The sequence below is a fragment of the Gouania willdenowi genome, chromosome 10 (assembly GCF_900634775.1).
Source record: "Gouania willdenowi chromosome 10, fGouWil2.1, whole genome shotgun sequence".
Classification (NCBI taxonomy): domain Eukaryota; kingdom Metazoa; phylum Chordata; class Actinopteri; order Blenniiformes; family Gobiesocidae; genus Gouania; species Gouania willdenowi.
In genome coordinates, this window is record NC_041053.1 from 18,921,820 (window position 1) to 19,167,923 (window position 246,104).

The window sequence follows — 246,104 nt, forward strand, 5'->3', positions numbered from 1 at the left end:
AATATGTCTCCAGGGGCCCCCAGGTAAATTGAGCTTGAGACCCCTGCTCTAGGCCTATGAGGACTGTCACTGTCCGATCCTTTCAACGCATGTGGGTAGACTACATGATATTTGAATGTAAACCGACCATACAATGTTAAATATTCTAATAGTACATATGTATATATTTAACTGCTTTTTTAAGGTGTTTTTAATTGTTAATTTAAAAAAGAAAAATCACTGTAAGACGAGTGCTTTGTTGTAGGGTAATAGCTCTCCCAGGGCTTCACGTATAAATAAAGGATTAATAAGAAATATTTTATCTCTGTCCTCTGTCTGTAAATGTATAATAACAAATTACATGCTGGTCAAGATGGTTTTGTCTGTGTACCAGCAGCAACAAAGTAATACTTTCATTCAATACTTAGATACTAAAATAATAATAATACACTGGTAAAAACTACTAATAATAAAACGTATACATATAATTAATAAAATAATAATAAAAACTGAAATCATATATCCAACGAGTTAATTTTTATTACATTTTTCATTTTTCCAACCAGACATTTAAATCTGCAGGCTAACACAAAAGTTGGTGGCAATGTGAACTGATGTAAATAAAGCAGTAAAAAAAAAAAAAAAAAAAAAGATAAATTACTGTTTACACAGTTATTCACATTAACAAAATGTACAAAAACTGATCAAAACACAATACACAGCATTGACAATCATAAGCCAAACAGAAAATAAAATAAATCAGAATTCACTCAAAACTTAAATTTCCAATAATTTGGTACATTTTGGCAGCAGGTTTAGAATGCACAAACTAGTTATTTTTAAATGTTTTTTAATTTATTAAAAAAAACTTATTTTTTACATCTGCATCAATGAATAATAAAAAGCCAAAATTAAAATAGGGTTGTATAATTTTTTTTTCACCTTTTATCCTTATTTGTAAAGCATATCTAAATCTTCTATAAGCCTTTTCACACTTTGGAAGTGCGCATGTGCGACCTCGGGGGTCATAGGTCGAGAGGGACAGAAACAAGCTCGTTCACTCTGTTGATATTTCCAACCTAACAGCTTTTGTACTGTTATTCCAGAGATTGTTAGTGTTTTAATAGTGTTTATATATGCAAATATTTATTGGTTTTGTGAGTGTGTGTGCATAGAAATTGCTATTTTCATTGTAGGCTTTTGTGCAATGTCAATAAGGATTAATTCATTATGAATGAGTTACAAATAAAACGTATCGTTTTGATCGTGTGTTGTGACCGGCGGGTCACTGGTTCGAATCTCACCTTGGCCATTACTTTGGGATGTCGAGCTCATAATAACTCATTGTAACGTGACGAAATTGGGCAGAGCTAATAATTGTAACATAACACAAGGAACGGAACTAATTACTGTAAAATAACTCAATGGGCGGAGCTAATTACTGTAACATTACACAGGGGGCAGAGCTAATAATTGTAACAGAACACAAGGAACGGAACTAATTACTGTAAAATAACTCAATGGGCGGAGCTAATTACTGTAACATTACACAGGGGGCAGAGCTAATAATTGTAACAGAACACAAGGAACGGAACTAATTACTGTAAAATAACACAATGGGCGGAGCTAATTACTGTAACATTACACAGGGGGCAGAGCTAATAATTGTAACAGAACACAAGGAACGGAACTAATTACTGTAAAATAACACAATGGGCGGAGCTAATTACTGTAACATTACACAAGGGGCAGAGCTAATAACTGTAACATAACACAAGGGGCGGAGCTAATAACTGTAACATAACACGGGGGGCGGAGCTATTAATTGTAACGTCCCCCCTTGTGTTACGTTAGAGTTATTAGCTCCTAACGTAACACAAAGGGGGAAAAAACGGAACAAGGGCAATAACTCCAGAAAAAATAATGCTGGTCCATCAGCTTATAAATGATGATGTGCCAGACCCTGCACAGAGGGTGCCACCGCTGTACACCGAGCCTAAGAAAAGGTACGCACTTAGTTACTAGTTAATACTCAGTAAATTGTTTTAAACACATTAACTCCTGTACAGCGCCCCCTGTGGACATTACAGGTACATCCTGTTACTGCGGTGAATCCTAACGTGATTCTGTAGCGTTTCAGCTGCCCTGTGATTGGTTAGTCAATCGCTGTCGCCATGGTGACATGTCTACATTCGAAAGACGAGTTCGCGCATGTGTTGAAAGGACAGAGAACTTGAAAGGAAGGGCAGCATTACGCTTCTTTTAGTGTACAGCCTGCCGGAAACCATTAGAAGAAGAAGAACTTGAAAGGAAGTTGCACTAAAGAGACAAATTAGATCTGCTCAGAAACTACAGGATCTTTCAACTAAAGTTACTAAAGATCTCAATCCCACTGTACATTTTCACCGTCATATCGCCTCAGCTGGCGTCGTGTGCCACAGTGTTGTTGTTACTTTGGTAAGGTTGTGTGTTTATGTCTTGTTTTGAGCAGTAGTTGATGTTAGTTTGTCTTTTATCACTCAAAAGCCATTGCTCTTATCTTTAGTGAACTGAAAGCAGTGTTTACCATGTAAAACATATTATTCTATGTTCTTGAAGCCATTATATGCATCCCCCCCCCCCGCGTTTTTCACGATAATAATAATAATACGTATTATTATTATTATTATTGCATTTTCTTCAACCCGTTCAATGAGGTCGTGACGTAAGGATGACGTATTGAGTGAAGCGATTTTTTTTTTTTAATTTGTATTATTATTATTATTATTATTATTATTAACCCTGCACAGAGGGTGCCACCACTGTACACCGAGCCTAAGGAAAGGTACGCACTTAGTTACTTGTTAATACTCAGTAAATTGTTTTAAGCACATTAACTCCTGTACAGCGCCCCCTGTGGACATTACAGGTACATCCTGTTACTGCGGTGAATCCTAACGTGATTCTGTAGCGTTTCAGCTGCCCTGTGATTGGTTAGTCAATCGCTGTCGCCATGGTGACATGTCTACATTCGAAAGACGAGTTCGCGCATGTGTTGAAAGGACAGAGAACTTGAAAGGAAGGGCAGCATTACGCTTCTTTTAGTGTACAGCCTGCCGGAAACCATTAGAAGAAGAAGAACTTGAAAGGAAGTTGCACTAAAGAGACAAATTAGATCTGCTCAGAAACTACAGGATCTTTCAACTAAAGTTACTAAAGATCTCGATCTCACTGTACATTTTCACCGTCATATCGCCTCAGCTGGCGTCGTGTGCCACAGTGTTGTTGTTACTTTGGTAAGGTTGTGTGTTTATGTCTTGTTTTGAGCAGTAGTTGATGTTAGTTTGTCTTTTATCACTCAAAAGCCATTGCTCTTATCTTTAGTGAACTGAAAGCAGTGTTTACCATGTAAAACACATTATTCTATGTTCTTGAAGCCATTATATGCACCCCCCCCCCCCGCGTTTTTCACGATAATAATAATAATACGTATTATTATTATTATTATTGTATTTTCTTCAACCCGTTCAATGAGGTCGTGACGTAAGGATGACGTATTGAGTGAAGCGATTTTTTTTTTTTAATTTGTATTATTATTATTATTATTATTATTATTATTATTATTATTATTATTAACCCTGCACAGAGGGTGCCACCGCTGTACACCGAGCCTAAGGAAAGGTATGCACTTAGTTACTTGTTAATACTCAGTAAATTGTTTTAAACACATTAACTCCTGTACAGCGCCCCCTGTGGACATTACAGGTACATCCTGTTACTGCGGTGAATCCTAAGGTGATTCTGTAGCGTTTCAGCTGCCCTGTGATTGGTTAGTCAATCGCTGTCGCCATGGTGACATGTCTACGTTCGATAAACGAGTTCGCGTATGTGTTGAAAGGACAGAGAACTTGAAAGGAAGTTGCACTAAAGAGACAAATTAGATCTGCTCAGAAACTACAGGATCTTTCAACTAAAGTTACCAAAGATCTCAATCTCACTGTACATTTTCACCGTCATATCGCCTCAGCTGGCGTCGTGTGCCACAGTGTTGTTGTTACTTTGGTAGGGTTGTGTGTTTATGTCTTGTTTTGAGCAGTAGTTGATGTTAGTTTGTCTTTTATCACTCAAAAGCCATTGCTCTTATCTTTAGTGAACTGAAAGCAGTGTTTACCATGTAAAACATATTATTCTATGTTCTTGAAGCCATTATATGCATCCCCCCCGCCGCGTTTTTCACAAAAATAATAATAATAATAATAATAATAATACGTATTATTATTATTATACAAATTTAAAAGAATCGCTTCACTCAATACGTCATCCTTACGTCACGACCTCATTGAACGGGTTGAAGAAAATACCAGAAGCAGACCAGCGCCATTTCGTAAACGACAGCCACATTACGTTATTCGACGTCTTTTGTCTTTTAACTCGTCAATACACGTCAAATCTTCACTCTTGAGGGTTGTTCGAGCTACATTGGGGTAAGACATACCATTTAATGGTTTTTCAGCAGTCAACTTTGCATTACGCTAGCCTGTTAGCAAGTTAGCTCACGGAAATTCGTGACTACTCAACATGGCTGTTATCGAGTATGCACCGCGACATAACAATAACTCGGTATCTTCTTTCATTTGACTGTTAGGTCAAATAAGCATATTGATTCTTTCTATAAGTTATATCATGTGTTATCGCACATGGAAAAAGTGGCATTGAACCAAATTATATTATCATTCGTTGGTTTACAGTTTATTGTGGCTAGCTTCGTTTGACTTATATAAAATGGCACGACAACGTAAAACTATGTAGATCGTTCACCGTCAGCTTGTTAGTGCTGTGGAAGGTCATTCATGTTTTTATTTTTCTGATTAAACAGAGTCCGTCTAATTCAGAGATTGCTTATGGTTTCATAGGGGATTCTGAGTTGTTAGATATTGTGAGGCCTCTTCAGTGGCCGGGGTTTATTTTAGTAGTTTTTTTTTTTTTTGCATCTGCTTCTATGTTGTGTCTCCAGTAGGGATGTAACGATTCACTCAACTCCCGATACGATTCTCTCACGATTTTTTCATTTACAAAATGGGACTGTAGACAAAAAAAATTTTTGGGAAAAAAAACTAGAAAATACTGTATTATTTTCCTTTTATTTTTCATTGTCAAAAGAATTCCTTGAGAAACTATTCAAAACAATGCAATTTAACTAAAAATAAATCTTGAATTAAATAAATAAAGGAATAATACAAATGAAAATGAAGCCTATTAATTTAAATTCTGGTTCTATTATAAACAATGCAAAACTGCATAATAGTTCTTTTTCTTTTAAAAGTGCAACTGAAAATGTATTGTGTGCCTTAACAATTGGACTTTAAAAAAAAAAAAAACCGATTGCACTGATTTACGTCATATTTGTTTGGACCAGCAGAGGGCGCTGGTAACACAGTGGTCGGTTGGCATGCAGATATCTTGCAGTGAAGAAGAGAAGCTATGCTAGCAGACAGAGCTAATAGAAAAGCATGACTTTTACAGATATTCAAGTAATATTACAGATATTCTTTCGGTGCTAAAGGGGTAATGAATTAACATATTTAAGAGTAGAAGGCAGCCAGAAAGAAAGTATTAGCAGACTCCGCCCGCCGCCTACACTTGTGGATAGATGAATGAACTTATGAATCGATTACGATTAATCGTTACATCCCTAGTATTTTTTAAACCCAAACAAACTGCAACACAGTGATGTCATATGAACCGGAAGTAGCGAGCTCACTACCAAAAGGTAGTAAAATTAAAGTAGATTCGCCTGAGTCCTCCTAGGAACGCCCCCACCTCTTGGAAGTGCCTCTGACCTTTTGTCCTCGCCCACCGCTCCACAGCACAGCGCCCCTCCCCCGCATCTCGAGCAGGCAGCGGCACAGCGTTTTATTGCAAAACATAGCTTTATAACGATGTATGTAATTTCATAGCAACGTACGCTTCATAATGTAACATAACTGTCCTTAGCCAAACATCTGGCTCCAAAATGTAACTATTCATGTTACTTTTAACAGAAAATAAATTATTAATCAAACATTTAGCTGTTGCCCTTTATGATTAAAAAATGTTATATTTATGATTTAATTGCAACATAGTTTCATATTACTGAATTGCAAAATGTAGCTTAAAAATTACGTATATTTATTTATTTATGACAAGAAGGTTGAATATTACCAAGCAGAACTCTCTCAGGTTCGTCTTCAAAGTCACTTTCCAGGTCAGACGCAGGATCGCATTCGTATGGATGCACAGTATCCTGCATGGCCATTGTTCACAAAGTGATAAATTGTAGCTCCTTTCCAATAGTCAAATTACAATGCACCGAAGATTGATAGTTGTTTCAGTGCGTGTGGAGGAGATGCAGTAGTGTTGCGATGACGCCACAGACAGCGTGCTGAAGGGGCGTGTCGGAACGGGTAGGAGCTTCTTAAGGAGACGGGCCTATTTCAAGGCGTTTGATACAGCCATGATGCGAGAGCAAATTTATTCAAGGCAGTTATTTTAATTTACTGCATTTACAGACCAACATAAGGTTGCATCATCATTGTAGTGTGCTATAGTTTTTGTTACTACTATTAAAATTATATAAAATAATTGACCTGTTATTTCAGCCACTGCTTAAAAACTTAATATTGACATTAAAATATTTAGCAAATATCCTATTTCGAGTCACTGTCAATCTTTACTTCAACTACGGTATGCCAGTTACTGTAAGTCAACTATTCATCAGCATGCATGGCTTGAAAAAAAACGGGTGCGACCAAATTCTGTGCTGGTACGACCAACTCAGAATGTTAGTCGTACCAATGCCACCACTGGAAAAGTTAGTGTAGAGCCCTGAAATGCATTCGATTATTTTTTGAAGTAGGATAGTATTGTGATGGTTGGTTTATCCTGCTCAGTGCTTATCTTTTGGTAATGTAGATGAAGCCTCAGCTAGTATTAATGAGGTGATACTCGGCACAAAATAGACATTGACGTTTGAACCTAAAGACATGTTCCTATTTGACATTTCTAACCTCTGTCCCCCAGATGCGCCAGTCGAAGCGAACACCCTCTCATCGTATCTGGCTCGACGAATACTGCTGGGAGGAGAGGATGGCAAGTCATAAAAGAAAGAGACAAGATTCACACAGCAGTGAGAGAGAAAATAAAACCAGAAGAACCTATCACCACAAAACCTTTGAAGGGTATATATCCAATATGTCATCGATGAAAGGCTAATAATGGCACTGTATTATGAGATGTATTGATACCTGTTTCTTTTAATAACTGGTACATACTCTGCATTTAAAGTTCTAATTGCATTCACGGTTTACTCGTAGAGTACTTTATGTGAGTTTAATGATGTCTGGAATGTTTCCAGATCTGCTCTAATTTTAATGCTGTAGAGGGGCAGATTTGTTCTCGGATAAGTGACACCAGTAGGGTGACGAGGTAAAAGTAGTTTGAGGATTTTTTCAGATCCCATATAGTATGTGCCCAAATATTATAGGTGGAACAACAAAAACATAATGTGACAATTCATTTTTAGTACATTATTGGGATTACGTTTGATTATTTTGTTTAGTTTTTGTTTCTAATATTGGCTTGGGTAGTACTGTAGAAAGTTGTGAGAGCTCAAGATTCACAAGTGTTAAATGGCAAGATTGTGACAGTTTTTTGTAATTTTTAATACTTCTCATTTCTAAGTGGCTAACGTAGCTCTCAATAAATAAGTAATAAAGTCTATTGAAGAGCTTAAACCTGTGAGGACAAGTGTTTTATGACTCTTAGTCTTCGTGTCCTTAAATGTGCCACGTAAGCATTTCCGTAATGATAAACGGTGCCATTTGCACATTTGTTATTTATGATCATGCTGCATTGCTCTCCTCTAATTAAACCGATTGCAAGGTGCTGGGTGTCAATCAGTATGTTGCTAATTACAAATGTTATATAAAAAGCCTAGAGATAAAGTGTCAGGCAACAGGTGGTCCATTTGCACCATCACATCCAGTCTTCACTTTAGATTCAGACTGGAGACAAAGTGAGTCATTTCTAATCTCACAATTACTTTTTTAAAGGTTGTTTTTGGTTTGTCTCTTTGTTTTGATTGCAGACATTATCTGGAGACCCGCAATCAGAACCAAAGGCTGGAATATCGGGACGGCTACCTTGTGGACTACAGTGCAGACATGACCTGGGATACCAACAGTCATGAAAGCACGTACAAGGACAGAGACCAAGACTGGCATCACTACAGCAAGTCTTCTGGACGCAGTGGTGTCAGTGGACGCAGCGGGCGAAGCAGCCGCAGAAACAGAGATGGAAGACGAAAACGAAGCCACTGTCGCCTGGAATCCTCCTCGGTACGTGCACCTTTGTCCGTCTCTTCTTTTTCCCTTTTGTGTTTAGATCACCAATCTAAATGCTTTATGGTCGTTCATGTATAGCCAATATTAATAAATGTCAATTTTAAATTGGTGTGAGTTTTACTTCACATTGTTAATTATGATCGACAACAAATAAGTGTTGGGGCTGGTTTGGTTTGTGTAACAGTAAAGTCAACATTGGTAATGCTGAGATTTGAAAGGGTCAAAAGGAATTGAATAAAATATATGCAAGTGTAGAATAATTGATTCACATTCAGTTTTCTTTCTGTATCACTTTGGATAAAGTCTCATCTGAAAATCTTGTTGCCATGTTGTTTTTCTTCTGTAACACACACTATGTGGTGGCTGCCGCCCAATTTCTCTGACGTGGGCTGAATTTGAATTTGCCGCTCCGTCCTTCCGTCCATTCGCCTGCTGATGTTACTGAACGGGCTGAATCTATCCATCCCTCACCTCTTCCCTTGGCCCGGTTGAATGAATGGCGGTGTCGCAATGTGATGGCCTGGTGCTGGCTGACTGGTGGGTTGTTGATGTGATGGCGGATTGCGTCGGGTCCGGTGCAGAGGAGGAGCCATCACCGCAGGAAAAGATCCCGGAGTGTTGAGGATGATGACGAGGGTCACCTCATCTATCACACCGGAGACATGCTGAAAGCGAGATGTATAGAATATACACCTTTTTTTTTCTTACGCTGTTTCCTGTATATATATTTTTTTTTTTTTACATTTAAACATTAATTTAGAGGCTGTAATGTTGGACCAGCCAAAGTTAATCTTTTTGTCAAGTTTTTTTTTCTCATTTAATAGATTTAAGAAATTAAATGTATGTCAGTGTTTTTGAATTATGTTTATTTCAGTGGGTTCGATGAAGGGAATTGTGTCACTTCTGGGTGTCTAACTTCAACTTTGCATTTTCTGTAGATGAGATTACGTGTACTCTCGGGGAGGGTGCCTTTGGAAAGGTCGTCGAATGCATTGATCATTCAAAGTAAGTCCAAATGAAGAATTTTAACTTAAAACTGGGCCTCTTGTTTATTCAGATTCATTCAATGTTGTTGTGGATATGTTTCATGCTTTCAGTGATGGGGCTCGAGTAGCTCTGAAGATCATAAAAAATATAGACCGCTACCGTGAGGCGGCTGTGTCTGAGGTAGAGGTACTCGAGCAGCTAAAGACCCTCGACTGCAACAGCAAGCAGTAAGTTAATGTAACAGTGGATTAGAATGTGTTCATTTATAGACTGTTGTAACCTCTCCCTCTGTTGTGTGCTCGTGTGCAGTGCTTGTGTGCGTATGATAGACTGGTTCGACTACCACGGACACATTTGTATCGCCTTTGAGCTGCTCGGGCTCAGCACGTATGATTTCCTCAAGGAAAACAACTTTCAGCCTTTCCCCGTCGATCACATCAGGCACATGGCCTACCAGATAATACGAGCTGTGGATTGTGAGTACTGAACACTTCCTGTGCACGTGTTTCAGTTCGACAGCGTTTTGAAATAACACTGATGTGTTTTCTTCTCAGTTCTGCACAAAAACAAGCTGACCCACACAGACTTGAAGCCTGAAAACATTCTCTTCATCAATTCAGACTATGATCTGAAGTACAACCGTGACATGGTACGTGTGCTAAATACCAAACACCTGCTTACAGGGTTGGGGTCAATTATAATTGTAATCGCATAATTAATTATTAATTACAATTATGACATAATATATAAATTGGAACTGGAAAAAGATGTTACTGTTAACGTAATTGAATTGTAATTTAGGTCAGATGACTTTTTAATTGTATTTTGCATGGAAATTATTTGAAAACTGTCATTTATAATTGAACTAAACCACATTAAAGTTTATTGCTTACAATTATTAAAATATGTTTCATATCAAGGTTACCTGTCACCTCTCATAAGGATCAATATAGCATTTAGAAAAAAATTTAATTGAGGGGAGTACTGACAGATAAAAGGCTCATACCGCACCAAAAACATTAAAACTAATATTTTCATGGATAAGGAAACCTAACGAGGTAACCAAGAGATAAAAAACACAGATGATGGATCATATTTTTTAGTGTACTTTACAGCTGATTTAAAACATTGGACAAACTGAGCCGTTATCATGAGAGAAGCTAACAAGAAGCTAACACAAGAGAAAGCTTACGTTTAATAAAGGTTATTTATTAAAGGCCCAGTAATTGTGATTAATTGTAATTGAACTTTAGTTATTGAGAACGTAATTGTAAAAGACTTTCAGGGAGAATAACAATTGTAATTGGAAAAATGTCGATCAACCTAATTGTAATTGAGTTGTAATTGAATGTATGTAATTGTAATTTCATAATGTAATTGGCTCCAACCCTGGCTGCTTCTTTGTTCTAACTCTGAGTTTTACTTGTTGCTTTTTCTGTTCAGAAACGGGATGAGCGGAAGTTGAAGAACCCAGATATTAAGATAGTTGACTTTGGTAATGCCACATATGATCATGAGCACCATACGTCGGTCGTATCCACTCGGCATTATCGCGCTCCTGAGGTCATCTTAGGTAAGTGCTGTTTAACGCTAACGGTCAGAGACGTCTGATGTGTGTGTGTGTGCATGGACGTTATGGGTGTTTGTTGTGTATTCCTCAGATTTAGGCTGGAACCATTCCTGTGATGTCTGGAGCGTGGGATGTATCCTCATTGAATACTATCTTGGATCAACACTTTTCCAGGTAGGTGTAAATAATTAAACTATTTGAATCAGGCCAACTGTTGTAGCTTAGCACGTTGTCAAGCTCAGTGTTTTCTGTTCTGAACCAGACCCATGATAGTAAAGAGCATCTTGCCATGATGGAGAGAGTCCTTGGCCCAATTCCCAGAAACCTACTTGAAAAAACTAAGTAAGAGTTAATGGAACACCTTTTGCTTGTTTAATTTTTATTCTTTGGTGTAACGTGATGTTAATAAATCTGTTGTGCAGGAAACGGCGATTTGTCAACAGGTATAAGCTTGACTGGGACGTGCACAGTTCTTCAGGGAGATACGTCAGGAAACACTGTAAACCCCTGAAGGTGAGACGTCTACAATTGAGTTGATTTTGCTACATTATTAGGTCACACTCTACTTAGTTTTATACATAAAGGCTGACATTATGCTATCATTATTATGACATGACAACTGTCTTTAGCATGAATAAGGAGGTCATGAAGGCCGTCATTAAGTGTCATTCATTACCCTAACCCCAGTGTTGGCTAATAATTTAGCTAAAGGTGTCATAGTTTAGCCAACGACACTTAATGACAGCCTTCACTACACCTTATTCATGCTAATGACAGCGAAATGTCAGCCTTATGTATAAAACTTCAAGTAAAGTGTTACCCAAAGTGTTACCCATTATTGCACTTGTCAGTGTTTAGAGTGCCTCTGATGCAGAATGTTTCTTTATTCAAAAACAGTTATTCAGTTTCTGATTCATTAGTTTTTCTCATATAACTTGGTGTTATGTCATGTAAAACTGAGTGTTTCATTAAAAGTGACATTAGTTTGTGTAAACCTTTGTTTTTAGGATTACTTGGCATCCAAAGGTGAAGCCCACCTGCAGCTCTTTGACCTGATAGAGAAGATGATGGAGTATGACCCAGCTAAGAGGCTTAGTCTGGAGCAGGCACTACGCCATCCTTTCTTCTCCTGCTACCACAAAAGCTCTAAAAGCAACAGCACTAGCAGCAGTAGCAGTAAAGCAGACTGACCCACTCCCCAACTCAAGGCTGTGACCACCTGAAATGTACTGCCATTGTTAAAGTGGGGGCTGGCTGCATGTCTCTGCTTCCTGACTCTCCGAGAGAGACGTACTTTACGCTGACTGTGTCAGTCCACTGCTGTGCAGGGCCAATCTTCAAAGTCACAATAGTGACTTATATTGGAACATTTGTGGGTTATTATTTATTTCCATTTTGTATAATCTCAATACTTGGAAAGTTTTTGTCCCCCTTACTGTTTATTTTTGGGTTCTCTAGTTTGTGTAAACAATCAATGTAAAAATACAAAAAGTGAAAACATTTTGTTTAAAGCCAGTTCTCCACTGACTGGTTATGTAAATTCTCAATAAACACAAGTAAAACTGTTCCAACGTGAGATTCTTATGACTTAAGGTGCTGTAACAGTGGTAATCCAGAAGGTGTCAGTAAGTAGCTGTTCTATGATCCATGAGTACTGCTGTTTCTCTCTGTTCCATCGATAAATTGACATCATTCACCCATTGATCTGCTAAAAGTTGTTCACTTCACAACAACTTTCTTACAATCAAATGTAAAGTTTAGGTGCAACCCATGCATGGTTAACTAGCATCAGATGCGCTTATTTTGGTGACCACTAGTAGATTCAGATGCAGTGAAAACATACAAGCTTGCTCTATTTAAACATACCAATGTGTTAAGTTTATATTTTACCACTTTGATTTTTCTGGTTCTAACTGCAGCTGTTTAAAGGCTCACTGTTAATTTTATAACTTTATTCAAAATGTCAGTTTTCCAGTGTCGCAGCCAGTCTTCTGGAAATTATTTAAACAATTCAGTGTAAGTTCAAAGGGTTCACTTTCAGCCAACAGCAAGTTTATTCCCAGCATTTAATCTACTGATAGGACCAGTAACAAGGCCATTACTCACCAGTTGATTTGTTGATTGCAAGTTCCAGTTTTTGTTTTTAGTTGTAAGTGCTGCATGATAAATTTTCCTTTAAAACAGTAAACTCATTAGGAAATTGGCATGGGGTGATTTAATAACTCAGATTGACCTGTAGTATTGCAGTTTAACTACTGATTAACAAGGCACTAATGGGTCAGATCAATATTTTCCACGTTTTTGTAGCATTTTTACATACAGTAGGCTTATATTAAAATAAATGTTTTTAACCTATGTCTGCTTCCCCTACATACAGTGGGGGCAAAAAAAAGTATTTAGTCAGTCACCAATTGTGCTGGAGACTGTTAGGCCACTCCAGGACCTTGAAATGCTTCTTACGAAGCCACTCCTTTGTTGCCCGTGCAGTGTGTTTGGGATCATTGACGTGCTGAAAGACCCAGCCACGTTTCATGTTCAATGCCCTTGCTGATGGAAGAAGGTTTTCACTCAAAATCTCACGATACATGGCCCCATTCATTCTTTTCTTTACACGGATCAGTCGTCCCGGTCCCTTTGCAGAGAAACAGCCCCAAAGCATGATGGTACCACCCCTATGCTTTACAGTGGTAAAGCAGTGTTCTTTCTCCTCCAAACACGAAGAGTTCAGTTTTACCAAAAAGTTCTATTTTGGTTTCTCTTGTGGGTCATCCAAATGCTCTCTAGCAAACTTCAGACGGGCCCGGACATGTATTGGCTTAAGCAGGGGGACCCGTCTGGCACTGCAGGATATGAGTCCCTGGTGGCGTAGTGTGTTACTGATGGTAGCCTTTGTTACTTTGGTACCAGCTCTCTGCAGGTCATTCACTATGTCCGCCCAAGTGGTTCTGAGATTTTTGCTCACCGTTCTTGTGATCATTTTGACCCCACGGGGGTGAGATCTTGCGTGGAGCCCCAGATCGAGGGAGATTATCAGTGTTCTTATATGTCTTCCATTTTCTAATAATTGCTCCCACAGTTGATTTCTTCACACCAAGCTGCTTACCTATTGTAGATTCACTCTCCCAGCCTGGTGCAGGTCTACAATTTTGTTTCTGGTGTCCTTTGACAGCTCTTTGGTCTTGACCATAGTGGAGTTTGGGGTGTGACTGTTTGAGGTTGTGGACAAATGTCTTTTATACTGATAACGAGTTCAAACAGGTTCCATTAATACAGGTAATGAGTGGAGGACAGAGAAGCCTCTTAAAGAATAAGTTACAGGTCTGTGAGAGACAGAAATCTTGATTCTTTGTACCAAATACTTGTTTTACCAAGGGATTTACCAATTAATTCATTAAAAATGTGATGTTCTGTATTGTTTTTTCTCATGTTGTCTCTCATAGTTGAGGTATACCTATGATGAAAATTACAGGCCTCTCATCTTTTTAAGTGGGAGCACTTGAACAATTGGTGTCTGACTAAATACTATTTTTGAGAGGTGCCTGTGTTTATAGGTTAATATTTGAAATGTAATGCTTGACATGATCAGCATTGGATACAAGCACATAGCAAATATTGAACATCCCTAGTTGTATTAAAGCTCATCTAGTAGTTAATCAAACCTCTGTCATTTTTAGTAATTATCACTATTTAGACTCGCACACACATGTACAATCCATTTATCACACTTTTTCAGTTTGCTAAAGTGTACTTTCAATGAGGGACAATAATTTGGCTGTAAACCAGTAAACTAGTGCAGTGATTCACAGTCTTTTTTGTCCTGTGTACCCCCCTTCACAAATGCAAAATTTTCTTTCATATACTTTTTCTTTTGTGGAACAGCGGGCTTTCCTAGACCCCAAGCTGTGTCTCGTTTGTTGGTTGGTTCCCTAAGGCTTAATCTAGAAATTCAAAACAATTAGTTACATTTACTTGAAAGAAAATACCAATGCAACTTTTTATACAATTACTTCAATCGTAACTAAATGCGATATCCTATGTAAAATGTAGCGAATCAATTTCTCCTATTATCAGAAGTGTGATAAAATGGCCTCTACAGCATAAAATAATTCTGTTTCAATAAATGACAAGAAAATATAGCATTTTATTTATACGAGGAGTTTGCGGGGGCAGTGGTGGCATTGCCCCCCCCCCAAAAAAAAATAGAATTCTTAACACAGACATAGGCAATTGGCGTCCCTCTGTCTCACTTTACGCGGCCCCCAAAGTAAACATACAGAATAACAGAAAAATACACAAGACAAAAGCAAGAATTAGGAAATTCAAATAATTACAACATTACAGGAAAATACAGTTAAAGTTGAGAGAAAATACACAGAAAATACTCCAAAAACTCACAAAACTACTCCAAAAATGAACAAAATGACAACAGTAATACACAAAATTCTTCAAAAAAATATACAAAATTACAGAAAATGAAAACAAAAGCACACAAAAAGACAAGAAAAACGTGAAAAATAACTCTGCAAACCCACAGTACTGACAAACAAGCAAAACGATAACAGAAATACACAAAATTACTCCAAAAACACAAAAAGACAGCACATATGACTCCAAAACAAAAAAAACCCCAAAAAACACATTTTACAGGAAAAATACACAAAAGGACTACATAAATGCACAAAATGCCTCATAGCGAGTAAGTCAACAACAAACATACACAGAATGACAGAAAAACACACAAAATTACAATATAACGCTCGGACTGCTCATTATTCTAAATGCGGACATGAATATTGAAAACGTGACCCTCCCATCAAACAAACACATTTTGTGGCCCGGCTGTGATAAAAATTGCCCACCTCTGCTCTGGAGGTACGCGTACCCCTGTTTGAGAACCCAGGCACTAGTGGATTGGCCTGCGGTTTTAAAGGGGGATCAGTGTGTTGACTATCAGCGTCTGTCACTTGCACCCACGTGGTCAGCAGGGCGGGCGCATCTCAACCAGCGGAGCGCGCAAACTTTCAGCACAAACACTTTGGTCCATTGTTAGTGAGTGGAACCAGCGTTAGCGCCAACAGACACTATCAGACACTCTGCTTAGAGCTGTAGGACTACTGCTGGACTATTTTATCACCTCTGTGCGCTCTGACAACAGCACCAACTCATTGGACACCGGTGCGTGCGTCAGGCTCAAACTCAGACTGGGTATTGTGGGTAAGTTAGTTACGCACCCCAGTTTGTCTATACGGAGCACCAAAACAAGCAGTTTTCTCAGCTTCCTGCTCACCAAAAAGGACTTAAAAAGCTAACTACAGCATGGATGCGATCGGAGATTTATCAAGAGCAAGTCAACAGGAATGTCGCCGTGGCCCCAAAGCTGCGGTCCAGCGGTGGGTCCCTGGGTTCCCCATCGCCGTGTGCCTCCTCATGTCCCTGAGCTCCATCACCGTGTGTCTGCTGATGACCTACAAGACCTACGAGCTGGAGAAACGGCTGCACACGGACACGGTGTCCATCAGTCAACCCGCGCACGGTGCGCTGCTCAACAAGGATGGGACTCTGGTTTCTAACCTGAGAGTCCCGATCGAAAAGCTCCTGGATGAGGTACGCACGTGTGTCTGTTTGCATGTAATCAACAGTGAATAGATGCCGCAGATAATCACGTTTTCACAGCGCACAGACGCTCAAAACCTTTGCGTAAACCGTGCGTAAAAAGGAACATGTGCACACAGGTCTGGCCACTTTACGTTCCTAATCACCCACTGCGCTTTAAGGCATGATCAACATGTGCAGCTGGCCAATTAGTTTGTGGTTACCCTTTTTTACGGGGTGACGTAACCATTTTTTATGACATATAACCCCCCCCCCATTATTTAATTACAGTGAAAATAAAAACGTGCCCCTTTTAAATGACCTGTCCTTTGTTTACCAATGATTTAATAAATACATCACATTAACTTTTTGATTAATGATCTCAATGCCTTTCTTTTTCAAATTACAATGGAGATATACTCACCTTATATTGGCGGACTCCGGTCATAACTTAGTTCAGGGTTTTTCAACTTTACGGTCGTGACCCCATGTAAGGTCGCCTGGGAATAAAATGGGGTCACCTGAAATGTCTAGTAATAACATATTTTTTTTTTATTATTTTTAAAATGCTTTTTTGATTTTGATTTTGCACAGTAAAAAAACAACAAACAAAAAAACAAAACTATACATAGATTTGAAGGATTTTTTTTTGTCATGTGCGTGAACGTGCACATAGTGGAATAACAGCCTCAAGTTCCTATCAAGCCCTTAAATAATTAATAGTATAAGTAGTAATATAAATGGAATATACACAATATACAATGATAAGCAAAACACTAATGACAATAATATCACAAAAATAGACATACATTCTCTAACAACTGTTTTCTATACTTTCACACTTTCTCAAATATAAACCTAGCTCTTATAAAATGCAGTATAAAAATAGTCACTTTGTGCTCTCATCCTGCCAACTCTGTCTGTGTAACACAAACTAATTTTAGAGAAAGAAAGTCTCTGGGGTCGCCAGAAATGTGTGATATAAAAAATGAGGTCATGACAAGAAAAAGGTTAGGAACCACTGCCTTAGTTTACCACTGGGACTCTCTAGTCACACAGGAAGTTGCACCCACAATCAGGATGCAGTGGCTCCAGGAAATCCAATGGATAATGTCTAACTTGTGCTGCAGGACGTAATACTTCACACAGGACTCAATGTGGCTGATTTGTGTGTGTTTGCAGAGGGTGATGGGCCTGATGCCCAAACTGAGGACTGCCAGGGATGTTTCCCCAGAGTGCTCCTGTCCTCCAGGTACCTGTTTCTGTCAATTCAGAACTAAATATATATATATATATATCAAGCCCAAAATTCACTTGTTGTTGTGTGGATACATGTGCTGCCTATTATTCAGCGTGGGTTACATCATGTTTGTCTGTTTGGGTCCAAACTGTGGCAGCAGAGACTAAACATTCAGCACATTTGTTACTTTTTGTGTCCAGATTAGCCACTTTTAGCTTGTGAATAGGGCTCGATGATATAGAAAATTACAATATCGCCTATATGTTTTTATTTTATAGTTTATTCTGTATTAAAACACTAGTTTTAAGAGTCGCTGCTTTCGCTACTTCTGAGAACTGTGTGGCATTTTTCATCAGCAAACTGAACCTAGAATTGTCTTTATTTATCAATGTTATTGAGTTAAAAACATCGAGAGTTATATATATATATATATATATCGCCATTTTGAGAAAACATCGAGATATGAATTTTGGTCCATATCGCCCAGCCCTACCCTCAATATGACGTAAGTTGATGTGTGATGGTGATGAAAGAGTTAAGTAGTATTCACACATTTCTCGTGGCAGGAACATCAGCTGTAGTAAAGCATGGATCAGCTGTTTGTATGTTTATATATGAGCTGTCTCTGCTCACCTATGAAAGAGGAAGTTGTGTTTTACGGAAATCTCTCAGCTTGGAGCGGCAGGATGTGCATGTGTGCGCGTGTGTGACGATTCTGTGGTAACTGGCATACATGACATTCCAGGGGAGAAAAAGCTGCAGCGCTGGCATTAGTTCCAACAGTTTCACTTGAAGAAAGAAAAAAGAAAAAACACAAAGTGTCAAAAGGTTGAGGCAGACATTATGGCTCAAACATGTTCATCTGGTGATTTAAGGAATTGTCTTCTTGTCTTTTCATCTCTGTGTAAAAGGTCCTTTAACTGCAAGAACAGGTGAAAGTGTTCATGAGTGGAATTTCTGGCAAACTGTCAACACATTTTCTTTTACTGACTGATGTCTTCTGTTCCGAGGCAAAAAAAACAACACAAAAACTTTTTAAGGTCAGAGAAAAAGGGCTTAATTTTCCACATGATACACTCCTGCCAATACACCATAACTACAATTCCACATTGTGTTTCATGTTTACTTATTGCTATAATTCAGCAGTGTCAAACTAATTTTAGTCCAGCAGCCTCATATGGACCAGTTTGACCTCAAGTGGGCCATGGATTTTAGGTGGAGAAAAAAGAACAACATTATTGTGCCTAGTTCAATTCTCTTCAAAAATTCTTGATTTTGTGGAATTGTTTGTGAGAAAGTGCAAGATTTGTGGAACATGTGAGAGTTATTTCCACAATTTGCCAATAGAAATGACTGCATTCATGTGATATAAAAGGTAAAATGCAAGGCCCTTAAAAATATTGTGGAGTTGGTGAATTTTGGATATCTGGACAACTGGATTATTTGGTCATTCACACAATAATTAATGTTTTCTGTCATTTTTACTTTCTCCTGCGGGCCAAATTGAATGCTCTCAAGGGCCAGATTTGGCCCCCGGGCCTTGAGTTTGACACGCGTGATCTGAATAGCAAGATGTAGCAACCCAGTGATATGAAAGATGAAGTGATTATAATCTTAATGTATATGTGGCTTTTCCTATCATCAGATTTAGCGAAATCACTGCTGTGTCCAGAAATGAAAGGTTTTAATGGCTTTAAGAGGTTTTTGTAGGTTCTGTCTTGTCAAATTATTGTGCTATATATATATATATTTATTCTACGTGTCTTGCTGTGAATGAGTGTGGCTGCGTCAGTGATGCGTCCCACAGTTTGTGCCCCTGAGCCTTTGAGGGGCCGACAGAGGCATCTCTCTCGACACGACACTGTAAGAAGAGAGCCTCCTCTCCCTTTAGCACCGTCTCTCACCACCTGAAACTTGAATCTCCTTCCACCAGGATCACAGGCCAAGGTATTTGTGCCTGTATGTGTGTGAGAGACACACCGCTACACAGCATGAGTGGCATTTCTACCATTAAAGCTGAGGCCTTCACATGGGGGGGGGGGCTCACCTTTCAGCCTGCATTACAATTGAGCTCCAACAGGGGGCAGCAGCAGCTGTGCAGCACCACTGGAAGTGATGATAGTTCATATCCAAATCACTTTTTTATTCTTCTTTGATTATAAAAAAAAAAAGTACAAATTAGACATTGTCAGTTAGTGCTTCCTGTCTTCTGGCTTTATCTTACACCAGTGTTTCTCAAATGGGGGTATGTGTACCCCTAGGGGTACGCAATGGCACTGCAGGGGTACTTGAGCGAGAGAGAGGAAAATGAACAAATGAAAGCATTAAAAATATGGGGTTTTATTATGTTTGTTTTTAGTTAAAAATGATAATCATACTAAATATTACCAGTAACTCACAAAACGACAACAGAAACACACAAAATAAGGGAAAATAGACTGAATAATAACAAAAACAGACAAACAACAACAAAATACACAAATTGACACTAAGAACACACGCACTAAGAGAGAAAAATTCTCACTATTACCAGCAACACACAAAACGACAACAAAGACTCACCAAGTGAACAAAAAATATACAAGATTGCTACAAAATGTGCAAAAGTAACAGAGAAACATACAAAACGATATAAGAAACAGCCAAACGACACCAAACACACACACACCGACAGAATAATTTAAATAATACCAACAAAAAACACAAAATGACACCAAAAACACACACAAAATAGAGAATAATAAAAAGAAGAAACAAATAACAACAAAATACACAAATTGTCACCAAAAACACACGCACTAAGAGAGAAAAATACTCACTATTACCAGCAACACACAAAATGACAACATAGACTCACTAAGTGAGCGAAAAATACACAAGATTGTTACAAAATGCACAAAAAATAAGAGAAACATACAAAACGATATAAGAAACAGCCAAACGACACCAAACACACACACACACTGACAGAATGATTTAAATAATACCAGTAACACACAAAATGACACCAAAAACACACAAAATAAGAGAAAAATATAGTGAATAATAAAAAGAAGAGACAAATAACTACAAAATACACAAAACGACACTAAAAACACAAAATGTTGATTAAAAATGAGGGAGGGAGATGAACGAAAATGATAAAAACTATAGAAATAAATCTATTCAGGAGCCACTAAATACTGTTTCATTCATTTATTTACAAAATTAGATTCTTAAAAATGTGTGTTAACACTCATTCAATCCATCATTTATAATCTATAATTGTTTTTACACAGAATTCTTCGCATAATAATCGGACATAAGGGGGCACTTGGATTCAAAAGTAAAAGAAGGGGGTACTTGAGCCAAAAGCTGTTTGAGACCCACTAACTTACACAACATTTATGTCTCCTGTCTTCAGTGAATGCAACATTGTAACATTTAAATGGTTAAAGATCCATCGTAGCCAGTTAGTGCAGCGCGGAGACGAACCGTCACCAGGCTCAACGCTGCTTACAAGCTTCAGGTGTTTGCAATTAACACCCGTTGAGACACACCCACACTCACACACCACATACACTCGCACACAAGCAGAGGCAGACGTCCACGGGCACAGGCGATCATTACTCGCACATGAGCGCGACACCTCTGTGGTGCCTTGACAAATGAAACTCATGTGAGGTTGTGTGTGTTGTGTGTTGTCATCTCTGTGGTTTGCATTTAGATGTTGTTTAACGGGCCTCATGCTCGCCAAGGGCCACGGAGCCTGGCACCAGGTCTGACAGTGAATGTCAGACACTCATTAATATTAGTCAGTCAGCAGTCATTGACGGCTGTGCAGCACGAGTGGGTATTAATGCACTTAGAGCACATGTGTCAAACTCAAGGCCCGGGGATCAATTCCAGGCCTTTAGGGCATCCAATTCGGCCCACAGGAGGCAGTGTATAATGATAGAAAAAACATGAAGAATCAATGTGTAATCTTGAATATTTGCAGAATGCAAGCGAGGATGCAGCTACGGACCCATGGGCGAATTCAGAAGATCCATCCACCCATTTTCTGACCCGCTTAGCATTAGCATTAGCCTAGCATTAACACTAGCCTAGCATTACCTTAGCCAATGAATCCTCGGTGAAATAATGCGGAAGATATGATGAAAGTTGTTGACTTAGGTTGAAGGATCTGACAAAATCTAAATAAAGGTTTTAAAAAAGCTGAAGGAAGAATGGAGTGGAAAAGGTTGGATAGGTTGAAAAAGGTTGATGATGGTGGCAATCATTTTAAAAAGCAAATAACTCAAATTATTCCACAAAATTTCCCCAAATGAAATAAAGATAATTACAAAATCAAGTCAATTTTGGTGAAGATCCTGCAGGGAATGATATCTGTCACTTATTGCTTGGACATTGTCAGTGCCTTACATACTTTACTCATCATTTAAAGGTGGAAGTGCAAACTAGGGCATATTATTGTTAAAGTTCCTGTAAGAGTGGATGTCCTTTATGGGTTGAAACCGGGTTATTACAATAGAATTATGCTGCTGGCTGAGATTTGTCGTTTTGGTGGCTTTTGTACGTCATGAATAGGGATAGAACTTATGGATTTTCCGATGCCGATACCGATTTTTTTTTTTTTTAGCCGATGACCGATACGGACTGCCGATTTTCTTGAGCCGATACTACTTTTGCTCCCTCAATTTACATCACACAAATTATACAATGATGATAACAAATGGTACGAGTCACAATTTTTAAAAAAGTAACATTTATTGAAATGAACAAAGGCGAGGTAGAACGAAAACAAGAATAAACTATTTAACAAATATTAAAAACTGGTGATGTAGAACAAGTACAAAATATTTCTGCTCTCTGTAAATAATGCAGCAGCCTGCATTAGCCGATACTGATACACGTCAAAAATGCCGATGTAGGTCTATCACTAGTCACGAACCAACACTGTTGGCCCCTCCCCTCCTTAAATACCTAGTACCTGGCTGACGGGGCCTGGTTGTAGAAAGTTACTGGGCAGGTCTTAACTGCTCCTGGAGCTCCGCCCATAATCAGGGCCTTTTTTGAATTTCCAGCCTCGCTCATTAACATTTTTTTCACTGCACATGCCTTAAAATGTCAATCTTTTCCTTTGATGTGCTCACTTGATCTTTATGAACATAACATATTGTATATCTGACATAATGAGATAGAGATTTAAATAAATTAAAAAAATAAAACTATACGCTAAGCTTGTTCAGTTTTGAGTTGAAGAAACATCTGTTGGCCATCTTCTAAATTTGTGAAGATTGACATTGTTCAGTGTGTATCGTGAATCCACATCTGGATACAAGGCCAACAGATCGGACCCCCCTTGCCACGGCATCGGATCAATTTCCATCAGATAAAAGCTTATTGGTGCCCAAGTTATGAAAACAGACCCCACAGGTCTGTGTTTGCACCATTCTATTCAAGTGAGAGGGCATTGCCATAGTTGTAATACTTGACTTATTAAATGAACCAAGAAGAAATACAGCTTTAGGTCAAATTCTGCTGAATTTCATCATCAAACTGTCTGTGCATTACTGTACTGTGGACTCACTGTGGTTAACCAGCATCCAGATCCCCTACAGGGGCAATGATTAAGTAAAGCCAGCCATTGGAAGGGAGAGAGCCACAATGGAGGCCAATGCACCCTGAAGGCATCATTTTATTTGACTGCCATAGTAACTCAAACAGGAAACATGCAGCTGCCTATACAATCTATTTCCACAGGTTGAATACATATAATGGTCATTTTGAAGCAATAACTGCAGGAAAATTGTTTTCATGAGTGCTTTTGTTTTGGATTTGTTCCGCTATAGATTGAGGCTGCTCAACCACAGCTCGTAGTGGGATCAGATTTTACTCTCTCTCTCTGTATTTGTGTAGTTTTCATAATTTCTGTTTATTTTCATTATTGTTTAGACATGTTTCATTGCAATGCATCTGTAGATATTTAAGGTTGTGCATAATCTTTGTGAGGAAATTACCACGTGGCTGAAAAAAAAAGTTATTTGTTATTATATGTCACAGTAGAAGAAAAATGTAACTTAGGAGAATATACATACAAGATGTGCTTTTTAGAAAACATGTCTGTCATGTTGCTGCTGCACAGATTCAAGTGTAAAAACTTACACAGAGAGGGTTGGTTGGACGTTTTTCCTTTATATAAAACTTCTGTCGCTTTTGGCTGAAGATGTAGTTCAGAATCAGAATAATCCCAGATTCAGTTGTTTGTGTGCACACTTTATCAGTTTAACCCAAACCCTATCAATCCCTCTCTACATTTGCTTCTTTCTAACCTTTCCTAGACTAAAGAGGGGGCCAGGCATGAAACCTGAATCTGTTTATAATTTTCTAGCTTAAACTCAGCATCAGTAGCCATCAGTTGGCTGCACTACGTTGCCAGGGTAGCATCTGGAACATGCAGGATAGTGGGCTCTGTCTTTGGTCAGCCCTACTCTACTGTTACAGTAGGACAGTCACAGCCGCTCAAAAGCATAACTTTATGAGTCAGGCGTCCTCAGGTTACTTCTTCAGTTGAAGTGTTGGTGATTCCACTTCAGTCATTGTGAGTAGTAATACAAATGATGGCTCATTGTGATGTCTTGCTCTTATTTGGGAGCTAGTTTTGGATGGTTTGTTTGTGCTGGGTTTATGTACAGACAGAGGGCAAAAAGAATGCTTGTTCTTTGATGTTGATGATACTTTGATATGTCTATCTGAAGTCACAAATCAACAGTGGAAAGATGTTTATAAATTTGGGATTTGGATACTTGATTTTTGATGTCATGTGTAAAGCGTTGTGCCATGAGTTAGAATCAACCATAGCTCTCAAGGAGATTATTCCTTTACTTGGGGAGATAAAAGAGGTATACCAATGCTTCTAACGTTTTATACTTATATACTTACAATTGTACTTTTTAATTTTTACCTTTACCAAGGACTTAATATTTTCACCGGCGTTAAATTATCTGTTTGACTGTTGGCAGTATACGTCAATAGTATATACTTAATGGACTTTGACAAAATTAAAGGTAGACCTTGCACTATGGAAGATTCCATTAAATCTTGGAGGGGATCCAGATAAATATAGTGATTCTGGGTTTCAAAATTTTTTAAATCCCTTTCTCTCAGGGTGCCCATTAGGGGTAAGAATTGCCATCAATCTGACGATACGTTTTACAATTTGCATGTCACAATACGATATATACCGATACTAAATTTCACCTTTCCAAGTGCAAAATGGAATAAAACACAATTTGTTTCATTTTTTTATTTTTTTTATTTGCGAGAACAAGTAAATGGTAATTACCTGTAATTCAACGACCAACATCAAAAACAAGTGGTATGTTTATTCAACTGTCAAATTATATTTTTCCAAATAGTTGAACTTAGAACAAATTCTATGCATGCATCTATAAAAGTGCCCACTATGTTTTATGAAAATAAGGTGCAATCAACTACCAAGCTAAAATGCATTGAGGAGTGAAGTACTTTAACAAAGTCTGATGATTCACTGACACCTAGTGACCAGGCGTTTACGTGCTATCAGAATCAGAAAATTCCTTTATTAAGGATCAACTCTCGTAGCACCATTTTCTTTCTCTTTTCCTCTCCCTCTGAGCTCTGCCCATCACGGGTGATCTCTCATCCAAAGGTGTGCTGCTGCCACCTACATGTCACCAGTTGGACACTACATCATTGTACAAGTTAGATATTCACAGGAGAGTCACCTAGCAACCCCAGCTGAAAAACACAATTCATGTCTATAGATGTGAATGGCACTCAATGAGTTAATAACAAAAGAAGAAAACAAATAACAATCAGTCATTTAACTAAACTGCTGACTACCCTTACTACCTCTCCATCTCCACTTTCTGTAGTTCGAACATGATGTGGAGATTTTTGTTGATGGTCTGCTTATCGGAGCGTTTATATCGAATATTTTAGATGCAGTCCGATAAAATCCGATATTTGTTTTCTGGCTGATATCAAACCGATATCAATATCGGATTGGGACACCCCTAATTTTAACTTTCTATAAATTGACTGTTGGAGGGAATGTGTGTGTCTGTGTTTGTGTTTTGTTCCTGGGAATGACGCCAACCCTCTTCTCTTTTAAGCCCTTTTTTTTTTTTTTTTTTTTTTTTTTTTTTAAGACTTTCTACTAAAAATTCTACATTTAAGCTAAACTTAGACCTTTACTACATCAATGTGCAACCATGTCTACACACTTAGCAAAGAACACATCCTGATCCATCCTCTGTCTGTCACTCATCAGCTTTCTTATTAAGCTTTGCCTTGTAAATCAAAGCTGACAGTTTGCTGAACATAGAATGGGAATTTGCCAATCCAGGATAAAGAAACACACTAGAAGCAGAGGCGAAATGTTCCCGGCACGGTGGGCCTAAGTTTGTGGGCTTCATTTTGACATATTGGTAATCTTGTGTTATCTGTGTGAGTTCTGCAGCCCCGATGGCTCTGAAACACAGTAAACATCACTGGATTCAATTATCAGTTGATATTCTATCAGATTTGCTGTCAGATTTGGCTGAAGACATTTAAGCAGGGAATCGCGTGGGGACTGAGCGGAAGAGTTGCAGGTTGCGACTTATTGAAATGATTTTGCATCCATGTGTTCATGTTTAAGTGTCAGATGGTGTGCTGACACCTCTTGGCTCAGGGCAGTGAAGAGTCAAAAGAACAAGCAGCTATTGAGCAATGGCTCTGATTGAGCATGGAATTATTTATATAATTGTTTTATTTCAGGCAGAGGAAGTGCAGCACAGGCCATGAAAACAGGAATTTTTTCCAACTCTAATGCAAACACTGAGATACAAGCAACTAGAGCACAGAAATGTAGAAAAAAATGGTCTTATTTTAAGGTGGATTGCACATTATACCACACGCACTTATTTAAGAATGTATTTGACCTACTTTAGGTAATAAAGGCAAAAAAGCATTTTTTAAGTGAAATTCACACTTGTGGCAATAATCAAAGCACAATTTGAACCGAGATTCATTGTTTGTTGCTCTTTGGACACTAAAGCCAAAGCATCAGTGATACACGTGATTTCATGATTTCAAAATCCACTTGTTCTCAGTGCTCTAGTGTGCATCAAAAGCATCAAGTGGTCTGTTAAACCGCAGGGATGTCATTCATTTCTTTGGTTCTGGATTAGTTTAAGTGCACGGCCACGGAATTATCCACAGTATTTCTGATGCCGGTGGGTCTGCAGATGTTGTTTTGAAAGTTCATAGTCTCCTAAAATGGCATTATTTGAATGTTTTATTTATTCCATATTAGGTCTTTGCACACTGCGAATGGGGTTCGTAGGAAAAATAATCATTCATTTTCCAACACTTCATCAAGTCGGAGATTTAATTCTCGTATGAGACAAACACTGAAGAGAAAATATCACACCAGGGTTGCATTACAACGTTGAAATGCAACCCTGGTGAGTCACACTGAAGTGACTGTTGCTTTTAAGTTTAGGTGAATTTATTTAAACGCATTAGACGAGCAGATGCTGGTAGTCATGCAATAGAAATGTCTTCCACATTTCTTCCTTAAATCTGTTTTGATATCAAAAGGACACAAAATAACTTCACAGCTCTTGTAATTTTTCTAAATAATAAAAGTATAAATATCTCTCCGTGAGGGCTTTATGAGGAAGTAGGGGTTTGCACATTTGCCTCCTAGCCTTACAACTGGGACCTAACATGTTCTTCCGAGTCTAAAAACATGGTCTTTATGTTTGTTCAATTGTAGTATCTTTATTCCCAATAGAATTGTAATATTGGGTTTTACATGCAGGACTTGTCGAAGCTTCAGGAGCAGTCACAAGGCTAAATGTGGAAACTATTACATTATTTTTCTTTTTTAATTATCACAAGTGGCAGGTGACATGCGGAAAAGTGCTTTATTGGGGAAGCAAAAAAAAACAAAAAAAAAAAAAACCCGTCTTTAGCACCAAAACGTGTCTGACAGCCCTAAAATACCTCCCTGTGTTACAGAACCTGAACCTAGTCAATCATTTTGTCCACAGGAGACTCATTCAAGGTGGCATTCACTGCTTGAAATCATATTTTCTTAAGGAAAACCATGACTCATCAATCATGTACTTTATCAAAACTCCCAAAAAATGTAAACAGGCTTTTATTACAATCCCATCATCTGTTAGCATGTACAAAGTGGATAAGGATTCACAGGAAAGTGGTTTCCAGTATCAGCATCCATGAGTCTGTTAATCCGTCAGGAATGAGGAGAAGCTGAGTCCAGCTGCGTGACAGGGCTCACACAAACACACTGCGATTTATTTGGCAGATTGCATCTCTGGACATGAACCCAGACAAGCAGGGAGGCAGAGTTGGACCAGAGGTCACTGTTTATCCTTCCATCACTCCCAGACACAAAGTCAACCATCAGGGTATCTCTGCCCTCTGGGAGCCACGGGGGTGTTTTGGAGGTGTGACACTGAGCATTGGTGATCCAGATGGTATGACTGCACTTGAATGTGCTCGTGCCTATTGTAAAAGCTCCCGCACAGAATCGCCACTCTGCCAGCACCTCTTTAATGAGAGTTCAGCTCATAAAACCGGGTCTGAAACCTTTGAACAAGCCCTCAACTTCACTGTTGCATGTTATTTTGCCGTAACAGGGAGGCAAGGCCATGTTGAAGTGAAGTGCTGGAGAGCTCTCAACAACTTAACACCATCACTTTATGTAAAGGGTATTTACATGTGTCAGGTCTGCTTTCTCTCTCAGGCTGACCTTTGCAAATATGTAGGTTTTTCTTCCATCTTTTTGCTCTACATCTCATGGTGCAGCTCTTCTATTTTCTCCCATTCTCGTCTGTATTTATGGTATAAGCAGCAGAATCTGGGCTTTAGGTAATCCGGTGGCTGAATGGCTGCTATATATCCACAGTGGGTCATTCTGTTTGCTGATTGTATACATGAACTCAAAGTTCAGCCAAAAGTGTGGTGGGGGTATGACGATGGTTATCACTCACACTGTAAACAGACATTGAAGAGATCCAGGAGGCTTTCACTGAGTCAGTGGGTCGATCACTGGGTTTGTCCATCTACGCAATAAGGTTCAGTTCTTTGGGTTTCTCACAAGAGTTAAAACTGATAAATGATTTATATTAGTAAGGATTCTTTATATATACATTAAGGTTATTCTACTCAAGGGCCATAGTCCTTCTCATGTTAGATGCAAGACTGTCTTTCCAAAAATCCCTAGCTCATTATTGCAAGCTCAGGAAAAACAATTAGTTGGTTTCCTTGGGTTGCATATATCTATTTTGTAATTTTATTTAGATTTTTCAGGTGATTTGTCAGGTTAACAGTTTTTCAGTGGGACAATAGTAGCTGTTTCATTATCAAGGGGGAGAGTTTAAGTATATTGAGGTCTTGTTCACGTGAGAGGGAAAGATGGAAGGTGAGATTGACAGATAAATTGGTGCAGCGGCATACTGTCAGTGTACTGGTCCATTGTTGTAAAGAAGGAGCTAACCAAAAAGCAAAGCTCCTAATTAACCAGTCAGTCTATGTTATTACCTTCATCTATCCATCCATTCAGAAGCTCTGTCACATGGGAAGAACTCAGATTAAAGCCATGGTTTCTCCACGTCAAGAGGAACCAGCTGAAGTGGCTCTGGCATTTATTTCAGATGCCCTCTGGTTGCCTCCTTAAGGAGCTGTTTTGGGGCGTGCCCTATCGGTGAGCAGCCCAGGGAGAAACCCAGAAACCTAGCCGAGAACCGCCTTGGGGTCCCCACAGAAGAGCTGGAGGAAGCGTCTGAGAAGAGGGAGGTCTGGTCATCTCTGCTGAGACTTTGGAGAAGTTGGATGGATGGATGGATGATTATTAGCTGTATCGTTTTGAGATGACTTTTGTTGTAATCAGCGCTATGTACATAAAGTTGAATTGAATCTGGCAACACTGTTTTGGAGACAACTAGAACATGCAGAAATCAGGGCATTACTCATGAGCGTCTCTACATGAACCAATCCCAGCTGACTTAGGGCACATGGCGAGCTACACCCTGGACAGAAAATCAGTTCATCACAAGGAAGAAAGAATAAGGTTAATATGGTAGCATTGTGTTTTTACTCTAGCCAATTATGGAGTTCCGTAGTAAGCAGACACACATGGCGTTGTCTTGCTTGAATGTGTACAACCATATGCAACACAACTCCCACTGGACTGCAACTACCAGTAGTAAGTGTGTGTGTGCATGTGTGTAGTGGCCCGTGTTGGGTCATTTCGCTTTCTGTGGTTTCTCTTTATCAGTTCAAGAACATTGCATACAGCAGAATGGATTCCTGAGCAAAACTGAAATAATACTGCTAAAAATCACTCCTACAAACTGTTTCTCATCATTACTTGGCAAGGCTGGCCTGGCTTTACCATATGGAATTGCATAATCTTACCCACACATGCAGCTCTGGGTTTGTGTGAATGTGCTTTTGCAGGTTGTCTCATTCTCGTTGGTCCCAAAGCTGAGTGGTATTTTGTGTTAAATTAGTGTTAATGAGCACAGCAGCGGTAAAACATGGCAACTGTGGTTTGCAATCATTAAATTTAAACACTTGGTTTGTGTCAAAACTGCTGTCACTGCCACTTTTGCGCCTGGTTTAAGTGCCTGGACCCGATGGAGGCAATGACAGAAGTGTCAGGGGAACAACACAGAACCAACTGAGCCAACAATGTTGAAATTTTATGCACATGTTGAAACTTTGTGTCAGCATTTGATCTGTTTTGTAGACACGCAGACGTTTGTGTGTCTGCTTTTTTTTTCAACATGTGTGTGTGTGTGGGCCTGCATGCTCTACATGTGTTGTAATAATAAAAGTGAGCATGTGTGTTCCAACGTTTCTGCATATACTGTCCAATAGCTGATCTCCATTTTCAGCCTATAGGGACTCTTTATCTGCATATTTGCTGTTCCATTCAACAATCACTATAAAAGGACTCCTGAGTGCATTCTAGGAGCCAGTGGAGTATATCACAGATGTCCAGTCAGGTCGAGTTACTCACAGAAACTCTCAGTTTAACATGTGGACAATCTATTAGAGTTACCGTTTCTCTCTTGTTTTTCTGCTTTGTCTTTGCCTGCATTCCTTCTGGCATGAATGCAACATTTTTCCTAAACACAAATTCAATCCTGAAGGTGTTGAAACATCCAACATGTGTGAGAGTGATCCACTGATTGTGTACACTACGAGTGTTTATTTGTGTATTTTAGCACAAACAAACACAGTTCATATTTCAGGTGTAGCATCACGGGCTGAGGCTGATGCATGCAGCGCATGTTTTTAGTGTGTCTTCACTGTCTCTTCACCGTGTCTTCACCGTGTCTTCACTGTCTCTTCACCGTGTCTTCACCGTGTCTTCACTGTCTCTTCACCGTGTCTTCACCGTGTCTTCACTGTCTCTTCACCGTGTCTTCACCGTGTCTTCACTGTGTCTTCACTGTCTCTTCACCGTGTCTTCACTGTCTTCACTGTTTCACTTGCCGTAGAACACAGCCACAGAGGGACGCACTTTAGGAGCTAAATGAGTCCTTTTTTGGTTTTGTTTGTTTAGTCCAAGTGTTTTCTCACATCCATGTGGTTCTGATTGTGCAATCTGGAATGATTAAAAAGGCAAGGACAGTGGGAGGAAGCATCAGGGAGACCAATGTGATGTTGATAGATTGTGAACTTGGGGTAATGTGAAGTGTGGAGATAAGATCTAGTATCACATTTTACATCATTGTCTCTGTCTCTAAAATAGATTGGAGCTGCACTCTACTGTAGTATCACTGAAACACTATCTTGGCCTCCAGAGCATCCTGCTCTGTCTGTGACTCCCTTTATATTAATACCAATGTGTTCCAGTGCTCAGCAAGGATCACAAACACAACTTAAACTGTCTAATCTTTTATTTGGCAATTTTATAACACACAAAAAGGATACCTGACCCAAATGAAGCTCTTCATCATAAAACATGTGGTTGCGAGTCCTTGCCAAACCACTTGTTCAAAGTACCTCTCTATGGGTTTATTTGGGAAAACTTGCTCATTGTGGTCTCACCCTCTCAGCACAGGCTGGTTGACCGTGCACTGATCAAATTAACAAGCCCAGTTTTTAGTTTTGTATGTAAGGCGTCATGATGGGAGGTAATGTGTATCACATGTATGTTCACTCACTATTTCTTCTTCTATATCTTGTACTCATTGCTGTTGAGGTTAAAGATCCTTAACCACATAACTAACATTCATGAAAATGTACCCGCTGAAGCGAGTGCTTGTGGGATCTCAACATTTCTGGTTCCGAGAGTCTTGCCAACTTCTGATCACTTCACTCTGAAGATTTTTCCCTAAATTCAAAACGTTGGCAATGAATCATTGTGATATCACGGGTGATACTGGAAACAAACTAGAACAAAAATTGTCATGTGAGAATTACTGTCCTCCTTGTGTGGCAAAAAGACACAAGAAATCCCTGTAAGAATGAAGTAAAAACAATTATGTGTATCTGTTTACGGGACTCCACATCCCACAATGCAATGCATGGAAATGTTAACAAACGGGAATGGTTAGGTTGGCAATAAAAAAAAACAACAACTTTCTAATCTGGCTCATAGTTTTTAATTAGTTTTGCATGTTTCAACCAGATTTTATCAGCTGAGCATGGTTTTTTGTTAGGGTCTCAAACATTTCGTTCAGTAGATCAAATCGTTTGTTCATTGAATCAAGTAATTTGTCCAGCATGTTTTCAAACAAAATCGGCTATTTTGCCTGTGCTCCACACTCAGCCTCATGCGTGGCACTTGTGTTTGATTGTTGGGCATTTTTCAGTGTTGTATCTGTTGTAGTGAGATGTCAAACAAGCAGAAACCCTACAATTAATAGCACCTTGTAGAGTTTAAGTATGAAGGCATAGTTGAAAGATAAATGCCACAATTTTCACCAGAGTTTCAGCATCTTGGCCACGCCTCGTTTAGTGTGAGAACAACAAACTTTCAAGTGACAACTTTGACCTTTTTACTTTCTTTTTGGATTAACTGATGTTTGATTTGATGATCTCTGAGGCATACATTATGATTTTATCTAATAAAAAATTTAAAGATGTTTTTCAGGAATAATATTCTACTTTCACTTTCCTCCCTAATAATATAATTGAAAACTGAAGGACACCATTTAAACCACTCAAATTTTAGGTTGTAAACAAGAGCTTCAAAATGTAGTAAAAAGCTCAGTCAGTGTTTCGCATGGCGTGAGGCCGTAAGATGGAAGGTAAGGAGTCTCGTGGTATGTTAACAGTTCTTAATCTGTGTGTTTGTACAAGAGAGACTCTGGATTTGCGTGCTGTGAAAGTGTTCCACCACCTGCATGGAGTCGTGCAAAATGAGGTGCTGCAAACAGCTTGGCCGCACGCGTACTTTAATGCTCCTCAGTGACCCATCTTGCTGCCTTCTGTAAGCCACATTCTAAGCTTGCTATAGATCACCTATCTGTGACCAAGGAACAGCAAACCAAATACATTCCATTTGGTTTGGATCCTAACCCAATGCTTCACTTTTCTGTGGCATGTAATTTTGTAACATCTGCACTAAAATGACATCTTGTTATTGAAGAGGAATTCTTCAACTAGGCTGGATGTCTTCAGTCCATCTTCCCTGGCCGAGGATGTTGTGGTACAATTATTTTAATCAACTCAGACAGAAGAAATTGCCCATTTGCTCCTTAGGTTACTTCACACAGCACATCAGCTGACTTTATTTGGGTTAATCTTGTCTGAACTTTTAAACCCGCCTTGGTTCTTTTATCTGTTAACATTTTTCTCCTCAATCAAAAGGACAGACAAAGGTAAATGGAGTGTAAGTGCCCAGATGTTTATCTTTCCTGTCCGGCGTTCAGCTGTGCACAGGCTCGAGTCCCAGCACCACAGTGAGTAGAACGTAAGGTTCTGCATTGCCAAGATGAGAGGTATAAAAAAGGCAGTTGGGGGTAATTCGGTGGGGGAATGGGTTTGGAAGTTCTCTGTGTACCCCAAGCAAGCAAGCCAGATAAGATCTGGATGGAGGCCTATAGCAGCTGGAAGCCTTCCTGAGTTGACCCCTTTCCTTGCCTCTCTCACATTCTTCCAAACCCTTTGCGGCTTTCTTTTTGTGTGTGAACTCCCTTTTTACCCTCAGCATCTTCTTTCCTGCTTTTGCTCACTGCTCAACTCTCCCACAAACCCAGCTACTGAGCATAGTAACCCATCCATTTAATTAGTTTTAAACAACATTCTCACATTTGGAGCCACCTTAGATCTCTTTACTGCCTCTTGTCCATCTCTCCCCCGGCCCCCCTCCCCCTCCTCCCCCCTCGCACACAGGACCTCAGTAAAGTGGGGTCAAACCTTCACATGTAATGCAGTGTCTATACTCTTTTTCTCTGATGCTCTTTGACTGCGTTCATTCATACTAAACTGACTGGTTGACTTTCTTGTTTTCCCCTGGGCCGCGTCCCAGACCTGACAGTAGACCAAGCATTTCATTAGATGGACATTTCTGTGTATTTAACAAGTTCAGGACGAAGCAAAAGACGACCAGCGCAGGTGTGCTTGTTATCTTTTGTGACCTAATATAATGTCACTGAGTGATGCCATTAAAGTTCATGAAATTTATATCAGGGGCAAGAAGCCACTGAATGTCTTTGTACTTCCAAAAAACACACAACATCTCAGATTATAATGAAAATGTGTGAGAAGGATGAGAGGGATGGAAGGTGAAAAAAATGAGACACATGAAATCCTGTTGGTCTGTGTTGTCTTGGAATGATTGTCATGTATATATAGCTCAGAGTGGATGCTCATACAAAGACAGCTGCAGTTGCCAGCCCACTTCTATATTGGTCCTTCTGTCATTTTAAACAGGCACATGTCCCTAAATAGTCAATGACGCTGACAGATGGTTCGAAGTGATCGCACACAACACAACTGAGGATTTATCCTCTGATATTAATACAGCACCGACTTACAGGACCTTAAAACCCAACATTACTGAACCCAACCTTGAATTCTTGAATTGAGCTTTGGTTCATGGCTGCAGGCTCTGCCAGCATCACTCCTGTTGTTGATCCAGCTTTTAGAGGGCTCTAATAATTCCCGGCCGTTAACCTCACGATCTGTTGACCTTTGAGCAACAGCGGAGCTCCATAATCTCCCCTCCTGTACGTTTCAAACCCTGAACAAGCTTTGATTGGTGTTCCCAACAGGATGCACAACCATCCATCCTTCATACCTTTCCGATCCTGCCCGACCAAAAATGGTTCTCCTCTTTCCTTTGGGGATTCGACAGCCATCAGCACCATCTGACACTTTTCACACACACAAGACGTGCAGGGGAAGTGAAAGGTGGGCCCACTGATGAGCTGATGACACAATACAATGACACTTAAGTGAATGTTAAAAAAAATGAGACTTGAATGTGTTTATCATTAGAGCTAAAATCTGTCAGCACGCTCTCGGCTTTAACGGTCAGCTGTTTGTGTTTATTTCATTTATCACTTCTCGTATTTGTTGTTTTCGGTGGTTAGCATGTCATGCAACTGAAAACACAACCTCTGGGTACTCGCGCTACAAAAACCTGACATTAAAGCTGTGATTCCATTTTAAACAGAAGTGGATCCAAATGTGGCACTTCTGGTTCTCACACACTTTCAGACATGAGATTGTTAACTTTCACATTCAATTCAGAGCCAAGAACAAGTGGAGTGGGGAAGACCACAATGTTTTATGCAGGTATTTCTTGAAGACTTAAAGCATATGGTATTTTATGTTTTTTGATATTATGTATTAACTATAGAGCAACAAGTATCCGGGATGCAAGGTTTGACTCAATAAGATTTTCAGAGAAGCTGTCATTTTCAATATGTTTATGGGAATTTATTTATATCGGGGATTTTATCTCAGCAATTTCAGGATTACTGTCTTCACGGATTAAAACGGCCAACTGATTAGAAGAAAACATTCTGTGTCCTGAGCAAAAACCTCTCTATAAAAATGAAATGCTTTGACCTGAATAACATTTGTAAGTAATTAGATGTAGATGTGGGAGATCTTCTTTTCTTTTTTTGCTAGTGACATCTTCCATCCATCCATCCATCCACTACAAGCCGCTGACTTTTAATTAACAAACACTTTGCTATACAGGCATTTAGAAAGAAATTAATTCCAATTTAACTAAGATGTAATGGTAAATATTGCCCCTCCGGTTTTCCCGGGACAAAATTTCCTAAATATCATTTCAGAGTATACCCATTACCACGTCACGTTACACTTTCCTTTCCGTTTCATTATTTTTCCCTGTTTAGTTTATTTTACTGGCTATTAAACTTCCCAAAATCATACCAAACATGTTAAATAGGGTTAATATAGTCAACTACTGACATTCATTTTACATTTTATGTGCTTCAGATGACTAATAAAAGCTGAAATCGATATGCTGAACAGCTGAAATCAATTACCACGTAAATGCAAAAAATGGGTCAAAACATTGTTTGTGAAACCTTTAATTTCCGCCAACCGACGAATCACCCTCACGTTTTGCAGGAAATCCTGTGACAGAAAAGTACCTGTCACCAGGTAAAATGATCACCAGTTCAGCTAATGCAACAACAGCTAAACATATGTTTGTACCAGTGCCTTATCAGATTTGAACATAATGTGCGGAAGTAGATATTTTAGCTCGTTTGTCACACTTTCTAGACATTCTGACATTTATTTTCTGGTGAAAGTGGTGTGTAAATGTATTGTCCCGAAACATGCGAGACATTTCCGTGTCATGTTGGGGCCCAATTTCAAGGAAAGAGAGAGAGGGGAAATATGTGTCAAATGGATTTTTCTTTTTCTGAACATGAATTCTGTTTTCTCCTAACATTTTCTGCGATGACGGAAAATCGGAGGCCCTATAAATGTTTAATTTATTTTGACATAAAATTCACAGCTAGGGAAAATATCTACCCTATCCTTCACTACCCTAATCAATCGTACCCTTCCATGTCATATACACTACCAGATACTATTCTTTTTTACCCTACATAGTACATACATAGTGACAGAAGAGGTAAATGATGTAGACAGTGAGGATAAAAATTAGGATAAGTTAATTTTTAGTTCATAGAGGAAGGTTTCTGTTAGACCCCGTCCACACATAGCCATGTATCTGCTAAGTAATTGAAAACGGGGCTTTTGGAAAACTCCAACCAAAGTGAAGATTTGAGAAAACTGTGGTTTTGCGTTTGAGTGTGGACACTGAACTTAAGCTTCCAAACCACACAGGGACTGTGCTGGCGGCATTGGCGTGGGGTAGCCGTGCCCGGCTGGGGGTGCTTGGGTGCGCTTGCTTGTTGGTCTGTGGCTGGCAGGGTGGCCCTGCTTGGGCGGTTGATGGTGTCATCTCTTGTTGGGGTGGTGGGACCACCTCCCTGTGGATGGTGTTGTATCGTGGGGCTGTGTGGGCCTGTGCTGGTCTTGGTGTGAGCACGGGTTTCTCTGCTGCATCGTTGCTCCCTGTTGCGCTGAGGCAGGTGTTGCGGGCCCCAGGGACGCGCCCAGCAGCACGGCCGGAAACCCACCTCGTGGCACCCCCCAAACCATATTAGGAGCACAGCAGCACCCCCTGCTCCCCAGGCACACCTGAGACCAGCCACACATCCCAGCGGCCAGGGGGGCGATCCCCGCCGCATGCCGGCCCCGAGCAGCCGCGTGCCCTTCTGCACAATCTACCCTCTCCGATGGCCCGCTGTATGGACGGCCCGGACTCATACCAGACAAGCCTCCTACATGGACCGACTCTCAAACATTGTTAGGCAGGTGTGCAAAGCTATAACGGCGCACTTGGACCCCAATACATAAAGCTGCCAACCACAGAGCGTGACGTCCATTCACTTCTGCATAGCACATTTATGCGGTTTTGTGTGGATGGAATTCTTCCCAGCTACGTGTCGACAAGGCCTTAGATTTGACCTCAAAAACATCTGCTGAAAAAACAAACTGATTTTCTGTAGTTGGGAACAATGGGCGTAGTTGATAGAGTTGCAGCATTGAGGCTCCCCTGAGAGGTTTGATCTGGCCTCAGGAAGTCAAATGGCCCTTTAGAAAAAACTGCATCAGTTGGCTTTACTTTATTGTCCAAGATGTCCTCAAGCCTTTCAGCTTCTTGTACTGTTTACTGGTCTGCTAAATGTCATCACTCACTTACATACACACACTGGTACACACACACACACACACACACACTGCCCTCACCCTTCAACCCAATCTTTGGCCTCAGGCTCTGACACTGAACAAGTTGGAGTTAAAGCTGTATCGAGTTAGTCAAACTGTTTTTGGAAACATTTAACACAAAACAAAAAGAGCCCGAGGAGGAATGTAACCTGGTTAGGCAGCACAAACAAATATGCCTGGATGCAGGGGCCAGTATAAACAGGTACATGAATATGTACACAAAGGAAAGGTTTACGTGCCAGCATAGGTGCACGAGCCTGTAACCATACCTGCATCAAATACACAGACATTTTGGATCCAGTCCAACAAACTGAGCATTTTTCAGCACGTCCAAAACAAACTGAACAGAATAAATAAACCAAGATGTTGGAGATCTTTTCCTCATCCAGAAGATCCTCCTTCGCCGAAGTCTCAAACCCACCAAGGAGGCTGTTGATGCCTGTCTTCTCTGCTCATTCAAGCCCCATCATTCAGATATGCAGTATGGGGCTTCTGGGGGGGTGGTTAGGACCACCTTGGGCCTCCTCAGTAGCTCGGTTTCCATTACAGATTTTCGTAAAATGTTTTCATTGCCAGTTTTTATTGCGCTAAATTTAGACTTTGCCCATTTCCAAGGGTAATGGAAACACAGCTAGTGTTAGCCTGCCAGCTAGCCTGCTGGTCTTACGAGTCCGTGGCTTCCAATAGCGGCTTTTCCATGCACATCTGTCATGGAAGCACAGGCATGCGTGGGGCTTCGGGATAGCTTACATTATTGTGACATAGCTTTTTTCTTTTTTGACATAACTTTGTAACGTTTGCTTCCAACAAATAGCTCTGTCACACTTGTAAACACACACTAACTTCCTCTGTTCACTCTTAGTATCTGAACAATGTTTTCCCCATATTATTCTCTGTACTTACGTCCCTAAACTTTACAATAGTAGCAACCAGTGTTGTGCTAGTATTGGAAAAACGTAGCTAGTTACCGTTACTAGTTACTTCATTCACAAAGTAACTCAGTTACTATTTTGATTATTTCCACCAAAAACTACTGAGTTTTAAGTTACTTAGAATTAAAGAATGTATTCTTTTTTCAGTTATTTGTGTCCGTACAGCTTCATATTGGTGCTGTATCAGAAAATAATCCACTGTTGAACAACTCTAGTTAAAGAAGCTGGCTTGTAATCAGAGGGTCAGTGGTTTGAATCCCTCCTTCCCCTACTCCTCCAACATTGCTTTGGATAAAAGGCAAAATGAAATTGTATTGTGTCCTACAGTTTATAATCATTTACATTAACAGAACTAAACTCTACTCAGTTATAGTCTTTACACCAATCTGACTGAAACACTAAGTATTTTTTCATTGCCAGTTTATTTACCTGAGACCAGCAGCAACTGAAAATGTTACAAGGAATTTTGAAATAAATAACACAAAACAACCTACAGTAAATATTACTCAGAATCAAAGATTAAAAAAAATTAGTGGCTTCAGCATTATAAAAAGGTTGTGTTTAGACCTTAGAATGTCCCCTTAGAGTTTAAGTACAAAAACTAGCAACAACGTACAACATTAATACAAAAAACCTTCTAAAATAAGTAAATTAAAGCAATTTGAATTAACATTTAGAATACATTTTGACCAACTCATAAATTATGTGCATATAAAGCAGAAAGCAGCTGCTCCAAGATTAAAACTGAGCAATTTTTTAACCTTAGCACAACTTAAGACTTGCACCTTAACATATGTGAAGTAAGCTGTGCAGATTCTGCTGTTGTATGTGCTTATAAAAATAAATATGGAAAAAAAAAATCACAGCATTTTTCTGAGCTACACAATACAATGCATAGGACATGGTTTCAGGCGAACAAGCTGCCTGAAATCGGTGACTCCACAGTAGCGACAGGCTGCATAGTAACAACGTCATACCATGCAGTAGTTTTGCCAATCTGTCCCTGGCTAACAGTCACAGTATGGTTAAAATCTAGCCGCTGTTGTTTCGACGCAGAGGCTTCGCTCACGTCTAGTGCGTCCACCAACGCACGATGCATGTATCTTTAGGAGACAGATTGGTAAAATAATACGCGTATTTCCACTCTGAGAAGCTCGTCTTGCTCTCGCATTGACTCACCACGATTAGTGCACGCACGTTATAGTAAACAGAGACACGCCCACAATGCTTCTAATTCTTCTTTTGTTTTACCGCGGTTGGCACGGTATCCTGCAAAAATATGTAGCGCCACTGTAAACAGAAAGTACACCGCAGCTAGCCAAGTAACGGACAAACGCACTATATTGTAACGGTAACTGCGTTTATTTCTTTAAAGAATATTGCGCTAGAGTACTAGTTGCTGTAAAAAGTTACGTTAGGGCACCCAACACTGGTAGCAACTCATACAAACCTCATAACATAAATGGCTTCCTTTCTAACCCTCTTGTCCCTTGTATTTCCCCTCACACAGGTATAAAACTGCCCTGTGGCTTATCTTTCCCCCAATACAATCTAGCTTACCCTTCCTTCGGGAAGACTGATAGAAATATAAAAAAATAATTTTATTTTTTGAAAAAAGAAAACATGCATAGTTGTCATGAAAATATTGCACTATAGTGTTAACCAGTGACAACAGATGCAGACATGGTTGGAAAAAGCTTGTGTTATAATTCCATACCATTTCTCTTGCTTGTTGGTTGAAATTTTGGACTTGGTATTGTACTTTTTGTACGTATACATGTTTGCTCCATGTGGTGTGAAATGTGTGTAAAACTGAAGTTATTTGCCTTGTAAAAACAAAAAAAACTGCACTCGAGTCCATTCTCACTTCTTTAAAGTAAGTCTTCAATGTGAGTAAAACCATGTTTTTGGTCACGTTCTTTTTACCAAGAAACATAAAAGACATGTGTGGAGTTAAAGTTGAGGGATGCTCCTGTCTCTAATTAGACGTTTTCTACAAGTGCAACCCATGTGTGCATTGTATAACGCTACCTTAGCCTCTTGATATGCACTCGCTCATCGCAAACACCTCCAGGAAATGGTCAGTAACGACCCCTTTTCACAGAAATTGCAACAAGACATTGTAATGAACAACAGTGCCTGCTACACTGAGCTAGAATGGGATGAGAATTTCCACATTAATGGTGAAAAGATGCAGATAGACCTGTAAAGGTAATTACTATATGATTAAAGTTAGATTGCAAAGAATCATGCAAAGCAATTTATTTCATTTAAATGCAATATTCAACTACCATAGGTCATAATGCAAAAGCCCAACATTACCATTTAGTATCATCTCAAAACAAAAGTGGAGCTGTGATGTAACCAGGTAAATTCAGGCTTATTCAAGTAAAGTGTGTTTTAAATATTTTGGTGTACCACACATTCTTTTGCAGAACTTGACTACAATATACCACCCAGAGAATCCAATCACTAATGAGGTCCTTGGATTATGAAACTAATGTTGACCTTTTTTTCATCATGATGGATTGGATACATAGACCTCAAACATAGTCTTAGTCTAAGTCTGACTATCGTATTGTCAGATCTGTTGTTCAACAGCGACATTTCAAACCACTGCCGTCACTTTTAATTGATTAGAAAGCAGTTTTCTTTGTTTGATTGATTGGTGCTTTTGGCTTATTTGGGTGATTTATTTGAGATGTTTTACTGCAAAGGACTCTAACAGAAGGACGCTGTAATGAGGTAGCCAGCAGATTACTTGACTGCATGCCTATCTGGAAACCAGTCAGTCTGGGATTGTCATTATCTAAATGTCTTTTTTGTTCAATTTTTGTTGGTCTGGTGAGCTGTTTTCTGTTTTTCATTTTAATTTCGGCACTTTGTTCGCTCTTCTCTTTAAGCAGAATTGCATATGTTAAGGCCATTTGCTGCCATGCCTGCCTCTGAGACAGGGGTGTAAAAGCAGGACAGTAAAAGACCCAGACCACTGTAGAACATGATCCTCGATGTGCTGTTAACCATCAGCTGACCTGAGGTGATCTTTTCCCTCCAGGTTTCCTCCTTCTTTATCAATTTATTTTCTTTTCAGCCTTGATTTCATTCTTCCAGTGCTCACATGTAAATTCAATTCAATTCAACTTTATTCCGGACTCGGAGTCCTTAAAAAATGTGGTATACATGTTAAAAAAAATGCTACCTCGTGGCCACAAAATATTATGTGCGTACAAAATAGGGGTTGAACAGAGTAGTCGACTTTAGTGTTGTCTTGCGACTCTGTCTACGTGATGTCGACTAGTCGCAGTACCTGACTTTTGCCCAAGATGGTGGCGCAAACACAGCAAACGAGGGTCCTAGTACCCCTGCATGGCAAGGTAGCACAACATCAAGCGTTTCTCGCTTCTTCCTTGTTTGTGCTCAAACTGCAGCTGGTAGGCAGATACTACGGCTAATATACATGCTAACGTTGTAACGCTGTAGTGGTAAAATGTCTGTGTATGAAGCAGATCTGGAAAACAGCAGCGCAGGACGGAGGCTCCGTTAGCGGGTGAAGACCAATGTTGTGCCAAAATCTGTGACCCGAAAAAATCTGTGACCAGAGGTCACGGCAATTCCAACTACTGCGGCTTCTCTGTAGACATTTACTCCCCCTTAAACTCTTTTGTAATTCTTCTGCATTTACTTCACCCACCAGAGCGTCATGTTTAAGGGGGTGTAAATAGCTACGAATAGGTTTAGCACTCTTTTCCTCTACTGCCGAGAAGATTTTTTGGGTCACAGATTCTGGCACAACACCGGCTTCGATGAACGAAGCCAAAGCTACCGTAAAAACAGCCCAAACAAAGTTTAAACGCTCAGCTCTAAGGAAGCCTTGGGGCTTAACAGTTACCGTAGACTCACGGTAGGCGAAGCAGCAGTGTTCCTGGGTTTACATAGCTTCTATAGCATGTCCCGTGTCCCAGGGGCTGGCAGTGTTGTGCCAAAGTAGTGTTTAGTGCGCACGTCATAGCTATTTTTTTTTTTTTTTTACCATGTCATGTTTGAAGCTTGGAACATAGGTGACAATAGAGATTTAACACTGAGCGATTTTTTTCAATCGTCCTATTGTGCGCAGCTCACGATTCATGTTCTCCCACTGCACGGACCGACACTGGCACGATCTGACTGCTCACACTGTATGTTCATATACGACACGTCGGGGTCTTGTTTCTGGAATTGCAACGTACTAATTAGAAGAAGAAGAACCCTGAAGCGTCGCCAATAAAACAGACGAAGAAGAAGTGGAGAGACACTCTCAAATCAAAGCAAAAAGAGCTTTAAAAAGAAAAGGCGCGATGCGATGGACCAGGAACTGGCTGGACAGACGTGGGCAGTACGGTCCGTCAATTTTACAGCGGTCCTACGGTGTTCGTTTATGCGCAGTGTGAGAGTTTGAGGTAAGACGGTCCGTGGCACTGCTTCAACAGTGTGATACCCTCATGAGGAGTGACTGGATTTGAAGCATGTTTGATTTTCTTATGACCATATGACTGCTGATCGGGAGCTGGCCATGAGGTGTTATTCTCCATGTATAGTACACGATGCACGACACACGATTTAGCTGAGACTCGGCCAGATCCCAAAAATAGACACACAAGTCAAAAATCGGCTCAAAATGGGCCACAAATCGCACAGTGTATACCCGCCTTAACTCTTAACTTTGACTGTGGGATCCTCAGAACCGCTGCATCTGCGTCTAATCAGTGTGCAATCAGCAGCTTAGCAGAAAGCCTGATAACGAGCTCCTGATCACATTCAGGTGGTGGTAAAGCAGCAAGACTATTATAATGATGATGATTTTAAAGGTTCAGATACTCGGAGTAATATATCATAATACGTTGCTAATGTATGTTTAGTGATCTTTGTATTGATAAGAAGAAATAAATGAAATTATTAGCAGTGGAAAAGTACTTCCATGGGTGAGTGTGTTTAAACCACAATGAAGAAGAGTGGTTATACTATCCCACACCTTCTGTTTACAGAGTGAAACGTTAGCCGTCTCACTTAGACTTTAGACTTAAACATCTTATGGAGATCTCTTTTTCCGCTCATTTCCTCCACAGCGCTCCATCTGTTGCTCCCCAGAGCATTTTGTGTCCACAAATCCCCTAAAGACCATGCCTTCAGTTTTCCCCCCAAATAGCCCACAACTGTCACCAGAGATGTGTGTGTTAGCCTATTAGCATGCTAAGAAGCTTTATCTAAATTCCTATGACACATTTAAAACAAAGCCATTTGCTCCAGGGATCATCATAGCAGCAGTGTTCTATTCAGGATTTTAATAAACTCTTGAGTGTTGAGCTATTGTCAGACAAAGGCTGAGCATCACCTGCTGTAATGTTAATGCATAGATGATCAAGTCTAGAGGCCGGAGATGAGCTGAGAGATCATCGCTCCAATAGACAGATGAAAAGCTGGTAATAGATGCGTCAATAAATGGCGGATGTATGGATAGATGGAGTGAAAGGCTGCTTGGAGTGTGAAATGAAAGCACCTGGTTAAGAAAGAGATGAGAGAGAGGATCTGGAGGGGAATCAGAGGGCCATGACCTGTGACAGGTGTGGAGGATGGATGGCATTGCAGCAAATCATGAGGGACAGATAAAGACAAGCAGAGATCGGACAGAGTTGACCACACAGACAAGGAAGAAGCTGCTGGAGTATATCACACATCAACGCCTCGCCATTCTTGCTTCCTGTTGTGTGTGCGTGTCTCTGTGTGTGAAACATGTGCTACCACTTTAAGGATCTTATATCACTTATATACACCAAGTACCTTTCAAAGATCTTTTCAAAGCTCTTTATTTAGCTTCGCTTCTTTCTTGTAAAGACATATTTTTACCGTGAAACCCAACACATCACTCAGCAAATCTAATTCATCCACTGTTTTCTCAGCTCCGTGCACTGTGTGGTATATTTGACTTATGCTAATGGTAACTTCACCATTCAAAACCATAAAAAGATAAACATACATCAGCACTGACCATGAAGGAATCTCTATTACATTCTGGAGCTCCTGTAGTTTTCAGCATTTTCTTTGGGATTAAAAAAAAATGAGCGGCCATTTACCATTTGACCAATACTTGGTTTTAAATTTCACTGAACTTTCAAAAAAAGGACACATGGGCAGACCTCAGCATACTCAAAGTACTCAACGTTTTTTTAAATCTACCTTGATACGACAAAATACAAGTTGTTATTGTCCTTAAGGTTTAAAAATTAATTTATCTTTTGATAACAGACTTAAAAACAATCTGAAATCAGTGGTGACTCAAGTCAAACGCCTTTATTATTCATCTTAATAATCTCTCCATGTATGCCTTCTTAAAATCTCTCAATCGTTGAAACAATGTGTGAAATATTTTCTCCTAGAAATTAAAACTATAACAAAAAAAACTCAAGGCCTACAGAACAGTAAATAATCAGTAATTATACACTTCAATGAATAACCTTCTCATTTGAATCCAACGCTACTTGGTCTCTTTTAATCTCTCTTTCTCTTTTTCTCTTTCTTCGTCATTTAAGTTAATGTGTTCCTGGGATGCGTTCAAGGTCCTTGGCAAACCTGGACAATATCATTAGTTTTTAAAATATGCCCAGACAGCCTAGACAAAACATGAAAAGAGGTAAATCCAGACGTATGGTCACTAACTATTTGTTATATAAGATCTTTGTCCATGTAAGACACAATATTACGACCCAGAATTAGAATAAAAGTAACATCAGCCAGCACTCTAAAAACATTTAAGTCAAATGATAGCTTATAAGATTCAATAACTTAAATTAATTGGTTTTATTTCACTTTTTGATGTTGTTTTGGGTTTTTCTTTTTTTGAAAAATGTGGTGTTACTGCATAAAAGTATTACAATTGCTGGTTCTGACTCTACTAGGCTTGTTCTCTCTGTGCAGTTTGCATGTTCTCCCTGGGTGTGTGCACAGGTTTGTAAAGTTCAAAAACAAGGTACAAAAAAATGAAGTAGGTTCATTGGAGTTTGAAAACCCTTCCATTGGAGAAGTGTTTACAAACATTGGATTTTATGGTCTGAGGCCATCCATCCATCTATTTTCAAGCTCCTTTTCAGGGTCATGGGGGTTTTCTGGTGTCTATCGCCATCTTTTTTTGGGCAGTAGGCGGGCAACACAAACACGCAGACATCCACTCCCACAGGAAATCTAGAGACGGTCATGCTTTTGGATTGTGGGCGGCAGCCGGAGTACCCGTAGAAAACCCAAGTAAGTACGGGGAGAACATGCAAACTCCTCACATCCTGGGTTCAAGCCCTAGGGTGGACACTTGGGTCTTTTCTGTGTGATGTGTTCACCAGCAACAGTTTGTATGAAAGAAAAATATTTGTCCTTGATCCATTCAACTTTCTGGGTTAATAAGTTTTAGAATAAAAGGAGACAATTATGTCGTCAACATGGGTGAGGGAGGTGTATGACTTTACATGTTTGAACCATGAGAGTAAGCTTTAAAGACCGTGTAAAGCAAGTTCTGACATTTTCTTCTAAACTCATTAAATAGGTCATAAATGTATTCCTTAACACATGTAAAAAGCCATTCAACCATTTATAATTTAATTGTTGAGCGAGGCTTTAAAATCTGTATTTCCAATTTCTGTGTTCTGGATTTAACGGGCGGGTCAGAATTCAGGGACACGTTACGTAACGTGCCCCTCATTAGCATAAACCCGTCCCTGCTGCTGAAGCACATCAAGCGTCTGCTGCCCCAGCGTGCGCAATTTGGCCCCTAGTCGAAAACAAACCACATATTTGGACTCAGGGGAGTAAATCGCGTCCGCTGGTGCTTCATTTGCCATGACATGAGCACGTTTATAAGCCGCAATTTAGTTTTTCGCCTCTCGCGGGTGCAGTTTTGACTCTATACATATTCGGACCTTTCCGCTGACGCCTCGTTTGGCCAGATCCGAGCACTTTTGGCACTATCAATGCTGGAGCCGCTTTCACATTGTTCTCTCCCATAGACACAGCCACCCTTACCGTGCATGGGCATGGTTCCAGCGCTTCTAACTGACACGCCCCCAGCGTCTCAGAGCACAAATAAGTGTTTTTCCATGATTTTGAGACCTCATTTTATATACTTAGGGATATATTTCATCTTTTAAATTTGGCTCAGTGGTCAAGTACACATGTTTCTGTGGTTTGACAAATTCATAACACAAATTTATTTCTTTAAAATTCTTTGTTTTTTAGAATCTTGTTTTATACAATATAAATGTTTAATATCTATCGTATCTTGTGCTGTGCACAATACAGAGAAAGATGGATACATGGATAGAAGTATGAAAGAGGTCTAACTGGGTAGCATCTTGTGGATGTGTTTTAATTTCCAGCAGCATTGCAATGAGTCAAGCTTTGTTTGGTTCATGGTCACTGAGGTTTAGTGTTTGATGATTATTTGTGTGCGAGTGCAAAAGATCTGGCAAATCTTCACTGACTGAGGCCAAGATGCCAGGCACCATCGAGAATGTGGGGAATGTTGGACGTCCTTTTACGACGACGCGTGTGTGCGTGCGTGTGTACGTGTGTGCGTGTGTGTGTGTGTCATGTTATATTCTTTTCATCTGGGAAAAAAGACTGAAATACTAGCACGTGTGCATGAGGCAACAACAGGTTTTTCGTCAGAAACAAAATTCCACTGAGGCTGATTGTAAATATACAGATAGTGATTGGAGTTCTTTTTTTAATTTGAAAGGCTTACAACATTAATTAAAAAGGCTTTAAATTTCTCACCGTATATTTAGCTGATTGGATTGGAAGCTGTGTGTTATATAATTATCTCAGAGGCTCTACACCAGCTTTCCACACTGGGTTGACGTTATTTAACAGAAAGCACCTTTATAAATTTGACGTTTAACATCTATTTTGCTTCGTTGGGCTAACCCTCGTAGTACAAAAGTTACCATAACATTGTTCAAAGCCGCGGTGAAGTGGAAGCTACAATCTTCACAGGACATCGAGGAGAGCTCATTTGTCTTCATGATAAGTCTATCTGTTATTTATACCCTCTGCATGGTGAATCTAGGACTTGTGTTTAGCATCCGTCATGCTCTTATCAGAACTGTTAGGGGGTACAGCTTCCTGATCTATTGGTGGCTCCCACAAAGAGTGTGCCCCTCATTTGTTAAAGAGACAACCAAAGAAAAGCGATTTTGCTCTTAACACCAAAGAGATGGCCTCAGATGAGTAAGCGCTCGCTCTGGCTCATTCATCATTTTCGGGAACGCTAAAGCTCTGGACAGCCTTGTGCCAAAGAAGTGAAGGCCATGTTTGGAGGAGTATGGAATGTTTTTGCCTGTTGTTGTCCATGCCATTTCAGAGCTGGTAGTGTCAGGTTGGTGATGGGTCCAAGTTACTAGCATTCCCATCGTCCACTCCCTACAAAACCCCTCAATGCCCAGAAGCCCAGTAGCACAACGGGATCATCTAGTCCCCAGCCAATAGTCTCAACTTTCTTGATCATTGTGTAAAAAGAGACATGCTATTCCCAGTATCCACACAAACACTCATTAGATGTCAGTGGAAGGTGTTTTATCTCCAAACAAATGGATGACCAGTTGGGTGGACCGTCTCAGCTCGGACTCTTACAACAAACCCATCAGAGAACACTTTGCATGTGTTGGATCTATAAATATGAAGCTATGACACAAACACATATTTACAATGTAACTATAGCTTTCAGTGAGACCATGCCTTTACATCCAAGCTATTCTTATCAAAACCGCTCATCAAAAAGCCATCAGCCTGGTGGTGTAAGATGGAAAAGAGCCGTGGAGGACTGGGATGATTCCTTCTTTCCAAGTTGGATAACATTACAATCAGTTTGCCGTCACCGTTTTTGGCTCTGGGCTCAGACGCTGACTGTAGTACTTCTAATGAACCACCCTATCATGGGAGAAATAGTTCTGGGTTGCTGGAGGGAGGGCTCAGGCTCAGTCTGTGTGTGGCCAAGAATGGCCCGTGTGTAATGTGGCTCTAAATGTTCAGCTTCCCTCTGGGAGGGTTCCATCGCTCTGCTTGTCTCTGTCTCCACTCCCTCTGACCCGTCAGCCTGCAGCATGGGGCAGCGCGACACTCTTCATCAGGCTTTCAGTCTTCCCACATTTGATTAATGCAGTCAAAGCAACACTGGATATACAGTATGTGGTAGTAAGCCAAAAGAGATGGACAATTAAAATAAATACCTACTTTTGCTCTTTCTAATGAGACATACTGTATATCAAATATATTGAATAATAAGGACCAAGGGAGCAAGAAACTGTTTTAGTTAAACTCCATGTTATGTTAACACAGATAACCCTGTTCTTTGAGGGGTATTAATACAAAGTCACCTGAGTTATTGCAAACTAAATTTAGAATTTTAATATTTATATTAGGGTTGAGTATTGCAATATGATTCGTATCACGATACGATATTATCGCGATATTATCGTGATATATCGCAATATTCTACCCAGTTAATATCAAAATCAAACGTAGAGATGAAAAATCAAGTTGCTGTATATGTTCATTGGAAGATATTGATCATTCAGGACAAATTGAGTCAAAACTATTTGCTTCAAAACATCCTATTTATTATTAGTGTTTTTGCACATTTTCACTGAAAAAAAGAAAATGCAGTGTTATACACTGTCATCATAAAATAAAGTGCAACAAGTTTCTTTTCACTGAAACTACTGTGTAGAAGTCTCAAAGTAACCATGACAACATAACAACAGCACTGTAACAACTGTAAGTGAGAACATTAAGGATAAAGCACCCTGAGTTACTGTTAATGCACAAAAAATAAGAAAAAGTCATTTATTCTATTGTATCAGTTTAAGCACTGATAGGAAAATAAAATGTCTGTGTATACATAAATATTGCAGGCATTACACACTGCCATCATAAAATCAAGTGCATCAAATAATCATTGCAACACATTTAAAAGCATTGTAACCACCACTGAAATATTCCACAAATATAAATATTAAATATAAAATATATAATATTAAACATAAAATATATATATTATTATTTTTTTAATTTAAAAAATTGATTTAAAATTGGCACCAAAAAAATCGCAATATATCGTGAAATCGATTTATCTTCACACCCCTAATATATATACACCTTACCCATCCCTGCTGCTGCAGTTGTTACCTTCAAACATATTGAATTTCACTTCATATACCACTCTACCTTTGGAAATTAGGCTCATAAAAGCTGATTTCAGGTTTGGATCACTATATATGCATTTTGAATGTTTGTGAGCTTCTTAAAGAGTTTTCAGGCTTCAAGTCAACAAGTCTACTTTTTGTTATCTATAATATTTGATGATGTTTTTAGATTTAACTGCAAAACATACTTACAGTGTGGTTTCAATATTCCAATAACAATGTGGGGTACACACATAAAGATAATCAAATAGTTGGTGTCCTGATCTTTCCCCTTCCCGACCAGGACGCTAAACGCCAGATTATTTTATGTTTCGCAAGATTATCATATAAGATTATCCTGTGGTTGGAGGTGTGTTGGAAGTGAATTTGTCCTGAAAATTGGCTCTGAAAACAGGTTAGGGCCGGTAAAGGGCTGGTAAATGTCAAACTTGGATATTTATTGCCAAAACTCCTCCTGTGTGTGGGGAAAGCCTTGTTATCAGTGACGTGGAACGACACATAACCAATCAAGGAGTGAGCTAATTGAGAAACACGTAATGCTGCGTTCAAGGCCCCTTGGAACTTAGCATTTTTGAGTTGAGAATTCAGATGTCTGAGTTCAAACGAGTTTAGCGCCACCATGTCGAATCGTCTCGTACATGGCTGACCATAATAACATTCGATTTTTTCTACCGACTTTACTGTAGTAGGAGCTCGACTTCAAGTAGGAAGCGGAAAAATCCTAGGTTCAGAATAGCTTGGAATGCAGCATTAGATCATGTTGTTTGATCTTGTTTGATCAGGTTAGATTTTTAGCTTGGAGGAAGATCAGTCTGTGTTGAGATTGTTGGAGCACATCACACAGTACGATCAAAACTGTTCTATACCTGATCTTCATGTGTGAGGTCTGTAACAAATAAGATATTTTCAGATTCAGGAAATCCTAGTTATTATTTTTTTTTATTTCATTCATTTTTAATTTATATAGTGCAAATTTGTTGCACATGAAATATGTAGAAATGCAAATGATTCTTGTCAAGTTGTACATTGTATTCTTTGTGTTTAATATTAGATATGTTTTATAGATAAATATTATTGGTATGTCTTTTTGTAAATATGTTTCTATGCATGCATATATTCCATCTACAGTGCTACAAGTTTTTGGAGGATGCTAATTAACACAATGTGCATGTTTTTGGGTTTTCTACATGGGGTTCTGATTAATAGATTGCATACAGAGCCTAAACATTTGCCAGGGAAATCCCAAATCACTACCTCCGTGTGTTGCAGGGAAGTGTGTGCAGAGTGTGTCTGGCGTGCCGTCATCCTCTGATGCCTATCACTCTGATTGGAAGTGTCATTAGTTCCAGCACTGCTCGCTCAAGCAGAGCCTGAAAAACCATGTTTACCTCAGGACCGAGTAAGAAATACACAGTCCTGTTTACCTGCCTTCAGAGGACATCTCCATGATGTACCATCAGTTTCTGACACATCTTGTCTCTACCCACTTCAATTTAAAGATTTAAAGCACGGGGACTTGTTTTGTCAGAGAAAACAGAACGTTAAATCCTCGTGATGTGATTGTGTTTACAGATTTATGTCTCCACGTTGCATGTACGCTCACACACACACACACATGCACGATGCGCAGTGAAAATGTTTGCCACACGCAAACAGATGGGAAATTGAGCCTTTCAGCCCTCACTCTCTTTTTGTTATTTGTGTGTGTGTGTGTGTGTGTGTGTGTGTGTTGTCCTCTTCTTGTGCTGTTGTTTGTAAGGGTGAGTGCATTTTACCAGTTGTGTTGCCAGATATTTTTTTTTTTGTATTCAACATATGTTTACAATCTTAAAAAGACTAAAAGGGATTTTAAACACATTAGTGTAAAGACTCGGCTCTGTCTCTTTTGCTTTGTATTGGAAACACAGTTCACAAATGTCTGTATTAATGAACATAAGTGCTGAGGACTGCCCGGTGAGGCTTCGGGGTTAGGTCTGTGTACATTTTGCAAGACGTGCATATGTTAGCGAGTAAACTCTCGCTCTTCCGCTGATGGGACTTCAAATAGATTTCTCACTGGCCGCTAGGCAAAACCTGCTCCTAAGTGCCTTTACGGGTGACTTATACATCTATACAGAATGTCACATCATTTTGGTTTTGGATGGTTTTCCCACGCTTTGGGACAGAATCCTCTGACACTGAATAACAGTGTGTAAAGTGTTAAACAGATTAACATTGTTCCATTTGTCTTTGTCAAGAGGAATCCTGTCTGATTGATTTATTCATTAGAGCGTCTCCAGATTGAGCAATTTAGTCTCTTGAGGTTTGTAATTTGGCTTGTGCATGCTAGCAGGAGTTTCCATGTGCTGAGAGTGCAATGTCTCTGGATGCCTGATGGAATGTGTTTGAAGTACGGGTAGGAGGATGCTGCCCTCTGCCCCCGTGTCTCCCTCATGCTGTCTCCAGCGTCTTCCCCTTCCCTCTCTTGTGCCACCCCTCCACCCTCCATGTTGTCTGCCCTCTTACCCTTTCACTTCTCCTTTTACTCCCACAGTTGCCCTCTTTTCCTCTCATCCCCAGGCTTCAATCCTCACTTTGACCCTTCACCATCTTCCATCCTTTCTTCCATCTTCACCGTCTGTCCATGCTGTCTTTCTCCATCTGTGTCAGAGTTCTCAGTGTCCTAATATCACTGGCTCTCATGATAGACCTTCACTTTTTCCTCCTTTTTTTACGTCTGAAGCTTTGACAATGTTGGGGAGAGGAATGCATCCATGGCAGGAGGTCCCCTTTGTGATGGACAGTCAAACAAAAACACGCCACTTGTATTTCTTTGAGGGAAGGAAACAGCAATATTACAGTGTGAAGACAGACGGCTGCCACTACTCATCATCTTCTCAATAACTTGACCTCACATCTGGCTTTAAGAAAGTAACTTGCAAGGTGTATACACATGTGTGTGTGTGTGTGTGTGTGAATGCAAAGGATAGAGGTTGGATCTCTGCTGTGAACTGTTTCTTTGAGTTCTCGTTATGGAGCAGTGGAACATAAATGACTGTCTTTGCAAGTTTAATCAACTTCTAACTGGCTAACTAGTGTCTCTGCTTGATCCTCAACATTCAATGCCAAGAATGGAAACAGTCGTTTTCTGGTGTTTAAACAAAGATGACCTCTGACATTTCTTCAAACTATACAAAACCCTGAGGTTTGTACGATTCAATTGAGAAACTGAAAAAAGAGGATTGCAAACAGCTCTTTTACATGACAAGAACATTAGAAATGTATGGAGATCATTCAGTGTTATTTGACAGAATGAAACATTGCCCTATTTTGTGCCAGATGTCCCTCTGGTGAGAACACTGTAATAGAGCATGAGTTCAGTAATGGACAACACTAAATTGGTGTGGACCATATATACTGTAGATGCTTTCCATTACTTCTATAAGCACACTAAGGAGAGGCGTGGGTGGGTAGTTTACATCAGTGATACAATTATCTACAGAACAATGGAGGGAAGGCAGAGGGAGACTTGGTGATTAAGATTACACCCAGGTGTACCGTAGTTATAGCCTGGCGAACAGCCACACCCACTTCCTTGCTTTTTGTAAAAAGGTGGGTGTGGTAATGCCGCCGTTTCTGCTCACTTTCTCTCAAAAGAAACCAAGCCAGTCAGAGCCGTACAGAAAGAACGCTAGGCCAAGCAGTGTCAAAACAAACATGGCCGCCTACCACGGAGAAGACGTTAAGAGCTGTGCTCTGCTCTGTTTTAAAAGACCTGGATATATTGTTGAAACCACAACCAGAAGAAGCTTTAGAACAATTTATGTTGAGGAAAGATGTTTGTGCCGTGCTTCCAACTGGAAGGTTTAAGGAAAAAGATTTACCCTTGTTTTGCTATTGTAATCATGTCCGTTCTTTGTTTCATTGGTTACTCTGCGCGAGTTTGTCCCGCCTCGCTCACCCCCCCGGCATTCAAACACCTTGTGAGTGCTTCCAGACTAATCGCCTGTGTTAAACATTGAATTATACAAGGATATTAGGATGGATTCCAAACTACAGTAGTTAGCACTGGTCTCTCAAACGTAACATGCTCTGTTTTTTTTTTTTTTAGTACTTTGTGTGTTATGGAAGTTGCTCTGGATTGTCTATGGCTTCAAATAATATTTCATACAATACATATTAGTTTCTATATTTTTTCAATTCAGTTTAATTTCAATTTAATTCAATGTAGAACTTAAACTAAAGTCCACAATGATCATCTGCTCTTTCCTTTAAATCATATGCCAAACAAAAGCACTGGGAAACAAATCCAGCCCTTTAGAGCATCAATTTCAAGTAAAAATCACAGAGAAAGCATGAATCTTTGTGTAAATTACCAAATAATTGAGAAGTAGACATCTCAAATTCACAAATTGAATTAAACTCCACCGTCATTTTAGGTGCTCTAAGTTTTCTCATGCTTCACATGATGGCAGTCATTTCTAATTGCAAATTGTGGATAGATCTCTTGGTTTTTCTAAAATTCTTGCAATTTCTCCCAAACACTTTCACAAAATTACTCTGAATTATATATTAAAAAAAAAAAAATTAGGTAACAAAATCAAGGATTTTTAAGTGAATATCTTGCAGGGGCTACTATTGAAAACTAGGGCACAATGATGTTAAATTGCTTCCCACTTGAAACAAAGTGGTTCGTTTACGTACCCTGAACTAAAATGAGTTTGACACCCCTACTTTAAATGAAGGGCCTGTTCTCAATATGTATCATAATTGGTAAGATAAAAATCTGCTAACTACCAGTGAAGTAAAAGACATCGCTCTGTATAAAGTCATTAAATAACATGAGATTAAACAGCTTTCCATTGCTGACAGATTAATCTTCCATTAAAATAATCTGATGACATCTTCCTCTCATTCTTCTTATTGTCATTTTGCCCTGAGAAAAACCAGCCCAGCCCAGGCCAAGCTGCTTTGTGTCAGACAAGCTGGGCTTCCAGGTGGTTTATAAGTGACAAAGCAGGGCTCCAGTGGTCAGAGTCTGTAGAAAAGAGTCCCAGAGAGGCCCTAGTAGGTCAGAGGGCAGGTCAGAGGTCACGTGTAAGGAACACGAAGAGACTTCTTGAGGTATTCCCGACACAGATGGTGATGAGGTAATAAGAGAGGGAGCAGGTATCATTTCAGAGCCAAAGCATGGGAACCACCGCCACAATCTCTCATTAAATAATATACACTCTAATAATGAAGCACTTCAAGCTCAACCACTCCAATAAAACAGTCTACGAGTCGTAGGTTCTTTTTTCTGACTGTTTACTTTGAACAGCTAACAGGCTGCTTATTGTCATCTCTCGGTGAGCTGGGGCTGAAAAAGCCACATAACATTTGAGAAAGGTACAAACTGCTGTTTTTCTATAAAATCCACACTGCAGGGTCATTAGCCCACATTGTAATTTGTGTCGCAGATGCCTTTCTGTTGTGCTCAGAGGGCTGTTAATGTGGTTTGGTTTGGGGCGGCAGTGGATGGCAGGTGTGACTACTTAGGTTGTATTACTACAGGCATTACAGAGAGTGAAAGTTAGCAAATAATTCAGACATGAGAGAGAGAGTGAGGGGTGTGCACAGATGGGCGTGCAACACAGCCTTCATGACTGATTGTGCAGGGCTTTTAGTGCTTGTACGGAGACGCAGGAAGATCACATGACACGGATGACCCGTTACTGAGGTCTTCCTCAAGCCTTCAGGGTCTGACCGCTGAGGGTCCCTGCTGTCTCCGCAGGGACCCTCTGTAATAACTCTGCTAGCTCACTGGGACTGCCTGCCAGAGGAAGGATTTTAAAGGGTCTTATGAAAGTGTTCTTATTGAGAAGATACAGCTTTAAATGAAACTCAGGAAGCAAAAGAAAACTAGAGAACGTAAATGTTGTCACATCATAAATCCTTTCTCGCAAGTTGGGATTATTACTTTTTACCCATCCTCGTTTCCTTCACATATTTAAACTCAAATATCTCCAATGAAGAATATTTCCTGTCTGGCAGGACATGCAGTCCAGATATATCAGTTATTAACACGACGATAGTCATTTAAAGAGTATGTCATTGTTTGCAGGGAGAAGTAGATTGCAACTCCAGGTTGCAGTTGTTGGTTCTCTTCATACAGATCTGTTCACCTATGTAAATTCATGTGATGTTCATTTACCTTTGGCATAGACTTCAAATTATTTACTCAAAATGTGCTGATGAATTATTATTATTTAATCAGAATCTAAATTATTACAGAATTTCTATTCTGTTTGCTTTTCAGATTAAATAAAGGCAGAACAATGTTATGACAAGCAGGCTGAACCTAGAATCATGTTTTCACTATGGTTGAAATATGAAAGACTCCAAAAAAATACAAATTATGGAAGATGAAAATCAGCCCCTTTGGCTAAATCTGGCATATTTTATAGTACGCGCTGTCCTACAATAATCTATGAAGGATACAAAATCTCTCTGAACCTCTAAACCTTAATAACTAAAAAGGCACAAAAAAAAAGCTTTTTTGTGCCTTTTTCAATCCCAGGTTTGTGATAACTAGCTTTTCTCCTTTGCTGAGTTAGGGCTCACTTTCTGTGTTGAATTATTTTGTTGGATTTTTAATCAAAGATAAATAAAAACTGATTTTACGTTTCAAATCTCAATAATATCCTTTTCCATTTTATTTATTTTTCATTGGCTTTTCCTAATCAAATGTCATTATTGACCTTTAAACTTCCCCAAATCATATGTCAAACATGTTGAATATGGGTATTCAAGTTTAGAATTTTTATTTAATTCATTATTCTCCCATTGAGCAAGATTCATGGCTGTCAGTTTGCTAAAGTTGCTACACATTAGATCACTTGTTTTATGGTGGAATATTGTGTGATATTACACCAAAAATATGTCAGTGAAGGTGTCGTCGTACATTTCAAGGAGATACAAGTCCAAAATTGTTCCAGGTTCCAAAACCTTTCCTTTTCTCCTATGCTAGCCTTGTAGGCTAGCATGAACATTCTCACGGTCTGTCCGAATGTAATATCTCTGACAAACATATTCAGATATTGATGAAAAATAGCTAATTAATGATACAGTGCAATTCGGTTACTGAACACACACGAGGTGTTCAGTCAATTCAGACAATTTCTAAGTGTGCAATATATTTATCCTTGTTGTACTCTCTGTTTATTTATTTTCTTAGTGGCTCCTCTTGTAAATATACTTATCTTTCTTTTTCTTTTCTCTATATATTGCGACACAAGAGTTGTCTCTTAATTTTGTTGTACCTTGTTTATAATGACAATAAAAACATTCTATTCTACATTATTTTTTGGTAATCTATTACTGGTGTGTTTTTATGGAATAGTTGACTTGCTTCACAGATAATGATAAGTTGTCTCTTCTTCTGCTCCCTTTCCCTCCAAAAAAAAGCTCCATCTTGATATGGTCAACGCGTCCACAGTGTTACGACCTTGACAAGCTGTTGTCACCTTAAAAAAAAAAAGCCCTCAAACCAGCCCTTTTCCATCAAATGCAGCACCACAGAGACACCCTCCATCCATCCATCCATCCATCCATCCATCCCAGTCCTTCACACATACATCCAGCCATTGAAGCACAGACTCTGCTTCCAAACACTGGCCTGTTTTCAAAGACACTCTTCTTGCATATGATAATGTGTCGCTGTGGTTATTGTGTCAGTTGGGATGTGTTTGGGGGTCTGCGGCGATGTCTGTGTGCGATAGGACTTGGTAGGAAACACGTTGCTTTCTGTTTGAGAGTGAGGTCTCCTCCGTTGGGTTCCGTGTCAGGTAATGAGCTGGAGACAGGAGGAGGTGGCCAGCAACGATGCTTATGCGTGTCACTTCAAACAGTTTTCATGCTGTTATTGAAACCTCATGTCTCAGTTACATTTCCAACATTCCTCCTTTCAGACTCTTAGATTTTACCTCCATCAGCGAAATTCCAGATGCTAAGAGCTCTCAGTGTATACAGGCTTTCCCCTAAAATGCACTCAAATATACATATGAACATTTTAAAGGAGAGTGTGCCCTGTCATGCGGTGGCACCTCAGAAGTGGAAACACACTGAGCTTTCAGTCAGTGCTGGGTCAGAGATAGACTCTGGATGTCCTCAACATACCTGAGCACATTAGGAACTACGATGATGAGAAACAAAATACTTTTAATGTTTGATTGTTGGTTCAGGTTGCAATGACTACACAAATCAAATACTAATTCAAAAAAATATCAAAAGTTTCTCTGGTGACCATCCATCCATCCATCCATCCATCCATCCTGTTGGCTCAGAGTCACCAGATGTTGGACCATGTACCAGTTTGCTTAGAGCTGACCTTTTGGTTTAGAGACAGCAATGCTGTTCGCTCCTCTTCCATGTAACCCTTTTTAAGAATAATTGAGAAGAAAAGGTTTTAGGTCTATTCATGTGATCTTATTTTATTGGTTCTTTGAAATAAATGCTTTGAAATATTGACATTCAGAAGCATCAAAGACATCAGAGGGAATAATTTTCCTGTTAAATAAATTACAATGTTTTATTTAATGTAGTGCTGCCATGCTGTTTGATGAATTACGCACTAAATCGTTATTAATTTTATGTTCCGTAAGACTTTTAACTATAAGCAGAAGTACTAGTTATATTTTCTGCTAAAGACAACAAACACTGTTTTTTTTTTTGTTCAAGTATGATAACTTCTCAAATTTCAGGTCATTCTCTCCTCGTTGACAAAGCTCCAGATAAAGACTAATTTACATTTTTCTAATGAGGCTCTCTCAGGTTAAATCCAATGTAGATCTTGTGTAAACACTTACCTCTTATCTGATGGATGCCTGTCAGGGTTCAGCCCTCCATGGGGAGTGTGAGTTGGGTGAAGCTGAGGGATTCCAGCAGTTTTATCACAAGGTTATCACTGATTGTATTCAGTAGCATGATTGATCATTACTTAACTCTAAATGGCAAAACATCCCAACAGACGAATCATTTAGAACACGGCTGTTCAAAAGAGAGCTGATTGGCTGGCAGAGATCTCTGGAAGCACTCAAACATTCAGTCTCTATTTTTGTTGCGTGGTCAGTCTTGGAACTGGAACGATGTGTTTAAAACTGTGTACAGATCCAGTTTATCCAAACTCGAATACACAAGCTCATATGAATGTTTCTGTGTGCTTTGTTTTCAGTGGCTGATTTGCATTATACAGCCTAACCAAACATGTGCACACAAAGGAAGTTGCAAGTAAGAAGATGGAAGAAACCTTTTGAGGTTTTCATTGAGATTATTTTCAAGTACATATTTCTAAAGATTATCAGGGTCTTCAAATCCCAAAATCCTGTTGACTTCCGTTTCTCTCTCTCTCTCTCTCACTCTCTCTCTAAAGAATAGCCTGATTTTAAATGACTTCACATGCAAAATATCTGTTGTTTTTGTTTTGTCTTTAATGAAACACTGAAATGGGGCATGAAAGCTCTCCAGTCATAGGGCACAAACAAGCCAAACCTTGCCTCCAAGATGGATTCTGGTGTTTACAAACACTAGAATCCATCTTGTGCTGATCCAACCCTTACCCTTCGTAAGCGAACCAAACCGGTTCGAACCAATCATGAGGCAGTGTTGTGGTCAAGGACAGGATATCCGGGTGTGACGAAGGCAGAAGCGTCGAAGTAAAACTGGCCCATGCGGGGAGAGGAACTAGGTAGGCTACCGCTATTAGCATAGCTCTGAATCAAAACAGAAAGATGTCGACGCAGGAGGATGAACGTGTGGAGGCTGCTATAAACTCAGTTTTAGATGAATCCAGCATTTTCTTTTTGAAAGAGCAACAGCGAGAGGCACTTTGTGCATTTTTGGACAGTAAAGACGTATGTTTTCACCAGTGGAGCCTTGTTGTTGTTGCAGCCATAGCAGCGTCTCTGCCGTGTGATTGGCTAAAACAAATCATGGTGGACAGGCGCTTCGCCCAATCAGCCTCAAGCATTCTGTTCATGTCCCTCCCTGGTTCCGAAAGGATTCGCCAGACACAGTTAGAGGGAGGGGCTACACATCAATCTGGCTGTTGCCAGGTTACAAACATGCCAAACCGGGTAGAAATCATTCTAAAAATGAATAAATTAAAAATGGGCCAGTGACTCATTAAAAGGTATGATTTGTTAAGTTTAATACATCTAGAACACATGATGCAAATGCACTCACTACTGGTTGGTTCTTCCAGAACTGCAGAACTCAAGTCTCGTTGGTTTATTAGGATAGTAGCTTTAGATTTGAATTGAAAAAGTTGCATATTATTTCAGTTCTTTGCTTGTTTTTTTAAAAAAAAAAAACATTTGGACAGTTGCCATCTATGGCCATTAAAATATATTTCTAATGTGAATTAAACCTATTCATACAAATAAGATCATGCACTCTTGAGTTCTTACGCAACTGTGCACTGTTTTCTCTCTCTCATTACATCCTCCCATGGAACAGGGGAGTGGGGGCTGCTTTTAGTTACTGTGATTTGTGCTCAGGTTACATGTATAGATGTGAGATAAAGTCAGTGGCTAATACAATGTCAAGCACATTAAAATCCAGGTAGAGGCAAAGCTCACGTCCTCGTTACAGCACAAAAATGGAGACTTTGGGCTTATTTACCATTAGTCATTAGATGTAGTGTTGTCCTGAGTTGCATCTACAGAATTAAGATGATTTGTTTTGGAGATTTCAGGCATACTCTGCACTTTTTGTTATATCTAATAACAATCTCAATAGTATTCTAATAATTAAAATGAGATAATTCAATAGGCTATGTATTAATCGTATAAATTCACATGTGCATATAGTGACAGAGGGTAACAAGACAGAGCAGAACCCACTTGTCACTATGGCTGGTGACCTAAAGGGAAAGTCAGATGTGATGCCTTTATTGGTGGCAAAAAAAGTCAAGGCTTTTGAACGAGCCACTAGGTGGTCCAATGTATCTAATCCAAAAACCAACTGACTGCTTGCCTACAGGTTCACAAACACAGATGTATCCACAACCGCAAAACATCTGTCCTTTATGATGTCCCACCCCTCTCATCAAATTAGATGAATTATTCAATTCTTTCATCTTCTATAACTACTTTATCCAGCAAAGGCTTGGAGGGGTCTGCTCATGCCTATCTCAGCTCACATCGGCTGCAAGGTGGGATACGTGATGAAAAAGGACACTAGTCTGTCACAGGGCCAACACATAGAGAGACAAAACACATTCACAGAGACAGTTAGCCCTACGGCAATCAAGGGACTTCAATTAACAAAACATACACTTTGTATGCTGTGGGGGGAAGTCAGAATACCTGGAGAAAACCCAAGCAGACACAACAGAAAACATGCAAACTTAAGCCCAAATTAAGCTACTGCGTTAGGAGCTACAGTATGCCTTAGCTATGGCGTTGACGTGATGCAGAGGTTGACCAACAACAGTTCTGCGTTAAGGGAGCGCGTCGCTCTGCAGTTTTACCACCATGCCACTAGAAGGTTGTGGAGGCATTAAAAACGCCTTGTTTATTTTCCGGTCACAGTAAACAATGTTTCATGTTTTACGTATTTTTAAATGTCTTAAAATGCTATTTCTTGCAAGATTAGTACTTACTACCTAACCATGTGTGTACTGTTGGACACAAACATGAAAACAACGGTTTCATAAACGTGTGCTTTATTCTTCATTCTAAACATATGCAGAGCATAAAAGTGCAACACTGTTGTGAAACGAACTGTAGACTATAAACATAATGTCATGTCTGCGCTCTTCTGGCAGCCTCCGCAGCATGTCAGTCATTGTTTACTGTTAATGAAACACACATCATCTGTTTTTAATAAAGCACACACACACTGTAGGTACAGAGACAAGGACATAACAGAAAACACACACCTTTGTCTCGTATCTCTCTTCTACTTTGTCTGTCTGTCTGTCTACAATTCAAATCAGGGAACCTCTGACTTGCTGTGCTATTTGGTTAGTCATCTTTATTACAGGGGAAGCAATTGGTGGAGAAAAAAAAGTCACAGCACTGGATTGACAGAGAAGGTGTTTCAGAGCGAGTTTGCTCAAGAAAGTGATACAGAAGCTTGGTGGCACTGCACTACATCAGGGAGCATTAGCAGACTGTCCAAATGGAGTCCGAGGGGCCCCAGCAGATGTTTTTTCCTTTGTTCTTTGCAGCCATGCTGCCTTTCTTACAAATGCCAGAAGATGAGAAAACACTCACTTTTGATGGGCATTTGTTCTCTCCATATATTTAGTTTTCCTTTTCCTTTCTGCTGCATTTCACATTGAAATGCCGTATAACAGTCTGTTAGATGTGAGGCTTCTTATTTATTTTATTTTTATTGTGTATCATCTCCTTCTATATGCTGGCCATTTTTCTTTACTGTCTTTCTTTCTTTCTTTCTTTCTTTTTTTGGGACTGATTTACGATAATCACGTAAATAAATAGTGAACCAGTGATAGGAAATCAAATGTTTTTTTTTTCTTGTGACCAGAATGTCTAAGTTCAGAATGACTATTATTTAAAATACCTCAGCAACTCCCACTAAGAACAACAGCAACAGACTGGGACGAAGACAAAAATTCCCCTTTTTCTTCTTTCTCCACAAACTAAGCAGATTAACAATCTGTCTGCTTGAATATTATGATTACAAACTGATTTATAATGTTCATTAAATGTAATTAAAAGTATTTTATAATGCTCGTAGAGGGCGGAGCCATGAATTTTTGTCCTAATCTTTTTCTTTTTTTTTTTTTAATGCTCCCATTTGCACATCAGTCGGCTTTGCGTCAAATGTGACACAGTTGTTAAACTCCCGGCCCTAAACCAGCTCAATGTGGAAAAATGGACATTGGTGCGTTAGCGCCCCCGACTGAGGGAAGAGAATTTAATATAGCAACGTCGTATTTTAACGCACTCCTCCTAGGGCGTTTCACTGGCTAGCTCAAAATTGCTGGAGATCATCTAGAGAAGTGGGACATCAAAAGTTATCTGTAGATTTTTGATAACTTGCATTTGCATTGAGTTGAAAACAAGATAAAAGGTCCGAGGCACTCTGTTTGAAAGTTTAGCCTTTTTATTACGCCAACGCGTTTCGACTCCTAGGACTCTTCCTCAGGGCTTTGTATGAAACACCGCAGGTGTAAAGTGTACTTTATTGTCCCCGTAGATAAATTAGGGCTCGGGCTTCTATCAGGAGCAGTGTCAGGACCCATCTCAGGACTACCAGAGCATGAGGATTTTACCTATATGTGGAGAAACATGCCAACTCCTCACAGAAAGGCCCGGGCGGGACCGGGATTTGAAACTACCTACTTGCTGTAAAGCCTGCACAGGAAGCAGGCTTTACACAGAAAATGCATTATTATTTAGACAACAAAAAGACCAATAAGGACGCGGCATGATCATTTTCTGGAGTCATTTTTGTTGAATTTTAAGCAAAGAATGTGCATGGTGTAAAGCACTGGAACTCTTTGGACATGGATCTTAAAACAAGTTTAAACATATTTCAATTTAAGAACAAATGTAAACAAAAAATTTATAAAAATCTTATGTAAAGTGAAGAGGGAAAATGTGTGTATGTAGTATGTATGTGTATATATATTTATATACTACTGTGAAGAAAATTGTGTTAGGAATCCATGTCTGCTGACATGAATATGTGGCAGAGTAAACTTTGAAAAAAGACCTATTTCATTTATTTAAAAAGTGTCAATTTGATGAGTAGTTTTTTTGTAAAGCTAAAGTGTTGCTGGAAGATTAACATGTGGGTCCATCTCTGCCCTGTAGTGACCTGTTAAACCAGGATGGTGGCAATTTCTATAAATCCATAAAAGCCTTGTACAAGGCACCGTCAGGCCTGTGTGCAGGTGACTGGTTCCCAACTCCGTTTGGAGTGAAACAAAATAGATTTCCTTATTTGCAATTTATGTTTATGATTAACTATGAATGATTAGAATCTCAGCATATTTTTGTACGCCGACGATATTGTGTTAGTTGCAGAGGATGAAGCAAAATTACAGAAAATTATACATATTATGAATATTTGGTGTACTCCGTGGAAAATTGCTATTAATACTTCATTTCAGGAAGCCCTTTGTTCCTCAGTGATTATGACTTTTATTTTGGACAAACATTAGTTGATTATTCTGTCACATATAAGTATCTTGGTTTTCTTTTCCATGAGAACGACCTTTTTAGAAGGCAAAAAGATGCTGTCAGGTTCAGCAGGAAGGGCGGACTTGCTCCTGAACTCGGGTGCATGTTTATCGCCGCTTGCGGCTGAATTTTTCTCACTGCTTTTATCCAAAGCCGCTTATGCTAACTTAAAGGGGATGTTTCACTTATAGTGTCATGTTTGTTTTTTCTAAATCTGCTTTTCTGTTTGACATCTCGATCTACCCTCTCAAGGAATTCTAAAAGGAACATCCCCGATCTTTGAAGGAATAAAAGAATAATTTCTTTGAAATCTAGAGATAAGTTGGAGTTGTGTTGAAGTTCCTGATGTAGAGCTGTGGAAGGATGTTATTACTCAGCCTCATGTCTTTTAAGGCTAACTTTGTTACAGGAAGATAAAAGCAAGGTGAGCCTTAGGGTCTGGCAGGGATTTGCTGCATTTTCAAGGTACATCCACTTGTTTGAAAACAGGGTTTAAAGGTCTTCCTGCCCCCTGCCTTCTCTTATTCCTGTCTTGTTGATCTGTCATCATCTGTCCTGCAGACACACAGTATTAGCCCATGCTGTCACACTGACTGGATATCAATCCTGGTTTGCTGTTATCTGGATGCTCATTTCCTGCTCTTCACACCTCACTGCCCTGCCTTCAAACACACACATTCACAACAAGCCTGCGCCCCGGGGAGGGAGTGAGATAGATTAAGGAGCAAGGCACTGATGTTAAAGGTTACTCAGTCTCCAGCTTTCAGTGATTGTGCTTTCTGTGCTGTGAGCCTGTGCGTTGCACAAAGCTGGGCTTGTGCACCACGGTGTGCAGCTGCGCGGGCCACAGCGTGTTGATGAGGTCTTAATCAGAGTACATACAGCTGGGGTTAGGAGGTCGTTGGTTGATTTCAGGTTTTGATTGAGCCCCTGGGAACCTGACAGAGCCCGAAGGCAGGGTGGCAGCAGAGGACACGCAGCGCCATGACATGGCTCATTTTTTTCGGTCAACGCACCCAGCATCCCTTTTCACACATGGGCACACACACTTGTGATTGTCCACCACACAAACAATGGAAAGGGGTTTGTTATTAAAAGGCAGGAAGGGCCTACTGTGCAGCTACACCAACACTCGCACGCCGAGCAGCATCTCTTCTACCTAAAGAAAACATCTAAATGTTGGTTAGTTAGATGTTATGTTTAATTATAGACAAACATAGAATTATGAATAGTTTATTGGGCTTTTCTAAGGAGTCTCTGTCCTTTTCTGCTTGATCTAATGCCAAGCATCTGGAAGTAAGGATGACTTGCATGTCTCAGTTGAGATGTCTTTATGCTGGAGTGTGTGTTTGTCAAGCTCAAATCTACTTGAAAGCTTCTGAAATATCACAGAATCAGACATTGTCATCAATCAGAGAATACTACGAGAATACCATTCCAGTCCAAATGTATTTAAGTCAGTATTTAATCATGAAAAACATTATTTACATCATATTTGACTGTTAAACCTCAACTTTGTTCTCTAACTACCAACAAGGCATGACCCTGAGATTCATAAATGCAACATGGGCATGTGCACTTCCAGTTGTGCCTTGGTTAGAATGCTTTACTGATGGCATCATGCTCCTGACTGACTTCAAAGCTTACAATGCATGTAACCCCCTTCTTCATTTAAGCCCTTAAAAGTTCAAGAAGCGAACAACCGAGTGAAATATGAAAGTAGTCAAGGGGAAGCTAAGGTCGTAGGAAAGCAGTTGCTTTACAGTAGCTGCTTTACCTTCATCTAACTGATGTTCACAGGAGGGACAGCTGTGGTCAGAGCCAATGAATTTCTCCAAAGCCCAACTTATGTTCTGAATAAATATATGGCAGTGGATCTGCCATACAGTGATGGACCCAAATCCCTTCATATATAACATGTTTATCCTTTAATATGCAGCATTAGATCAGCATCACGTCTCTCAGTGAGACTGAACATTTGTCTTGTCTGGAGAGCCAGAGGTATTCCAGCTTCCTGACCTTTTTCTCAAGTGTAGTGACGGACCCATTTTTCATTCAGAAAAACATCTTCATAAATTTTTTTTTTGAACCAAATATTTATGGCTCCCTGTCTTGATCCTCAAAAGCCTTGTTGAGGCGAATAGCTGGACAGCGGAACAAGAGGTTGTGAGTTGAAAAAGGAGAAGGTGGCAAGTTGACTGAACTAGGCTGCCAAGTTAGGCTATGTTTTGCGGTTTAGTCCATCATCGAAGATACAGACAGGAAATTTGTTTTTAGCCTTAATAACATAATTTATTTGAAGGATCCTCATACCCTCTATTTCTATTTTCCCATGACTTAATGGTGAAGGGTTTGTCCAAACCTCCTTTGTTATTTCATCTAAAGATAATTTAAACAAGAGCTCAGAGAGAGCAACCCTCTGCCAAGCAGCAAAAATCGTCTTTGCCAAATATTATAATAATAGTGTTAGGGGTGTCACTTTAACGCGTTAATTGCGATGAGTTAATTACAGAAAAACAAATCGCTTTTTTTTCTTTTATGCACCGCAAACAGCGTGGAACCTTTCTCCATTGCACGCGTTCCTGGTATACCCAAATGATGCACCGGCTACAACGGTACAAGCTGAGGAGTCTTTGAGCGCATTAATTTTAGGAAGAAAAAAAAAAAACACATTGGATGGAAAAACGAAAGCCCAGTTGTGTGCAAATTGTGCAAGAAAGAGTTTGTTGATCACCGGAGGTCTTCTAGCTCCCAGCGGAGCTTTTCTACCTCACATTGGGCAGCTATCTGGATCCTAAACATTGTACCATGATTATAAACACTTTAAAGGCTTGTGAGAAATTTCTATCCCCATTAATAATGATACAGTAGGTCATAATGTATGGGCACCCCCTTTTTGGGGGGGAAAATTCAGATTAATTGCGCAATCAGATCGGATCAGAGCCAAATGAAACCTAACATAACTGAGTCAAATTTCATAAGGATGAGTCAGTGTATTGATCTGGATCTCCTTCAAAATATTATCGAAACTTCAAATTTAATGGTGTAAAGTCTATCTTTGGTTAAAGTTTTCTTAAAATCTATGAAGCGCTTTTGACGCAATCCGGCTAACAACCAAACAAAGACAAATAAATAAACACAGGTGAAAATATGAGCTCCTTGGCGGAGCTAATGAACACATTTCAATGTTTTGTTGACTGTATGAAGCAATAATTGTTCATTTGCAAAAAATTGAAAATGATCATTTGTTCCCTCTGGTGACATATTTTAAACTATCTTTTACGCAGTCTTTATTCACACTGAACGAGCCAACTCAGGATGCAAGGCAAGGTCCCAACGTAGCCGATCCATCACTAGGAAACACAGGACTATTAACAATGACACATATGCACAAATCTAATGATTTAGAGTCAGCAGTTCCCCTAACGTAGATGTTTTCGGACCGAGAGAGGAAACCAGAGTACCTGGAGGAAACCTATGCAAGAACGCGCTAACTCCAAACAGAAAGACCTCCTCTGGCTATCAGGTTTCCAACCAGGAACTTGGCAACATCTCAGGCCTCAGATTTTCTGAGTGTTACATATAATTAGTTTTGGCAGTAGCTAGTTTTTTGGGTTTTTTGTTTGAAACACAAAAGTTTTGTCACTTTTTCAAAAGTAGCAGATGGTATCCCTTGTATGCATTGGTCCTTCTCCTAAAAAATTATTACAGAGCCACCAATCAACACATATTGAACGAGTTTGTTCCACATGTATTTTTCTATACAGTAAAAATGTGGTATTATGCAGTGCCATTTATGTCTTGTTTTTTTTCTTCTTTCCTTTTCCTTTGGATCATTTGTGATCCCTGTTTCTGTGGAATGCAGTAAAATGTGGTAACTTTTATAAAGTACGACGTGTATAGAGAAAAAAATTGTAAACTGAGTTGAAATATATTTTTGTGTAACAGCTGCGTGTGGTTAGTCATTGGAAAAAAACAAATAAATCTATTACATTTGTTGAGGAGGGTTTTGTCTCTAATGGTGTTTTACAATGCAGCGTGTGCATGTTAGCTGTTCACCCCAGCCTGAGGTGGGACCATGTTAAACCTGCAATATAGGACGCTCAGTGATTACAGTCTGCTGGGTTGGGCTGCAGGGTGTCTCTATGGGGAGATTAGCGGCCTTCCGCTTGCTCAGTGGACTTTGTTAGTTTCAGGTCTTAGCGTTGTCAGGACAGGCAGGCGGACGGCGTTGAAAAAGCTTTTTTTATTCAGCTTCAGTTACTAAGTGACCCATACACTGGTGTTGGGTGGATGGGGAGCAGAGAAAACATTCATGTGGGGGGGAAAAAAGGGACGGAAATTAGGAAAGCTGGCCATCTGCGAGGGTCCAATAAGGATGCACCTATTGATTGGTGCCGATATTCCTGATTTTGGGGCATCGGCGATTTGGCCGATCTTTGCATAAGAAACCGATCTTTTCCGCTGATTATTTTTTTAGAATGTTTGAATTTTAGGAGCTTTTATCTTGTAAACTCTGGCAGATTATTTTTAGATTGATATTTTTACATTTAGATATCCACCAAGCTGCTGCATTTGGACATTTTTAAAAATTTTTGCAATACAAGGAAACTCAGGACACTTTATTGGTGGTTTAAGATGGTTTTTTTTTAGTTTGTCTTGTAGATTATTATTTTATCATCGATCCCGAACCCTGTGATTTTCTTTATTTGTTAAACCAAAATACTGTTGTGCACTTTATTTTTAGCAAAGAGCTCCAAACAGGTCTACAGTGTAGCCTGATGGACACGTTTAGTTTGTTTTTTAAATGTGAAAAATGAAAGGCTAAAAAAAGTTATATAGTTTAGTGATTTGGACAGCAATGTTCTAAACTTTTAATTTATATTTGAGATAACTACCTCATGTGCAGGTAAAACAACATGTTTGTATTGTTCAATGTTTTACAATAAAATAAGATTGGAATATTCAAGATGGACGCTCTTAAAAAAAAAATCAGTGATCGGTGATTGGCCAGAAAATTGCAATCGGTGCACCCCTAATTAAAAATGTATTAATTATAATACCTGCCTATTAACTGATTCTCCATAAATGCTGTGTTACAGTGTGGTGCTGAAATGCCTCTAAGCAGGAGCATGTGTAACCTCTACACGGCTCTGAGATGAAAGACAGACCTCCCCTCAGTGTTTTGGTTCTGTATCAGTTTTGTTTTTCCAGGAAGCAAAAAGAGCCAACGAAAGATCTCGATCCAGTCGGCTCCATAAAACGGGCTGAGGGGGTGATGAAGTGGAGGAGGCTGGACATGGGTCTTCCCTGCCAGAGGATGCCAGATGTGTCAGCAGACCCATCACGTTGTGATAAGAAGCACAGCTAATTCAAAAGCTGAAGTGTTTGAAAAACTGGCGCGATGGATGCATTCTATACGGAAAGTCAGGAAAAAAGTAAAGAAGAAGAAGATAAATGATCCATAGACGATTCAGATTGTTCAGCTGGGAAAGAGAGACTTTAGAGACAGAGCAAAGTTTCTGTTAGTCATCTCATCCTCACATATGCGATTCTTCTTTTTCTCTCAACGTACCAGCTGGGAGGATCCTGAAGGCAACCATAACAGCCACACACACAAGTCTGAGTTTCAATGTCCCAGACTGTGTAATAAAACCAGCGTGTTTCAATGCCGCGCCTCCTCTGTCATCTCCCTTAGGTTCTCCATCTCCATCTAGTCACACCGCTCAGGTTCACCATTTAGTGCTCAGCAGTGAAAGATGATTGCAATTATCTATCTCTGTTTTTAAAAACATTGCCTCACACAGATGTGTAAAAGTAAAATGTTTAGTTTTTTTTTACTTCTCAAAGATTTCTGATCCGTCCTGAGATGCCATCCGTGAGCTAATTACATAGTATCTCTGCCATCCCAGCTTCCTCTAGCTCTATGTTAGCAAGTGAAAACAGACTTCTAGTTGATCTGTGTTGTTTTAGCCCTCAGGGGAGAGGAGAGAGGTGTGATAAGGATTTTTCTGGGATTTTAGCCAATGCCTATTGTTCTGGGGGTTTGTGTGTTTCCGTGTGTGTGCGTGTGTGTGTTAGAGAGAGAGTATAAAATAGGATGAGAAAACCCTTCCCCTTCTTCCAACTTCTAGTGATTCATGCCAGGAACCAAAATATACTTTGAGAGATCATTGGAGGAGAAAGAAAAATCTTTGTGGAGGGAAAAAAATAGAAGCTCATAAGATGGAGAAAACACTGTTGACCCTAAAGGAAACAGAAAAGTGTTCAATCAAAATCGGTGTCATGACTAAAGTATATTTTTTGTTGAGTGGCTATTAAATTGCACACATGTTTTTCATATCAAGTATAGGTCAATGGAAACAGCCAAACTGATTTTTAAAGACCGGGCTGTTAATTTGGTTGCCACACTTTAATACTCAGGGGTTCGTACAACTTTAAAGTTGATTGGTCAACATCCATGAAACAGCTTTTGAACAAAATGCATTGAAACCATATGAGATCATATAGAAGGACTGTTCAATCAATTCGTCATAAAATGGGCAACAAAGCCTTCAGACATTGCATTCCCTCTGTTGTCTGAATACATGCTTTTCATATCAAGATGTTGGAATCAAAATCCCAAAATGCGAAAGAAAAAAAAAAAAAAAAACCAAGAGCTTTAACTTATCAGCCCCCAGCACTTTCCCCTGCATTCTAAATTACCCAGTATTTTATCTGATGATATTTGATTTTTATCATGTGAAGCAGTGGAATGTTGCTCTGCACACAAGCCTCTTCCTCTTACCATGTTTTTCATTTACGCTATGCCTACTAATCATAATGAGCTGAGCTCCACGAGTTAGAGAAACATTCAGGTCAGCAGAATTCACAGCACCACCACAACCTGAGGGCTACTCCACAAAACAACACTGTAGCCTCTTCTCCCGTTAAAGCCACCCATTACTGCCTAAATACACCTCCTATAAAATGGTTTATCCAACATCACTCAAAAAATATTTAATGAGTCGCAATAAAACACAAAATGTTCAATTCCCCCCCGACTCAACTCAAGTGCACAACAAGCCATCTGTGGGCCAACAGGCATCATCGCGTACAGCATCCATGAATGCAAAGACTTGCTTATTGTGTTTGTTTGCATGTGTGTGAGTGTGTATACATGTGTGCGTGAAGCCAGAGGCTCCAGGGCTGCTCCATAAAGTAGCGTGTAATGGGAACAGCATGGCAGCATGAGAGCAGCAAGGAGAGGAGTGTTAGCCGACCTGCTATCAGCTGATCGCTAGCATCCTGACCACTAAACAATGGCTCACATAGTTAGAATAGAATAGAATAGAGTTTTTGCCATTTGTACAAGATAAAAAGAACAGGTATAATGGAATTCTTGTGCATGTCCCTGAGTAGAAGGTGCAAAAGAAGGAAAGAACAGAAGTATACTCTACAAAAAGATAAATAAATATAATCTGAAAGTGAGGTGAATTGTCCAGTGTAAGGAATTCATTTTTCAGTTTCTTAATGGGTGGAGTTCATCATTTATGGACCTGAGTGACCAATTTCATCATAGATTAGAAAAGCAATATACAATTTTTATTTATTTATTTATTTTCAACACATTTAACCCTAAAATGAATTGTTTAAATCCGTTTTTTCCTAGTGGTGCTTACAAATAGGTCTTAATAATAAGCAAAAGCAATTCAGTGAGTCCGCCAAGCTCCAAATAGCCTCTTTGCCATATGTTGGCAGTTATCTGGATCATTAATTCTGATCATGGTACCATGATCATTCACATTTTAAAGACTTGGAAGAAATTTCTATCCCCTCCCCAATAAAAATGATACAGTAGGTTCAATTGTATGCAATTGTCTGCAAAGAAATGCAATGAAATATGCAATCCTGATCCAATTTGGATGAAACTCAGTGGGGTTATTGAGGAACCAGCCCAACATAACTGAGTCAAATTTGATGAAGATCAGTCAATTATGTACCGACCGGGAGATTCATTTTGGGAGAAAGGGATTTTTGATCTGGTTAAAATGTTGTCAAAATCTTAAAGGTCCCATATCATGCTATTTTTCACCCATCTCCATTTGTTCTAAGAACCCAAAAACATAGTATTTGAGGTTTATTTTCCCAAACTCACCTGTTTTCCAGAGTTTTAGCCTCTGAAAAGTCACTTTCTGAGCAACTCTACACAAACAGGCTGATTTGTGTTCTACTTATGCATATTCATGAGTGGGCGTGTCTATAGACGGGACACTGACTTCCTCCTCCCCGCACGGTGACGTCGGGCCAGAGGACGTTCCGCCCTCCTCCCACCCACTCCGTAGCCGAGCTCATGCTGCTTTATAAACATAGACAGAGCGTGGGGGCGGGGCGTTCACCGGTACATACATAGACTGTAGAAAATACATACATAGCATTCCACGAAGGATGCTGAAATGCTCACTTTTGTGGGCGTGTCTGCTTACATGTCAATCACAGCAGAGAGCTATCAATTTCATCATCAAAGTGGGAACGCATCATCAAATTGGAGCGAGGTGTTTGGGCTCGCCCTGCAGTAAGAAAGGAGCAAATCACCCTCTAACTAACGATTGAGGGAATCAATGAAAAAACACTTTGAGCATGTGTATGAAGCCCTAATAACACTTTTATGATGTTTAAAGCACAGAAGAGTAGATTTAGTGTAACATGGGCCCTTTAAGACTTAATCCTGCTAACAGACAAACAAATAGATGCATAAACACTCTTTGGCAGAGGTAAAGAATTGTCAAAGTTTACATTTTCTTCTATCTGATAACATTAGATTATTATGTGGCACAGCTCTTTCTTTTTTTCGGTCACGTGTGCAATCGTGTGTGTAGGCTACATGTGTGTTTGTGTGTGCGATTGGGCCTCTTTGGAAGGCCTTGAGCATATACAGCTCAATCAGGTATGCACCCGTGTCAAAGAGGAGGCTTTCATGAAGAGAAAAGGCAGAAAACTGAAGATTGAATGCGTGCTGAGAATCACCGTGTAAACTCGCTAAATCAGATAAGTGCCGCAGCTACAGGATAAGTGTTGTTTAAGCCTAAAATCTACAAGAGGATGTGCTTTGTTTCATATCAGCTCAGCACAAGGAGGATCTGCTTTCCGTTGCCTCATGCCTGTTTTCCGATCACATGTTTCAGGCGTGTGTTAAGGATCTGCTCTGGACGAGGATGTAATGTGTGCTTACGCTTAATGCAATGATGTGCATGTGTCATCACCCTCTGAGTTGTGCTAACATTTGAGACAAAGTTCAGGTATTACATTGCCATTGGACCCATGTCAACCTCTCTTCCTTAACATATGCCTTGCATATAGAGTGTAGCGTACAGTATGTGATCCAGGCTTTGGACGGCTTCGTGACCTTTTGATTCAAATCCTCATTGATCCAGAGTTTGAAGTGTTAAAAACTGTAAAGATTTGGACTTTTTCGGAACAACAAAGAAAATCTGAGTTTGATAAACTTCACAGAGATAATGTTGCATGGTAGCAGGTGTTACCCCTCACAGGGGGAAGAAGATCAAAAAAGGTTACAGCATGGAGACGTGTTAAGAAAGAGAGAATAGGAATGAAAGAGAGAGAAACAGCTCACGCTGTTTAGAAACGCACTGATGTTTACGCTCATGTTATTGTTTGCAGGTGGAGCCGCTGAGATCATTGCGTTGTCTGACTCGTCTGTCAGTAAATTTCCCTGTAACCAAAGCCACCATAGTGAAAAAGGGCCTCTTTAACCAAGAACAACTTCCTTCTTCTCTTTCCCATGAATCAGTCGGAGATATTTCACTGGGAGTCACCATTAAAGTGCCAATGTTCCTGAATAATGGATCGACTTTTGCGCTGAGTGCTCCAGAGTGTTGTTTATGAGACTGTTTACGAGGTTTCACCAAAACAAGCCAACGAGAGTTTACGTTTGGTTTGCTTGTCACATCTCATTCCAAATGAAGGATTTATTTTTAATTTAGCTTCTCACCTGCTCGGCTGCCAGAAGGCTCCCCCTAGTGATCAGTAGCATTCAGACGCAACAATTATGTAGGGAAAACAAAGATTCCTGAGTGTCAACGAGGGTTACAGGTTTAACTCCATGATAAGATAAGAAAAGTGCTTTTATCACAAACACAGATCAACCCATGTATTTATTTATGCTAGAAATACGTAGGAAAACTCAACGTGCTCAACTATTCTGATTGATGTTAGGGTTTGATTTATTTGATTGATATTTGCCCAGAAAGAAGTGTAGTTTCTCTTGCTTCTCCAGTTTAAAGCATGTGTGATTGGGTTTTTAAACTAACTGTATATTTTTTTTCTGATTGTTGGTTTTCCTGCAGGTGCCTTTTTATAGTGTACTTATTGTGAAAAGTCTATTGTTGTGATTCTTTCTGATAGTGATTTCTAATTTACACCTTGGGCATGTTTACACTGCGTGGATTTTGGTACTGTACCATAAGAAGGAGGTAAAGGTCAGGGTCAAGGGTTTTGTTTACAGAAAATTCACGATATCCACAAAAATGTTTCCAAATGCACGAATGTGTGTTTGTGTGATTTGGGGTTTGCATTATGTTTATTTGAACTCAAGCTTGGTTTGTCACTGTTGGACTGTTTTAGCCTCGTCAAATCCTAAAATCCTTTCCTTTTTGTCTCCTTCCTTCCTTGTGTCTGGGATAACGCCTTCCTGTGATCGACTGCCCTCCTTCCTTCATCTCAGGTATGTTTTTTCTGAAAGTTCTCTCTCTCTCTATCCCTCACCATCTTGTCTTTCACTTGCACTGATACATATTCCCCAATTTTCCAATCACTGCTTCTCACTGTTATGTGAAAACACTAAACTGTCACAGCTGTCAACACATAGAACTGAAGGGTTGTCCATGTGTTAAACAAGCCATGGTCTGAATCAGGCCATACTGTATTTGGCATACATTACATGCCCACTGACGATGTGCCAGTAAATATAATTAATCACAGTCTTGTTTGGCTCTTGAAGTTTGTCATGTGGAAGTGATTTCTTCTGCTTGATCACTTTTTCACATATGCTCCTATAATCTTTGTGCAGTTTAGTCATATGTCTATTTTCAGATCTCATCAGAGTTGCTCATTGAATGACCCCACGGTTATTAACTCTAAAAATACATCGCTGTCTTTGGACCATTCCTTTAGAGAATGAGAAACGAGTAGAGGTTATTGCTGTTTGATCAAGCTTTTATACTCAAGGTTAAACACATTATAGTTGGCATCTGTTGTCTGTGAATCTTCATGTCTGCTAACGCAACCAAACCAAAGTGTTGCCTGGTTCTTGGATGGCCCTCACAGCTCTAAACATACCTGTTTGCATAACTACCTAACAAACACAGGAGCAGTGTTTGGATAGGCTGTAGTCTCAACCATCCAGGTTTCTGAGTCTCTTCCCCACGCTAAGATGTGTCTTATTTGCAGTGACTCATCCATGGTAGAGCCTATATCCCATTCCAGTTACTAAAACAGTTGCCAGGACTCTCCCAGTATTAACTGTTTGTTGTTCTTGAGTCAACATAAAGAGTAACTAAACCCTAAAACCACACTTTTCTGCTGAAAACAGTGTTGATGTATTGTTGATTGATTGATTCTTCTCCAACTCTTGATATTTTAGTCCGAGTATTTCAATTTGGTGCATTGTGTTGTAAAAATGTTAGACGTCCTTCATTGCTCTATTATAATAGAATTTTGCTACTGGGTAGGAAATGGAGGTTTGTGATATTTTGGTGGCTTCTTACATCATAAACCACCTCTGCTGGCCCCGCCCCTTCTATAATAAGTAGCATCTGTGGACTCTGCAATCAGTGGTTGAGTAGGTTGGATTGTGAGAATTGTAAACAGATATGTATAGTAGGGATAGACCGATATGGATTTTTTAAAGCCGATGCTGATACCAATTTTTTTTCCATCAGCCTTAGCCTTTGACTGCCAATTTTTTGAGGCGACATTACTTTTGCTCCCTCAATTTACATCATAAAAAGGACACAATGATGATGATATTAAAAACAGGTGATGTAGAGCAAGAACAAGTAAAAAATATTTCTGCTTTCTGTAAATAATGCGGATTGGCGAACGCAGCAGCCGATGCCGATACACGTTAAAAAGGAAAAAATCGGCCGATAATAATGGCCGGCCGATGTATCGGCCTTTCACTAATGTATAGTGAATATTGAGTAGTTAGCGTAGCATTGTTCCCCCATAATCAAAGCATGTTTTGAATTTCAAGCCTCGACCCAAGTCAGTCAAAACCTCAGGGCTTAGTGGCAGTTAGCATTAGCTTGTTCTCCTACATTGTTGATGGATGGATTAATTGCTGGATGGATGAATGGGTTTTTCTAAGCTGGAAAACTCTCAGTTGTTCTACAATGACTCATTTCTGCTGAGTCAGCACTGAGTCCTTGTAGATCCACAGTTGGTTTAACTTGTTGCTTTTCCTTTAAATTATGATAGACTTATGTGAACACGTTATCTGGCTTAAAAAGTTACTGTTTGGATTCTATATGTGTTACAGTCTATGGCACTGCTGCATTGATGCTGAATGAGCACAAAATACTGACGGCATCCCTCAGTGGATGATAGCCTGTTTCCCGGCAATTCAAAAGGACTCTCATACTGTACAACAACAAACTCCGAGCTCAGCACTAGGGGACTCTATTGGATACTGACTGTAGAATCAAAACAAACCTGATAAAGCAAACAGGACCCCCCTCCTCTGGGTCAACGGATACATGCTGGGGGGGGCACTTTAATGTGCGGGGGAGGTGTCTTGCTGGAATGCTCTCTATAAACAATGCTCGACACACATGTTCACGACCTGTGTGTTTGGTAAAGAGTAGAAATACAGTTTAAATGCAGGTTTAAATAGGACGAGCTGTGTGATTCTTTTCCCCCCAAACACGGTCCAGGCTTTGCATCGTCCTGGTGTGGACCACAAACCCACATTGTGGTTGTTAGAGAAAACACGCCTGCAGCGGATCTAAACACAAAGCTTTCGTTTGACTTTCTTCAGGCTTTTCTGCAATCACAATAATGTGCAAGAGATGTGTATCTTTTTGGTCACATGACTTTCACCTATTGCACGACACTTCACTGTTTATCTGACACTAAATAGAGTTTGAAAGATCACCACTTGCTTTTGACCGCCTGTCATTACGCCTGTATCCAACCCTGATCCCATCCCATTGGACAAGATCCTAACCCTTCATTTGAAAAATTGTCAAAAGCCTAGTCGTATGTGTACATTTAAAATAAAGCCAAAAATATTCTACAATTAGTTTTGTGTTAGGATTAGGAGTAAAGGTTGTGGATCTACTTAGATTAGGTTTAGGGTTAGACAATTAATTAAGAAGAAATAAATAAAATTAGACTTTGTCCACTTTATAATAAAGGGGTTTGGGTTTTGGATTCACCAATGCCAGTTCATATCAGACATAGTTTAGCCAGGAAGAATGTTAATCCTTCACAGAACAACACATAAAAACAGACAAACATCATAAGCATTTACTCCGACAGATAATTTAAAGACGTTAAGTCATCTTAACATTCATCTCTTTGGATTGTGGGAGAAAACATTTTAAACTCTTGCCACTGGCAGGTAAAAATTGTAGTTGGGCAAGTCATCATTACACTTGACTTGCCTGAGATGAGAAGTAAAATGCATAGGCTGTATTGACTGTGTATGATGAAGTATGGTTTTATTGAAAGAAGAAGAAAAGAAAGAATGAAAGAACACTCTGGAAAATAATTGGTTTCCTGCAGCTTATACTGCTTGACCTCTGACAAGTAAAACAAAAAGTAAGCAAAGAAAGCAATTTTGACATGACAATGAATGGATGAGATAAGGGAATAACTATTACATAGTATTATTATTATTATTATTATTATTATTAAATGAATTATTTCCTGAGAAACAATGACAGTGACAATGGAAAATAAAGCGATTACCATGTAAATTCATCTTTATATTGGTAAATATGTTGATTCCTTGAATTTATTTTAGAATTCTTAACCTCTGTATAATTTCAAATGATTTTATTCGCATTATCTGGTCAGAATTTTTTTTGTTATTTCAATAGATTTGTGATTGTTAATGGTACTTGTTTATTGAAAACTGAAGTACAAAAATAAAATAAAGAATGTCAGATGAGATTTCATCCTTTTTTTTATTATATTATTTTGTTGATGACATCGAATAATGTTGGTGTTCTTCTAAGGCAGTTGAAGAAAGTGATAAAACAGTACACGTTACATGATTAATGATGGCAGAATGGTTAAACGTTTCATTGTTATTCTATTATTTACAAAGTGATATTCTGTATAGTTTGGCTTGCTTATCCTAACTTGCCATGTGGTACGTAGATTGGGTGTAAGTTAATGTAGAGGTTGCTGTGTGGCCACACTGCTGTGCTGTTCCAGGTATGCAAGCATTATGAGTTGAGTACTTTTAAACATATTGATCACATTTATAATAGCTGGTACAGACTGTTCCCCATTATATACCCTGCATTGTGTTTTCATCTTCCCATTAAATGCCATGCCTCTCTATCTGGTGTCAATTATTTCATCTCATGAAAAAAGAAATGTTTACAAGCTGAGCCTGAGCGCAGCAGTGGAGATGCCTGTGGAAATCAGATCTTTGCTCCGTAAACAAGCTCTCCGGAGTAGTTTATGTTTATGAGTGTTTTGTGTTGCTGCCTCTGTCATGGTGTGACCCCCCCCCTCAACCCCACCCCATTTGTTGGTGTTAAACTTTGTCTTTTTAGATGTGACTACTGCCAGTCTTGTTTATACTGCTGAGTAAACTGCTTTATGAACTGTGCGTGACTGAGTTTAAAGAAGTCTGGACAGAAAGGGGAGAAAGGATTGAAGTCTGTCAGATAAAAGAAAGCGTTTCTGAAGGGTTGGGCTAACTCATGATGTGACCACCCCCTGCAGGTTGAGATGACCGAAAATTATAAAAACTATAGAAATAAATCTATTTGTCAGCCACTAAATCAGGGTTTTCAATCTTGGGTTTGGGGTCACCTGAAATTTTTGAAAAATGTAAATAGATTTTTGAATTTTCTAAATTATTATCACGATCCAAAAATGGTTGGAAACCACTGCACTAAATACTGTTTCTTTCCACTTATTTACAAAGTTATATTCTTTAGAATTTGTGTTATCACTCGTTCATTCCATCATTATGCTCTGTAGTTGTTTTTAAATAGTTTTCTGTGCAAAATGTTGTAGTCGGACAAAGGGAGTACATGTATTCAGAAATAAGAGGAAGGGGGTACTTGAGCCAAACACGTTTGAGAACCACTGATGTATATCAAGCCTCCTGAAGACTGATCTGTGAGGGAAAGACACGAGGCAAAAGAAAATGATTATTCTTTACAGATTTTTTTTTATAGTTTGTTATAAACGATAAATTGTCTGAATATTTAATGCAGCAGCTGTTAAATTTTTTGGTCTAAAAACCAGCCGTGATCCAAATCCTCTAAATATGCATGAAAATGAATTAATAAAACTCTTTCTTAAGTCAAAATCATCCTATAGGAAAACACAGAACCCAAATATATTTGTTTTCAGCAGAAAGAAAGTGGTTTTGGGGTTTAGTTACTGTATAATAGTGATGACCGCGATAAAAACAGCGCTTTCACAGGGAAACCTAAGAACAGGAACTGTTTTATTTCTTTTTTCAGAATAGAAAAACATTTGGAAAAAAAAAAAAAAAACACATGATGAAAACAATGATTTTCCCTACTCCTTTATATGACTGCCTTCTGGTACTAATCTATTGTTTTCTTCTTTTGGCATTAAACGAAGAAATGTTGATATTTTGTCTGTCAACATGGATCCTTTTAGCTTCTTCTTTGTCCCAAAAACAGCCACACGATCAAACTTTTTTATACATCCCTGCTGTCCTCCCGCCCCAAATACTGCACCGATGCCAAAACAGTGATTATTAAAAACACGTTACATATACATTGACCGCTGGTTATAGCAAAGAGATGACAGCAGAGTCAGACAGTGATGCATGAACTTAAGTGTTTTTTAATGGGGATGATGAGATGTTCGCTAAATAAAAACAGCATTTGTTTTTGTGGTTAAAGTTAATAAAGCAAATAAATCAACGAGAAAAGTAAAGTCAAACATAGGACAGTTTACAGTCAGTACCTGAACCTCAGCCCGCAGAGTCAGCACTAAAACCATGTTTCATTGTAGCGCAGCCGCCTCTGTTATTATGGTTAGTTTCTCCCATTAAAAAAAAAAAAAAATTCGGTAAAAAAGAACAGATGCCTGACGGTTCAGCAAACATTGAGCTGCGCAAGTTCAATCCAACATGTAGACACACAAGTGTTTGAGCGTGAAACAAAACGACAGAGACATTTTTAAAAGGCCACCCTGTGGTTGTAGTGAGCTGGGATGCCTGTGGTCGCTCTGAAACACAGTTTACTGCAGGGCCCCCTTAAACCTTTCAGAGGGGACAGTTGCTGACGTTCCCTTATAATCTTCACATTATTTACAACATGTTTACTGTCATTGCCTTATGTCTTAGTGATTATTATGGTGCAAGTAGCAACTGCAGAACAGATGACAAAGGAAAGAAGCTGAACAGACTCCTAGAATTTTCATTTCAATAATTAATAAAGTAGGAAAATGTGTTAACGTCTATCTGTTTTATAATAGAAGTTGCACTGCAAGAAATTCCTGATGAAAATAAGTAATGCAAGCGAGTGATTATGTAAAGGTCTATCCACAGATCTATTGTTTATGGTAAAGTAATCAGCTCAAAGTTCATGCATGAGCCGTTTTTGTACCTTGGAAAACCAGTTTTATAAAAGTAGTAAACTATTCAATTGTAATTGGTTATTTTTTTTGCCCCAATATTACATTTGTTTATTTATGATAAAGGGTTAAATAGAGTCACAACCTGTGGCTATTAGATCCCCATGTGTCCCTGGCTGATCAGGTTATTTAAACATGTCTATTTTTTAATTAAATTATTACTATTATCAAGTCAGCTTCACAGCAAGAAGGTCATGGGTTCAAGCTTTGGGGTGGACATTTAGGTCCTTTCTGTGTGGAGTTTGCATGTTCTCCCCGTGCTTGCTTGGGTTTTCTCCGGGTCCAAAAACAGGACTGTAGGGTTGATTGGGGTCCAGTGTGTACCCCCACCTAGCGCCCATTGAGAGCTGGACATTTGTACCAACAGCCCCCCCAAGATGGAAAATGGATAGATGGACATAAGCCCTGAAATGAGCTTTCCATGTCTTACGTTTCATGATCCAAATGGCCCAATAAGAAAGCTCTCTTATTCCAGGTGTTCTCAACCTTGGGGTTGCGACCTCATTTGGGGTCACGAGACACTTGGAGGGGGTCACCAAATGCTTTAAAGAAACTAAGAATATCTTTCAAACAGCTTGAGCCCATTTTCAGTTATTTTTACCCTTTTTCTGAGCTACACCAAACTCACCATATTTTAACTTATTTTCATCACTTTTTTTTTTGCCATATTTTGGCTCCTTTTAGTGCATTTTTGCTACATTACTCTCATTTGTGCCACTTCTCCCTCAAATTTCAATGCCTTTTCTGCAAATGTGTTCCACTTTCAAGACATTTGCGGCACTTATAAACCCCTTTCCACCACTTTTCCCACATAATGTCACATATGTTGACCCATTAATGTCACTTAGAACCTCTTTTCACCATATTTCATGCTGATTTTTGTCAGTTTAACTACATTTACGATGTGTCATACCCATTATTTGCCAGTTTAAACTAAAAGACTGGTCCTCACCCTAGTTTTTCTTGCGGTTTGGTGGCCAGTGGTTTTTGTGGCAAAGGATAGCCTAGTCTCATTATTATTATTAGTGATGAGGCACAAAACATGTGAGAGCATGTATGACTGTTATTGATACTGCATATTGCTTTATGTGCAGCTCCCTCTCTCTCTCTCTCTCTCTCTCTCTCTCGCTCTCTCTCTCTCTCTCTCTCGTGCTGACACATGCAGGCAAAATTCCAGCCTAATAAAGTGTGATGTATACAGAGCACTGTGCTGACCAGGAAAACTAATACTGACCATGGGTAATTATGTGTGTGTTTATACAGAGCAAAGACCGAGAAAACATTGGAAGGGACATATTAACCTCCGTGACTCCATTCTGATGCATTGTCTCTGTGGCCTGTTTGAATGGGAGGAATCTCTCCCATTCAAACCACTGGTGTGTTTCTTCTAGTCTGAGCTCTGTGTTCTCTCAGAAACAATGAGCGGAGCACTGAAATGGTAAAGGTTAAATTAGATCTGATTTAGATCTGATAGGGCAGTCACAGGAGGGACACCTGAGACCACTCTGCATGTGCTCACAATGACAATTCACTGCTTACGTTAAAGATAAATGGTATATTATGGGGTAATTGGGTCTGTGATAGTGTTTGTTTGTATGATGGCTATATGTTGTTAATGCGTACCACATCGTTCATCAACCCAGGCTTTATTGATTGTATGTTTGTCTGTGCGCAGGATTATGTCAGAAGTACTTACCAGATTTTCGCAAAAATTTAAACCAAAAAGAGACATTATGCCATGGAAGATTCCAATAAATTTTGGAGGGGATCCAGATCAATATATTGATTCTGGATCAATTTCAAAAACCAAGATTTCCTATCAGTCATCATTGGTGAAATTTTAAAAATTAATACCTCGGTTTGTAAATGACCGATCTTTATTGAATTTGACTCAGTTATGCCAGGTTGGTTCTTCAATTATTCCTCAGTTTCGTCTGGATTGGATCCCAATTTCACATTTTATCATGATTTATTTTTAAATAACTAGTATAGTGCCCATCAGAAGTATGTATTCAATATTCATACAGTGGGAGCTTAATTATGGCCAAATGAGTATGTGTTTGAAGGATGGATGTTAAAGAGGTGTACATACTCTAGTGTTATAAAGTAAAAGTAAAATAGTATGGGCCATTTCCCTGGTTTAATGCTATGGGACATTCGCATGATAAATTGATAAATGAAGTTTGCACCAATGTTTGCTGGACTTACGCAAATGGATAATAAATGTCTCGGAGCATCATATTTGTATAGCCCTTTACAAACACGGTTCAACTCCGGAGTCCTGGCGGTTTGTACACAGTCACACCCTCTTTTCTGATCTGGAGGTTCTCCTTCCCGGGTCATAGTGTCCTAGCTAGGATCCGCATGGCCGCCTTTTTGCACAGAGCAGCAGATTCTTCTCCTATTCTGCCAATGGATCGCGCAAAACAGCCTCACGCGCTTCCTCACGTGCTTTTATGTGTCTTTTCCTTATTTACGTAAGGTGTCCATTAGGTTATAAACACGTGGTGAAATATTCAGCGTTTATAATGCCGTGTGCATGCTTCGCCGTTCGTTTTGAGCGCAGCCGCTGCTTGCTGCCTCGTCACCAGCCTCACCCCCTCTCGCCCGGAGACGCTACTGCTGCGTTCAAACACTAAATACTGAAGTTACACGAACTATGAATCTGAATCAGATATACTTTATTTATCCCATGCAGGGGGAAATTGTTTTTTTTTGTTTTTTTTTATACAAATGCTACACAAATATTTCAAATGAAAAGAAACACTAAAATATAGAAAAGAAAGAAAAAAAAGACACAATTAAATTAGACTGTTAATTAAATAGGGATTAAATACAATTGTAAACAAATAAACAACTCCATACAAACTGAGCGTAATTTTACTATTACATTCATTCTAAGCCATATAGCAGTGCAAGATAGAAAGGAGTTAGGTAACCATAATATCAGCATGTAGTCACCTGTGAAGTCTCTGTGATGTGTATTAGGTAAATGGTCTGACAAAGCATGCATGTGTGCATTTAACCTTCATGCCAAATATTAACCTCCTGTTACCATGAGTCCATCCCAGGTTCTAACTGGAACAACGAACATGTTCTTCCCATAAGCAGCAGTGCCTCGCATTCCTAAGCTTCATTTCTAAAAAGGAAACATTTTTCTTCACCTGGTCCATTGTGTAAAACCTGGACTGTGTTTTTTATCAAACACATCTGACAAAGGAAATGAAGGTCAAAATACTTTCAAAGCCCTAAACATATAAGAAGTAGTGAAAGCTAGTCAGGTGTGACAGTGTTTAAATCAGTGCTGTGGAGAGATGCTTGGTCACACAAAGCAGGTGTTTGGCACATGAGGAGACCTGAACAATGATGGATGTGGTGTAAAAAAATGCAGGGTGGAGCTTCAACAGATCTCTGATGGATTAGTTTAATGGTCTGAAGCTGTCTTTACACTCCGTAAATCTCAGCTCACTGATAGTGAGGTTTGGCTCTCATGATGGAACATGAGCTCATTAAACCAGGTTTCTCTCTGTGTCTTGGGGTCCTTTCCTGCCCTATCTATTCATGCAATATCCTCTTCTGATTAGTCATCTGCAGAGGAACATTACTGGGTGAAAGCCAGAGATATTTGGGAAAGCTCAGTCCAACAACCACACTGTGTGCAGTAAATATCCAGCACTCCTGCAGTATCTGATGGTACCGTGATATTGTTAAAGATTTCTGCTGTCGTATTTGTTCCACAGGCAGTGAATGAGATCATGAATACATAACAAAATCACAAAATGAACAGTTTTACACAATAAAACAGCCTGTAATTATTTATCAATCCCTCCAGGATTGTTTTACAGAACAGCCAAGAAATATTTTGCTCTAATGATGTTTTGCCTGTGTAATGTTTAACTACTGTAACACAGACTAGTGTCAAATGCTTAGAAAAACCACTACAGTACGATCACATCCTCAGTCCTGGATGTTGTGTACTTAACCAAATGACAGTTTGACTAAATATTTCCAGCTTTATATCAAAGCTAATCAGAATTCTGCTGTGAGGGCAGCTCAGATGTTCTTACATTGGTGGCTATCTGTAGCTTGAATTGAACTCAAGACAAATTTCTGTTCAAATATGACATATTTGTGTTAGTGTATGAGTAGTGGTGACTGAATGAAACCCAGCTGCTGTGCAGCACGTTCTCTACATCTTCCTGCCAAGAGTCAAATTCACAAGTGAGGGCTCATTCATCCCTGATTAAGTACCCTTGGTCCTAATTTGTCTCACACTTAAGGTACACTTGATGACATATTACTTCCAGAAACAACAAAGGGAGCTGAGGATTGGTCGGGGATAGGGTTCAGACTGTGATGTATCACCTTTATTTAGACGGGACACATGGTCCATTACTTCACGTTCCATCTACTCAAAGCTTAATTTGTTTTCAGGTATTTGTACAGTACTTCAGGCTTTGCTTAAACACAAATTTGGAAACATGTGCATGCACACCCACTCCATCTTTTTAATGTGCGAACAGAGACACGTGCACCCAGATGTTGGTAAATCACAGAGGCCTCCTTTGAACCAGTAATGGAGCTCCAATGTAGCTGACTATACTGTAGAGCCTTAAAAAAAGGTCTCTGGAAAGCCGGTATCTCTATCTGATATCTGCTGTATCATGTTTAAAGTGTTGTTTTGAATCTTTTTTGTCATTAAGAGTTTAGGTTTAACATCAGATAGGGTGATTATGTAATACTGTCACAGGAAGGGCACTGCATAGAAGCATGGATGGAGATGAGAATTAGGGTCAGACGACACAAAAGGCCACTAAATAAATAAAGTACATGAGATAGAACATAAATATGAAGAAAAACAAGAAATACAAGAGCGTTTGTACAGATTAGTTGTTCACTGATGTCACAATCACATAAAGATGAAATAGTAGAAAGAGGCAACAGTTGAGAGCAGCTTTTAACTAAAGAGTTAAGGTTAAAAAAAAAAAACAACCAAGTGTAAATCTAAATTGTATAAACTAGAAAGCAACCAAAATCCAGGGGAATGGGACACAGTTTGACTGAGTCACGCAGTGTTCAAACACTCCTTAGGTAGTGGAGGGAGGGAATCACAGAATGAGGCACACCCATGCAAAGACAGGAGGAAAACCTACTTATTTTTCTAATCACAAATAAAAGACAGGACCCAAGAACCACATAGACAAAACCACGGGACACATTACCAACCAAATGAATGAGCAATTGCTAAACATGACTAACAGAAGGTAATTAAAACCCAACTAAAAAGACCAGGACTTGGGCTCACAACCTTGTTTTTAGCAAGACTGTAACTGTATCATGTGCACCACATTGCCAGCTGAGCATGTGAAAGAAAATTAAACAAAACAGATTCCAACTCAACATGAACACAAAAACAAAACACACACCTGTCAGCCATCTGATCTTGAATTACATATACATACAGTACTTATACAGCTAGTCTGAATAACTGGATAACTAGGATCAAATATGCACCTGTTAGTATTAACGTCAATGTTATATTTTGTATATGGTCATTTTAAAAGTATTTAACAGAGACTGTCTTCTTGCAAAAATGGATTATTAAAACCTCAGAAACAGGAAAATACTATTGCACTGTCTTGTGTCGGGACTTAAAGTAAAGTCACCTTCTTTTTGTCCAAATGTTTCCACATAACACAGCCTTATCTTTACTCATATTATGCCCCATATACAGTATATTCAAGAGCAATCAATCTCAAAGTGTTTTGGATAAATTAAAAACAGTTACCATGAATTAAATCAAACTTACAATCACCCCTGCCAAAAAAAAGTCAGTGGAAATTGTTGAATTATGTAAAATGAGCGTTTGTTCTGACAAACAAATTTATGATCTAATGAAAGAGGTGCACAGAGACAGCCAAGAGAGATTCTACCAGCACAAATTAAATCTAATGTTGGTCCAGCGGAGTCGAGTAAACTCATGTCAAGTTGAGTAAAGTCATGATTAGTAGCACGTATTGTGGAGTTAAGTTGATTAAAGGAACTGAAGTCGCTTCAAGTGAAATGAAATACATAAAATGTACCAAAGTCATACAAGTAGGAGTTAAGGCGAATAAAAATGAATAAAGAGGTTTTATGCTTTTTTGTTTCTGTTTTTATAGTGCAAACAAGTCATATAATAGGTTGGTTCCAAAGGATAAGGTCAAGTTAAAGATATGAAGGTAAGAAATAGAGGAAAGTTTGCTTCAATTGGATAAGATACAGTCAGTCAAGGTAAAGTACAAATGAACAAGATTGAATCAAGCAGAGTTTGACAGGATGACGTAGGATCAGAAAGGATCAAGTACAATCGTATAAAGTCCAATTAAATCAGTAAAGTGATGTGGCGTAGGGTAGTAAACGTCGCACTGCCGTGTCCTTTGATGTGCAATGTTTTTGTCATGATGCGTCACCAGGTAAAATGACCACCAGTTCAGCTAATACACCATCAGATAGACCTGTCATTGTGCAAGTTCCTTTTCGGATTTGAATGGGGTCATAATGATCTGAACCGCTTATTCGTCACAACCCATTAAAAACACTCTTCAGATTTAACTATTTATTTTCAATCACAGGACTACATAATCATGAGTCGAACCATAACACGTAGCACGAGATGTTGAAATGGATTATGGGCAGAATTGGATTATTTTATTGGTCTATTTGTGGCACTTTAATAGTGTGCAAATGCGTGTTTTTTTTTCCCCAAAACTTGCATGTGACGCATTTCCATGTCATTTTGGGGCCTGATATTTATATAGAGAGAGAGAGGAAAAACGGGTCAGATTGCCTTCAGAACATGAATTCTGTTTTTTCCAAGATCACAGAAAATAAAAGGCCCTATAAAATGTTAAATAGAGATCAATGAAGTATGCTCTAAGACTGAGTACAGTGAGATAAAATAGAGACAGATTATATCAAGAAAAGTGAAACAAAGTTGAAAAGTGATCCAGAGGGAAAGAAAAAAAACCCCAAACTGTAATAAATATTTAATTCAGCCTAATTCAGCCCTGCTGGCCTGAAATATAACCTGCATTTCACACAGCTTTTTATTTGGCAGCTAAAGAGTAGCTTGTGATTGAAAATGTTGAGGCCGGTTGTCCTGTCGGAGCAGAGGGTGATGTAGGAGCATGTGTTGGAGATTGATCCCGGTGTCAGAGGACTTCTGTTCAGGATACAGGTCACCTACGCCCTGCCGGCTCCCTGGGGTGAGAGTGGGGACACCTGATCTGGGCACCTGTCAGGCATGGTTAACTCTTTCCACACCCGAGGGCCCGCAGACGGGTCACAGACATGCTGGTGAGGAACTATCATTTATGCCTTCATAGAAATATGAACTTAGAGCATTTATTAAACAAAGAACCATGTAAAACTTTAGCACAGAAGCAGTTGAACTTCCATTTGATTAGATTTTAAACAAAAACCAGAGACAAAGTGAAAAGCCTGGATAGATGTAAATGAAAACCAAGTAGTAAATGTTTATCTGTCTTTCCAATCATCCTTTCCAAAACACTTTGTATTGTGTAAAGTATCTTTTGTTTGTACTAAGTCGCATGTTGCCTTGAGTCAGACTCATCTTAAATGTACAGTATTTGCTTAATATATTTACCCTGAACAGCAAAATCACAGCTTGTTGGTCTATGGGATTTAAACCTTCTGAGTCATCAACTTATATTTTCCCAAGCTTTGTTTTGTTCTCTGTGTCTTTAGGGAAGATGGGGTTTAAATAAAGGAAAGTGTGTTTACACAGAGATGATGTGTTCATTGCCGACCATGTGCTCCTTGATGTTGAAATAGCACTGCACAGAGACGGAGTACCAAGGGGGGAGGTGGGGGGGGGCTTGTGGTTTTGACTTCTCACTTCATCTAATCCATTATTATGCTGTCACCTCTGCTCCATGACAAACAGGGACAAACACTTATTTTCTCAGCCTTGTCTTTGCTGGCATCTGTGCAGAGGCAGAGAAAGCTGTGCAGAAACCAGAAGAAGTTTTTATTATGACAATCATGTGAATCCTAAAGTAAAGCTGCGGTTAAATGCATCTTGGTCACAGCGGTTTTGAATATGTAGTGTTATTATTATATAATGTGTTAGTATATAAGTGATGGTTTTCTCTCATCTTACTGTCTGCAGCTGTAACTCAGTCACACAGCACAGTGTCTCTCTTTGATTGCTTCTTCATGTACTGTGGGAGCCAATTGGCTGCTTTTCTCAAAATGAAAATCAATAAGCACTCTTAAGCCTCTTTGGGCAAAGAGAACCACTTTAAAATGAAAACTCATAACTTCACTTTTAGCTTGTCACTTCTAACTGAGCAGAGATCAAGTATTGAAAACTTTGAACCTTTAGAAAACAGGAGGTGTTTCCTCTGCTCAGTAAGTTATTCTATTAAGGACCCATGTTAAGCTAAATTAACTTTTCTGTGCTTTAAACATCATAAAAGTGTTATTAGAGCTTCATACACATGCCCAAAGTGTTTTTTTATTGATTCCCTCAATGTGATCAGTGGGTGGGAGGAGGGTGGGCCGTCCTCTGGCCCTACTTCACCATGCGGGGAGGAGGAAGTCAGTGCCCCATCTATAGACCAGCTTACTCATGAATATGCATAAGTAGGACGCAAATCAGCCTGTTTGTGTAGCGTTGCTCAGAAAGTGACATTTCAGAGGCTAAAACTCTGGAAAACAAGTGAGTTTGGGAAAATTCAACCTCAAATACTATGTTTTTGGGGTTCTTAGAACAAATGGAGATGGGTGAAAAATAGCATGATATGGGACCTTTAATATGGTTTAAGCTCTTAGTTTCATCTATTTTTCTGAGTGGTGTGGAATACAGTTACTTTCCTTTTCCTTCACGTCTCAGTGTTTTCCTTAGCACTCCGTGAGAGCTTGTCCTGAGACGCTTTGATGAAAGAGCTGCAGCTTGATAGCCTGGCTGACAGCTGGCTCACATGTTTATTTTCCTATGAATCTTGATATGCTGATGCGACACATGCGTGGCCACTAGCGACATCAACGGGCCGCGCGTCGCTGAGAAAGGGGAAGAGATGGCCACACAGACGTCACATCAGTGACCACTTTTGTTGGAGTTGTTGGATTTGATACATCTGGATGAGATGAACTCATTAGCCAGGTCCAAATCGAGCGCGTTTCGATTCACACAAGCACACACAGATGAGTGCTTGTTTTAACCCTGTTTACATGAGGAAATCTTGGATTGCTTCATGCAGAAAACCATTTTTCTCCCATACGTTTAGTATTTGACATGGCTGAATCAGAGAGGCTCAGCAGGCCTCAAGGAATATCATGGAAATAACCTTTAAAGCTGATGGAGACAATGTTTTTAACAGATGAAGACAGTGTAGACCTCATTGACCAATAAATCAAAGATTATTTTCACGGAAAAAGATGTAACAGGTTTGTATCTCCACTCTAAACACCTGGGGCCTCATTTATAAAACATTGAGTAGAATCTACACTAAAAGTGAACGTACGTCAAAAATCTAAAAATGTGGTACACCTTCAAAAAAATCTGACTCATAAAACCATGTGGAGCTCACCTGCACGCACTTTTCCCGTCATAAATCACAGCCCAGCTAGAAGTTGGCACAGGTGAATACACCTATGTGCTGACCTCGACACACCCACACTCTACCAGAAATGGTCAGTGCAAAGGAGCTCATGAATGGTTTTTGCATCAAGTAGGACGGTGATTCGCTTGACACCATTTTGGTTCTGGTTTGCTCCACGAGACATTTAGTTTTGGCCAGATTTGGATCTTTCTGTGTAAACATCTGCAACTTTCAGTCGGTGAAAACACCAGAAACGTGTTGGGAAGCTACTTTGGCAGGATTTTGTTGGGCAAACACAAGAAATCACAATAAGAAGGAAGTAAAAACACTTTTATGCATTTGTCTACGTGACTGCATGGGACTGCCATGCACAACACTTTTCCAAGAATGTCAATAAAAGAAGTGGAGATCAAATCAAACTTTTGAGCGCCAATTTTAACCTTTCACATTTTTTTTTTTCACGCTAATTATTTTCAATTTATTGATCTATGACGCATACACTATATCTGTATCTGAGTAAAAAAAGGGAAAAAACTGGTTTCTAGCAGCTTTAAGCTTTGCAGTGTCATTGTCAGCAGGATGCTGTTTGTGGTACTAAATGTACCGTTCATATTTTTCATTTTAAACCACAAATTTAAACCTTACTATGGAAAAATCAAAGAGAAATCAAAGTCAGGATTGTTGGTCCTCTCCACACACACAGTATTTACACACATTTTTCTCTGATTACACCTCCCGAGGCTACAATACTTACAAACCCTGATGAATGTGCAGTCTCTCATGCACCCCTGCACACATACCATGTAGCAGCATTGCATGTTTAGCTGATTGACCATCCTCAGGCATTGCATCAGGTTTGTTCCACTGGTTGGAACTGAAGAGAAGGGCAGGTAAGGTCGCGTGGCCTGCTGACCTCCTTGCCCGTGCTGTGTTAACCTCTGGCACAGGCTGTATCTCCTTTAGTGACTAACAGGATGCAGGATTTGCCCTGAGAGCTGGCTGTTTGCGCTGTACATCTGTTCTGATGCCGTGACCCTGACCGGACATTCCCAGACCGTTCCCACACCTTTGACCCCACCAGAAAATCCTCTCCTCTTGTCCCTGTTACTCATCCTTCCTCACCTCAGTACGCAGCAGTCCTCCATGTTAGATACATTTTCACTAAGTGAATTACGTCCTCGCCCCAGGGGGTGAAACTGCAACCAGTGAAGAAGGACAATCAATGACAGATTCAACAGAGTTAGGAAAGGAACACAATGTTTTCCCTCTGTTTGTTTTTATGATTGTTTCCTGAAGATCTGATGATGATGCTTATGACTATGCAGGCAATAATAAAATGAGGACCTTGAAGAAGGAAGGATGTAGCATGACACATTGACTGTTCTGCAGTCAGAGGTTCAGCAGACAGATGTGAGTGAGTCCGTATGTGATCATTCTGTTTTGAGGTCTGCAGTACAACAATACGAGTTTTTGAGTTGCATAAAGCACCACCAAACATTATCCATACTTCTGTATTCTATTTGCCCCACATATCCACGTCTAGGATGAGGGCTGACAGTGTTGGATGAAGTGGGACATAATTCCAGCTCGGACTCGACTCAGAGTTTTTTCTTTGGTGACTCGACTTGGACTCGAACACAGAGGACTCAATCTATGTACCGATACATGTCAGCTATACTCAGTGCAGCCTTGCTAAAAAGCACCTGTCGTTATTTTCCAGATACATTAATTCTATGCAGATTACTATGCAGAACTTCAGAATGACCAAGGAAACTTTCCATTACATCTGCTGTCAGATGGAGCCAGAAACAACCTGCTCTTTGTGATTTTTGGCACTTCTTGTCTTTGATAAAACAAATTGTTGAAAGTTAATTTCTCCTTGTAAGGCTGTAGCTATTGAATATTTTAGTAATTGCTTGTTGTTGAGTTTTCTGTTTTTTTTTAAAAATATTTTAATATTTTCATGATGAGTGTTTTCTCATCATTAACTTCACATGCTTACTGTGAGAAGAGCAACAATTGTATTCCTTTTTGACACATCTTCTACATTTCATCCTGTCGGTAACCTTTACAGTGTAATAACCATTGGCAATATGCCACTCCATGTAAAATGTGCCAAAATGTTTCTACCTGGACAGTCTGCACAAAGCATGAAGGTGACATATTGTGGTAACCCGTTGTCACATTAAGCACACGTTTTTGTTGATCGTTAATTTGGCCTTTAATGCGTGGTCCTCTCTGTTTACATCTAAGTGATCTTGTACTAATAGCACTCGTGTTTTCTCTGCAGTGTTTATCACCCCACACTGTGTATTTCTGTATCTTTCCCATACTTCATGTCCCGTGCTTAGCCTCTGCTTCTTTGCAGCACGCCATCAGCAGCTGAATAAATAGATCAGTGAAGGAATCATAGCGACATCACAACAAGAGACGCTTCACACGTAACCGTCCAGGTGGAGCACAGCGCACTACGTAGCGAAATTCAAAGCTTTGTATTAGAGGCTGTGAGACGGGATTGAATTAAACAAAGATCTGAAGTAGTTAAAGGGATTTTATTCATTAGAATATGTGAATTACATAATGATTCCTTTCAGTTTGTCTTCTTTTACCTGCCCAGTGCCCACCATCCTATGCACTCCTTTTTAAAGAATCTTCTTTTTCAGCTCCTCTGTTTTACCGTTTATGATTGTGGTCAGAGGGAATGCAGTGACTTACCACAAAGTCCAAAAACAACAAGAGCAATACTGGAAGGCCTATTAAACTGGCCTGGATTCTACAAATGATTTAAAAGCAAGGAAACCATCCATCTGAGGTTTTTTTTTTCCCCCACTCCTAAATCATTTAGAACAGCTGATCCTTTATTTAATATTCCTCATCTTGTGTGCTTATATGTGGGGGAAAAAAAAAACATTTGCATAAATAATTGTTGCCTTGTAGATAAAACTATGCTCTTGTGACTGTGTATCCTGTGTTATCTTCACACAGTTAGGAGACATGAAGGAGCTTCAGGACAATGATCGGACCACGATGGTGTTGATACTAATACTTGGCACTGAGCGAAACAAGTTGTGTACGAGATAAAATAGTTGCACTGACTTTGGCAGCGGGCCTAGGGCAGAGATTATCTTACGCGACCAAGGTTTCTAAAGTGGACTGGAGAGTTGTTCCAGCTGAAGGTTGGTGGTTCTCCAATCCATTTGAGAGCTTTAAAACTGATATGCCCTCATCAAAGGGACCTTTCACCCCAAATACTTTAAATATAGACAACGTGCCTTCATCCCAGTGCAGTGTGTACTGAGGAGGCCAATAAAAAAAGGTACTTTGCTTAGTTGAGTTAAGAGAAATAAATTGTGACAATTGAAATAGAATTATCACCTTCATCCATCCATTAAAGTTTAAGTAAATCACTCAGTATTTCAGTAAAAGAAGTCTTAAGCCTAAAGATCATTTTTAACTCACCAATTAGCCATTTTTCTTTCATTTGCATTTCAATTTACTCAATTCCATCTTGTTTCCATTTTACCAGCTAATTAATTGTCATTATTGGCTAATAAACTTCTCCAAATCAGGCCAAACATACTTTATATGGTTATTTGAGTTAACCAATGTTATTCATTTTGTATTTCTATTTTACAGATGTGCAAAGATAAAACATTTCTAAAATCACAGTCATTGACAGAGCTCTAGATTTTGTGCAACATTCGACATGTCCATCTGTTTTCTACACTATACATTCAGCCACTCATTGTACAGTACAAAATACTGTATATAGTGCTAATGTCTGATATCATCCCAAAACCTGTGTGCGAGTGATTAGCCTGTCATATAGCCATTTCCATTTCAGGAGGAGAAGTCTGGCATTCTGTGACTTGACATTTCTGTCTCTTTGCTACACATTCAAGCATCCCTGTATGGGAAACACTAGTGTTTAAAAGCGGGATATTGTCCTAAAACAGGAGTGAAAATATGTTCCACGTCATGTTGCCATTTCTGCTGATTTTGTTGAAATATTTTTTTTTTTATTTGAAAATGGCCCTTTCCATTGATTTTCTGTGATAGTTGGAGAACCTACAAGAATCTGTGTCTACGTTCAAACTATCATTACCTAAAGCTTTTACGCTAACTTTGATCAGATCTCAAAGGACCAAATACCACCACAGGTTTTTTATCTATAGTTTCAAACTTTAGGTTCTTTGTGATGCCCTCAGTAGAAGCCATGTGTTTTACTTTGTCCTAATTGATACAGACATTAGTGATTCACCCATCACTGCTTTTACTGTCAATACTTGTTGAAATGACAGCATGCTGGGTGGACGTCACTGACACAAAGGCTTCGTGCTGTCCAACATCTTTATTGTTACACCAACGTCTGACAGTTTACCTGCCCATCAGTTTTGACCACAATATTAAATGTGACATGAGTCAACAGGTGGGAGGAATTTAGATTAAAGGTATAGAATCACCTTATATTACAATCATCTCCACATTTGGGTATTTGTGCAGGTCGTATTAGTCGGACTTTGTTACTAATGAAATATATCAGCCGGTTCAATTCAGGTTAATTGTATTCATATATCACAAAATACAGTCTTATAGCACATATAAAAACATCAGATTTACACATTATATGTGGAGTTTTTACATCTACAGATTGAACCAAATAGTTTTGCAACTTCAAGGTTCAAGGTTTTTTATTGTCATTTCAATGTTTCCATAAAAAAGAAATTTGTACCTCAGGGGCCAGCAGCATACAAGAAAAGAAATATGAACAGAAATACAGTACTTTATAAATCAAAAAATGTAACAGAAATGAAGAATACATAATAAAGTAGGTGATAAATGTGTGTTTATACAGTATATCATCTATTTATATTTATTTTTTTATTACGCTGTTTATCTGTTTATTTATCTACTGCTGCTGAAACTCCACAAATTCTCCCTTTGTGGGACAATACATGTTATTTTATCTTAAAGAAAGTACACACAATACATAAAGGTACAGTGTATAAAGAGAAGTTCCTCACCTCATGTAGAACTACATTTTTAGTTTTAAATTGTCATTAAAAGTCTTTTAACTTGCTACATACAATAGTTATAGTCTACTTGTTTCGTAAAGATTGTAGACGGTCGACTTGAATAACTTCTATATCCACTTATTAACCAGTATTATCCTCCTTATGAACTTTTTCAAACATCATTTCCTGCCTTTTTATACCAGACCGTCATCTTTTGCACAGGGAGAGAAAGAAAGGTTCAAATCTTCTGTGCTTATGACTTCACACACAGCGTCAGTCAGTGACAGATGTTCTCACCAGCTGTGCCCTCATCTGTAATCTTTCCATCTCTAATGTAATTTACTGTATGCCTTTCAACGGCCTAACATATATGGACACCTTGGCCTCTGCAGGCTGCAGATTCGGACTCCAGTGGTATTTGATCATCTTTATCACTGTGCCTCATCCTCATGGGACGGGCCCCCAGTACAGAGCGTCTGAATAGAGTCCTTTCTGTATTTCTGTAAACCTAATATTACTGTCAGACCTCCCTGACTTTTGGTGGTTGGAGTTGCTTTTCTGCTTTCACTGTCCTCTTTGTTGCTTTGTCTCCTTCAACATTCCCGTCTCCATATCACTGGTTAGTGCCACAACCATCAGTCCATCCTGCGCATAGAATTTCCCGCCCCTAATAATATTTATTATCTCAACTGAGTGTCCGTTGTTCATGTGATCTTCAGCCGGGGCCTGCAGTTAACCACGTCCAGACTTTGCTGCTACTTAACAGCTTCTCCCTGGTCTCTGAAACTGTACTGCAGGTCATAATTAACCTGAGACAAAGCACTGACCTGTGACAAATAGTTTGTAACACTACACCTCCTCCTCCTCACTGAGAACTGTAGAGTACAGCTGACATGGCAGAGACTGCTACAGTATGGGGGAGATTGAAGGGTCCTGCACACTCAAACATGGCCTGAAGCCAGATGAGAAGAATTTCAGGGAATTTGGGATGCTAGAGTACTGGAAAAGTTTGGGAAATATCACTGTAACTAAAAGTAAATTCCTTCTGAATTGTATTAGTAACTGTCGCCTACAGCAAGAGTAAAGTGGATGTTATTGTCCCACAGTCACTTTGGTGATGTTTATTTATTCTGCAGCTGCAGTGAGTGATACTTGGAGCTGACTGAGACTAAAATGGCTTTGAGACCACCACCAGGACAGCTGCGTGCACGCTGACGCTCTTATTATGCTGCGTTCATGCCAAACACGTTTAGGGCGTCTAAATTGTGCCTCACGCCCGTAGGTGGACGCTTGTGCTCATTGAATCTGACGCTTGTCACCAGCGTCAAAGACGCTCTGGACGCGCGTCCAAACAAGTTGGGAAGAGAGCACATTGAGCGCGTTTAGGGGAGGGGCTTCTCTGTTGCCGGTGGTGTTCATACAATGGATGATATTGTGGCGATCAGTTACGTTTATAATTCACCCAGTGACTGTGAAGTGGTGGGGAACATTATTGTGTGGAGAAGGCGATGTTTCTGGTCGGATGTATTTTGGTGTGACTCAGTGTGTGCACTGTGATGTTAGAGGACAATAGAAAAGTGTGGGTGAATGGAGAATAAAGGCTTTATTTGCACCTCGGCGCCTTTTCTGGATTCACCAGAGCTGCACTTGGACGAGAGTCGCTTTCAGCGCTACTTTCGTCTCTCCCATGCCCAGTTTGACAACCTGCTGATCTGCATTGGCTCGCATCTCCTACCAGCACACCAACTACAGGCCATTCTGAATATGTCACGGTTAAGTAATGCTCCTGATTGGTCGACGCGCCGCGACAAGCCGCAAAAGTTCAACAATCCCAACTCTAGCGTCGACGGTGTTGGAGGCACCGGACACACGTCAAAAGCTTGAAATCTCAAAACGCGCCACACAAGAGGAGCGGCAACGCTTCTAGAAGCGCGTCCACCACTTGAAACCTCTAAACACCCTATCAGTCGCCTTTTTGTTAACCTACACCTGAAATAACACCTGTCATACTCGCTGTCAATCCCTCTAAACATTGGACATTAAGGGGTTTCTCATCAGGCTTTTAGTCCATGTTATGAAATTAACACACTCCTAATTTGTTAGCCACTGGTTTCATTTTCTGAAAGTATAGGATGAAAACTACAAACCTGAACTCACAATGAACAACTGTATTTACTATGGCTGTAAAAGTATTTTTTATTTATTTCATCAAACCTCAATTTTGCTTCATTTATCTGGTTACCACAGCTAAAACAGGGCAAATGCCATCTAGATTAATGGATCGCGTTTAGTGGCGATGGATAGGCATGTCTGCTATTTACTTTTTATCCATCAAACAGAATTGTATAATAGTAATTGAACTTTTTGAAATATTACATACCTGGTAATAATCTACATATCCATCCATATCATATAAACTATTTTGTACAGTATTGTGTTTTGATAATTCTTTTTGTGATCTAAACACATCTCCTTGATTGACTGGTTGGTTGAAAAGCATAAAGTTACTGAAATAATACGTTACAGTTTCATGTGCTCACTCTTGTTGTTTTGGTTGAAAATGGATATTCTTCAGGATTCCTCATGGATTCCACACATTAGCTCAAAAACACAAGAAATGTAATGGTAATATGTATCATTGAGCTTTATAGAGGGATTGATAAGTGAGACCTGTAATATTGTCTTTTGACTTGCAGCAGAAGTCCAGCATGTTCTAGAGAACTTAAAACAAAACACAATACTCTAAAGTGACGGCGGTCATGGGAATATCAAGACCTAAAAACAGATTAATGGGAACACTTTAGCCAGTCTAAGAAGATTGACAGCACCCTCAGAGTCTCTGCTATTTAATCCTGCCATCTTTTATCCTGTATGAGCTAATTACAACAGAAAACACACACATGCACTGCCCACAGCTTTTAGCCATGTTCTTACCACAGGTATTTTAACCGTGCCTGGCTCTGGGATCCTTACATTAGCCACACATTCCAGTGGTGCAGATAATGGGAAGTTCTATTAAGAGCTATTTGTGGCGACGCTGTGGCGTGTTTCACCAGACTCTAACGCTAGCAGGGCTTTTAGCCTCATTGGATAAGGGGAACAAGGGGAGTGAGTGTCTGATTCCATGTTCCTGTTTGTCTTGTTTGTTTTTATTGTCGGCCCACCTTCTTGTATATTTGCTCTATGTCATTACAGACCGCCATGGGAACACGTGTTTGTTTACCGTCTGTGTTTATGTGGTGCCCTCCGCTAATCCGTGCATTCAGGCCTCTGTTTTACACCTTCACCCAATCTGTCAAATCTGAGCCCCGCATGCACTAACACAGCTTTACACATCAAACATTACTGTACGATCACATGCACCTCAGCAGCCAGTCTGTGCGTGCGACCGTTGGTGACCTCACAGTCACGGCAGCGAGAGGTGGTCTGTTGACACTGACTTGCAGCAGGGGAGCTTCCTTCGCCCCAGCACATGGAAAGCAAACAAACTAATGAGAGCCAGCACTGGGACTCCAGTTCAGCCGGACAGGGGCGAGAAAACCGCTCACTTACAGTCACAGGGAACAAACGTGTGTGTAGGTGGAGGAGGGAATGGGAGCATGCAGGTGTGCACCCATCAACCTCTTAACTTCTGATAGTCAAAACTTTGTTAAAGGGATCCTCCACTGTTTTTACTAATGGAGCCTAAAAGCTTTGAAATGTCCTTATTAGAAGATCTTTGCCAAAACACATTATTTTGCATCATATTCGATTTATTAACTTTTAAAAATGGGACTACTTTATTGTTTTAAGGCCTGTATTCCACCATCATCTCATCTCATTGTTTTCTATTAAAGTGATCTTTGGATCATTTAGCAGCTTTTTCGGTCAAAATACCAATTTGTGCTGCTTTTGGTTGCTCTAAATCAGGTTTGTCAAACTCGTTTTAATTCAGGGGCCAAATACACATAATTTCCATCTCTATTATAGTATTTGAAGTATGTAAGGCACTGACAATATCCAAGCAATAAATGACAGATATCAGTCCCTGCAGGATCTTAAAGTTCCTTGATTTTGTGACCAATTTTATTTAATTTTGGGAAATTTTGGGGAATCATTTGGAGAAAATTGTAGGATTTTGGAAAAATTGACTCACAACAATTTGAAGTTCAAAATAACTGCCATCATGTGATAGGGGCATTGGAAAACTGTGAGCCCCATGGAAAAAAAATGTGCAGCTTTATTGAATTGTGTATTTGGAGGTACTGAGATATCTACATCTGAATTAGTTGGTGATTTGCACAATGTGTCATGTTTTTGCTGTTGTTTTTTACTTTCTCCTGCGGGCCGAATTATGAGCTTTAAAGGGTCATATTTTGGCTCCGGGCCTTGAGTTGGACACATGTACTCTAAATTACCAGGAAAAGTTAAGATGTTGATGTAAACCTCTATAGTTTACCGAAAGAGGATAAAAACAGTTGTGACCCGAAAAAGAATCTATGACCGCAGGGGGCGACAGTTCCAACTCTGCTGTTTGGTAGTACACAATGAAGCAGAGAAGAAGAGCTCTCCTAAGGGACCTTCACTTTAAACAGTGTGCTGATACGCTCTTGTGGCTGAAGTTAGCAAGGAATTCACGGACTGTTGAAGAACTTCACCCAACAGGAAAGGCTCTTATAATAATTTACATTTAAAGGTAGAAAAATATTAACAACATGGCTTTATACTGAGGCCAGTTCAATATGCTACGTTGGAGCTGACGTTGGGGTCACTTTTATGTTTAACGAGAAGTTGGGGTCAGATTGACCTCATAAAGTCATGATTTATATTCACTTGTGGATATTTGCACACGTTTCTCCCACATCTGTGGCCATTTTTTCTTCCATCTGTCGCTGATGCTTGTTCATGTGGATTTGTTGGGTTTTTTCCTTTTTATCACATTTTATATTTTGATAGCGCTTTGAGATTACTTTTGTTGTAATTTGCGCTATATAAATAAGTTGAATTGAATTGAATTTTCCTGTTGGTGTTGCCTCAGTGTTTAAGATGCACCGTCCACATGCTGTTTGCACTGCTTAATAACATGTTGATACATCCTCTACTTCAGACAGCTCATCTGCTCCTCTCCTGTTGCTCTTCATCCACTTCATTCATCTGTTTATTCTACATGACCTTTTCACAACTAAACAACATTTTATACTCCATTAGACTCTTTAGTGACTTGTGTTAGGTGTCAGAATCTGAAAAGACTTCTGCTGTTTGGACCTGTGTGTGTTTGTAGCATCAGGTGCAGATTTGAAGTCATCTGTAAACCTTTGTAAACATAATTTTCTTCGTACTTCGCTTCCATTTACTCCAGAGACCAAAAAACAAACACATCTCAGATCTCCAATTAGTATGTCGATGTTTCACAGCGTGCACGCCTCAGCGTGATGTGACCTTTGTATCACCCGATCAGCCCTAGAGTGTCGTAAAGAAGCAGTTTGGGACAGTTTTGTGAACCTCTAACTCGTCCCATGAACTCTTGGCCAGTTTCGTGTTTTGTCTGTGGTTTTTGGCACCGATTTGGCCCATACCTTCCGCTGTCAGCACTCTCACACTCCGCTTCCTGGATGTTCTCCACTGGGAGAGAACAGCACAGAAGATGCTGAGAAAAAACGATGAGCACGAAGGAGGAGGGATGTAAATACTAGACAGCAACGATCCCTCTGCGTTTTGTGACAGTAGCCATTAAGTAGCTCTGGTCTGTATCGCTGCTCTGGCATCGACGCAGCAACAAACATCATACTTAGGGGTGTAAACCAGAAAATTAATCATATGCTATGATTGCCGGATGCTAAGAGCCAAGAGGTCTCTAAAACAGAGTTTAGTGGGTTGTATTTTTTATTTAGCCAACAGCCAAGATAAACTGTTGAAAAATGTTTCAGCAAAAATATTGTGAGATATCTGTCCGAAAAAAGCTGCAAAAAAAGGGAGAGCAAGATGGTGATGTCACTATATCTTCATATTTTGTTTCCCAAGTCTTTTAAAGAAATAACAGCTGAATATATAAATATATTGGCATACTAAACTACCTGTACCAGCAGGGATGCAGATCATTTTTAGAATGACAATATATCCCATTTGTATAACTAGTTTTGCAAATTAAATTACTTTAGGCCTGAGATGTTGACTTTCCCGACCTGAATCACATTAGTGTGCATGGAAAAGGGAAGTCCGAGAATGGCCCACATGCTCTGTTTAGTCGTGTTCTACTGAGTAAAAGAGAAGCCTCCTAAGTGGAAAAAGATGACATTCCGAGCGACATAAAAACGGATTTTCATGGCGTGAAAATGAAAGTCCGCACAGATTTCCACATATAGGAAATACACTCGTTATGGAATCAGGCACAGCCTCTTTTGCGTCCCCTGTTTATGATGGTGGTAACTTCAGAACGCTGTTGACTAAAGGGAAATTCGTCTTCCACATTCCTTGCAGAGTGTCAGTGTCAGATGGATTACAGAAACATATTTTAAGCATATCACAACATACATATGGTCCTTGAACGTGTTGCACAGTGGCCCAATCTGCAAGTTTTGCCCAAACAAACATTAAAGAAAGTGAAAGTTTTTACAACTTGATAGTCTATGTAACGCAGCACAGGAAAACTTTCACGTCAGAGTTCCACTTATTAGCTTTAACGTGCATACCTTCCTCCTTCCTGCTCGTATACACTACAGGACTGACAGTTTTACTGTACCTGTACTGTTAGCATCCTGTGATAGTGGAAAACAGTGCTCTCTGCAGTCATTTTATTTCATTTATTTGTTTGTTTTTTTTTTTAACGGGAACAAGAAAGCAAAAAACAAAAAGAACCAAAAAAAAAACTATTTTTGTACAAGGAAACTCCAACAGAGAAAAACAATGACAGATGTTCAAAATAATATATAAGATCCATGTGCAGTTTCTACACTTATAATTGCAATAAGAGTTCTGCTCAAAAGGGAGTGGGAACTCTTATTGAATCCACCCCTATTTCTTAATCAACAACTTTCACCATATTGCTTTTGTCTGTTTAAACTTCTAGAAATACACAATAAGGACTAAACTGAATAGAAAAAAACATACAGTACATAGCCATGCATGCTGATGAATAGTAGACTTAATTGGCGTATTGTAGTTTTATATGAAGTGAAGATTGACAGTGACACAAGATATATTTCCAAAATGTTTGAATGTTTTAGTGCTAATATTACATTTTTCTGCAACAAGCAGTGGCAGATGCATTTGTTTTATTTTTGTCCACTTGTGGCTAAGTTTTGGGTCAGTGTACAGTCATGGTTAAGCTCCATGGATATTGTTTTGCGAATCACACCACAGAATATTTTGTTATGTATTCTTGAAGGTAAATATACACACTTTGAATATGATTATCCTGCTGGGTAAAATGTCTAATTTTAAAGCTAAAACTATATCAAATGTATGTATAAAACACTTTAAGAATAGTTTGTCAGTATATGCTAGAAACAATTTTAGCAACAAATAGCAAAACAGAATAACTGAGCATGAAAAGAAATGGACTTAGTTATTAGGTGTACTTTCTTAAAGGTGTGCCATTTGTGATGTTATAAATGTTTTGGTAATTGTGTTGTATTTTGTTTATTGATTTTTGATTAGTGTGATTGATTTTATTTTATTTTTCATTCTGTTATACATTCTTGTTTGCTTTGTGCTACTTTTTGAATTTCTATTTCTATTCCTATTTCGCTTTCCTGTCGCAACACTATGAATGTGTGGGTGATTGTGGTATGAATGTATGGGGGAGTGGTTGGGGTGGGATGGGTTGCTGGAAGCCTGTTTTATTTTATTCTGTGAATAAAATAAAAATTAAAAAAAAAACACACAAGCAGAGGCTAAAATAACTGGTCATGTCTTTTATATAATTTTAAAATAAAATGTAACAAAAATGTTTTAAATAACAGCAAAGCACAACAACAGGTTACATGTATTCTTTTTTATTTTGCAGAAATGCTGTACTTGAATTAACTTAGTAATATAACCAACTTAACATCTGCATCGCTTCACCCCATGGAATTCAATTCAGAGGGGCCAGCTCTTATAGTGGGGTCTCCTAACCCTCTTCCCCTGGGAGAACCACAGCTGAACATCTGGCCTGGCATAATAGTCCATCAATTCTGGCCCCACGATGCTGATTCTGATGAGGTCCTCCACAGTATCAGGCCCTCATATCTGACTTTATCAGATTTTATGTTGAGAAGCCTCTGCAGCTGATATTGGGTTGAATCGTGTATGCACTGTGCATATACGCTCTATCACTCCGTTTGGCGTGCTCGGCACGTTCTTCCCCGCCCCTGTCCCAGGTCCGATGAGCACGCCCCACATGCGCTCCGTCACTCCGCTCAGCGTTTCCTACTTTTGGATTTTCAAAATAAGGTCACCCTGCGCACTCGTACAGATACGACCAGATTAAATTTTCACTCGCACAAGCTGAAAAAATACTCGCATATGCGACCAATTTGGTCGCAGTCTTGAGCCCTGCTTTTGTAGTGAATCCAGGCTGTTCCATATTTTCACTCCACATACAGATGGACCAAAACTCTTCCTGATGCTTCCAATATTGGGTATTATAACATTTCCAAAGCCCCTAGTACCATGAGTGTTCTCTTTAAAAATGAGAAATCTTTGTATGTTGACTGGTAGAGATTTTTTAAAAGCTTTAAATAAAATTAACAGAGTATAATATTTTGCAAGATCATGGATTTTCAGTAACTTAGATTGAATAAAAAGATTATTCGTATGTACTAAATATTCAATCACTGCAGACTTTATCCAAATCTGCCTATCCATCTCCCGCTTCCATTCGACCATCACTCGAGAACAGAACCCTGAGATACTCCACCTCCTCAACTCTAAGCATGTTCATGGTGAAGATATGGCCTCAAAACTACAAGTTGCTGATCATCCTAGCTTGCTTCAAACCCATTTGCAAACCATTTCAGTGAAAGATAAAACACGATTGATTGAATACAATTCTTTTTATATACAATTGTTGTATAACATCACCTGTGGGTAAAAGCAAACTGTTACAAATACCAGAAACACTTCAAGACAGTGAAATACACCACACATATTTTCCTTTGATTGTGTGAAGCAGTGTTGTGCATGCATTCTTCAGGGGACACTGACATCCTGCATGTTATACCAGCTGACTGGGTGAACGTGCAGCTGCACTAAGAAATACTGCCCCATGAGTGCGACTGCGTGACTGTAGTGTGGATCCTACAGAGCTTTAATGAGGGAATCCATCAACAAGAGTCCGGAAGAAGCAGGTGTGACTTCATACTGAACCACTAAAACATGAAGGAGGAAGAGAATATAAATTTTATACGGAACATTTGTAGCTGACCAATTATAACAAGGCTAAATTATTATTGTTTGGGGAGAACTATTTTAATTCAATTCAATTCAATTTTTTTGTATAGTGCAAATTACAACAAAGCCATCTCAATGCGCTTATCAAAATATAAAATTCATAAAAAGAAAGAAAAAACCAACAAGATCCACATGAACAAGCATTTAGCGACAGTGGGAAGAAACAAACTCCCTTTTAACAGGAAGAAATCTTCAGCAGAACCAGCTTCAGAGGTGGCACTTATCTGCTGCGACTGGTTGGGGTTAGTGGACAGAAGGACCAACAGAACAGGATGGAGAGATGGAACATCAGAGTGTCTCAGACTAGTTGAGCTGTGAACCACAGATCAGGAACTGCCGTCATCAGCTTCATGATTCCTGAAACAGAGCAGAGAGAGAAGAGCGAGGAGAAGGCACTGACTGCAGAAAAACATGATACAGTATTTATCAGGTCAGCCTGACTTGGCCTTGGGCCTCACTCCCAGTGGCCTAGTCAACACTTATTGTAAAGGTAACCAATCTCTTTCCATTTATTGTTAAGCTAACAGCGACTCCAAGGTCTGTAAATGCAACCGTTCACGTACGAGCCCATGTCCGCTCTAGTGGTTAGGTTGTGTTATTATTCAGTCCTGTTTATGTGGCTTGTAAATCATAACCAGCTACATCAATATTTGAATCTCTTCCCGTTTATTGAACCAGTAAATGCGACCGTTTACAGAAGAGCCCATGTCCGCTCTAGCGGTTAGGTTGTGTTTTGATGTTATGATTCAGTTAGTGACGATCCCTGCTACATAAATCAGAGGATTTGTTGACACAAAACCCAAATCATATCCTGACGTGCACATTTTGCAGAGATTTATTACAAAAGTAAAGCAATCCTCTTTATTCATCTAACGTGGTTTTTATCATGTCTTTGCTTACTTCTATGCATCATTATTTGCACTTTTTAAACAATGTCCTAAACACACTGTGTTTCCCATCAGTGCGGCAGATCCCACTGAACCAAACCACCATGGATGGTTGCTAATAACCCACCCTAATAATCCCTACATTACCTAATGACTTTTTGCATTGGCTGCTATTAAATACACATTCATTATAATGCCAACCTTCAGTGCTGTGGTGACCATTAGTCCCAGAGGTGAGAGCTAATGCTAGACACCGGCTGGTTGACTCTGCAGCGGTGCGGCAGACTGGCTGCTGCCCTTGGGTGGTGACGCTCGGTGATTACTCAGGGTCCCACAGAGGTGAAGCTCAGAAACAGAGCTCCCTCAGCAGGACATCTGGTTAATGAGTCGCAGGGCGTGCTGCTGCAGCCCCCAGACTGGAAAGATGCTGGCTTTAAACCTAAAGCTGTATCCCACACCCTCATATGGAGTCCTGAACCCCCTTTTTGCTCAGTGCTCCATTTCCTCCTGGCACGGGGAACATGGGGAGCACCTGCTGAGAGAACGCATGAGGCAAGTAGCTGAACGCTAAACACATAATATTTAATGGCTTATATTAAAGTCACATTTTCTGAAACCGGCAAATTTGAGTACAACAGAGTTCACATGTTACGTTAAATGCACTGGCTTAAGATGAAAACTGGCTCAGACGAATATGCCGTAGTTATTGTTTCCTCAATCAGGTCTGCATTATTAGATTCCATTTGGCTTAGCAATCTTTATTGTATTCCTGTGAATGTAGACCTTAATTGGGTGAATAGAGGCGCTGCCCTGGAGGATGGCTGGATATATTCACTGGGGACAGTGGGAACTTTATTCTGGAAGCCATTAAAGAAACTAGACATTTCCGACCACAAAGAACTGAAAAAAGTAGAGAAAATGAGAATGAAAAATTAGACTTATCAGGGCTGAACGGCTAAGAGTGTGTGTGTGTGTGTGTGTGTGTGTGTGTGTGTGTGTGTGTGTGTGTGTGTGTGTGTGTGTGTGTGTGTGTGTGTGTGTGTGTGTGTGTGTGTGTGTGTGTGTGTGTGTGTGTGTGTGTGTGTGTGTGTGTGTGTGTGTGTGTGTGCCTCGCAGCATGCTAAATTACAGGTTGGCTTGGTTTGTTGACCTGTGTCAGCTTGTGTCACTTCATTTTTGTGCACTCTTCCTTCTTTTGTTGGGTAACCTCTGCAGCTCATACGTCCGTATCATCATCAATCAATCACTTGCTGTCATCAGGTTTTCCTTTAAAACTATGACTTCAGCTTGTTTGGCCCCCTGCTGTGGCCCCCGTCCGTCTGACTCTTCAAACGTTCAGTTTGTCTCTGTCGGAATGCCGGAGCTCCAGATTGAGGAAAACGCACCATTTTCAAAGAGAACAAAGAATAGCAAATTTGCCGTTTCACGTCACTTTTAACTCCTGGTGGAGAAACTGATGGAAACTCCTCATTATGGGTGAAGCGCTACGTGAAGCATGGGGTCGGGGATAGTTAGCAGCAGTCCAATTGAACGATGTGGAATCTGTAAAGGCACCTGGAAGCAATTGTGTTTCCCTCCAAGGAATATTTATGCATCAGTGAATTATTCTAAGCATGTTCCATGTGTTTATTTCTACAGGGATGTCTGACTGCATGGCAGGCTGACCACTCTGAAAGTGGAGAAATTAAAAATAACAATGGCTGCGTGTGCGTGAGAAACGTGCATGTCCTGATAAGCACAGCAGTCAACAACTTCACCCAGGGCGTTTGACCCATCCAAACTCGTAAAAGATTTTGGAATGGAGCAAAAGGGTACAAACGTAACCATGTTTGTAGTCGTTCCCATGTATACTGTTTTTTTTTTTTTTTTTTATATCAGCTTTATCAAAAGTGAAAGTCAGCATGAGGCCTGACAAGGCAGGATTATGTACGTATGACTGAAGCTGAAAAATAAAGGATAGTCTCGGCTCTGTATGCCAGAGCCTAGACTTTCTGATTGTTCTTTAGTGATCATTGGTGATATTTTCTTTCATGGGTTGTTTAACTATTTGAAAAAAACGTAAGATGACACTGCTTATGTAATATTTTTAAGCAAAGTAACGTATTATAGCGCTCAACACTTTTATTTCGAGGACATATACAATTTTCTTGTTCACGTTGCAAATTTCAACACAACATAGTGGCGCCTGTAGAGCTGCATGGTGACACATTCAGAAGTACACAAAATATCAAACAAAAATAGTTAAAGGTCACCAAATGAGCAAAGAGACAACATATACACTAGATGAGAGGATGTGTATGTGCGTGTGTGTCGATGTGCGTTAAAGACGTATGACTAAAGCTATGCTGTGTCATACTGTGTTGGGTATGTACCATATGTTAGGGGATGAAGGGGGTGCACGAGGGAATGATTGGTGGTGGTTGAAAGGTGACACTTTGACAAGTAGTGTTTAAGACAGCAGGGGACGACTGTTAGCGGCCTAAATATGAGACCGACCATGAGAAGGGAGAAGGAGAGTAACTGAAACAGAGATGAGGGGAAAGTCAGAGGAAAGCTAAAGTCATATTTGGGCAGATGCAGGGGTGGACTGGGACAGAAATTCAGCCCTGACATTTTCTGTCCAGACCAGACCATTATCAGTGGGCACCACGTAGAAGCCATTATTAAGTCAGTGATGCTCAACATGTGGCTTTCTGTGTCTTCATTTTAATTATTATTCCCCCAGAAAACCTTAAAAGGGGGAACTTTTTACCCCTTTTTACTTTTGGCCATTTTTGCAAGTTCATTTTGACACTTTTATCCAATTTTGTTTCTTTCTTGAATTTTTTGGTCACTTTTTATTCAAATAGGCTAACTTTTGCCCAATAAATACCACTTGTTTCCATTTTCCCTATGTTTTGCCTCTTTTTGTTCCACATTTTTGCCCATTTCACTATTGTTTGCCACATTTTGCTAATTTAAGTTATCTTTTGTCATGAAATACCATCTGGTTCCTTTTTATTTGCCCATTTTTTGGCCACTCTTGACTGCTTTTGGCCCATTTTAGTCACTTTACACTCTTTTCTTGCCACTTTTTTGCCACTTTTGGACCATTTTTGGCCACCTGTTATCGATCTTCAAAAAAAAAAAAAGTAGTGGACCGGACCGGCCCACTTCGGATCGATGGCCAACCAGGACGATGCTCGGTATGCCAGATGGCCAGATGTGACAAAGAGTTGAGGATGCCTATCTAGTGACTGCCTGGAGGACAAACAGAGATCTCTGTTTGAGACATGATGACTATTAGCATGACACAGCCAGTTAGCAGTTAGCAAACCTCTCACAAGTTACATCCTTCATTGGTTTTAAATTTTACAATCAAAGTCTGTCTTTGAGTGTCTTCCCTATTGGCTGAATGCACTGGCAGCCAGGTCTGCAAAGAGAACGTAAACAGGTATGTCAGCGGGTCAGAGGTGGCCCGTGTTGGACTACAGTGGCAGATTTATGGGCTCCACCAACCTGAAGGCTGGAGGTCACATGCTGGCTTTATTACACGCCCTAACCATCACGCTCACACATAAACCTGAGGTATACAGACACACACTGTCATCCCACTAATGCGTACAAAGGGCCATGTAATAGATAAAACAGGGTGTGGGCCAGTGCAAGCTTCCCATCACTCATTGGAGGGGTAATCCATATTAAGTCTGATTAAGATGGAGGAGAAGGAACATTGATCAGTAAAGAAACAAGTTTGGGAGCAGAGATGAAGGTAACAAGTCAGATCATTTTGACCTGGATCATTAATATCCATCAACAGCAACACGAGGCCTGAAGCAGCTGGTCATGGATGGATGAGAGGATGGAAAAAAGAAGAGGAGGGAAGATGTTTCTTAGGGTCATAGTGTTGTCTTACAGGTCTTTACTATATTAATTCATTATCTGGCTCCCTTTTTCTGCTCCTCCTCAGACTGTGCTTTTATCTCCTGTTCGGTGGTTTGATTAGGACATCCTAACCATTCTAGTTTCTGTTCTCAGGTAAACACATAGTGAGAGTTACGTCATTGTCAGACTTTTTATAGCCTGCACTTTTGTTTGTTTGAACAGATCTAAAAACATGCAACTTGTATAGCAAGTGGAAAAGCATGGTCTCTTAAACAAAGACAATGTTAAATGCTTTTTAACTTCCAGACTTTCTACTTGGAAATACAAAAAGTATGTAAAATGAGAGTTACATGCCTGTGCAAAGGAAGTCATTTGACAGGCTACAAAATTCAATGGATAAGAAAGAGCAACTGTGATTTTACAAGTCTTTTTGTTTTATTACAGATAAATCTCCAACCTGCCATAATCTGGATATTGCATTCACAAGAACAACCAGGTTTAACGTAAAACCTTTGGTCACTTTTTTCACCTTAATTTTCCTCGAGTGGACGTCCATTAAATAATTGTTTTAACAGAGATTGTTTTTTTTATAAATATTTGGTCATATTTGGTTTTGTTGGAATGTGCTACAGTCAGGTGTAAGTAGACAAAGCCGTCTTTGTTGGAAAGAATAGCTAGTTAATGTCACTATAAACCACCACTGACCGATTTATGGGTCAGCAACTGAGACGTGGATAAAAATAATGTAAAACGTTGTGAAAGCACTCTGGTAATATGACAAGGCTCCTAAATCAATTTCAAAGTTACTGCAAAATGAGTCCTTGTACCAAGGTATCACTTTACCCACTGCACGCATTCATCTGGGACTCCAGCTCAATCCAAAAACCTGTCTGTGGGGCGGAGGGGCGATCTGACCACAAGTGGTTTCTTCCACTTGACCTGGCAGCCAAACGCTGAAACCTGAAGCAGCTCCTGCAGCACAGCACATCAGAACGGCCCCTAAGCCTGATTGGTGTCTGATTTCGGGAGGATTTACAGCTGCTTTTGATAAGCTTTTTCATAGAAGGAAGCATCATGTTGTCACCCCAAAACAAGCATTGTCATTGTTGCACAGATATATTTGGCTAAACAACAGCCTCTCATATGTTGAGTTAGCTTGACCAGAGCTTGTAGCTGCTTAGCAGCTGGGTTTCCATTACAGACTTTTGCAAAATAAAAGCAATGTTTCAAAATGTCGACAAAGTATAATTGTGCTTTGAACGTGTTTCCATTGAACGTTGTTTTGGGCAGGAGCCTTGTAACTCTCGCGAAATCTCATCCCGCGAGACTTTGCTGCAGGAAGATGGACGCTCAGAACCTCCTTATAACAATCTGCATTCCTTTGTTGTTTCACGTCTAATGTGGCAGTAATTATTTTTAAGTCTAAGTCATGTTTTCTCTGAGAGAAGTGGTCATGTGACCAGGTACTTCACATCATGTGACGTACGTCTGTGTATTTGCAGAAAAAGTGTTTCCATGGCGCTTTTGCGATACAGTTCAATATTGAAACGTCTGAAATTCCTCCTCATGAAAGCATAAAAACTTCTTATCGATGTTGGAATGTTTTTCAGAACTTCAGGTGTTTCCATTACCAGTTTTTATTGCGCTATTTAGATTTTGTGCATTTCCAAAGGTAATGGAAACCCAGCTAGTGAAAGTTTTGAGAATGAATCCCATCATTCTAAAATGGCAAACGTGAAGGAGTGACATGAGCAACTTGAACGAAGAAATAGATGAGTGTGTGTTGATTGATAAAAGCTAAATATTGCATGCTCTCTCTCTGCAGCTGTGTCTTCCTCCTCTGCTGAGCGCCCCATCTCCACTCTTATGCAGTCATTGCACTCTGTCATCCCTCTCAAACAAGGGATGTGATTGGTCAGTGGCTGTAAATGGCACATACAGAGCGTGTGTCATGTGCTCCCAGCTGTGTTAGACTTTCATTACTCCACTTGAACTCTATCAGACGTATCAGCTGTATCAGCCAGCAGCAGCTGTCACACACACACACACACACAAACTAACAGCACGCACACAGCCTTGAAAATCCTTACAGAACGTTTTATACAGACAGATCTTTATCATAGATTTTATATATTTCACAGAGTTCAATGTTTGAATGTAAACTCACAAAGAGCTGAAACATCAGACTGATCCTAGTCTATCAACAACAGCGTTTAAAGCTCGACAGCCATCCGAGCCATGTCCTGATACCAAGAACCCGAGCAGGTGATTGGACCAAATATGGAGGCCACCAATGGGATAATGTGACGCATGGCCCCCTGCCATAAAGTTCGCACTAGGGCAAGTCTGCACCTGCCACAAGAGCTGCTGGACAAAACAATGTTCAACGTGTCTCACAAGCAAACGCACACTACATCGTCCAACCTCTCAAGTGCCACAGTAGTGAAGGCTTTTTTTACATCATAGCTGGTGGATGGCATTATGTCTCATGGCTCTGTAAAATGATAGCTCGGGTACACTCAACTGTATGCATACGTAATAGAAATAAACACATGAATAAGTTTAGAAAGCACTGCTGATCTCTCTTGTTTTTATAATCAAAACATTTCTATGCTACATGTGATTACTAAAGCCGCAGTTTGGACCTAAGTGACAAGTTTATGCTGCTGTTGGCACCCTGAGTACATGTTATTAAAATCTGTTTGTCAAGATTTTTCTGACCTAACAAGTTTCATTCTTCATCAAAAATTCAATCATTTTTTTTCAAGTTTTGACTTGGGGGTTCATTGTCTGCAGTGTAGTGTCACATAAGGTTTTGTTGAATAAATGAACAAATGAAAGGCCCGCTCTATGGGAATGTCTTTGATTGGGATACTGTATTGGATATTTGATATTGAATTTTAGAAGTGCGCATGCGCCACCGTGCATGCTGCCTGTTACAGTCGCTCAAGCAATTTCCCCCTGGGATTAATAAAGGAATTCTGATTCTGATTCTGATTAAAAGCACCACATTAATTAGTTTATCCAAAAGTGTCTCAAAAACCTCTGTTATATGGTTCTGTACTCTCCATATATTGGATGTAACCAGTGGCGTGCACAGGTAGACACTAGGTGGTGCTGAAGCACCTGCCCTTTGGACCAAGCAAGTGCCCTTTTAAAAGTTTGGTTTTTTTTTATTTAAATTTTTTTATTGTGACTTATGCTGACATGATCATCTGTAAGTGCTCATCGATTAAAAGCGTGTGATATTAATGCCCCAATTAAAAATCCATCCACCCCCCACCCCACCCGCACACACCTCTGTCAACGTGAACGTGCAGAGCGGACACAAATGGAGGTGCGTTGTAGCAGCAGACTGTGCACAACTGCAGCCCAAACACACATCCTCCCCTACCCACCAGCTAGGTAACACATAAATGAATCGAGGCGAGTGTGCTGTTTGGCTCCTAAGCCTCAGTTGCCAAGCTATACTGTAACTTGCATTTATTTGTCTCTGTTGTGAAGTAGCCTGTCTCAACGCCACACAGCTGGGCATAGATTAGTCAACTGCTCACCTGCTTAACAAGCTAGACGCTACCCAATATCAATAATAGATATGACGTGATGATGACCACTGATAGTTTGTCACTGGTATCCTACAGCATGTGAATCTGTCAGTATACTTAACTAAGATGAATATTTAGTAGGCTATTGTGTAGGTTTACATTAGGCTACATAATTAACACTTGCTGTAATTTATTTGCTAAATAACAAACAGGTATTTCCCAATTGCCTGCAGAAAAAGTAGCCCTGTGCCTTGTTGAAATACAACCAAACAGGCTTATTCATATTGTTGGTCTCTTTTTATTTACCAATTGCAGTATAGCCTAGAAAAGAGAGGATAACCCAGGGTTTCCACTGGATACGTCTCCGCTGCACCACTGCACCGATCCGGCATTTCACCGCTGTCCGCCATCCGGTAATTCACACCAGTTGCGTTTTGTGTGCGCCGCGGTGCACTCCGGTTGAACGAGTGTGATGTCACGAGACAGAGCAGTTCTCACAATATTTATATAATCGTGTGAGAACGCGGTTAAATGTATGTGTTATAAACACAACAATAAACAGTTAAACAGGTCAATGTTCCTAACGAAGGAGAACAAGAATGTTGGACTCTGGATTTGTCATAGACATATTTTTTATCAACAGCCAACAGAGAAGAGATAAAACTGCACCAGTAAAACATGAACTAAATCAAAGTTGCTGCAGTTTCCAGTGTAGTTACAGTATGAGAGGAATCAATATAGTGGATGTGAATTTGTTTTTACACATTATGACATTTTGGTGATGTAGTTACTTGAAATATAATCTGAAGTGTTTTATTTTGAAAAGTAACCCGATATTTTATTACGGAGTACGTGCTTAATTTCCTGTTTAGCTTCATTTGCTCTGTGCTGATTGATGCGTCGTGCTCCGGTGTCTGCCAGAAATAGAAGCCCTGCATATATCTGGCGGAGGGCACCGGACTACCGCATCTGGGAAGGAGCTGACACGCACCGCAGCGGACCCGGTGAAAATTAACACATAGAATAAAATGGAAACCTATCAGCTCCAGTGGAAACTGGGGGTAAGAAAGGGAGCTACAGCAGGCAGCCCAGGGGAGCAGCTCTCTGAAGATGAAAGGTCATAGTCAGGAGTCATTTTTATTGTTTAGGGCATTTTAAAGCTCAGATTTTAAAGTTGAACTGTTCCACTAATTTTACTGAAATATCCATGTGAGTACATTTCAAAGAAATCGTCACTGACTGATCAGTGCTATAGTTTGAAGCTGTACCAGTTCAACGGTCAAGTAATTTTATTAAGATATTGACATGAATAAATATGCAATTACATTCAACATGTGCCTGTAATGTTTATTTATTTTCTAAATCTCACACTGCTATAATAAGGCAGCCGTCAGTTCTACATGCTGCATAAAGTGCCCTTATTTTTCTCTGAGCACCTGCCCCCCCCCCCAAAATGTCTGTGCACGCCACTGGATGTATCTGATATTTGTATTTGTTTCATGGACTCAGTTGTACTTTTTCGTGAGTTTTCTCATCTGCAACCAATTCCTCTACTTACCAAGGCATTTGCGTCAAGACTTTTCTCAGAGACTTTAAAAGGTCTTTTGTTTGTTTAGCCAAAAATCCTGGCCCTCGCTATGATGCTGATTTTGCACTCTGTTGTTCTGTACAAACGTGACCAGTTTTTTACCTTTTTACAAACATTGATCGGGCAAAGGCTTGGACATTGCCTTACAAACTTTGTGGTAACAACAGGATTAAAGAAAATCATAATACAATCCTACACAATATTTATCCAACCAATTTGTATTTCTCCACATTTTAGACACAGACAAGAAATGCAGTTTTTTTGCAATAATGGACTAGAATCCCTTCCACATTTATTTTGTTGCTGTATTCATTCAATTGGTTTCTGGGCTCAAATGGAAAAAACAAAGTTTATTCATTTGTAAACCTGTTCATTTTATTTAGTACATTTTACATTTAAAAATGTGATTTCAACAAATCTTTTCCCCTCTTTATAAGCTTTCTGTGTGAATTTTAAGAAATATCAAAATTGTATCCATAATTCATACAAAAAAAAAGCATAAAACCGTTACAATATACAACAATTTTTTTTAAGTGGAATGATGACTGATTTGTCCACATTATTTATTCTTTTCATTTCTGTATGTATGATTGTTGCTTGCTTGTCCCCTTTCTGTATCTTTGTAAAGTGTACACTTCTGACTTGTTTTAAATTTGTAGTTAAAAAAAAAAAAAAAAAAAAAAACTTGACGGCCTGTGGGCCACCAATTGAAGAGCCCCGGTGAAGAGTATTATTTGTTACAGGCGTTCAAAGTGTGCTCACTTGAAATTGGAGCTGTTTGTGGAAATCAGTGACCCATGTGATTGGCTCTTCATAGCAGTGTCACGATAAAATTGATCTTAAGCAATCAGTCAGTCATCTAAATGTATCAGATGGCACTGGGGGTTATTTATGGAAGTCAGTGTTATTTTGCAGAAGACAGAGTGCTGAGGTATGATTGTTCCCAGACCAGGAACAACATAGTGTAGCCAAACAGTCCATTGATCAGGTCCGACACATCCGACCAGGGGAGGCTGTAGCGATGAAGTCAGACAAAATATTGGTGTGATGGAGATGGCTTGAGTTAGAAATGAGGCAGATGGTATTTCCAAAATCCTTAGATCTGAGTGTAAGGAGGAGGGTGGTTGAAGACAAATTGATTCCAAGGCTACACTCGTCCATGTGTTGAAGTGTTTTGGGCAACATACTGAACCCCAAGTTTTTCCCATTGGAGGTTTAGTGCTTTGGCAGCTCTCTCAACATTGGTACATATGTTTCTGTACGAATGGATGTGTGTGACTGACAATGTAACTTTAAAATTTATCAAATGATCATAAAAAAAAGGAGCAGTGGTGACGTAATCGTAGGGTCACTGGTTCAAATCCAACCTGGGTCATCAATGTGGGATGTTGAGCAGGTTTCTCAAACCTTGTGTTGTATGTCGCTTTGGCTAAAAGCTAATTGAAATTTTTATTTGTAAAATGCTGCAAAAACAATAGAGGAGACTGTTCAGCAGCTGAATCCATCAACGTGTTGCCTTGACACAATACCTTCAAACTTCTTTAAAACTGTTGTACAGTCAATTGTCACTGATTTGTGTCAGATAATTAACTGCTCATTCCAATCAGGCACCGTACCAAAATCCCTGAAAGTAGCTGCTGTGAAACCTGTGTTAAAAAAGAGAACACTGGATGCCTCTATACTGGCTAACTATAGACCAGGGGTCACCAACGCGGTGAACCAGATGAGTCGCCCGCTGGCCTGTTCTAAAAATAGCTCAAATAGCAGCACTTACCAGTGAGCTTTTATATATATAGATTTATTTATTTAGCTATTCTTGTTTAAATCACACTTACATGTAACTTAGAAATGACAATACATATATATAAACACTTAAAATGTAAAGTGTTTTTGTGTTTAATACATACTTGCCAACCCTCCCGATTTTCTCCTGATTTCTGCCCGACATTGTCCGGGCGGACCATCCTTCACTGAGCGTTGTTTCCAGCCGGACAATAATAACAATTACACCGCATAAGAAGAGGTGTAATCGTTATTATTGTCCGGCCGGAAACGACGCTCAGTGAAGGATGGTCCGCCCGGACAATGTCAGTGAGGAAATCGGGAGAATATCAAATCCAACCATGTGTAGGGAAGTGTTTCTGTTATGGTTATAGCCGTTGTTGTATAGGCTATGTTTAATTTTCCTTTTGTTGATTATTTTTATTTCAAGCATACATTGCATAGATTGATGGATAATTTATGCAATGTATGCCTTTTTTGTTTAATTTTATGTTATTTATTTTTATTTATTCTACTACTACCACCATTTACCATTTGCACGGGTACTGTGGAATTTGTTCTTTACTTCATATGTGTTTTTCAAATAAAAGAACACTGTGAAATTGAAATCTTTCATTTTCTCTTTAAAAAGCAAACTACACCCCAAACCCCCCCCCCCCCGGTCTTTTGAAAATCTCCCTAATTATTATTTAAGTGTGTATCAAACTGGTAGCCCTTCGCATTAATCAGTACCCATGAAGTAGCTCTTGGTTTCAAAAAAGTTGGTGACCCCTGCTATAGACCAATCAGCAACCTTCCATTCATGGCCAAGGTCTTTGAGTCAATTCTTAACATTCAACAAACTATTTGATAGATTTCAGTCTGGCTTTTGTTCTCATCACAACACAGAAACTGCTCTTATCAAAGTGATCAATGACATAAGGTTGAACACTGATTTAGGAAAAGTATCTGTTCTCATTCTATTGGATCTACAGTAAGTGCTGCATTTGACACTGTAGACCATACAATTTTGTTGCACAGATTGCAAACATGGGTTGGACTAAATGGAAAACTAATGCAAAGGTTTAAGTCATACTTGGAGGAGTGAAGTTATTTTGTAAGCATTGGAAACTTTGAATCTGACAGATTACCAATGTCCTGTGGGGTTCCTCAGGGCTCTGTTCTGGAACCCATTTTGTTTAGCCTTTATTTGCTTCCTGTAGGACAAATTTTGCAGAACTGTAATGTTGATTATCAGAGCTACGCAGATGACACACAACTATATCTATCACTGAACCCAGATGACTATGGTCCCATAGATATGTTGTGTGACTGCTTAGAAAAGGTAAACTGCTGGATGAGTGAAAACTTCCTTCAACTACTTCATGACAAGATGGAGGTGATTGTCTTTGGTAACAAGGAAAAGAGGACTCCGTATCCGATTTGGATGACATTCAGTGTGGTACATGAGAACTGACCTGACACAACTTCCTAAAGATTAGTCAATTATGAACCAACAAATGTTTTTTTTGAAATTTCACCAATAATGAAAGATAGGGTTTTTTATTTTTATTTTTTTTCATTTGAAGCTGAATTCACAGTTTAGATTCACAATTTAATGGAAACTTTGGTTAAAACTTTGTCAAAATGTGTTAATTTTTACCTAATCCTGCTAACAGACAAACAAATAAATGCCTGTGAAAATATTACCTCCTTGGAGGAGGAAAAGAAGTGAGCTTTTTAATAGCCATCTGTACTCTGCGAGAGCCTCTTCTTGGCACTAAAAAGAAATCTGTTGTATTGAATTAAATAATTAATTACCGGTAAATTCTGAATTTTCAAAGGTGCCATATGCAGCCTTTGATTTAGAGTTTTAGGATAGCAGGTGGAGAAAGAAAGCAGAAGTATAAGGTGAAAGTTAGGCAAGAAAGAGGGCACAAAAGGTGAGACACCTGTGAAGGAGGAGGTAGAAACAATGAGGGAGATGTGATTTGGGTTTCTGCATGCGTGGGGTGTTGCAGGAATTTAAAGTTGAATGAAAGGTAGAAGGTGAGAGTCCTTTTTAGAAGAGCCAAGAGAGTTAAAGCAACTATAAAGCTGCCTTTTGAACATCCAGCCCATGTTTCCCTAACAATGGCCTGCACATTGCCTTATGTTTCTCCAGCACACCCACTCACAGACACATGAACACACACTAACTTCTATAGTTTTAAAGTCATGGTGATTATTGCTGTTCCCTTGCATGCCACCCCCGCTTAGCTCAGCTCTAACGTGTTCCAGAAAGTCAAAGTAAAAGCACATTTTATGAATGAATAAGGATACAAAGATAAAAGAGAACTTTATTTAGTTACAGACCATCATTCGACATAGACTGCTCGTGGATGAAACCACCATTTCAAAATATCCTTGTCAAATTACCACCATGCAGACTGATGCTGCTGCACTTTAGCACTTTTACAAGTCTTATGCTTTTATCTCCTGTCAGTTTTAAAACTTCATCCGTTCTTCAAAACTTCCTTAAAGAAAGCACAGTACTGTCTTCAAGGAAAACTCTTTCCATGTTTTCGGCTCGTGCTCCGTCAGGTCACTCTTGTATTTGTCCAAACTCGATCTTCATGTGTGCCAGCATGTGCTAACCCCCTTGTTTACTCTCCCCGAGGACTGGATTTTACACCTCCAGGCTTCCTGGAAGGTCCAGCCTCATTGGTGGCTCCACCTGATCTGATCTACAAACAAAACCCCAAAGCTGCTGTGCTATGGCTTCAGTCATTTATTCAGGGTTCCCACGTCTGTGGTTTCCCATTAACCCAAATAGTGTGATTACCTAAATCAAAGACCATAGTCCATAGACCCATTATTGCCATAAACTACATGCAGTTAATTGAAATGTTTGGCTCAGAGTTGGTCAAAGTGGTCACATTTTGTTACTCAGTTATTGTTTTTACATTTTTTTTTTATTGTTTTTACAAATGAACGAATCACAAAGGAGCAGGGCATCTCACAATGCACCCAGCATAAATAAACACATACAAAAACAGTATGTGCACCAGTTTATTTTGCCTGCAACTGGGAAGGAGTTATTTTCCAAGGGGCAACCCATTCAAACCATTGTCACGCAGACCTTTTCCCACTGAGGATACAGCCTTACAAATATACCTGAGTTATCATTAACTCATAATAAACCCCAAATACTTTCTTAATCTTCTAAAATATCTGCAAATTCCTACATTTTTCCTTAAACCAAGACAGGCTCCACTTTCCTCAGTGAGCGTTATCGTGTTTTTTATCAAATACAGAAACTTTAAAGAAAAATACAGAAGGTCGAAGAGGGAATTTTGAATGTTGTATGCAGCAAAATAACATTTGAAAGGTGAGTTACCCACAGTTAATAGTACTTTAAACTTTAATAAACAGCTTCTTTGGGTTTTGTAATGGTTTGCTCCAAAGAAGAGCCAAAAGAGGATTTGAAATTTACTGTATACTCTGCAGTTGATTAGCCTTGATAGTGTCACTAGGGTTTTTTACTTAAGAATGTGTACATGCATTTGTACAGAAATATAATCGAATAGAATCAATAAGACCGCCTTGCATTTCAGTATTCCATTGGTTTGAAATGCATCAAGGTGACATTCATTTGCAAAAACATTGATTTCTGAGAATGTCACTGTACCTTGTACTATAACATGAACTGGAGTTTCCCACTACCAGCCACTAGTCATGTATAAACAGGCACTGGTTATGTGCCAGTCAAAGCTTTGTTCAACAGAAATAAAAGAGAATAGTCAGTCTAAGCTACTTAGCTCATGGAGTTCTGTCTTTATTAGTTAACTACTGTACTTTCTTCAGACAAATGGGATGCAATATCTCAATGATAGCAACAATCTGCTGATCTCCTTTACTTTAATGTTCTGTCTCCAGCTGTAGAGTCACTATGTTATTTTAGACTAAAGGAGTTAAAGGACTTTATTTAAAATTCATCTTTCTCTTGTTTACATCATCAGCAACTGAATCTCCCTTCATGCAGGTTAGTTAAACACATTGGAAACGTGGTTGATATCCTCCTGCTGCCTTTTTTAGTCTTTGTAAATACAGCTGGTTGAACCACCAGACCAAACTTTAGGGGTCTGGCTGCTCACTATTCCTCTCTCCAGTTTGTTGTGATCTATTCCTATTTGCTCAGCTCGGCTGGTGCTCGTCGTGTTTTGCAAGAGGTGCTCTCATTGTTTTGACTGTGTCTGCCTCTGTGTGGGGCAGAACCATCACTGCTTTCACTTTTCATCGGCCCTGACACACGTTGAATACCCAGTCAGCTTCTCGGTACCAGCCTGACACTCAATGCAAACCACCTGCCTTACAAATCAACAACAAAGTGCAAACTGTGTCTGCTTTTCACCTATTCACATGGCTTGTAACACTACTCACACCGACAGAGATGACGGACACCGACATTAATGCAGAGCAGACAGGTTTTCCTATTGAGGAAGCCAATTAGGAGCAAATGAATAATGCAGCAAACAGTCCTGCAGATAAAGGTGCAAACACCTAACACCCACACATACAGGTTTACAACAGAGTCGCTCAGCCTTGACGAAGCGAGTCAGGAAAACTTTGTGTTGATCACACTCCCCTGGGCATGAAATAGACGCTCAATTCCTCATATAAACACACACTCAGGTTCAGTTACAAGCAGATGCCGTGTCACACAGGTCAAGGTCAGCCATGCTGCTGACACGCAACACTAAATGCTGAAATATGAACAGGACAATTGGTCTGCAGTGTTGGTGTTCCAAATACCATAAGCTGCATTGACACTGACTCTGAAACCTGCTGCATTCCCATCCTGCTACTTTAGCTGTGTGAAAAGGCCAACGCTGCTTCTTTACAGGCATATGTTTTACCTAGTTTTACCCCTGGAGTCATCTAAAATGCTTGCTCAACTATATATTAATCAATAGTTTAATATTTTATATCTTCTGGGTGCACGGTGACTTAGTGGTTATCACGTTCTGGGTTCAAGCCCTGGGGTGGACTTGGGTCCTTTCTGTGTGGAGTTTGCACGTTCTCCCCGTGCTGCGTGGGTTTCCTCTGGGTACTCCGATTTCCTCCCACAATCCAAAAACCTGATTGTTGTTCACTGTTGTCTCTAAATTGCCCATAGGAGTGAATGGGAGTGTGATTGTCTGAATGAATGTCGCCCTGCGATGGACTGGCACCCTTTTCAGGGTGCATCCCCACCTAGCGCCCAGCATAAGCCAGAGATGGGCTCCGGCAGACCCTCGCGACCCTCAAATAGGACAAAGAGGGTCTGAAAATGATGGATGGATAGGTGTTTTCCTGCATCGAATATAGCATTTGTTGTCTTGGGTTGACACGTACTGCAATGTTTTCTGTGTGATTTTTTTTATTTTATTTTTTGCAAAAACTACCAACAGCCCTGTTTCAGAATTATTATGTATATATTGGTTAACATAAATGAATTGTTAGACAACACATCATTCTCACAGAGATATTGTCAGGATTTGGTTTGAGAATTATCGTTTTCATTTTGCATTGTCAGGAGTTTGATTCCTGATCAAAGGTGTATTTCCTATTATTCATTCCATGATATTTTTAGAACACCACACTCTTTCCAGTTTTTCACTGAAAATGATTCAGGTTATTGTTGTCATTGCACTCTGAAATGAAAGCATAGAACAAATAAGCAATTTGAGTTGAAAAAGAGATCATGGAATTCATGAACACTACTGTTCACCTGATGCTCATGAGGGTCTGGTACCACAGTGTGTTCCAACACTGCTTTTATGCAGACAGGTGGGGTTGGAAGTAACCAAGAAAAGTTGGAACACCTGTAGGAATTAGTAGCACCAGCTTTCAAGGCTGATTCAACCTTCATTGCTGTAGAACAGGCCTATTTGTATCATTCTGAAATGTACATTATTTTTCAGTTTTGGGTAACCAAATCTATTTTTTTAAACCTCTGGCTGTTCAGTACTTATTCATTGGACTTGCACAACTTGAATTGCTATAAATAACTGGAAAGATGAAGGTGTTATAAATGTATTGGGGGAAAATACATAGAACATGGGCAAATTGGTATATAGGTTGGTGTATATATAGCAATTTTCCTAGATATAATATCCGTCTGACCTGTAACCTCCTTCGTCCAATATTGTTCCTACCAGTGTTAATAGAAGTGCTGTCCTGCTACTGCTACACTGTGAAACATGGGCTCTCCTACCTCACTGTATTATTATTGTATGTGCATCACCGCTAACAGTAAACATCTGTACTTCTATAGTTGGTGTAGTAGAGTAATAAGACTCTCATTGTCCAATTTGAGTTGATCTCATCAATCTACAACTGATGTGAGTTTTTTTCCTCTTCACACAAAATTGAAGACAATTCATAAAGGCTTTTGAAACATCATTGGCAACACAGTGACTATCCAGGATGGGAGCGCATGTGGATTTTTGTGAGCATTTGTTAGTTAATCATAGTTGGTGCAATTGTGTGAATCGCAATTTTGATCATTTAATCATTTCTATTGTCTTCTCAGGAACAGTTGTCAGAATGTAACCTTTGGTAAACTAAATAAATGGACACCATTTTCACACAGCGCAGCAGGAGAAAAGCACAGAGCATTTTAAAGGACAAGCATCACTCAGTTCCAGTGGGTGGAGTCAGGTTACAACTTGAGACACCACAGGCCTGCGAGCATCAGCACTCAGAGAGCCCGCTTCCACAACAGCTTTTTCCCAGCTGCTGTCAGGCTCGTGGCACTGGATATTAAAGAGGCAGATACCACTGCACTCTTTCAATGAGAAATGAATCCCCCGTGCTGGACAATTTTACGTCACGCTCTCCTATGTGCAATATATAAATCAAATTTAGGTTATATATATTTATGTATGTTTTTGTTGAGTATACTTATGTCCGTTCGTTGTTTTTGCGCCTTTACTTATACTGATTTGTTGTTGTTTGTAAAAAAAAGAATGTCAATCTGACTCTGGGACATGCACAAAAATTCCGTTGTACCTGTTCTTTTTTGGCATGTGCAAATGGCAATAAACTTTATTCTATTCTATTATTCTATTCTATTCTATTCTATTCTAAATACTGTAGACATGAACCCATCCTGACCCAGGCTAAAGGGAAATACACAACAGCTGTAGAATTACTCATCCACCAGTGAATCACATCCTTTGCCTTTTTCACTTTCTGTTGGTGTTTATATCTGCACCAAACAGCAGAAGTTTCACAAACACAGGCAAACGATGACAGATCATGGGACGGCGAGGGTGAACTGCACTGTTTTTATCCAGAGACACTTTGCAGCTGTCGCTGTGTGTGGGAATACAAAATAAGCCCACAAAAAGGAAATCCCCTTGATTGTCTTCTATTATTAAATAGGTTTACCAATCTCTTGCTGTCTTTGACACTATATTAAAACTAGTATTTCAATGGGTTTTTATTCTTCTGAATGGACTGCTATAAGAATCAGTGATTTGGCAATATAAAGAGAGAAAAAATTTGGTCAAACCTTATTAGACGTTAGATTCAATGTTCTATAATTTACATAAGCCACCACTTCTCCCATAATCATGATTAATTATCATGATGATGATTAAAGCAAATCTACTCATGGGATTTGAGAAATAATGAAGATGCTGACATGGAAAGTTGACTCACGCCATTATCTACTCGCCCACCCCACTTTTCACAGTCCTTTAGTCCAAATGACACTTTTCTCTGTTACAGGAGGAGAGTTTTTGTGCACGTGCATGTGTTGGCTGTGGCTTGACAGATGGATTGATGGACGTTTTGCTGTGGTTGTACATTTTCAAGTAGTTATTTTCAGTTAGCTCCTTTATTGCACTCGGTCGTTGGGTTAAACAAAGTAAGGACTAAAAAAGTGACTGTGGGAGCAGTGATTCACCAGTACTGTGCTTTTTTTACCCACTGAGATCACTTTGGGAGAAATGTCACAGCAGCTAAATCAAGCTGGACTACGGCTACAGGAAACAGACAGGACAGATGGAAGATGTGTGCAATATGTATGTTGGTCTATTGGGTAGAGTTCGGAGATGATGACGATGATTGTCACATGGATTTTACACAAGAAAATGTAGTCTACTTCTTGACAATGAATAATTACATATTTCAGCTGGAAGGTTGATTTTACCTTAACTCATAGATGTAAGCTTTTCTGCTTTTTTTTAGGGTTTTAGGGTCCAGCTGCTTTCCAACTTTCCACACACCATATGAGCAATGTTTTTGTCTCGAAAGGTCAAATGTGTGTTTGTTTTTGTCCCTCTTAGAACATTTTAAAGCAGTAATGAAATGTCAGCATTCTGCAACAATCATTTTAGTTTGAGTCTGGGGTTTTTGGTATTTCTTGAATAGGTTAAGAATAAAGAATCCCATCAACGCTGTGACAAACATGTAGCTTGAGATACGAAAATTATTTAGTATGTTTCTGCAGGTTTTTCTTTTCCAGCTCTTCTATGAGTAGAGTATGCTCATTTTTCATTTTGGGGTTTCCTAACACTTGTAGAAGTAACGGATGATCTCATCGTTCAGCACTTGTCCTCCTTTATCAACAGCACTGCATCTTTCTTTTTTGTATTCACAAACACCCAATTCTTTCTTTTGCTCAATCCCTTATGTCTACTTAATCCTTCCACATGCTTTACATTATGAAAAAACAACCAATCAGTTAGAAAAGTGCAGTTGTGTTCATACTTTGAACGATATCCTCACTTTTCCAATGTTGATAGCACTGGACTTCTAAAGAGAAGATCATGATTGGGAGGAGAACTTCTCCCTTGAGGGCTTCTTCTATATTGGTGTGACATTTTCTGACCCCTGTAAGCCGCTGTGACACAGGAAGTGGCACGGCTGTCACATCATGGCCATTTGTCTGTATCTCAGCAGCCGTGTCTTCACGGCTCTTCTTTGAAACAAGAATCTGAAAACTTCCACTTCTACTCACGTCCCCGATCTCCAGCGCCACTGGTTTTCCCATCAATTCCACAAGTCTATCCAGTCCTACATAAGCCTGTCATCACCCAACTCCATTCCCACTTCACTCTACCGCTCAGGACTAATCACTCATCCACATTTCAGCCACTGTGACGCCGCTCCTCCCGTTTTCGGCAATCGACCACTATTTAGCGTCTTATATAGAAGTGCAGCAAGCACAGCCCGTGGTGACCCGTAACTTATGAAGCATATCCCTGCTTGAATAGCCAGTGAATGTGCCTGTCCAATGCCTGTAAAGGCATTCATCCATTCATCTCTCCTAACCAACGACACATTTATGCAGCACTCGTTGTGTCACTGCCATCTATACCTTCTGGATTCAATCATCGACACATTCGTTTAGTAGTTTTTCTTTCTCTGCTCCCAATCCTTTATTTCCTGCTCTCCTCATCGTGCTGCTTTGTTATTCATTCCTCTTTCTCCTGTTTCCAACTTGTCATCCAACATCCATGCTGTATTCCCGCTGAAACCCTCTAGCTCTTTGTTGTTCAAAAATGATAAAACATCTCCCCACAGCAGTTTATAGCCGTGGAGGCTGAGAGACTCCCTTTAAAATATGGAAAACATTAGAACCAATGCAGTGGCTGGCAAAGTTTAAGTGTTCGCTGGCATCTGTGTTTGAGGTGTAGAGGTGTTAAACTGTTTCAACCAAATTTTAAAAGGGATTCTGTATAATGGCTTCACAGCCGCACTATTTCTACTTGTTAAGTATTTAAAAGATCTCTTCACCTGTAAAGTTTGCCATAAAGGGTTCAAATTGGTCGGTATATTCAGATGAAAACTCCTCTTTTACACTTTGATTAATCTTTTTAGCCTTTAATAGTTTCTTCCCTTTGCATGAAGGAGGAAAACCTATTACCGGTAAAATGGGAGAAGTGGACCCTAACCCTAACCCATGGGGAGGAGGTGAAAGTGTGTGATTCAGCCCTCTTTGAAAGGCTGGCAGTCAGGAAGTGATCAGACTTTTACAATAATAACAATAGAAAAAACATGTATGAAGCCAAAGCCACTTTGCATCAGGAGTCTGGTGGGTTTCTAAGTGTCACGCAGGAAGGAGGTAGGATTGGTATTATCAAACAAGAACAGAAGAATTAGGCCTGTTCCCTTCCCTTGTGGTAACTCTAAAGGAGGTTTAGTTAGGATAGGACAGTCATAGAGGACATACAAATAATATGCAAGGTATAGTTTAGTATTTAATAGTATGTGTTCAATTAGTAAGTTTGGGTGTACCCTTAGCAACTAAGGGTGTAACCTTAGCAACTTGAAAGTTGCAGTATAAAGTGGGTGAAAACATGACTTTCTCAGGTGTTAAATTTAAAAATACCAGGCAAACAGTCAATATCAATAATTTATCAATTGCTTGATTTCATCACAAATCATCAAATCGAAACATTAGGTCAGTGGTTCCCCAACTAGGGGGCACCATAAAAAGGGGGGTGTGAGACCCACCTTGCTGAATATTGAGTATGAAAAACAGAAAAATATGTTTATCTTTATTATTACTGTGCTAGAATATGTGATTGTTATTTTTTATGAGGTTTGAAGAATAGTCAAATATTTTTTGCCTTTTTCAATAAATTAATATTTAGCTATTTTGTTGAAATTTGTTGCAAGACTGGGCACAAAAGAAAAAGTTTGGGAACCACAACATTAGGTCATTAGGTATGGGGAAAGGTTCACATTAGCTTTATGTGTTGGTATTCATATCCGACCCATCAATTTAATTCCATTCAACTTTATTTATTTAGCGACAAAATCATCTCAAAGCGCTTAAAATATAGAGTCCATAGTAAGAACGAAAGAACCCAACGAGATCCACATGAACAAGCATTTAGAGACAGTGGGAAGAAAAAACTCCCTCTTTTTTATAGGAAGAAATCTCCAGCGGAACCAAGTTCAGAGAAGGATAGACCATCCGAGTGTCCCAGACTAGTTATGCCGTGAACCATTGATCAGGACTGCCAGCTCCAGCATCAAGACACCTGAAAGTGATAAGAGAGCGGAGGGTGAGGAGAAGGCACAGTCTGCAGGAAAAACATGATATACTATGATACACTCGTTCCTAGTGGTTGGGTTAACATTAAACTTGCGGCATCCTCCATGATCTGAAATGCTACCTCTACAGACAAAGTTTCGTCTTATACTGGTCACACGTATTGATACATGGGGTGGACATCAGTGTAAATGGTCTGAAGCAGTGTGAGCAGTATGATGGGTAATGCAACAAGGTACAGAAGTGGGGGGTTGTTTACAACCCGGCACAACTGTGTCTGACTGGACATCCACCCATTGCAGCCCATTAGAGCTATGTGTAGATGGTGGATCATGTTTGAATATAATGATGGTGTTCTACTATATAATCTTAGTTTTTAGTTCCTATTTTTAGGTTTAGAGTTTTGTTCCTAGTGGTTAGGTTAACGCTATTATACGGTATACACTTTAACAAATAAGTAGGTTTTGAGTTTAGCCTTAAAGGTGGAGAGAGTAGCAGCCTCCCGTACTAAGACTGGGAGCTGGTTCCAAAGGCGAAGAGCCTGGTAGCTGAATGCTCTGCCTCCTGTTCTACTTCTAGACACGTTAGGAACTTCCAGAAGTACAGAAAGAAAGTCATGCTCCTAAAGTGCTGCACGCAACATAATGGTTTTACTTCTATAACAAGAACTTGGCAGTAAGTAATAGTAATCTCACAGTTTTAGGTCTTAGTTCAAGGACTATTTCCAAAGCCATGAGGAGAGAAGCATTGTACGTGGTACAAATACCATCACTTAAGTAGACAGGCAGATACCAGTGATCAAATGTGGGGACAATGATTGAACTGAAGTAAAAGGTAAAAAGCACAGGCTTTAATCCAAGTTTACTCTTCCAAATGTAAAAAGTGACTCTTTGAAGAAAATAATAACCAGACATACTGTATCTGTTCATCAAGTAAGCTATTGTGGACATCTGAAGTCTCCGTCTTGGGCCTATTGTTGTTTTTATCATTTTTAGCAAAAGGAGTCCATCTGTTTTGAAACTGCTCAGAATTAAATGTTCCTCCATTTGCATCACTAAAGAACAAAGTAGAGACTTTCTTCACATAGCTTTTAGCTTCGAAGAAATGATTTATGTGGATTAATTTTTCTTTACCGCAGCAGTTTCACAGCTTTATTTATATGAGTCAGAAAAGACTCTTACTAATGCACGCTTCTCTTAAAGGGGACATATTGTGAAAAATCCACTTTTGCAGCTTAGTTTGTTCACATATGAGGTAACTTGAGTGTCTACCAGCACACAAAATGTGAAATAAATCCATCCAGTCATTTGTTTGTGGTCTGTGTAAGTCTTATAAAACAGAGAAAATTGCTTCGTTTCAAGTTTGTGATGTCACAAGCTAAATTGTGAAAGAAACTACCCTCCCCCCGCTGGTAACTCCACCCATGGACTCCACCCCCAACCTGATGAAAACTTTTTAGTGAAAGTCTGTCATTGTTTTTCTTACCGAATGTGACTGTCGCTGTACTGTTTAAGTGATCAATTTACGGAGTTACTAAAGGATGAGTTCACTTAGAATGTAGACTTATTCAAGAAGTTAACCTCTTTCATTTTGCCCCGGTAAATTGAGGAAGCCTCCCGCTGCAGCCGTGTCACTGTAGCGGGAGGGAGTGGCTCCTGCCTTGGCTTTAAAGACTTTGAGTGACTAGGTCACGCAGGACCTCTTAAAGTCGTGTCATTTACATTGATTTTGAATGTAATCTAGTCACTTCAGTTGCATACGGTGTGAACGCACCTTTAGTGTGTGCCACCCCAAGGAAGACAGAGGCGGGGAAGGGGGAGGTCTATGCAAATCCAGGGATAAACCCCCCAAAACTTAGCGCTCTCAAAGACCTCGATATCACAGGGTCTTAAACCATCCCACTTGCTTAATTCATGTTATGTTTTGACCAACACCAGCACAGGTATGTCATTTAGACAAGCGATTCTCAACTGGTGGGTCGAGACCCAAAAGTGGGTCGTGGACAGTTGTTAAAAAATTAACAAATACTTAATGTCTCTCATGTTGGACTTGTCTTTTATTTTAAAGGAACCTTTTCTTTTGACAAGCATGCTTTAAAATGCATGTTGCAAAGAAAAATATATAGATTTGGATCCATGATAAGATGATGCATCGACCAACTTTTTCAAAGTCAGATATTTTGTTTCCTGGTATGAGCAACGTCAAGATTTATTACTTGCAATTTTCCTGGTCTTCTTAGGAATAACCCATAAAGTTCAGGGACTGAATTGCTATTTCTCTATGGAGTAACATTGGTACTGTGAAAATGAAGAGTAATCCTAATGACATGATTGGGTAAAATCCCCAAAATGGTGATGCCCACATATAAAGCGATATTACGTGTATTTGAGGCTAGAAGTTGAAGTTTTAGAGCGAACATCTAAAGTGCATTCATGTGATGGGTTGGGTATTACTTTATACAAGCATGACAGCAGTGACACGATCTGCAAACAGACTGGCAATCAACAAGTTCCTCTGTGTATGCAAATATGTGTGTGTGTCAGGTGCTGAGTCATCGATATCGGTAGCTCTGGAGATGAATACCATGCAGACCCAAAGGGGTGATTCATGGCCTGCAGCAGGATGAAGTCTAAGAACAGAGGCTAAAGGCACTTTCTGCCTACATTACCTGTTGGTTCTCATCCAGAAATCCTGCTGTTTTCTCAATCGCTAGCAGAAAGCTGGCAGGTAACAGCGGTCTCACTGTAGAATCAGACAAGCTTGTTGTATTTATGATCCATCCATGAACTCTGGGTTTTTGCCACTCTTTAGTTCAGTTTTTAATATATCACTATATGTCCGAAATAAATAATTCCGAATAAACATCAAATGATTACTACTCTTTTATGCAGCTGTGATTAAAGTCATTGGTCATTGATTTGAATCTTTGTTTTATTTCAACAGGACCTCCAGGTAAACGTGGACGAATGGGACGAAGAGGGGAACCCGGTAAGTAAAGAGCAGTACTTGCTTCATCTGAACACTCACTCTTTCAATACACGCTGGATCACTTTTCTCAACGTTGGATCAGAGAGCAGCTATTGCATGAATCCATAAGTTAAGCAGCTCCATTATGTACTAAAAGTGGCCCTTCTGCCCGTCCATCCACATTTGTGCCAGCACAGCGTAAACTTGAGCCATGTGGTTGCGCTAACTTTGCCCAGATGTCGGTCGTTCCCTCTGAGCAGCAGCAGCTGCTCTGGTTCAAGCTGAACTTGAGTCTCTGCTGCCAACATTCTGGTGCCGCTCTCAACCCAAACCACAAAACACACATCATGAAACCAAAGGGACACATCGGGCCGTGACAGATCGAGCAGATACTCGGTTTGGGTCTTTTGACTTGCTTTTACTCCTCAGTGTTGACTGCAACTACTCATGCCACAACAACGAGCTGATTTTATCGAACCTTGGGGTTGAGGCAGGATGTGTGTTGAATGAGTCAACGTCCAGATTCGTTCTGAATCATTGTTGACTAAGGAACAATTTTATGGATTTACGGCTCATCTGACCAAAGTTAATTCTAAAACTATTCTCCGTTTTTTTAATTAACCTAACTCCTTTTATTGAGACATATTGTAGCGGAATGTACAATTACCCATAGCTCTGTCCATCATTTAGAGAGTAAAAAGTACACAGATGTCATAATTAATCCACAAATCCACTCCCACCAAACCGTGCTTCATCCACAAAACAAAATAAGTGATATAATAAAAAAATATATATGTTTATGAAAAAACAGGAGAATAAGCCAAAAACAAAAATAAGGAAGATAACTTCTAATATAGATGTAATAGTGAATACAGGTGAATAAACATGTTTTTTAAAACCTTGATGATAAGAAAAAATAGATTTTAAAAACAAGAGATGAATCTCCCGCAAATATAAATAATAATTTAATAAATTTATTAACATTAAGATTAAAACTTGCATCTTGATGATTTAAGCAGTGCTTGAGAGATTTGACATTCGAGGGGTGTCTCAAAAGATCTATGCACCCAGAGTAAAAGAAACATTCCCTGCTATTTAACTCACATAAAAAGTGAACAATTAACAAAACAAATCTGTAAATCTGAAAGCTGCCTTTAAAAAAGGACTTTCCTTTAAAACACAGATAAAAAAATATCACTGAAAACAAAGCTCCAAATTTCATGTGTCGGTGAATATTTACAGTAGTGCAGCAACATGTGCAGGATTTACCCAGTGCCGCAGTTTGGACAACGTTGATTACTGTTATGGTGTATTCGATGGAGTTGTTGACAACAGATATATAGAGTAACACCACACTTGGACATTAATCACAATACTGTGTATACGACTTTAATGCATCTTGATCAGCACAGATTATGAGGATTCCTCCAAGGTCTGCTGTTTCCACAGACAATCAGGAAGAGGACTAAACACAGTTGTTTTCCAGATGGGTAGTGTGTGTGTGCGTGTGTGTGTGTTACTATTAGAAGGCCTTCTGAGGAGGTTCAGTGGGGAATGGACTCACGTTAGAGTGTCAGTGTCTGGATGGAGATATAGATTCATGCATGATGCATTATTATGGATTATGGGTTTGTGAGTAGACTGTCCTTGAAGGCTGGTGAAGTTGTAGGTGTCTTTATTCTCTGCATCTAAGAAAGTCCTTAAAAAATGCAGTGAAATGTTAAAAAGTGAATTATCAATAAATGACTAAAGTCTCATCTTTTCCACCAGGTCACACGAATTCTCTTCATTTGTTTACTTTCATTAGTCTGTACAATGCGCACACACACACACACACACACACACACGTGTGCGTGTGTCTCCAGAGACACAGTGTGTTTGTTTACCTTAGTGTCTGGCCCTGGAGGTCCTCATTGAAGCGTCTAGACGCAGCTAAACTTGATTAACTTGGTTTTTTTAGCCTCGTAAACTTTTTTCCTCTTTTTCTCCTTCACTGCTCACCTAGAATGGACGCACGTTTAGATGCTTTTTGATTTCAAGGCTCCCTAATAATTAGTGAGGATTTTACACATCCTCACTAATTATTTGGGAGCCTTGAATCAATATTTGAAGGCTCAATATTATTATTATTGTTATTATTATTGGAGTTTTTGTACGTTTAAGGGTAATTGATTAACTGTAGTGACTAGGAAGGGTTTCAGTTTCAGGTAATGGTTACCATGGCAACAACAATCATAGCAACAATTATCATGGCAATGAGTTGAACAATTGTTATCAGAACAGAGACATCACATCACACAGGGATGGCTGCTGGCTCCTTTGATGTGTCACCAGCCAATCAAGAGCCAGCAAAGGGACCAAAGGGATCTTATCAAAATAAAAGCTGATAATGTAAAGGTTGCAGATTGACCCTTTAAAATAAAAGCTGATAATGTAAAGGTTGCAGATTTACCCTTTTAAATAAAATCTGATAATGTAAAGGTTGCAGATTGACCCTTCAAAATAAAAGCTGACTCTGTGAAGATATCCTCTCCTGTCATGTACTGAGTTTAGCTCCGTACTGAGATTATAACCCTAACCTAATCCAGTAAACAAATAAAACATGTGTCCGTTCACTATGAAATGAAGAATAAACAAAAGTGAATCATTGTTTTTTTTAGCAAAAATAAATTATTCGGTAGTGCGCATGTGCACGCATGCGCATATATGCGCATATACAATCTCAGTACGATGCGCACTCAGTACATGACACCGGTCTCACATGCATCCTCACTAACATCTTATTCACAAAATGCACATTGTTTAATTCTACTTACTTTTTTGTGATTTCAAGTTTATTTGTTGTTCTTTTTTATCACAAATTCACAATTTTCTCAACAGTGTGTGGTTGTTAATTATTTATAGTGGTTCTTTAGGTACTCGGTGCTGCTTTTCTACAGAAAAAAACTGTGTTTAATCTGTTTTTGTGCTGCTTATGCATTATGAAATATTAACTACTTTAAATATTTTACTGGGCTTTGTAAGGGGTTATGTGTTTTTTTTTTTTTGGTGCCCTCTGCCTTACACTCTCACAGTTTCTTTTAAAGGGATAATCCACTAAAACCTTTCAGTCTGACAGGAGGACTTTAATCCCTGCTGTTGTTTTTTCTTGATCGTACAAAAACCAGAATGTATACTTTGCTGCTGAGACTTTCAGTCATCAGACAGACCCAACCTGAGACATCTCAGATGTAGTTGGGGGTGACACAGTTCACCAGCACACCACGACATTTTGACTTTGTGTCTTCCATCAAACCCACTGGTACTAAAGTACGGGCCTTGAAATGACTTCACAATCTAATCCAAGACATGAGCCATTATTCAGAAGTCTGTTTATCATAACGGCTACACCACAAACAGCATTGGCAGCAGCTTTATTGGATCTGTTCTGGCTCACATTTGAGCGGTCATTTACCGCCATCAACTAACGAACCACATTGCATGCATAGATTTTCCGTCCCGTAGCGTTTTTTTAGAGAGAAACTGATTGTTGTACAAACTAGATGTCACTATGCTTTTTTTGTCACTGAAGGATAACGCTTAACCTTCTGACTCATTGTGTCCCTCTTTTCTGTTTGCAGGGCTTCCTGTAAGTACAGATTCATCTCATCCAGGTTGTATTGAACAATAACACATCTTATCCATCAGAAACCATAGAAAATAACACTAAGTCCATGTTCTCACGCACCAAAAAGATAGAGACACACACACATGGGTTTTAAGTGTGAACAAGACAACAGCTGGTCTCTTTAGTTGTGTTTTTTTTTTTTTTTATGTATTTTTAACATGTAAATATAAACTGCTGTTACATTTTTCTGGCATGGAAAGCATTTACAGTCTCCAGCATGTTTAAATTATGTGTTAAAAAACTCAGGGAATGGTTACATCTATCAGAAATGGTCTGTTTTGTCTGTCTCTCTTTTTGGCCAAGTAAGAATAAAACAAGGTGTCGTTTAATTCCCATGAACACATTTAAATTCCTACAACCGTTATCCTATAAAGTTGAAGAGAAGGTGTGGACACACCTGCTGTGCCACGAGTATAAATCTCTCAGGGCCAAATGTCTGAGTGTAGTTTTTTGGCTGGAACATTTGGTATGGTGTAAAACTACTGAACTAACCTGGTTTGCTGTAGGTAAGCAAACCAGGTTTTTTTTTTTTTATTGTTGACGTAAATGAATGAGGAATTCATAATCAAAGAAGTCGTAAAAACTCAGCATGACTATGAAGCCATTTTCATTCTGCACATATCACAGATATTATTTTAGCTTCATTAGGAATCATTGAAAACAGCCTCAGTCCTTTATAACATTTAGTACGTTCCATCTCGATTCACGAGCAATGGTGCGCGGCGCGGCGCTGACCTTCCAGGTTAATAATGTGTGTGACTGTATGCAGCTGTGAGTTTAATGTGTAGACATGTCTCAGTGCTTCATGCTTCGTTGTCTAACCTCACCAGGGCAAGGCTGGACGGGATGGATACCCGGTAAATGTGATTTTTATTCCTCCTGTCACCCTTTTCAATCTGTTCAGCCAATCACGTGTCTGCTCTTCACCCCATAATTCACCTCTGGAATAATTCAAGCTTCTTCTTTTACCATCTTGCCTTCTTGGCTCTTTATACCTTCCTCTCTGTGTGACTTTCACAGCTTTGTAACTGTTAATGATGCATCCTACACCATGACCAAGAGGTTCCCTAAATACAATCATAGAAAACATAATCAGATATCGCCTGAGGTGTAAAGAGTACTGATACATTCTACTCAAGTAGAAGTACTGTTAGTTGATTGAAATTGTACTCAAGTACAAGTAAGTCATACACAAAATATTCAAGTACAAGTAAAAAGTATCTCGATTAAATAGTACTCAAAGTAAAAGTTACTAGTTACTTTCAAACCCCATGTTTATATTTGGTAATAAATCTTGCCACGATTCCCTTGCATACAGTAAATATCTCATGTATAAACTCAAAAAGGGAGAGATGACATTTTTTACAAAGGCATCCGTATAAATACAAAGGGTTGTCAAAATGTACAATGAATTAAATTAAAAATAAATCAAATTCTCAGAGTACAGCTAATGTTAAAAGCAACTGGCATTCAGTGCTGTTTTGGCGCCATGCATTACGTTTAATCTGATTGGTCAGCTATGATGTGATGCATTTGACTATTGTCATTGTTTGTAGTTTCACAACGTCCATTGATCATTTTAAAACTAAAAAATAATAATTTACTCAGTTACGGTTGGGTGTAGAAATGCAACAAATTACTTTACTTTAAAAATAAATAAGTATAAATAATATATATATATATATAAGTACCCATAAAAACAACTTAATGACAGTACTTGCATGGGATCTACTATCACAGATATTTGATGATTCTTACTAAATTAGCATAGATTTGACTGTATTTATTGTTATATGCACCTTAGTGCTGAGACAGGTAAATATTGATTATTGGTGCAAATGTTGTGTGATAAATAAATAAAAATGCAAATCATTAGATTAAACAGACTTGAAATGTAAAAAATGCCTTGATGAAGTACCCATAAAAGCATCTCAGTTACAGTACCGTGAGCACTTGTAATCCATTTCTTTCACCTCTGGATATCGTTCTTTTTGCCACTTTTTCCAATTAATCATTTAATATCCCAAATGCATTATTGTTGGTAATGCATGAGTAGTAATATGGTAATAGAGCAATCCCTTTCAAACCAATTGCATTGGCGTGAAGCAGATCAATTGAAATGCTAATTGCTAGTGTCCCTGTCCGATATTGATATCGGATATCAGTTCGATATCAGCCTGAAAACGAATATCGGATTTAAATTTCCGAATTTTCGTTTTTTTTTTTGTGTTTTTTGTTTTTCCTTTCCCCAATTCATTTTTCATTTATTTTATTCAATTGTAGAATACTGTAGATATCATGTTGAAGGTTAAAATGTATGTAACCATTTGGTTAATAATGAATGGGTCAGTTTTTCTCATACCTACTGCTGCTGACTATTGTTCTCTGTTTGAGCAACATCACTTTATCAAGCCTTTTCTAACATTCAACACGACAAAACAAGTAATTATTATTTTTTTAGGAAAGAAAAAAAGTAATAAAAGAATGTATGATTCGTGCTGATATCGGATCAATATCGGTATCGGCCGACACGCAAGGCTACATTATCAGTATCATATCGGAAATGAAAAAGTTGTATCGGGACATCCCTAATAATTGTTGCAGTTTTACTCCACACTTTGAACCTATGTATAGTTTCCATGGTGACCCAGTGTACTTCCCAAATTGTGGATTGGAGAACTGTTTGTTCCATGTTGGGAATGTGAGGCAGATTCCCAGTCAGTCAGTCAGTGCCTGGCATGGTCCAGCCTCTCTGACGGGAACTACTGCTGCTAATCACACACAGGTGGAGTCGGACCACTGTAAAGTGTGTGCTGCTCGTTCCCTGTTTGTTGGCCCATGACCCTGTTTATCTTTGTCACTGTTGTTGTTAGAAATCCCACCGCTCTGGATCTTTTTACTGTTGTTCCAAGCTGTGAAAAACTCTTCAATTAGTTCCGTTCAAATAAAACTTTTATCCTCGTATTGTTGAATTTTGTGTAATGAAGATCATTCTTGGTCCTAGATTAAACAGAGAACTTCAGCAAAGCCTGTGTGAGGACACCACAGTACACAGAAGATTGTTCTAAAAGCTTGGGTAGAGTCAATCAGTCGTTCTTGTCATTGTCACAAGCCTCCTCTCTACTGAATGACATAATTCAATATCTTGTAATACTCAAAAGTTTTTACAATTATTATTTTAATTGGCGTTTATTAAATTGTTTGTTTGTCTTTTATCAGGTTTACATCAAAAGTATTTAACAGATTTTGACAGCACAGATAGACCTTACGCTATGGAAGATTCCATTACATTTTGGAGGGGAACGGGATGAATATACTGATTCTAGATCAGTTTAAAAAACATCCCTATCTTTTTTATCATCGGTATAACTTTTAGAATGAATATATTTGTTCTGAATCGATTGATCTATATGGTATTTTACTCCGTTATGTCAGGTTATTTCTCCAATTATCTTGCCGCGTTTCATCCATATTGGGTGCGAGATGCAAATTTCATGTAGATTTTTTAAATGAATGGGGTGCTCATACTTTTGGACCTACTGTATCGTTATTAATGTGGATAGAAACTTTTAAAATGTGAATGATCATTAGGGGTGTGAAATAATATTGATTTCACGATATATCGCGATTTTTTGGGTGCCGATTTTGAATTAAAAAAAATGTTATCGATTTTTAAAGAAAAGAAAAACCTGTTTTTTTTTCTTTCTCAGATATTTAATCACTATTTTTCTTATTGTGTTTTTCACATTTTTGTGAACGTGTGTTTTCTACTACTCGAGACATTGTCACTTCTCAGCGGAGCAGCCTAACTACTGGGCATGTTGCTCCTGTACATAAAAACCTTGTGCCACTTCTGCAACTCCACTCCGGTAGATGGCGCCATAGATATAATAATAATAATAATAATAATAAATATGATATTTTGAAGCAAAAAGTTTTGACTCAATTTGTCCTCTGAATGATCAATATCTTCTGATGAACACATACAGCAACTTGATTTTTCATCTCTATGTTTAATTTTGATATGAACTGGGTAGAATATCGCAATATATCGTGATATTTTTGCACCAATAATCAGTATTTACCTTCCTCAGGACTAAGGTGCATATAGCAATAAATGCAGTCAAATCTATGGTAATTTAGCAAGAATTGTCAAATATCTGTGATAGTAGATCCCATGCAGAGGTGAAAGTAATGTGCTCACATTACTGTAATTGAGATGCTTTTATGGGTACTTTTTTGAGTACATTTCTAAATCAGTAATTTTACTTGTACTTAAGTACATTTTAACAGAAGTAATTTGGTTATATTTCTACACCCAACTATTACTGAATAAATTAGAATTTTTTGTGATTATTTTTATTTTCGTTATAAAGTTTATGATGAGTTTATGAAGGCACATTGAACACAATCCATATGTTCTTAGTCATGCCATTTCTGGTCAATACCCAGCCGCTTTCTTCAGCTCAGGTTGGTGTTTCTACCTATTATGTTGTTACCCACATGGCACATTTGGCATGGCACTGTTTTAGAGTTCAATAGATATACTTTTTTTTATTGTTGTTTTATTTTATTTTTTAAAGAATTATACATTTTGACAAACCTTTTGTTTTATACAGATGCCTTTGTGGAAAATCCATTTTGCTCCAATAGTGAAAGATTTCGTCTCTTCCTTTTTAATTTTCTACATGAGTTGTTTACTGTATGCAAGGGAACCGTGGCAAAATGTTACCAGAAATAACTTAAGCACTACTTAATTGAGCTATTTTTTTTACTTGTACTTCAGTATTCTATGTATGACTTTTTTTTTTTTTTTTTTTTTTTAATATAAAAAAAAAAAAAACAAAAAAAAAAGTATTCTATGTATGACTTACTTGTACTTGTCTTTGCACCTCTGATCTCATTTTTTGTTCAAGCTGAACAATCACTATGAATCAATAAACTGTCAGTATGCAGGCTGTGTGATGTGTGTGTGGATGTTTTTTTTTTCTACTTTGCAACGCATATCAATACTTTTTCTAATGTGAGTCTTTTGCCTTATTTGTGTGCAGAGGTGGAGTGGCCACCTGGCATTCTGGGCATTGTCCCAATGGGCCGCCATCGACCCAAAGTGGGCCGGTCCGGTCTGTTTTTTTTTGCCGGGGGTTTAAGAGCGAGTGCAGGCAGACATGGTAACAGGTGGCCAAAATTCGACCAAAAGTAGCAAAAACTTGGCAATAAAAGAGTGTAAAGTAAATAAAATGTGCCAAAAGCAGTCGAGTGGCCAAAAAATTGACAAAGATGAATCAGGTAGTATGTAATGACAAAATAAGCAAAATGTGGCAAACAATAGTGGAAAAAAGGCAAAAATGTGGAACAAAAAGAGGCAAAATGTATGGAAAAAAAAAACCGAGTGGTATTTGTTGGGCAAAGGTTAGCTTATTTGGATGAAAAGTGGGCAAAAAAATTCAAGAAAGGACAAAAATTTGATAAAAGTGTCAAAATTAACTTGCAAAAATGAACAAAAAATTGCATTAGTTCAGGCAGGCACGGAAGTCAAGCTAGTCCAGCCCCTTCATCTGTCAGTAGCTGTAAACAAGTGACAGCATCCATCCGCTAATCAGTTAATCATCCAGCTGATCATGTTCTATGCTTCCCGTTGGTTAGAGTTGGCCTCAGCGCTGCATTTAAACCACGGCAACACGCCTACTTCTGCTTCCTCTGCAAACGCCTCGCAACCCACCCCCACCCCAGCTCCTCCTCTGTCTAATTAAACACTGTCTTTTGTTGCCATCTAAACATCTGTGCTTCTGTTCCAGATTGTCATGCTGACCGCTCTTTCTGCTTATGCCTCTCCAGGTCCCAGAACAGAGCCTTACTGCCAACTCTAAAATGCATGCTAAATAAAGCTATTTGACTAAAGTGATCCTGACTGAAATAAGAAAAAAGTGGCATTCATTGGCAAAAGGTAGCTAAAATCTGAAAAGTGTCAGAACTTTTTGAAAAGGGGCAAAAATTGGACAAAGGAAGTTGCAAAATGGCCTAAGGAAATATGTAAAAAGGGGTTAAAAAGTTTCCCCCTTTTTAAGGTTTTCTGAGGGAATAATATTGAAATGAAGACATACTGTAAAGAGCCACATGTTAAGCATCACTGACTTAATAACAACTTCTACGTGGTGTCCACTGATAATATTGTGGGCTGGTCTGGACTGAAGGGTAGGTCTGATATCAATAAATGTGGAAGCTCCAAGGATGAGAACCAGATAAATCACACGAGCCGTAACGTTGGCCATGTATCGTTGAATTCAGCTGCAGCATAGACGATGGAGTTTCACATACCGGAGCGTTAAAAAGGCTTTTCTTCCTGTTTGTGTACGTGGGTCTGTGAGGGGCAGTTGTGTGTGTGTGGAACCCATAGTTGATGTACTTCTCAGTAACAAAGGCCAGAACCCTGGAAGTGGTCAGAGGTCTGAATGCATTTGTGAACGTCTGATATGTTTTCACACCAGAAACGTCTCTCTCATGCATCTCTCTCATGAATGTGGTCGGCACGAACTACACAAACGGGTGAAGTCAGTTACCGGGGAACCACATTGCTGCGCCAGAGACTCTGGCCAGAAAAACTTCTTTCTTTGGTAAAACAAACATCAAGATCACTTTTCTCTTATAGTGTCTCTTTGAATTAAATCAGATGCTTGTTTGGAGTATTATGACCCCTTTGGAGCCAAAAATCTGTAACGGTGCACATTAACACATAACTCAGCAGCATAGGCAGAACAACTGAGGTTTAAAATAAAGATCTCAGTGTGTTTCATCATGAGTCCAACGTCAGGGCAGCTTTTAGATGCGTTCAACATATTTCAGTGTTTGCAACTCAATGTGCTACTTTGTGAGGCGCACTATTACGCAACCAGCTTATCAGCCAATCATCGCACACACACACACACACACACACACACGCACACAGCCAAGTTTAGGGTTCACAGAGATTGTTTGAAAAGCAGTTGTTTTTGAGAAAAAGCCTTGTTTGAAAAAGATTAAGATTAGTTCAACATGATTAAATAAACAGTTTTTCACTACCGCAATATGAAATAAAGGAAAACGGTACCCCTCTCTGACTGCACACATATATCAAACCTTAAAAATAATGAGCTCCAACTAAAGTCCAAAACAAGGTTCCCTGCTGTCCACTAATAACAGGAATATATGGTGTTATTTCACACAGGTTTGAATGTTTTCATGGTGCCGCCACGTTCATTAAAACAAATCAGCACTTTATTAAATCACTGTCCCAAGAATTAAAGCACCACTGAATTCCCACAAAATCAAGTTGCCAGTGAGTATATAAATATCTATTTTGCTTCCATGGAAATTAAAAAAAATATATAAATCTGTTTCTATATTAACTACTAATGCTAATTCTAAAATGTAATTAATTTCACTTATTTGATTAGAATTACAACCCTTCTTCATTCTATGTTCTGGCCCAAACACGCGGGTACTAGATTAATGTAGGACGTCTTAAAACCAAGTTTTACACATTGAACAGCTATCTCTTTATAAAAGCAAGGAATCTCTGTCTGTCTGTCTGTGCGTGCGTGCGTGCGTGCGTGCGTGCGTGCGTGCGTGTGTGTGCGTGTGCGTGTGTTCCTCAAATATCTCTGTGGATCAGGATCAGACTGACCTGAGGGTTTCAACATGGCTGCTGCTTGGTTCAACGTCAGATTTGTTTGGACTGCAATGATACCGTTAATAAATTATTTCTCAAATGCTTTACAAATTCCCTGTGCATCTAAACTGACTGTTGTGGGTTAATGACACTAAACGAGTCCAGACCGAGTCTGTTCCGGTCTGAGGAGATCCAGGTCCAAGGACAACAAACTAGAATAGATGTGGTTCAACTCCCTACAGTGTCTTTGCTAAAAGCCAAAATATATGAAAACACAACAGTTACAACTCTACACATTTCACAATAAACCTAAATGTCCCTGACGTCCCAAATTCAAAGACAACCACATTTGGTCATCCATGAAAAAGATACTGAACCTCCCACTTTTCTATAGTAATACATACTGTACTTCTTATGGGCACTGTACTAGCATTAGCAAAGTAAAAGAAGCTTTGAGGCAGCTTTTAATAGTACAGTCTATATAGAGATGCTCTATGAATAAGGAGTAGTATGCATCAAATAGTCTTTAAGCATCCTTCTGTTTTTATTGGAGACTAAAGGTAAGCTGCTTATAGTAAATACGAGGGATGGGACAATACAATACATAGGATTCTCAAACTTGGGGTCGGGAGACACTGGGAGGGGGTCACCAGATGCCTTCGAGAAACAGAATATTTTCTGAACAATTTGAGCACGTTTGCTTATTTTTACCCTTTTTTTCTAACACTAATTTTTTTCTTGCCACATTTTTTTTCCTTTCAATGCATTTTGCAACATTACTCCCATTTCTGCCACTTCTCCATCAAATTTGAATGCCTTTTCTACACATTTTTAAAGCCTTTTCTCACCTAATACCCTTTTTACCACTTTTTTGTCCATTTTTGGTCACTGTAATTTGATACTTTTTACCAATTTCTGTGGTTTTTAAAATCCCATTTTACCAGCTTTTCCATCATTTTTGGTCGCTTTTAACCCATTTTATTTCTAATTAAAAGAAGTATTTGCCTCTTTAGGATGACTATATACCGTATAGCCCAAATAATACAAATATCTTGGACAATAGTGGATATCATATATATAAATAAATAAATGTAATTATCACAGATTCACTGCGATGGACTGGTGCCCTGTCCAGGGTGTACCCCCGCCCAGTGCCCAATGAGAGCCGGAGATTGGCACCGGCAGACCCCCGCGACCCTGTGAGACAGGAGCAAGTGAACCATCATTTTGCTGACTTAATGGATGGGCCCCAAAAACTCTCCCCTTTATTCCCCCTTATAGATGGTCCTGTCTCCATATGACTGTTCTTCAGTGTTCATGTCTGTGTTCAACCACCTTTAGGTACAGTGGGGTCCCCGGTCTCTAGAACCTTTATTTTGGGGGTTGCGGGCTAAAAAGTTAAAGAACCACTGCGATAGACAAAAATGGGTTCGCCATAGCGATGCAATATTTTTGTAATAATAATGCATCAATTTTATATAGCGCTTTTTTAGACACTCAAAGTCGCTTTACAGAATTAAGGGATTATTCTTTCACTCCACAGTTAGTGGTGGTAAGCTACTGTTGTAGCCACAGCTGCCCTGGGGCAGACTGATGGAAGCGAAGCTGCCAAAGTGCGCCATTGGCCCCTCCGACCACCACCAACACCCACTCACACACTACATTCATACTAGGCAATGTGGGTGAAGTGCCTTGCCCAAGGACACAATGACAGATACCACTGGGGGCACTGCCACCCCACTGTGGCACCTGGAATTCTCAGTGGTCTCCATCCAACTACTAACCAGACCCAGACCTGCTTAGCTTCCGAGCTCTAATGAGATCGGGCAACGACAGGCTGGTATGCACTAAAGAACTAACCAGAACAATCTGGTGTGGATTATTTTTATATCTGACCCCCACACCCTCTTCACAATACCACTCGTACCCTCGACAATGCATCTGCGATATCTTGTCCCACAAGTCCCTCTGATTTGTAGCTTCATCACCTCCTCCTACTCTATACCAATATAAAAAACTCCAATGAATCTGAGGTTCAGTTGCTGATGATGGTGAGCATGAACAAACTTTGCTTCAGGTGGCACACACATGCTCAGACATTCACGCCAAGCGGATCATCAGTGAAACGATGTGTGTGCGTGAGAGAGGGATCTTACGTTTGTTTTCTCTCCTCGTGTGACCCTCATCCCTCCTTCCTCTCATAAATCCAAGCCAAAGGAAGTTTTAGTTCAGGATGGAGATTTCCCGCTTTCAAACAGTCAGAAAGATTTTTTTTTAAAAAAAACAATGCAGTGGTGTTTGCTTGTATGCGCACACACACACACACACACACACACAGAATGGTTTCCCTTCATATGCTTGGTCACCAGGGTGCCCGACCACAAGCGTGTTTATACCACAGTGCCAGGCTGTGACAGACAGCGGACCTCACTCAGCAGAAATGGGTTTAGGGCTTTTGTTCAGCGTTCCAGGCTGCTGAGCTCAGATTAAAGCCAGACTGTCACCCAACAACATGTCAGTAATGTTCTGTCCCAAACAGCTTCCTGGTATGCTTTATGATGATGTTCAGTTACAGCCACTGTCTCCTTTTTTAATAAAGAAAAGGTCAAGTGTCTTAAATGATGCATGTGTAAACAGGGGTGGACTGGGACCAAAATTCAGCATTTTCTGTTTTGACACCACGTAGAAGCCATTATTAAGTCAGTGATTCTCAACATGTGGCTCTATATGTCTCAATTTCAATTATTATTCCCCCAGAAAACCTTAAAATGGGGAAACTTTAACCCCTTTTTACCCAATTCCTTTGGCCATTTTGCAACTTCCCTTTTCAAGAAGTTCTGACACGTTTTTCAGACTTTAGCTACCTTTTGCCAATAGATATGCCTGTTTTCCCATTTTTCCTAAGTTCTTTTTTGACATTTTTATCCCATTTTTGTTTTTCTTTATATTTTCTTGGCCCCTTTTTCATCCAAACAAGCTAACTTTCCCCAGTTAATACCACTTGCTCCTTTAACTCCTTACATTTTGCCTCTTTTTGTTCCACATTTTTGCCCTTTTTCACTAATATTTGCCATATTTTGCTCATTAAAGCTTCCCTTTGCCATTACATACAACCTGGTTCCTCTTTATTTGCCCATCTTTTGGCCACTCTTGACTGCTTTTGGCCCATTTTAGTCACTTTACACTATTTCTTGCCACGTTTGAACCATTTTTGGCCACCTGTTAACATATCTGGCTCCACTCGCTTGTCCAAAAAAAAAAAAATCAAACCACGTGGAGGACCGGACCGGCCCACTTCGGGTCAATGCCCGGCATGCCAGATGGCCGGTCTGCCCTTGTGTGTAAAGAATACTCTCATGTTATGTCCTGATAGAAAGATGAAGGTCGCCGTATGGGCCAAGATCCTTTCAAAGAACAAAAAGCAGCCCCATCAAACAGCATTTTAACAATCGGATTCAATCAAAGCAGTGAACAGGAAGGATTTTTTTCTCTCACTCAGGCTCTGCTAATCTGACCATGTGTTTTTCTAAGACGTCTGCTCACATTTGCAGACACTGTTGCTTGGCGCAGCATCCAAAACAATTACACCCCACTGGATAACTAGCAGTCTGCTCCATAGGAGGGTACAATAAAGACACCCCTCTCCCTTTTTTATTGGGATTTAGAGACTCACAAACGCACATGCACAAGTCAACATGCACGTTCCTACATATACTGTATGCAAACACAGACGGAGGCAACAGAATGTGATGGATATCATTTATTTAGTGGGAAGTTTAAACAGCTTTTTTTTCTTTTCATATACTGCAGGGCTCAGGGAATTCACACAGAAAGGGTTCATTCAATTTTATTACAACTTTTTGGTGGTTATCGCTCCACTGTTCTTTTTTTTTTTATCACTTTTTCTGAAGATCAATCTTTGGTGTTTTTCTCCTTGATGTCTGCCAATCCCCTCTACCCCCAAGCCCTTTTCCTTTGTCATTTATGTTATTAGATGAAAAGATTTAAGATGCAGTTCCACACGCAAAGCATTCCAGTCTCGTTTGATTCTTTGAAAACTGATTTAGCCCAGATTTGTACAGAATAGATCAGCTATTTTTAAAAAAAAAACAGAGATAAAACTGTAATAATGGCTTATCTTTATTTTTAAAGCCTGTTTAACTGTTTTCAAGCGTTCTCTTATCATGTTATCTGTAGAAAGGCATTTTCTTGCCTTCTTTATTGGGTGAAATACTCCTCTGATTTTTCTCTACTCTGTCTTTATTCTACACTGGATTTTAGTGGCAGGTTAAAATGGGTGAAACCTCATACGACACGCTACCCATGCAAGATTTCAGACGTCAGATAATAGATACAAAGTTTTATTAGAGAGGATAAGCACGTTACACACAAAGGAGCCACACAGCGGCTTTACCTACAGTTCACACTGTGTCACACTTGTTAGCGGCCACAAATCAGCCTCTGCTTTTGCTCCGAGTTCAGACGACGCAGCAGTCGATGACCTCACAATGTGCACCTCGTCTGCTCATCCCGACGAGTCTTGAAGGAGCCAGACTCTGATAAATGCTCCCAGATGGGACGATATCCCCACATGCACACACACGCTCATGCAAATGTTGGGTATACAAACGTGCACACTCCTCACAGATAAGGACGAGTGGAGGAGGGAAAATTTACAAGACTTTTTTTTATTCTGATAGTTGTTCAAACCTGAGATTAGTCAGAGACAAAGTCGGAGGAAATGTTTCTTCTGAAGTAATCATTTAATAATAGATATTGACGTAGACACTGTTTATATTTGAATTCCTTTTTATTGATTCAAAGTGTATTATTAATGTGTTGATGTTGTATTGTTGATTAATCATTGGATTAAAATGATAGTGATACTAGAGTGACTTGGACATTGCAATAGAGTGGTTCCTCTAAGGCAGAGATGGGCAACTTCTATCAGAACGAGGGTCACGAAAATGTGATTGTTCGAGGGTCACATCATCAACATTCAAGCTAGCATTTAGATTAAAGGCCAATCTGAGCATTAATGCAGGGAAGAACATAGGGTTTTGTCATTGTAGTATTTTAGTGTGTGTTTTCTTTGTGTTGTTTGAGTTTTTAGACATTTTGTTATGTTTTTGAATTTATGTTGCGTATTTTCTTGTCAAAATGGCAAATTTTTGTTGCCTTTTTATGTGTATTTCGACTCATTATGTGTGTTTTTGTTATATTTCTTTTGTTATTGTTGTCATTTTATGTATTTTTCTGTCATTTTGGCCAGTGTCGTTGTTTTCGCAGTAATTTTATGTTTAAGTGGTTGTTCAGTGTGTCTTTGTCATCATTTTGTGTACTTTTGTTTGACATTTTGTGTCATTTTTTGTGTTTCTGGAGTTTTGTGGGTTATGTTGGGCTTCATGTAACTTCCAAACTCATGAATGACCCAGAGCCGCATGTGGCCCCCGGGCCGCCAGTTGCCTATGGTGTGCTTTGGTAATTATTTTATATATGTATTGATATTGGTAAGGTGTGGTATTACTTTTACCGTTACTGTGTGTGCGTGTGTGTGTGTGTGTGTGTGTGTGTGTAATGCTTTGGAATGGACTGAAAAAAACCTCATTTGTGTTTAAATTAGATGAATATCAATTAGTTTAAGTTTACATCCAACTACAAAATTAGCCATTAGCTTGTTCAGTACATACAATAACTAATTTTTAAGAAATAATCTTAGTTTTGACATTGACATGGTTACAAAAAAAGTATTTTTTTATTAATAAATTTTTATTATTAAAACAGCTTTAAAAAAAAATACACAGAAATCATTGATCAATGTACATATGTGTCAATAAAAGTATTTTTTTCCCCCTGAAGTTTAAAATCTATTATTTGTGTGGGTATTTAATAGAGTAATCAAACTACTACCACTTTTTTACTATAGACAGGAAATAGTGCTATCACTTCACACTGTATATTAAGCGGTCTTGGGAAATATATTGCCATCCGATTGGTCCCAGCTATTCGTTCCACCTCTGTCTTGGCCACCTACTGCTTCCCCCACAAGAGTCCCTTTAATCAAAAAGACAAGGAAAAGAAGCCTCTAAGGCTCTTTTATAAATCTCTCATGCAGACAGACCACTTCTACCACAAACAGGTTTATTGCCACGTCATCCTGTTAAGACACTAAAGCAGAGTTTTAAACGATCCCATGAACTGGTGATGAGAGCAGCTTCGCTTATCACTCGCTTTCTTCCCTTTCTCAGCAGCCGTTATCACTACTGGGCAGCATGTAATGAGTACAGTGTGGTGGGTTTTCACTGCAGGCCTGCAGCTGGTAAACAGAAGATGAAACAGGAATGAAGTGAAAAGAGGATGACTTCTAATGACAGACTGAAAGAGACGGCTGTGGTTGGTGCTGCAACCCTCAGCTCATGATATCTCCACAAAAAACTGTTAGCGTTAGGTTGAGTGCTGTCGTTAAGGAGGAAGTCAACCCGAGGCTTTAATGCATACACTTTTGAGTGTTTTCGGAAAGTGTTATCTTCCAGCCATCGGTTTCTTTATGTTTAGGTAAAGATCTAAAGCTTTGTGTCTCTGAAGTGAGTGTTGCTTTGCAGAGGACCTTTAAATGGCTGCTTGACTTTTTTTTTTTTTTTTTTACTGAAGTAAACAAAAGGAACAGATAAATACATTTAGGTTAGATCTATGGAAACCAGAGCAACATGTTTTACATCCAGGTTTCTGCTCACAATGGTGCAGGATGCACATGATTATCTATGTTCTTATTCTGATCTTTGTTATTCTCCTACTTTTGAAACTAATCCTTGGGATGTCTCTTTTTTTATTCCTTGTCATTCCTAATTGCTTGCACTGAATTTCATCTTCTTTCCAAACGTAATAGAAAATACAGTTTATTCAAATGATATTATACTAATAAGCAGCAGTTATTGTGTCATCATTATTCTTCACTCAGCATATTTAGGTATTGTTGAGATTACAGTCAGTTAGCAGAATTATTGCAGGCATATAATGTGTTAATGTTTTTTCTTGCCAAGGAGGACTGGGACAGCCTTTTATGCCTACACCACATACTGTAGAACACATTGGATGTCAGGGATACAAGGTTTTAGAAGCCTCCCACCTCCAACACACTTGCATTTCCTGAAGCCTGATAACAATCGAGCTATTTTCCAGTTAGCTGCATTAGAGCAAGTAGACATCCCCGATTGTGGCCCTTCAGTTGGGCACATATTTCTTTAACCAAGAGGTTGATCATTTGTTTAATTTCTCCTTCTGTCTTTTAACAGGGTCCACTTGGCTTGGACGGCAAACCAGTGAGTATCAATTTAAATTCCAAAAGATACAAAAATAATGACAGTCGGTTATCTAATTTCAACTCAATATTTTTGTCTTTCAGGGCTTGCCAGGCCCTAAGGGAAGCCAGGTACATAGCCTACACATTTACGTAAAAACACCTCCTGATTTCACAACAAGGCTAAATTGCTGGAGAGAGTGAAAAATTAACAAATGATAGCATTAAAAATATAGGGTTTTTTTTTAGTTCATTTTTAAGTAAAAAGATCCTCATAATAATGATGATAGAGATAACATTGATTAAAACGTGAGCTGAAAATACCAGGGTCAGGCTTGGTCCAACACCAGGTAGGAGATGACACTGAATAAAACTAAAGAGATGAATCTATTCAAGAGCCACTAATACTGTTTCGTTCCAATTATTTTTAAAGTCAGATCCTTTAAAATGTGTTTTATCACTCATTCATTCCATCATTACACTCTATAGTTGTTTTTTTCAATGTATTTTGATCAAAATGTAGTAATCGGACAAAAGGATTCAGAAATAAGAGAAAGCTGGTACTTGAGCCAGAAAAGAACCACTGATTTAGACGTCACCCTGTTTCAGAATAACTTGATTCTGAAGGTGTTCCCTCTTGCATACCTCATTCTTCTTTCAATCAGGTGATAGAGCAGTGAAACATCTAAAACCTACATAAATATATAAATTTTCTTTTAGGGATTCCTTTGATCTAAAAGTAAGAGTGAGCATTCTGGCACGTATGACAGGTGATGTTTAGCCATACTTCATCAATCTTTTTTTTTTAGAGTTCCTCAGGGATCATTGTGAGCAGTAAAAAAAAAACCCTACAGAAGCCATCTCATTTCATGTTTCACCTCTTTAAGTTATGCCAGAGCCCGTAGCCACAAGGGAGTCACGGCTCAACTAAACCACACTGGAATCCCCTTTGTACTCCCATCCATCAACCTTCCCCTGATCCCTGCTAGACTGCCCAGTAGACCCAGGTGTGGTGGGGACACGGCCTGCACAAAGTGAATAGGTTACACACCAGTGGGAACACAGTGAAATAGTAATGTTTATAGCCTACAAAGGAGGCTCTCTAAAAAAATCATTAGAGCCGCCTTTCTGCCATCTCTAAGCTTGTCTACAAGGTCACTTTACCCCACAGAGAATCATGTCATCTGCTTAAACGAAAAACGGTCACAGCGTGATGAGAGATGTTTGAGTTGTTCCTCTACAAACACCATTAAACTGTTGTTTCCTGCTGAAGAAAGGATTGAGTATGGTAGGTTATGTCCTTTAATTGGACTCAGTAAAACTACCACAGTACTGACTCAAACTTTTATTTCCAGAGCTGCTTTTAAACCTTTTCAAACACAAAACGCTAAACAGCAGTTTGAAACATCATAAATGCTTGTTTTTCAAAGCTTGAGTCTTTTTTTTAAGATATTACATGTATTTATTTGTTTTTAAAAATCACCACTCAAGGAAGTACACTCCACACAAATGTACTACTTGACTCTAGTCCACAGCTTGGACTGATTTTTACTTTGGCAAGAGTAAAAACACTGACAAATGTGTTTCTGCGTTTGTTTTTAACTTGTAGTGTCCATATTTCTACACACGAGGAAATGCCTAAATGCCCTTTGGACATTGTTTCGTTGTGACCTGAATTAAACTAGCTTTATTGTGAGCTGAAGAAGACAGCAACACAGAGGAAAACACTTACCCTCTCTGGCAAACCCTGTCATTAGTGCAGTAATTCTGAACACAAAGCTCCAGGCAGGACAAATTGGCTGCCAGAGAGAGAAGACCCAGCAAGACGGTAAATATTAGAGCAGCAGGTCTAAAAGTGAAGGCTGTGGCAGTAACCTTAAACAAAAAGCCATCAGTGCGTGAATCACGTCTTGTGAAGAAATTTACAACTTTTTTCGTGAAGAACGCAATGACTTGACTTAAGTGTCCTTCTTCTGTTGGCACTATCTGAGGAACTGTGGTTTATGTTAAAAACAATGTTGCTGTAAAGATTCCTTTGTCTCTTTTTATGTGATAGTCCTGTCATTAAGAACCGACGGCCTATTTTGGGCTTGTGCCCGACTTGTGTTACTTGTTTACGTGTCACAGTGGACAGACCTTGAGATGGAAAATTTCATTTTCTGACCTTAACTTTGCTTAAGAAATGCCTATGCCTGACAAAGACAATGAAAGGTCACTGGGATGTTTCATACCCTATGTTTTTTATTTAAGGTTTGTTATGTTTCACATCATCACATACTCTTTAACAGAAAAACTAAAGACAGGGGGTTGATTTGACTTGGCAATGACAACTCTGTTGATTTAACAGATTATTAAAGAATTATATTCATTTGGAAACAGGACAAGAAGGGAAATCACAGTCTTGCTTTCCAGTATAAGGGAACGTTCTTTACTCAACTCCCATTGAAGATCGATTGCAACATGATGTGTTGATCCTTTAAAAAAAATTTTATTGACCAACTGCCTTTGATTATCTCTCACCTCCCACAGGGACCAGCCGGGCCAAAAGGAGAAAAGGTACGTTTGACTACAGATGCTTGACAAATCCCTGCACTGTATGCATGTATTTTGCAAACCGAGTGACTCAGATAGACACAAGTGTGAGCACGATATATATCAAAGATCATCATCAATCTCCCATATTTTCACTGTGTGTCAATCATACTGACTCCACATGATATGTAGTTGTGTATGTGCTTTGGATTCAAGCATCAGTTTTTTCAGCAGGTTTCTCAGGCCTGTCCTCAATAGCAGCCAGATGTGTTAATGGTCTGTAAGCCTCCATCCAACCCACAGTGTTGGCAATGGTTGAAGCTGCAAGTGCTGCCAAAGGAAGGTTGACATTTGGTCTATTGTGTGTCTGTGCTGATGGGTGACAAATTGTGTGTGCGCGCTCACTGCTCACCCAAGTAATAATTGTCAAGACATAAGCAGCCATGAAAAAAGACACAGCTTTGTTGAACAGTTTCTGTCAGAGACGGAATGAGGATGATTTGTTGGGATTGCAACTGGCAGATGATGCTGAGGTTTGGATGAACCAGCTTCCTTCATGTAATCAGACAAGTAGCTTTATAATAAGAATGTGAACTCATAATTCTCATAAAGGGATAATCCTCTACATTTGTGTTAGTTATCTGACATAGTCCTCTTAAATTATTCAATTCAAAAACATCAACACCCTTAGCTACTTTGGAGACAAGAGTCCAAGAACTCTGTTTTTCTCACGGATGTGTTTTTCATCTATAAATCCATTTGTGATAGCTACACATTAGCTCTTGTCTTTTATTTTTTTTCTGACTTTAATGTTCTTGTAGATTTAAGCTGTTGAATGTTTTCTGTTGTAAAGCACAGTGAGTTGCCTTGTGTACAAATACATTTGCCTTGCCTCGTTAGATGAATGACACAAGCATTAATAATGCATTGGATTTTATATAGCGCTTTCTCATAGACACTCAAAGCGCTTTACAGAATTAAGGCATTATTCTTTCACTCCACACTTAGTGGTGGTAACCTACTATTGTAGCCACAGCTGCCCTGAGGCAGACTGACAGAAGCGAGGCTACCATAGTGCACCATCGGTCACTCCGACCACCACCAACACTCACTCACACACTACATTCATACTAGGCCATTTGGGTGAAGTGCCTTGCCCAAGGACACAATGATAGTTACCACTGGAGCGACTGTCCCCCACTGTGGCACCTGGAATTCTCAGTGGTCTCCCATCCAACTGCTAACCAGACCCAGACATGCTTAGCTTTCGAGATCTAACGAGATTGGGCAATGACAGGCTGGGCAATGACCACGAAAGATTGGAAGAAGACTTATTGGGTTTTTTTCTGTTTTCCTTCTCAGGGTGACCAAGGAGATATTGGACCAAGGGTAAGTGGCATATTGTTTGCTCCTATGAGAATGTTAAAGATGACCAAATTGTGTAGCTGAGTTCTTCTTCTAGTACAGCTTTTACGGATTTGTCCTCTATAATTTATCTTCGTAATCTTTTTTTTCTTTATTTGAATCAATTCAGTAGATTGATACGCTCACTAATCAGCACAACCAGGAACCAATAAAATGTGTTACAAGAAACTGTAATTGCAAAACATGATACTAACTTTGTGTGTGTGTGTTTGTCTTAGAGGATTATGTGCTGATTCTCTGTTAGCTTGCTGGAGCAGGTCCGATCTGGCACAAAACATTCTATAAAACCACAAGCTTGTTTGGATAAAAGAAATGAGATGTAGTATGGCAATTAGTGAGTTTCAGGGAGCCAGCCTGTAAAAGAGCCAGTTAGTTGTTTACGGTTCCTAGTCCATACTTTTGATAAACTAAAACAGCCGATGATTAGGAATATTGATCGTCTTATTTAAAACCTTGGCTTTTTCTAAACGTATCCAGCTCTATGACACACATGCTCTAAATTTGTTTACTCTCATTACTCGGCCTCAGTTTTGTCCAGCAGGCCCACATTTCCATGACCAGGCACCATTTTTTTCTTCCTGATGTAATGGAAACAGAGTCAAGAATATTATTCATTCATGACTTTCTGTCCCAACATAAGATTTATTTCAATCCAGTCAAATGACATGTGCACTTGTGTTTCTCTTGATTTTTTTTTTAATAATAATTCAATGTTGGAACTCAGGCAACCATGACCAAATCATTTTTAAAAATGTCTTGAAATTATGTCAGTTAATTCTGTCACAATGAGACAAACCCTCAGAAACCCTCCGTTATGTTTCTTTAGTTTGTACAAAGAAGTAGAAAATGAATATTTTGTAGAATGGAGGACACAACATTCAGCCACTTTTAGGAGCTCAGTGACGGTTCTATAATAAGTTGAAATTGATTCGAAACACCAACTTAGCTCCAAAGTAGCATACAACTTCTCTTAACAGGGTCTGTTGATGCTGAAGAACTAAAAAGAAACGCTCCCAAACTTCTGCGAATTCTTCTCGAAAATGTTGAAGCTGTTAAAGCTGCTGAGGGTGGTCTAACTCCGTAATAATACCTAGATTAGGAATGGGATGTCAATTAAATTTATGTCCATGACGACCAAATACTTTAAGCATTACTGTGTAGCAAGAAGTCAGGATTCAGTATAGACGAATTAGCAGACCATCACAAATTCAAAATTAGTAGACGGACACAATGTTTTCATTCCTTACATGTTTTACATTGTGAAACCTTGTTTTCACATATAGGGAGTTACTTTAACGTACAGAACAACAAAAAACAAAGCTTGGTCTAACCAATTCTACATGTGAAAATTGCTTCACAATACCGAACAAAAGGTGTGTTTACCAGCAACGTTAAAACTTGTGATGCTCTTTTATGGAGGCTTAGGTTTCCCAAATCTCCAAAGCCTCAGATGAGATGAGACATCTTGAAAACAACAATGGAAATTGTTCATGTTCACCGCGAAAAGAAGATGGCTCAGGCTTTCTGCCAAAACCAAAGCGATTCCCCATAAGTATGAAATTTTTCACCCGCTTTGCATCTGTCAGTGCCTTGTTTATATGAAGTGATTCCTCCCTCTCTGAGATCTATGTAATTATCTGCATTCACAGTGAGTGGCTGTTGACAAGGACCCCCTTGCTTCAAATGACCATTGTTTTTTGAGTGGGCTTTGAAACAGTCACGTATCTCATGAACTTTGCATGCTTTTGGATTTTTTTTTTTTAATTTCTTTTTTGCGTCTGGAGTCATTTATAGGGTCAGGTTACTTGTTCAATAGATGTGGTAAAGATCGAGTGAAGTAAGCTGCTTTTTTGATTGGTTAAAGACAGTTTCAACTTTGTTTTATGTTTTTCCAGTTTGTTTCATCGAAATTAACACACAAAAAAAAGATCTATGTGAGAAAATCCTTAACTTGGTAATAAGGTTAACATTAGGAGAAAGCTTAATCAGCGACAGAAGGAGAACACTTGGTCACTTTGCATACAATAGTCTTTTCCCACATCCATATCCAACTTAAGAAAAGATAATTGGCAAGGAAATTTCAATGGAAACACTAGTTATTACCCAAAGGTATGATGAGTACTGTAGCTAAAGTGGATATACTGTACTTTCATGTCCATGTGAGTTTTTGCAAGTCACGATACAGTTGACCAGTCATTTAATACTGGATTGATACTAGATCATGTTAATAGAATAGAATAGAGTTTATTGCCATATGTACAAGTTAAAAAGAATAGGTATAATACTATTTTGTATTCCTTCTAATGTGGATGCACATAGCAAAACCTGTTGGATGTTTTTGTTAACAAACACAACGTAATTCTAAAATAATAGTTAGAAAAACTAAGGACTGAATCCATTTTTCTGCATCTCCCGTAATCGCTTGCTCATGTCATTACTGACCCTGTATCAGTGAACATGCTGTGTGTGATTGTTTCATTCTCATCATTGGTGATTTTTTTGGTCATTGGTGTGAATGTTTACATAATTCAAACAGTACCTCTTATTAGGGTGAACAGTCAATTACCCACTTCGTAACAGCCCATTGTTTTTATTGAAGTGAGTTTTCCACAAATGTCCTGATCTGGTTGAAAATAAATCTGTATCATAACTCTTAACTATTTATTTTAATAGGCATTTAAATATTTTTTAACCACTTGCCTTCATTTTGACACTTAGCAACAAACAGAATTAGACAGTGACGTGCAGTCAGGGTAGGCAAGGTAAGCAATGCCTACCCAAGGGTGAATTGATATTTTGATTATTTGTTTTAATTATAATTATAATTTAATTATAATATAATTATAATGTTGTTGTTGATTTTGTTTGATTAACACTTGCCAGCAGAAACATATGAAATTGTCATTTATGGTCTCGATTTGCAACGTGCCTACCCAACCCTAGTGGTCACGGCACGTCACTGGAATTAGATGTGGTTGTAACTATAGATATATTGTTGTTATTGTGCTGGGGATCGCTGCATGGTGGTTTTTATCTAAATGAGTGTAATTTCAATTAAACTCAATTACAAGTGGCTAATCATGAGTTAGGTATAATGCACTTCCTTGTGGCTCTGTAGCCTAATATTCATTAGGAGATTCTGAACCAGATAATACTGAGTCCTTTGCCTGTCCCATCTAAAATGTACTTACTAGCTTCTGTAGAAAGCTTTTCAGCACAAAGTTCCTTTCATTGGTAAATATTGCACTTGGCTGAGCTCTTAGCTTCTCTAATATGTTTGGAAAAGGCTGCAGCCGCAGAAATTTCAGAGTATCGCTTATAGACTAAAATTTATTTTTGAATCCACCTCTAATGAGGTTTGGCTGGTGAAATATATTTATAGAAGAGAATCAACTTTATTGAACTGTATTTGCATGTAATCAATCCCAAAGGAGCAATGTACATCCACTGAGCTGGCCTGGGAATTGGCTAATCCATTCCCAGGACTAAAACAAGATCTAACTGAGGTACAAGAATGAAATTGGATGGTAAAAACCAATGTCATATACCGTACATTATGTTACATGATTTACAAGTAAAAACATTACTTTATTAAATCTAGCACGTATTATACTTCTTACGCAGTTATACTGTCGAATCTATCCAGCCTGTGTTTAGGTTCATCTGTTGGCTGTATTGAAAGAAAAGACATGATGGCAGTTTCATTTAAAGCTAAATCCCTCGTCTGCCTCCCTAGGGACAGCTATAAAGCAGCCATGCTCTGAGGTAGAATGGCTGCTCTTCTTCATATTATCTTTGAGTTCTACAATGACAAGCTATAGGGCTGCATTTGGCTGATCCTGTATGAGTTATTTCAGGAGGTTACACTTATGTTGATGTAGTCTTCATGGTGGGAACAGTGTGATTGAATGAATAGGACAGTGAGAAGAGAGGAGTGAAGGCTATGGGAAGATGAGGGGTGAAGAAGAATCTGTGGTAATGCAAAAAACCTCAGCTATCCACCGCTCACCACAGCTTGTTAGCACAAACCTCTCACAGTTCTACCTCCTTCTCTTTCTGTGTCCCCCTGCTGTCACCCCAATGTCTCTGATCTCTTCTTCTCTCCCTCTGTGCCCTTCATTCTTCCCATCATTGCCTCCGTTGCTTTTGTTTTTGAGGGAACAGACCCAAAAGAAGCAGCGTGCTGCTGTGGAAAACAGACTCTGCTTCATTTAGCTCTAAATAACTAGCATTTTTACAGTCCTTTAGCTGGAACAAACAGCTCCCCATCTGTTCCCTCTGTGTTGATACCAAAGTACACAAACAATGTAAAGTTATTGAGTGCAATAGAGAATGTGTTAAATGGGATACTGTATTGCCTTCACTGTTCTCATCCAGGTGGTCCTCTAATGAATCATTAAGATAATTTGGTTTATAACTTTGCCTGTTGGCTACTAGGTGGTGATTCACCAACATCACTTAATATGCAAGAGCTGCAATAACTTTTGTAATAACAGTAGCAAATAACCCCACAGACAGGGAATAGTGTCATTAAAAAGTAAAAATATTACCATATCCCATGCCCTGTATCATTTAGTTATGATGAAAACAAAATTAAGTATTTTTTATTGGTTTTCACACATATTCTTACATAGTTTCTTCTCAAGGTACATACAACCCATTTTTGTTATTTTTCAAACACAAAAACATCACACACTATGTACCCCCCAACATACGGTCACACTCACACTATATATATATATATATATATATATATATAAAGTGCTACTGCACATGCCCTTTGAGACAAGTTTTGGACAACATCAGATTTAGCTTGTTCATAAAGATCTGGTGTTATTTTGCGACTAAAGTACGGACGAGTGGGTACTTCATACCGGGGCTCAATCACTTTTAGCATGTGTTTAAAACCAGTGTTTATATGGTCTTAGATCCGCTGCTATAAAGACTCCGATGGCAGTTGTAATAGCTTTAGCTCGATCTGAATTGCTGGGCAGAGGCTGCTTGAATGCCGAAGTCAGCTGCGTTTGCACTAAGGTCATTTTCTTTCTTGTGCAGTGATATTCGCACTCAGGTGGTGCCGTTTCAAGTGAGTTAGCATGTTCGTCGTGTTCCCGGAAACATACCAGATCTCAGCTGAACAATGTTGCCACACTGCCCTCGTTTTATCCACTTGTCTTTCTCCGTTGCAGTATTTCACTCGGAAGCCGAAGTGTTCCCAAGCAGGAGACTTTAGCGACAGGGGAGGGTCCTCCAGCTCTGGTTTCTCGCTAGCGTTAGCCATGGCCATGGGCTGCACATGTAGCTGCAGGCGCAAGTAAACACGCAACCGAAACGGTTCGCTACAAATACATGTATTGTTACACCCTTAATATATATATATATATATATATATATATATATATATATATATATATATATATATATATATATATATATTAATTTATTTTATTTTTTTACTTAAATAAGAATAAATAAAGTAATATTAATTTTAAAAAAAAACTTTAAACTTATATATAAACACAAAAATAATAATAAAAAATTGCAAAACAAAAAAATTATATCGGACAAATAGACAAACCAAGATAAAGTAAAACCAGTGTAAATAGGCAGAAATAATATGTACATTTATACAAAGGAAATGCGGTGTGTTCCAAGTTGGTTGGTACAACCCATTAATATCATGTTACACAGAACTGTCAAATGTACATTAGTCTTCCAAAGATGAAATACTTTTATTAACTAAGGAGAGAAAAGGGCCCCAAGTCTTATTAAAACTGTCTGAACAATATTTTATACTGAACATCATTTTCTCTGAGTATATGAAGGTCATTCAATTTTTCAATCATGATTAAATTTGAGCATCTTTTAGATTTCATGTAACTCACTTTAGTGTTGAAAGACTCATATTGACATATTTCATGTACAACATCTTCAACTTTCATTGCAAAATAATGAAGTGCACAGAATATCAATATATATATATATATATATATATATATATATATATATATATATATATATGTATATATATCTGGGTCCTTGTATTCCCCCCTTGTGTCTTTTTCTTGGAGAAAAAACCATGTTCTGTTAAAAACTAAAAGTAGATCAAGGTGTTCGACATGCCTTGTTTTGTTTTTTACTTTTGCAAAGTAGTCACTGGAGCACATCATTGCTGTGTTATGACTTATTATATCAGCAACTGATTGTGGGATATGGTCAAACCATTGCGAGGGGGGAGGAAATGATTTCATAAACATGTTTGTATCATTTGGGGCCTCCAACAGACACAAGTGCTTTTAGTTTGTATGCAGTAGAAAATATCCCTATTTTTTATACTAGGAAGAACAATTCCTTAGGTTTGGACCCTAAACCATTGTTGGGTTGGATGGACAGCTCTTGTGGGCCACCAGTTGACGTCTATTGCACATGTTCTACTTGCACTGTTTGTAAATGAAATCCTTGTCTGTTGTTGTGTTTGAACCCTTCCACAGTGCTCACCCTTATCTTTGTTATTCCTCTCCTCAGGGTCCTCCTAATTACAGCACGTATGCAGGTCTACACAGTAACCAGATTCTCACTGTCAAGGTTTGTTCCTCCTGCAGATCTGGTCCTCAGTCCTCTCAGCAGTCCACACTGTCCCTCAGGCTGCCCATCTGTCGCTGTCCCTGTTCAACGAAGACCAAAACATCTGTCCTTCATTTTCCTTTCCAGTCTCCAGCTTCAGAAGCTGATTTGGCCTATTTGTTCATCCGCTCTGGACACTCGGCCAACTATCTCTGACTCCCTCACTTATTTTGTATTCCTTCTCTCTTTTTTAATTGGCCGTTTCCTCCTACTTCTCCGACTTCTTATCGCCGATGCATCTCATACATCTCAGATGGTCTTCCCTCGCTATGACCATGGTTTTATCTCAGGAGAGCAGTCCAGCAGCTTCCAGAGACGCTTTCTGAAGGTAGAACTCGTCTAAACGGCCATGTGTGCTCTGTTAAGACTAACCTGCTGTTTCCCTGCATGAACCTCCTATTTTCTTTTTCACTGTTTCTCTGTCACGCTACAACCGACTCATTTCATGTTTGTTTACATTTTCCACCATTTTCTGGGTGTACAGTTTTGTTCCATTTTATTACCATGACTGATGAAATATAATGGCTTGTAATTATAATCCTGAGGCATAAAAAGCCAAATTCTCTGGGATTTGAGCCACACATATTTTTTAAATGTGTTGTATGGAGAATAGAAGAACTCCTTCAGCCAGCTTTGGTTTATTTAAAGAAAACTGATCATTTCTGTGAATAAATGGAGTATAATTAAACTTATATGTGCTCACTGGGTGACCATGGAGCCTTTACCATGTACAGTAGGCGAGTACTTGGTAAATGCTATGCTAAATATGTGTAGGCTTCCTTATATAATTAATGAATCCAAATATCAAATGATTTAATTATGTAAGACAGAAAATAAACATTGCCAGAGGATGATATAATAACCCAAGTTATTTGGTATAATAAGAAACCTGAAAATGGCTTTTATGACGAATATAAATCTTATTTAGTTGTGGTTTTTATATTTACCACACAATACAAATGTCCCTTACAGTGAATGATTGAGCTGCATTCTTGCTTGAAACCCTCCTTATAAACAGAACTCTAATTGGATTTTAAACTATTTCCTTGAAATGCATTAACCCAGCCAAGTTAAATCATACTTTAGAGTCAATTTGATCTTTAGTAGGCCATATCAAAAAGAGCATGTGTTCTGTTCATCGTTGACCAACTTTCAGTTTTTAAATCAATTTTTTTCCACATTATTCCGTATGCCAAAGAGAAAACTTTGTCCAGCTGGATTTGATGCACAGGCCTTGAATTTAACACATTGCCATTTCGCTATTATTGTTAAGACGCACGGTAAACGTTAACATACAAACGGAGGACCTGTTGATAATCAACTGTTTAGTCACAGTTATTTTTTTTTTTAAACAGGGTGATCAGGGACAGGCTGGACCATCTGGTCCTCCTGGTCCACCGGGCCCACCTGGACCACGTGGCCCCCCTGGGAACACTGGCAAGGATGGCCCCCGTGGCCCTTCTGGAGAACCAGTAAGATAATTTACCATTAATCTGTTTTATTCACTTTGTTACTTTGGCCAAGGAGGTAATATTTTCACCAGCGTTTATTTCATTGTTTGAATGTTCACAGGGTTAGAAGTACTTTAATGGATTTTGACCAAATTTTAACCAAAGATAGACCTTAGGCTTACACCATGGAAGATTCCATTACATTTTGGAGGGGATCCAGATCAATATACTGATTCTGGATCAGTTTCAAAATCCAAAACTCCTGTATCGCTCATCATATCGACCGGTTTTCTTATCTCCATTACCTATTATCTTCAAATCTCTGTTCATAATTGACCAATGTTTATAACATTTTAGTCTGTTATGTTGGGTTAGTTCTCTAATTACCCAACCAAGTTTAGTCCGGATCAGATCCAGATTTGGGGGTGCCCATACATTTGGACCTACTGTATCTTTATTAATATTAATGGGGATAGTAATTTCTTCCAAGCCTTTAAAGTTTGAATGATCATGGTACCATGATCAGGATCACCGATCCAGATGACTGCCAATATCTGGCAAAGAGGATATTTGGTGCAAACAGCAGAAAGCATAGAAAAAAGAACAAAAAAATTCACACATTTAAGAGTATTCACCAAGATCCACTATTTAACTCAGGACCACCTATACAGACATTGGGAAAACATGCAAACTTTCACCCAAATATGCTGTCGACCAGAATCCAACCCAGGGTCTTTGTTGTGTAAGATGATGCAGCAAACCTCTGCACACTGTTTACCCTCTCCCGTGTCAATTTACTGTACATACAGAACATAAAACAATAGAGATGGTAGAAGACAAGTTCCTATGGTCTTTTTCTTTCTCCATCAAACCAGCCCTATATGTGAAACAGGGTTACGTGACCAAACCATGGCTTAAAGTCACCTCAATCATCAACATTCCAACTGTACACAGACACTATATGTGGTAGAACTTAGTGTCACACTGAAACATTGTGTAGGTTCATTATGTGTGTTTGCCAGTGAGCTGCGGCTCACATGAAAAAACTCCCAAAATAGTAATTCCTACTTCTGGTCTCATCTGTTTTGTGTAAATAAGTTGCCACAAGGTTGCCCAGCTCGCCCTCCTCCTCCCACCCTCCCACCACAACTGTGTAGTTGTGCACGCTGAAACAGATATGGCACTGCGACGAGTTCATGGGCAGTTTGCTGCACCAAACAATAGTGGGCTCCTCTCAACTTAACTTTGAATTCCCACTATTTTTCTTCCTATGCACTGACAGCTGTGGTTATTGAGCCAAAACAGTGGAAAAATAAAAGTTATGGGCGTCATTTTTGTGGATTTAGGTGAAGGTATAAAAGCTAAATTAGACCGCTTGGCAAAAAAAAAAAAAAAAGACTAGGAGTTCAAATGAAAAACATTGATATTGTTGCGAGAGTAGGAGGTGCTTGAGCTAAGTCAACAAACTTGAAATCCCAGACAGCTCAGAGTATGACGAAAAGCAGACTGGCCGGCTGCAAATGTACTTTCTTATTTGATTAAAGCTGTTGCAAAATAACCAAAAAATATATATTTCATGAGTCGCGGCCACGACATGGACTGATGGAGAGCTAGTCCATGTTGTGGGCAGATGTCTGACTGGGCTGAGAAGTGGAGAGCAAGCCAACCTGCTTGCTTGGCTATCCTTGAACAATTAGTGTTTGTATCTGTAATCCGTGAATGACATTTATTATATAAGGTATTGTATCTATCATTAGCCACATTCTGCACTTTGAATACAATAAACGGTGAGACAGAAAGATCAAAGGTTGCTCAAAAACGATCATAGGTTAGCATAGATGTTCTAGATGACAGTTCATGCAGCTGTTAAACATATTAGTACCTACTGCTCTTTGTGGTAAAAAAAAATTTAGAAAGCTCTGAACCCGTTAAATACAAACCGTCTTTTATAACATCTCGTCCACTAAAGCCCGGGTTCCCAAAGTGGGGTACGGGTACGCAAATTGCCACTGGGGGTACATGAATAAAAAAATAAAAATTGAAAACTAGAATATAAATCGACCAGTAGTCAGGAGCCTCCGACTACCTATGGTTACAGATTATTATTCTTTTTTTTTTAATTATATATTGTTCCTCGACAGGATAGGTAAACTTCAGAGACAAATTTCAATGTAGATCTACATTGTATGTGACATTACATCAGTGGTTCCCAACTTTTTTATGTCGTGACCCCAATTTATTATCACACATTTTTGGCATCTCCAGAGATTTTTTTTCTTTCTAGAATTAGCTTTTGATAATGTTTGTTGTAATGTTCACCATTCCGATATTTTTATACTGCATTTTTTTTGAACTCCATTTATATTTAAAAGAGTGAAAGCATGGAATACAGTTGTTTAAGATTGTTTTGTGTGAGGTGTTATAATTTCAATTTTTTCATTATTATAAATTATTAGACATGTCAGGGGACCCCATTTGAATTCCAGGCGAACGCACATGGGGTCACAACTCGGGGTGTGAAAAAAAATGGATTTTTTTTTTTTTTTTTTTTTTTGGATATTTAATCAATATTTTTGTGTATTTGTGTGATATTTCAGTGGTGGTTACAATGCTTTCAATGTGTTGCAATGGTTATTTGATGCTCTCGATTTTATGATGGCAGTGTGTAATGTCTGCAATATTTATGTATGCATAGACATTTTATTTTCATATAATCTGTTCAGATCAGTGCTTAAACTGATACAATAGGATAGATTATTTTTTCTTGTTTTTTGTGCATTGTCAGTAACTCAGGGTGCTTTATCCTTAATGTTCTCACTTACAGTGTCGTCATTATGTTGTCATGGTTACTTTGAGACTTCTACACAGTAGTGTCAGTGAAAAGAAACTTGTTGCACTTTATTTTATGATGACAGTGTGTAACACTGTATTTTCTTTTTTTCAGTGAAAATGTGCAAAAACACTAATAATAATGATAATAAATAGGAATTTGTCCTCTGAATGATCAATATCTTCTAATGAACACATACAGCAACTTGATTTTTCATCTCTACGTTTAATTTTGATATTAACTGGATAGAATATTGCGATATACCGCGATAATATCGTATCGTGACCCAAGTATCGTGATACGTATCGTATTGCAACATCCTTGCCAATATAGTCACGACCCCAAGGTTGAAAAATGCTGCATTTCATTATTAAGTGTTTTAAGTGTGCAGCAGTTGGGGGTACATTGCTTCAGGTTGAATGTCTGAAGGGGTACTGGACTGCGAAAAGTTTGGGAACCACTGTGCTAAAGTAAGCACAAAAACACGTTAGGTAAATTGTAGTGTTGATATTGACTGCAGGAGTAAGTGAGCAGGATAAATGTGTATAGAATGCCCATCAGATGGATAAATAGCACTTTGCCGTCTGTCTGTGTTTGTGTGGGAGAAGTAGGCGAGCGAGACACGAGGACTCTTGCTTAAGATCCCACTTAACGTGCTACAGCCACGAAAGGCTTCGTAGCAGATGTTCAGTGGTTCTAAATCAACCTGGCCTGGACAAACAGCCAAAATGAGCCTGTTTACAGAAAACAAGCCAAATTACCAGAAAGCCGATTACAAGCCAGAAATAAGAAACAAGATACTTCAAAACATTTGTGCTTGACAAAGCTGTGGCTTATGACTCATTATTTGTGGTCTGAGTGTTCAATGTACACGTTTAATTTCTCTGGGGCACATGACAGCAGAATTAAAATGTTCAAATGCTCGATTAAAAAAACCACTCGAAAAAGCCTCGAGGTCTCTTGAAGTCTTCAAAATGATTGCTCCAAATGATTATTTCCTCGCTGCTGTTTTATTGATGGTCCAAAATAAAATGTTCTATATCAGTCTCAGTTGTTTTGATGACTTGAGATCTGGTGACACCGGTAAAAGCCACTGCATGACTTGACCAGTAGATACGTCTGTGTTTAAATCATTTTAGTGCTGGTTTAGGCATCTTAGACAATGTTTTATATACGGGTATTACCACTAAAGCTTTCTGTGGTCAACTGAACCCATGCAAAGGAGCTGGAAAAACTATGGCTTACAGTGTAAGAGTAAAAGCTGCTGTTCTGTCTTCTCTGAACTCAATCACACTTTTTTTTTAACCAAATGCCTTATATTGGGTAGGTTCCACGTTTGCAGCTGCATTAATGCTGCATGAAGCTCTTTAAGTAACAGTAATAGATAATCCAGTCTTCTAACTTAGTATTTCTCTAACCAAGATATCTGCTCACTTGTGTTACCCATTTGGTACATTCCTTCTGTACACCTGCAGGTGAGTTATATTATAAGTTATGTTAACCATAAACTGGAAAGATCTGCACAAAAAAAACACATTTAGTAATCTTCTGTACCTACATTTTCTAATATAGAATTACACGAGCGCACAGTGGCTTAGTGGTTAGTACGTCTGCATCACACCAAGAAGGTCCTTGGTGGAGTTTGCACATTCTCCTTGTGCTGTGTGGGTTGTGTCCAGGTCCTCAGGCTTCTTCCCACAATCCAAAAACATGACTGTTAGGTTGATTGGAGGCTCTAGATTGCCCGTATAGCAGTGAATGTGAGTGTGAGGGGTTGTTTGTCTGTGTGTTGCCCGGCGATGGACTAGCGCCCTGTCCAGGGTGTACCCCCGCCTAATGCCCATGACCCTGAAATAGGACAAAACGGGTCAGAAAATAGATGGATGGATGGATGGATTACACGACTCACATCAGGCAGCGTGCCGTGCACCACCAAGGTCAACACAAAGACTGACAAACACATTCACACGTTATTTATTTCTATTGCAATTTAGAGACTGAATGTTCTTATTTTTGGACTGTGAGGAACATGTTTGGGACATGTTTGACCCAAAAAAAAAGCAAAAAAAGGTGGATCCACTACTTGATTCCAACTCAGCTCCTTCTTGCTGTGAGGCAATGTTAAACTACAGTATTTCTTTGAGTTCATTTTGATTCAGTATTTTTGATTTTTATTTAAAAAAAAAAAAGAACGTGTTTGTTTTGGCTCCTCTGCTAATCTTCTCCCTATAAGCAGTCATGAACTAAAACCCCTGTTATAGGTTATATTCCAGTACATACTGTATGTAATCAGGATTATGTGTTTGTCCTATGCATAGTCTTTAAAACACCTTGTTTCTTTTCTTCATTTAGAATACATTGTGGAAAAATAAACCATCAGTTTGTGGTAATACATGTTTGCCCACTCTGGTATCATATAACTTCATAGGGTTATTTATAGTGAAGCATTAGTTGCATGTCTCTGGTGGAACGCCTGGAGGTTGAGAGGAGATACATCTGATACCACCTTTTATTCCCTCTGATCCATAGAGAGCTAGGAAGCTGGCAATCGCTTAGCAAAGGAATGTTTATGCACTTTATTCTCTTAATCTTTAATCTTCACACTGTCTGTAAAGTAAGTAGTAACGTATGCAGGAGGTCAATGTTTAACAATTCTTCAATTTGAAAGAGAAAACTTTACTGTATGAGCTGCACTGGGGGATGTTTTGTAAAACATTGACATCTAGTGGCTGATCTGATTTTAAATGTCTGGTCTGAGGTCCCCTGCAACATCATATGAGTGTCTCCTCTGGCTTTTTTTTTTAGGGGTTTCCAGGTCGTGATGGTGTAGAGGTGAGAACCAAACTGACCCAGATTGTGTGTAATTACAGCATGTACAGTGTCGTGTCTGTAAATTCAGTATATGATTATTTGTCTATATATTCTTAATAAACACCTCTGTTTTAGGGGCTGCAGGGATTACCTGGGAAGCCGGTAAGATTGTTATAATCAGGTTTTTGTATATAGTCTTAGAATAAGACCTAGTCTTCTTAAAGACATTATTACCTGCAGTACTTGTATATATATATATATATATATATCCATCCTTTATCATTTAAATGTATTATTGTTATCCATTTTCTTTCATTGTCGCTAACTCCTCCTACACTATTTGTCCAATTTTGACAAATAACCTATCAAACAATTCTGAAAGTTCCAGAGATTTATGCTTGTACTTTTATCATTTTTAATTTTTAAACTTTTTGACTTATTAATATTTTTCTTTCTCGTTCATTTCTATTGAAAATTTCAGCTTTTTAAACTTTCAAGCCCTTCATCCCCAGCTATTCTTCAACCGATTTTCACCGTTCAACCTTTAACATGTTCAGCTAGTGCCTTCAACCTTTTCTACATTGCTAATGTTCAGCTATTGCTAGGTTAATGCCTAGCTAATGCTAGGTTAGCGCTAATGCTAGGTCAATGCTTAGCTATTGCTAGGTTAATGCTTAGCTAATGCTAGGTCAATGCTTAGCTATTGCTAGGTTAGTGGTAATGCTAGGTTAATGCCAGTGCTAGGCTAATGCTAATGCTAGGTTAATGCTATTGCTTGGCCAATGCTAGCTAAATCTAATGCTATGCTAATGCTAAAGCTAGCTAATACTAATGCTAGTTAATGCTAATACTAATGTTAGCTAATGGTAATGCTAGCTAATACTAATGATAATACAAATGAATGCTAATACTTAGCTAATGCAGTGTGACACAGGCCAGCACCTGTATCCGCTCTTCCATTTTCATCAGGAAATGCAAATATTCTAGTTTTTATTATTATTATTATTATTATTATTATTATTATTATTATTAATAACATTGATTTCCATTTTTTTTTCAATGCACCTAAAAATGACTGCAGACATCAGATATATTGTCACAAGTGTAACTTTATTGCTGTGATTGTCCTTAATAGTTAAAATGCATAGAACAATCCCAAAATAAAAAGTATATGAGTCTCTGTCATTCAACAATTTCAAGCTTTAACCCAGGTTCAAGCAACTTCACAGTAGCTTAAATTTTCTGATTAAGAAATCAGATTACTACATATTTTATGACATTACAATTAAAAAAATAATAAACTCTTCCCTTAGCATCTCAGCATAGTGCAAATAAAAAAATAAACATGCCTGCGGCACACATATAGCCTAAAGGGTAAACAAATGTAAACAAAGAGGAGGCTGGCTCACATCGTGCTACTGTAACCCACAAGGATGGAATGCAAAAAAGTAATAAAAAAAAGTGGGAAAAAATTAAAAAATATTAATAATATTTTTTTGATTTTATTTTTTTTAAACTCAAATTTGCAAAATAAAAATTATTTTAATTTACAAATTTGATGAAGCAATTTTTTTGCCCAGCCCTATTATTATTATTATTATTATTATTATTGTGTTTCTCTTGTTTTTTTGTTTGTTTTTTTTCGTTCTTCTCCCTATCCACCAAGTTAAATTCCTTGTATTGTTTTCAAACTTGGCAAATTAAAACTTTTCTGATTTCTGTATGATTCTGATTCTATGAACTCATAGTCCATTTTCTTTCTGCACTGCCTGACTGTAATAATATAATCTAACAGGGAGAAGATGGCGAGCCGGGGTATCCAGGACCCCAGGGTTCTCCGGGGGTAAAGGTGTGATATAGCTGCTCTCCTCACATTGGCTTTGGATAAATTCAATTTACTGCAATAAATCTGTAAATAGCTCCTTATCACTTATTGCCACAGGGGGAACCGGGAATGGGAGAAAAAGGAGAACGAGGTTCTGATGGTTTCCCTGGATTAAAGGTAACCAATAGATATCTTTCTATGGTCATTATTTTAATGTTTTGACACATTCATCAAATCTTGGTGAATTTTGTTCACACAGGGTGACAAAGGAGAAATAGGAGATCAGGGTCCTCAGGGACCCATGGTATGTGTACTAAAGACTTACTTATCATGGTTCCTGTGTTCCACTGAACCTGTGAATCATGTGTATCTCATGTTGTCATCATGTCTGTGCCTCAGGGTTATCCTGGCGAGAAAGGCACCGCAGGCTCCTCGGACATCATTGACTTCAACGGGAAGCTTCTCGATGCTTTCCAGGTGAGTGATTTTATAGTGTCAATGAGGGCAGACCAGCGTCATGTATTCAACAAGGCTTCTAAAGCTAAGATTTAAGATGCACTAAACAAGCTCAGAAATGGTAGAGGGGGTGGAAAGACGTCTGGGATATTTCATTCTCGATGTCTAAAACTGAACATGGCGGGATTTCTTTCCAACAGGCTATCAGCACCATCAGTGTCTCGGTAATGCGCCGCTGTTGTTGCATGCTTTTGGCAGTGTGTTCAGTGCCTAACCTCAGTGCGCACATACTTTTGTGTGTATCCACTACATCTCACTCGTGTTGAGTGTTTTTTGTGACTGTATCCCTACCAAAGCATTTCAGACTTCAAATATATTAAATGTCACAGCCTGAGCCACATCTAAAACATCTCTGCTGAATGTCCCAGGGTGAGTGGTTTCCCAAACTCTCTGGTGTATTGAAAGGCAAAGCCCAGGCACAACAAATATTGTACATCTGTGCTGGTCCATCAGATAACTTGTGGCCCACGGAGTCACGCTTAATCATGCGGAAAAATCAACAGCCTTTGTTCCATTGCTCGATGTGTTTTCAAGCTATGCTTCCATGTGCCTCACGAAGCACACGGTGACTCAAACTTGGTGTATATATAGGGCCGCATGGCGTGTTTTCATTCACACAACTCACTGGAAGCACTGAGGGAATGTTGCTCATGCTGCTGACAGATGGGTATCTCTGCAGTGGAGTGTGCATTTGATTACAAAAAACCAGGATGAGCACGATCCCTTCGGACCTGGTTTGAGATGGGCTCCCGTGGGCTACGTCGTAACACAACAGCCTGATGTGGTTTGAAAGGAAACACGAACCTGAGATCTTATCAGGATGTTTTTACCATGCAAGGCACGTTAACACGCTCCCATCTGAGTCCATGCAAAAGACCCCAAATCCTTCAATGCTCACCAGGGTTACGGTCAATCATAACTGTAATTGCGTAATTGATCGTTAATTACAATTATGGCATAGTTATAATTGTAAGTGTCATTTTAAAATATCTGCTGCTGGCATAATCGTAATTAAATTGTAATTTAGTTCAGATAATTGACTTTGTAATTATAATTGCCATGAAAATTCTCTAAAAATTGTCAATTATAATTTAATGCAAAACTGGGGAATCATGTTACAGTTCTATGTACAGTTCTACAGAGGTGGCAAAAGTATTACTCTTCAGTACTCAAGTAAAACATAGATTCTTGAATAAAAAATGACTTTGGTAAAAGTTAAAGTATTGAAGTTGTTTTTTTACTTGAGTAAAAGTAAAAAGGTACAGTACATGCTACTAAATGTTCTTAGGTAAAAAAAAAAAAAAAAAAGTAAAACAAATGTCCCTTGAATAATAAGACAGGGTTTTTAAACCAGCAAAATCCACATGTTTAGTTTTTTTTTAAGAACTTGTAGAATACTGGTACATGTATTATGGAAACAAGTTAAATCTGTTTCCTTTGAACACATGGAGAATTTATCACTCATAATAAATACATTTTGTAAAAAAAGTGTGTCAAGAAAAAAAAGGGTAAATGCTCAATAAAACCCAGAGCAGCTTTGAGTTTGACATTTTAGTCTTTTTACATTGTGACGTCATCTTTGTAGGACTTAAAAGTAACTCGTTTTTTAAAATGTAAGCTATGGACAGGCGCCCTGTCCAGGGTGTACCCCCACCTGGTGCCCAGAGTGAGATGGAACAAGCGGATCTGAAAATGGATGGATGGGTTAGAAAGTACAGATTCTTGTTTTAAAAAGTAAGGAGTAAAAGTAAAAAGTCACCAAACAATAAATGTTCAAGTAAAGTGCAGATACCAGCAAAAAACTACTGAAGTACAGTAACAAAGTATTTGTACTTACTCACCCCTGCACTTCTACACATATGTAGTTAACAATTATTAAAATATGTGTTTCATAACAAGCTTTCCTACATTTTACTATTTTAAAAGATATTAAAACCTATATTTTCATTGATTAGGAAGCCTAACAAGGTAACCAATAGATAGGAAAGAAATTAGATGATAGATAATGTTTTTTAGTGTATTTTACAGGTGATTTAGGACCCGTTATCATTAGTGACGCTAACAGAAAGCTAACACAAGGTTAACTTTTATTAGGTTATTTATTACAGGCTCAGTAATTGTGATTAATTGTTACTGAACTTTAGTAATTGATTCAGATTCAGAATTCCTTTATTAATCCCAGGGGTAAATTACTTTAGTTACAGCCACTTTATGAAAACTAAAATCACAAATAAAAGAATAAAAACATTTAACAAAGACGAAAGAAATAATAAACGTTAAGTGTATAAATTAAGTGTATAATTAAGTGAAATACTGTTAAAAATATGGATCAGATACACACACATCACAGTAGTGAAAAATAAATTAAGATAGCTAATACTACTACTAATAATAATACAAATATACAAATATGATACAGATATTGACAATAATCAAGCTACGAGGAGAACATACCGGTAATTGTAATTATTAAAAAAAAAAAAAAAAATTGTGATTTAATTATAATTGGAATGCTGGCAACAGTAATTGTAATTGAGCATGGGTAATTCAAAACATAATTGTAACTGTAAAATGTAATAGAGCCCAACCCTGATGCTCGCCGTATGCTAGTGCTCTGCGGCCACCCAACTGTTGTGTTGATCGTTCACTTGTTTGTGTGCTTCGTCTGTTGGATGATGATGAATCGTTTCAAACTAATTGTTTCCTTTGCACCGGAGTTTATTTTACAATATTTGCGCAGGTATTTGCATGAGATGCCTTCACTATACTATGACTGATTATCTTCCATCCAATAGTTGCTGTAAACACCTATTGGTTTCCATGGTTTTAATGACACACAAACAATGATTGAAAGAGGAGGCTGCATGTTTTCTCCCTTTTATCGTTTCAAGATGACCGAGGCCCATCAGAGGGAGGAGTAGCAAGTGCAGCACAGTGAATAATACAGCTGTAATATACCTAGCACACATATATGCATTATATACAGAATAATACCCAGCTGCGATGAATAATGTTAATTCTCTACCATTATTCTGACAGTCTCATCCTGCATCAACCCAATGGAAAACGATGCCAGGCTATTGTGGAGCACAAACCACATTTAGTGCTGCTTTGCAGACGCTGCAAGATAAAATTGCTTCAAGTCTGTCATAATCAGCGAAGTGATGAAAGAGACCGTCTACTTTGTTTACAGTCAATTCTTGATGTTGAAAGATTGTTTGTTGTTTACCTTGGTTCAGGCTTTGAAAGAAGATTTGGGGCCAAAAACTCAAGAGCATCACGTACATTTCTTCTTCTCAGATTTGAGTAACAGTTGTTGTATTCATGTTTAAATGTGTTTTTTTTCTGTTTTTAAAAACATATTTTTTTACTCTTTTAATCATAATAGCATTAGAAGAGATTGATTCAAACATTGTGTCGAGAAGAACTTTATTATCTATCGAAAAAAATCTATCACTGTAATATCTCATGGAAAGGTCAAAAATTAGATTATTTCCATCAATGTATAATGGAAACCAGAAGTAATATAATATTTAAAATATAATGGTTGAAAACAAAAGTGTGTAACTACATGTCCAGTTGTGGGATGTTTTACGTGTGAAGACAAGCAGGAGAGTGAGGTTTTGTCTGTTATATGTAGTTGTACATTATTCATAATAACTAAGTATATGCCTTCTACTTTTCCCTTCAACTCACAGTTAGAAACAGTTAGAAATTAGCTTTTCAATTGTGCTGCAAAGAAGGCCAATGCATGCTCGGAGAGAACATGCAAATGGCTCAGAAAACATAACCATTTATCTGAGAGGCAGGGATCCAGCAATCTGTTCCACTAAGCAGTATTATTATTTAATGTATTCCATGTATTATTAATAAGGATATATGCAGGTTTCTGTTACTTTTTGTAACAGTTAAGATTTCACCATCTAATAGCTGGCCACTACGTGTTTACAAAACCTTATTTTAACTTATTTATTTTAACATTTCAGGTTTTCTAAATTCAAATCATAAAATAAATTAGCCCTAAAATAATTCAACTGGCGGAAATTTAATAACAATGTGAAGGAAATTAAATACACAAGGCAGGTGCACGCAAACATTATTAAAGTTTGTGGCTTTGTAATATTATGCTTGAGCTGATTTGATTTGAGTGAGTATAGCGCCCTCAAGTGGTTAATATTACTGTTACTGCAGGTTCACACATAAGATTAAAATAATTAGGCATTCTTATAAAGAGGTGATTTTCTGCTTTTTTGTGTGTCTTAATGTTGGTTGTTTTTCAGGGACCACCTGGACCACCAGGACCTCCGGGTTATCCTGGTGAAAAGGTATGACTTCCATTGTATTTTACGAGTTCTGGTGTTTGATGAGGAAATAAAGCTATTCTTAATGGTTATTGTCATTGTTCCATATCAGGGTGAACTTGGATTGCCGGGACCTGCTGGAGTTGATGGGGAAAAGGTGCTGGAACAAAGACACAATCCAAAAAAACATTCACCAATATTTGCTTACTTTGTGTGTGTTTTTAAATCCTTGTCCTGTAGGGAACCAAAGGTGACATGGGGATGATGGGTCCTCCTGGGGAGAGAGGAGAGAAGGGAGAGATGGGCCTCTCTGGACCTGCTGTGAGTAATCGTTTCAAATGTATCTGTGATGTGTTAAACCAGGGGTGTCCACCTCATTTTAGTCCAGGGCCAAATACAGACCAGTTTAATCTCAAATGGGTAACAGATTATAGGCGATAAAATTAGAAATGTTATCATTCATTTTCCCTAGTTTGCACTTCCACCTATAGTATCATTTAAACTATGTAAAGCACCACGTGATAGACATCAGTCCCTGCAGGATCTTAAATTTCCATGATTTTGTGACTAATTTTTATTCAATTTGGGGAATACTTTGGATGAAAATTGTAGGATTTTGGAAAAAAAATTAAGAGTACTTAAAACAATTTTAAGTTCAAAATGACTGCCATCGTGTGATAAAGGCATTGGAAAACTGTGAGCCCTTGAAAAAAAAAAGTGCAGCTTCATTAAATGTGTGTATTTGGAGACACAGAGATCTCTACAACTGAATTAGTTGGTGATTTACACAATGAGTATTGTTTTCAAGGTGATTTTTTAACTTTTTCTTTGGCCCAAATTTGGAGCTTTAAAGGGCCTGATTTGGACCCCAGGCCTTGAGTTTGACATGTGTTAAACAGTGGAATGACAGTTTGTGTTGTTCTTTGTGGGTCAGGGAATGGATGGACACAAAGGGGAAAAAGGAGAATGCAGATTGGATGACAACCTGGTCAGTGAAACACACACACACACTTTAGACTCACTGACATTATTTCTGACTTCTATTGTTCACCTGGTTTTCAGGTTCAGATGATATCCCAGCCAGGCCCTCCAGGTCCACCTGGTCCTCCAGGAATTCCCGGGTCTGCTGGATCTATGGTGAGTACTTTAATAATCTGAGGTGACTAGTTGAATCTATTTAGGATGAACAGTTACAGTATACACTGTGTTTCAGGGTCTTCATGGAATGCCTGGTCCTAAGGTGAGTCAGCAGTCCTCATGTCTGGGTTTTATCTGCCGCTACACAACAGTCTGTTCAATACTCAGTGTTTTTGTTGTGATCCAGGGAGAACCAGGAATGTGGGTAAAGGGAGAGAGAGGAGATATTGGTGCTCCTGGGTCAAATGTAGGTGACATTTGTCTTTTTTTATATAAATATAACAAATTACACAATAATGTGTATGTATACTAAGTAGACTTGACATGTTGGGCTTGGTTATGTTGTCCTACAGGGATTAGATGGTCTCCAGGGTCCACCTGGGCCTGCAGGGTTGGTGGGACTACCAGGGGCCAAAGGAGAAAAAGTAAGACCCAGAAAGATTTTCTGAATAAACGTTATTATTGATTAAAAAAGAAGAGAATCCTGAATTGTGTGATCTGTTATTCACAGGGCAGACCAGGAGAGCCTGGACTAGATGTGAGTCACATGCTGAGGATTTAAATGTTGATACTTTGACTTGAATTCAGGATAAATCCTTGTCATGTCCTGTTTGTGTGTCTGAGTTCAGGGTTTCCCCGGGCTGATGGGAGAAAAGGGCGACCACGGAGAAAGAGGCGAGAAGGTTTGTACCAAATTAAAGCATCTCTATTGAAGTGCTACATGGTTTTTTAGAGGTTTTCTGTCTTTTGTATTAAATACATCCTTATAACATAATGACTGAATGCATTAAAAGAGTGCATGAACTGTATTTCACCTACATGTATCTAACTGTTGTCTTTTTTGTTCAGGGTGACCGAGGAAGTGTAGGAAAAAGAGGTCTGAAGGGCCAGAAGGGAGAACAAGGCCCTCCTGGTCTGGATCAGCCTTGTCCTGTGGTATGTCACATCTACACACACACACACACACACACACACACACACAGACTTTTCTCAGCAGGTATGCTGTATCTGGTTTATCGGGGAAAATCTGGTGATTAAGAGGAAAATCTGTGCTCCATTTATCCTAAAGACTAAATAGTTCCCGTATCCCCCTCATTAATGCACATAATTTCCATTGTGACAGAAGAGGAAATAAATAGTGAGAAATGAATCCAAAAAAATTAGGTATAAAAAAAAATGTAAACAGGAGTTAAGTTAACTATCACTTGGGCTCTTAAACATCAGTGGTGGAAGTTTGTGTTCTGAATGCAAGAGAGTTGAGTTGAGAGTTTACCCCAAAACGTCTATTTTTGCTCATATTATAATATTATTGTAATGTAATTGTATTTGTTTATCACACAATATCTTACACACACATCAGGAACCAGTGTCCGAGCCTTACCTTAGGTCTAAACCTGAATAAAATATTGTAAGTCAACAAAAAAACAGTACATGAGTTTGATATATGAGTTTCAAAGTCATGTCCAGCACAAAGTCGTGTCCAGTAAGACATAAAAATACGAAAATCACATTGGCGTGCCCAAAAATAGAAACTTTTCCCAATAACATTGTCTTAATCAGACCCTCCAGGAATTCTCGATGTTGCAATTGCTACTATTAATGTAAATTCTGCGAGACCCTGCATTTCTGTCCAGTCACTGCAACATTTCTGCAATTTTGACCAATCTGACTAAAAGACTAAAAGTGTGTGGAGTACTTCTGCTTCCTGGGGACCATCATCACTCAGGATCTCAAGTGGGAGCTGAACATCAGCTCCCTTATCAAAAAAGCTCAGCAGAGGATGTACTTCCTGCGGCAGCTGAAGAAGTTCAGTCTGCCAACAAAGATGATGGTGAACTTCTACAGCTCCATCATCCAGTCCATCCTCTGCTCCTCCATCACCATCTGGTACGCTGCAGCTACGGCCAAGGACAAGGCCAAACTGCAGCGTATCATCCACTCTGCAGAGAAGGTCATCGGCTGCAATCTGCCCTCCCTCCAGGACCTGTACGCCTCCAGGATTTTGAGGCGTGCAGGAAAGATTGTGGCCGACCCCTCCCACCCCGGTCATAAACTGTTTCAATCTCTCCCTTCTGGAAGAAGGTTTCGGTCCATCAGGACCAGAACCTCCAGACACAAAAACAGCTTCTTTCCCTCTGCCACCATCCACATGAACACACCCCAAGTCACCCACTGAATATATATATATATATATATTTATATTTATCCTATTTATCCTTTATTCTCCATCTATCCTTTATTTATCCCTCATCCTTTATATTTATCATTATTATTATTATTATTATTATTATTATTGTTGCTGGGTTGTTCTTTGTTTTGTTTTTTTGTTTTTTTTGTTGTTTGTTTTGTGCACCAACTACCAAGACAAATTCCTTGTACTGTCCTTAAAACTGTACATGGCCATTAAAAACATTTCTGATTCTGATTCTGATTCTGATTTAAATCTTTGAAATCTTTTTACACTTTTAGTGACCCCTATCTTGTGGTTTGTGCTCACAAGCTCACAGGATGCTTTGGTGAAGTTATTAGCCTTATTAGTGTCTTGGTCTGTACTATTTAGGTGTTTTTTTTTTATGTGAATCATTGGTTTACAGATTAATATTTGGATTAAACAGGAATCAATCCCCTAACCATTTGAATAGAATAAGATTCTGTGTGAATAGTGGGATAGGATCAACACCATCAGACCAAATCATTGATCCGTTATCTACGCTGTCCTGTTCAAGTTATAACCACAACAATAATGGCTATGTAAGGGGTGGCCTTTTTTGTATTCAGCATTAGTTGTATTAGTTCTTAATCAAAATCATTTCAATATTTATTTATTGACTTCTATTTCTCCTTCACTCTGTGTGTTGTTTCTTTTCTTTTCTCCTCAATGCTGTCTATGTGTAACTGTGTGCTGCTGGCAGGGCTGTGATGAGTCTAAAGGTCTGTCTGTGAAGGAAGGACTTTCCGCTCAAACTTCTCTTCCTCCTTCTGGCCCTGAGGCCCCCTGTCCTGTGGTACAGTATCTTTGCTTCCCTTCTTTCCCTCTCTGTCTTTAAGTATAGACTTCCAAAGTGTCACCCACCCCCCAGTTTTAAGGAAAAATCAACATTTTCAAACTCATTCTTCTTCTCAAAAACACATAGTAATGTTCCTTTTTCTCTTTTACACTATTACCAGTACAAGTTCTTGAATTCAAACCAGGTTGTGTAATTCCAGGCTAAAATCAGTCTGACACCCCCTCCCTCCCTTATTTCTGTCCACCTTTTTACACATAACCTTTCACTCATTAAACCTGATGGGCGACACCATCATAGGTGTTAGTTGCAACATCCATGGTGACAATTATCTTCATATTTAGAACCACATATAGGGGCGCATTCACTAATGCTGTGTTCACACCGGACGCGTCACGAAATGTCCGTACGTCCAGATTACATACAAAGTCAATGGTTAGATGCGTCCCAGATGCAAAATCTTTCCAGTGCGGCAGTGCGGTCTGATCCGCACGTCAAGTGCGTTGGCCGTGCAAGCGCGCTCCCGATTTTACGCATATCCGCACACCCGTAAGAGTTGAAAATATTGAACTCATGCGGCTGTTTCGCATGACGAAAGCCAATCAGAGTCTTTGTTGACGATGGCGTCAGGCCGTCAGCACGGACACTGGTCTGTTCTACCATTCAACCATAGAGTAGAAGCTGTGTGTGACCATCTGGAGCTGTATGACACGGCCTTTATGACCGGGACCAGACTAGAAAGGATTTGGCGTGGAGGAGAATCAGTGAGTAGGTGGTAGAAGCAGGTAAAAGTTCTCTCTGTAGCACTGAGCTAGGATAGCATGAGCCGCTAATTACACCGGCTTTTTTCACTGGTGGTTTATGTTTATGAGAGGAGAAAAAAGGAGCGCAGCTCCTCGCTTCAGCAGGCTGTGAAACTCATGCTTCAGACGTGCGTATGATGTGAATGGGGACGTTTTTTGATCCTGCGGACCCTGTGGTACGTTTCGTACAGCAGATGCGTCCGGTGCCGCAGAAGATGCATTTGGTGTGAACGCAGCATCAGTTTAAGGGTATTAAAACATGTGCAAACGTCATTTTACGCACTAATTAGGAACCCCAGGGAATCAGGGGTGCGCGGCTGCTGCGCGTCGCAATGCGCCATCAATCCATTTAGCACTTTTCCCTTTAATGAATATGTATAGTAGGCGGAGCTCACAAGGGGAGCAAAAAATGGGGAGGAGGAAATGCAAATAATGAATGTAGGGGAAGCAATGCAATTCATCAAAGCTGGACTTCATTGCTGCTTCTGTTTTCTGTATGAATTTAGCACGGCCCACAACCAGGTGGTAACTGTCAAAGCTTTTTGCGCCGTGATGGCAGCAGTGGTATTTGTGAGGAGACGGAGCAGGGGAGAGGAAAGACAACAGAGGGATGGCATTTTCAGACATCGAGATAAAATATTTGGGATGAATGAATTCACAATTTTAAGAACGTGTTAAAACCTTTCCTGTTCCGTCTCCCCATCGTGGCGTAGGAAGAACAGGCTGTTTTGTTGTTGTAGAGCTGCACTTTATTATCTGGCTGCACTATAAACATAAGCTCACTACCTGTCCCGGTCTCTGTGTCGGACTCTACTCATAGGCACGCACACACATCTCTCCTCCGCGGCTCACTCTCACACACGCACGCGCATCAGCCGCACACATGCACCGACTCCGTCACTCACATCTACACAGTTCCCCACTGCGGGATGAATAAAGAATCGATCGATCTATCGATCTATCTATCTATCTATCTATCTATCTATCTATCTATCTATCTATCTATCTATCCATCCATCCATCGATCCATCGATCCATCGATCCATCTATCCATCTATCCATCGATCGATCCATCCATCCATCGATCCATCTATCCATCTATCCATCTATCCATCTATCCATCTATCTATCTATCTATCTATCCATCCATCCATCCATCCATCCATGTCTTTGCTTTAATTCATTCATTTTTTTTTTATTAGCTTCCTCTACCAACACCTTCAATTCTGCTGCTTAAAATTTATTTTTTGCTTCCGTGCACTCAGCTCTCCTTCACGCTCTATGTTCAACATAACACTTACAAAACACTCATAGGTCGGTCACCACCACTTCTGCACGTGCACTAATCATTGCTGCAATCTTAATGAAATCCTCACAGCAGGAAACTGTGTCACCAAAGGATTTAGGGAAGCAACTGGTTTATCACCCTTTATTTCAGATGTTAGTCAATCCGCCCCATAGTATTTTGACCTGGATTTAAGAGGAGCAGAAGAAGCCAGTATACAACCTCAAAATAAAGTAAAGAAAGAAAGGAAAGGAAAGGAAAAAGAAAAGAAAAATAGATAAAAGACAGGGTTTGAGGGAAGAAGAGAGTGAGAAGACAAAAAGACAAAAACAAGAAAAAGATAAAGAAAGAGAAAAGTAAAATGCACAATGAAACCCATCGATACAGCTGGCCAATCAGGAAATTCCCTGATTTGCCTTTTGGCAGTGGCTTATATAAGAAGAAGATCAGACTTCTCATCTAACACTCCCTGGGGAAAGCCATTAGGAATCATTTTCAAAATGTTTAACCAATTTTAAAAAATAGGGTGATTAAAGGACACAGAGTTTTTCCTCATCTGGAGTGTGTTTAAAATAATGAGAAATGTTTGTTTTCTCTTTTCACAAAACTTTAGGTTTGGCATACAGAGTTGCCAGTACTTTTGTATTGTTCTTTAACTTAAAAAGTAACTTAACCACAAAACCACTTTTATTTGCTGAAAACAAATGTATTTGGGTATGAAGTAGTGTTGTTGGTAAATTCTTGCCTAATTCTTGACTGTTTAGTCAAAGTATTTAAATTTTATTGTAAAAATTAAAGAGGGGCACATGGTGGCATAGTGGTTAGCATGTCTGCCCTGGGTTCAAGCCCTGGGGTGGACACTTGGGTCCTTTCTGAGTGGAGTTTGCATGTTCTTCCCATGCTTGTGTGGGCTTTATTTCGACTTTCTCCCACATACCAAAAGTATGACTGTTTGGTTGTTTGGAGTCTTTAGATTGCCCTTAGGAGTTAATGTGAGCGGTTGTCTGTGTTGCTCTGTGATGGGCCGGTGCCCTGTCCAGGTTGTACCCCCACCTAACCCCCGCGACCCAGAAAAAAGGAGCAAGCGGGTCAGAAAAAGAGTAACCGCTCTCTATGGGTTGAAACCCAGGTTTTATAATTGAATTTTGCTATTGGCTGAAAATAGTGGTTTTGTAACATTTCGATGGATCTTACATCACGAAGCCCAACTTTTGGCCACGCCCCTTCTATGAAAACTAGCACCTGTCGACTCTGAAATCTGTGGCGAGAAAGTTGGATTGAGAGAATTATTCTTAGAAAGTGAATGTTGAGTAGGTAGTTAGCATAGCATACTGTAGATTGTTCTTTGGAGATTTCATAGTAGCCAATCAAGGATTTGAAAGAAAAAAAAATCTAGCCTAGACGTCAGGAAAAACATGGGTTTTGGGTGATCTTTATCATAAATTCAAGCTAATTAATTTTTCTTCTCTTTTGTCACCTCATAGGGACACGATGGGCTCCCCATACCAGGCTGTTGGCACAAGGTGAGCATTCAGAGCCTCCACTTTCCCATTATGGAGCACTGATGACCGATAAAATAGATAGATTCAGTACTCACTTACATTTATTGACTTTGATTTGATGCAGGGCCATTTTGTAAGTATAATTCAAAGTGCCAGCTTGTCCTGTTGAAGCATGTAACTGCTAATATCAGGATTGGGGTCAATTACATTTTTCAATTACATTTGCGTCTTCAATTATCTATGTTCAATTACAACTCGATTATAATTACAGTGACCAACATTTCAATTTCCAATCCAATTCAATTTTCCAATTATTATTTTCCACTCCAAGTTAATTACAATTACTTTCTTTTTTTTTTTTTTTTCTTTCCTTGTCTGCCCATGCTGTCAAAGGTCAACACATACAATTACTTTCTCAATTATTAAACTTCAATTACAGTTAATCACAATTACTGAGCCTTAAAAAAAAACACACACACACAAAACCTTCCTCTTGTGTTAGCTTTCTGTTAGCATCTTTTATGATAACAGGTTAGTTTAACCCTTAAATCAGCTGTAAGTAAAATATTATCTATTATCTAATTTGTTTTTCATCTCTTAGTTTCCTTATTAGGTTTCCTAATCAATGAAAATATTGGTATTAATATTTTTTGGTGTGGGAGTCTGAATGATTCTGAAGAGATGTGACTGGTAGTGGAAAAAGCTTGATATGAAACACATTTGTAATTGTTAACTACGTATTTGTAAGACATAGAATGTAACATGGTTCCCCAGGTTTGCGTTTAATTTATATGTAAATTACAGTATTTATAGAATGTCCATTACAATTACAATTACAAAGGCAGTTATCTGAACTCAATTACAATTCAATTATGATTACAACAGCAACATATATTTCTAAGTACAATTACAAGTTTAATCGTGTCATAATTGTAATTAATTATCAATTACACATTTGCAATTGTAATTGACCCCAACCTTGGCTTATGTGCATAGTTGTTGTGTTGATGCTGTCCTAATCACTCCTTAATGTTCTTATTTTGCAGTGATGACTAACCCGCAGCATGGACTCTGTACATATTGATATGGTATATATTGCAGCACCAACAGCCCACTCCCTTTTTTCCATCTTTTATAAGAATATTATTATATAATATATTGAAAATTTGAGAAGAGGGTCACTTTTGATTTTTCTGAACTGGAGATCCCAATGCTGGGATGAATGCCATCATGTGTTGATGACTGGCAATGGGGACTCGATGCCAGTGCTGGAATAGAAACGTGCCATACTAACCAAGTCTGCCTTTGATGCCTGATTGTATTCCTTACCAAAGTATGGAGATGGCAGCGTGAGCATTCACCCCATGCTCCTGGATGTCTGGATCCTCAAAAGGCCGTAGGAAATTTTTCGTTTGGGAGGTGGAGGAGTGTGTTGTCAGTACTCTGTTTTTTGTTGTTGTTTTTTTAAAGGAGGAAATGGCGAGGCAGAAGCTCAAACGCAAGCGTCTCTCTCAGCCCTGAAAGGGTGTGAGGCCTGAGAGAGAAAGGACACGTAAACAGGCAGAAAGCAAAGAGAAGAAAGAGGCATGTTGGCTTTCTTTGAAGCAGAGCTAGCCATTTCAACACTCAGATCCTTTCTGTGGAAACGCTCAAGGAGGTGGCAACAGCACGCTTTCCTTATCACCACAGAGCAAGAGACATACCTGTTCCTGATGACGTAACAATGGGATAACTGGTTGAAGTTTTTTAGGGGAGGAGTCACTGATGTCACTGGCACATAAGGAAGAACTTCCCACACAGAGACAATGAACATGTGAGGATTGCTTAGTATTTAGTCACAGCTTTACCAACTCATGTGCCCAATTAAAGGTTCCCACAGCATTAAAGCTTTCCTACACTAACCACAGCTTGTTATATCTGCAAGTGGACTTATTCACGACTCGTATTTGTGACAGTTGTTTTACTTTGGTGTATTCTGAAAATGTATTTCTCCATTTGCATTTTTGCATTCCTGTGCATTGGCCAGATCTGAAGGAACCATTTACAGTATTAGAAAGAAATCAGTGTTTCAGGAGCCTTTGACGGATGGTTGACGGTTACTGATGCCTTCTTTTAACAGTTAACATTTGTGTTTTCATCTTAGAAGAAAATGTGTATTTACTGTTGCCCGTTTCTCTGGACGGCAGTAAAGGTTTGTGCTGCTGATTTTCAATGTGTTTGTTGATGTATTTCTTTTTTTTTTTCATGATTAACATTATTCATGAACTGAAGGGCTGACATGTGCCTCATACAAAGACACTAGTTTTACTTTTGGGGGTTATATGTTATTCAAACATTTACATTTTACATTTGTGATTGATTTCAATTAACCAGAAAATGCATTGCTCTCAAATTACTTTAGTGTTCTGCATTCACTGCATTGTGGTCATTGCGTTACAATTTTCATTGATAAAAAAACTGCGTTGGGGCTTTAATTTGTTGTGTATATTTGTTTAAAAGTCATCCGTTGTATGCAAAGTGAAAACAAACTTGTTTTCCAAGGATTTGTACTCAAATATTTGGATACACCTGCACAGGACTAAAATTAGTTTGAATTAAAGATAATAATTTGAATAGAAGACGCACGCTGACCACCAAACTGTAAATGCTTTCATGTCTGTAATCTTAAAATATGGTCAGAAGAGGGTCATAACTTTGTGATTACTTGTAGAATTTAGACATTGTGTTGCAGTCAAATGAATACTGCCCATCCCTGCAGAAATGTTGATTGTGTTTAATTAATGCCTACTACTTATTTTACATGACTTTTCTTTTGGTACTTTGTCAAAGTTTGCTTCAAATTTGCTGGTTCGCAAAATGTTTACTTTAAAAACATTTATAAACAGACGGATTTACATGAAAACAAGAACCGAAAAACAGACGTTGACAATCATAATGGAAATATATGAGAAATTGTACCAAAGCCAAATGCACACAGGCCATCTTTTGTTTAAAGGTGACTACACACAACAGTGCCTGAGACGGGCATGATTTTACACTAAACCTTTATACCACAGTGTTAGCTTGATTTTGTGAGAATGTGTATTTGGGTGTCAGAGATTTAAGCTATTTTTGTAATTTCTTGTCTAAATATGTATAACATGGAATCTGGTTAGCTAAGCCTGTAGGTTGAGTTTGCTAGTTTTATTGTTTTTTTTTTGTCAATAAATTATAATCACGTAAAAACAGCCTGATATTCAGAGTTTTTATGTCTCTATTTATATCTCTTGTTTTGTGATGAAGACCATACTGCACTTTATTTATTTATTTTTTAATTCATAAAGAACTGTTTACTATTCACAGAATCCAGTCCTGATCTACAAAAGCAAACCGTTGGCAGATCTTCCTGCTTTGAGGGAGAATCGCTACAGATTGTTCTATCAAATATCAGATGTTAGAGTCATCCACACCAGTAATCCTGGGATCAGGTACAAATAATGCTCAGACAAGAACAGTGTTAATGATGCCCAGCCTAAAAGAATCACATTCACACTTTTAAAGTATTTGCGCTAATGCAAGTTTTGCATGCAGCACTCGAGTTCCAGCGACATACAGTAGTTGCTTTAAATAAAGGTGTCAACTTGAAGATATCTGCATGTTTTTTGACAGAAATCCCTGTTTTCAATTTAAATAGAATAAAATAGGAGTTTTGGCTATTTACAACAGTATTTCCGTTGGTCCATCCATATCAGTGCACTATAAAAGTCTAAATATTACAAAACATACATTGTATTTACAATACATAACAACATTTTACAAAGTAAGGACATACAAATGCATCTATCCATCCATTTTCTGGCCCGCTTGCTCCTTTTTCGGGGTCTGCTGGTGTGTATATCCAGTTTTTCCTGGGGGTACACCCTGGACAGAGCACCAGACCATTGCAGGGCAACACACACGTAGAGAGACAACCAATCACACTCCCTTTTACTTCAATGTGCAAGTTAGAGTCCAGTCAACCTAACAGTCATGTTTTTGGATTGTGGGAGGAAGCCAGAGTACCCACACAACTACAGTGGAGAACATGCTGTGTATCTACACGCTACCGTATTTATGTATTTTATAAACTCACAATATGCCCATGTCTCTCTTTTGTCATCAGCAAGATATCTACATTAAAATAAGTGTCTGGTCTCCATTAATCTTCTCCCTCTACACCATTGACCACACCTCCAGTGACCACACTGGTTTCTGAGGTTTGCAGATGACACCGTTATTGGTCTCATCCATGACGGTGATGAATCACAATCAAAATCAGCATCAGATATACTTCATTCATCCCAGAGAGAAATTATTTTTTTTTTTTAGATGCTCCAGAAATATTTTTGAATGAAAAGAAGAAACATAGAAAAAAAAAAATCTGCCCATCGACGGAAGGTTGAATCTGATTAAGACTGTTTACATGATCTAAATTTTTAGCTGTTAAATTTCAGTTAAAATTAAGTTCTAGTTGATATCTGATTTTAATTTAAAACAATTCAAAAGCCCAAAACAAACTATTCAATAGCAATAGAATAATTATAGTTATTGGCAAAAATGAAATAAAATTTAACGTAATCAGTATTTGATTTGTATAATGTTGAACCATAATTTGGGGGGTTTATACAGATAAATATTAAACCGTTTATATTCAGAGGTGTAAGGAGTACTGATATATCCAACTCAAGTAGAAGTACTGTTACTTGATTGAAATTGTACTCAAATACCAGTCAGTCACACATAAAACACTCAAGTACAAGTAAAAAGTATCTCAATTAAATAGTACTCAAAACAAAAGTCACTAGTTACTTTCACCTAAACCACGTTTTTTTTTTTTTTTTTTTGGTAATAAATCTTGCCACGGTTCCTTTGCATACAGTAAACATCTCGCGTATAAACATGAAAACGAAGAAGCCAAATCTTGCACAATTGAAACTTAATTTATTTTCCACAAATAAACCTTTATTATAAAATGAAAGGTTTATCGAAACGCACAAATCTTTAAAAAATACAAATAACAAATAACATCAATGAATTCAATTAAAAAAATTTAAAATAATTCTCAGGCTTTAAGTATAGCTACATTTATGAACTCTAAAACTATGAAAATATAAAGCATTCAATGCTGTTTTGACACTTTGCATTATGTTTAATCTGGTTGGTCGGCTATATGTGATGCATTTGATTGTTGTCTGGTCATTTAATTTTTTGTAGTTTTGCAATGTCCGTTGATCATTTTTAAAACAAAAAACAATAATTTACTCACTAACGGTTGGATGTAGAAATGTAACAAATTAATTTACTTCTTTTAAAACATACTTAAGTACAAGTATAATTACTGATTTAGAAATATACTCAAAAAAGTACCCATAAAAGCCACACAATTACAGTAATGTGAGTATTTGTATTCAGTAATCATCTCTGTTTATATCAAATATAAATTGGTCTTAAAAAATCTATCATTAATTATTATTCGCACATTGTGGCATATCCATGTCTGGCTTCGTGTGGAGCCTTTTAAACCTATATATATATATATAAGCTTTATAAGCCTATAAGGCTCTGGCTTGTTGTCTTTGGCTAAAAAAAAAAAAAAAAAAGACAACATTTCCCAGGATGCTTTGCGGCCTCTCTAACCCTTCAAAGTTTTTGTATCCGGGTCTGGACTTCCTTTTCCGCTGTGCCTGGATACGATGAGGACCTAGGTCTGCTTGGACCTGTGAAACATCCAACTCCATCCTTGTGATAGGCACTACCGAACGTCACCAAAATGACCGAGCAGATGACCGTGAGGGGGACCCTAAAGGGCCACAATGGATGGGTCACCCAGATCGCCACTACGCCCCAGTACCCCGACATGATTCTGTCCGCGTCCCGAGGTGAGGCCGCCAGTGTCGGCTCCTTCAACATGGCCTCGAATAATGATAATAATGACCTATTGTATACATACACAAGTTATAACAGCGAAACGAGCGAGGAAAACCAGTCTATGATAAGTAATGTTGTACAGGCCGTGGACGGACCTGCAGTGTGCGGGTCCCACATTGAGCACAGGCTAGCTTGGGAAGCTAACTACAGATACTCATAGAGGTTCTCATGTATAAACTGCCCTACAACGCAGTCAATGTACTGACGTCTAACTAGCATTAGCAGCTGCTAAGGTGCTCATTCAGTTTAGCTTAGAGCTACCATTGAATAGCATTGTTGTGTTTTAGACCACAGCATCATCATGTGGAAGCTGACCCGTGATGACACCAACTATGGGATCCCCCAGCGCAGCCTGAATGGTCACTCACACTTTGTAAGTGATGTGGTCATCTCCTCTGATGGACAGTTCGCCCTCTCTGGCTCCTGGGATGGGACTCTGCGCCTGTGGGATCTCTCAAAGTAAGTGACAGCTGTGGACGTGTCCTCACTGTGTGTAGCTGAAGAGATTAAGACCAGTCCTAAGTTCAACTGGTGGTTTCTACACTTATCAGATGTCTGCTTTAGTTTTCCAGGCCTATTATGACCTGCAGCATCATGTCCTTGGTTGTCCTGTCAATAGTTTACCTCAAACTGCAGAGTTATATCAAGAGGTTACATGTGGTTACTGTTAGTGTTAGTGAATGATTTTGTAGTAGTAGTTAAAGGTATTTTGTCCTGTAGAATTGTACCTCGAACCCCCAGTTTCCACTGGATGCGTAACAGACCTTCCCCTAAACAAGCCACACTCACATGTGCTGTCCCTTATAGGAGAAAAAGCCAAAAGTGGCACATTGTGTGCAGCTGATTGTTAATATTTGGAAACAGTAAATTAAACCCAGGATTGTCTTTCTGGTAAGACTTTAGACTATCGCCCAGCCCTACTTGTGCTTATCTGTGCCAAGATGGGAGGTCGTGCTCGTTGTGCAAATAAGAAAAAAAATCTCAGCAAATAAGTTGGCAACCTTATAGCAAGTTCACCACTATCTGTTTGTTTTTCCTTTTCACTAAGACGAGTATTGTAGAAGGTGTTAAAATTAGGGTCAGTTTGAACAAAGGCAGATTTCCTTTGTTTATTGAGCACTATTCATACTAATAGATGTCATGGTAACATTACAGCTTATGGTTTTGTTTTTCTTCATCCTTCATTTACATACTGTTAAACAAATGTCCTTAGCAGATTTGTTTACGAAATGTAAACTAAAAGCATGGAACAAATTACCAAAAGTGGTCAGGTTCTTTTGATTGTTCTCGTGACTAAGTTAAGCCCATTAGATTTCTATCACAATATGGTTTGTGATAAATATTGATCTATTTTGTTAAAACTAGGTGGTTGTTGTTTCTTATGGAAGCCTTTGACTGTATGTGTTCACAGTGGGACAACCACCCGCCGCTTTGTTGGACACACAAAGGATGTGTTGAGCGTGGCCTTCTCTGCAGATAACCGCCAGATTGTGTCTGGCTCCAGGGACAGGACCATCAAACTGTGGAACACTCTCGGAGTCTGCAAGTACACCATTCAGGTGAGCAACCTGCTTCATTCATTGAAAGGTATTAGTTGTATGAAGGAGAGAAAATATTTATTAGTTAATGTTTGTAGAGCCTCTGGTTTTCCATTGCAAAATTTCCCTAATTCTGGTTCTCAGTTTACCCATCATCAGATGTCATTACAGGAAACGCTCCAAAAATGAGTCAAACATGCTTAATACGGATTCTAGTTATTTTTGTATTGGTGCACTGCAGAAATTAGCAAAAACAAGCATGCTCTGAGATCACACAAGAGTTGATGTCCAGCCCCTTAGTACACAGAGTAAAGCTTGGTAGAAGTGTGATTTGTTACACGTTTAAACTGTCATTTAGCTAATTCCATTTCAGATAGTGAAGTATGTCATATCATAGCAGATTATCAGTGAGAATTGACATTTGTTTCTCTGACCAGCCGTTTACATGGAAAGATTTTGAGTTAATGTCTATTTTCTCAAAGAATGTAAGGGTTTATTTAGTGTCAGAATGCAATTTCTGCTTGAATTAGTTTTTTTGTCATTACATAAAGTAACCAAATACTGGTGTTCACTTTTTCTTCAGGAGGAGAGCCATTCTGATTGGGCGTCTTGCGTTCGCTTCTCCCCCAATAGCAGCAACCCCATCATTGTCTCTTGCGGCTGGGACAAAATGGTTAAGGTATGTTTCTGTTTTGTTTTAATAATATTAATTTCTATTTTGTTTTGACATCTTGCTCATGTTTGTACATACAGGTGTGGAACCTGGCCAACTGCAAGCTGAAGACCAACCACATTGGCCACACTGGCTATCTGAACAATGTGACGGTGTCTCCCGATGGCTCCCTCTGTGCATCTGGTGGAAAGGTATGGCTGGATCCTGGATCATAGACCAAATGCTCTGATAGTAGTCGGGTGTGCAGGTTGTAGCTGTGATGGAAAAATAATTTGCCTTCTGTTCTGTAGTGATGATAAAGAGGCTGTTTCTGAGTGTCACCTGCCTTTTAAAATCAGTTTCCATTGTTTGTGGGGAGGGTTACTGATTGTGAAAAAGTTTAAAAGGTCTTAAATGCATGTCTTTTCTTTTTACCTTTAGGATGGACAAGCAATGCTGTGGGATCTGAATGAGGGCAAGCATCTCTACACCCTGGACAGTGGTGACACCATCAATGCTCTTTGCTTCAGCCCCAACCGCTACTGGCTGTGTGCAGCTACCGGCCCCAGCATCAAAATCTGGGTGAGACATGTTACCCAGTGGACTGTGTGGGATTTAAACTGGCAGTGATTGAAATTACAACGCCAAACTGTATTCCATGATGATAACAGAGGCTGTTTCTGAGCCATGGAACAACCAGAACACTTGTTTAAGATTTATAATTGATTGTCTGTTTATCAATACTTGTACCAACATTTGATTTTGCATTTAGGATCTGGAGGGCAAAATTATTGTGGATGAGCTCAGACAAGAAGTGATCAGCACAAACAGCAAGGCTGAACCTCCACAGTGCACTTCCCTTGCCTGGTCTGCTGATGGACAGGTATGAAATGGATCATAACGTGGGACTATCAGCATTTAGTTGGCTGTTCCATAAACTGGTTATTTTAGTATGAATTCCCTGGTGATTATACCCATTCACTTTTTACCCTGACTGTGATTGATGACAGTCCTGCAAATATGAGGGGAGCTCCGATTTAACCTGTGATATTTCTTGGTAACAGTGGAATATTGACTAAATATTGCTTACTACTTTCCCTCGTGTGTCCTTACAGACCCTGTTTGCTGGCTACACTGACAACCTGATCAGAGTGTGGCAGGTCACTATTGGAACTCGATAAGAGCCACATGTTGAAGAAACTTTAAATAAAAGACTGTTTTGAAATGACTGTTTCTTATTGTTCTCCCATTATTTGCCCTTTGTGAGCTGTTATTACATTGGTATTATGGGGGACACATTAAAATTACAGGATGTTAAGATATTTATAGTTTGCCTGTGTGTTGTAGAGCAAGAATCCAGCAAGTGGGAATTGAAGGGGGAAAAAATAATTGGTAATGTTTTTTTAATATATATACAGTATATATTTTGGTAATCTGTTGTAAGATCAAGTCTGCAAACATAAAGATGTATTTTATATACAAATTGGCCCAAGATATATCCAATTGAGCTTTATTTAACCCAAATAATTTGGTTAACACCTGTTAATTTTGTGTAGACATAAGGTTTTTGATCCGTTACATTTTTTGTTTTATATATTTTAAATGTGAAGTCATGTTTTAATTAACGTGTTGGTGGTGAATTTTGTCTGCGCTGCTTCAACTGCAACTAATGTCTGTTTTTCTTATATTGGAGGCTTCATTTACTATATAGCCAGTTTCAAATGCTGTGATGTAAACTTGTGTATGATTGATCCCATATTCAGCAGATGCTTTAAATCATAGATGGGCACATCCATATCGCTAAAGTGAAGGTCTAACATAAGTTTGGGAAAAGTATTAAAAATGTCTACAATTCAAAATTAAATAATTGTGTAGATCACAAATTATCTCAAAATTGGAACTAGATTTTTATTTATTAATACTTTTACAGCATAATTTATCTTGCATTATTAACTTCTTAGCCAAACATTCCCTTTTGGCTTTTATGTTTTTCTTAAAAACTTGATACTATTATTTAAAGTTTTCAGAATTCAGTGACATGTATGTGAATGTGACACGGAAATCTTGTTTTGTAACTTTAAAACCTAAAGCGACTTCAACTGGGAGAATAAATAATTTGCCTGAATTTCAGTGGGTGAAAATTATCCTGTCTGGGTTACCGTAGGGCAGGCGGGGACTGTTGCCTAGCAACATGAAAATACTGAGTCACCGTTGGAATAAATGTGCTTTTAGACTCCAGTAGGATTTATTAGCTGGGTTTATTAACTATGCTAAGAAATGTCCCGGTCTCCTCTTCTCTCCATACGTACCACGTCACGTTTACTCGGCGAGAAGTGGTCATGTGACTAGGTACGTCACGTCCTGTGACGTATATTTAAGAAAAAAGCGTTTCCATAGCTATCAACCTAAACCTCGTCAAAGCGCAAAAAGTTTTTTGCGATATTTGGGTGTTTCTATTGCCAGTTTTTATTGCGCTATTTAGATTTTGCCATATTTTTGAGGGTAATGGAAACGCAGCTGATGGAGCGTATTAGTGTAGAAAGGACTTTGGCTATTATTAAACCAGATGCTGTCCACAAAGCAGAGGAGATCGAGGATGTTATCCTCAAATCGGGCTTTACTGTCCTACAGGTTGGTTGCAGTGCTTTTATTTTCAAAACACGTAAATATCACAGTTATAACTGACGAGAATACGTGAATTTAAAGTGAGCATTTATATCAGCTAGACCTCATACAAAAATATATTTTCTAGATGTAGCGGTAAACTAATGAATACACTATTATGTAAATTAACCTTAATACTGTAAGAACATTGTAAACGTCACAATCAAATGAAAGCTTTGTAGTGTAAACCTGTCGTTTTTCTGTTTTTTTTTTGTTATTTTCCTGTAGCAGATCGTAGATTAAATGTAACAACTTGTGTTAGATTTAATAATTTCCAATTTAGTCTACCGACAATATCAGTGAATAACTTTATTTTATTATCTGTAAAACATTTGAGTTAAACATGTTGGGATAGTTGTTAAAAGTAAAACTAAACTAGTTCAATTCAACTTTATTTGTATAGCGCAATTTACCACAAAGTCATCTCAATGTGCTTATCAAAATATAAAATTCATAATAAGAAAGAAAAAGCTTCATGACACCTGAAACAGAGCAGAGAGAGAAGGGAAAGGAGAAGGCACTGACTGCAGAAAAACATGATACAGTATTTATCAAGTCAGCCTGCCTTGGCCTTGGACCTCACTCCCAGTGGCCTAGTCAACACTTATTGTAAAGGTAACCAATCTCTTCCCATTTATTGAACCAAATTAGGCTACTAATTATAGGGGAGGGAAATTCAAATAATATTTCATGTTTATGCGACATCTAATGTACTAGAACACATTAATATAAATCTATTAAGTATATTTTTCTAAACGCAAGTGGAGATGAGATTATAAATGTAATAAAAACTAAAACACCAAATATGTAATTTAAATTTAAGGGTACAATGCCTTAAATTTGGACCATCACTTTCTTTAAAATCCTAACTTTCTTTACATATTAGGTAGTAGAATTGCTTTGTACCAATTTCTTTCCATAGAAGCGGAAGCTGAAGCTGAATCCAGAGCAATGTTGTGACTTCTACGCGCACCAGTATGGAAAGGATTTCTTTCCCAACTTGACACTTTACATGAGCTCAGGCCCCATCATTGTCTTCAGTCTGGCTCGTGACAACGCCATCGCCCACTGGAAGTCCATAATAGGACCTGCTAACATCACCAAGGCCAGAGAAACCCATCCAGAGTGGTCAGTCTTCATTTAAATATGCAGGAGTAAATGACTGATATAGTGCAAATTGTATGTTTAGGTAGCAGGAATGATTTATCCTCAAATTTAACAGAGCATGTTTTTAATCTTAGTTTTATTATCTATTTGAAGTATAAACATGTTTCACAATATCAGAATTGTTCAGTCAATATTATTACCCCATAAAACTACAATTCATTTACATTTCTCAAATTTTGTTTTGATATGCAAGTGTGGCAACTAGGGCTGGGTGATATGTACCAAAACTCATATATCAATTTTTTTTTTTTTCAAAATGGAGATACGCGAACGATATAAACCTCAACATATTTAACTCAATGAAGTCTGACCAGGAAGAAAATTCAGGGTTAAATTTGCTGATGCAAAATGCCACACAGGCACATTTATTAACAAATGCCTGCACAATATGTGCCAGTTTAATATTTTTCTCCTCTAAGGGACAGCACGTGTGAGTGAGTTCTTTAGAGTGGATGTTTAGGGGAAGGTCTGGGTTTAGGGACACACTCGGAAATCCATCTAATTGTGTTTTTCATGCCGTTCTAAGAAGTAATGAAAGCAGCAACTCCTAGAACGAGTATTTTAATACAAAATAAGCTATTAAAAATATACATATTGAAAATTTGATATATCTTGAATCTCAATATATTGCCCAGCCCTAATGGCAACATCAAGGAGTCACAATACAATACATAAAGATATTTTTTTCTGCCTACATCTTTATTAGCTGAGCTCTGCTAAATCAAGAATCTTTTTTTCTAATGTTTAATGTGGTGTAACTTTATTTTTATTTTTCAGCCTTAGAGCAAAATATGGCACTTCTGGCCTAAAAAATGCAGTTCATGGAAGTGAGTCCTTTAATGAAGCTGTGAGGGAAATCAAATTCATGTTTCCAAATTGTAAGTAGAAAGCACAATGTTGCAGAATGTTGAATATTGATTAAGCACTTGCATGTTTTCTACTTGCAGCTGTAATGGAGCCGTTTCCTTCGGAAGAGGCAAATGAGGAATACCTGAACAAATATGTTAAGCCCACTCTGCTACCAGGACTCACTGAACTCTGCAAAGAGAAACCACTCAACCCATGCGTAAGTGCGAACCCTGATTTGATCATAATCTGCAACTTTATCATTCTATTGAATGCTGGTTTACTTTTCATAGATATGGCTCGCTGAGTGGCTGCTTAAAAACGATCCTAACAATCCCAAAATATGTGAGGAGTCATCGTGAAGAAAGAAGAATGAGAATTACAGGAGAAAATTAAATACATCCAAAGTTGGATAAGATAAAATGCGTTTTCAGCATTATTGAGCATTTTGTTGTTTATTTTTTTTCCTCCTTTTTTTCCCTTCTAAAGCACAGTGTTATCTATCTATCCATCTATTTATCTATCTATTTATCTCTCTATCTATCTATCTATCTATAAAGCAAGGAACCTCTGTCTGTCTGTGTGTGTGTTCCACAAATATCTCTGTGTATCAGGCTCAGATTGACCTGAGACTTTCAACATGGCTGCTGCTTGGTTCAAATGTGTTGAACGTCAGATTTGTTTGAACTGCAATGATACCGTTAATTAATAATTTCATAAAACTGTCTTAAATCAGGGCTCGAGACTGCGACCAAAATGGTCTCATATGCGAGTATTTTTTCAGTGTGTGCAAGTGAAAATTTTATCTGGTCGCATCCGTGCGAGTTCATATATGGTGACGTTATTTTATACGGAGCGGCTGAGCGCTTCGCCACGTCCCACAGAGTGCACTTCTCTTTCTCTCTCCGCGCTGCAGGATTAGGAAGTTGGTTATGCTACTGTTAAGTTAATTCAAGTACAGCATTTCTGCAAAATAAAAAAACTAAGGTGAGTCATAATAATAACGAAAAATTGTATGTGTGTAATATAGAATTACATTTGCATTAGGAATTGAGTGTTTACAAGGTCAGTTTAAAGAGGATTTAACTTTTATTCTGAATTAATGAGGAATTAAAGCTCCCATGTAAAGCATCTATGAAAAAGCTACTTAAAGCTGCTATCCGGAGTTTCTGAGAAACGTCTCGATGTCCCGCCCTAAACAACTCCACTTCCTCCCACTGCCTCTCCCAATCTACCAGAAGCAACGCCTCATCTTTTCTGCACGCGCATCACGAAACATAACAAGGTTGCATCGGGTCACATTGATATAGGTCTATGCATCAGGTAAGAGCCAAAATCATATTTACCTGTTTGCTGTTGTGACGCGTGGCCTTGTTTTCGTGCACAGTTCCACATTCACTTTGATTGACAGTCTAAAAAACAGGAAGTCGAAGCAAATTGGCTGGGCGGACTCGGCGATTGTTACGATTTGCATAGGGGTCTATAGGACGAAGGAGAGACTTATATACATTCATGTATATGAATGACCACTAGCAGTAGACCATAGTAAAAAACTAGAACTCATACGTCTTGCGTCTTGATCTCACAGATCTTCTTTGGGTCACAGGATACTGTAGTCTATCCCAATACTAACCACCATAAGGCCCCCTGATTCACCCATCCATCTTTTACATACGTATCTTTCTTAAAGTCATGGTAGTGGGCTTTCTCAGACGACTCAGTGCTTAAGGAGGGGTACACTCGGGATGGCAGGGCGGGCGGACCAATAATTACAGACAGACACTCATTTACTGTGGTAGACGTTTTAGAAAACTGCAAATACTCTGACACAGACGTTTTAGGACTGTGGGGTGGAAACTGTGCTGCAGTAATGGAAAGTAATGTTCAACAAAAGCATCTAACTCACAGGAGGCCAGGTTTTATAGATCAGAGAGGGAGAACAGAGGATTCTCCTGATGTTATTACTGGTCACCTGACTGACGAAGGTGATCTTTGCCTAAATAAATGTTTTGTCTCATCAGGCGGATGGGATTGAGCTATGGTTACTCAGCCTCAATCACAACTTTACTGATAGAAAGAAGAAATGCTCTCAATCTGTTTCCCTGCAGACATGTTGCATTTGCACTAAATAACCCATTTAAATTATGATTATTTATTAATAATTTGTTATATACAGTATTATGTTTTTCAATCAAGTTTCAAATCTTAATGTTTAAAGTATTTTTTGTGTTTATTAATGTGCATAGTTTTTTAGATTTAAATGAATCCTACTACTAAAGCTTTAGCTTTAATTTGATGAAAATTGCAATGATCCGTTGAATATTTTCTACTGGTTCAGTTGTGCAGGTCAAAACAAGCACGCACACTATAGTGAGCCACACATGCATGAAGAGGTGGACAGTAACAAAGTAAATGTATTTAAGTTTTGTACTTAAGTACCTGTACTATTATGGAGTATCTGTACTTTACCTGTAATCTTTTGGAGGACACGTTACTTATAGTGCACTACATTTGAAAGACAAATATTGTACTTTTGACTCCACTACATTTCTATAGATGCCCCTCATATGGAAAGCTGTTCCAGCATACATTTTGTATCGGATATATCAACCATGGTTAATCTCTACTTGTACTCAAATTTGGAGAACATGTAATAGATCAGTGATTTTCAACTGGTCGGTCGGGACCCAAAAGTGGGTCGCGGGCCTGTACTGGGTGGGTCGTGGAGAGCTGGTCAAAAAAAAAAAAAAAAACTAATACTTACTATCTCTCATGTTGGCTTGTCTATGATTTTGAAAGAAACTTTTCTTTTGACAGGCATGCTGTGGAATGCATGCTGCACAGGAAAATCTATAGATTTATGTTTATAAAAAAGAATATATGTGTTTTCAACAGCTATTTTAAAAAAACTAAATTTGGTTGGTTGAGAACCCCTGTACTAGATGAACATTTACTAGTTCATGAGTACACTGCCCAAAGAAGAGATTTTGTCCCTTTATAATGTACTGTGTAATATGCTATTATTATTATAAACCTAAGAGCACAAGTGCAAAGCAAAACGGTTTATTATAGGCATTGTAAGGAAATGTTCTACTGATCAAAACACACCAACAATATACACATTGGTCTTTCCCACCCTTTTAACAAAGGAATACTAACATCATTGCATCATTGTCCTCTTAAAACTATCTGAGCAACACTTCATGTCCTGAGCAATGAAGGGAAATCTAGTAGTTCCAGCAAAAATCATTTTGACTTCTTTTTGAAAGGTAGGTTAAGATAAGATTTAAAAAAAAAAAAAAAAAACTTCCTGAAAAACATTGTCTGAATAAACGAAACCTACTAGAACATACTAGAATCTGGTAGAATACACACAACTCAAGCAGATGTGGGTGTGTACACAGTACAGGAAATACAGGCACAAGTAACAGTAAATGAAAGACTGTTACTTGATGCACACATGGTTTTATTAAAAAAAATAATAATAATTATATATAAATAATTAATCATCAAATACACTATTCTCGCGGGTGTGTTTTCGCAGAGCCTCTACAGTGTAGCTTTTACTAGTAACAGCTGTGATAAATTGACACGTCCAACCGGGCGGACAAACGAGTACTCCGAGTTCCCTCTGGTTTCAGTGGGCGTAGTCATCTTCACGGGAAAAAAAGGAGGGTCTGTTCTCCCATTGGTCAGAGCACAGAATGACAAGGAGAATGCTCCAATCAGGTTTCTTCTCCGCAGAATTGTCATTTTCTTCTGCCGGTTCTAGAAAACCAACCACGAGTTGTGGTCGTGTGGGAGAATCCATCTTGAAGAGAGCTCTCCGGTTGTGTGACCAGTAAGTAGGTTATATAATTTACCTAAACCATGTGTTTCCTTTGTATTTAACACTGAAAATGTTGCTCGTGTCGCTTGTTGTCAATTGTTTTGTCTGAGGGGTAAAGTTTGAGTTGGTTTGACGGTGTACAAAAAAAGAAAAAAGATTGAGGCCTGCAGAGCGTTCTGCGCGGTGTCTGAATTACGTAACGATGAATATGAGTTTCACGTAATATGCTTCCTTTATCTCACTGATGCCATCGTTGCTACTTTTAGACACATAGTGCTGAGTAATGCTCTATATTGGGATGTAGGCTAGAGTCTGGCCTGGCGTATTACCATAGCTAACTGCTACATTAGCGACAGCAGCTCAGTGCTAATCTATAGATGGCGCCGGTCAAAATGGTGGAAATGTACATATCGTAGCACCATGTTGGCGGCGTGCGCGAAATGCACGCCACAGGGATTCACACAAAGCATATTCTGTCAATTAAACCTGAAATTCTTTTTGATTGATATTCCTAGATATAGTTAAAAAATGTCTGAGATCGAGCAGCAGTATATGGAGACCTCTGAAAACGGCCACGAAGTCGACGATGACTTCCTCGGGGCCGATGAGGGTAACGACGGCGAGGCCGTCAACGACTGCGGGGAGGGAGCTGAGGCCGACGGAAACTCGAACGGCGGGAACGATGGCAACGACGGCGGCCAGATCGACGCCAGTAAAGGCGAGGAGGATGCCGGGTAAGTCTCTAAAGCTATACAATGGCCGCCTTTGATAGACTAGTCATCTGGTGAGCCAGTGGTTTGCTGTGCTTCTTTGTTTAACCGGCCTTTTGTTGGCGCCATGTGCAGAGCAGAGGGGGATGGGCGCCCCTGCTGGGATTAAATCCAACCCAGTGTCTTATTAAACTGCAGATAACTGCCAATCTGATTACTCTATGCGGGTTTAAACATTTAATTAAAACCATGCATTACCTGCAGCTTTGCCCCCTTGTGTAAACGGGCCTGCAGATATTTGGGAACAGTGTGTACATTAGTGTATGGTTACAACCCCTCCCCCCCTCGGTCTCTGCACCCCCAACCATATTATATGGAACCTGTGAACATGGAGCTCAACATGTCTCCTCTGTGTGCGCAGGAAAATGTTTGTTGGTGGTCTCAGCTGGGACACCAGCAAGAAAGACCTCAAGGATTACTTCACCAAGTTTGGTGAGGTAACGGACTGCACCATCAAGATGGACCAGCAGACGGGTCGTTCAAGAGGTTTTGGATTCATCCTTTTTAAAGAGTCATCCAGTGTTGAAAAGGTGAGCAGGGGAACTCATTATGAACGAGGAAACACATTCGACACATCTAACTATGCTCTTTTTCATGTTTTTTTTTTTTGTATTTTCTCCTTCAGGTCCTGGAACAGAAGGAGCACCAGCTGGATGGTCGACAGATTGACCCCAAGAAAGCCATGGCCATGAAGAAGGATCCAGTGAAGAAAATCTTTGTGGGAGGCCTTAACCCGGACACAGCAAAGGAAGTCATTGAGGAATACTTCGGGACTTTTGGAGAGGTACTAATTTAGTGAAATGTTTTGTTTAGTTAACTAATATTAAATATTGATGTGGCATCTTTTAAATGCATGCTCTAATTTTGTTCATAGATTGAGAACATTGAACTTCCGCTAGACCCAAAGACAGAAAAGAGGAGGGGGTTCGTATTTATTACATACAAACAAGAAGCCACTGTCAAGAGAGTTATGGAGAAAAAGTATCACAACGTTGGAGGAAGCAAGGTAAACATGGCGAATCATACTCTAATTGGTGATGTAAAGATAAAGATTTGGCCTGCTGTAATAACACGTCTGAACTGTGTATGTCAACAGTGCGAGATTAAAGTAGCCCAGCCCAAAGAGGTCTATCAGCAGCAGCAGTACGGCGCGCGTGGATTCGGTGCTCGCGGCAGAGGACGTGGAGGTGAGCAGCAACGGATTTAAAACCTAAATTTAAATCTTTTCTTTGATAGAATTAGTGTTTTTCAGTGACCATTTGACCTGCTGTTTTTAGGTCAGGGCCAGAACTGGAATCAAGGTTACAACAACTACTGGAACCAGGGATACAACCAAAACTATGGTTATGGACAGCAAGGCTATGGATATGGCGCCTATGACTACTCTGCTGGTTATTACGGCTATGGGGGTGGCTACGATTACAGTAAGCGATAAGTGCCCCCGGGGAAAGACATAGATTAACAGAAACTTTTATTTCTCTTGGTCCTCCTTGTTGTACAGAAGAACTCAGTCCCTTTTTTTCTTGTCCTCCAGACCAGGGCAATACAAGCTATGGGAAAACTCCAAGACGTGGAGGCCACCAGACTAGCTTCAAGCCATACTGATCACACATAGTGCAGGTATGCATTTTTGCACCATCCGTGGTAGTATGAAAATATAGCTTTAACCATTAGTGCCTTTTGACCCCTCCCCCCCAAAATGTCCCATCTATTCTAAATCCATTCAAGCATTGTGGTGGGGTTAGGATAGATCGTGTTGTGGGGGTCTGACCATGAGATGGGTTCATTCCACCTGTCAGCCATCTTAAGATGCATCTCCACTAAGACTGTGGTCTGTCCTGATCGAGTTGGAGGAGGTCGAAAACACAAAGACAGTTTCACATTTCACCAGGGTGTTAGGTGTACTAGCTAGCAGTCGTGTCCCCTGCCCGCAAAGTGTGTCTGTCCATTCACCGACCTGTCAAACTCATTCATGCACCTTCTTGTCTTTGTGTAACTGCATGCCACATTGGGTCTATTCAGTAACATTAAGCACCGTGTTTTTCTCCTAAGGTCTAAAGTAATTAAGAAAAAGAGGTCCATGGTCTGACCACAACGAACATGGCTTTTCCTTTGGAGTTGGCAGAAATTTGGACTCATGCTCCATTTGTACAGATCAAGTGAGGAACTGGGGAAGCAAATGTCACTTTTTCACCTTTTATTTGATATTGTTTTGTCCATTTACATTTCCAGCAGTGGAAGTGTTATTTTTACCGTACTTTTTGGTACCTTTTGAATCTAATGTATTGTATGGTTGTATTTTTACATGTCTACTGGATTACAAATAAGCAGGAGAGCGAGCTTTTAAAGCTCAGAATAAAACAATTCTGCATTTTTTTTTTTTCCCTTCTCTTTGGTGTTTGTAGCTTTTTAGTTATCCTCTCCCGTGCTGAGTGTTGAATGCAAGTTGCATGACATAAGATGTGGAGCAAGGTCAAATAAGGGATTTAAACAAAACAAAGGATTCTCTGTGTGTCAAGTAAATGTTTGCTTATGGCCTTGTAGACGAAGACAACCAGCATCTTTTATTTTATTTTTTTCTTTTGAATTTTAAGAATTCTTCCCCACCATGTCTGCAATTTTAAGTGGCTTTACTAGTGTTATTCAACTGAACGCAAGCCTGTAAATGTAAGAGGGTACACCCTCTCTCACTGGAAACTCATTCCTCTAGTGTCTTGGGAAAATTGATAGAAATAAACTTGGTTTATATTACACATGGATCTTTTTGTTATTATTTGTAACGTTAATGTTAAATGTTTTGTACTGTTAAGTGGCTTGCTTGTATTGTTTTAAAGTAATCCAAACATTGCAACAGATGCCTCCTTAGGAATAATGTGAAGGAGTGTTTCAGTGTTATTGGTCACCCGACCTTATGTTAACCTGCAATACTTGAGTTCATTTTCTGTGAATGTGTCCTGGACTTAAAATGGTGGTCTGGTAAGTGCATATATAGACTTAAAATGTGTATTGAGAACATATTGCCGATCAGTGTTAACTTAAAAAGGTTTATTTTTCCACAAATGGGTGAAAAAAAATCAGGTAAATATAAAAAGTCAGTAATCTCTAGTTTTATATCCCAGATAAAAAATAATGATGATGCAGCAGTTGGCTGGGTGTCTTGAAAACATTTTTGCATCTTTGCAATTTAACCATTGCACCTGTTAAAAAAAAAAAAAAAAGAAGAAAATTATGATTATCAATCAAGTCTTGTACAAATGAGACAACCACAAACAAATTTTAATTCAATTTAATCAACATCTTAATGTTTTTAAATCTTGAAAATTAAGTTCCCTTTTGGAAAATAGTGAGGTTATCCTGATCAACATAAGCGCTGGGATCATGTGTTCACTGAAAGGAATGTAACATGCTCTATCAACTGAACTGAACCTGTGTGATCCAATGGAGCCTGAAGAATTCATATCTCTACCTCTGGACTTCATGAATGTGAACACCTTGCAATGTTTGATGCAATTAAAGGTTTTTCTACAGGTTTAACAAACCTTAGACGTCTTCCTTTTCCAGTCGTAAATCACTGGTTGCCATCTCTGTGAGCAGAAGGTATTGGTCAGTTGGATGTTTATCTTGAGTAGACCTGTGAAGAACATGCCTTATCACTGTGGGGATGTAGACACATACCTGTTATTATACGGTCAATGCATCGGACCACCAGGTCTGCGTCCTGAATGCTGAAGCACATCGGAGGCTTGAACTTCACGACATTCTCCCAGGGGCCATCTGTACTTACACAGATACGATCCTGCTCTTTCAGCCTGTTAGAGGACAATAAGGGCACATTAATTCAGAGCAGACAGGTGGAATATAATAAATATATACTTTTGAATTACACTGATTGAATTAAAATGACAAAAGAAAATTAGAGCTCAAATATGTTTGTCCTATTACTATAGATGTTTTTTGGTTCTTTTTCCACTAAAATTTAAGCGTAGATGATGCTCTTAATCAGTGATGTCTCACGACCTTCCTCAGAAGCGTCTCCCTGACAGCGTGTGACATGTCAGTCGGCAGTGAGACGCTTCTGAGGAAGGCGAGAGACGTCGCCTAAACTATAAAGCAAAAAAGGTAAAGAGCAACATCTACTCTTAAATTTTAATGTCTGAAAAAAGAAACAAAAAAATGTCTAGTAAAAAAATGAATGCACTTCCACATTTACATATTAAGGGATCAGGATTAATGTGAACACTTAATTCTCACCTTTTTACCACCTCTGCTGCAGTTTTGGTGGCAGGAGCTCTGGTCCGTCTGTCGGTAACAAGCTCAAGTCCAACAAAAAGTCCAATGCCTCTGAGCAGAAAACATGAATATAGTAATTCATAACTTGGTGTTTTTCTTTAGGTTTTGTGAGTGTGGGCCTAGTGTAAGAGTTAAAAAACCAAAATGTAGCCACTATTGATACAATTCAAACTTTTTAACCTTATAAAGTTCCCCACAGTGAGACTACTGTTCATAATAATATATTAAGAAAAAGAGACTGGACCGGGTAGTTGACAACCTATTTTTAGATATATTTTCTTTCATGCGTATAGTGCTTTTACCATTTTTGGACTTGTGTCCAAATTCCAAAAATATAAACCCTTACCTGACATGTCCAATAATGTCATGTCTTGTTTGTAGTTGGGTAAGGAGTTGTTTCAGGTGTGCTCCTACTTTGGTGGCATTTCTTCTGAGGTCCTCCTTCTCTATCACATCCAGGACTGCTAAGCCAATTGCACAGGATACTGGATTCCCTCCAAACTGCCAAAAATGGAGATAAATCCAGTCAGTCAACTTTTTAACCAACAACAGTGTCTCTAAAGTATCATAATTTAAGAGTGACTTAATAAATACAACTAAAAGCACGATCACTGCTCCGGAATGGATATTATCAATCCCTCACTATTATTCTAGCTGCGTACTCACCGTATTAAAATATTCCACTCCATTGGCTGTGAAAGCACCGGCTATCTCTACAGTTGTTGCTACACATGCCAGAGGATGCCCATTGCCCATTGGTTTGCCCATGGTCACGATGTCGGGACAAAACCCTTCACCCTGCAGCTGGAAAGCCCAAAAATGTGTCCCCACACGGCCAAAACCTGTCTGCACCTCATCTGCCACAAACACCCCACCAGCAGAGTGCACATACCTGTGAAGAAATCAAGGAAAATCCAATAGAAAATGACTACAGACAAAATCAAACAGTAAGAAGTCAAATATTACTCACTCTGCTACTTTAGTGCTGTATCCTTGTGGCATGATGATTTGTCCTCCAACACTAGGTAAAGATTCAGCAAAGAAAGCTGAGATCTAGAACAGAGGCATATGTTTACGAAACTGATCTTATTAGGTTTCTGGTACAAGGGTGAATCTGGTCATATTTGTGGGGGGCGACGATTGTAAAGCTGCGCATCGTAAAAGCCCCCCAAAAAAATCATCTTAAATGTAAATGTTAGATTGTAAATGTTAAATCTAAATGTCACGGGTCAAAATAAATATTTAGCTAATGTGCAAATTCACCAGAAAGACCTTTTATTTTGGTACCTCCGGTGAATTTGCATACTAGGCAAATATTTAGTTTCAGCTGTGACATTTAGATTCAACATTTACATTTACATTTAACATATATATTTAGATTAACATTTTGATTTAGATTTAATATTCACATTATATTTTTATGAGAAAATAAATATCACAAGTTTCACAAATATTGCTGTAAATCTGGTAAAAAGTAACAAAAAATAAAAAAAATCACACGATTTTTTAAACATGGTTTGTTGCTAAATGTTGCAAAAAGTTGCTGTTTATTTTAGCACGCGCAACTTTACAATCGGCGCCCCACAGACACATGGATTATTGTGAGAGTGTAGCCCACCTTACGTCCTTTGCTGTGCACCTCATCTATCAGGTCTTTAACTGTATCAGCATATGCATCACCTGGGTTGGGATGATCCTCTCTGTACAGACCTCTGTAGGTGTCGGGTAAAGGAGCCTGTCAGGATAGATAGATATAAAAAAAAAACAACAAAAAAAAGCATCTTTGAGATCATCAAAAGTCCACCAGTGATGTAATAGTGTAGTTGCCTGACTTTACACACCACATGAACCCATTCTTTTTGTCCTGACAGTTTCCGGAACTTGTAAGGACTAATGTCGATGAGGGACATTAGATGCCCATGGTATGCACTAGTATAGAAGGAGAGTTGACTGTGATTGAGAAGCTGTTATATTGTGGTTACTCGTTCTTAAAATGAGAAAATTTACTGGTCAAGCACGATGACGTCTTGATGTTGGGTGTACTGCTGGGCCAAGCGTAGGGCGAGATCATTCGCTTCAGAGCTTTGAACAAAACGGTGTAAAAAGTTAAGAAAACATTGGTCTCTGAGACAATAGCACCACACTTATGGGGTGTCGAATGTAAAAACGACGTATTTTGAACATTTAGTTCATTTTTCTTTCATTTAAGACAGATTCATGTAAAACAGCATGTTATATATCATTGTTAAAAATGTGCAAACATAAAAAATAAATCTAAATGTAAAAATTAAATGTAAATGTTAAATCTAAATGTAAACGTTAAATCTAAATGTTAAAGTTAAATCTAAATGTAAAAGTTAGATCTAAATGTAAAAGTTAAATCTAAATGTTGAATTTAAATGTAAAAATTAAATCTAAATGTAAAAGATAAATCTAAAAGTAAAAATGTAATCTAAATGTTAAATCTAAATGTAAAAGTTACATCTAAATGTTAAATCTAAATTAAAAGTTAAATCTATATGTAAGATTTAAATATACAGTATATGTTAAATCTAACTGAAAATGTAAAATCTAAATCTAAATGTTTAAGCGGTCATCAAGTGTAACGCTAAATGTTTTAAAATTAAGCAAAGTGGGAAGGTCAGCACCTGTCGATCACAATTAGCTAAATTTCTAAACATTTACATTTAACATTTAGATTTGCATTTAACATTTGGATTTACATTTAACATTTACATTTAGATTTACATTTAACATTTGCTTTTATTTTTCATGCTTACATATTTTTAACTATGATATACATCATGCTGTTTTACATGAATTTCTGTCACAATACACACTGAGTGGTTTAAAGTGACTTACCCAGAATTAACGAAATAGAAGATACACAGTTTATCAGGTAAAGAGGCTGCCAGGCGGTCTGCATACTGGACCATGTTGTCATGCAGGAACCTGGTGTTGATGTTCAGGAGGTCCATCTGTGCTGCAGCAACCTCTGTGATACTGGGGTGACAGTGGCCCACTAAACACACCACACAGCACGTCACTAAGGTTTGTGCCACGAGGAGGCACGATTTGAATCAAGAATAAAAAAAAAAAACATGGAAATCTGATTTTTGATTACCGTGTTGAACGTTACTAATGCAGTCCAAATAGCGCTTGCCATGCTCATCGTATAGATATTGTCCTCTAGCTCTTATTATTTTCACAGGGTCGTCTGAATAAAACAGTCTGCACGAATGGCTGTGAATTGGATCAAAGCGGGTCAGAATCTGAACCATTCCCACAGTTTAACAGTACTGTACGTTACATACCCGATTAATCTTCTCCTCATCGCAAGGGTTTCCTCTTTACTAAATGTATCCTGCGCCATTTCCACATATGTCTTTGTTACCAACTGTTGTTCACATAACCTCAAAGGCGGGGACGTGTCAAACTACAGTTTAAACACCACGGGTTGTTTATTACACCGACTATTTCCCTTCGTTGCGTTTCAAACTGCGCATGCGTCACGCTGTACCGTCCGCTTTGAGCGAGCACGCCTCACATATCTTTGAACATGCTACGCGTGATTATTATTATTATATTTATTTATTTTTTAATATTGACGTCAGAAAGACTTACAAATGTCACATTATTCAAAAGAACTTGTTGTTTAAGAAGAAAAAATGTACAGCTACTGCAATATCATGTGGATTTTAAATCAAGTTGTCACTTTATGTGGAATGATTCATCTTCGGGAATGTCGAAGGACAGGAAGCTTTTTAAAAAAAACGTACAAACATGGGTTTTAAGTATTTAAAAAAAAATCAAAGTTATCTAAACTTATTTAAAAGCAAATGGTTTGTGATATAAACATACTATTGTAATTGCTTTGCAACCCGATCTGTTCTCATCGTTGTTATAAACCCCCACTGCATGGTACGGCCCAAAGTCTATAAATACTCCGTTGCGCTTGCCGTCCACTCGAAGCACTCACTCTGCAGCTTCGGTTGCTAAGGAAACGCGGAATGCAGGTAATACATCAGGACAGCTGTAGCATGCTAGCTTCACCCAGTCTGCCTTACGAGCTAACGCTACAACTAAGTCTGACATGCACTGTCATCACATTTATTACTACACATTTATTTCTAGCTCTCTCTGGACGAATTTTTTACATGACCAAACTACAAACACAGGCCACTTTTTTCCCACGTTTGAAATGTAAAACACTCACAGTTTCAGTCAGTGTACCTGTTATATTATCAGCTAGCTAACATAACTAGGTGCTTCTCGGGGTGCCGAGCTAGCTTACCACTGCTCACTAGCAAAAGTGACTATAAAGAAACAAAGTCTTCATTCATTATTGTACTTCATGTATAGTCCCAATAGTAGTACCGATGATAAAGCATTGAGGTGTTGATATGTTATGTTTGCTATTGGCCATATAAACGGGGACTTTCCAGAGTAGGTTAATCTGCGCAAAAACTCATTCGGTGTCGTTGTTGGTTAAAGACGGTCAGAAAACTGTCCTCAGTTTATAACAGGATAATTAACCTAATTCTCTCAATCAGGGCTTTGTGCCAGACATGACTTGTGTCGTTTAAAAAACTATACTAGGCTACTAAGGTGCTATTAATGTTTTAGCTTACCTTGGAAAGTAAAAGATTTAATTTTGAATGGGCTTGTAACTCTGCTTATAATAACAGGATGAGATTTAGCGTGTGGCTTTTAAGTAGCTTGTCTTGTTACATGTGCAACTAGGCTAGCAAGGTAACACCACGTTTGCCACAAGGAGGAAGGGCCTGGAAGCCAATAATCACTGCTGGAAATAAGTTTATCCAAATAGTTCTGTAATAGTTGGATCTTTAATTTGCAGTGTGGTATAATAATTTATTGGATTCACTGTTTAATGTACTTTAGCCTTTGCTCTCTTCACAGCAGTGCAAAGGCTACAAGGCCATGTCACATTTGTGATCTCTAGTTCTAGTTTTCTTCTTGTTTTTGTTTTTTTGTTTTTAAATGTAAGGAATGTCAACTTTAATGTGTGAGCAGGTCAGCAGCAGTTCACCACATGGGCCAGTGTATGACTCACTATCGGTTTTAGTTTAACTAAAGCTGTTGTATTAAAGGAAATGTGGCTGGCTTGTGGCCTACTCCTTCCTGAGATTGTCGCATCATTTTCGCTTTGTCTCAGTCATAAGTCCTTGAGACTCGCTCGCTGGTCTTTTGTCCCCCTTGTAAAGATACTATGGCATGCCTCCAACCCCTGTCCCCATTCATTTTTCACACACTTCCCCCATCTTTTCCCTTTTAGGCTTTCCCTCCCCCTTGGCTACCCTGAACTCCTGTCATTTAACTTTATTGGACCCAACAGAGTAGATTGCTGTTGTTTTTTTGCCCCACAGGTTTCTCTTTTCTGACATTCTTTGCACATGCTTGGAAATAACAAAGTGCATGTTTGGAGATTTGTTGACAAAGTCTACTTGACCCAATGCTGTATAAATGATTTTGTTCGGTAACCTTGTGTTCATAAGGCCTGCTTTTGTTGACCCGAGGTCTTCCTTTCATGAGTGAATGATACGGTGTAGATGCCATGCTGTGCCTTCACTAGAACAACGTGGTTTCTACTCAACTTTATCACTGTTTGGCTTTTACACTCAACACTGATCGTTGTATATTGATGTTTACACCAGCAGTCTCTAATTTCATTACGGATTCATCTTCCTGTTAAGTTATAAGCAACTGAACTTTGCAGTAAGTTTAAATTAATTGTATTGATGGCTGTTTTCACCTTTTCCTGTAGGTGGCATGAAGATGATGGTAGCTTGGTGAGAAATGCCAGTCAGTCTGGCTGGTTCAGGTGTTTGGGGGGACACCGCAAACCACGTCAGAGTTGTGACTGAACCATTTTCTATTACCCTTCATCCAAAGCTTGGAGTGTAGCTTTAAGAATGGTGACACTTATCACAGAGCAGCTACGCAAGCAGAGTTTGGAGGAACCTTATCACAAAGCTTTCTCTTTTGATGGCAGTGTGGTAAGTTTAATGCCGAAACATGACATTTTTTTCACGAACATGTTTGTGTTTTAACCTGAGCTTTAACACTTCCTTATAGCCATTACCTGCTGTAGGCTCCAGCCCTACTGTCTCTTGGAGCAGTTGCACCACAACAAATGGTAAGTATTATGATTTCAGTGTATGGTGGTCATTGTGTTTTCCATTCAGAGAATAAAACTGAAAAACAAAAAACAAATGGGTGGTTCTGATTTTTTTAATTATAAAATTAAAAAAGTAAGTTTGACATTCAAGGCTATTTTTCTTAATTGATAATTTTCAACATTGTGACCAAAACTGCCTGCGTAACTGCGCGCTGCCATATTGGAGGATATACAAACAAACAAAATGGCATCTGCTAACAGCGCGTCTACTAATGATAGACCGATTCCTTGACTGGTCGAAATTATCGGCCGATTTTTGCATTTTTTTTTTACATGCATCGGCTGATGCGGGCTGCTGCATTTGCCGATCCGCATTTACAGAGAGCAGAAATATTTTTTTTTTCTTGTTCTACATTACCCGTTTGTAATATTGGCAGTGGCTATCCATACAGTTGCTATATCAACATACCGACATTCTATCCATACGCAGCGCCCTTCATTGGCCAGTTTAGTGTTAAACCAAGCCGTAAATCCTAAGACGTTACGTACTTTTACTTTAGGAAACGTACCAAAAGCACTGGGGGCTGGCTGTACGGCAACCGTACGAATAGACTCTTTCTTGAATAGTTGTTAAATATTTTTTACTTGTTATTTTTTATGATGTAAATTGAGGGAGCAAAAGTAGCATCGGCTCAAGAAAATCGGCATTCCGTATCGGTCATCGGCTAAGGCTGATGGGGAAAGAAATTAATATCTGCAGTGGCCCTAAAAAAATCCATATCGGTCTGTCCCTATTGTCTACTAATGTGTTCACCTTATCGACATATTTCACCACTCTCGATGCCATAATTTATTCAACAGCAAACTGTACTAAATACTATGACTTAAAATTATCATTTGTTTAATATGCATGTCTCCTTATGCAGAACAGCTCAAAGATCTTCACAAATTATTGTGTATTCAGGTTTTTTTTATTCCTTGTTCAATAGCTTGCAAAACATAAAAATATATTGAAAGCAATTTTTCTATAAATTTTTAGTTCAATAATTTCAGTGCTGGGTGTTTTGTGACAGGGATTTGATGTGAACCATGTCTCTTCTTCTGTGTAGCTGTCTTTATTTATTACTGTTTCCAACACTGCATCACTGGCTGCAAAAATAAGAAAGAAACCAAAGGTATTTGTTCAGGTAACCAGTTACATCATTAGATTATTTACATGGTTGCCTCCTCACCCCACAATTGCACAAACATTAATAATGGATTAAAACAAGCAAAGCTGCAATTTTAATAACTTTTACTTACAAATATAATGATCACGTAAAAGAATAAGTATAACCCCAATCGCACCTCACCGTGGGATGTCAAAGGTTGTTGAAATTTTGACTCCTCCGCAAGCAAGTTTTCATCTTTTATTCTCTCTCTTGACATGTCTAACTTCAATCTAGTGACTTTAAACCTTCCTTTACTTTATCATGGCCAAGGTTTTGAGTTGGAGCCCATAGTCTGGCCAGCATTCATCATACAATATAGCAGGTGGACATTTCGCTAAGAAACAAATGGTAACTACTGAACCACACAAACACGAAGCTCCACATCATGTTGTGTATATCCTCCAACATGGCCGAATTCCTGTTGGGAATTATTATGCAAAAACTGTTATGACGTCACGTGAAAACCATCTATAAAAGGTCAGAAGGAATGAGCAAAACTTTTTAAACATGCTGATTTTTATTTTTGGTATCTAAAAACAAAACATGAAATGTTAAAGGATAAGAAAAAAAATTGCCAAATAAGGTTTTCATATAGTGGAGGTTGACGTTTTCGTAGTAAGTGTGCATATTATGAGCGTTATTTTAGTTTTGAATAGAATACACCTTTTATCGATCCCCAGATGGGAGATTCACATTTGCAGCAACACAATATAAGAGCAGAAAGTAAGAAGAACAAAATAAATACCAACATAGGATAATGATACAAAATGTAGGATGTGCATAAATTAGAAAAACAGCAGAAATAAAAGCCACAAAAATCCTTTTCTATATCTTTTTCTGAACTGAAAAACCAATGACTCATTTCAATTGTTCTTTTTCACCTTTTCAGAGACCCCTTCAGCAAAACAAAGCTCAAACAAACCTAACTTTTCGGACAGTTCCAGTGGAGTAGACTTCACGTGGCCTCCAGTACACTCTGGAGAACCCTTCACTAGCCCACAGGTTTGCTTGAAAGATCAAGCTTTCCAGAGTTCACCCCCACCACCCCCTTCAAAACGCCACTGCAGGTCCCTTTCAGTTCCAGAGGATCTGTCTCGGTGCCGCTCTGCCTGGCACCCTAGTGCTTCTAAGGTTTGGACCCCAGTTAAACGTGGCTGCCACAGCGGAGGAGCAGTCAAATCCGGCTCTGGAGCCAGTTCTGTGCCGCTTTGTGGCCCTAGTTCTTCTTTTACCTCTTCATCCATACACTCATCATCCAGCCCAATGTTCTTTAGCTTAGCGCTGTCATCAGACTCCTCTTTATCATGGGGTTTTCCATGGGACCCCAGTGATGCACTGAAAGGAGCTTATTCTGCCTCCTTTGCTGCTCCTTCCTCCTGCTCCTCTTCACCAGCCCCTTTCTTGTCCCACTTGGTGTTGCAACGCCGCTTCTCTCTCTCGCCAGTGCATGTGCATAATTCCTCTGTGACCCCTGTGCCTCTTCAGGCCTTCCCTGCTTCAGCTTTGACCCACAGCTGTTCTGCCCTGGAACACCCTGTAGTATGCCTGTCTCCTTCTTCAGCCTGTAGTACCCCATCCTCCTCCAGGCGGATCCTTCACCCCGCACTGCCAAGATGCCACTCGCAGCCTTGTGACATGCGCAAGCCCCGATTAAAGAGGCGCCATGACCCTGATGTTTTACCCTGCCCTCGGCCTGGGCTCGACTTCAGCAAGATGACACAGGTGGGTAACAAGTGGTTTTGATGTGTCTTAATAGACACATTTCCAGTTGTAGTTAAAAGTCCAATTTTAATGAAATAGGTGTGTCAATATGCTTCAAATCAATCCTTAATACATTTACAAAAAGTTGGATGAAATGTATGAATTCCCCTGACAGTTTTTACTTTTACTTCATATTTTTCCCACTTGGTGCACGCAAAATAATGCCAATTAACATTTTTTTTTTTTTAATCTTTTGAATTAAATGCATTTTGTCCTAGATTTGTTAACGGCCACAATGAATTGAGTACACACATAAATAGCATATATTCTATTCACCCTGAATTTCAAATGAAAGGTTGCCTTCATGGCTGCATATTAAAGTTTTCTGCCAAACAATCCTGTTTGTTTCCCTGTGCAGATTGGTGATCACCAAAGTCGAACAGGTGGCTGCACAGTTCCAGGGTCTTCCCAAACCGATCACGTCTCAGTCTTCTCTCCTGCTGAGTTTTTTGGACGAGTCAGCATCGGACCACTATCTGAAAGTGAAGAGGAGGAGGAAGCAAAAGATGTTTTAAAACACGGTGGACTTAAAGTAGTTTTTGAAAGAGACTGCCCAGAATTGGACTTAAACTTGATAGAGGAAAACTGACTATGCTTCAGTGCTCCATTGAGATTACTGCATTTCTAACTGTTAAGCACACATGAGGGCTTTGTATCCTGCGTGAGCAGAGCTGTCCGAGCAACAAACAAGTAGTAGGTATAACGTTACAATGCTTTCATTGTTACAATTGAGCTCGATCGAGATTCAGCAGTTCACAATAAGTGTCGCTGCCTGTTTAGCACTCCATGGAAATATATGCATGGGTAAAAGTGACTTGCATACAGAATGGATCTTTGATATAAGCACAAGTCTTAAATCTGCATCTTGATATTAATCATCCAAAGTGATCAGTTAGGGGCTCTACTACGAAGCTGGATAAGTATATTAAGGATATTTTTCTGTTAGTGGACTTCATTTAACCAAACATTCACTTGTTGCTGCCAAATAAGCAGGAAGGAAAGAATGACTGTCAATGCGTAAAATTGCTTATGCCATTTTCATGGGAGAATAAATGGCCACTGAGCAGTTTCACTTAAAGCACAGATATCGTCTGTGGCTCTGACGCTGCGTTCATACAGCTCAATATTTGTATTTATACAGCCTATATTTTCTTACAGGATTGAGGCTCTCTAGTGTATATGAATGAATTTATCAGCACACAGGCTTAATCAGCTGACTAATCAGTCCAACAGATAAAAATCTGTCTTTCCTATAGTATGTTATTAGGTACCTAAATAAAAGTGTTGCATTTATCCATAAACATTCTTTCTCTCCTGTCAGCTGTCGGATCCGATCTTGCAGCAACGTGTACAGAGAATGACCCGCCTATTATTGGGCAGGTTGTTTACCAAGACAACTGATTGATCAGGAGGCGGGGCTTTATAGTGGCTCAGATTTTATCCACATCTTAACAGGTTAGCCCTTCAGCATACGTTACCATGGGGATTTACCCTGATAAGAAGTTATCCAGCGTCGTAGTACAGAACACGGAATAAATCCCGGTAGTTAGCGCGATAAGAGGAAATCCAGCTCTGTAGTGCAGGCTCTTAGAGTACACAAAATGTTTGTTATACTTTTGATTTTTTTTTTTTCAAATGTACACTGTCAAAAGGGATTAAGATAAATTTTCGGTGCATGAATACATACTAGAGTACTGAAGTACCAAAGTCTGACTTGATCTTTAAGCAGCTTCTTAGACATGCAACCAAGACCAAACCAAAAAAAAAAAAAAAACTGAATACCTATTTGTTGGTTTTAAGTTGAGTTCACTGGGACACATTCCTGGATTATCTGCACTGTTTTTATCTCCAAAACTCAACCTATGATCTCCAACAAACCTGATGGTTGTTACCCACTTTAAATGGATGGGGTCTTCCTCAGGCTGTAGCAGGTCTTGGGGACATTTGATACATATGTATAACAAGCAGGACTTAGTTTTTAGGAAAATGTTTAGGGTGGAGTGTTTGCTTTGTCAGTGGTTTTAGGTTATTTTAGATTGGAGAAGTGAGCTGCATAGTAGATGAGTAGTGGGGGGCATTTTTAATGTTGGAAAGGGACTGCTATCTTTGAAGACAAGCCCTCTGCTACCATTACTGATAAAGTTGTTTACTGACCATGCCTTAAGGTTAAGATGCAGAGTTCTTGGCGCTCTGGTCTTCTTTTCACAGCCAGATAATTTAATAATTTTCAACACTTGTATGAATATTATACTACTGTATATCAAGTGCTACTGCACAATTACTGCATCAATGCTGCTGCTAGAATCCACAGAGCACAATTTATTGTGAGTACAATGAGTTAGCGAATCTAGCTCTTTCTCTGTCTATAATGAGAGCGATGACGATTGGTTTGGTGGCCTTACAAAAAATTATTTTTTTCATGTTTTCAGATAAATATACTAGTTGTACAAATTATGTACAAATAAAGGCTATTAGTGAATTGTTTTCTAATTACATTGTGTGTTTTTCATTAAAAACACTGTCAGATTGAGGTAATCACTTCCAATCATTTATACTCATAGAATAGAACATAACATTCAGAATGTCTTCAAGCAAAAATCCAGTCCAGTTGCCTCAACTAAACTACCAGACTCAACATGACCTGAATGACTGAGACAATTCATAGATGGTGGATTATGAAGTGCAGGACTTTTATGGGGTAGGGAATTTCCTAGCCCATACATTTATAACAAGAAAACAATTAATAAATAAATATTAGCACATTTCTCTTGTACTGCTTTTTGCAAACCAGAGCCTTTTACATTCACCAAAGGCTATACATCAAAGAACAGTGTGGATCTGTGGGTGTTAGTTTACGGATAAGGAATTTACATTAAAGATTATAGGGAAAGATCATGTAAAGCATTAAGTACATACCTCCATCACAGCCACTAGAGAGCGCTAATGTGCAACATTCCTCCACCCAGAGGCCAAAACTTCCTCATGCTAAATTTAGACATTGAAGTTCATTTTCAATGGTATTTAACTAAATCTCCCAATACGCACACATACATTGAGATGTATTTATTATTAAATTTAATTAATGTAACTTTTACAGTGTTATGTAGTTTCCACCAATGTTTCCTCTTTTTGTTGGTCCACAAAGGAGTTGGGGACTAGATTACAACCAGAAAATTACGAACAATTTTATCTGAAAAAAACTAAATTTTCTGAAGCCGGGGATAGGATTGCCAAGACCCCTGCCTTGGTCTGCTGCCTGACCACACTGCAGCCGACCCCATGCCTCCCTCCTGCAGGTGGTGAACACACTGGGGGACAGCCCCTTGTCTCTGCTTCAGGCTTGGCCTGACCAGGCTGCATGGGTAAACCCTGATCACCAGGTGCACGCCTATGAGGCCCATCACTGGGCCTGTCTCCAGGGAGGGTCCCTGGTGGCCCTCCGGGCAGGGCACTGGTGTTTCTCTTCATGGGGTTTTCTGAGCCTGTCTCTGTCTAACCCTTCCCCCACTTCAACCATGTCTCAGGAGAACTGGGGACATTGAGTTCTAGTGGGCCATGTTCCGAGTCTCTCTTGTTGAAGCGGTGGATCGGTGCCTGTTGTGGTGGCAACACCCAAACCCACTGTTGGACACCGGCAATGAGGGATGTCGTCAAGCTGAAAAAGGAGTGCTATTGGGCCTTCTTGGCCTGTGGAACTCTGACGGGTAACGATGGAGGATGCTTCGAAGAGATTCTGACCACCATCAGGCACTGCTGACCTTGAGGATGTTATGGATCAGTGGAAGGAATACTTCGAAGACACGCCTTCTGGTGAGGAAGCAGAGCCTGGGGACCCAGAAGTGGACTCTCCTATCTCTGGAGCTGAGGTGGTTAAAAAGGTATTTGGTGGCAAGGCCAAGGGGGTGGATGAGATCCTTTGGGAGTTCCTCAAGGCCCTGGATGTTGTTGGGCTGTCATGGTTGACACCATTCTGCAACTCGTGTGGATATCAGGGGCAGTGCCTCTGCATTGGCAGACCAGGGTGGTGGTCCTTCTTTTTAAGAAGGGGGATCACACTCCTCAGCCTCCCTGGTAAGGTCTATTCAGGGGTACTGGAGAGGAGGGTCTGCCAAATATTCGAACTTCAGATCCAGGAAGAGCAATGCATTTTTTGTCCTAGTTGCGGAACTGTGGACCAGCTCTACAACCTCAGCGAGGTCCTTGAGGGTGCATGGGAGTTTGTCCAACCAGTCCACATGCGCTTTGTGGACTTGGAGAAGGCATTCGACCGTGTCCCTCAGGGATTCCTTTGGAGGGTTCTCCGGAAGTATGGGGTATCAGATACCTTCATATGGGCCGTCCGCTCCCTGTACGACCGGGGTCATGTTGACAGGCAGATTGTGCGGTGTCTGCAGTAATGCAGACTCTGCACTGATCCGTCGCAAGATTTGAGATTTTTTTTTTTTTATTGTTACATAGATGTGTTTATGTATGCAGTAATGCACATTTGTATATGGTACCCCAATAAACTACGCCCATTTGAAAAACAAACATTAGATACAATTATGTCCACAAATGTGATTTTCCAACAACCATTTTCTAAGGTGCTTGGAAAATTAAGTCGGGGTTGGAAGTCAGAAGTTCATGAAGTCAAAGTCGGAGAGGTTGTGGTGAAGAGGGAACTGCCCTACTGTCCTACCTTCACCTATGGTCATGACCTTTGGGTAATGACCGAAAAAACAATATTTCGGCCGAAATGAGCTTCCTCCGTAGGGTGGATGGGCTCAGCCTTAGAGATAGGATTAGGAGCTCAGTCATCCGGGAGGGGCTCTCACTTCATCAACTTGTCGAGTTCTTATTTAGAGTAAATGGATAACCTTTCATGGAGTGATGATATAATTTATACAATCACTCTGAGATTGTCTCAGCCAACTTTGACAGGTTAGCAAACAGATGCATCCATACAGATGCACAATTTGAAATGATACCAATGTACGAAACAAGAGGTGGGACGATACATCGAGTTCACGATACGATAAACGACATGGGCTTGCAATAACGGTACGATATTTTTTTTAAAAAGAAAAAAATTGCAGATGTAATAATAACCATTTATTTGACTTTAACTCTCGACATACTTACAAATCTACTCTGAATATGACACTTTCAACTCAGAAGAAGAATATCCAAGATACATCTTGGAATGTTTTAATATCGCCATATCTTGTTGCATGATATATAGCCCAATTAACCAAAATTTATACCAATCAGATAAATAAACCAAACATTCACATAAGCAAAAACTTAAATGGATAAAAATTATTTGGTGTGAGTTCTCACAGAAACACAGATGGTTTTAAAATGTCTGGCTTAATGTTTTCTAGTGAGACCTTATAATGTCTACTCAGCAGAAGGAAGCTACATTAGCTGGTGATTGATTAACATACAAATACAGTCTACCAAACTCAATGATTGTATTCAGTTTTTAAAAATGTTTTTCCCCCACCTCTGATCTTGGCACCCATCAGCATACTCACACTGACATTAGCTGTTTGCTAACAGATTCTCTTCTGTATTGCCTCCAACCAACATGTTGCCATGGGCCTGGAACATTCCATATGCTTCATTACAAAGCTACGCTGTTTCAATTCATTGTGTTCTTTCCCTTTTCCTGCTGAACTATGATGAGTTAAAGGTCAAAGTAAAGCTACTTATTTAATATTTAACAACAAAAACACCAATCAGAGTTGTTATAATCATGGGGAGAACATGCAAACTCAACACAAATAAGCTAACCACCATGCTGCCTTCACAATTGTGCTAACAATCATTTAAGTGTCAAACCCAAATCTGGCCCTTTAGAGCAGGGGTTCTCAACTGGTCTCACCCTAAAACCCACATTTTGCCACGGTCATTAAATGCCTGTCTAAAGATAAGTTTCTTTCAAAGTAAAAGACAAGTCCAACATGAGACGTAAGTAAGTAATTTATTTATGAAGCGCTTTTTGCAGATAAAATCACAAAGTGCTGTACAGAGCTGTGGTTAAAATACAAGTGCAACATCATAATAGAATAATAAACCACGGGTGCATATACATCATAAGAGCAGCAACATAAATGGATAATAAAAATTTAAAATCCAGTTAAAAGCATTTCTAAAAAGCTAAGTATTTAACAGTTTCTTAAAAGTGTCCACACAGTTAAGCTCCCGGAGAGACTGGTGCAGGTTATTCCAGAGTCTGGGAGCTACAGCCTGGAACGCCAGTTCTCCTCGGGTTTTAAATTTTGTTTTTGGGATCTTTAGGAGACCCTGACCTGAAGACCGAAGGCTTCGCCCTGAGGTGTAGGGGCACAACAAGTCTGGGATATATTTAGGGGCCTGACCATGTAACGCTGGGAATGTAAGAACTAAGATTTTGTATTCTATTCGAAACTTAACTGAAAGCCAGTGCAGAGTACAAAGAAAGGGGGTAATGTGGGATGTTCTGGGAGCACCAGTTAAAAGTCTGGCCGCAGCATTCTGAACGATCTGGAGTCTGTTTAGGGTTGACTTATTAAAACAAGTAAAAACAGAAACATTAAGTATATATTTATTTTTGATCAGCTGTCCGTGACCCACCCAGTACAGGTCTGTGACCCACTTTTGGGTCACGACCCAGTAGTTGAGAATCGCTGCTTTAGAGCACCCGATTCAGCCTGCAGGTGAAAATAAAAATGACAGGAAAATGTGAATTATTATGTAGATTACGAAATAATTCATTTGTAGATAAATCAGCCCCTCCAATGACCCAAATTCAATGGAATTCCACTAAATAATGCTCATTATATCACATGATGGCAGTTATTTTTCATCTTAAATTGTTGAAAGAACTCCAATTTTTTTCAGAATCTTGCAATTTCCTTCAAATGATTCCACAAAATTGGATTAGATTAAAAAAATTGGCACAAACTCAAGGAAATTTAAAGAAAATTCTATAACTTGTTGCTTGATTATTGTAGGTTCCTTACATACTTTCTATATCAATTATACGTAGAAATGCAAATTAAGGTACATTATGTAGAAATTGCTAGTTTTAACTCATGAAATCTGCGGTCCAGTTGAGGTTAAACTGGTCCGTAATTGGCCACTGAACTAAAATGAGTTTGACACCCCAGATTTAAATTCAAGATCAGGGGTCACCAATCTTTCTGAAACTGTGAGCTACTTCATAGGTACTGAATAGTCAGAAGGGCTACCAGTTTAAAAAGCACTTCTTGAATACTAAAAGTTCACAGTTTCACTTAAATAAGGGTAAGATAATACTAGCAGTAACTTAAAAAAAAATAGGAAATGTTTAAGTTTCAACATGAAACACTTCATTTCTCCTAATTTATGCAATTGTTTCATTTTCATTACATTTCATAGAAAATATCATCTTTCTATTTGCTAGCTACTGATAAACAACTTTGAACTAATCGTATAACATGTAACGTTTTTAAAATGTAACATTTATGTCATATTATGGAAATCCACCTTGCGTTTTTTTTTTTTTTTTAAATATATTTTATATACAGTATACTGTATCATTTTATCTATAACATATATCCAGTCTGCAACACATTGGTCACAATTATAGTTTATATTATATATAAAATACCACAACCCATACACCATATCTGCAATATTTAAAAACATTTCTCATAATGTTTCAGTGAAAATAAACATTTAAAGATGGTAATTTAATGCTAAAACTTTATCACGTGCAGCAGCAGTACGTAAGTACTACTAAGAACTAACTACATATTTCATAAATTATGTATTTATCTTTGTGAGTTTGAATCATGCAAAGTAAATCAGATTTCAGATGAAGTTCATTGGTGACCAGAGCTCCTGGGGGCTCCTCTCGTGGTCCTTGCGGGCTACCTGGTGCCCGCTGGCACCGTGTTGGTGATTCTTTTCCATACTGTGATCTGTGAGAATAAAAAAGCAAATTATTATGCAGTGGCAGTTGCCGTATCAATATACTAACATTCTATCCGTACGCAGCGCCCCTATTTGGCCAGTTTAGGTCGCGTGACTGAGACTAAACCTTACCCTAAACCTAACCCTAAAAATTGTTGTGATATTGGGTTATAACCTAACCCTAAACTTATCCTAACCCTAACCCTAAGACTCGTACGTACATGTACTTCGGTCACCGTACCAATAGCACCGGGGGTTGCCCATACGGCAACCGTACAAATAGACACTTTCTATTATTAATCCTTGTGTTTTTTTCTTTAAAGTCAAACGAAACCATGATTATTTATACAGCGTTTCCCCCCCCCCTCCAACAAAAATATCCCCCTTTATAGTTATCGTTAGCCCAATATCGTATATCATCTAGTGAACTTCGTATATCGTCCCACCCTATGTTACATGTTAGTTTGTGATTGTTTACAGTATTGGGACAGGAGCAGGGCAATCATTTACGAACAAAATAAAGTGTAAAAACCAAAGAATTCTACGTGAAAAAAAAATAAATCCACAGGACAAAATTGAAGATTTGTGAACAATCTCAACAACTTGTGGATGTAATTTGTAGTTTTAGAGTACATACTTTTTTTTTTTTTTTTTTTACTTTGGTCGGGTTAAAGAACTAGAAGAAGCGGACCCAAAGCGTTCTGGTGGGTCATCGGGAGGACCTGTTGCCCCGGGCGGTCTCCGAGTGTCTGTGACTCGGTTGATCCGCCGTGGACAGTGAGGGCGCTCATTGCAGTCCACACACGCTTTTCCACGGACTGTCTGACCCCCATTAAGCAGCCACTTCCTCTTTTGTGTGATTTCATGGCGATCGGGAGAGAGGGAACACCTCCTCAGCACGCACACTCTCTCAGCACTCTTCAAAGAGTTTATTCGCGGTAAATAACTCTTGTTTTCTGCTCTGTTTGTACACTTGAGTTGTATGTGGAGCTGAGTGAACTCCTTTCCGTCGGTAATTTGTCATTTCTTGTTGGATTTGTGCGTGTTTTTCCAGTGGTTGTGGGTCACATATTTCACATTGTAGCGCCACTCGCTGATAACAAATCAGACGAAATGGGCTCCCCCTTCGCAGCATCTCCTCTGAGGCACGCTGCTAACGCGGCTGTCTAGCTAGCGTTAGCTACATTACAACTTGTTAAAGCAAATTTTATTTTGAATTTGTTCACGAATCGATCAGATAAAACGCTATATGCGTCCACACGATTAAGGTTGCACATGTTTTTATCTACATAATGCTTGTCCTTGTTCTTTTAAAGATCCGTGTTTGGGTTAGCTCGCCCTGCCGGCTAGCTAGTTAGCATATGCTAGCGTTAGCTCGGGTTGCTATTCAAAAGTCTACGCAACTAGGCTGAACTACAGCAACTTAATATATTATGGCCTCACACGTTTCTATTAGGTTTTTATGTTTAGAGTCAACTAGGTTTTTAATTTGTCCATTAATTAATAGTCACAACAATTTAGTGAATGTTACAAGCCATAAGCTAGTTAACGGTTTCAATGTCGGCGGTCCAGCCGTCACATTGTATTTAGTTAATAAAAGTTAAGTTACTTGGTTTTATTTTGTTGTTACTGCAGCACATTTTGGAGATGTGGTCGTTATGGGGTTCCTCTGTCTGTCCATAGCAGTAGTTAAATAGAATTAAGTTTCTGTAGCACTGTTGCTACAGGATTATCCCATTATAAACGGGGTTTAATATTTAAATGTGTTGATAACACTCGTTAGTCAAAATATGGGCCTGCAGCTCTAATCTTAGAATAAGTCAGGACTATGTTGGTTAAATTTAGCTGTGAAAATGTTTCCCTGAGCTTTCTTGTTTTTTGTTTTGTTTTTGTAAATTGTGTAATTCCTCGAATAGATTGACTAGAGTTGTGATTGATTGATTCAGTTCAATTCAACTTTATTTATATAGCGCAAATTACAACAAAGTCATCTCAAAGTGCATAGCAAAAAAAAAAAAAAAAAAAAAGTAACAAACATTTCCAGAATCACAAACTCAAGATTAAATCCACCCATGTTGCTATTAACTATCAGTTTGATTATTGTTGGGGTAGTTGTATTTTTTTTTGTTGCTGCCAGGAATGTGTCTTTAAATTTTATTCATTTTTTTATTTTTAATTCAACATTTAAACGAAGAGCAAGGATGTGTAGAAGTATTTGTGTGACTGCTCTTTTTTTTGTTATAAATTACAACATTTTGAATGCTTCATTTTATTGAATTGCGTATAATTGAATATATTAATGCTTTTGTCATCAAGAGCACAGTTATCTTGAACTGCAGTCTGTTTACTCTTTTGTTTACAGTGTAAACTGACTTATCAACACAAGTGACACAAACCACTTCTTCAGGTAAGCCTGTCTGTTTCCATTAGGGGTGTCCCTATACAACTTTTTCACTTCCGATACCGATATTGCAGCTTTGGGTATTGGCCGATATGATCAGATACGATATCAGCACGAATCATACATACTTTTATTACATATTTTGTAGTATGGAATGTTAGAAAAGGCTTGATCGAGTGACGTTACTCAAACAGAGAACAATAGTCAACAATTCAAGTTCACTTCAGTTATTTTTTTACTGTCAGTAAATGGTGGGGACAAAAGCAACAAAAACTTATAGGAGTGCTTATATCGGAGATTTTAGTTCCAGTCTGATAAAATCCGATATTCGATTGGACCGATATACAATATCAATATTGGGTCGGGACACTTCGAGTTTCCATCACTGAGTAAGTAGCACAATAGGTTTTCAGAGACCGCAGAAAACAGCTGGAAAAAATTAGTTTTACATCCTGAATCTGAAATGGAAATATAATTTTTTGATTGTATACTGTTATTTTAAGCAAAAATGTATTATAACAGGGAATGTAACCTGACATGCATATTTTGGGACAATATCACATGCATGGATTATGCAAGTTTTCACCATAAAAGTGTGGGCAAAGGGGCAAAAATCTCAGTTTTTGCACAAAATATGACGAAATATGACAACATTCACCTGAAAAAGAAACATCTGTATAACATACAATTGAACTGTAACAACTTTGGACAGATGTCAAATATCAGGCAAAATATATGTGATTTCAACGTGTGCATTTGGTGCCAATACAGCAATGAAGTATGAAATAATAACAATAGTTAAGCATATTTGGCACACTTTCAGGAAGTTTAAAAGCCTGTATTGACATCTGAGTAGGGAAAGTTAATGCAGAAATGTGTAAACTGACATTTGGAAAGAAAGAAAAAAAAAAAAAAAAAAAAAAAAAAAAGATCAGAAACATTTATTGCAACACATTTTAAAGTTGGAATAGTATTAGGGCTGAACGATTTTGGAAAATAATTTAATTGTGATTTTTTTTTTTTTTTTTTCCTTTCCCCTCAATATTGCGATAGTGATTTAATATGCTATTGTTTTTTCAAGGGACTCTTGTCATGTATTTTTCAATGAACACAAGCAATTAATCTTAATCTGTTTCATAATAAACAATTTCAGATTTTTTAAAACTTTAAATAAATATTAAATATACATTTTAAAGCACAGATTCCAATAATAAAGCAAACAAATCTTTGGCTTTGACATATCTAACTAACTTCATGTTTCATGAAACATGTGGACTGCACTTCTTCAACACTCTCTGAACTTAACAGGACAGTACAAAACAGGACAAGAAAAAAAAAAATCGCAGCCTTTGCAACTAGAAAATCGAGTTTTAAATAAATGTAATTTAATCTGTCTGCTGGAGACCCTGCTCTCCAACACACATGACCCCAGAAATAGACGGACAAAGTTACTTTTCCATTGTAAACTGAATTTTGTTCATTTTGAAATGGAAAATTTGAGCCTCTACAGGTTGTCATTAGGTGAAAATGAGTCCATCCGTTTATTGTTCCCGTCTGTTCTGATGAGGTCTGTAAGTCACTGACCCCTCTGAGCTTCTTCATGAACGCTTTACTCACTTACGCATATTTGTTTAGTTCAGAAACATAATTCACTTTAGCACTCTCTTCTTTTCAGATAGTTAGTCCCAAAATTTGAATGAAATGATTATTTTGTAGTGGTTTCTGACTGTATTTGTCATTTTATACGCAGGCGATCCCTAGCAGACAAACCTAAAGATCACTCGCTTGCTCGTGAAACTCTTCTGTCTGAGGTGAAGACTTGTTGGCCTATGGCTCTGATGGACAAGCACAAACAGGTCAAGCGTCAGAGACTTGACCGTATTTGTGAAGGTGAGTGATCATTCACTATTTAAATAAAAGGGCTTTTTTACATCTGTAACCCTCCCATGAATACAGTCATTGTTTCTAATACCTTGAAACATCATTGACGACTTTAGGTAAAATTGTGGAATGGTGATTTTGTACATTTTTGTGCTATTTACATGGAAAATGCAGCTTTGCTTTCTTTTTGTGTTTATTGGTCTAATGTTGACTAGATTTCAAAGTTGGCTTGTTCATCTACTGTTTGGTAGAGTTGGTGAGGTTTAGATGTTAAGAAGCAGGAACTTAATGTGTTCTTGAGAAAATAAAGCACATTTTTGTCTGTTAAACATTTTGCACGTTGCATGTCTTACAGAAAACATTAGAACAGTATAATTGATCAAATAATGGTTATATTGTCAGTTATTTAATCTAAGATTCTTTTAGTGGTCAGGGTGAGGCAGCTGAAAGGCTCCTTCACACGTACGTGTAATTTTCGGTTCAATCATAACGGTAGACGGAGCATCTCTGTTTTTATTCACCTGGATTTAGTCACAAAAATACCACTGATTAGCATCTGTAAGAACTTGTCTTTACTCTGAGAGATGATTTTAGTTTTTTTGAGTCGATGTGAATGACATTTTTGTTTTGAAATAAAGTGGAAGACTTTATTTTTCCTCAGTTGAAGGATGGAAAAAAAAAAAAAAAAAGAACCCGAACAACCACGCCCGGCAAAACCGTCCCACGGCCTGGAGCTTTAGGGCTAGTGATATCAAAGTGTGCTTGTTTTGGCTTGTAATATTATAGTGCTCCTGGGAGAAATTCTTACTATAATGTTGATTTAAAATGCTAAATTATAACCAGGCAACAATAGGCATTTGTTACATAAATTGTTACATTCTAGACCTAGATTATTTATGTTTGTATACAGTAGGGGTGTGTATTGCCTGGCATCTGGCGATACGATTCGTATCCCAATACGTAGGTCAGGATACGATATATCCCAATATTAAAGTATAAGGCGATTTAAAAAAAAAAAAAATAAAAATATATATATACCTTAAGAAACAACTAATCTGTAAATGTGTACACCTTCATGAGAACGTTACGTATGAAATATATTTTATTGGCATATTTTACACACAAAACATTGGCTTTAACATGCCATGTGCCAACAACTTAAAATAATAATAAAAAAAAACAACATACAATCTTCCTGTGGCTTTTAAACCAACTTTGACTTTAGTGTAACTTAACTGAGGTTTATGCTAGGGGTGAGTATTGGGAAGGATGTTGCAATAGAATACGTATCACGATACACAAAAATATTGTTTTAAAAAATTATTTTATTTAAAAAAACACACCCCTAGTATATGCCTAGAACAACAAATAAATGCAGAAAGTTAGTACTTTCTTTTTGGATTTTATTGAAAAAACACAAGCTGGTCATAAAGCACTTCTTTGTGCAGTTACAATGTCTCCTGCTGTGGAAAAGACTTTCCTAGTTAAATAAAGGTAAAAAAAAAATAAATTGCTATGGATGCATTTTGAATCAATCCATGAATCGCGCAATGTAATATCGCGATATATCGCCTAATCCATTTTTTTCAACACCCTAGTGTACAGATTAGAAGTCCCTTTGGTGGTTGGGATTGTTGTTGTGCATGAGGTCACATGTTTAAACTTAAAGTGTGTTTTCCATACTACTTGCAGCCCACGCTTTTTGTATATTACAATATGCAGTAATGTGTTATGGTGGGGGATTGATTTGACTATTGAAACGTTTTGATGGAGATAGTAATGTGCTAAGATGGAGGCTAGGGTTTATGTCTGGAGATGGGTGAGAGGGAGAGGACAAGGTGAAAGGTCGTGGCCACTGCTAAAGGGAAACGGGCCAGCTGTCTCTTTAAAAAACGACAACATCCCAAACCGCCCTCGGCCACCTCCTTCTCAGCTCTGACTATTCTAATGAGGTTAGTGCTGGTTGGCCAGCTCCCAATGCAGGCCACTGTGATTGGCCGTTGGCCGTGGGGGAGGGTCTGGGCGTGGATGACAGCTGGGATTCAGTCAGCCAAGAGCAGGCTGGCCTAGAGAGGGAGGAAAAAAAGAGCGATAGAGGGAGAGAGAGCAAGAGAAGAAGACGGGCTGACAGACTTCATAATGCAAGGTTAGCACCGTGCTCGTGTGTGTTGGATTAAAATATTTTATTTTGGCAGGTTTTTTTGAACTTGTGAATAGAGGGCGTGAGAGAGATCTCTGGTTTGGGTGTGGTGTTGTGTGTGTGTGTGTGCTGTTTCCCTTTTATGTTCTTTGAGACTGGTGTCGCAGCCGTTAAGAAGGAACTGAACAACCCTGTGTGTGTGTCTCTTGCTGCGTCTGGGTGGAGCACTGCTGCTTGCTGCATTATCATCGTTCACTGCCCCTCCCCCCCTCACCTCTTACTCTAACTACAGCCAGAGGGAAAGGGGAGACGGAGGGAGTGAGGGAAAAGAAAGAAAGAAAGGGAGGGAGAATGAATGAATTACTGAATGAATAGTATTGTGTGCACAGCCATGCTAGCTGTTTGTAGGCCTTGGGTTGTATGCCAACATCCTTTACTCGTATTACTCTGTGTGGATTCAGATATATATTTTTCACAGGGTGTCTTTTGTAATTTGCCCCCGCAGCTTTTTCTACATCACAACATGTCTTTATCCTTTCAGATTGCTACAATGGGCACTGCAGTATTGCTGAACTATTCCTCAATAAATATGTATTAAGCTGAAGGGAGGCTTTATATTCAAAGACGCGTGTTCTTCTAGGCCTGTAATGTTTTAAATTTATAGCGTAGGAAATGCCCAGACGCTGAAAGTGTTCTCAAATGTTTGTCTTTCCACCCTCCTCTTCCTCCACTGCATTCTCAACATTTTGTTCAGGTCAGCAGAAAAAAAAAAAAAATCACCAAAAAACATGTTGACTAGTCACACTGCGTCCAAGAGACACGCACACCTGTCACCCAGCAGGATCAGATAGTGGATACTGGTGAATGTGTTTAAACTGCACAGCACCAAAATGGAGAGAAATACAATTGGTGAATGCAGATTAAAAAAAACAAGAAAACATGTTTTTTTTTCTTCTTCTCAAGTTTAATCAACATATTTATGCACAGGGATTATTTATTCTATCAGAAGTAAAATAAAAAATTTAAATCCTGAATGTGTTATTGTTTGTTCGCAAGGTATTTGTTTTTAAAGATGAGTGAACGAACCAGAAAAAATGGGAAGGATTGACTCTAGACACGAGAATTGAGGTCATGACTCAGATCCCCTAATGAACCCCCTCTCACAGGCCATGCTGTTTTCTTCACCACCACCCCACCCCCTCCCCCCAACCATGAAGCACATCACCTCTCCCTTTGCCCCCCCTCCCCCTTTCACTGCATGTCTTTTGCTGATACAGTAGACCGGTCAAGTTCCCTAAATCTACCATTAGGAAAAGAGTCAGATTAATGAAGTCTGTGGTGCATGTAACGGTCTAACTGTAATCTAAGCTTCCTCTGGTCTCAGGCTGGTGCTAACATTTCTCTTGGTGTGTTGGATCGTGCACATTGGTTGGTTGTAGGAAGCAGCGTTATTATTGCTAAACACATGACCACATTTTTATGCACACATCATCCCAGAGCTTCTTTCAGGCTGCTGTTAGTTTTTGGAAAAATGTCATCATAGGCTTGAGTAATTGATGAAGTTGTGCTATTTAGCTCTGTTGGCCTTGGCTGTGTGTGTTAATAAGGTGGAAGTTGTGTGACGACTTCCATCCAACAATGGAAAATACACACAGCTGTTATTAACCTCTGACCTGAATTTTTTAAATCTCTCGTCACTTTAAATTCATGTTCTATGTGTGAATAATATGTTTTCTGCTCAAGGAAAGTTCAGTGTTTTTTAATTTATTTTTTTGTCTGGCTCCTCTGCCCCCATTACTCTTAAAGTATTTTTTTTTTATTAAAAACATCAACACATCACTGGAGACACGTGACGTGCTTCAACACTTCCACTATCATCCCTGCATGCCTCTACACTAACTTTTCCAGTGCTACCAACTTTCTCCGTTGGTCACACCAGGACACGAACTGGTCACACCCATCTTTGGCCATTGTCCCTGTTAAACTGAGAGCTTTCCAGTTATTTTCAACCCATTAAGAGGGATATCTATAAGAAGAAAAAAAACTACAAAGAGCTAAAATACGCCTCATCTAAATTCTATAGTGTCTGCAGAAAGTAAGAATTTAAACATTTATTGGTGTTTTCCTGAGATTTTGGCTAAATATAAAGAAAATAGATTTAAAAAAAACTTTTTTGGTGTCCACGTGGACCTTATGTGAAAAAGTTAATAAAATGACATGGAAAGGTATATTGATAATCAGAAATCAAATTAATATAATCCACCTATTAATGTTTTCCTTACAGTTTGACTTTTGATGTAAATAAAATGTATTATTGGCAGGTGACGGGGGACCTCGAGCTGACAAGGATATTTTTCTAGTGATACATAAACAAATGTCCATTTCTAAAACTAATAAAATTGTGAAAGTTAAAATTCTATCTATTTAAAGTCTTTTTTTTAATAATAAATAAGAGGTGATTCTTACAATTTCTGAAAAAAGGACTTTAAAAATAATACTTTTTCCCTTCGATTATATCTGTTTTGTCTATTTTGTTCATACAAATGATTCAGCAGACAGAAAAATCCAGTTTAGGGTCCACTGCCACAGGATCAGTACCAAGCCATGTACACGCTGAAACCCCGGTCCACTGAAGAGAGAAAAGAGATACTGGTATTATTGCAAGTGTTTCTCCAGCACTTAAAAAGCACTGAAATAATTTAATTTACTCCCCTCAACTGTACAATATTTTAATTTATGTTAAACAACACCACCAAAGCAAATTCCCTGTACGTACAAACATATATGGTAATAAAAACTTTCTGAATACCTTCTGGTATGTTTCCTTATCAATACTCCCTTCAGGTAGCTGATAAGTTGTCCTTTTTGCGTTCTCAGGTATCCGGCCACCCATCCTCAATGGGCCAATGCACCCACGGCCCCTGGTGGCTCTTCTAGATGGGCGTGACTGTACAGTAGAAATGCCCATCCTCAAAGACGTGGCTACAGTGGCTTTCTGCGATGCTCAGTCGACACAAGAGATTCATGAAAAGGTGAGACGGGAACATTTGCTACAGTGACAGCTAGCTAGTAGGGCTGCCAGCTTTGGTCAGTTATTCCACTAATTGGTCGATGCTGGCGTGGTCGACGCAAGATTTTCATTGGTCGACCAGCAATAGTATCAGTTTCAATAACGTAAAAAAAAAAAAAAAAATGCAATGCACTTATATAGGTAATGAGGATTAAATATCAATATAATGTATTTAATGCCTAAACATGATTCTATGTCCAGCAACAGCTGTGTGAGTGAGTGCTGCGCTGCCAAAAAAAAAAAAAAAAAAAAAGTGTTGTGCTTCAGCTGACTGCATGCTGTCCTCAGAGCAGAGGGAACAAATTAAGACAGGCTTGAAACAAGCATCCACTGTTAAATCAACACGTTTTTTGCACAAGATGGATTATCCTTATATTTGACAAGTGGATTATGTTAATAGATACACTGCTGTCTCTGTGCACCTGTATTTGACGTGCGTTTGTTTCTCCGTGCACTGATCTGATGTTGACATTAACAGTTTATTAATAAAAGCAGGTTAACCACTAAAACAAATGTAAATATGCCATTTGTAGGAGGAAAAAAATAGGTTTTAATTGTGGAGCTCTGATATAAATACCTAATGTCTGTCGGACCTGTAGGTTTCACTTTTGCTTTGTCAGGTTCTGGTCAAAGCTTGAATTAGGTTCTTGTCATAAATGGTCAGTGTTTAAAAGCAAATCGGCACCACAAAATGCCAAAACAAAATATTTCTCTCTTTTTCTTTCTCCTCGTCCTCCTCTGCACCTGATCATTCACTCTCCGTTGTTTTTTTTTGGTCGACTCATCACTACGTGTGCCATAGTCTTGGTCGACCAACCATCTCCTTGGTTGACTACAGCCCTACTAGCTAGTACCCTGTAGGTTTGACAGCATTCTGACTCCTCCGGATAGGAACTGAACGTTTGCCCTGAAACCAAAACCATGTCTTTCTCTTGTGAGCTACTGAGGATTACATTTAGGTGTCAAAGCTAAATTTGACAAAATCCTGTCTCTTATCTTGAATTATTTCCCTGACTTACTTAATGTAATTAAATATCTGATAATATTTGGAGGGATTTGATCCAAGCCTATTGTTTATGGTGCTAATAAGAGGTGTAACGATTCGTTTTTAGCAAAGATTTGATTCGTTCGATTTGTTGTTGCCGATTCGATTCAAGGACTACGTTGGTTAATTTAGAATGATTCGATCCACGCGATTCAGTGACTTAAAATTGATTCAGTAAATTTTTTGCCAAAATATTAATTTAACCAGTGTGACTGTGAAATAAATACGTAGATTCCTTTTGGTTCTTGTAAGGGAATAGTCTATATATTTATTAGGGACATACACAACATTTAATGGCAAATGTATTTAATATTTTATTTATGTATAAAGTCCAACCAACACTTCAGTTTAAATGAACAGGATGATTACTTTTCTGCTCTCATTTTCAATGTGCAATATGTTTTCAATAAAAATACATATTAGGTTTACCTGACTCTTCTGCTTGTTTTTTCAACATAAACATACACTATTAATATAAAGAACGAAGTGCAATCAACATTTTGTCAGGTTAAGTGAGCAGTGGTTCAACCTGCTACTTTTTGTTTTAACCTGATGTTGAGTCTGAGGCAGAGCTAATGCTAATGACACAGCGAGCGACTCCGTTAGAATATCTCCGTCTGTGTTAAAGCCAAAATGTTTCCACACACTGGACCCCAAAGGATTGATCAATTTCTTGCTCGCCGGCTTTTCCATTTTTGTCTGTCAGACAGTGTCACGTTTTTAATATTAAAAGCTTTTTTAAAATGCATCCATATAAAGTCTGTTGTGCTTAAAGCCAATGCGTTATTTCCTTGTATCGATATAATTGATTGTTTACCTTTTTGAAACAATTTTAGATCGATTGTCATCCGGAAGGCCAACTTGCCATGCACAGATCAATGTACAGTGAATATAAATAGTCTACACACCCCTGTTTGAATGCCAGGTTTTTGTGATGTAAAAAAATTACACCAAGATAAAAAAATTTCAGAACTTTTTTCACCTTTAATGTGACCTATAACCTGTACAATGCAATTGAAAAACAACCTGAAACCTTTCAGGGAGGTGAAGTAAAAATAAAAAAAACAGAGAATGAGGTTGCAAAAGTGTGCCCACCCTCCCCTCTTATAACTGGGGATGGGGCTGTGTTCGGATTTAACCTATCACATTCAAATTCATTTTAAATTAGAGTCAGCACAAACCTGTCACCATTTAAAGTGCCTCAGATAAAGTTAATCTGTTCTACTAGGCTTTTCCTGACATTTTTGTAGCCACATCTTCCAGCACAAGCCATGGTCCACAGAGAGCTTCCAAAGCATCAGAGGGATCTCATTGTTCAAAAATATCAGGCAGGTAAAGGGTACAAAGGAATTTCCAAGGAATTAAATAATACATGGAACACAGTGAAGACAGTCATCATCAAGTGGGGAAAATATGGCGCAACAGTGACTTTACCAAGAACATGACGTCCGTCCAAAATTGATGATACGACGAGAAGAAAACTGGTCAAGGATGCTGTTGAGAGGCCGACAGCAACATTGAAGGAGCTGCAGGAATTTATATCAAGTACTGGCTGTGTTGTTTATGTGACAGCAATCTACCGTCTTCTTCATATGTCTGGGCTATGGGGTAGGGTGGCCAGACGGAAGCTTTATCTTACGAAGAAAAACATCCAAGCCCTGCTTCATTTTGCAAAAACACATTTGAAGTCTCCCAAACGCATGTGGAAAAATGTGTTAAGGTCCCATGAAACCAAGGTTAAACTTTAAGGTATATTTGGCACAAAAGCAACACTGCTCATCACCATAAGAACACCATACCTACAGTGAAGCATGGTGGTGGCAGCATCATGCTTTGGGGCTTTTTTTCTTCAGCTGTAACTGGGTACTTAGTCAGGGTGGAGGGAATTATGAACAGTTCCAAATACCAGGCAGTGTTGGTATAAAACCTTCGGGCTTCTGTTAGAAAGCTGAAGAGGAACTTTATCTTTCAACACAACAATGACCCTAAGCACACAGCCAAATCAACAAAAGAATGTCTTCACCAGAATAAGATTGAGGTTATGGAATGGCCGAGCCAAAGTCCAGACCTGAATCTGATTGAATATCTGTGGGGTGATCTGAAGAGGGCTGAGCACCGGAGATGCCCTCGCAATCTGTCAGATTTGGAGCAGTTTAGTAAAGAAGAATGGGCAAATATTGCCTCATCAAGATGTGCCACATTGATAGACTCTTCCCCAAAAAGACTGAGTGCTGTGATAAAAGCCAAAGGTGCTGCAACAAAGTATTAGTTTAAGGGTGTGCATGTTTATTTTTGCCCTTTAAAGGTTTCAGTTTGATTTTCAATTTCATTGTACAAGTTATAGGTCACATTAAAAGTTGTGAAATTATTTATCTTGGTATCATTTTTTTACATCACAAAAACCTGGCATTTGAACAGAAGTTTGTGGACTTTTTGTATCCATAAATTCCTACAATCCAACTACAGCGATTAATCGATCAAATGGATGAATCATTAACACCCTTAGTGCTAATGATTGCAATTTTCACAGTAACTTACAGTCAAAGTCAGATATTTATATTTTGTGGCTTTGCCTTAGATTTTAGTTTTGTCTACCTGCTGTAGGTGTGGTTGCTGCCTAACATTGTTTGCTGCGCACTAATGTGAATGTGCACAACATGGAATGTATGAAACTCAATGTGTGGGCAATATTTAATGATACATTGTCAAAGGTTTCCCTTTATTAGTCTTTGTAATTTGGCTGTTTAATGCAGAGATTCTGCTCACATTCTAAATTTAGTTTACCAACTACTTGACCTATTTTTTGAAGAGGGGAGCAAATGTGTATTTGTATTCACCATGTGTACTTTGTCTTTAGGTGCTGAATGAAGCAGTAGCCGCTCTGCTCTACCACACAATCACTCTATCTAGAGATGACCTGGAGAAATTTAAAGGCCTACGAGTTATTGTCAGGATTGGTTCGGGCTTTGACAATGTTGACATCAAAGCAGCTGCTGAGCTTGGTATGTGGATGAAGTGTTTATCACCTTAAAAAACTCCCTTTTGGTCATCGCTTTTAGTATTGAGCATCACACAAGGGACTAACACGGCTTCTTATTCTGTCTCCCTTCATCTAGGGATCGCTGTCAGTAATGTTCCAGCAGCTTCAGTGGAGGAGACGGCCGACACTTCGCTATGTCTGATTCTCAATCTGTACAGACGTGTCACCTGGATGCACCAGGCGCTGAGGGAGGGAACACGTGCCTCCAGTGTGGAGCAGATCAGGGAGGTGGCGAGTGGCGCTGCTCGTATACGAGGCGAGACGCTGGGCATTATTGGTCTGGGTGAGTAGTGTGTGTTAACTGCATTGACTCGACTGACGATCATTTGTCTGACATACTTGTTGTATTATAGTGTTAATTGTGAGTTAGTGAGTCTAATCTGCATCAACCAGTGAACCATAGTCAAGGTTTGAAACCTAAACTCTGTCCGTTTGGCTCTCCAGGGCGTGTTGGACAAGCAGTGGCGTTGCGAGCCAAGGCTTTTGGCTTTGGGGTGATATTTTATGATCCCTATTTACCTGATGGCGTGGAACGCTCACTGGGCCTGCAGCGGATGGCCACACTGCAAGACCTGCTTATTCACTCTGACTGTGTTTCACTGCACTGCAGCCTCAACGAGCACAACCACCACCTCATTAATGACTTCACCATCAAACAAGTGTGTATACATCAACATTCATTTTTCTAGCACCTAGGTTCCCAAAGTGGGATACGCAAATTGTCATAGGGGTACGTGAATAAAAATTTAAAACAGCGTGACAACATTGGAAACTAGAATATAAAAGAGCAGTAGCCAGGAGCCTCCATGCATTGACACAAATTACACATTGACCTATGTATGGCTTCATTCTAGCAGTGACAGGAAAAGAATTTAATTAAAAAAGCGCTACATTGCTTTGCGCTAGCTAAACCTGCTTGATGCCCACTGCCACCACACACTTGTGTGAAAGTGCATTTTTAGAGATTTTTTTTTCCTCACTAAAAATGCCAGTATGTTAATTAATTAAATAAGTGATAATTCAGAAAACTTTTTATTGCTTACAGAATAATCTTTTATTGCTTAACAAGATTGGTAAAATTCAGGGACAAATTTCACTGTAGAGCAACATTGTATATGACATCACATTATGATGTTTTTAAGTGTGCAGGAGTAGGGGGTACATGGCTTCAGATTAAATGTCTGAAGGGGTGCAGGTCTGTGAAAAGCTTGGGAACCACTGCTCTAGTGCATTGACATAAGACGTTAGTTGAAGTGCCTCACAGTAAAAATAAAATATAATAAAAAAAATGAATAAACCTACCGTAACAAGTGCAACCACCCGAATGGAGCATTAAGAGAAATTGAGAGATCAGATTTAGTTGGCACATTTGGTGACAGGAAAATAGTTTCTGGTGGTTTTGCTGTAGTGAACTGTCTTAAATTGTTCAATTGTATCATTATTGCCAACAGTTGCATTCATTATTTTTTACATAAAATCAGTAGGACACCCTTTTAATTCTAATAAACAGGAGGATGAACCAGGGATTAAATCTTTTTATTCAAAGTAAATAATAGCCAACACTGCTTCACTCCTGTGATCATGTTATTTACCGTTTTTGTGCAATGTTGTAGTTCTGAATCATCCATGTTTAGTGATGGTTAATGTAAATATCTGTACTGACGGGATTTGTTCCAAGTTATCTCTGTGCATATTATTAATAATTGAACAATAATTAAGTTTATTGCTATGCTACTGTGGTATAGATGCGTCAGGGAGCTTTCCTGGTCAACACATCGAGAGGAGGTCTTGTCGATGAGAAAGCTCTGGCTCAGGCCCTGAAGGAGGGCCGGATACGAGGGGCCGCCCTAGACGTCCACGAGACAGAACCTTTCAGGTAAACCTCCGTTTTCCTCCCAGTCCAGCATCTATGGGAACCACAGCTTCATCACAAAGTGGTGCAACTGTTACTCCAAAAAGTCAGCTACAGAAAACTAACATGACATTGTTTTTTTAACAGCAGGGATAGTATTCCTATTTTCCCTCATATCTGTCACACCAATGCACTGTTGGAAGCTGTTGGAGGGTGTGGAAGCGTGCAATGATTATCTTGTAGTTTGAGTGACTCGTGTAAATATACAAAATTCTATGCTGACATTTTACCAAAGCAGCAAACTTGCCTCTAAGGCAAAAATATTTGGTAGTACAAAAAATATTTTTTAATAATAGATAGTAAAATAGGCAGTACATCACTCATTTTAGATTTTGGTTCAAAAACTAATTTTATATCACTGATGGAAAAGTTGACCATTCTGTTATCAGTACGTATATAACACATGTACATGTTAATGTTTGATCATTTTGATTTGGCAGCTCACCAAGACAATATTTGTTTTACTGTCTAAAAACACTCCTCAACTCTGTCCTCTGTCTGCAGCAACTAAGAATTGAATCCATTCATTAGTGTTTTCCTGATATTTTACTTAAATATAGAAAAAAGATTTGATAACAGATTCTAGTGTCCACATGGATCTTATGTGAGAAGATTACAAAATGAATAGAAAAGGTACATTGAGCATTAGAAATTAATATAATGTATTTATTAATGTTGTCCTTACTACTTTTTTTTTTTTACATTTAAACATTTGAATAATCTAATGCTTGCACTGTAGAGCCCTGTGAAACATAATTAGCAAATCCTTTACTTTCTAAAACCAATAAAAACTGATATATTTTCCCCCAATTAAAAAGTTAAAAACAAATCTAATCTAAATGATGAAATATGATTTCTACAAGCTATTAACAAAGCATTAATATCACAACATCACTGAACTGGACCAAACCTCATTTCTCAATATTTTTTCTCAAAATGCTTTTCATGCTCTTCTTAGAAGTGGTGAAAGCAGCAAGTATTTCAATGAGCTACAAAAATATAATTTTCTATATCGCCAAAATAGAAAACTCGATACATCTTGAATCTCGATATATTGCCCAGCTCTATACTGAACATATTGATCAAAGTCGATAAAAACAAAGGGTTTTAGTTGGAGAGCCCCCCACCATCATGCCTTCATGTGTCTTGGTTCATGCATCCATTAAAGGGGCCATATGTAGAACTTTTAAATATGTCTGAAATACCTAAAATCAAAATTTGAGTGTTAAGAAACATTTAGATTACAGAGTTATATATACATTCATAAATATTGTCAACCTGTTGTACCCTTTTCCACCGGCTGGATGAGAATAAGCCTATTTACAGCAAAGCCATCCCTGAACTAGGCCATCTCAAGCATGAACTCTTTTTTTCTCAGCCTCTGCTGGGAGCAGGTTACTTCCTGGTTCACTTGGAGGTGAAATACTTGAAGATGTCATTCTCTGAAATAACTATACACTTTTATTCGTCCCGTTGACGCCTTGAGAGTTTCAGAGTGAAGGATTCTTCTTTTTAATTTCTGGCAGACTTGACGCCTCAAAGGTGTATTGCCTCCTGTTGGTGGCAGAAATTCTGCATATGGCCTCTTTAACTCTGCCTTCCCACATTGAAACCTGCATCAGGAAACAGATCAGGCTCTTGAAATTGGCATCAATCAACGAACAGATATGAAAGAATTATTGATTAGTAAACCTTCCTCCCACGTGAATGGCTCCTTAGAATCCATACACTGACTGATTATTTGTGCCTTTCCTCCACAGCTTCTCAACAGGCCCACTGAAGGACGCCCCCAACCTGATCTGCACCCCGCACACATCCTGGTACAGTGAGCAGGCTTCTGTGGAGGCTCGGGAGGAAGCAGCCAGGGAAGTGCGCCGGGCCATCACTGGTAGGACTGGTCATCCAAACCAGATAGTTGACTTGGTGGATCATTAGAGAATAGACTTCAACATGACTGAAATGGTATTAAGTCTACCTTGTGGTCATAGGTCGAATTCCAGACAGTCTAAAGAACTGCGTTAACAAGGAGTATCTGATGGCAGCCTCCCCGTGGCCCAGTATGGAAGCAGCAACTGTTCACCCAGAGCTTAATGGCGCCACCTACAGGTGAGAGAATTCAAGAGTCAAGAATTACCATGGATGTAACATCTGGATTCCCTGTAGAGCTCAGTATGGATCCCATTTATCATCTGTATCTGGAGTTAACGTTTATGTGAGACCTGAGGTGGCCAAGTGTAAAAAAGGAATGTAAAGTTTGTGCTGTAATAGCATTGCTTTGTGTTTTGTGTGTTAGATTTCCTCCAGGTCTGATCAGTGTTGCAGCAGCAGGGGGTCTCCCAGGAGCCGGCACTGGTGTGGAAAGCCTTGTGACGGGACCCCTGGCACATGGCATCGCCCCAGTGTCCCACCCACCTCACGCCCCGTCTCCGGGGCAACCAACCAAGGCTGAACCTGACAGAGACATCCCTTCTGACCAATAGCCCCCCCCCACCACTGCCAGCACATTCCGTCATCTCTGGAAACCAACACCCCTCCCCCCCTCCTCCCAGAAACGGATACAACCCTAACCCTCCATCACATCGGCAGCACCAGTTTGACTTTACATGGATCTACAGTCTTTTCCCAGATCACTGAACCAGCCCAGGATTGACCCACCCATAGCTCTCCCAGAACACACAAACCCTTCCACCATGCCCCGCCCCAGTCCCCCACTGCGTTCAGCAATAACTCTTCTCAAGGACTCAGTGATTGGATTGGTTTATTTCCTTAGTTGGCTGTTGTTTAATGGAAAGTTGATCTGTTGTGGTTTTAGGTGTTTTAATATTTGTAGACGAATATCTAGCATTTCTGACATGAGGTTTTACCCCTGCTGCCTCATTAAATTCTGCATCTGACCCCCGGAGTGTGAGGCAGAACTGTCAAAGCCCCGTTTTGTACATTAATGGCTCATGTTACTACTCTTTTCTTTGTTTCCTCCTCCGCTCCCTCCACCCAACCTTCCAAATGATGGAGGGGAAAAATGTACTGAAGCAAATCAAACAAAGCCACAAACAGTACATGGTGTCCACCTCTTCACCTCAGCCCTTTGTCCCTGACACTGGCATCAGCTAAAGAAGTCAGTGTGGAGTTCTTTAGTGTAAACCTCGTGTTCAAAACGCTCTTCATCCTCTTTGTCATCCTCTCTCTCTTTCTCTCGCTGTGTGATTGACTTGTTTTCAGATTAGCATTTAGCTTCAGCCTGAGAGTTAATTGTAATGATGGAATGGCTTAGATTGTCATATCACAACACTAAGACTCTCTGGTATAAATTACCGTCTCCTGCCAGCAGCTGAGGGCTGCGTGCGTGCGCGTGCGCGTGCGCGTGTGTGTGTGTGTGTGTGTGTGTGTGTGTGTGTGTGTGTGTGTGTGTGTGTGTGTGTGTGTGTGTGTGTGTGTGTGTGTGTGTGTGTGTGTGTGTGTGTGTGTGTGTGTGTGTGTGTGTGTGTGTGTGTGTGTGTGTGTGTGTGTGTGTGTGTGTGTGTGTGTGTGTGGTCTTGTGCTCATTTTGCCCACACAAATTCAAATTTATAAGCCTCATTTTATTGTACCTCAGGAGCAAGCCTGAGCCCCTCAGCCAGCAGGGGCACCATCTAGTTGTTCAGAGCCCAGAGATCCACACGCAGCTGATTCCTGTGAAACAGTCTGAGGGAGAACAGTTAGCTTTATTAATGATGATCACACTCCTTACTACGCCCATAACACAGGAGGGGTGAGTGAAGACCGACTCCTGCCTTATCGTTTATTAGCATCTGTCCCCAGTCTGCAGTGCACACACATTCTCATCAACCAGTATGCAACTACTGCTTCCTGTTCAGGATGAGGGGACGGTAGATACATAAGTTGCCATCAGAACTGGAGGACAATGTGGGTTGACAGTGGTGTGCATAGCTGTGTGTGCCCATTAGTTTCCTCACGGTTTGTCGTTCCAAAGGAATAGTCCCTCAGAGTAACTGATAAAAGCTGTTGCCCTGGTGTCAGGGGGACACCGTTCTAGTACCTCAGTAACAGATATTGAATGTACCGTGCATACCCTTTTATTTTTTTTGTACAGATTTTCTAGATACATCTTTACTAAAAGGGTTGTGATATTGTAGCAGTAAGAAAGAGAGAGTTTGAGGAAAAAAAAAATTAAAAAAAATCATCCCATAGTAATGATTTGACAAACCCTTACTAGCTTCAATAAGGTCACTAAATACTCAGGCTTCAAAACCAATATGTGTCTCTTAGCCTTTACCTTTAATTTACTGGTGGAAATTCTCAGCACAAGTCATGTTATTCCCCTTCCGTAGTGTAGCTGGTGTGTGTCGGCCTCCTTCTTACTGACTCATGGGAAGTGAAAAAGCAGGTGGTCTGCTAGCTTTCTTTTACTTAGAACAGTAGTGGTAGTAGTGAATGCTGTTTGGGTTTTTTTTTTTCCCTATTTGAACCCCTTTCCACTGTCAAGCTGCTCAATCTATAGTGCATGTGAGGTAATTTTTTCAAGAGAAATACTATTGCCCCTGCTAGCGTCCCCCCATCCCCCCAGTCGAGTGTTTTCAACCCCAGTTGCGATTTTTGTCGAGGTCCGTTTCCAGTGATGTACAGTTTTCCCCTCAGAGTCTATGAGAGACACGGAGCATGTCTGTGTCCTGTGAACTTTGGCTCCTCTGTCATGTGATGAGTATATATTTTTAAAAACAACCCTCCCCCCAATAGTTCAGATTATGAGCTTATACTAGTAACCTTGAATTTTGCTGTTGATGATTCTATATATTTTTCAGTTCAGCAGTGCACTGTTAATAAAACATTCTGGTTTTCTGGTAGGATGTTGTTTGTATGGATTACGCCGTCTGTTCTACATGTTGTATGAAACATTTCAGAGAAAACGTGACAGCCTTTTTTTTTTTTCTTTGATTGGTCTTATTCCACTCTGTGTAGATGTTGATCCTGTGGGCCTTATTTACTTTATTATCTCCCCCGTAATAGTATCTGTCGTAGAAAGTCGCCATGGAACCACTCACTGCCTTAATACAGTTGACCACAGCAGGTAAAACGTCAGGATGGATCTCGCTGAAAAAGCACGAGCCACAAACCAAAGGCCGCTCCGCAGAAACGTCCTCACACCCCTGACTAATCGTTGCTTTTTCCTTTTCAGTATCGAACCACATTTGGCCTTGTTGTTAATCATCAAACTGGATAAGTGGTGTGAAAACCTGCTGTGCATTGATGATTTTGTGATGTAATGTTAACAACTGGAGCTGCAGTGAGCTTGTGCACAGGCCAACAGATGAAGCACAGTGTGTGAGCGTGCAACACAACAGCTGATATTTCACTCTGGGGTGTGAGGCTGCCCTGTGGCCCTCACCTCTCAGAGGCTCCTACAGTGTCTCTCACAGAGGGGTGGGGGGAGGGGGGGTGGGGACGTAGCGGACACTGCTACTGGTGTGGGTTCTCAAACAAAAAGCAGAAAATTACAGTGAGAGTCGGTCACTTATTCTCTCTCAGGGTTCAAACGCACACATATCCTCCCGCAGTCGTCCGCCGCCTCCATATCTTTTTCTCGTGAATTTTCCCCCGTGTGCTTTTAGACACCCCTCTTCTCTTTTCCTCTGTCCTCCTTTTTCGTGCACAGGTTTGAACTTTTGCTTTTTGTCTTGAGCACTGACATCTAACCATCTAACGAGGAACGGATGAATGGATTTTTGAAAGTCAGTGTGTAATGTTGAATTGGGAAATGTATTTTTACAACATGTGAACATTTTTTTCCACTCACTCATTGTGAATTGATTTTTTTTTTCTTTCACCAGACTGCAAAAATGAAAAAATGATTGAAAAAAAAAAAAAGAAAAAAAACTCCTGTAACTAGGCTCTTAAGCTTTATTTTTGTTTTGTTTACTTTTTTTTTTTATTAGAAACAATCATGTTTGTGATGGTAACTTCCAATGGTAAACTCCACACTGTATTTTAATAAAATGTTAAGAAATAGAAGTGGTCTTTCTCCGTTTTTGCTTGACGAACAGTTGTGTGTAGAATTTTTAACCTCTACTTTTTCAGTAATTTTCACGTTTTTTTTTTTTCTTTCTGTGTTTAGGAAATTCCTTGTAACTTGCATTACAGTGAGCTTCTGATCTGATGGAACTTGATGACACGGTGCTGCGTTTGCAAAAATCAGAGCTGTAAACAAATCTGTTTACTGCCAGAGGTTTTCAGCTCTTATTTTATTTTTTATAAGGCAACAAAGGGTTACGGTGTGCTGGAATGGCCAGCTTTACGAGTGGGCAGAGTGGGTGGGGGAATGTGGGAAAGAGGGCTTCTGTGCAGGCCCACAGGGCAATGGAGGCTGGGGAATTATCAACACCTAAATTACTTCCACATGTACATAACCAGGAGCTTTCCCTTTAAATTGTGTGGGAGATGGTTCTTAGTGACAGTACAATTTCAATCATTTTAAGTTTCTGTCTTTTTCTCAGAGATCTTTTTCATTTCAAAAACAATCAGATGAAAGCATTATTTAATAGTTTGAAACTTGTGGGGTAGTTGAAGAACCAACCCTAGATCTGTCAATTACAAACCGGGATATGAATTTTTGCCAATGAGAGGATTTTTTTCAAACCAATCTAGATTCAGTATATTTATCTGTATTCACTTTTAAAATGGGATGAAATCTTCCTTAATGCTAGATAATGGCAGTAAAGGTCTATCTTTGGTTAAAATGTTGTCAAAATCCATTGAGTATCCAAGTCCCGTCCCCTGTGTTGAACACAGAAAATTTACATCAGAGCTTTGCGAAAAAAAACACTAAACACTAAAAAAGAACAATTAAACCATTAAATTACCATTCTTTTATTTGAGTTTGGACAAACGTACTCACTCTGCGTATTACTTTTTCAACACGATAGGAGTATAGGAAGATATAAGAAACCATAAAACTGTGGTGTGTAGTAGATCTTGTAGCGATACCACTCATACCCCTGACGATACATCTTGATTTTAATATCGCGATATCTTTTCACACAATGTATCGTCCGACATTTACTAACGAATCATTGGCATTCATGACCATTTATTTTTAATAGAGTAATAAGATGGACATCCAACTTTATACCTGTTTTATCTGGTTCAGCGATATAATAGCAAGGGGTTAAAAACCTACAATGATACTCTGCATTTCCAAAAACTCAAATCTAGCATCTTCACTCTTAAAACCTCAAGAAATATTTTTTAGACACAAACTAAATCTTCCTAAATAGAGGATTCAGAACAGTTTGATTATCTGTGTAACATCTACCTGATGTCAAATAAAACAATGGAAAGTCGTTCAGGTCTAGACTCGGAACTAAAGTAGGAAAAATGAGGTCACTGGCTTATCCAACATCTCTAAATGTCCTCGACACAGCTCCAAATAGGGCTTTGTGTTGTGTTGTGCTGGATATATTCCAGAACATTCTCAGCTTTCTCCGGACCCTGTTAATAGTTGATTATCTTGATCCTGCAGGTATTTAGTGTGTGTAAAACAAACAAACATTAATCAATTGTCACATCCTTACAATTTAGTCGGACATGACTGATATTTCCCAGTGACGTCACCTTTGTTTCCTCCATCATATTGGATGTCTTCCCAGAATGAGTAGATGATGTGGGTAAAGTCATTTGTTTATGTTGTATTTATGTCTAAATCCACAGAAAATCAGGGTTTATGTCACTTTCAGTGAGTGTGCGTTTTGTCTCAGCTATGGGAGCTAGTGAAGCTATAAACTGGGAGGTTGATTGTATCTCACCAGGGAAAATATGGGGGTATTTCTCACAGTGTTATTGTTTTTTTTACTGTAAGTATTTGACAAATGATAGACAACAGCTATACAAGTAAAAATGTGATTGTTTAATTTACATTGGTATGCTGACCAAAGCATGAAGATACTAACGTTACCTACAGCAGGACCAGGACAGTGTGGTGTTGTCGTACTTCAGACCATATTTTAGAGGTTTTGGTCTTTTTTCAGACTGCAGAGCTTTTTTTTTTTTTTTACATTTAGTCTGTATCTAGGACTGGCCAGACTCTGGATCTTCTGCGGGGACCAGTAGTGATCTGCTATTCTTCAACTTCATTATAGTGATAATATAGAGCAGGATAATATAGAGCAGCACCTAGAACTGTTCCTGATTATCTAACGTGCAAATTGACTTAACAGTTAGCGTTAGCTCAACGATTGTTCTGACCCCATGGAAATCTTTTCCAGTGCCTTGTTTGTCAGACACCTGGAAAAACTCAGAACAGTCCATCTTATTTCTAATCAGACATACTGTGTCTTTAACATAGCAGGATTGATTTTTTTTGTTGTTGCAAGAATTTGATTGAACAAATCTGTCCAGATTAGAGATTTTTGGATTTTGTGCTTTGAAAGAGTTGCAGACACCTTGTTTTTGTTTCAATTTCATTTATTTATTTAGCACACATAAAAAAACCAAACATTTAAGGTGCAAGGAGGGAGCGAAGCCCAATAGGCTTGTACAAGAGCTCCTCCCCTTTCAATAAACTTAAACAATAAAGGCGAGCAGACACTTAGAAGATCATGAGGGGAAAAAAACACACAATAAATCTTTGATATAAGTGGAAACTAGTATATTAACAGATTTCACAAATATTAACATCAAAAGACAAATGTAAATATTGAACAAATTATTCATTGAAGATCAACAAGAGAAAAATTAAACACAAGAAGTAAATTGGTGTTTTTGTTTGTCAAATTTATTTAAAAGAAAACTCAAAATTAAAGAGGGAATTTAAAATTGTCTTGTAGTCTTGGGCAAGTCTTGATCTCGGATAGTGCCAATATGCGTAAAACACCCTGGCAGTAACCCCAAAACTCAATCTGAAGAACAAGAATTCCTGAAAGTCGGACGCCTATATCTCTTTAAGATCAGGAGTTGAGATGATTAGAACAACCAACCATCCACATTTCTTCTTCAAGTGTATCTGCAAGAACAGATATAGATTTGTTCTTCAAGTTCCACGCCTATAATCAACAGATGAAGTTACTTATGTACCTGCTTCACACTGCAAGATACACAAACACTTAACGGAGTGGGTTGAATGTATGAATTGAACCCAGTCCACACTCGGAGGTGACATTTTGTTCTAGGATGTGAGAATTGATATGTTTTCACTAATGATTTGTCTCTTATCAATCCTTGAAGCCAAATGCTCACTGTCTCTATGTTACGTAATGCTCTGTGCAGACAACTGTGGCCCATGAGGCCCAGGATGCAAGCAGTATTTTACCAGACCTGACACACACATACACACACGCACGCACACGCACGCACGCGCACACACACACACAGTTCCACCCAGGCACCAAACATTCCTTACGTCCGTAACCACCAGGTTTTGATTGTATTTGTTAGTCTATCTCGATATAAGAGTTTTAGGGCACGAATGTCTCATCATGTCTTGAAGTCGTCTTTTCAACTCGTGGCTGATGGTTGTTTCCTAAGCAGTTTCAAAGCAGCTCCTCCAGGGTTAGTAAACTCTGCTAACTGCCCTGTAAAACGATTCCCTCTGCTTTAGGGACTTCTGTTGGTTACTGTGAGAAAACAACAAACTCCTCAAAGATTGCAGGTCATGTGAGATGAAAACATCAACAACACAAACTTATTTTGAGCTCTGAAGCTGGTAAAGAGCAGATGTTGTGGAAGGGTGTGCAGCACACGCGGCTGCATGCTTACGCAGCGGGTGATAAATGAGTCTTTAGACAGATGACCTATCCCTTTTGGAAGGATCGGACTACCAACCCCAAAGCTGTGAGATAAATATTTGTCTTCCGTTGTCTTTGGAATGATTACACTATTCCAGCCACTGAATGACTCAAATGCCACATCCATGTCTGAGACAGTTAGGGTTTATTTTTGGAAACTAGTGCAGGGCATCCTTCGTTTGAGCTGGAGACGTTTATATATTTATTGTGGGTGACTGATTTGTTTACTGCCAGCAATGCCAGTCATGAAACTATGTTTTAATAACTGAGCAGTCTGAGGATGGACCTTCTCTCTGCCACGTATCTCCTCATTCGTCAGCAGCAGCTGACTGGATGATGGGTTGCCATATCAGTGCTGGATATTACCTGAGTTCTATTTTGATACAGTACATGCGGAGGCCATTTTTATCTTTTTAGGTAGAAGTTAAAATAAAATAAAATTTAAACTCAATCTAATTCATTTTGAATTTGGACTGTAAAGAGCCATTGCTCTTGTAAGGGCGACCGTGGCTCAGGTGGTAGAGGGGTCGTCTTCTGATCGAGAGGTTTGGGGGTTTGATCCCAGTCTAT

General features: G+C 39.0%; 8 protein-coding genes across 26 annotated transcripts; 7 read left to right on the plus strand and 1 right to left on the minus strand.

Annotated features, from left to right (window-relative positions):
• The first annotated feature begins 4,293 nt into the window (after positions 1 to 4,293).
• LOC114471323 (dual specificity protein kinase CLK4-like) lies at positions 4,294 to 12,463 on the plus strand. 2 transcript variants are annotated; one of them, XM_028460070.1, is made up of 13 exons: positions 4,294 to 4,442; positions 7,018 to 7,175; positions 8,084 to 8,333; positions 8,921 to 9,017; positions 9,278 to 9,344; positions 9,437 to 9,553; positions 9,636 to 9,802; positions 9,881 to 9,975; positions 10,770 to 10,899; positions 10,988 to 11,070; positions 11,159 to 11,238; positions 11,319 to 11,409; positions 11,904 to 12,463. In XM_028460070.1, the coding sequence occupies exons 2-13, from the start codon at positions 7,018 to 7,020 to the stop codon at positions 12,084 to 12,086; spliced, it is 1,518 nt and encodes a 505-aa protein (XP_028315871.1). In that variant the 5' UTR covers positions 4,294 to 4,442; the 3' UTR covers positions 12,087 to 12,463. The 2 variants fall into 2 exon arrangements, with proteins under 2 accessions (XP_028315871.1, XP_028315872.1); XM_028460071.1 differs by lacking the exons at positions 4,294 to 4,442; positions 7,018 to 7,175; positions 8,921 to 9,017 and having other exon boundaries at positions 8,201 to 8,333.
• Positions 12,464 to 15,865: 3,402 nt separating this feature from the next.
• Positions 15,866 to 184,763, plus strand: LOC114471318 (collagen alpha-1(XXIII) chain-like). 15 transcript variants are annotated; one of them, XM_028460052.1, is made up of 33 exons: positions 15,866 to 16,500; positions 17,671 to 17,740; positions 130,857 to 130,901; positions 134,501 to 134,508; positions 135,378 to 135,404; positions 149,488 to 149,514; positions 149,598 to 149,624; positions 152,022 to 152,048; positions 153,387 to 153,413; positions 159,975 to 160,034; positions 161,429 to 161,545; positions 167,160 to 167,186; positions 167,301 to 167,327; positions 168,961 to 169,014; positions 169,108 to 169,167; positions 169,250 to 169,294; positions 169,390 to 169,467; positions 169,647 to 169,670; positions 173,787 to 173,831; positions 173,920 to 173,964; positions 174,048 to 174,128; positions 174,742 to 174,795; positions 174,870 to 174,944; positions 175,021 to 175,047; positions 175,132 to 175,191; positions 175,298 to 175,369; positions 175,456 to 175,482; positions 175,574 to 175,627; positions 175,794 to 175,880; positions 177,857 to 177,949; positions 181,522 to 181,560; positions 181,664 to 181,672; positions 183,010 to 184,763. In XM_028460052.1, exons 1-33 carry the CDS (start codon positions 16,213 to 16,215, stop codon positions 183,058 to 183,060), a joined length of 1,857 nt encoding a protein of 618 aa, XP_028315853.1. In that variant the 5' UTR covers positions 15,866 to 16,212; the 3' UTR covers positions 183,061 to 184,763. The 15 variants fall into 15 exon arrangements, with proteins under 15 accessions (XP_028315853.1, XP_028315858.1, XP_028315850.1 ...); XM_028460057.1 differs by lacking the exon at positions 159,975 to 160,034 and adding an exon at positions 160,327 to 160,401 and having other exon boundaries at positions 182,586 to 184,763; XM_028460049.1 differs by lacking the exon at positions 159,975 to 160,034 and adding an exon at positions 160,327 to 160,401.
• A 2,448-nt stretch (positions 184,764 to 187,211) lies between these two features.
• Positions 187,212 to 190,904, plus strand: rack1 (receptor for activated C kinase 1). The gene is made up of 8 exons (XM_028460092.1): positions 187,212 to 187,436; positions 187,773 to 187,944; positions 188,897 to 189,044; positions 189,607 to 189,702; positions 189,777 to 189,887; positions 190,117 to 190,257; positions 190,448 to 190,558; positions 190,791 to 190,904. The coding sequence occupies exons 1-8, from the start codon at positions 187,328 to 187,330 to the stop codon at positions 190,854 to 190,856; spliced, it is 954 nt and encodes a 317-aa protein (XP_028315893.1). The 5' UTR covers positions 187,212 to 187,327; the 3' UTR covers positions 190,857 to 190,904.
• Positions 190,905 to 191,918: 1,014 nt separating this feature from the next.
• Positions 191,919 to 194,775, plus strand: nme5 (NME/NM23 family member 5). Of its 2 annotated transcripts, none has more exons than XM_028460098.1 (5): positions 191,919 to 192,306; positions 193,262 to 193,467; positions 194,284 to 194,333; positions 194,454 to 194,572; positions 194,646 to 194,775. In XM_028460098.1, the coding sequence occupies exons 1-5, from the start codon at positions 192,181 to 192,183 to the stop codon at positions 194,712 to 194,714; spliced, it is 570 nt and encodes a 189-aa protein (XP_028315899.1). In that variant the 5' UTR covers positions 191,919 to 192,180; the 3' UTR covers positions 194,715 to 194,775. The 2 variants fall into 2 exon arrangements, with proteins under 2 accessions (XP_028315899.1, XP_028315898.1); XM_028460097.1 differs by having other exon boundaries at positions 191,921 to 192,306; positions 194,284 to 194,384.
• Positions 194,776 to 198,044: 3,269 nt separating this feature from the next.
• Positions 198,045 to 201,702, plus strand: LOC114471333 (heterogeneous nuclear ribonucleoprotein A/B-like). Of its 2 annotated transcripts, XM_028460087.1 has the most exons (9): positions 198,045 to 198,193; positions 198,697 to 198,915; positions 199,313 to 199,481; positions 199,577 to 199,735; positions 199,826 to 199,957; positions 200,048 to 200,138; positions 200,229 to 200,375; positions 200,486 to 200,571; positions 201,004 to 201,702. In XM_028460087.1, the coding sequence occupies exons 2-8, from the start codon at positions 198,710 to 198,712 to the stop codon at positions 200,554 to 200,556; spliced, it is 975 nt and encodes a 324-aa protein (XP_028315888.1). In that variant the 5' UTR covers positions 198,045 to 198,193; positions 198,697 to 198,709; the 3' UTR covers positions 200,557 to 200,571; positions 201,004 to 201,702. The 2 variants fall into 2 exon arrangements, with proteins under 2 accessions (XP_028315888.1, XP_028315887.1); XM_028460086.1 differs by having other exon boundaries at positions 199,826 to 200,138.
• phykpl (5-phosphohydroxy-L-lysine phospho-lyase) lies at positions 201,342 to 206,777 on the minus strand. The gene is made up of 13 exons (XM_028460074.1): positions 206,556 to 206,777; positions 206,366 to 206,484; positions 206,104 to 206,263; positions 205,249 to 205,323; positions 205,083 to 205,170; positions 204,860 to 204,976; positions 204,212 to 204,294; positions 203,908 to 204,133; positions 203,588 to 203,742; positions 203,203 to 203,292; positions 202,627 to 202,760; positions 202,491 to 202,535; positions 201,342 to 202,148 (listed from the first exon to the last, which is right to left on the minus strand). The coding sequence occupies exons 1-12, from the start codon at positions 206,612 to 206,614 to the stop codon at positions 202,492 to 202,494; spliced, it is 1,350 nt and encodes a 449-aa protein (XP_028315875.1). The 5' UTR covers positions 206,615 to 206,777; the 3' UTR covers positions 201,342 to 202,148; position 202,491.
• A 435-nt stretch (positions 206,778 to 207,212) lies between these two features.
• Positions 207,213 to 213,653, plus strand: LOC114471331 (protein FAM53C-like). Its single transcript, XM_028460084.1, has 5 exons — positions 207,213 to 207,257; positions 209,027 to 209,258; positions 209,338 to 209,398; positions 211,481 to 212,313; positions 212,711 to 213,653. Exons 2-5 carry the CDS (start codon positions 209,175 to 209,177, stop codon positions 212,939 to 212,941), a joined length of 1,209 nt encoding a protein of 402 aa, XP_028315885.1. The 5' UTR covers positions 207,213 to 207,257; positions 209,027 to 209,174; the 3' UTR covers positions 212,942 to 213,653.
• Positions 213,654 to 220,946: 7,293 nt separating this feature from the next.
• ctbp1l (C-terminal binding protein 1-like) lies at positions 220,947 to 239,161 on the plus strand. Of its 2 annotated transcripts, XM_028460075.1 has the most exons (11): positions 220,947 to 221,210; positions 222,635 to 222,679; positions 224,424 to 224,563; positions 229,572 to 229,726; positions 233,667 to 233,811; positions 233,926 to 234,132; positions 234,294 to 234,508; positions 235,595 to 235,725; positions 237,522 to 237,649; positions 237,750 to 237,867; positions 238,055 to 239,161. In XM_028460075.1, the coding sequence occupies exons 3-11, from the start codon at positions 224,503 to 224,505 to the stop codon at positions 238,239 to 238,241; spliced, it is 1,347 nt and encodes a 448-aa protein (XP_028315876.1). In that variant the 5' UTR covers positions 220,947 to 221,210; positions 222,635 to 222,679; positions 224,424 to 224,502; the 3' UTR covers positions 238,242 to 239,161. The 2 variants fall into 2 exon arrangements, with proteins under 2 accessions (XP_028315876.1, XP_028315877.1); XM_028460076.1 differs by lacking the exons at positions 220,947 to 221,210; positions 222,635 to 222,679; positions 224,424 to 224,563 and adding an exon at positions 226,440 to 226,700.
• The last annotated feature ends 6,943 nt before the right edge of the window (positions 239,162 to 246,104 follow it).

Excerpts from the sequence above, each read along its gene's own strand:
- LOC114471323 (XM_028460070.1), top strand. The coding sequence starts at position 7,018 with ATGCGCCAGTCGAAGCGAACACCCTCTCATCGTATCTGGCTCGACGAA. Across the intron at positions 9,803-9,880 it reads GATAATACGAGCTGTGGATT|TTCTGCACAAAAACAAGCTG; the intron begins GTGAGTACTGAA and ends TTTTCTTCTCAG. Across the intron at positions 11,071-11,158 it reads TTGGATCAACACTTTTCCAG|ACCCATGATAGTAAAGAGCA; the intron begins GTAGGTGTAAAT and ends GTTCTGAACCAG.
- LOC114471318 (XM_028460049.1), top strand. The coding sequence starts at position 16,213 with ATGGATGCGATCGGAGATTTATCAAGAGCAAGTCAACAGGAATGTCGC. Across the intron at positions 135,405-149,487 it reads CTGGACGGGATGGATACCCG|GGTCCACTTGGCTTGGACGG; the intron begins GTAAATGTGATT and ends GTCTTTTAACAG. Across the intron at positions 169,295-169,389 it reads AGGGTCCTCAGGGACCCATG|GGTTATCCTGGCGAGAAAGG; the intron begins GTATGTGTACTA and ends TCTGTGCCTCAG.
- rack1 (XM_028460092.1), top strand. The coding sequence starts at position 187,328 with ATGACCGAGCAGATGACCGTGAGGGGGACCCTAAAGGGCCACAATGGA. Across the intron at positions 187,437-187,772 it reads GATTCTGTCCGCGTCCCGAG|ACCACAGCATCATCATGTGG; the intron begins GTGAGGCCGCCA and ends GTTGTGTTTTAG. Across the intron at positions 187,945-188,896 it reads CGCCTGTGGGATCTCTCAAA|TGGGACAACCACCCGCCGCT; the intron begins GTAAGTGACAGC and ends ATGTGTTCACAG.
- nme5 (XM_028460097.1), top strand. The coding sequence starts at position 192,181 with ATGGAAACGCAGCTGATGGAGCGTATTAGTGTAGAAAGGACTTTGGCT. Across the intron at positions 192,307-193,261 it reads CGGGCTTTACTGTCCTACAG|AAGCGGAAGCTGAAGCTGAA; the intron begins GTTGGTTGCAGT and ends TTCTTTCCATAG. Across the intron at positions 194,573-194,645 it reads AGAAACCACTCAACCCATGC|ATATGGCTCGCTGAGTGGCT; the intron begins GTAAGTGCGAAC and ends TACTTTTCATAG.
- LOC114471333 (XM_028460086.1), top strand. The coding sequence starts at position 198,710 with ATGTCTGAGATCGAGCAGCAGTATATGGAGACCTCTGAAAACGGCCAC. Across the intron at positions 200,139-200,228 it reads TCGCGGCAGAGGACGTGGAG|GTCAGGGCCAGAACTGGAAT; the intron begins GTGAGCAGCAAC and ends TGCTGTTTTTAG. Across the intron at positions 200,376-200,485 it reads TGGGGGTGGCTACGATTACA|ACCAGGGCAATACAAGCTAT; the intron begins GTAAGCGATAAG and ends CTTGTCCTCCAG.
- phykpl (XM_028460074.1), bottom strand. The coding sequence starts at position 206,614 with ATGGCGCAGGATACATTTAGTAAAGAGGAAACCCTTGCGATGAGGAGA. Across the intron at positions 205,324-206,103 it reads TTCTATTTCGTTAATTCTGG|CTCTGAAGCGAATGATCTCG; the intron begins GTAAGTCACTTT and ends TTTTGTTCAAAG. Across the intron at positions 202,536-202,626 it reads CATTGACCGTATAATAACAG|AGATGGCAACCAGTGATTTA; the intron begins GTATGTGTCTAC and ends TTCTGCTCACAG.
- LOC114471331 (XM_028460084.1), top strand. The coding sequence starts at position 209,175 with ATGGTGACACTTATCACAGAGCAGCTACGCAAGCAGAGTTTGGAGGAA. Across the intron at positions 209,259-209,337 it reads TCTCTTTTGATGGCAGTGTG|CCATTACCTGCTGTAGGCTC; the intron begins GTAAGTTTAATG and ends ACTTCCTTATAG. Across the intron at positions 209,399-211,480 it reads CAGTTGCACCACAACAAATG|AGACCCCTTCAGCAAAACAA; the intron begins GTAAGTATTATG and ends TCACCTTTTCAG.
- ctbp1l (XM_028460075.1), top strand. The coding sequence starts at position 224,503 with ATGGCTCTGATGGACAAGCACAAACAGGTCAAGCGTCAGAGACTTGAC. Across the intron at positions 229,727-233,666 it reads CACAAGAGATTCATGAAAAG|GTGCTGAATGAAGCAGTAGC; the intron begins GTGAGACGGGAA and ends CTTTGTCTTTAG. Across the intron at positions 237,868-238,054 it reads CTTAATGGCGCCACCTACAG|ATTTCCTCCAGGTCTGATCA; the intron begins GTGAGAGAATTC and ends TTTGTGTGTTAG.